A 243,793-nucleotide genomic window follows, 5' to 3' on the forward strand; every position below is an offset into this window, starting at 1 on the left:
AGAGCCCAGCTGACGTCCCAGCCAAAGCCAGATGTGTGAACGGCAAGCCTTCCATGATTCCAGCTTTCGGGTCTTCCGGAGGTAGAATCATGGAGCAGATTCCCCCCGGGCCCTGTTCAAATTCCTGCCCCACGCAGTCTGTGGTTGTTTCGTGCCACTAAGTTTTGAGGGCGGTGTGTTCTGCAGCCATAGCTTCTAGAACAATCTCACCTGGGTCTCTCCATTTTCCCACACGTATTTCCCTCCCTGGAGGGAACAGCCCTTCCTTCCTCCCTGTGCTGGCGAATATCTGACTCTTCCTCTAAGAAGTAGCTCAAACTCTGGCTGAGAGCCTCAGGAGGCTTCACCTCCTCCTCCAGGAAGACTTCCCTCTTCCCTGACATCCTACAGCAGGTGGGGTGCTCTTCTGTTCCCTGCAAGGCTCATCGCACCGATGTCTACTATTTTAGTGGTCAGGTTTCCCCACCGGGCTGTGAGCTTCTAGTGAGCGGGCTTGAGGTCCCGTTCCTCCCGGGCACCCTGGCCCCCTGCCCCAGCCAGCACCAGCTGCGTCTGGCAAAGGCACCAGCTCGTTGGACTGATGGGAAGGCACAGAGAATGCACGCTGTTCCGGGGAGACTGGTGGTCTTTGCTTCAAGTCTGGACGCCACCCCTGCCTATATCCCCCGAGATCCCCCCCTGCAGGGAACACTTTCGGACATGAGGGCCTGATTTGGACTCTGAGTGACCCGGGCTTGGGCTTTTCCATTTCCCGGCCTCCGTATCCCTGCTGTGAAAGGAGAATGTTGGATGGAGAGGAGTCTGGGGATCATTTGCTCATTTGTTCTGGGATCCTCCGAGAGGGGTGGGGCAGCTTCCCGTGGACAGACCCTGAGTGGATGGTAACGGGACAGGGAACGGGCGGGAATGGGTATGGGAAGGAAATTCTGTCTGGCCATCTTGACTCATTTCCATGGACTTTGTTTGAAGTCTGGCGACACAGAGCGAAATGTAGTCCTGGGGACTGAACTGGGACACGACGGAGGGTCTGCTAGGAGCAGGTGCCCCTTGAGGGCAGAGCCGGGACCCCTGGCCGGCCAAGGACTCCCTTGTGTCTTGATGTAAATGTTTTGCTAGAGGGAAAAACCACTGTAGCTTGACAATAGCTGGGCCTCCAGAAGCTGCTTCTCTTCCTGACTCAGGCAAACCACTCAGCAAGCCTCAGTGTCCTCATCTGGAGAACAGGGGGAGCGATAAAGCCACCGCTGTGGGGGACTGCTCGGGGATTTGACGTGAGGCAGTGTATACCAAGGGCTGGCCATCAATGGACTAGAAGCTACCATTGATGAGCACTTGCCAAGTACCGTGGGCTAAACGTTACCCGTTCTCGTGACATCCGTTCCCACCAGAACCCTGCAGGGGTGAGTATCTTTATTGCCGTTTCATACGAGAGGGAATGAGGCTCAGAGAGGTTGCGTGACTTGTCCAAGACCACACAGCCATGGAGAGGTGCGGCTGGAAATTGGAACCCAAGTCCACCTGACCCCAGAGACCTTGTGGCCTCCCGTCCCTGGGAACTTTGCTGCAGGGCAGGGCCCAGAGCTGTGACACCAAGAGCTAACCTCAGCACTGCCCAGGACTATAGTGGCAGAAGAGGGAGCACAGCCTCCCTGAGTTCTGCTCCCCACCCCAGGTTAGGGCAGATGCCCCAACCCCAGGGGCTGAACCCTGCAGGTGAGGGGATCCCAGAGTGGGCACCGGGGTGGGGCCGTGACACGCCTGCCCTGGGGGTGGGCTCGAAGGTCTCCTCACCTGCAGCTCTGACAGGCAGAGGCCTGGGGTACCCCGCCAGGCTGGGGACGGGCTGAGAGGAGTAGCGCGTGACGTTTCTCCCCCAGTGACTGGTAGTCGGAGGTCATCACGGCCCCTGCCAGGGCCCCGCTCGCCCACGAGCACGGTCCTGCCTGGCGCAACACTGACCTCATCCGAGGACAGACCCCCAGGCCTGTAGACACAGTCGTGTTCACAGGCTCATGCGTGCATGCTTACCACACACTCCCTGGGCTGGGCATCCATAGATGTGCCTGGCCTCGCACGCTCAGGGCCTTGCACACTTGTCCAGGCTCAACGCTGATTCCCGAGACCTCCTGGGCATGTGTACACAGATATTCAGCAGGTCCATGGCCCCTGGTGTTCCTCTGCCCTGTGTGTATGTGTGTGTGTGTGTGTGTGTGTGTAATGAAGAAGGTGGGGCGGGGTCTTGAGAAGCAGAGGGTCCCAGAGCTGAGGCTGCTATAAAAGCCACAGACCATCCTGTGTTCTGAGCCTCGGTCAGTCCCGGTGACAAAACCACCCATCAGGTAGTGAGATAATGCAGCAGCGGTGAAACTCAGAGGGCTCAGAGGAGTTAAGTAGCTCCCCCAAAGTCACACAGCGGGGTTAGAGTCAGGCAGCTTGGCAGTTGCCCCAGGCCTCACTCACTAGGTGATGCTGAGGTCATGGTGTGGCCCTTGGTGTGGTCCCAGGGGGCAGGGGTGGGAGGCAGGGGGCTGCGGCCACTTGCGGGCTGGAGATGACTTTCTTAGCTCCTTCCTGCCCCTCTCTGGGCGTCTCTGGGTGGGAGCGCAGACATCTGAGCTGTGACTGGACGGTGACTCCCGAGCTGGGGACTGGGTGCCCTGGAGATGGCCCCTCCCTGTTCTTTCTCTCAGGATGGCCACCAGGCCTGGAGCGGGGAGGCCCCTTGGGTGCACACTGGTCCCAGGCAGTGCCCAGAGAGGTGGTGGACCCCTGCTTCTGGCTGCTTCTCTGGTCTCCATCCTGCCCCACGGCCCCATCTGCCCCGGCCAGGCCCCCGGTGCCCCTGCCCACCACTAGGTGGCACCAAGTGCTCTGACACAGTGGGGAGCTGCCCCCCCTCCCCCCTCCCGACCCCCAAAAGGGCTCAGGGGTGGGACCGGTGGAGGTTGGTCCCAGAATCATCCATTCCGGCGCTGGCTCGGCGTCCTGCCACCAGGAGCCTTCCGTTGAATGGCAGAGCAGCCCCTAAATGCCTGGCTCTGTGCTGATGGGTTTTCATACATTACCCGACGTTGCCCCGCAAGCCTCACAAAGACCTGAGGAGGTTTGCCCCATTTTACAGATGCAGAAACCGAGGTGCAGGGAGGCTAAAGCGATGGGTCCAAGCCACATAGCCAAAAAGAAGCTGAGCCTGGCTCTATTCCTAACCGTTGCTTCCCTAAAGCTGTCTCACGGGGGTCAGTGTCCCCCTGCGTGAACCATGGGATCACAGAGCGGGCCTGAGGCTCTGCGGAAGCCTTCAGAGCGGGGAGGTTGGCTTGGGGGGCGGGGCTGTGTGTGGAGGGAGAATCGAGGGCCTCACAGCGGGCTGGAGGGGGGGTGCTCCTCCCCGATCCCCCAGCAGCTGTCCCGCTGAAGTGCGGGGAGGCGGTCAGGGCCTGGAGGGGAAATCGAGGTGGGGAGGCTGAACCAGCTCCCCTAGGGTGCCAAGAACAGCTGGGAGGAACTTGAGGGGTGGGCACAGGATGGGGGAGGAGTCGTTCCAGATGTGACAGGCAGTGCTGGGCCCATATGGTGCTGAAACTGGGAGGCCCTGTCACTAACTGTGCGGGCTGCGATGGGTCAGGGCCAGATTGGGGGCCCTGGCTCTGGTGGAGTGATGGAGCCCCCAAACAGGGGAAGCTGGGCCTGCCCGGGGAATGGGGGGGGCTTTGGGGGAACAGAGCAGGAGGGGCCACAGGCCAGATGTGCCTGGGGCTCCGATGTGCCCTAGCCTTGGCCCACAAAGGCAGCCAAGCGGCAGTGTCCATCCATCCATCCTTCCGTCTGCACATGGATTGTTCCAGATGCGGAGGACACTGCAGTGAACAAGACCAATAAGATCCTTGCCTCCTTGGGGCTTATGCTCTAGTTTGAGGCAATAAACAAGCAAATGTAAAACAGAGAGATAAGACAAAAAAGTAACGGAGTTTCGATTGGGCGATCCCAGAGGACTTCTTGGAGGAGGCAGTATTTGACGGAAACGGCCAGAAAAGACTTCAGGCAGGGGGAATAGCAAGAACCCGGACTCTAAGGCAGGAGTGAGCTTAGTGGCTGGAGGAAAAGAGTGAAGGCAATGGCTCTGCCCCAGAGTGAGCAAGGGGCAGGGGGTGGGAGAGGAAGGTCCTCCTGGGGCTCCGAATGTTCCTCGGGTGGGATGGAATGTGTTTGGAGAGTGTCAGGCGAGATGTGGTTTGCATTTTGGAAGATCACACTGGTTGATGTTGGAGAATGGAGTATAGGGGCAAGGATGGGGCAGAGAGACCAGCCCAGGGGCCCAGGGGCCCAGTCTGGAGACCACCCAGCTGGGTACAGTGGAAAGGACACTGAGCTGGAACTCTGGTACTCTGCCCTGGATTCTGATCCTGGCCACGTCGCTCACTAGTTGGGTGACCAGAGTCAGTCACTGTCCCCCTTGAAGCCTCAGTGTCTTTTATCAGCAAGATGTAGACAAGAACTGTCCAACCTTCTTCCCCGGGGATGCAGTGAGGGTCAGGGCCAGGGTTGGGGCAGGATAAAGGGCCAGAGCTCTATGAACCATAAGGTGCTGAGCGTGAAGCTAGGAGGGAGGAGGTCCCTGAGCCTGGGGCCACTTTGGGAGACAGATGTTTTTCCTGGGAGGAGCCGATGAGAAGATGACAGTGTGGTTGAAATCATCACTGGGGGTCAGCCCCCACCCCAGTTCTCAGAGCCGGGGGTCCCAGCGTGACTGGCTGATCCCCAGAGACTGCCGGCACCCCTCCCCCACCCTATGTTCCTCAATCTTTTCTTCCCCCCTTGCATTTTCTTTTTAAAATAAAAACGCCGGCCGCTCGCGGCTCACTGATGTTTATGCCTCAGTAATACATTATGTATTATTTTGTTTTAAGCACAGCTTTTGCATCCTGACAGTAACAATAAAATGTGACTATGGGATTGCTAATACAGACAGACTAATGTTTCCATCGCCCGCCTCTTTTTTTTGCGTCCTAAGCACTTTTGAAAAGGCTCCTTTTATACTCCTAATAAAATTATAGCAAAATACATCGATTTACTGGAAAAGAGTTTAGGGTCGGGGTTGAGTTTTTTTCTCCCCCTCCCCTTGTGTGGGCTTCTCCCCCCGCCCCACAAAGGCTGATGAATATTCTGAATCAAAGCTTCTAAGTGCTTTTTGACCTGGGCCCCAGGTTGTGTCCCCCGCTGTTGGACAGCTGCTCCGCTCACCTGGGCCCCAGCCAGCTTCAGGGCACAGGGTGCTGGGCAGTGGGGTGTATCTGTGTCGGGGAGGCCGGGTGCTTGGGGGGGGGGGGGGGTCTGTGTGTTACAGTGCTAGGGGTGCCCTGAGGGCGGGATATGGTGAGTGCAGGGTCCTGGGGTGTCTGCAGGTTTAGAGTTGGGGGGCAGGAGCCCATTTGGGGGACACCGGGGTCACCGAGTGTCAGGGTCAGGTACGTGGTGACGGTGCCAGCTGAAGTCAGAGACGGTAACTGTATTTGGTTCTTTCCCTGTGGGGAACGGGCGTTGCCTGTTTCCACCCAGGAGTCATTCTCCATCTGAAAAATGGGGTCTCACCCGAGCTGGCCCCTCATTCCTTCTCACGTAGCGTGTGCGTGTGTGCGTGTGCGTGTGTGTCTAGAGCTCTGTGGGGTCTGGGGGTTTAGGAACGAGGCACAGCCAAGAGGTTCCATGCACACAGGGGCCACCACCGGCTGGCGTGGCTGTGCCAGGCTCGGGGGCTAAGCCAGCAGGTAGATATCAACCCTCTGCAGTTGGGAGGGGCCCCTCCCCTCCCCCCACCCCCTGCCGGCTGCAGGTGGCCTCTTGGTCGGCAGTGGCATAGGGACAGCGGGAAGGGTCCCAGGCCACTCGAAGGAGAAGCTGTGGACGGCGGGGAGGAACGGGGACCCCGGAGGGTGACAATCCATGCACTCAGCACCTTCACCAGCATCACTGCCAAAGCAGGGGCAGCAGGTTCTCCCGGGCCGAACAAGAGGTGGTGGCCTAAACTGCCCCGGGGATGCATCTGGGGGCAAGACCCAGAACGTTGGGGCAAAGCCTCTCTGGCTCCTCATGTGCTGGTTTCCTGGGGTCAGAACCTACCGGTTTTCCCCCTGCCCCCCCCAAATCAAAAGTCTGGGAAATAAAGAGACCCTCAGACCCTCCCCACCCCGGGCCCCCTAGGACATCCCACCCCACCCCACCCCCCCAGCCCGGGGTGCTGCTTCCCGGGTGCCAAGCTCAGGGAGGACCTGGCAGAGAACCACGGATCTCTGACATCCCAGCTGAGGCTGAGCCGAGTGCCCGCGCCCTCCCCGCTCGCCCTCCCCCCGGAGTATATGTGGATTTGCACGATTCAGGAACAGGGAAGAAAAAAAAAAAAAAGAATTGGGTTTTGTGTACTAAGCACTTTTGAGGGCAATCTGGGGCCCCCTAATCCTGAGGTTTATAACCTCCCCAGCTAATGCTCTCTGACACTGTGTTTTGATATCATTACTACATTATACTCACAATTTTTGAGTGAAAAAATACAGTACTTAGAAAGTCGAAATTCATAAATAAATTCATGTCAAACCGCACTTAATATTGATTTTGTTAGTGTTCAGATTCAATAATAAGGTACTGCGTGCATGAATATTTAAATATAATCATCATTTCTGCATCTCCTAATGGCCTCTGCTCCTCTACACTCAATTTAAACACAATTTAAAAACTATAATGTATTGAAAAATACGAGGATTTAGCAATAAATCATCATCGGGAGATTCCAGGCCTCTTATAGGGTGGCTCGATATGGGTTTCTCCGGGGACCGTACAATTAGATTCATGTTTTTAAACTTCTCAATTATCCATATACCATAATTTTATGTGAAAGTTTGTTTCGCTCCCCCCCCCCCACCCGCCGCCCCCCACCCCTCCTTGGCCCTCCCCGCCCCCCCCCCCCCAGCCTCTCTCTGTAGGAAGCGGTAGAATAACGCTTAAGTGTTCTCTTAGCCAGAGTGGAGTGGGGTCAAAGGTGACCGTCCTCAAACTGAATTAGAGGCCAGGCCTGCCAGAGGCAGCCGGCGCTGAGTCACTTAATCACATTATTTGGGAAAAATATAGGGGGGAAAGAGATAAAATGACTTAAAATGAACTTGCCAAGGAGGAAGTGGAGTTTTTTAGATTTATTTAAAAAGCAATCCTTGGCTTGATGAAATAGACTCAGGGCTGCGGCAGGATGTGGTAAGAGCCTAGCGGAGGGGCGGGAGGCGGGGGCTGCGCTGTGGGAGCAGAGGGGCTCCCATACTGGTCCCTGGGCCCCAGGCCTTCGTGAGGAGCCCCTGGGGGTGTGGAAGGCCCCAGGGTGAGGATAAAGGGGTGCCCTTGGGAGCAGGGGGAGCTGCCGGAGTCCCCTCCCCTGGGGACCCGAAGGCCGGCTGGAGCAGTCGGCTGGGAGGACAGGGTGTGGCAGGGCCCCCGGGGCATCTGGGGCCTTGCTTGGTGCCCTGCTGGCGACAGGCGGCAGCTGGTGCCGACAGATGGCCATAGAAGTGGCACGGCAGCATTGATGGATGACAGGAATGGATAGGACCCAGAGACCTGGCGGGACGATGCCCACGGGCTCAGAGCACTGAACCGCCCGCCAGGTCTACAGAATGGGTCGCGTCGTTTACCCACTTGTCAAAGCGCCTACTGTGTGCTGCGTGCTTACACACAGCTCACGTGAGCCCCGCTGTCGCTGTCCGATGTGAGGCACGGTCACGCCCATTTTATAGATGAGACGGTTGGACTCCATGGCGATAAAGCAATTTATCCAAGGTCACGAAGCTGGGATAATGGCGGGATCGGAACCCAGAGCCAGCTCACTCTAGAACCAACGTTCTTCTTGCAGTGGCCTCATGCTTCTCTTGCAAGGTGCAGCTGGAGGGTGGCATGACCTTGACCCTGGGCTTTGGCCTCTGGCACGCTCCAGAACTGTGTAGCAGCCCGGGGAGGCAGGACCAACACCTGCCCATATGGGGAAGGGGTGCGGACTTGGCATCTGGCTTCCGGAAACCTATCCGATCCCTGGACTCTGGGGCCAGGGGAGGGTCGCTCGGGTGGACCCAGAGCTGGACCTCTGGCCTTGTTGCCAAGGAAACCCCGAGTACTGGACCGATAGCGAGGGAAGCCCTGGGACAATGATGTCCCGGAGGCGCCCTCGAACAGACAGGGCAGGCAGCTGGCAGGAGTGGAGACTTCCCTGTTGGACAAAAATACTAGGACAGGAGCTCTACCTGGGGAGGGGAGGGCAGTCGAGAGGGTGATACTTTGCTGTTTCATGAGCCCAGAAAGGATGGACAGACAGGAGGATCCGTATCACCACCGGGGGTGTCGTCAGGTACGCGGACTCTGGTCCCAACACACCCCTCAGTCTCTGAGTCCTTTTCTACATCTGCGAAATGGGGAGAAAGATAACACCTACCTGGGCAGCTTGCCACAGGAAGTGCCCATTACCAACGTACATGGCTACGTAGCCCCCTATTATAATGGCATTATCTGGGGTCAGACTTGGGCTCCAGGGCTCCGCTGGAGAAAGTAAATGTTTTTCTTTTGGTCTGCACTGCCCCGGTCCCTTTGGGGGCGGGGGGGGGGGCTCTGGGGCCTGGGTGCCAAAGAACCAGGCCTCTGATTGGGTGAGAGCCAGCTTCCACCCCATCAGCTGGCTTTGCCATGGGGGAAACCCCTTAAGGCTGAGTCGGCAGGTGGCCCATCCCCAGACCTAGAGCAAAGGGGAGGCGGGGGGGGGGGGGGACGGTCAGGAGAGGGGGCATCAGGACCTGACTGCCTGGCCCTGTGGTTCAGCCTGTCTAGCAGCCCACAGCTTCCACACACTCCTGTTGAGGGCATTCATTCATTCATTCACTTTAGGCAAACACCTACAATAATCCAGGCACGATGCCAGGGACAGGGACACACGGGTGAACAAGCAGCACTCACAGCCCAAGACGGAGCCTCTGCCTCTTGCCAGGAACATGCTGCCCCGGTTTTGTCATCTGTGACAGAGGGATTAGTATGGCCTGTTTCAACTACTTCTGGCTAAATTGTGTGAAATCACAGAAGTGAACAGGCACATGGTAAAAGCTGCCCTCGAGTGAGCGACTGTTCTTTTCTTCCAATGGACAGACCTGACAAAACACTCGTGGATGGAATTATTTTTTCTGTCTGTGTCCCCGCCAGGCTGAGGGTCGTGAGGGCAGGAGCAGAGGGGAAACAATTAGATATGGCATGTTGGGAAAGTGGGAGCCATGGTGGGCTCTTGAGCCAGAACAAGTCACCAAGGAGGCCTATCCAGCCTTCTCTGTTCCAGAAGGCCTGGGGAACGCTGGCTCTCTGAGAAGCCAAGGGGCAGAGACATGTGGGAGGGGCCCCGGATGAGACCTCCAGCTAACTCCCGCACCCCAGATCCCTGCTCCCCATAACTTGGCTGAGGATCTGGGATTGGGTCGATGGGAAGGAACGAATTCTTTGCCCCCATCAAAGTTAGCATCTAGGAGGAGGCACTGCCCAGAGCCCCCAACCTTGGGACTCCTCTCTTTTGGACAGGAAGGGAGTTGCCAGGGAGAGAGAAGGCAGAACACAGACAGACAGTGGGGGGGGGGGGGGGGGGGGTAGGTAGCGGCTCTGGGTCCCAGGGCTGGCCCCTCATCTCTGCCCTAGGATGGAGTAGGGAGGACTGAGTCTACAGGGGATTCGTATCTCCCCCTCCACAGGCCTCCCCCACAAAGCACCCAAACTTTCCCCCTCGGGAAGGTCCCTGAGCCTGCAAACCTCTGGCCACTCTCCAATTCACCTCCAGCCAACACACACTTTTCAGGGACCTTCCCTCTTCCTGAAAACCTCAGTCTGCCCATCTGTCAAATGGAACTGTTCAAGAGGAGTGTCTCTAGCAAGGCTATCCGGAGAACCCTGTGGGGCAGGGAACGGGAAGGGCTTGCTGAACAGGCGAGCCTGTGCGGAGCCCCTGAGAGACCCGAGGAGGAGTCAAGTTCCAAGGCCACTGACAGGCCGCCGACGATGTCAGTGGACGTGGACTCCGGCCATGCCCTGGTGATCAGGCCAGGGAAGGGCCGGGTGCCTCCCTCGGCTCTGTCACTCTGCATCCAGGGTCCGTTTTTTTCTGGAAAACAAGCGACATTCATCACGAGTGACAGCCGGGCCCTAATGCAATCTGGGCTGGAGCCATGAATTGCAAATGCGCCACAGTGAGGAGGCTGCTCCATTAGGCCCCCCCGGAGAGGTCACACGCCCCGTGCCCCAGGGCCCTGGGCAGTGGTGGGGACACCTAGAAGACCCAGCGGGGGTCTGGGGCTCCCTGCAGTCACCCCGGGCCAGGCCGCAGCTGCCACAGGGTCGTCGGGTCCTCAGGTAGGGTGGGGGAGAGGACAGGGCCCCCGGGTGGGCAGAAGGGGGGGCCGGTTCCTGGTGACTCAGAACCTGCTTTTGTCCGTCTGTGAGAGTCACAGGGAAAAAATAAAACACCCCAACAATTAACCGGAGCAAGTCAGGTGAGTGGGACAGGGCGGGTGGGGCAGCTGCTTGGCGATCGGGAAGACCTCGCTCAGGCCAGAAGCATTCACTGGGGGAGCCCTGCCCGCTGCCACCCTGGGGGACCCTGGGCTCTGCCCCTTGCCACAGAGGGACCCTTGCCCTCCCCACCTCCATCTGGCCTCCGTCCAGGCGCCCACACTCGAATGCCCTCATCCTCCACCGGCAAGCTGGGCTCTGCTCCATTCCTGGGCTTGCTGTCCCCTGCCTCTGCCCTCCTCCCCCCTCCTCCCCACACGTGTGTGCCCAGGACTTCCGGCTCCGTTCACGCATCTTGCTGGAGCTCTCCACTCACACGCGTGCACTCGGGCCTCACTGTGTGCCCAGCTCACTGCCAGTCCGGCACGGAGTCAGGGCGCGCCAGCCTGCCTCTGGCACCCAGTGTAGACGGGTGGGTTTGTTTTTCCCCTGGATGTTTTGGGTTCAGGGGGAAAAAAAAAATCCCCAAATGAGCTCTCCCTGGGGCACTTTTCCCTTCATTTTTCTGCCCAGGTGTCTCTAAAGGGAACTTCATTGTCTGTTTCAAATTCATTTGCACTTAACTCATCTAGAAGTTTTGCAAGAGCTGTTTGATGTCCAAGAAGCCTCTGAGCACCCCCACTACACACACCTCTCCCCACCCCTGTAATGAGCCCTTTAACCCTTGGAGACCCAGAGCTGCCTTAGGGCCTGAGTCCAAGGGGCAGGGAAGGAAGAGCTCAGGATGGAGTGGGCTGAAGGAGGGGCATGGGGTGCGGAAGATCTGCCCAGCGGGCCCCCCACCCCCGCCGCCCACCCATCCGGGCATCTCCCAGCAACCCCTATCCAGCGAGTGGCTCCAGCCCCTGCTGGGTGCAGGGCCCAGCTGTTGGGGTTTTGAGCTCCCCCCACTAATTAATGGGTGCCTGTGAGGGCTGACCCAATCAGGCACCCAAATTAATCTCAATTACAGCGATTTGGTAACTGTAGCGCTGGCCAGCCCAACTCGGCCGGGATTTCATCACCCGAGAATGGGGAGCCGGGACAGCTCAGCCTCGATGTTATCTGGGAGGGCGGAGGGGGGTGTTGGGTGGGGCTCAGGGGCCCCAGGCAGCCCAGCCTTTATCAGTACCGTGAAATTAGTTCACACCAGCTAATATTCGCATTGGCAGCCTGGCCTGAGGAGGGTGGAGGCGGCTCTTGGTGGATCCTGGGCTGCCCTACTCTTTTCCCACCTCAGCCCCCAGGGGCCGTCAGCGAGAGGCCCAGAGAAGAGGCTGGTGGGCCAGGTAAGGGCTCTGGAACTCCAAGCCGGCCAAGTTCCAGGCTCTAGAACCTGGGGTCCAGCTGGGGTGCCTCCCTCTGCCAACACAGAGATGTTGGAAGGCAGACGTGGGCTGATGACGCCTGCACGCTGGCAACTCCCCGAAGTTTCCAAAGCTGTCCCATCCGGTAGCGCTGGTTTGCTCCCTACAACATCCCACAGGGTAAGGCGGGGCAGGGCAGGGCTTATTAAGTCCATTTTACAGAAGGAGAAGTAGAGTCCCGGGGAGGAGACGACAGCTCGCCAGGCGAGCCAGTGCAGGAGCCAGGGTTCTACCCTACGCAGGCTGCAGGACTCCTGGTCTAGTGCTCCTCCCACGAGACCACATCCCCCCGGGGAGGCTGTCCTCCCTCCGACTTCAGCCCTCCCCACCTCCCACCACACACTGCACACTTAGCCCTTCCTCTCTGGGCCTCTAGCCCCGCCCACCGGCCCTGACCCCTTGCCATTTACCCATTTGTTCAGACACGTGGACTTCTCATCGCCTCAGTTTCCTCCTCTGTAGAATGGGGGCGAAAATAATAATGCCCGCTCCCCGGCCTACCCTCGCAGGGTGCGTTCACCATGAGCCCTGTTGGCTTTATTAGCAGTAATGGTGCAGGGGGAAGGTGTCATGGAGCTGACGGGGAGCCGACGGCTCTTCCTCGGTGCCCCAACCTGGGGCATTTCCCTGTGACAGAAGAGGGGCAGGGGAGGTCATCCTCCCTGGGGTGGGGGGATGGCTGTCTCGTGGTAGGATCCAGACAGCAGCGGCCAGCCCACGCAGCAGGTGCCCGGGGCTCTTCCTCACCATCCCGGCCCACCCACACCCACACCCGAGACTCCTGTATCCTAACACTCAGCTCCTGGAGGCCTGAGGAGGCTCCTGCGTCGCCTGCCCCGCCCATCAGCCCGTCAGGGCTCGGGGAAGGCTCCAGAACACATGGAGGAGTGAATCAGGTCCGACTTCCCACTCAGGAGGCACCTAACACTGCGAAGCCAGTTACACTCGCCTGCAACCCCCCACTCCCCAGCTCCAGCCTCTGCGGGGGCTGTTCTGTGTCCAGCCATGTCAGCCACACACTCGGCAGGGCCCCCCCCGCCCCGCGTGACCCCCACCCACTCCACCCACTCAGCTCAGGGCCTGGCCCGCAGGCAGGTGGCCTAGAACTTGGGACGGGGGTCTGCTGGGTGTTGCCGCAAGCCCTGTCCTCCACCTCCACCCCCCACTGGGCTGCCACCCCCCCCCCCCCCGAGGGAGCAGGCGCCCTGAGAGCCCTCCTGCCCGCCCCCACTTCCCGCAAACGAAGTGGCAGGATGATTGATTTTGCAGGAACAGTGGCCACGAGGGGAGGGAGTGGGGCGCCAGGGGTCCTCACTCCATTTGTTTGTGGCTGTGAGTCAAAGCTAGGTCTCTCTGGGCAGGGGGGTAAGGTGTTCCCCAGCTGCTCAGCCTTGTTGTGGGGGGTGGGATAGAGAGGGCCCTGGGGCCCCCGCCACATGACGCAGGCCCAGAGACCCACGGAGCTCACCAGGGGCCACCAGAAAAGAGGGAACTTGGAACCATTCAAGAGCCATGGCTACATGTGCCCTTCAAAGACACACGTTTCCCGGCATTTACACTCGCGGGCATGGGTGCTTTACAGTCTAGGGTTCGCATAGACACTAGACCCCACCAATATTCACATGCTGCTTATTCCCAGGTACTCGGTCTCCACGCACATCTATTCGCGGACACACACACGTGCGCACACACACACGGGGACAGAGCCGGGCACTCCAGGCTTCACGTCCACAAAAATGAGCGCTTGGCGCGGTGTGCCTTATCACAGGAATGCCTGGATCCGTGTGCCCCAAGGAAACGCGGCGGGAGTGACCAAAACGCTCCAAAGCAGTCCCCCGTGCGTGCACCGGGACGAAAAGCTCTTCAGTGCTTAGAAAGGGGATTCCTCCCCGCCCCCTCCCGCCCTTGTGTCTATCGGAGAGACAGGCAAGCCAAAATCTAGAGAGAGAAATGATTCAGACTCGGGGTGAATCAGCAGGCAGCAACCCCCGGGAAGCTACCTGGATTCCTGACGCTCCAGAAAAGCAGGCTGGACGCCTCTCCATTGGTCACAAGCTGTCTCCATGCCCCTGAGCCTGGCACAGGTGGGCGTGTGGGAAAGCAGCTCTTTCTAGCAATGGCAGAGGAGGGGATGGGTAGGGGGTCTTCAGAAAGGAGGGAAGAAGGAATTGGGAGACGGACGCCGTGAGAGTTTGAGTAAGCTGGGTGTCTTGACTTGGGTGAGGGAAAGGAGGCAGCCTCTGGGGCCGAGGGCAGCAGAGAGGGGCCGGGGTGGGCTTCCTGATGGGACATTTGCACACACTCAGGCTGTGCTGGGCGCCCTGTGAGACCCAGGGAAGGCCTCACAGGCAGCCTCACCTCCAGGGACCTTGCAGGTCAGCTGGGAGGACAGATCCCTTCCCTCACCCGAATACAGTCATGGAATCGCAGGGGACATTGATAACCCCCAACCCAATCTAGCCACTCCATCAGTGCCACTGGAGCTCAAGGAGTTGGGTAGCCTCCGGCTTCCAGGGGGAAAGTGGCCCAGAGACAGGTTGTGTTGGGGAGAAGTGCAGAGGAAAGGCATCCCAGATGGACAAAGGCTTGGAGAGGGTACCCAAAGTGGCCGGCTGCAGGTTCCAGGTCCTGTCCAGGGAAGCCTGGAGAGACCAGCATGGCCCTCAGGGGCCCCATGGCGGGCAAGAGTGGCACTCAAGCACTCCCAGCATCATTTCATATCCAGAGATTTTCCACGAATCCCTTGTGGGGCAAGGAGCTCCCTCTTCCTGACAGCCATCCTGGGTGTTACAGTAAAGGCCCTGAGAAGGCCCGCGTAGGTGAGACAGCTCGTGTTCCCTCTACTCTACCATGGTCACACTTCCCTGACCCCACAACCTTTGTTTCAATGATCACCTGTCGAACCAGCGTTTGAAAAACTCTGACTTAAATCTTTAAATTCCCTTTTCCCTGATTACCAAAGCATTTACCGTTTCCATGTTCATTGTAAGAAATCTGGAAAATATAATAAGGACTCAAAAGATTGCTTAGATCTCTTAATATCTCATCACCCAGTAGGAACCACTGTTAACATTTTGGTTTATTTCTTTCCAGTCTTTTTTTTCCTGTGAATGTGTAGGCCTGTGGGGAAGTGCATAAAAACATGTAAATCTAAATTGGGATCACATAGGGGTGCCTGGCTGGCCCAGCTGGTGGAGCATGTGACTCTCTTTTTATACGCTTTTTTAATGTTCATTTATTTTTGAGAGAGAGAGAGAGAGAGTATGAGAGGGGCAGAGAGAGAGAGGGATACACAGAAGGAGAAGCAGGATCCAGGCTCTGAGCTGTCAGCACAGAGCCCGACGCAGGGCTTGAACTCATAAACCGTGAGATCATGACCTGAGCTGATGCTTATCCAATTGAGCCACCTGGGCGCCCCTGGAGTATGCGACTCTTGGGTGTCGGGGTTACGAGCTTAAGCCCCACGTTGGGTGTGGGGACTAGTTAAATAAAATCTTTTAAAAAAAAAAAAGGAAAAAAATTGGATCATATAGTTCTGCGTCCTGCTTTTTTCCTGCATTTTATGAATTTCTTAAATCATACAAATTAAAGAACCATAATAAAAACAGCCCTCCAGATATCCACTACTCAATTTAAGAATTATCTACTGCTTTTTCAGTCCACATTGCACCGTGGACATTTTCCCATGCCATTAAATATTCTTTGAGAACCCGAGTTTAAGTGGCTGCCTGGTATTCCTTCGAAGGCTGTACCATATTTTATTTAACTAATCCCATCTTCTTAGAAATTCAGATTGTTTCCGACTTTTTACTATTTAAAAAGAACACTGTGATGGATGCTACTCGATGTAAATCTTTGCCCATAACCAGAGCAATCTCTATTCCTTTATTTAGGCGGATAGAAGTGGAAATATAGCATTTGGGGGGCGCCTGGTGGCTCAGTCCGCTGAGCGTCCAACTTCAGCTCAGGTCATGATCTCACGGTTCGTAGGTTCGAGCCCCGCGTCGGGCTCTGTGCTGACGGCTCAGAACCTGGGGCCTGCTGCGGATTTTGTGTGTGTCTCTCCTCTCTCTGCCCATCCCCTGCTCATGCTCTGTCTCTCTCTGTGTCAAAAAGAAATAAAAACATTAAAAAAAAAAAAGAAATAGGGGCGCCTGGGTGGCTCAGTCGGTTCGGCGTCCGACTTCGGCTCAGGTCATGATCTCACAGTCTGTGAGTTCGAGCCCCGCGTCGGGCTCTGTGCTGACAGCTCTGTTCCAAAGCCTGAGCTCCTAGCCACTATGCCATGCTTTGGTTCGTTCATTCATTCGACTGTATTTACTGAGCACCTAGTATGTCCCAGGCACTATTACAGTGGACGGGTATCCAACAGTGAACCACAGGGATGAAAACCTGTGCCCTACATACTACTCGGGGGGATAGATGGTAAACACAATAAGTGAAATCTTTAGATTATTGGAGATTATTTGTCTCCTGGCCAAAAAAAAAAAAAAAAAAAAAGTGATGGAGAGGAAAAGCAGAGGTGGGTGTTCAATTTAAAACTTTGGGGCAGGGGTGGGGGTCAGGGAAGGGAGGGGTCAGGGAAGGGGTGGGTCAGGGAAGGACTCCATGAGAAAGAGACGTTAGAACAAAGTCTTAAAAGAGGTGAGGGAGGGAGCTCTCCTGTGATCTGAGGGGCGAGCACGCCAGACAGGGGGATCTGCAGGTGCAAAGGCCCTGAGGCAACAGCAAGGTGACTGTGGAACCGGCAGCAAAGAGGCCAGTGAGAGTGGAGCAGGGTTAAGAGGTGGAATGTGGGAGGAGGGGAGGTCAGACAGGTCACACAGGGGCAGATCTCAGGGGCCTGGGGGCCACTGTAAAGACTTGGGCTCTTCTCCCAGGGAGGTGGGATCCATGGAGGGTTTTGGAGCAAAGCAATGATGTGATCCTAGTCTAACAGGATCTGATCTAACAGGATCCCTCTGGCCAGTGGGTGGAGAACCAACGTAGGGGCAAAAGTGTCACTCGTGCCATAGTTGAGGCTGGAGATGATGGTGGTTCAGACCAGGCTGGTAGCGTGGGGTGGAAAGAAGTGGTTTCCTCCCAGATACAGTTTGAAAATGGAGTTGACGGGATTTACAAGCCGCTTGGCTATGGGCTCGTAGGGAATCGAGGACGCCCCCACGGTCTGGAGCTTGAGCCCTGGAGTGGGGGCGACACACAGCTGAGAAAACTGTGGGAAGAATTTGGTTTGAACTGGTCGAGGCTGGGGTGCTAAGGCAAACATCGCTGCCAGCCTGATATCCTGATCCCCTCTGCTGGGCCTACAGGAGGACGGTACATCCTCCAGCCTTGAAGTTACGTGTGACCACAGACGGGCTCCGGTCAAAGAGCTGTGGGTGGGAGTGATATGTGTAACTCCTGGGCTGGAGTTTTAATCCCTCCCGCTCTGCCGGGCCCTGGCTGAGCGTGCCGTGAGACCCTACCAGCCTGGGCCCCTGAGGGACTCATGGCAGAAAATCCTCTGCCCACCCGTCCTGGACATGTCTCATCAGAAATCAATGTTTGTGGTACTAAGACACTGCGATTTTGACGTCATTTGTTATCACAGCATAATTGGTCCTACCCTGAATAATATAGGAACTTATTAGTAGGGTTGCTATGTAAGGTTGCACAGGCTGTACACTGTACCAGGGCAGCATACCCAAGGGTGTTTCATTTTGACCATAGACTTGTCTAACTTCTGGATCCGGCACGCATGTGAAGGACTGTGTTTGGTGTCCTGTTGCAACCACACTCGGGGCACCCCATCCCCCCACCCCCCACCCCCCGCTACTCCTCTTGTTTCCTAGGCTCTCTCAGATGCCTGATTTCCACCATACCCCCTACCCGACTCTAAACCTACAACAGGCACCTCGCGGGGTGGCGGCGGTGGGAGCGTTCAGAGCGTGGCTGTTGCCTTAGCGCTTGGGTGTAAGTGAGCAAGAGTGTGGATATGAGTGTGTGCCCCGCCAGGACTGCCACTCCCAGGAAGGCACCTCCCGGGCAGATCTGGGCCAAGCTGAGGGGGTGAGTGAGGGGGCACAGCCACACTCCAGAAGCTTCACTGCCTCCTAACGGGATACATATGCTCTGGCTACAGATTTAACAAGAAGTCTGATTTATGGAACTGCCATTCATATGAATTTAAGCTGGATGCTACCGATTAAACCCCAGAGCCAGTTCCCTCCACCCCTTCCCCCCCAGCCTCTCTCCCCTCTCCTCCCATCCCCCTCCTTTATAGGAAGGCCAGCCTGGGGTTGCCTAGCACAGCCTGGAGCTGGCATCTCATTCTCCTTTCTCTTGGCCAGCCTGCCTGTGGTTGGACAGAATAGTATGTAGGACGGAGTGGGTTTTTTTTTAAGTTGTTTTGTCTTGTTTTGTTAACTTAAGGAAAACACTGTCTCCTAACTGCAAGGGGCTGATGGGCTAGAGGCAGCACTGCCTATTTTCCAAGGGATGATGTCGTGTAGACCGGTGTATAGGCAAGCCCGAGCTCCAGGGAGAGGTTTGAGCTAGACATGCGGATTTGGGAAATGTCAGGATATATTGGTGTTTAAAGAGCCATGGCGTGGGGCGGGATCATGGCGGGGGGGGGAGGGGGTACCTGGAAAAGGGGCAGAAGACCGAGCCTCTGATACCGTAGAGGAGACTGGAGGGAACAGCTGGGACAAGGGAGAGAACAAGCCAAGTAAGAAGAGGGTTCCAAGGAGGACAGAGTGACCACCTGGCTCCAGAAAAACCGAGAGCTGAGAACTGGTACCATTGGGCTTAGCTACGTGGAGTCATTGGTGCCTTGGACTAGAGCAGCTGCGTGGAGCAGGTTCAAGAGAGGATGGCAGGGGAGGAACTGGAGGATAGGGAGCCCGGCAAGGGGTGGGGGGCTCTCGGGAATCTTCCTGGACAAGGTGCACAGAACAGGGTGGTAGCTGGTGGGCAAGTGGGCTTGAGGACGAAGTGATGTGCGGGAGAAATGAGGCTGATGAGAAAGAGCCTGAAGACAGGGAAAGTCCCTGTGGCCAGAAGGTTCCCCCACCAGCAGCAGCACGTGATGCGCCTGATCCCCGCCACCCCCCCTCCCCTGCACACCTCCATTGGAGATCTCCTGCATCTTGAACCAAGGTTCAAGAGAAACCTTATGGGGTTTCTAGCCCTCTCTGCAGCCTGGGTACCAATCCCTGGGGGGGATCTCCTGCAGGGGGGCGGGTGCGGGCAGGGATTAGGATACTGACCTGGATGAAGCTGCAAATGGGGAAAGACAGGCCCAGAGAGGTGAAATAAGTCGCCCAAGGTCACACAGCTATTAAGTGGCAGAGCTAGAACTACCTACCCTAATTCTGCCCAACACTGTCCTCCACATTCAAGGATAAGAAGAGAGGTCAAGAGATCCAAGGCAAAAGTTCCCTGTGGGTTCTGCAGATTTTGCTTCCCGACTAGCTTTTGTGTTTATTCCTTCAGGACAGCTGTGCCAGGGTCCCCGGGAAGACGAGAGGCAAGGCATAGCCCCCAAAGGGCTCACAGACCACTTGGGGAGCTCCATCCACGATCCCGATGATGAGACGGGGAGGCAGCTTTCCTGAGGGCTGCTGGGAGGGGGAGGGTCGGTGAGAAGCGTAGAGGTACCCAAGCCGGTCTGGGAGGGGGAGGTGGTCGGAAAGACCTCCCACGGAAGCCGCTTCCAAGCCGAGAGCCCAAGAATGAGCGAGGTGAGGCTTGGCGAGGAGCGAGGAGGAGCGGCGGAAGAGCGGGTGTCCCTGCAGAGGGCACAGCACGTGCAAAGGCCCAGCTGTTCAGGCAACCGAGGGGGAAACCAGCCGCTTGGAGCGGGCGTCGGGGCGGACTGGGGGTGGCCCGGGGCCTGCAGACCGGCCCGTGGGGTCAGGTGCCTGCCTGCCCTCTCGGATCCCACCTCCCTCCCCCCGCCCCCCGCCCCAGGGGCCGCCTCGGCGGAGCCAGCTCCCCCCCTCCCCCCGCCCGCGCGGTGGTCGCACGGCCGGCCGGGGGCGTCTAATGGGCTGCGCGGCCCGGGTTCCGGGGAGTGGTCCCCGGCCGCGCTAATGTGCGGTCGCCCCGCCCGCCGGCAGCTGGTGCCCCCGCGCCGACCCCGGGCGCCGATCGATACGCATCAGGCGGCGGGCGGCCGGGAGCGCCCCCTCCCCCGGGCGCCTCCGCCGGTCGTTCCGGGGCCTCCCGCGCCGGGGGTGGCGACGGGCGACGCGGGGAGGGGCGCCCCGCCGTGGGTCGCCCGGCTCCCTTCCCCCTCTGGGCGCTCGCCTCTGACTTTCCAGGCCCTCTCTCCAGGCCCCTGTCCTGGTCCCTTTCCCCTCCGCGCTCTGAGTGTCTGTCTCTCCCTATCCGGGTCTTGAGGAGGACCCGTCAGTCTCCTGTCACCCCGCGCCCCCCACCCCACCCCCGGCGGCTCCCCTTTGCAGCCCCTTTCGCCGCTGGGAACCTGGGAGTCCCAGGTGGCTCCTTTGGGGACAAAGCCAAGGCCAAGGGGGGCCAGGGTGGGGCGGAGGGAGCCCTCAGCGGCAAAACTTGAGGCGCGCCCTCCCCCCAAACCCTCAGAAATCAAGATAAATAATGCTTTAACGCAATCTCTTTAAAGAGCGACTTTAGTGCACAAAATCCCGTGGTGAACAAAATAACATTTTAAACGCGAGGTCAGTAACTGCCAAGCCATAGTGGGGCCCGGCCGCAAAGGGGCATGAGGAATACGGTCCTGTTTTATTGAAAATGTTGGTGTTTGGGGGGGCGCCTGGCTCAGTCGGTGAAATGTGTGGCCCTTGACCTCGGGGGCGTGGGTTCCCGCCCCACCTTTGTTTGGTGTAGAGATTACTTAAAAATAAAACCTTTAAAACTAAAATCAAATGTTGGTATTTCGTCCCTCTTGGATTGTTCCTGACTTTGAAGGAGGCTGATGGGGGGCGGTGGGGGGTGGGGAGGAACTTGGATTGTGGATTGTGGTTCCACACCCAGGACCGTGATTAACCAGTGAGAAAGCGTCACGCTCAAGCATCTTCATTAGCTTTTTGATAATTCGCACAGTACACAATTCACCCATTTAAAGGGTCCAGTTCAATGGTTTTTTAGCAGATTCAGAGTTGTGCAACCATCACCACACCCATTCTGGAACATTTTCATCACCCTATAAGAACCCTTGGGGTGCCTGAGTGGCTCAGTCGGAATAAGCTTGTGACCTCCGCTCAGGTAGTGATCTCATGGTTCGTGGGTTCAACCCCCCCCTCCCCCCGGGGCTTTGGGTTCTGTGCTGACAGCTCAGAGCCTGGAGCCTGCTTCAGATTCTGTGTCTCCCTCTCTCTCTGCCCCTCCCCCCTTCATGCTCTCTCTCTCTCTCTCTCTCTCTCTCTCTCAAAAAAAAAAAATAAATAAATAAATAATAATAATAAATAAAAATAAAAACATTGAAGAAAAAAGAATCCCTGTACCCACGAGTGTGGGCCCTCCATTCCCTTCAATTTCCCCAGCCCTAGGCAACCACTAATCTCCTGGTCTCTATGGAGTTGCCTGTTCTGGATATTCCATATAAATGGAACCACACAACACATGGTCTCTTATGTTTGGCTTTTCCACTTAAGCATAATGTTTTCAAGGCTCATCCCTGTTGGATCAGTGCTTTATTCCTTCCTATTGCCCAGTAATAGCCCCTTGTACGTAGGGATATATCACATTACGCTCGCGCGTTCACCGGTTGAAGGACATTTAGGGTGTTTCTCTTTGGGGGACTGTAGCGAATAATGCTGTTACCAACATTTATGCACCCATTTTTGTGTGGACATGTGTTTTCATTTCTCTCCGGTGTCTACCTAAAGGAGAATTTCTAGGTCGCACAGTAACTCCGTGTTTAACTTTTGGGGGAACCTGCCAGCCTGTTTTCCAGGGTGGCTGCGCTCTGTTGCAGTCCCATCAGCCGCGTATGAGGGCTCCAATTTCTCCACATCGTCACCAACATTTGCGATTATCTGCCTTTTTGATTTTAGCTTTCTTGGTGCGTGTGAAGTATCTCATTGTGGTTTGGGTTTGCATTTCTCTCATGGCACTGATGTTGAGCATTTTTTCACATGCTTTTTGGATGTTTGCATATCTTCTTTGAAGAAACGTCTGTTCAAACCTTTTGTCCATTTTTCGAACGTCTTAAATATCTTTTAAACAAATGGCATCGCAATACATGTATTGTTCTGACTCTGTATTGTGTCTTTGCACTTGGCCTTGTGCTTTGGGGATCTTTCCGTGATCTTTATAGACAGACCTCACTATTTTGAGGTCAAGGTTTCCTAGTGTGGCTGGGCTATAAGTATTTATCTGATCTCTGATGGATGGTTTTCAAAAATGTTTTCTACTACAAAACAGGTAAACTACCTTACACACATCTTTATGCATGCAAATGAATTTTTTTAAAGACCCAGAAGTGGCGGTGGGGGCGGGGGGGAGGGGGGCGGGCGCCTGAGTGACTCAGTGGGTTGCTTAAGCAACCGATTCTTGGTTTCAGCTCAGGTCATGATCTCACAGTCTGTGGGCTTGAGCCCTACATCAGGCTCCATGCTGACAGTGCGGAACCTGCTTGGGATTCTCTCTCTCTCTCTCTCTCTCTCCCTCTCTGCCCCTCCCCTCTTCATTCTCTCTCTGACTCTCTCTCAAAATAAATACATAAACTTAAAAAAAAATAAAGCCCTCGAGGTGGAATTGCTAAGTCAATTTTTGTTTAATTTCAATAGATATTAACAAATTGCTTCCTAAAAATTTAACTCACATGTGCCTTCAGCACCGATGTATGAAAGTGCCCATTTAATTGTATGTTTACCAACACTTGACATTATCAGTATCTTTAATTTTTGCGACTGTGTCCATCAAAAAGAATGTTCCATCGTTTTAATCTTCATTTGCCTGATTACTGAGTGTGAACTTTAAAAATTATGATTATTGGCCATTTTCATTCTGTCCTTCTGAAAAATATCTGTTTATATCCTTTGTCCATTTTTCTAATGGACTATTTTTATATATTCTAGATGTGGGATGTTTTTCTTGTAGCCTGCTCTTTATTCACATAGAAATGTTAAATTTGATGTTGTAAAAAGAGCGCAACCTTCCTCCTTTTTGGCTCCTGGATTTTGTGTCTTATTTTTCCTACCCCAAGTTTGTGACAATATTTTCTCCTAATATTTTCATATTAAAAAATAAATGGAGTGGGCGCCTGGGTGGCTCAGTCGGTTGAGCGTCCGACTTCGGCTCAGGTCACGATCTCGCGGTCCGTGGGTTCGAGCCCCGCGTCGGGCTCTGTGCTGATAGCTCGGAGCCTGGAGCCTGTTTCAGATTCTGTGTCTCCCTCTCTCTCTGCCCCTCCCCCCACTCATGCTCTGTCTCTCTCTGTCTCAGAAATAAATAAACATAAAAAAAATTTTTTAAATAAGTGGAGAAATATATTTTGCACGTGATAACAATATTGAAATAAAATGAAATCTTCTTAAATTAACTAATAAATCCAATGCCATCACAACGACGTTCCCAACATGAATTTTTATCAAACGTGGTGGGCCACTTCTAGAGATTATATGAAAAAGGAGGGGCGCCTGGGTGGCTCAGTCGGTTGAGCATCGGACTTCAGCTCAGGTCACGATCTCACGGTCTGTGAGTTCGAGCCCCACGTCAGGCTCTGGGCTGATGGCTCGGAGCCTGGAGCCTGCTTCCGATTCTGTGTCTCCCTCTCTCTCTGTCCCTACCCCGTTCATGCTCTGTCTCTCTCTGTCCCAAAAATAAATAAACGTTAAAAAAAAAAAAAGAAAAAGGAAATGCATAATGATATTAAAAAATATCCAGGGGCGCTTGGGTGGCTCAGTCTGTTGAGCATCCAACTTTGGCTCAGGTCGTTATCTCGAGGTTCGTGAGTTCTAGCTTCACATCGGGCTCTGTGCTGTCACCACAGAGCCCGCTTCGGATCCTCTTTCCCCTCTCTCTGTGCCCCTCCCCTGATCGCTTTTGTGCACTCTCTGTCTCTCAAAAATAAACATAAAAAATAATTCAAAAGTGAATAGCCCTAACAGTTGGCAAAACACACTATGGAGTCATAGTAATTAAAATAGTATGGTATTGAAGGAGTGCTTGGCCGGCTCAGTCAGTAGAGTATGGAACTCTTGATCTCAGGGTCATGAATTTAAGCCCTACATTGGGCATAGAGATGCCTTAAAAAAGAAAAGCTTAAACAAAAATAGCATAGTATTGGAACGAGATCAGATAACTTGATCAGTGGGAAGGAAGAGGTCCATTTTTCTATGAAAGTTTAACTTACGATAAAGGTGACATTTCAAATGAACAGAATTCGGGGCGCCTGGGTGGCTCAGTACGTTGGACGTCCGACTTCAGCTCGGGTCATGATCTCGCAGTCCGTGAGTTCGAGCCCCGCGTCGGGCTCTGTGCTGACGGCTCAGAGCCTGAAGCCTGCTTCTGGCCTGTCTCTGGCCCTCCCCCACTCACACTCTGTCTCACTCTCTCTCTCAAAAATAAATAAACATTTAAAAAAAAATCAAATAAACAGAATTCAGTTAACGGTCGTGGTTCAAATTGCTATCCATTTGGTGGTAAATATTTATTCATTTATCCATCAGAGATTTGTGAGTGCCTAACACAGGCCAGGCACCATGCATGTGGACACTGGGGTGGTACCGTGAACAAAACAGATGACAAGAACAAAAATTCCTGGCCCCATGGAGCTGACATTCTGGTGAGAGAGGCAGCCAATCAATGAAATAAATAGGTAAGTTATATAACCTTTGAGAAATAAAGGAAGGGTAGGGGGATAGGGAGAGAAACAGCAATTTAAAATAGAAAGGGCAGGAAAGACTTCAACGAAAAGGTGATATTTCAGTCAAAACTCAAAGGAGATTAGGGCATTGGCCTTGTAGATGTCTAAAAGGGCCACCTGGGCTCAGGTAACAGGCAGTACAAAGGCCCTGAGGCAGGAACATGTTCGTGTGTTTTGAGCTCTAAAATATGAACTTGAGCCACCTGGGTGGCTCAGTGGGTTAAGCCTCTGACCCCCTTTTTTTTTAAGCCTCTGACGCTTGATTTCAGCTCAGGTCATGATCTCACGGTTTGTGAGATTGAGCCCCGTATTGGGCTCCTTGCTGGCAGGGTGGAGCCTGCTTAGGATTCTCTTTCTTTCTCTCTCTCTGCCCCTCTCCCGCTCGTGCTCTCTCTCTCTCTCTCTCAAAATAAATAAGTAAATATTTTTAAAAATATGGACTTGAACTTTCACCCTGAGGGAGCTGGGAGGCATTAAAGGATTGTGAACAGAAGTATGACAGGAGCCAATTTCTGCTTTAACTGGATCACCCTGGGATCTGGGAGGAGCATGGACTGTAGGGGCCAGAGTGAGAGTTGTCCTGGGAAGACGAGAGGGGTGATGATTGCAGTTAACCCAGGTGAGAAGAGCTGTTGGCTTGGGCGCCTTGGAGGAAGAGAGCAGTGGTCAGATTCCGGACGTATTTTGAAGATAGACAGGATTTGCTGATACACTGGATGGGTGGGGAAACAGAGGAGTCAAGGGTGACTTCGGGGGTTTTGATCCAAGCACTGGGAAAGCTGGAGCTGCCGTTAACAGGGGCAGGAAAGCTGTTGGGGGTGGGGGGGAGGCGGATCGCGAGCTCAGCTCTGGATGTTGGGCGTTTGAGATGCCTATTAGATCTCTAAATGGAGACGCTGAGTAGGAGGAAATACTCATGTCCCCAGCTGAGGAGAGAGATCTGGGCTGGACACAGGCACTGGAAACCGAGCGGAGACCTTCGCTGCCAGCACAGCAGCTGTGAACCACATGCGCCCAGCGAGCACTTGAAATGCAGCCAGTCTGACTGAGATGTGCTCTCACTGTAAAATGCGCACCAGATTTCAAAGGCTTAGGATGAGGGGGGAAAAAAAAAGTAAAGCAGCTCGTTAATGATTCTTTTATATTGATAAGTTGAAACGATAATGTTCTGGATATGTTCCGTTAAATAAAATAGAGTATTTAGGTTAATTTCACTTTTTTTTTTTTTAATTAAAAAAATGTGGCTAGCAAAGAAACGCTCAATTGTCTACGAGGCTTCCAGGATATTTCTGTTGGACAGCGCTGGCCTAGATGCTGGTTGAAAGGTGTCAGCGGGACGGGGTCGCCGTGGGAGTGACCGTGGGAGTGAGTGTCATTGAGCAGAGACCCGAGAACGAGCTGTGGACCCTCCGAGATGAAGACGTTGAGGTGGAATCACAAAGGAGGCCGGAAGGAGCCACCAGGGAGGTTGGAGGAAAAGCAGGAGGGAGGCTGTCCAGCAAACCAGGGCCAGAGAACTTCTGGGAACAGGGCCCCGCGCCCTGTGGCAGATGTTCTGACGAGCTGGGGAAGGCCCGGGGTTAACCATTGAAATTGGCAATGTGGTCCCCAGCTGCCAAGAACATTTCATTCATACAATATTCCCAAGTTCCTACAACTGCTGTGGGCTGGAGGTCCATCAATGAACAAGGAGAGCTGGCCCCTGCCCCCGCCCCCCCACCCGGGGCTCACAGTGGAGCAGGGGCAGGGAGGGTCCCCAAATGATGAGCTGCCGGTCACCTGGAGGAAAGGTGAAGGAGAGTGCCAGAGCCAGGAAAGCCCCGAAGGTGCCGGAGGCCCTGCCCTGAGGGCTCAGGAGAAATTCCTGCCCGCGTGCCTGGGTCCAAAGCCTCCCATCCCCCACCTGACCCTTCCCAGCATAGACCCTGGACTAGGCAAGAACAGGAGTGACAATGCTAGGGGCTTCTCAGGCGGTAGAGTCCCTCACAGCATTGTAAGAAGTCAGGATTTGAACCCGGGGCACTCTGGCCCCAAAGCCTCTGTCCTCAGCCACTCTGCTCACTGTCCGGATGTCCGTTGGGACGCGGGCAGTGACAACAGGCTCTTCTCTCTGACAGCTCGAAGCACTTGGGCTGCAGCGTTCTCAGAGCTGGCTCTGCAGCCAGCCCCCAGCACCGCCGTATTTATCTGCCAAGTCCCCTCGGGGGAGTCCCTTTAGCCTTAGTTTGCTCATCTGTCTAACGGGCCAATCAAACAGAGCAATAGCATATTAACACCACACCACATTACCCCTTGTGGACAGAGGCAGGCTGGGAGGCTCAAGCCAGACTCTGCCACAGCAAGTATTTTGGAAACTCTCCCCCACCCCCCACCCCCCCTGCAAGGAAGGTGGGCAGAGACATTGGCAGCAATGTCACCAAGGGAGGTTGGGGCAGGCACTGGGGCAGGTGCAGCCTCCGAGTCCCTGCCTGGCCTGTGTCCCAAGAGCTCTGAGCCCCGTGCCCGTGCCCCTGAAGGTCAGGCAGCCCCTCCGGCCCCCGCTGCCCCCTCCCGCCTCTGACTGTCCCCTCCACACTGGATAAACAGCACCTCCGCCCGCCTGCTTCCTCAATCCCTCACGCTTCACCAGAATTAAATTCATCATTCATTTTTTATGGTTTATACATGGTGTAATTTATGTTTTCAAATATATTGAGGTCACACTTTAGCAGAAAAAAAGTATTTCACATTGAAATTGAAGGCATGTGTGTTCCATTAAATGGGGATGTTTGGGATAATTTTAAAAGGCTAAAAGTAGTAGAAAGTAACATTAAAATAAAATTTGAGAGATGTAATTACCCCTAATCGCACCATAAAATAATCAATACTGCATTCCATTATTTCTGACTTCCCTAGTTATAGCTTTTTTTGTTAAGCTCTTGAATATTGATGAGGTGAAAGGGTCGTGTCTTCTGGCGGAGGTCTGATGGAGGTGGAATTAAGGTTGTGTCCTCTCCGATTATGCCATGGAGACCTTGAGTGCCGCTTCTTCTCGGCTGTGAATCCCCGGGGGCAGCACCAGGCTCCCTGATCTCTCGTCCAGTGATCTCTGGTCCAGCTCTTCCCACAAAGGGCCCGGTGGGGAGGCCAGGGGGAGGCCACGGAGGGAGGCCACGGAGGGAGGCCATGTTCCTTTGGGCTACATTTTTGGAGCACTCACCGTGTGCCAAGCTTTGAGCAAGCCATGTGGATATAACAACTCCTTTAACTCTTAAACAACTCCTTGCAGTGGGTATCGGCAAGTCTCCCCGCTTTACAGATGCACACACTGAGGCTCAGTGGGATAGACTCACCAAAGGGATAGACTGAGGGATGGAGCTGCCAGCAGGAGGCTACAGGGGCGCTGAACCCACTGGGTGGGGACGCCTCAGTCACTGGCCACAGTGGTGTGCAATTAGCCAGAAAAACCTCTGGGTTTTGTCCCTTTGGGACACCTGAGAATTTCCACCTCTTCCCTATAATTGAAAGAATGGGTTCGCTCCTCTGAGCCTTGCTGTTTTCCCCTGTAAATTGGGAATAACATTAGGACGCGCTTCACTAAGTGTGTGGCTTAAGGGAGCCCGTGCTGAGTGCAGTGCCAGGCACATGGCGAGGGCCAGTCAACGGTAGGTATGAAGGCACTGGTGACACGAATAAAGATGTCACTTTTTCCGCCTGGCCTCAGTTGCCCCATGTCTAAACTGCTCTGGGTGGGGCATTTGAACTGGAGAGTCGCGAGGCCTGTCTCTCCGACATTCTGTGTTCTATGGTCTATGCACCAAGGTTCTGCCACGTGGGGGAGAGAGTTCTGACTGTATGCCAGCCCACAAAGGACCCTCAGAAGTTTATCTCATCCAGCTCCCACCCTCCCACAGGCTTCTGTGTCTGAGGGATGCTCCCCAGCCCCTCTTCCCTCCACCTCAAGGAACCTGCACCTTTTTTTAAAAAAAGTAAACTCTATGCCCAACTTGAGGCTCGACCTCAGGACCCAAGATCAAGAGTCCCATGCTCTACCACTGAGCCAGCCAAGTGCCCCAAACGTGTACCTTTTCAAGCGGCAGATCGTTTCCGTTGGGGCTCAGGACTGGGCCCTATGACAGGCTACCTACTTAGTGAGAGCACAGGGTGGTCCTTCGGGTCCCTGAACTGGGAATTTGAAGTTTGGACAGCCTCACACCCTCATGGCCAGCACCTAGGCAGTCTCATATCCAGCATATGTGGATATCCTTTTATCTGCTCTCAGGATATCTGTGCACCAGAATCAAGACATCTCTCTGCTCAGGATGCAGATACTGTATGCTCAGCATCTGGATAGCTCATGGCTGCCTTATTCACAGTAGTTGAAAGGTAGCAACAGCACAAATGTCCAAGGATGGATGGATGGAGAAATGCAGGGATGGATGGATGGATGGATGGATGGATGGATGGAGAAATGCAGGGATGGATGGATGGATGGATGGATGGAGAAATGCAAGGATGGATGGATGGATGGATGGATGGATGGAGAAATGCAGGGATGGATGGATGGATGGAAGGATGGATGGATGGATGATGGATGGGTGGATGGGTGGGTGGATGGATGGATGGATGATGGATGGTTGGATGGAGGGAGAAATGCAGGGATGGATGGATGGATGATGGATGGGTGGATGGATGAATGAGAGGATGGATGGGTGGATGGGTGGGTGGATGGATGGATGGATGGATGATGGATGGATGGATGGTTGGATGGAGGGAGAAATGCAGGGATGGATGGATGGATGATGGATGGGTGGATGGATGAATGAGAGGATGGATGGGTGGATGGGTGGGTGGATGGATGGATGGATGGATGGTTGCATGGAGGGAGAAATGCAGGGATGGATGGATGGATGATGGATGGGTGGATGGATGAATGAGTGGATGGATGAGTGGATGAATGAGTGGATGGATGGATGGATGGATGGATGGTTGCATGGAGGGAGAAATGCAGGGATGGAGGGAAGGAGGGAGGGAGGGGGAGAGGGTGGGTGGAGGGATGGACAAAATGTGGTATATCCATGCGATGGAATATTATTCTGCTTTACACTGGATGAAGCACTTGGTACATGCCACAACACGGATGGGCCTTGAAAACACGATGCTCGGTGAGAGGAGCCAGACACAAGTGGCCAGATGGTGCATAATTCCATTTATACGCAGTACCAAAGACTAGATACATTCATAGACACAGCAGTAGAACTAGTAGGGACTAGGGGCAGGGGGAGGGGGAGTTAGCATTTAATGGATCCAGGGTAGGCAAATCCAGAAAAGGGAGATCCATAGGGACAGAAAGCAGATTAGTGGTTGCCTGGGGAACGGAAAGTGGGGAGTGACTGTGTAATGGGTATGCGGTTTCTTTTTGGGGTGATGAAAAAGTCCTGGACCTGGATGGTCATATGGCATTGTGAATGGACTTAATGCCACTGAATCGTGCACTTGAAAATGTTTACGGTGTTACATTTTATGTTCCGTGTATTTTACCACAATAAAAAAAAAAAAATTCTTTTTGATGTCTGGACACCCTGGGGGCCCAGTCCTGTGCTGACACTCTGCGCAGGGTTCTTGGTATTGGCTGCTCAACCCCAGCACATTAGAAGCCTGGGACAACAGGGAGCTGACGGGCAGCCTCACTCCCTGTGTCATTACCATTAATAATAAACAACAATAGAGTGTATTTTTAAAACTTTCCCTAATGGAGATTCCCAAGCAGCAACCAAAACACTCAGATTACCCACTGGTCCCCTGAAGATACTGACACATAAAAGCCGTGTGGGCCACGGAGGCCTGGAGCGAGGTGGATGCTTCCTGGCATCTGGGCAGCGCCCCTCACTTATCCCCACCCCCCAGCAGCGCCCGTCCCCAGCTTTACCCAGAGGTACCGAGGACAAAAGGCACGGGAGGGGGGTTCTTGCCAATACCTTGGCCCCTTGACTCAGTTCTCTTTTCTGCCCTGCACTCGGGCACCTTACACCAGCCTGCAGGGACCATTAGTCCTCTCCAATATATTTCCGATGGGACCTGAAGCCCTGCTGGTATCGGGGAGCACCCCCAAGGTCTCCCAGCACCGACAGCGGGTCGACTGTTAGCTCTTGCATCTCATGCCGCTGCTCAGCACAGACAGAGCAGTCACCAGAGAGACTCAGCCCAGGCCAGATGAGTCACTGACTTCCCAAGCCTCAGTTTCCCCGTCTGTAAAGACAGCAATGACAGCACCTACCTCATTGGCAGGGGAGGATTAGAGATGATGCGTGTGACATCCCAGTGCCGAGAAAAGAGTGATCATCATTCCGGACGCGAGGCCAAGCGCCGGGCCTGCGTGGCCCACCCTCTCTCAGCTTCCCTGGGGTCACCCGGCACTCCAGCCCAGGGCCAGCCGGCGTCCCTGCCCCACTGGGCTCTGACATGATGAGGCTCATCTTCTTGAGCGCTCACTCACATGCCTCGTCCAATGATCCTCCCAGCAGCCCTGGTTGGGAAAGACTGTTGCCCCATTTTACAGATAGGGAGACTGAGATACAGAGAGGCAGGGAGCTTGCTGATGGGGGCTCTAAAGCAGTGTTTCTGGCCCAAGAACTGTTGTTCCAAACACTATACGATGATGAGCCGGGGTAGCAGTCCCCGTGGTATAGAGCAGGGTCCCTGCAATTATGCAATCTCTGTGTACAGTTTTCTGGAGCGAAGGCACATAGCTCACCAGGTATTCTCAAAGGGATCGGAGACAGACCTCTGGTTAAATCCCAACTCCTCCACCTCTGGCTCTGTGGGCGTTGGGCAAGTCAGTTCCTCCTCCATGCCTCAGTTTCTCCGTTTTTCAAACAAGGGGTTTGACTGGAAACTCTTGGAGGCCCTTCCAGGCACTGTCCTTCACTCTTTCTTGGATCCTCACTTTGGATCCTTTTCCCGTCTCCACTCCCTGGCCCTCACCCCTCACCCTAGTCCTGGCTCCCCACCCAGCCTTGCAAATAGCCACAGGCCTAAGCCAGCAGGCACACCTGGGTAAGAAGAAAGATGTCTTTGGCGAAGGCATGTCAGGGAAAAGGCAGCTGGCCCCCAAGAGCTTTCTGGCTCCTCGTCCCCCACACTCCCTGCTCAGTTCTCCTCTGGGGTCAAGAAGGGCCCCAGCCAGACCCTGTCCAGAGGCCCCAGGGCCCCTCAGTGACCCCTGAGCCAGCCACAGCCCACCCATCCGGTGAGATTTAATTGGTTTCAATTGACAACCATAACAAGAAGGCTCTTTAAGGAAGCTTCGGAAATGGAAGGGAGGCCATTAGGAAATTTACATTTGCGAATATGATGTTTAATTAGCAATACCAATAAATTAATAGGAGAATCTTGCTGCGGTTCTGGGTTCATAAAACACCAGCCTCAGTCGGCAGAAGGAGAATGCGGCAGCCCGAGGCTGCCTGAGGGGAGAGGACCCCGCCATCCGCTCATCACCAGCACCCTGTGCCCCCCGGCCCACCCCTTTGATAGAGCAGGGGATGGGTGGGGCGGGAGGGGGCGCGGAATGAAAGCCAGCATGGACCGTGGAACCAGGAGGTTCTGAGCTCATATCCTGGCCCAGCCCCTGGTTCCCTGGAGAAGTCACTCAGTTCTGAGCCTCCAGGCCCTTGACTGTCCAGTGGCGACGGTGACGATAACGCCCACCTTCCAGGGGTTGTTGTAAAGATTAAAGGAATTAACGTGGGCAAAAGCACCCGGAATGGAAAGGAGCTGGCACAAAGTAAGTGTTAGTTATTCCTGCTGCTGCTGCCATCATCGTTATTAATGGGTAACGAATGGGAAGAACCTGGCATGGAGGAAGGACTTGATAAATACCGGGTATCATTGGCTTTTAATTTTTCTTTCCTGAACCTAACCTGCTCCTCTGGGCTCCTGCGCACTTGGGCAGGTCGCCCTCATGGCATCCCCAGCGGCCCCCTTGGCGTCAATGGCTCTGCATGGGGCGGGGGGGAAGCCGTATCTTGCTTATTGCCCTACTCCCTGCCCACAGCGGGCAAACGTCTTTGTAAACAAACACGGCATACTCAGCTCCGATGGGTATTTCCCCAGCCCGCAGACCATCCATGGCTCCCAGCTGCTTTCAGGATTTGGCTTTCAGTGTCCCCACAGCCCCCTGTGATCCAGTTTCCTGTTTTCCCACCCACCCCCAGGCGTAGGACCCCATCCTCCGCCAAGAGCCAGGCCTCTCCCCGTCCCCAAGGACAGCCGGTTCCCTCCTGTCCCTAGGCCTCTGCAAGTGCAGGGCTTATCTTGGAGGGCCCTACTCTGGGGCTGATACAAGGCTGCTCTTTTGCAAAGGCCCCGCCTTACCCAGCCCTTCGGACTCCGAGTGAGAATCAGAGTCAGTTCAGGGGGCTGGAAACCAGGGAGCCTTACTCTCCAGACCTCCTTCTCCTCTTCTCTGCCACCACCACCGTGCCCAGCACTTGTAACAAGGGACCTGAGAGTCGGTCTCTATTCAAAGAAGCTGGCGCAAGCACCCTGAGGGGCCTGTCCTCTGGAGGCTCAGATTCCTCACCTTTCATGGGTCCTGGAAGACCTTTCCCGCCCCCGTCCCAGGACTCCTCCCCAGGGAAATCTTTTCTGGCTATTTCTCCAGCTTCCGTGTTCCCACCTCACTTGGTTCATTCCTACACTGCCATGTTTTCCACTGTCCTGTAATTACTTGGCTCCTGGTTGTCTCTTGCCCTAGGAATTGGCTCAGAACTCAGCTTCCATCTCTAGCCCTTTCTAGGAACAGATCCCGCTCTGCCCAGATGGGTGAATAAGCCAATGAATAAATCAGGAAGTGGGTTTAAAAGCTGCCTCCTCCAAGAAGTCCTCCCTGACTATCCTAGCTTGATTTGTATTCATTGCATGTGTTTGCCATGTATCTCTCCCACCAGACTGTCAGCTCCTCAAAGACAGGAACCTTCTTGTTTTGTTTACTATTTTTTTTCCTGGCACCTTTCCTGGAGCTTGTCACATGGCTATGCTCAAATGTATTCACTGGATACAATGAATGAATGAATGAATGAATGAGTAAATTAATTTCTGAATGAATGAGGGACTGTTGAATGAATCAATGACTGACTGGAGAGTGAATGAATAAATGAACAAAAGAATGAATGGACGTCATCACGGAGGACCGGTGGAAAGAGCTTCTCAGGGCTGGGGGTAGAGCCCAGTTTCTCCTGAGCCCTGGCCCCCACCAAGATCTTGTTTCCCCAACTGTTTATTAAGTTGTGTAAAGTGCGTAGAAAACACGACAATAATTAAAGCAGACACAACAACAGGTAATTAATTGCATTTCCAAAATTTGATCCATGCATATGAATGAAGGGGAGGTCACAGATTCAGTCACGGAAAGCGCCCCACACTCCCCTATGCTCTCCGGGGAACAGAGGTGGGGAGCTTTGCCAGGTGGAGCTCCCAGAGGTGGAGAGGACATCCCTGGGGAGGCCAGCTCCTCTTCCTCGCCCCCTTTGTTTGGCCTTAGCTTCCCAGCTATAAGGTCGGGGAGGGAAGGCCTTGGCAGGAGGGAAGCTCCCGTGACTCACAGCCCTGGGAAGTCTGGTGGCGACTCCCCGGAGGGGGGTGGTGGGGGGGGGAGATGGGAGATGACCACCAGCTCAGCGTGGAGCAGGGGATGGGTCCTCGACCCAAGTCCTCTGGCTTCATGAGGAGACCCTGGGGTGCTTGCTTGGAAAGGCAGAAACTTACACCGTCGCCTGAATATTCTGAGTCGGGAGGTCTGAATGGGCCTGTCTCCCTACTTAAAACAAGCTCTCCAGGCATTCTGGAAGCTTTGGGAACCTGTCCCTGGATAATCTCAGGTTGTCCTTCAGGTCCTAGGTCCAGGACTGCCCTCTCTTCTTACTACCCACCATGAGTACCAGAGACAGGACAGAGTCTGGACCAGAGGACAGCTGTCCTGGGGTCTAGGATGATGGAGGAGGCCGGGCTGGCGGCCTAGCACAGCAACAGAAGGAGCTTTGGGGCACAGGGGAGGGTGGGAGATGAGGCCTCTCTAGGCTCCAGCACAGAGAACTGAGTCTCTCACTCATGGCTCTGCTAGGAAAATGTCCCCTCCTCCAGGAAGTCTTCCGGCCCCAGGCTAAGTTGAGGATCCTGTCTTTGGGCTCCTAACCAACCAACCAACAGAACCCCGCCTCTCTCTCAAGACTCATTCGATGGAAAAGTAGGCTTCCTCCCTACCCTCTGGCAGGGCTACAGCTGAGTCTGGCCACGTCCAACTCCAAAGCCTCGGTGGGCACAGAAGACGACGCGTATAGCTGGAAGGGACGAGGGAAGAGTGGGCCTTGTGCCTCCGTTGTATCCTTCATCTCGCCCCAGAAGTCACCTGCTGCTTTTATCGACAGTCCCCATCACGCTGACTCAAGCACCCCAAGGACATCTCTTTGGCCACAGGAGCAAGCTGGGCCCACTGTGGCTCTCCACCAATGACAGACGGGAGTTGGTGGATAAATACCCCAGCTGCCCTACCCCCAACACACACACACTCCCTGGGACAGTCTGTGATGGGCTCTCGTCTGTGCAGGATCCCCAGGTGAAGGGAGCCCTGGTTGTCCACGGCAGTCGCTGCACATCAACACACCTTCCGCGGCCTCTCTCCCCACTCCCTCACTGTTCTCCTTGGGGAGCCTCCCCCCTCCCAATGTCACACACCCAGATCTTTGGTCCACTTTGGGGGAAACCCACACTGAAACGGCAACCATCTGAGGATCCCTGCTTACTAACAAGATGTATCCTGGAGGACGCTGGGTTGCCCTACAAAGCCCTGCCCGTCCCTTATCTCTCTTGGCCCATGCCACCCCCTGTGAACCAGGCGCTGCTTTTACTGCCATCGTTCCGGATGACGAAAGCGAGTCTCAGAGAGGTCAGCCCCCTCAGCTGAGCTAACAGAGCAAAAGGAAGCCGGCGGCTGGAGCCCGGGCCTTGCTTGAAGGAGCAAGATTCCAGGGTGAAGGTTATAACAGGTTGACATCATCGTCCTGAATTGTTGTTGTTGTTTTAAAAGCCAAGACAACTCAGAAGGTGCTCAACAGATGGGGATGCTGGAGATGCTACCCAGAGGCCCAAGGTCCCAGCGTCTGAAACGGCTGCCCCTCCCTTCTGGCTTACTAAGGCTGGGCAGTGGGTCAGGTGACAGCAGGAAGGACTGGGGGAGTGGGGCTTTCAGTAGAATCTGTTCTCAATGTCCTCAGGGGCCTGCAAGACCGGGAGCTAAATCGGCTTCTGGAAAGCTCAGCCAAGACCTCTGCTCTTCTCATTACCTGCTTGTCAGGAGGAGACAGTGGGCCTGGAGAACAGGCAGTCATGGCAGCAGACCCCCAAAGATCCCAGCCATCTTGGGGGACACTCCAGGCCTGGCAGGGGTCCGCTCCTGATTATCACCCTTGACCTGTGCCCTCTGCCACCTGGCAGGTGGAGGGCAGCCGAGAAGGTCTATTCCTCCCAGAAAGGATCCCCCAGGAAGACACTGCCAGGACCCTTATCCTAAATTGTCAGATACCCTCGTGTACACAATGGGCTTCCCTGTGTGTCATTTTGACTTTTTTTTTTTTTAAAGGTGTCTCGATGTTCTAAATGCCCTATAGAAACTTGGAAACACTTGTGAAATTGTTTGCACTATTTTTTTAAAATATCATTAACTTAATCAGATAATTATATATTTAGATATTTACCATGAGCTATAGAGACCCAAATGTCACCAAATCAGTTGCGCTAATTTTTATAAATGAATTAAGTCACGTCCTCTGCTCTCTCCTGCCTCGCAGCTGGTCCTTCCCCGAGGCAGCCCTCCTGGCCCGGCCCAAGTCCTCGCGCAGAAGCCCTGGGATGGGTGGGAGCGGGCTTCCCCCTCCTGCCCCCAGCCCCGGGATCACGATGCGACGCCCCAGGCGCTGGGCAGCCGGCCACGCCTCCCCAAACTCGGCTCTCAGTCTTGGGGAGGGTGGAGGCTGCCCCCCAGACAGGGGGCGGGAGGACGACCCGGGGAGGGAGAGAGCTGGGCGGGCCGGGGTCAGGGAGGGAGGCCCCGGGAGGGCAGGGACACCTGCGAGCCCGCCCGGTCCGGGCTCGGTCCCCGGGCGCGGCCGAGGCGCTGTCCCCGCGGAGCCCGCGGCCGCCGGTAGGGGGCGCCTTGGTCATGCATTATTCATCGCCGAGCCGCCCGCCGCCCGCCGCCCGCCGCCCGCCGCCCGCGCCGCCGCCGCCTCCCTCGCTTTCCCCGCGCGGGCTGCGGGCTGCGCCGAGGAGCGGGAGCGCGGAGCCTTCACAATATTGTGGCAGCTCCGCGAGTGACGGCTCAGGGGAGGCGGGGGTGCGCAGCCTTGGCGGCGGGCGGCGGGCGGCGGGCGGCAGCGGGAGCCGGGGCTGGGAGGGGTCGGGGGTGGGGGCGACGCCGGGTCATCGCGCCTAAAGGGAGTCAGGCGAGGGTGGTGTGTAGTTTCGTGTAAGGGCCGAGCTTTTAACATCCATCCGTCCGTCCGTTCATCTCTTCCTTCCTTCCTTCCGTCCTTCCTTCCTTCCTTCCTTCCTTCCCTCCATCAAGGCAACCAGCACCTAAGGGAGCATCTGCTCTGTGCGCCGTGCAGGGAGTGTAATGGTGAACACGGGAGGCGAGGTCCCTAGCCTGACAAAACTTAATCTCCGAGTGGGGGGCCAGGGGGAAGACAGATAAAAAGCATGTAAACGCACAATTAAGATAATCCCAGATAGTGACAAGTGCTTTGAATAAAACAAAACATAAAGGCGGGATAGCGAGTGTGTGTTGGGGGCGGATTAGGTGGTCAGGGAGGGCTTCTGTGAGAAGGTGACATTTTTGCAGAGGCCTGAAGAACGGCATGGATGAGCCTGACCTTGGCCAGTGCCTGGGCCTCTGGGGCCTGCCTCTCCTTGCCCCACCTCCTGCTTTCTCGGGAAGCTGTAGAGGTCAACCCCGCACAACACCCCAAGAAACAGGGAGAGGGGTGAGGCCCTGAAGGGGTGGAGGGCTCAGTCAGGAGGGCATCCCCGCCCCGCCTGCCTCTGGGCTGCAGGAGCAGGCAGGAGGCCGGGCAGCCAGGCCTGGAACGGGTTGGGGCGGGGCGGGGATGGGGGGGGGGGGGACATCTGCGTTGAAAGGTGCCCCCTCCTCACCCCTGCACGGGCACCCGGGCTGGGAGCCTCCGCCCGCAGCCCTCCGGGAGGGTGTCGCCACGCCCCGCCCCCACCTCCTGGCGGCTTCCCAGGTCCCCGGCTTTGGGCCCGCGGGCAGGGGGCATGGAGGGCGTGGGCTGGGGGTCATCACCAGCATCGGATTTCCTTTCACTTGTGCAAAGACTCGTTGACGCCTGAGCACATCAATATCCTTAATGACAGTGAGAGGAGCCGGACTCCAGACGCCCGCGCCCCCCACCCGCGCCCTCCCCCCTCCCCGCTGCCTCTTCCTCCTTTTCACCCTATTCCCTGTGTCCTCTCTCCCTCCTTCCTCACGCATGCCTGTCCCTGTCTTCTCCCCTCTGCTCTCTCTCCATCCTGCTGTCTTTCCTCTCCCCCCTCTTTCTTTTCTCTCCATCTCGCCTCCCCCCCCCCACCTCCTCCCGTCTCCCTCTCCCCCTCCCAGGACCCCACAGCTCTTACGCATTCACAAACTTTCACCCCGCAGCTCAGGGGGCCCCAGCTGGGCCAGTCCCTCTGTCTGTCTGTCCATCCCCAGCTGGGCCCCGACGCCTTCCCAGGAGGCAGCCAGCGGGGAGGCAGGGCCCGTGCAGCTGGGGGCCCAGCGACAGGCCTCCGAATCCGAGCTTCTGCCTCTCTCTGCCCTTCGCCTGGCTGGGAAATCAAAAAGCCAAGTTTGGGCGTGGGGCGCCAAGGGAGAGGGGAGAGTTTTGGGGAGGATTTTCTGTTTTGTATTTTTTATGACCATATATAATTTCGCATTTCTCCCCTCAGCCCCTGCCTCCTTGGCTCCCAGATGTGTCCCACATTGAAGAATTATCTCTCCTCCCCAGGGTGAAATAAACGCAATCAATATGAGTATTGCTCTCAGGGCCTTGAAATATTACATTAATGTTCCATGTGGTGACATTTTAGCTGGAATTTTCAAATACATTATGATGGTTCAAATTAATATTTATCAGATCAGCTTTTATATTTTGCAAAAGAGAGAGAGAGAGGGAGAGAGGGAGAGAGGGAGAGAGAGAAAAGGAAAGACAGAGAGAGCATTATTAAAATACAAAATGCAGATCAAGTCTGAAATCGATGGTCCATTTTCCCAGCACTTTCCAGGGGCTGTCTTTAGCTTTCTGGGTTTGTTTTTAAATTTATTGGTATTTCAGGCAAATCTATTGGGCTCCCTCGGCCCCCTGGTCGGCCTCCCTCCTCACTCCCTCTTGAAGGCTACGGGGGCCCTTCCTTTTCTGTCTTTCTCTCTTTATTATCCTGAAATGTAAATTACGACATTAGCCCGGTCCTTATTTTTTTTTAAACTCTCCGATGATTAAATCTGCTACACGACATCCTTGTCCTTTCTATAAATTAAATCATCTTGGCTTTGCACCCTCTAGCTCAGGGCGGCCTCGCCCGGGTGTCGAGGCATCGGGCGGCTGCAGCTGAGGGCTGGGGTCCTTGTCCTCCTCCGTAGCGGACACTGGGGGCCTCTGTGTGTGTGGGGGGGGGGGGGCAGGGAGTCTCCCCGCTTTTCTGTAAATAAGAAATGTGGACTGGAGGGAACACGTGGTAGCAGCCATACATTCCACTTTATTTCAGTCACTTCCAAACTGATTACTCTGTGAAGTGGAAAATCCGGGCAGATTAATGGTTTAATTCTCTCTCTTTTCTTTTGCATTTTCCCCTCTGTCTCCTGTTTTGTTTGGTTTTGTTTCTGCCCCCCCCCCCCAACCCTTTCCTTTTGCATCTTTTTTTTTCCCCCCCTTCTCAGAGTTGTGATCATACAAAGGCAGCCGCTTGGGCGAGGTGGACCCGAAGCCGGCGGCGGGGGCGGCCCGGGCAAGGCAGCTGGGAGATAGTCCCAGCCCCACCGGGGGGGCTCAGCCTGGAAGCTGCAGGGTGAACTATGCCCACTGGTGCCCTTAACTTCTTCTCTTTGATGATTTTTCCATTTCCTCCCTCGAGTTCTGTGTGAGAGTTTGCACCAGCACGAGCGTTTCCGGGCGTGTGCACAAAGGTCACACGCCTGCACGCACACGCCCAGACCTCCCCCCCCCCCCCAATCACAGACCGCACGCGTGCACGTGCAGGTGCACACAAACACAGGGGCACGGGCACTCGGGGAGGATCTGCATAAAGAGAGCTGCCCTCTCCTGATGCCTCTCCGCTGCTGATCCGGCCAAAAGAACGACAGGAAACTTAAAAAAGAAAAGGAGGAGGGATCGATTATTCGACCTGTACTTGAACCCGACTGAAAGAGATAAAGCGGAATTTTCAATAGGTCCCCTGCCCTTTTCACCAGGAGGGAAAGAGGAGAAGAAAAACAAGAGATATTTATATGACAGCAGCTGCTGAAAATAGCATTTCAGAGCCATAAAAAAGGCAAAAAGAAATTCAATGGTAGAAAAGGCAAGAAACTCCTCGTCTGCTCCCCAAAAGGCGAAGCAGGCGGCGAGCGTCTCCGGCTGGAAATGCATGCGTGCCTCCTATAGATCTGTTTGAAATTATACTTGTCATTGAGGGGGAATTTATGCTTCTATTGATCTGCAAAAGGAAAATATTAAATGGTTTGGTTTTGATCTTTCAGTGACCCCAAGGTCAAGGGTAGTAGCGGATTAGTATTCATAGAATTCATCACGGAATTGCAGCCTGCATCCACTTTATGCAAACACGCTCCAAACACGCCTGGTGAAGCAGGCAGCAAGTGGCCAATGACAAGGAAAAAGCCAACGGCACCCCCCTCCACGGGCCTCGCCCCCTTCCTACCCTCCGGGGAGAAACAGGAAGGAACGGCAAAGGGGTGAGTGGATGGATGGGTGAATGGAGAGGCTCTGGGACTCCCCTGGGCTTGCAATAAAGGCAGGGTCCCCCCCCCCGCCCCCCCCACTGGGTCAAGTACACAGGGAAGTTCGGCAGACCACCCACGATGGGGATTATGGTGTGGGGCCGAAAGACCCAGGAATTCCGGAGCGAGTGTGGGAGGCCAGGCGGGTAGGAAGGGGCACCCATACCTGGGGCACGGTGTTGCCAGGAGGGCAACGACCAGACGCACAGGAACACGCATGTGCACACACCCTCAGCCAGTGGAAGCCTGGGTCTTTCCTGAAGGGAGGAACACGAAGTGCCGGCCAACGGACTGAGAGATACACTCCTCTCCAAGGGTGACATTGTTTCTCTTCCACGCTGAGGCACGTCCTTAGAGTGAGGCCGCCACGTGCCCAGCTGGGGAGGGGAGTAAGGCCAGGCTTACGTGCCTCCCCGACCCCCCCAGGCCCTTCCCATCCCCATGCTCTCGGTGGCCCTGGAACCCATGTCCAAATGTGTGTGCAAAAGGGACACTCGTGGAGCCCCTGGGGACAGGCCACAAACACCCCTCCCCACCCTGCATTCAGCACACAAGTGCCCTCTTAACAGAGTCTGTCCCCAGTGGTGGGAACATTTGGTCAGTAACAGTCACTTGCCAATGAACTAAAAATAACCCACCCAGCGTATCCCTGCAATGGCAGGAATTCTGGCTGGCCCTTGTTCTGCTGGCTGGTCAGGGGGCCAGTGGGGGGCACAGATCCTGACTCCCACTGGGGGCTAAAGGAGCGGACTTTGGTGGGGGGGGGGGGCGACAGACAAACAATGCTCGATGTCTTTATCGGGGCTCCAACTCTTTTGGGCTTTACCTGCAATGTTATCTCATTTAACACAACCATTCTACCAGGCGGGGGGTTGTTAATATCCCATTGTATAGATGAGAAAACCGAGGCTCAGAGATGCAAAGTCACGTGCTCCAAGCCTCAGCTCTGTCCTGAGGCTAACGTCCACTCTCCTAACAGCTCTGCTCTGATGGCGGGGCACCATTTGGGTCAATTCCAGGGTTGGCTCACATTTCAGGGTATGGGAGATTTGGGGATGAGGACAGGGGCGCAGAGGCCTTGGGGGGGTTCAGGAGCCGTGAGGAGGGAGAGGTAGAGTGGCCCCAGCCCTGCCTCCTTGTCCCTGTGAAGGAGGACAGCGTTCTGCCTATTAATCATGTTTCATTTATATTAGCTTGACTCGATCTACTGTATATTTGAAATGGATTTAATTTTAGATCACGCACTATGGAAGGGGGCCAGCTTGGTGTAAGGAGCATTATGAATATTTTCCATAAGCTGGATATACATTATCCAGGGACAGATATACGAGCAGCGGCCCAGGGCTCCTGGTTGGGGGAAGGGGGCTGCTCTCTCCTTCTTCCCCCCACTCTCCTGCGGCCAAAGGGCACAGGGCTTTGGAGGGAGCCCTCTCTGACCCTCACCTGTGGGGAGTTGGTGGGGGGATCTCAGCCCCATCTTTCCTCTGCCGGCGAGCTCATCCCCACTGACCTTGAAGCCGCCGCTTCTCCCAGCTCCCGGCCGAGCTGCAAGCCGGCAGGTGTGTACAAGGAGGGAGGGCCCCAGAGCTGTGGGAGGCAGAGGGCCCAGCCTGAGGTGCAGGAGAGGGGGTGGGACCAGAGGGAGAGGGCCTCTCGACTCCCACCTTCAACTTCAAGCTCCGGTGAAGGAGGAAAAAGCTTGGTTCCAGGCTGCTTGGCTGGTGAGTGGAAGATTCCTGTCCAGCCACGCAGGGATGGGCAGGTCAGGTCCAACCATCTCCAAACAACCCCCCCACCCCAGCCCTGGGCTGAGGCACCCCTTTCCTGGCGGTAGGCCATGGGCTTTTTCCTTTTCCAAGGGCACTAGAGCTCAGAGGCCCCTCTCGAGGAATCTAAGGCTCATGGCAGGCAGAGAACAAGCCTGTGGCCACACAGCTGGGAAGCATCAGAACCGAGTAACCTCCTGCCTGCAGCTCTGTGTGCACCGGGTGGGGGTGGGGGGTCCCGCCTACCCCCTGCCCACCCCCAGTCCCCTCCATTAATGCAGTTGCACCTTCATGGTGCTTTCTCTAGTGCTCAGACCCTCTACCCCACCCCTAAGACACCCACACCTGTTAGCTTGGCATTGACCTTTCCATGAGGAAGCCGGGCCTCATGTCAGTCTGCTTTACAGACTGAGGAAACTGAAGCTCAGGGAAGGTTGTGACATTTGCACCCAAATGGGAGCCTGCTCTGTCCCTCCACCCTCAAACCGGTCCCCATGGCTTGCCCATCCGGCTCCCCCAAGCTGCATGTCCCGAATCAGGCGTGCATCCCTGCCTACCCCCCACCATCACCATGACCAGCCGTCCTCCAACATTCTCTCAAGGCCGTCCGCTTCTCTCCAACACCATTCCTCTCCTGGAACATGGCAGGGCCTCCCGGAGTGTCCCCAAAGTCCCCTGCCAGCTCCAGTCTGTTCTCCGTACCATGGCCAGAGAGACCTGGTTTCAAATCACTATTTTTTTAAGTGTTTTTTTTTTTTTTTTTAATATTTATTTATTTATTTTTGAGAGAGAGAGAGACAGAGCACAAGCAGGGGAGGGACAGACAGCAAGGGAGACACAGCATCCGAGGCAGGCTCCAGGCTCCGAGCTGTCAGCACAGAGCCCGACGAGGGGCTCAAACTCAGGAACTGCAAGATCATGACCTGAGCGGAAGTCGGTCCCTTAACCCACTGAGCCACCCAGGCGCCCCCAGAGAGACCTTGTTAAAATGCAGCGCGGCTAAGTTGTATGCTTCTCCTGCACTCCTGGGGTCAAATCCCAAGTCTGTGTGCTGTCCGAGAAGGCTCATCAGGGAGTGGACCCTGACGACCTCCCCAGGGTCACCCGTTCTTCTCCAGCTCCATGTCCCGACTCCACGGCCTTTCTGGCTATTTACCTGACGTGTGCCGTGGTGTCTCTGCCACAGGACCTTGGCACAAGCTGCTCCCTCTGCCTGGATCGCTGCCCTTCCCACTTCACCTGCCTAGCTACTCTTCAACCCTCAGACTCTACTTCGGCTTCCCTGGGAAGACACCAGATCACATACCCCACTCCCCCAATCCAGTCTAAATCAAGCCCCACTTCTGCCTTTTGCGAATCCTACCTCCCTAAGGGGATATTTGGGGTCTGGTTCTCCGCCCCCAGCCGGCGAGGCCGGGCGTGTTCCGGGGGCCCACGTCGCGGGCAGGTACCAGCCGAACTCCTGCCTTTGCTGCCGTCCTCACATCCATCAGTATAATACACCCGTCACCCACCCCAGCCCGGGCTGGCAGCCTTTCAGAAGTGGCATGCGACGCTTCCCTTATTCATTCTTAATTTAAGGTTTTGTGAGTTGTAATAACCCCCCTTTCCCCCAAATCACTGGGGATGGGACCTCCATGTCAGCCCAGGCCAGGAGAGCTGAAGGGTAATTGCATTGCACATATGTTAATGGTTGTCTGGAGAAGACAATGGCAACTGGGGAACTGAGGCTTCTCTGTGCTCAGAGTGCCTGCAGGGTGGGCCCCCACCCCCAAACCGGGCTGGGGTCCAGGAGGCTGAGGCCATGAGCCAGTGGGGAGATTTGGGGACTGTGGGGTCCACAGTCCGCAACAGAGGAGAGGCTAAGAAGGACTAGGGTCTGACTGGGGACAGATGCCCTGGAAATGGGGTCAGGACCCTCTTCTTCCTCCATTTCCTTATGCCTCCCCAGGGCACAGGCAGCTCCCCTTTCCTGGGACCAGAGATGGCTGCCAAGGGGAGGGAGAATCTGGGAGAATGGACCTGGGGAGGCAGGGGTTACACAAATCCTGCTTCTGCTTCCCACAAGCTGTGTGTCGTTAAACAAGCCACTTAACCTCTCTGAGCCTCAGTTTTCTCTTTGAGAGTCTTATTTGACTCTAAGTTGTATACAGTAAAAGACGTCATATATAGAGGTAAATGGCAGGGTGCTTGGGTTCAGGTAGATCTTCAACAAGTGAACTTATTGCTGAAGGTTTTTATTTTATGTTTTAATGGTTATTTTTGAGAGAGAGAGAGAGAGAGACCCATGCAAGCAGGGGAGGGGCAGAGAGAGAGGGGGCAGAGGATCTGAAGCAGGTCTGTGCTGACGGCAGAGAGCCCGATGCGGGGCTCGAACTCATGAACTGCGAGATCGTGACCTGGGCTGAAGTCGGACGCTCGACCGACTGAGCCGCCCAGGCGCCCCCTGAAGTTTTTATAACTATTAATCTGACGTGGCTCTGCCCACCGTCCGTGGTGAGGTAGAGTGTGGGACTCCTGGCTTCCTTCCTGGAGAAGTGCTCCCGGGATGGAAGGAGGGTCTTCAGGCTCAAATGGCACCTCCTCTCCCGTTAATCTCCATGGGAGCATGCTCTCTGGTCCTTCACTGAGCTTGCAGCTAAATATTTGTGTTCTTGCTTATTGTCTGTCTCTCTAGAGACTGTGGGTTGACCTGGAACGGTGCCTGGCACATAGTAGGTGCTCCATGAATATTTGCTGAATGAAGGAGTAATTGAATGAGGCCCACGTAGAAGAGTGGGAGGCACCTGGATGAGGGATTCAGGGGCAGCGGGGAGTGGCCTCCTGGACCCAGCTTGCCTCTGTCTTGGGCCTCAGGAACAAACCCTGCCCTGCCCACGGTCCTGTCCCCGTTCTCTCACTAGAATGGACCTTCCCGCCTCCCTGCGGATTCAGGAGCTCCTGTGAGATGCTGGTGGAGGGCACGGGGGTGGGACAGAGGGCCCTTTCCAAGCTGGGTGCCCCCAGCGTCCCCTCCTAGGCTTTTCCCTCTTGGCCTGCCTGAGGCCGCGCAGGGTATCTAGGGCCCCTCACCTCCCAGCCCCTGGGACTGAAGATTCCCCGGGGCAGTTCGGCTGTCCCTCCTCAGGGTCTAAACAGAGGCCTGACATCCCTTCCCCAGGGAGGGTGCAGCCCTTGAACGAAGAGCTAGAGCCCAGTAATTCGAGCAGGGTTCGCAGGGTGCTGGGTGCTCCTGGGGAGTTCATGATAGTGGCCAAGGATGACGAGGAAGAAACCTTGGGTGCCCCCTTCCCACAACCCCAATCCCGCTGGTGCCAAGTTACCCACATCTCACACCCTAACCGAGTCTGGTGCCGAGGGGAGGCCCGAGGCCGGCGGCCCGCTCGCAGCCCGTGCCAGGAGGTGTCTGGGCCAGGCCCGCCTGTGCCCCGGGGCGGAGGAGGCATGTGGGCCACGGGGACACTAGTGACTCCGGAGAGCTGCCCGCTCCACCCCACGGGACCCACAGCAAGGGCCAAGCTGAAGCGTAACTCCTCTCAAAAATTCCTCGTCGTGAGGCTGAGGGAGAAAATAGATCTGGGAGTGCTGGTGCTGGAGGACGGGCCTTCCAGCTTACAGAGGCCGTGTGCTGGGGGAGGGGGGCGGGCTGAGGGACAGGACAGACGGCCAGGAGGGAGCGGGGAAAGAAAGACCGTCTGGCTGAAAAGGGGCGAAAAGCGACAGGTTTATCTGGAAAAAGATGCAGAGGGGGAGAGCGAAAAGAGGAGAACCAGGGAAACAGAAGCGGAGCCAGAGGGACCCCAAGAGACGACAGAGAGAAGGAGGGAGCGACTAGGAGTCACGCAGACACAGAGAGACATACGGGGAGGGACACTGAGGCAAAGGGCCGGAGTGTGAGGCCAACGGGGAGCCTGTGTGCGTGTGCAAGGCGGACGGAGGGACGGAGCGAGCGTCGGGGCTCCGTGAGTCTGCGTGTCGGGTCCAGGGCTGTCTGGGCACCTTGCTAGGCCAACACTTCAAATCCGATGGAAAATTAAGACGTGGTGGGGGGGGCAGGTGTTTTGCGTCCAAGAGAATGCATGTCCGTCCTCCTCACGTTACCGTTCCCGAGAGTCTGCGATCACATGTGTGGTGTGTGCACGCATGTGAGCGTGTGATGGTGTGCAGGGGGGCAGGGCTCAGTTTCCCCCTCAGCTGTCCCCCTGCCCCCTCGGCGAGGACTCTGTGTGCAGATGGCCCCGGGCTGGAGGGCCCGCAGGGCTCTGATGGGTGGGCGGCCTGACACACGCCCTCAACGGGAGGGGGAGGCCAGAGAGCTGTCGGCAGCCAAGGACCAGGCAGGCAGTGAAAGTGAACCGTAAAAGGGCCACTTCTCTGGCCGCTGTTCACTTGACAGTCTCTAACCCAGAAGCCACCTGTTCAGCCATCAGTCACCCAAGGAAAACACAGCTTTCCTGAAACTGGGAATTGGACAGACAGTCCTGGGAGGGGGTGAGCATGGGGGAAATGCCTGCCTTCTGCCACTTCCAGGGGGCCCTCCCCTGGGCGAGGCGGGGACAGGCTGGAGGCCCGCGTCTGGTCTGACAGGCCAAAACCAAAAACCCCCCAAAACCCCCAAACCCCAAAACTTCCCAATCTGGCACCGACGTGACACGTTTGGCGGGGAGGGGGCCCGAGAGAGTGGGGGCCCGGAAGCGCCCGCCTTGGGGTGGCCTCGCAGGGGCTGTGCCCCGGGGGAGCTGTGGCGTGAGCTGTGTGTCCCTGGGTGGGGACGGAGCAAGGGCAGGCGTGGGGTGGGGGTGTCCCTGGAGCCAGGCCGGGCCTTGGGGGGCAGGCAGGGTGGCCGAGGCAGGGGAGGGACCTGGCTTGGAGGCAGGCCTGGGGCTCTGCCCAGCGGCGGCACCCCGGCCAGCAGAGGCCCCGCCGTGCCCCGCCTCGGGTAGCTTGTTAATTTCATCGTTTCGCCCGTTTATGGTGTTTCCAGTTGCTGTTGCTTTTATAAACAAGCATTTTGGTGACCTTCCCCTCCGGACATCAGCTCCGCAAGAATCCCGAGCCCTGAACATTTATAAATAAGCCTTCTCTCAAGTTCCACAACAGGTGTGACCTCTCCCCCGCCCCCCTCCTCTGTCCTGTCCGAAAACTGAACAGTTTCAACAAGCAAAGGGAAGCCGCCCAGGCTGTCTTAAAGGGGTCGAGTGGAGGCCACTGTGCGCGTGGCTGCAGGGGGTACTGGCCTGCCTCTTCCTCCACCTCCCCAGACGGAGGGTCCCGAAGGAGAGGGCCAGCCTGGTGGGCAGTTGAACCCCTGACCCCGCTGCCCCAAACACCCCCGTGCAGAGGCTGCGGTAGGAGAGGGCTCCTCAGCTGACAGAGTGTATCTGAGTCAGGCCTCTCCACTCCAGAGAAGTTTTATCAAGCTTCACCCCCCCCCCCCACTCCATTCCCCTCCACGGTCTGCTCCTCGCTTGCTCCCCTCCTTGGCCCCACCCTGAGAAATATAGAACATTTTCCCCTTTTCTTCCCTGCCAAAAGCTCTCTGATTCATGATTTGCAACATTTCGTACATTTACTTAACAAGTGTTCATTTATTCAGCAAATACTTCTTGAGCTCCTACTCTGAGCCAGGCTCTGTGCCAGGGCTATAAAGCTGAAGGAGGCTCAGCCCTGCCCCCAAGGAACTCACCATCTAGTGGGGCAGACAGCATAGCAGTAAGACAAGTGAGCCATGGGTGCCAGAGCTGGATCTACGTGGGCAGAACAGGTCCTGGGAGCAGAGAAAGGGCTCTCAACCTAGAAGCGAGGCTAAATGTGTCCTGGAGGGGCTGTTTCTCGAGTTATCAGGGGCTGGTTCGTGGAGGTGTCGAGGGGAACAACACTGCAAGCAAAGGAAACAGATAGGGCAGGGGCACGCAGGCAAACAAGAACACAGCCCCGGGGAGACCTGTAAGAGTTTGCTCTGGCTGAGCTCAGCAGGAGTGGCTGGGAAGGAAGGACTCTGACAACCCACCATCCACATGCCTGTCCCTCAGAGCGGCACAGGTCTTCAATTTAGAAATCCCAGAAAGCAAGGATCAGGTCTATGACACTTGGTCTAGACCCGGGCGGCAGGGCGGGGTGGGGTGGGGGTGGGGGTGGGGGAGCGGGCTTTAAAAAGTTCCTTTTAAGTAACATAAGATGACAGTGCTCGTTGGTGCCTATGGTGAGGCCAGCGATGGGGGGGATGGAAATGGTGGGGATCCCATGAGCAAAGGTGGTGATCCTTTGATGGCTGCCATGGTGATGGCTGAATCAAACCAAATGGAGTATTTGCCTCCATTGGTGCCTCCTTGGTGGCCCAGGGGAAGAAGGTGGTAGATCTTAATCACGCCTGTAAGAGGTCATCGAAGTCACAATTCGGTTACATGTCAAGTATGACAATGTAGGCAAGGATAGGCAAGAGGGCAAAAGGCCTCGAATCAGGAGGACTGAGTGCGAGCCGAAGTCAGGGCTTTAGGACACAAGGCACAGGTCCGGGTCTGTTGACAGGGCCCTTGGGTGGGAATTGTTTGCCTAGTGCCTGGCTTGGGTCCAAGGTGAGGTTCACAACCTAGCGGACCAGCAGGACCTAGACTCTCCACAGGGACCAGCCATGGCAATGTGAGTCCTGGGAGCAGCTCAAGGACACAGGCCTGGGAGTCTGACCAAGGAATCTGGGGACCTGGGACCCCTGTCTATATTAGGGACCGAAATATTACTTCCTCCCATGTGTCCTGTGATTCACAGTTTAAAAAGAACTCTCCCTTCCCTTCTCTCTTGTTAACTCCCAACAACGCTTTGAGATGGACGCTGTTACTCGTTTTATGGAGGAGGAAACTACTTTGCCTGGCATTTTCTTTCTCCTCTTCTTACCTTCAGTAACTCCGCTTGTCCTTCTGGCTAGCACAGTGGGTCGCCTCCTCCAGAACCCTCCCTGACCAGCCTCGGATGGGTTGTGCCTACCTCCTCTGGGATGGCCGTGGCGTGGTGCAGTGGCCCGGCCATCTGTCTTACCCCACACTCAGACTGAGTGTGAACTTGCTGTAGGCAGTCCCTGCCTTCACCTCCAGCCCCGGGGCCCGGCAGGGGCCGGCTCAAAGAGTGCTCAGGGAATGTCATACTTATTGACCTCGGTCATAGGCTGATTCACAGCCCCTCTGCTGCCCCCTGGGCTCCCCGGTTTGGATATTGCCGCTCAACTGTCTGGTGGGCATGGGCCTCGGGGCCTCAGGAGAGAGCACAGAATGTGGGCAGGCCTGGTTCAGCTCCCAGTCTAGGGCCAGCGGAGGGAGGATTTGGGGCCGGGATGTAACAGCCGTGCAGCTCCTGCGGGCTGAGCCCCCTTTAATGCTCTGTGTGTCCCGAGGGGCTGGCTAATGGCTGACTGGGCACCGTGAATTTAACAGCATCAGACCCAAATGAGCTCTGTCTGCCCTTGACTTGTCCCTCCCCGCCCCGGGGACTGGGGCCTCCCTGGGGGCCTGCCTTGGAAGAGTCAGCCAAGTTGTGCGGGGAGGGGGGGCAGTGGGAGGGGGGGCATGGGCTGGATTTTGGCCAGCAGACCCAGGGAGCAGGGGAGGGAGAGCTCCCTGGGCTCTGTGGGTGGCTGGCGTGGGTACAATCAGGCCACTGGCCATGATCCTGAGGACAAGTCACTTCACACCTCTCTAGGTCCTGGATGATCAGGTTAGAGCCCTCCTTTTGCTCTCCTGTCTCTCAGGATTTGTCAGTGAGAACAGGTCTATAGCTTCCTGCTTATTCCTTTTGGAGGGGAGTCCATGAAAATACAAGTTTATGATATCGTCGTTGGCAATAACAGCAAAGTAGGGCCCCCTCCCCTTTTGCACTGGGCTGCAGATTCTCAAAGAACAAAGTGCTTTCACACGTTTCAGGACATTTGAGCCTTAGAATATCTCTGAGTGTAGACGGAGGAAGAGGAAGAGTAATAATAGAATAGTCATGGCCCCGCTTCAGCCCTGCTCTGTGCCAGGCACTGTGTTGAGTGCTTTATCCTGGCACCATGGGTCTTCTGAGGCTCAGACATCCCCCACTTGGCCAGTGTCCTGCTCAGTGGCTCTGAACAGATCATTCCTGCCACCCTGCAGCCTCGGCTTGCTGGAGCCAGTTACGGTGCCCCAGCACTCACTGACAGCCCATCACAACCCATTGTCCCGATGGGGAAACTGAGGCTCAGAGAGGAGCAGTGTGCAGAGGGGAAATAACCCCAGCTCTGCTTCAAACTCCCTAGGGAGCCTTGGTGAGCCCGGCCCCCACGTGGCCCTTAGCTCCCCCAAACCTGTGTAATGGGGGAAGGCGGGGGCACCGGACTGAATAATCTCTGAGGTCCTTTGGTTTCATCCATTTCGCAAGCATTTATTCTGAGCACCTACAACCCGCCCAACACCGTCCTAGCTGTGCAAGCACAGTGGTGAACGGGCCAACACAAGCCCTGCCCTCATGGTAGTTACAGACAGGAGGCAAGGAAGAAAGGGAAACCAGGTGGCGACAAGCCCTATGAGGACAACAGGGCAAGGGACAGTGACAGTGACCGGGGGCTTCTGTGGGAGTGGGGCCAGGAGACTCTTTGGGAGGTGACATTAGCCTGCATGACAGGAGCAGAGGAAGGGCCCAGCCTACAGGCAGCATGCACCCTCAATTGTCACCATCTGGGGTCACGTGGCCAGGAAACGACGGTGGCAAGACTTGAACGTGAATCTCCTGGCTCCCATCCCTTTCCAGGGGAGCTGCCTGGGCCAAAGCTGGCTGGCCACTGGGAGAACCAGGTGGGCATGCTGGTTAAGCCCGAGGCTTGATTTTGAACCCTGGCTCCACTCTTCACTATTTTATTACTTTTGTTTATTTATTTATTCTCCAGGCAAGAAGATGGGGCAATCGTGGGGCTCACCTTGTTCGTCTGCCTTCTCACAGGGATCACTGTCCAGTCAAAGGGTGTGTCAGCTGCCCAAAGTTCCAAGGGAGGCAGTGATGCAGTCAGGACTAGAACTCGGGGCCCTGGACTCCTGGCCCACCGTTCCTTCCTCTGCCCACTTTTCTACGATGAGTTGGGTGGGGGATCCCAGTGCTTTGGGCCCAGCTGTGCAGAGGCCAAGACCTCTTGGGACAGAGGTGATGGGCAGGGAACAGGGAGCCCAGGGCTCTGGCTTCACAGATGCAGCCCAGGATTACACCAGGGCAGAACTTCTGTCTCTTTCTGATAAAATGGCAGCCTGAAACCAGGCATCAGGACAAGCCAGGCACATTCCTTATGCCATCTCGTATATATCCCACAACTATCTGGTGGGATGCCCTCTGTTTGACTGATGGGGAAACCAAGGCTCAGTAAGGTAAAGGAGGGGGAAGGTGACTGAACTAGAATTTGAATCTGCCTGATGGCTAGGGATTCATTTGGTCAGTCAAATAACACACACACACACACACACACACACACACACACACACACGTAACTTTTTTGTTTTTTTTTTGAGAGAGAGAGAGCGCCCTCGAGCATGAGCAGGGATGAGGGGATAGAGGGAGAGAGAGAATCCCAGGCAGACTCTGTGCTGTCAGCACAGAGCCCAACTCAGCGCCTGATCTCATGAACAGCGAGATCATGACCTGAGCTGCCGACGGAGCCACCCAGGCCCTCCATGTAATTTTTTAAGTAAGCACCCACTCTGAGCCAGGTGGGGACACGGGCAGTCTCCCCTCTCAGGAGCCCAGTCTGATCAGAGCAGCAGATGCCGGACCAATAGCAAGTTAACCTCTTGCTTACTGTAAATACCAGGTAGCGTGTTCTCCCACCCTCATTAGGTTTTGACACAAAATCCCCTTCTCGGTGAAACTGGGACGTCTCGTCCAAGGTTTCCCCCTGCCCCCTGTTGCTTCGTTGGGTTTTGTTTTTCCTTGGCGCTTATTATCTAAAACACCACATCCTTAATGTATTTGTCTTGATTATTTTCCATCTCTCCCACTAGATCAGGGGCTGGCAAACTACAGTCCTTCGGATCTGGCTCACTGCCTGCTTACGTATGGCTGGTGAGCTAAGAATGGCTTTTACGTTCTTAAATGGTTAAAGAAAAAATGAAAAGAATAGTATTTTGTGACATGCGAAAATGATATGAAATCCAGATTTCAATATCCATAAATAAAGTTTTATTGGAACGCGGCCACGTTCATTCATTTACGTACTGTCCCTGGCCGCTTTCACACTGCAACGGCCGAGCTGAGCAGTTGTGGCAGAGACCGTATGTGCCCGGCACACTATAAATCACCGTGACGTGGTTACAACTCGATTTTGCCTCTTGGCCCGCAAAGCCTAAATATTTACTATCTGGCCTTTCACAGAAGTCTGCTGACCCCCGCAGTAGAACGCGAGCTTCACAGGGCAGAGGCTTTTTGTCTATTTGCTTGTTACTGCACCCCCCAGTGTCTAGAACGGCGATTGGACTTCCGCTTCGGGACTGGATTTACCCTTTCACCCAAAGCGTTAAAAAACCGGACAAGATCTATGAAACAATGGTTTTCAGACGATGGGCAACAGAAAACAGATGGCCCAGGACAGTGATCCCTAAGAGAAGGAAAACACGAAGGGAGCCCTACGATCGCCCCCAGCTTACCGCCTAGAGAAAAGTACCGGGCCAGGGAAGGTATGCGTATAGGGAAGGAAAAGAGGAAGCCAAGTGGAGCCTGAGTTGAAGGAATGCAGTTTGGAATCAGGGAGGCCAAGAGGCTGAATTTGTGACTAAGCAGAGTGTGCCCGCAGAGATGTGAGAAGAGGTCCTTTCTCGCACCAGGCAAAGTGGAAAGACTTCACGCTATATGGGGCATCGGGTAGTGTCCTAAGGGCATGGCCTTAGCAGTGGGGCCGAGTGAGCCCCGGACCAAGGCTGTGTTGAACTAATGCTCATGAACCTTAAAAGCAAGTCTTCCTTAATGGCATCAAACTAATTCCATGCAGCCTAAATGCATCTTGGAACAAAGCCAGTAATATTTAAAGGAATACAACTAAATCCAGTCTTCCACAATGTAAAACTTTAAATGTTGGTGGAATGGGGCACCTGGGTGGCTCAGTCAGTTGAGCGTCCGACTTCAGCTCCAGTCACGATCTCACGGTTTGTGAGCTCGAGCCCCGCGTCGGGCTCTGTGCTGCCAGCTCGGAGCCTGGAGCCTGTTTCGGATTCTGTGTCTCCCTCTCTTTCTGCCCCTCCCTTGCTCCTGCTCTGTCTCTCTCTGTCTCTCAATAATAAATACACATTAAAAAAATAAAAAATAATTTAAAAAATACTCTTCATGTTTAACAAGGCAGAGAAAAGCAGGAACATCGTGAGAGAAATAAAATTATTCAAGAGGGTCTCTCAAATTCTAGAGATGGAAAAGGCAATACCTGAAATGAAAAATACACTGGATAGGAGCACCTGGGTGGCTCAGTTGGTTGAGTGTCCAACTCTTGATTTCAGCTCAGGTCATGATCCCAGGGTTGTGGGATTGAACCCCGCATCAGGCATTGCACTGAGTGTGGAACCTGCTTAAGATTCTCTCTCTCTCTCTCTCTCTCAAATAAAATTTTTTAAAATTTGTTCATTAAAAATTTTTTAATGTTTATTTTTCAGAGAGACCAAGAAAGACAGAGTATGAGCAGAGGAAGGGCAGAGAGAGAGGGAGACACAGAATCAGAAGCAGGCTCCAGGCTCCAAGCTGTCAGCACAGAGCCCGACGCGGGGCTCGAACCCACAAACTGTGAGACCATGACCTGAGGTGAAGTCAGATGCTCGACCGACTGAGCCACCCAGATGCCCCCCAATTTTTTTAATTAAAAAAAAGAAAAATATACTAGATGGGATTAACAGCAGGTTAGACACTGCTAAAGTAAATTCAGTGACCTTAGAGTCGCAACAATAGAAGTGACCCAAAATAAAATGCAGAGGGGGAAGAAACAGGGGTAGGGGGATATAACAAAGCCTCAGGGACCAGTGCGACATCACGGGTCTAACATACGTGTAATTGAGTTCCAGGAGGAGATGGTGGGGAAAGGTATTTGAAGAAATATTGCTAAAAATTTTCCAAATTTGATGAAAACTTTATACCCCACAAACCCTCAAAGTGTCTTGAACCCCAAGAGAAGAAACCTGAAGAAAACCATACCTAGAAACGTCACAGATCAGTTGCTGAAAACCAACTTGTGATAGGACAAGGCCTGGCACAAATGTTCAATAAATATTTGTCAACTATTGAAATGGATGGAATTAACAAATATACAGAATTTTTATTTTATTTATTTATTTATTTATTTATTTAAAAAAATTTTTTTAACGTTTATTTATTTTTGAGACAGAGAGAGACAGAGCACGAACCGGGGAGGGTCAGAGAGAGGGAGACACAGAATCCGAAACAGGCTCCAGGCTCCGAGCTGTCAGCACAGAGCCCGACGCGGGGCTCGAACTCACGGACCACGAGATCATGACCTGAGCCGAAGTCGGCCGCTTAACCGACTGAGCCACCCAGGCGCCCCTATACAGAATTTTTAAATAAAAGCGAGGAAGAATAAGAAAACAAGATAAGGGCGAAAGACAGTACCGGACCCAGAGGAAGGAGGTTTTCCATAGGGTGGGTCTGATAAGGTTATACTGGAGCGAAGCCTGAAGGAAACAAGGCAACAAGGGGCATGGGTGTCTGGGAAGGAGATTGCAGGCAGAAGGAGAGCATGTTCGGGGGCACCTGGGTGGCTCAGTCGATTAGGTGTCTGACTTCGGCTCAGGTCATGATCTCGCGGTTCGTGAGTTCAAGCCTCGCATCGGGCTCTGTGCTCACAGCTCAGAGCCTGGAGCCTGCTTCAGAATCTGTGTCTCCCTCTCTCTCTGCCCCTCTCCCCCTCACTCTCTGTCTGTCTGTCTGTCTCAAAAATAAATAAATATGAAAAAAAATAAAAAAAAAAAAAAGGAGAGCATGTTCAAAGGCCCTGAAAAGGGGTCATCCCTGGTGTATTCAAGAAAGAGCAAGCCAGCCAATGTAACCGCAGTGAGCTGGGGTAAAGGTTGTACATGAAGTCAGTGAGGTTGGGTTTTGTGGGCGACATAAAGACTTTGACTTTTACATTGAGGGAGATGGGAATCTTGGAGCACCTTGAGGAGTGACGGATCCGAACGGGGTTTTAGAAGGTTCACTCTGGACCTTGAGGGGCGAGCTTGGCAGGAGGGAGACTGTTTAGGGGGCCGGTGCGATAATCTAAGGGGGAAACGATGATGACCCAGACTAGGCGGCATCCATGCGGACGGTGAGAGGGATCGGCGTCTGAGTATGTATCTTTTGGAAGTAAGGACACCAAGATTTGCCAAGGGGGTTGGACGTGGGGTAGAGAGAAAGGCTTGGCTTGGGTGATCGGAGGAGCTGAGTTACCATGTGCAGGAAGGGGAGACTTCGGGCGATTAGGTTTGGGGTGGGGTGGGGACCGGGGATAGCAAAATCTCCTCCTGTCTCCGTGGCACACGTCACTGATGGACCACGCCGCGCTTCCTCGCTGACCTCGGGTACAGCCTCAGGATGCTTCTCAACGCAGTCCACGCAGTAGGCCCCCGGTAGCTCTCTTGGGAGGCAACAGGTATAGCAGTTGAGAGTTTGTGCTTGGGGACCTGATTCCGTGGGATCAAGTCTTGGCTGCACCACTAAGTAGCTTATGACCTTGGCCAAGTGCCTTCATGACTCTGAGCCTCAGTTTCCTGACTTGTTAAACGTTTCTGACTTCCCTCGTTTCTTAATACAGTAAGTGGGTAATACCCAACACTTATCTCATTGGGTTTTTGTGACGATTCGATGACAGAATGTACGGACAGCCCCACGCACAGGGCCGGGGACACAGTGAGGGCCCCCATTAACAGTGGCTGGGTGATTATCTACCGGCTCGTCAGTACTTGGCTTGAGGAGGGGCCCCTAGGAAGGAGGCAGCAGGCGACAGAGGCCGCAGGGGTAAACTCAGAGGTTTGATCTCTGCCCCGTGAATCCTTAACGGGAGTACTGGAGAACCCCACATGGGCCCAGATGAAAACTCTCCCATTTTTGGACAGAGTGGGCAGTCGCTGAAATATAAGAAGTCCCTGTTGAAAAATGTCCCCGCTGTGAGCACTGCCGGGTGGATTAACTGGCATTCCTTCTCCTCCATTGAGCGGAGTCGCAAGCTAATAAATATTTCAGAATTGGCTATATTCAATCCAGCCCTTGTCCCGTTTGACGTCTGTTCTCTCGGCTTTCAGAAGCAGACAGGTGCAGAAGGATGAAAAGGGATTTAATTACTAAACATCCCCAACCCCCGATATGCAAACATAGGCTGGGCTATGCACACGCCGACTGCCCACGGTCACGCACACCCCGTGTACCCGCACACACGTGCAGGCGCAGCCAGGGGCCCTCAGCACACCCACGCCGGTGCGGCGCTGCGTCCACACGTGCTGCACACAACTCACACGGGAGCCGCATATAAGTACACGGGCAAATAGCCCGTGTGGACAAGCATGTGCCCAAACGCGGAGCATGCGGTACCCCTGCGCGTTAACACGAGCGTGTTTGCAGTCAATATGTGTGGACGTGCGTGCACACATACATCCCTTATGTGCTTACACATTTGTGCACGTACCAGTGAGTGATAGAGCTACCCAGGTGCGCGTGCTCACACGCGCGTGTGTGACGTTTCCGAGAAAAAAATTTTATTTTAATGTTTATTACTTATTTTTGAGAGATAGAGACAGAGCACAAGGAGGCGGAGGGGCAGAGAGAGAGAGGGAGACACAGAATCCGAAGCAGGCTTCAGGCTCTGACCTGTCAGCACAGAGCCCCACGCGGGGCTCGAACTCGCGAACCCCGAAATCATGACCTGAGCCGAAGTGAGAGGCTCAAGCGGCTGAGCCACCCACGCGCCCCTGAGAATACAAAAATTTTTAAGTTTTATCACTGTCCAACGGAATTGTTCACTGTAGGCGGAAATCAGACAATTTCGGTGAAAAGACAAACGGAAAGGGGCGCGCAGGCCTTGCGTGTTGAAAACTTCTACCTTCCTTGACACGTGACTGAGCGCCGGCGGTAATACACAAATGCGCGCCCACGCACACAGACCCGCGGGTCCCCGCAGGCGCCGTGCTGAGATGCAAGTCTCCTCCCCTCTGCAGAGATCGTGGGGGGGGGCACACCCACAACACGCGTGCCTTCGGCCACATTCTCGTGCTCACGGGCATATGCACGCATGGACGCGCCAACCCCCACACACTCACCTCTCTGCTGGGAGTCTCAGTTTTTTCTTCCCCTCTGAGAATTTGCCCGCTCTTACTGCCGGCCCGCTGGGCAGCTGGGAAACTCAGAGGCCTGGGGAAACAGAAAGGGTTTCCAGAAATGCATGGCCAGGCATCTGGCTCCATATCTCGATCTGATACGGAGAGAGGAAGTCATGCCTCTGGATCCCATCTTAGTGGTGAGGACTGATGGGGGGCGGGGGGGGGGGGTTCGAAGGGGGAGGGACGGTTGGGAGGCAGAAGGCAAAGCCGGAGGCTGGATCCTGGCTAGCAGCCTTCAGATCCCCTGGCATCCACCCTCAGGCCACACTGGCCCTGGGGGGACCAGGCCCCAGCTGGTTGTAGGGAACCCATCACCTAAGATCCCACCTGAAGATTTAAGAAGCCCGGGGAGGTGACACCTGCTTTGCCCCCATTCATGACTTTGCTCATTCATAGATGGAATGGCCAGGGAGCACTTTCCTGATGTCAGGCAAGACCTGAGGACTCTTATCTGCTCCCTGCTACTGAGCAATCCCTAAGGGCGTGTTTCTCAGGGACCACCCCCCCCCCAATCCCACCCGGACCAGGCTTGCGGGTGAGCCTCAGCCCTGGGTCAAGCAGAACCCAACCCTGCTTTTTTCCCCCCAGGCAGGTCCCTTGCAAGCAGACAGGGGTTGGGGAGGGGGCTTTCAAACAACCAATCGATGGGTCTTATGGAAATGTATGCAAATGAAAGATGCAAATCAGCACTGAGTCTTTTTGCATTTGCAACCAGCCCGACCTGCCCTAGGTGAGCACTTCCTTCCCTTTGACAGGAAGGATGGGAGCTCGAGTAGCAGTAGGAAGCGGGCCTCTGGCTGCAGTTAGTTCCGAGGTCCCTGCCTCCTAGCCTGGGGACCATTCCCCTCCCTCTCCCCCCACCACTGCCAAGCCCTGCTGGCTCCCCTGCTTGGGACCCAGGTCCCCCTCCTCCTGCCCGAGCCCCAGCTGACCCCGTCCACACCCAGTCACACACTCTCACACTCACCTGCACGCTTATTTATGCAGTAATTTGTGTGAGCCACGTACGTGCTCATGGACTCATTATACACCCTCATCCTTGCACGCTTTCACTTTGTCCTATACACCTACACACATTCACATCTTCGTATTTGCACACCCGCCGTAGCACACTTGCTCACACACATGCATGTCACCTACACCTGCTAGCATGCACCCACTTGCACCCCTGCACCTACCAATCCTTGAACTCGAGGGAGCCTTTGGACCTGTGTCCCAGCCAGGCCAAGAGTCCAGGGTGCTGGGAGAGGCAGGTTGGGTGGGTAAGGCCATGGGGCGGGCTGGGTGCTCCCACCCGAGGGCCCGCTTCCCGGAGGCTGCCCAAGAGTCAGCTGTCAGGGCCCAGCGTGGTGCCTGAATGGATGGGGCCCCTACTACAAACACCCCCAACAGCCTCTGGGACAGAAGAGAAGGTGGGTGCTGCCTGGGTAATGCCTCCCTCAGGAAGCAGTAATTGCGGGGTAGAGAATTAGATAATCAGCACCGCCAGGAAGTGGGGATGTGCCCGTGTTGCCTTTGTTCCTAGAATGAATAAGTGGGGGATGGGAGAGAAGGAACCTAGCCAAGCTCAAGGAGACTGGGGCGGGGAGCAGGGTGCCCTCATCCCTCATCTGCCGCCTGGTGGGTGCCACGGCATAAGGCAGGCCCCGGCAGGCCCCAAGCCCACCCGTGGGGGTGTCCTTGGGGGGACTTGGAGGGGCCTGAGGGCAGCCTCATTGCACTTGCCTTCTCCTGGGCCTCCTCCTCCACACCATGCACCGGAGAGGCTGACAAGAGCCCAGGGACAGCACGGACCTGAGTTCAAATCCTGGCTCTTTCACTTTGGACTCTGTAACCTCGGGTGAAGCCTCGAACTTTCAAGCCCCGTGACCCGTCCTGCTGGCATGGCACTCCTCGGCTCATGGAGCGCGAACGACAGCATCCACACCGAGCGCTGACCCTGGGCCCAGGCTGTGCGAGGGCTGTGCGTGCTCTTTCTTCGAGTCCTCCCCCAAAACCCATGAGGCCAGGAAACGGAGGCGTGGGAGGCCACATGAATACCTGAGGTCGCACCCGCACAAGCGGCAGAGCTTGGGGTTGAAGCCAGGTATCTGTGACACCAGAGTTCCACCTCCACCCGGCTGCTACCCCTTGTCTGCCTGTGGCCCTCTCCTGGTCCAGGGAAGGGCCCCGCAGCCTCTATGACACCTCTCCAAAGAGATTTTGCTTGTCACCCAAAGACATGAGGCGGTCGCAACAAATGCAGGGGTAAGCAGGCCACCTTCTCCAGCCTCAGCGTGGTCCCCACCTAGATCCCCGCCAGGTGCACCGCTGTTTGCCTCCGTGCGCCTCAAGTATCCTCACGCCCCTGTGAATGCTTCCTCTTCCCAAGGACCCTCCAGTGCACGCCAGGCCCTCTGCAGGGGTCCCTTCGAGGCGCTCTTCCCACTCGATCTCCGAGGGTTCCTGAGCCGTGGATGAAGGGAATACCTGTAGCACTACAGCGGCTGGCGCTTTGTACAGGTTACAGCCCCAGTCCCACTGCACAGATGTGATCGCCGAGGCCAAGGGTGGGCCGCGGCTTTTCCAAAGGCGTTCTCTGGGCTGTGGTTTCCCCTCTTGTAACATGAGAAGGTTGGACTCCTTCTCAGATCCTTCCCTCTCAGATCCTTCCTTCTCAGATCCTCCTGTCCCCACCCTGACAGGTGTCTGACGCTTTAAAGCCAAGCTCGGAGTGGCAAGGAAGGTCTTCCAAAATGCAGGGGCACTAAATTCACCCCTGCAAAGATGGGCCGAACATGCACCAGCTATGGGGCGCTTTTTTTCCCCGCCTTCACCATCAATTCTCTGCCTTCTGGTACCAAATGGACAGAGCACTAGAGTGAGAGTTCCAGCCTGGACAGTGTCACCTGCACCATTTTCTCACCTCCGACGTAGGACAGCTGAGCTCTGCACCCGGCACATGGGGCATGACTTATTATCCTCTCCTCTTCAAGCCTCAGTGTTCTCCTCTGTAAAGCGGGGGTGATAAGTCTACCCCCAGAGCAAGAGTGAGGGGGAATGAGGGGCAGAGGAAGAGACAGAGAAAATCTTAAACAGGTTCCACACTCAGCGTGGAGCCTGACACAGAGCTCGAGCCTGTGACCCTGGGACGATGACCTGAGCTGAAATCAAGAGTCAGACGCTCAACTGACTGAGCCACCCAGGTGCCCTGATAAGTCTGTCCTTCTGGAGCTCCGAGGCTGAGGCCCAGAGTATGGCCTTCTCAGGATTCCCTGGCACTAGGAGAAGCCCACCAGCTCCACCAGTCAGCCCAGTCCTGGCCTGGGGCCTGTGTTCCCCGCCCCTGCCCTGCTCTAGGTGGCAATGGTGATGGGCAGAGAGGCTCCCCCCTCCCCCCCAGACCTTCCCAACCGCATGCATCCCACCCTCTTTCAGGGACCAGAGATTGGGAGGGGCCACTGGAGGATGGGGAGGAGCCAACCCCTCCCCCACCCACCCTGGGTTGCCCACCACACCCCCTCCGTCCCCAGGCTGGAAATCTGACACCCGAGGCCCATCTGCTGCCCTCCTGTCCTCCCGCCCCTGGAGGCTGCCTGCCGGCGGCTGCAGAGCTGTGATTGTTCCGGGCTGAATGGGCAGGCCTGGCGCCCATGCCAGGTGCACCATTGTGAAGGCCCTGACACCTGCCCGGTGGGGTGCAGGCCCGGCCGAGAGGAGCCGCCCACCAAAGCCGGCAGGGGTAGAGCTGGGGGCTAGGCTCCTGCGCCCCCAGGGTGGGCACCCCGACAACACCCTGAGTCTCTGCCCTGCTCGGGTCTGTCTCCCCAGCCCCTTCCACCGCCACCACCTCCCTGCTCCTCTGTCTGCCTCTGAGCCCCGGGGAGAGCCTGTGCTGGAGTCAGTGACACCACCACTTGCTGGCTATAATGGGCAAGAGATGCAAGGTCTCCGAGCCTTGGTTTCTCATCTGTAGAATGGGGCTAATCGTTGGACACACCACATAGGAGCGTTAGGAAGATCAAAGGCCACAGTCCGTGCCACTCTATTACCTAGTGGTGACAGAGAAGAGCCATCATTATTATGAAGACCTAGTCGTGTGCAGACAGGAACCCAGGGGAGCCAGCCTCAGCCCCCAGCAGGCCCAGCCAAGGGAGCCCCCCAGCCCGCCCTGCTGCCTGCCTCCCCTCGCCCGGCCTCCCGCCCGCTCTATGAAAATTTAATGCCGGGTAATGACAGTCTGGGCTAATGAAAGAGGCTTCTCTTCTGGCAAAAAGAGAAAAACAAACAAAAATCAACAACCTGCAAGGGGGCATTAACTTTTCATGAGATGCTCTCCCCACTGACACCCGCCACCCCCCCTGCCCTGGCTCACCCGGGCAGCACCAAGCCTGCTCCTTCCTTCCTTGTCTCTGAGCTGGGCTGGGTAGCCCGCGGTGGGGGTGAGGTAAGCCCAAGGGAGCCTGGCTCTTTGGGGGGCATCTTCCCAGGGCTCCTCCCCAAGGCACCTGCCAACACTGGGGAGGGAGGGGAGCCCCCAAGGGCCTTTGAGATAGGGCTCCAGGGCGCAGAATCTTCTCTGGGCAGCAGGCAGCCGTGGGGGTGAATGAAACACTGAGCGGGTGAGAGAGAAGAGGAAGGGCTCAGGGACCCCCCTGCCCCCCGCCATCCGCCATCAGCCGTCTGGACAGCGCGAGGCCTCCACAGCTCGGCTGTCTGTTGCCAGCCCGGCTGGAAGTGGTCAGAGGAAAGGCCACGGAGCATCTCTCGCTGCCTTTCCCTCTCTTTGTGGTATCCTGGAGAGCCATTGGCTGCCGCCTGTGATACCCTGAGAGATGCGACAATTAATTTTCTTTTAATCAAGGTCGGATGAAGTAAATTGGCGCAGTTCTGCAGCCCTTCATTTTCTGTTTTTGCAGTGATGCAAAACAAATATGATCAAATTATGCTCCTTCTCACCTTATTGAATTAGGAAGCATGACTGATCAGAGGCGGTAGAAATGGTCTATACCGTGTACCCCCCCCCCCCTTGTGCTCTCCCCGCCCTCGCCTCAGTCTCCCTGGGTTCGTGGGCACTCGAAGCAGATGTGTCTCCCACAGAGAGCCCAGGGTGCTGGAGGACGGGCCCCGGCGGCACGGTCCATGCTCGGTGAACACGTGATTCAATGACTCAATGAGCGAACGAACGAATGAATGAGCAGCAGGTGCAGCCGATCATCAGAGCCAAGTCGGGCGAAGAGGAGGACTGGCTCTGCAAGGCCAGACTCACGTCTGCTTACGCTCTTTCTAGAACATCGCCACGCTTGCTTATCACGATCTGAAATGATCTTGTTCGTGGGTCTGTGGACACATATATTGTCTGTCGCTCCCTCGCGGGTTTGTGCTCCCTGAGCTCGAGGCCTTGTCTGTCTTGTTCACCTCGAGTCCTCACGCAGAGCAGGAGGTGTTCACTAAACATCGACTGAGTAGGCGACTGATTCTGACACATCCCGATCGAGCGGCTGGGCTCAAGTCCCAGCTCCTTTCTGGACCTTTTGGATTTTCTGCTGCCTTCTTGACGGTGAGGATGAAAATGGGGGGTTCATCTGAGAGTCACCTGAAGAATGAATGAGTGACAAGTACGTCAGCTGTCCTCACGCAGTAGGCACTCAGCGAACGTCAACCACCTTCATCACCATCATTTTTATCTCTATTAGGAAAGGCAGGTTGGGGCTGGATCGGGAAAGGCCTTGAATGCCACACCGAAGAGGTGGACAGAGCCGATAGGCGTGTGGGCTTCTCGGGGTGCTGGTGAACCCAGCCCGAGATGCTCAGAGTGGGGCAGGCAAGTTGGATCTCTGTAAACAAATCCATTTTGCAGGTACTAAGGCAGCCTGCTGTTTGAGGGACTCTGCCAGCATCTTTAAACTGAAGACTTGGGGCGCCTGGGTGGCGCAGTCGGTTAAGCGTCCGACTTCAGCCAGGTCACGATCTCGCGGTCCGTGAGTTCGAGCCCCGCGTCAGGCTCTGGGCTGATGGCTCGGAGCCTGGAGCCTGTTTCCGATTCTGTGTCTCCCTCTCTCTCTGCCCCTCCCCTGTTCATGCTCTGTCTCTCTCTGTCCCAAAAATAAATAAAAAACGTTGAAAAAAAATAAAAATAAAAAAAAATAAACTGAAGACTTTCTTAAAAGTGAGTGATCTTCCTCCTTCTTGGGCATTGGATTAGCCTGTTAAAAGTTACTTTTAGGGGTGCTGCGTGGCTCAGTCGGTTAAGCATCGGACTTCGGCTCAGGTCATGATCTCGCGGTTCGCCGGTTTGAGCCCCACGTTGGGCTCGGTGCTGACAGCTCAGAGCCTGGTGCCTGCTTCAGATTCTGGGTCTCCCTCTGTCTCTGCCCTCCCCTACTCACGCTCTGTCTCTCTGTCTCTCTCTCAAAAATAAATAAACGTGAAAAACAATAAAAAAAAATAAGAGTTACTTTTGCCTACAGCAAGGTTGGCCTGATTTGTCAGTCTTAGGAGTATGCTGGAAGTCTCCTGTTGCAGACAAGGGCCCTTTGGGGGGATTGGGGACAGAGGGCATCGGTGATATGGTTGTCACTCTCTGGGAGCTTAGAGCCTAGCTGGGGGACAAGACGTGCACACACAGTGATAAATGCCACGGAGAAACAAACAAGGTGATACACACACATACACAGGAAAAGAAAAAACAGACCGGAGGAGTTACCCAACAACCCCCAGAGTCAGGATCATTGGGTCCAGGACATTGAGCCTATGGTCCAGATGGCTCAGGGAGGCACAGTGGGGCAGGGAGGAGGCCAGAGAGCTTTAAGTAGGGGTGCATTGGGAATACAGAGGCAAGAAGGAGGTGCCCCCAGTGGAAGAAGAGGCATTTAGGGAGCTCATGGATGAGGAAGGGCCCCGAGAGCCCATGAATAAGTGGGACTGTCCCTCTCTCGCTCCCGGGGGGAAGGTCTGCTGTGAAAACACCCATGAATCTCATCCCTGGGAGCCTCGGAGAAGCACCTTCTGAGTGCCGGGGCCCGCAGGGCGGCTTTTCCTGAGCATCCCATGGTTCTTGGGTTTGGGGAACAAAAAAGGCTTAAGACTCAGACCAGCAGCATCTCCAGCCAGATTCTGGGCAGCGGGCTATCATGGGCAGGACTTGGGTTTCTTGGCTCTATCATGCCTGACTGTAACCTTGGGCAAGTGACTTGACCTCTCCGGGTTTGAACAGGAGGAAGCTCATGGGACTTGCTATGTAGTCCAGCAAATTCTTTGATGTCTTTGGGTCTGCCCTGCCTCAGGGAAGTCACTTAGCTTGCTCTGGGTCCTCGGTCTGGACTGGCGTATAAAGCGATAGGGGATGCCTGGGCCACTGAGCAGAGAGATGACTCCGGGCATTGCTCGACGGGCCTCCCCAGTGTGTGTCTCTTGCACCTGTGGGACTACTGGGCCACAGCCTGTGGGACCAGTCTTTGGGTGAGGACATCTCGCTAGCTGAGTCATCACCCCTGGGGTGCAGCTATTGACCCAGATGGGGCAAGATCAGGACATATCTTTATCTCTGCCGTCTCCCCAGTGACTCCCCTTCCCCTTCCTCTTCCTGTTGTCCTCCCCTCCTCCAGTCATTGGGTGGGCCAGGCTGACACAGTGACTACTCAGCCCCAAACGTCCCCTACGCTCGACAAGGTCTGTGGTCCTCCTAGGCCTTCTGTCTCTTCTTCTCTAAGTTTGAGGACAATAGTAATAGCTGCCATTGGTGGAGCGCTTACCAATTATGCGCTGCTTTGCATAAGATGAATCTAATCACTCTACAGGCTGGGCGAGGTTGTTACTATTATTATCCCCATTTTACAGATGATGAAGAGGAAGCTCAGAGAAGGTGAGTGGCTTGCCCAAGGTTGCAGAGCGAGGCATGGTCAGGCTGGGATCTCGGCTGTGTTGCTCTGATGCCACAGCGTGTGATTTTTCCACAATGCCTTGCCCGCTTTGTCTGCGTTGTGGCCCTCCAAGCTCTCTAGTGGTCTTCCCTCCTCCCAGAGTCACCTGGCCAGGGAACCCCCCCCCCCCCATCCCCCGAGTCTCTGTTTCAGGCCCAAGCTCATCAGGGCTCTGTTCTCTTAGCAACCAATCTGAACACTTCATCTGCTTAAATGAATGAACTTGCTCACCGTCAGAGGAGTCCAAAGGGCTGTGTCAGTATAAGGGGCGTCTCTCAGTCTACTCGCACGGTGGACGGGGTGGGGGACTCCCGGGGCCACGTCCCCAAACGGGGAGAGGTGACAAGAGGGAAGGGGCGGTTCCCGGGGTGGGGGGCACCCAGCTGGTGAGCGGTGAGCCCTCCTTATCAGCAGCACGCTGCTTTTCCAGGTTCGAGTTTCATGTCTCGTTTTCACTTTGGCCTTTGCTCGCACCCAGAGTGGGTGGTGGGTGGGCCAGGGAGGACAGGGTGCGGGGGAGAGAGGATTCCAAGGAGAAACCCCTCCCCCCCCCCGCCAGGTACGAGTATCTGCTGTCAGAAGTGATGCTCCAGGGCCGGGTGACAAGGATGGCCGGGAGCTGGGGCTCGGACACAAGGCCCCCATCTGGACCTCGCCTCTGGCCTGCTCTTGGGGCTACTTTTTTTTTTTTTTTTTTTTTGCGTGTTTCAGATAAAAGTAGCTTTGCTGGGCTCCCTGCCTCCCAGCCCCGATTATTAAGGCCACGTACGTTTGTCGCATGAGGCTCAGGCCTTACAGAAGAGAACTCCCCAAATCATCCCTCCTCGTCGCTGACCCTGGGGGAAGACGAGGCCGGTTTCTACGCATACAAGGTCTTTCTCCACAGGATGCTGTGCCTCAGACAGTTTTCAAACCTGCCTTCTTCACTTCCCATGTACTCTGAACATTTCTCTGTGGCCGTTGAAAAGCTACATTCGACGATCGTACGGGGGACCTCACTGTGTTGTATTTAACCAATCCCTTCAGGCTAGAAATCGCTTCTGCTCCTGGCCCCGCCGCCAGGGCATCTCAGCATCCGCCTCCCCGGCGACAACTTTGCTTTTCCAGCTCCATCCACCGAGGGGGGGGGGTTGGGGGCGGGGGGGAGGGGGTCTCAGCTCACAGGCCACGAGCCGGTCCAGGCGGTGGAAAGGGTTTGGTGCAGCGGCAGGAACTCGGGTGTGAATTCAAGAGCCCTGGGTGTAAGCGGCGCCCGGCCATGTATGAACCGTGAGGACTTGAATAAGCTCTTTACGAACCTCAGTTTTCCCATCTGAAAAATGGGGGAAATAGTGAACTCATTTTTCAGGGCCGGTGTCAGGAATCGGTGAGCCTGTGGGTGTGAGCCGCTCCTGGGCTGGGGCACATGGCGGGGGCTCAGCACGGCTGGGCGGGAAGGAGGGTTTGTCCAGGCGAGGCAGGGGCAGCCTGAGCAAAAATGCGGAGGGACTCTGATGGCCTCCGTTCCTTTCTCCTCACACCCACAGATCTTCTCACTTTTATTCTGTGCTTTCAAAAAAAAACAAACAAAACTACACACACAGGCTCATTGAGGAGAAATCAGAAAACACTAAGGATTCTAAGAAGCAAATTTAATTCCCTGGTGAGTTGACCCCTGTGAATTAACTACTGTGAACATTTTCTGGTCATGGATTTGAAAGGCAGGGCCTTGCCGATCCCCGAGGGCCCTCCGCTACGGAACCAGGAGGTCAGGATGTGGCCAGCGGTGGCTAGGACTTGAGGTAGATCCCGGAGGGACCGTCCTGGCTGAGAGGGTCAGCCTCCCCGGGTCAGGTGATGGAGGAAAACAGAGAAGGAACAGGTGCTTCAGGACCAGACGCTGGGGGAGACCCCCGGCTAGGGCTCTCTGGAGGAGGCAGCCTCCGCAGCACCGAGGGCGGCGGGGGCATTTTGGAGAAGATGGCTCTTACACAAGGGAGGACTGGGCGGCGGGGGAGGGACGAAAGGGGGCAGGGACGACCGTTTGCAGCCAGAACCCTGCGTCTGCGAGGGGGCTGGCGGAATGAAAGATGGTAGTGGGCTCTGAAAATGTGTGTGTCAGCAGTGGGCAGACCCCGCCAACATTTCGAGCCGCCAGGCAGGGAGGCACTCTCAGGGCAAGTGGAGAAAGCACCAAAGAGCCGGGGCGGGCGATCAATCTCTGGCAGGGGCCGCCCGCACCCCAAGAGCCCCGACTCCTCCCGCCACCCCTCCCCCTCGGGGGGCCGGCTCTCTGGGGGGAGGGGGTGCTTCCGTCATCCTTCATCATCCTCTTCCCATCGCTGTCTCCCCAGGAACGTCCTTCATCCGGCCCGCAGGGTTCATGTCACCCCATGGAGCGTGGGCTCCGTGCCACTCTACACTTTGGAGAATCATTAGCAGAAATCATTAGCTAGAATACAGCCTCCCCCATAAATCTCCCCCTGCACCTGGATCGTTTGTCCGTGCCTAATTTCCATCTCCCGAACTTTATGATTTGTCCCTCATTTGATGAGCACTTCTCTCATCAATTGTGCCGTAAGTGCTTGCAGAGAAGGACCCCCCGCACTGACCCCATCTCAGACGGACGGGTTTGGGCTCCTTGCCCCGCGCGCTGGGTGGAGGCCCCCTCCCCGGCCCCCTCCTCAGCTCGTCCCTCAAAGGGCAGCTTAAAGACGCCGTGTCCGCAGCCTCCCTCAGAGATGGGAGACAGAGCCGGACCGGGCGTGCAGCTGGGACAAGACGAAGAGGAGGAGGGAGGTGGGCAGGGCTGGCGGGGCGCCCTGGTGGCGGGAAGAGTCCTGGGGTACGGGTCCAGGGTCTTGATTTGCATCTCTGCCTCAACTCTCTGTGTGACCTCCAGCACGTTGCTTTCCCTCTCTGAGCCTCAATGTCCTCATCTGACGCAGGAGGATAAACGCTGTCCGTCCCTCGCGGTTATGGTGAGAGGTGAGGTCGTTTCATTCATTCGTTTGCTGATTCTTTCACTCGGTTGTGCTTTCACGCATTTAAAAACCACTCAGCAGGTCCATCCGCTCCGTCGGCACGCATTGGACGCCTACTGTATACCCAGTCGCTCTGCACGCAGACAGAATCGGCGAGAGACTTGCAAGCTGGTGGAGCTGGAAACAAGCTTGGTGGTTAAAAGCCAGGGCCTTTGTGCCTGGAAGACGTGGCTGGTGGGTGGGTGGGTATGACCTTAGGCAAGTCATTTGCTCTCTGGAGGCCTCCACTCCCTCGCCTTTAAGATGGGCTTAAGACGAGTGACTGTCTGCAGAGCACCTAACATGTAGTGCATGCTCGACACAGGACACCGGCCGCCATCGTCGTTTTGTCACCACGAGGCCGCAGAGAGAGAGACAGTGGCTTTCCTCAGCCACACAGTGAGTTGGAAAACATGAATGAGGTATTTAGAGAAATGTAAAGGGAACAGAAGCATGGGTCCAAGAGCTTCTGCCCAGAGAAGGGACATTTAACGCCTTGCCTCACTGCCCAACTGGAACATTCAGAAGTGTCCCATAACCCCCAGGAAAGGTGCCGAGAGTAGGTTAGCAGCAGGCCTGGGATTTCCACACGCCACCAAGGAAGGGTGTGCCCAGGGTCTGTCCTCAGATGGCCTCGGGGACGCAAGGAGGCACTCCCTCCCCAGGCTGGGGTAAGGATGTAGAGTCTAGGAAATTGGGAAACCTGGCCGGCGGGCCCTTCCCAAGGCAGATCTGCAGATCTGGAAGGCTCCCTGGTCATGACGCATGTACCTGTGTGTCTTGGGACACGGAGTTAAGCCCTGTCCGCCCACGGGAGGGAGCCGGGGGAAGCCGGGGCCTCTCTGAGTTGGGGCAGAGCTGGAGAGGCTCTGGAGGATGCTGCGAGTTCCCGAAGACAGTGGCAGGGGCGGGTCACATGGTGAGGAAGCTGGGGAGGGGAACACCTAGTTTAATTCGGGGACTGGCCTCCACCTGGAGGGCAGGGGAGGGGCTCAGCCAGCACCGTGATCACTGCGCCTGGCATTTGCACGGATGTCCTTAATTCCCACTGTGGGTGGCCGGGGAGCCTGGTAGTTGGGTGTATGTGGTGTGGCCCCAGAGGAGTTTCTTAACCTATCTGAGCCTCAGTTTCCTCCTTTAAAAGAAGGGATGATAATCTCACAGGCCTCCTCAGGTTGCTGGGGGAATGGACTATAGACCTCTTAGTTCAGTGCCTGGCACATAGTAGGCACTCAATAAATGATGGCTACTGTCACCATCCCGGGAGTTAGCTCCGACATATCTGCCTGACTACCTTCTTGCAAAATCACCAAGGACAAGATATTCAGGCCTGTTTAAAGGTAGAGAGACCGAGACCTAAGTCAGCTCGGAACTGACACGGTTTCGAGCCAGCCGGTCGGTGGCAAAACTGGGACCAGAGCCCCAGCCTCCTGCCTCCCACTCCTCTGGGCCACCGAACGGCCCCGGGGCTGTCTGCCCCAGAGTGCGTGAATTCCCAGGAGCTGCAGACAAAGAGCCCAGGTCTGGATTCATCAACACACTCCCACAGGGGTGACTCACCGAGAGTGAGAGCAGAGAGACACCAGCCCCAGCACATTCCTGCCCCCTGGCCCGGCAGTAGCAGCCCTGCTGACCCAAGGGCCCGGGGAAGAGGGGGTGCAGAGGCGGGCGCAGAAGAAGAGGCCCCCACCTGGGCACACCGCTGTGGTTTGGGGCTGCTGTCTCCCCCGGCCCGAGGGTCCCCAATGCCCCAAAGGCCTGAACCCTGGGGGACGCCAGGGTAGTGCCCTCGGCTCGAGGGCAAGAGAGTGGACCTGGGGGGGGTGGCAGCAGGGTGTGGGGCCCGGATGCCACAGGCTGGGAAGCAGCTTGCAGATTTTACAGGTCACATTATCTTTTATGGGCATCCTAAAAAGAATGTCAGGCACTGGAGGGTTTTTTTCCCCTTTTCTTCTCTCTCTCTCTCTCTCTCTCTCTCTCTCGACTCGGATCACTGCAGTCGACACTGCAGGATTTTTATCACAGGGCTGGCCAGAGGCTCTGGGCAGCCCCACTGGCACCGGCCCCGTGCTGGGTCCCGAGAGCTGGGTATTTCTTCCCGGGGGCAAGTGGGTGTTGGTGCTGTGGCTAGTGGTAGTTACATACTCCCACCTTCTTCAGACCGGAAGGGCCCCTGTCCCCCCATGTAGCTAGGACACCAACTAGAGCCCCAAACACACTCTTCCCTGCCCCACTTCACATGCCTCTGCCCACAGGAGCCCGATTTACTTCCCGCATCAGCTCTCTGCCTTGTTCATCCCAGCCTGGGGTGGGGGGCTCTAGACAGCCTCACCTCCTGCACCTTTAAAATGGGTTGGGTCCTCCGGAGTGCCCACCCCAAAGGCATTGTGTTTGGGGCTTTGGCCCTTACCCTTAACATCATTCTGGAGCAGACAGGGGGAGAGACAGAAGACAAGCGTGTAGGGGTGGGGGGTAAGGGTGCACTTAGCCAGAAGAGGGACAGTCAAAGGCTCTTTTTGTCCCTATGGCTTGGTACTTAGTGGCATTGATTTTGGGTCCCAGCTCCACTGCTTACCACCGCTGAGCCTCAGTTTCCCCATCTATAAAATGGGAGTGATAATAATAGCCCTTACTTCATCAGGTTGCTGGAGGAGGTCACTGAGTTCACAAGGCCTGGCCCATAGTAAGTGCTCAATAAATGTTAATGATCATAATTAGTGTTATTACGAATCAAGTCTGGGTACTTCTGAGCTGCTTTTCTCTGTGCCCAGGGACTCCAGGTAAAGGGGACGTGGCTGACGTGGCAACAAGAGAAACCGAGGTGACACAGCAGGAAGACTCCAGGCCATGATACCAGCGGAGGCAAGGGGGACGGGGGTGTGACAGCTCTTTCCTCCGAAATGGTTAAGAAAGAGAGAGGACCAGCCAAGAAAGCAAGTGCCGCCCAGGAAAATTAGGCAGTGGGCCTAATGAAAACCAGGCAGCGGGCCAAGTAAGAAATGTGACCTTCCTCCCGCCTCTCCTTTTTCTCCTCGCTGAGCCTGGGATAGGGTGGGGCAGGGTCTCTCCTCCAGCTGGGTCTCAGGCAGGAAGTGCCTGCAGGTCAGATGGCAGGGTGGGGATGGGGAAGGACGGGGAGAGAAGACCATGGGGAAGGGTCTGGGGAGATGTCACGGGACCAGGATGAGCTGGTCACCCAACTCTGCCTTTAAAATCAGACAGGTTTTTCAGGCCTGCTAGACTCCTGGAGAATCTCTAGGACCAGCTCATCGTCTTACCTCTAAGAAAACAGAGACCCAAAGAGGCAGGGCAGCTTGAACAGCAGACGGGCGGAGAGCCCCAACTTGAACCTGGGCTCTCAGCTTCAGCACCCGCTGACCTCCCTGCTCTGGGCTCAGCCAGAGGAATTCACAGTCCTTCGGATGCCTGGCTTTCTCAGGCTGGGACAGCTCAACACCTGGGACAATGAGGTCTCACAGAGCCACTAAGAGGGTCCTAGCTGGGGTGTGCTGACAGTGAGATCCCAGGGACCTCCTTCAGGCTTGTGTTTCTCTTAAAAAGTTTACATAGTTTGATGGGGCACCTGGGTGGCTCGGTCGGTTAAGCATCCAACTCCGGCTCAGGTCATGATCTCACGGTTCGTGGGTTCGAGCCCCATGTCGGGCTCTGTGCTGACAGCTCGGAGCCTGGAGCCTGCTTCCGATTCTGTGTCTCCCTCTCTCTCTCTGCCCCTCCCCTGCTCACACTCTGTCTCTCTCTCAGAAATAAATAAACATCAAAAAAATTTTTTTAAAAGTTTACGTAAGTGTGGGATGTTATCCCATAATGGATCTGTGCTACTTAAATAAAAGCTAATGCTTTTTCTCCCTGACCCCGCCCCCCCACAGGCCAATTTAAGACAGAAAGTGACGTATTGGGATGATATGCCAGGTTTTTCTTGTGGATTCTTCTCCCCCAAGCATCGGGCAGTAGCTCAGCGGAGGGATAGCTCCCCCCAGCTAGACAAGCTCGGCATTTAATGGGCCACTCTGGACACCAGCCCCTCAAGGACAGAGGACTCCGTCAGCTCTGTTCATTGCCTTGTCATCAGCGCCCAGAACAGGGCCTGTCACACAGTAGGTGCTCAATAAATGTGTTGAATGAATGAACAAAAGAGGTGGCCTGGGGAGGCCTGCCTACGGAAGTGATATTCTAGCTGCAGTTCGAAGGATAAGGAGGTGGCGAGAGAAGGGACAAGCCCTCAAGTCGGAGGGAACAGCACACACGGAGGCCTTGAGGCAAGCAGAGCTCAAGTGAGTAAATGTTAGAAGAGCTCGAATACGGCAGATGTGGCTGCCGTGGGCTGAGGGGGACGTGGTGTGACCTTGGACAAGTTACTCGTCCTCTCTGAGCCTCAGTCCCCGGGTCTGTCGAATGAGATAATAAAAGGACCCACCTCTTCAGGAGTTGGGAGGATCCAGGCATCAATGCACAGGCCCAGCCCGCGGCCAGTCCTGAGTATGCAGCGGCAATAATAATAATAATTATTATTAATTATTTAACTAATAATTAATAGTAGTGGTAGTAATTATTGTCCCAACTACCACCAAGAAGCTCTGTTTTTCATTTTCGACCATGGCCCCGTGCCCCATCCCAAACCCAGACCGAGCTACAGCCCAGGGGCGCCCCCTTCCTGCCCCCACTCCTCTTGAAGGTCGGGCCTCCCCAAGGTTATCTCTGTTTTTCTCTGGATTCTGTGAAGTCGCACGGGTCACACTCTGGGGCTGAAAAGTGTTGCTTTTTATAGCCTTCCCTGATGGCAAGGAATGCCTGTGGGGCCCGTCCTGGGAAGTCTTGTCCTGGGGCTGAGATACCTCCAGGGGCTGGGGGCCCCACAGTCACGCCAGCCTGACACCCCAGGAGTCCGGGGCCCTTCCAGGCCAGGGATCCCCGCTCCTGCCAGGTGTCAAAGGGGCAGGGAGGCTGGCCAAGAAGGCGAAGTGCCCTAGACGGAGGGTCAGAGTCAGGAGTCCCCAGTTCCAACTGTGGTCTTGGGGCGAGACACGATCCTCTCCAGGTTCAGTTTTCCCCGTCTGTAAAATGGGACTGCTGGGCCTCCCCTGCCTCCAGGGGCAGCGGTGAGGGGTCAGGGGCCTTTGGAATGAACGGGGCCAGTGTCCCATGGACAGAACCCTGGGATGGCAGGAGGGAGAGGGAAAGGGACCAGGGAAAACATAGGCGGGTCTGTGTCCATGTTGAAGCCTCAGTCGGTCGCTGTGGTAAAGGACTTGGTTGGCGGGAGGAGGGAGGAAGTGTTTCCGTGTGGCAGGCACCCCGCCTGCTTTACCTCGCTTAATCCTTCCCCTGAGCCTTGGGGTAGGAGCAGTTATCAACATGGTTGACAGATGGGGACGCCAAGGCTGGCAGAGGCGAAGGGGTCCACCCACGGTCACCCGGCTAATAGGGGCGGACCTGGGATTCGGACCTGGGGCCTGTCCCTCATTTGGGTTCTTTTAGCAGGCAGACCCCCCCCCACCCCACCCCCCGTGATGGCTGGCACCAGAGAGGACCAGGCAGGGGGCTGTGTCCCTGTATCAGGGCCTCAGCTTGCAAAGTCCCTGCCCACCCTCCTCGTTCCACCAGGCAGGTGCCAGAAGCTCCCCTGCCGTCGCTGCGGCCCCTGCCTCTCCCAGTGTCCCCAGGAAGGGCTTGGCTCAGGGGGTCCTGGCCGGGCCCTGACCAGAGGGCTTGCTCAGCAAGACCAGCACTGCACTTTGCTTCTCCCCCACCCCTCACCCCGCCTCTGCCTCCCCCTCCCTCCTTTTAATCTAGTTCTTATCAGGCTTGATAACATTCAGCAATAATAAACCCGACTCCACTTTCTAACAGCTGATTGCCCCACGCCCTGATGCAGCGATACCGAAGCCGGTGTCCCGGGTGGAGACCTCCGTGCAGCCACCCCATGGTGTCTGCGGCCACTTTTATCACTCCCCACACCGGCTGGCCCCCTGGAAGCCTCGGGGGACAGGATGAAGCCTCCCATCTCTAGAAGTATCTCAAAGCTGCCCCCTTTCCTCCAAGACCTATATAGAACACACCCAAGACTCACCCGGGGTATCTATCCACCCATCCCTCTCTCCAAATAACAACAAGCAGCAACTACTGTTTATTGAACACCTGTCTTGTGGTAGGCTCTGTGTTCCAGGCGTTTTCACCATAAATCTTAAGTAACAGGTATTGTTCTTAAACCCACTTTACTCAGAAATGAGCAAACTAAGGCTCAGAGAGTTCAAGGGGCTTGCCTAAGATCACACAGCTGGGTAGGGAAAGAGTCAGGATTTGAACTCAAGATGCTAGGTTCCAGGGTCCAGGCGTTGGAGCACTCTGCCTCCTGCCTCCTGCCTGTGCTCTGCCCGGTGGAGCTCACCTGCCAGGCAGCATCCTGTCCTCGTGGAACCTGGGTGGCTCTAACTTGGGAGGCGGCCCCAGGACCCTGCTCCTTCTCTCTCTGCCCTGAGGTCTGGAGTGGCAGGGCTGTGAGTGGGGGTTCCTGCTGCAGCCCAAGCCTGGGCCAGCTGCCAGGGCTGACTGGGGTGCCTGCACACTGTGAGGACCTTTGTCCCTTTAATAGGTCCTCCTTGGTACAGGACGTCCCAGGGCAGAGGGCACAGCCTGAGTGCCAGGCCTGCACAAGCCTTGCCCAGGGCACTCCCCATGCCCTGGGGCTTGGGGGAGGGCACCCACTTCTTTGACTGCAGGCATCTGTTTTCCTGCACACGAGGACTGGGGCCCCCAGTCATCTCCAGCCAGAGCAGGACTTAGGGGCTCCCAGGCATGGCGGTGGCCAGATGGGCCGCCTGGATCTTTCCTAAATATAATTCACAGATAAGACCCTCACCCTCAAGGTTTGTACTGATGCCCCCCCCCCGCACCCCTCCCTGTTTTCAACTCTACAGCCCCTACTCCCCCTACCTTAAGCCTTGCCTCGACCATGCCTAGAGAGTACCCACCCCCTTCCCTGCCCTGTCTTCAAGGCCCTGATCCTAGAGCCTCCCCCAGAAAGGCCTCTCTGACCCTTGCAGCCCACAACAGTCCCCCTTTCCCCCCAGAGCCCACAAAGCTGTAATGGAGACCTCGGTGCCACGTTTTAGTTCTCTTCAGCCACGCAGACGATCCCTGTGCTGTGCTCTCTAGGTGGCGGGGAGAGAAAACGTTGTTATTTTTTTTTTAGTTTTTTTTTTAATCTTTATTTATTTTTGAGAGAGAGAGAGAGACAGAGTGTGAGCCGGGGAGGAGCAGAGAGAGAGGGAGACACAGAACATGAAGCAGGCTCCAGGCCCCGAGCTGTCAGCACAGAGCCCGAGGTGAGGCTCAAACTCACGAACCGCAAGATCACGACCCGAGCCGAAGTCGGATGTTCAACTGACTGAGCCACCCAGGCGCCCCTGGAGAGAAACCATTATTAAGACACAGCTCAGCCATGTCCAGGGGAGGGCACCTCATACATTCCCATGGCACTTTTCTAAATAGCATGAGCCCCCCGCCCCACCCCCCCCGGCTCCCCAGGACCTCAGGTCTCTCGTGCCCAGGGGTGCAGGCGCCCCAGGTTCGGCCCTGGTAGTCAGCTCGTAGTAGGCACTCAAACCGTGTGGGAAGAAGAATGACGTGGGTGGAGAAGCCGGCGCCTGTGGCTTTGCTTCACTTCCTCCCTAAGACTCTAAGCTTCCTGAGGGCAGGGACCAGGTGGTCTTCCGCTCAGGAAAAGCAGGGGTCTCAGGGAACGTAGAGGAGGGACGAGCAACCAAGACTAAGGCGGAGAACCAGGGAAGAGCTGTCTCACTGGAGAGCTGACGGTGGAGGGGTAGGGGCTGGGAGCCGCGGGGAAGACCGTTCCTGGGAATGCCGTGCCATGAGCGAGGGCCAGGACCAAGATCCCATGGCCCTTTTGAGGGAGAGCAGAGGGTCAGTGTTAGGATGGGGGGAGGAGAGAGGAGAGGGCAAGGTGGCAGCGGGAGGCCAGACCACATTAGGTGGGACCTCGTGAGTCATGTGAAGGAGTCTGGGCTAGACCATCCTACAGGCCCTGGGGAGCCTCTGATGGTTGTATCCACTGCTGAGTGGATAGGGTAAGGAGGACCAGCCTGGGGCCAGTGTCCTGTTAGGCAGCTGTAGAATTCCAGAGGAGCCTGGAGGCAGCTGGATTCACTGTCCTCCTTCCTCAGCTCTGAGAGTCTGGGGCTTCCAGATCTTAGCCTCTGGGGACACTTGGGGCTCCTCCAGTCCCGCTTCAGCTTCCAGGTGGGAGCACTGAGGTCCAGAGCTGGGGTGAGGTTTGCTCAAGGTTGCAAAGGAGCTGGGGTGAGAACCCGGGCCCCAGGTCTCAGGCCAGGGCGCCCCTCCCCACCATAAAGCAGGGAAGGGTGGTGGGCACCGGTGAGGGCAGGGGTACACCAGGAGGCACATGCTCAGGGATTAGGCAAGACAGTCTTGAGTGGTCCTGGCAAGACCAGGACATTTAGAATGTTCCAGAACTGGGCACTGAGGCTGAAAAGAATCCTTCCAGGAAATGGGGGAGGGGGAGGAGTTAGAGGAAGGGGTTTGAATGTGATATAGGATCCCAAGCCCACTGAGCCCCCAGCCCTGGGGGGGACACCTGTCCGCCTTGCTGCTTTCAGAGAGGCAGCCTGAGGGGCACCTGGGTGGCTCAGTCGGTCAAGCGTCTGACTTCGGCCTAGGTCATGATCTCTCCATTCCCGAGTTCGAGTCCCGCATCAGGCTCTGTGCTGACAGCTCAGAGCCCGGAGCCTGTTTCGGATTCTGTGTCCCTCTCTCTCTCTCTGCCCCTCCCCCACTTACCCTCTGTCTTTCTCAAAAATAAATCGACGTTAAAATAATTTTTTAAAGAAGAAAAGAGGCAGCCTGAGTCATAAAGTCACATTGTCATTACTCCAAGTACTGCAGCAGCCACCCTCCGTCACGCACCTCCTATGAGCCCAGCACCGTCTCACTATCTTGTTGAGCCCTCGTGATAACCTGTAAAGAGGTCGTGTTATTGCCCATCCTACAGATGAAGAAACGGAGGCACAGGCCAGTGGGTATAATTTATGGGACAGCTGTGAACGAGTCAGGACTGGACCCCGAGAGGCCTGATCCCAGGGCCGTCGACTCTCAACGCCGTGGGGCCCACCCCGGTTACGCCAAGTTGAGAGTCAGACAGGCCTGAACCTCAGCTTTGCCACTAAGTGACCGTTGCCAGGTATTCTGCCCCTCTGAGCCCGGGTTTCCTCCCCTCCGTTCCCAGTTCCCAAGTGGTGGCAATGAGAAGGAGTTGACCTCAAGGAGCTGCTATAAAGACACAGGAGGTGATATGTGGGAAGTGTCTAGAGAAGGAAGGGGCTCCAGGAGCACCAGCCCCGCAGCCAGACTGGCCCTGCCTGGCCTCTGTCGGTTGCCCGACCCCGTCCCCGGGCACATTCAGTCTCTGCCCCACACTTATCTCCCCGCCGAAGCCAGCCTCGCCCCCTCCCTCCTGTGTGCTGCGGGGAGAAGGGCTGGACCGTGGGGCGTCCCACCTGGGTGTGGGGCAGGGCGCGGGGTCCTGTGGGGGCTCCTGGCTGGGGCTGGGGAGGAGTGGGTGCTGGGCTCAGAGGGCAGCCATGCTCTCTGGGGGTCGGAGAGTTCTGAAGAAAGGGCAAAACCCCCTCCTCTCCTTCCTGCAGCCCGCTTTCTCAGCCCTCCGGAAAAGGGGTTTAATGAGCAAACACAGGTTTAAAGAGAAGGCCCACTGTGGCTCCTCTGAGATGCTACGGACCCATTCCTTCCCCTGCCTCCCCTGACTGGCTTTGGTTTAGAGGTTGGCTCTGGTGAGCGCCCCCAGCCTCAACTTCCTCCTCTGTATGATGGGATGAGACTTCCTTCCTGGATGGTTACGAGGCTTTAGTAAAAGCTGTTTCAGCTTAACCAGATTTTCTCCTGCCTCACCCCCCGGTCTGAAGATCCTCCTTTGGAGCACCCGGGGAGACCGAGGACCTGTTCCCTAGCTCCTGGGGTGGGGGGGCGGAGATCTGTGGGGAACAGACCCTGGGAGAGCCGGCTCCTACCTCTGCCTGTCCTCAGGGTGCAAGTGCTAAGACACGGGCTCCCCTCCCAAGGGCCCAGAGGAATTTGGACAGCAAAGAAAAAACAAGCCCCAGCCCAGTGTTTTTCATTTTTGTCCTGAACAATGCACGTTTCTGGGCTGATCGCTGAGCAAATATTGCAGGAGGCGGGCCCCACTGCTGACGCAGGCCAAGGCATCATCAGACCTATAGCCCCCGTCCTGGGCCCTGCCACCCGCAGGTTCTGCCGGGGGGACTCCAGGTCCCCCTGTCCGCCCCTCCCATCCAGCCGTCTTTGGGGAGAGGCCTTCAGGGACCCGGGTCCGAGGGAGAAGACGTCATGGAGAGCAGGCCTGCCCCAGCACACCAGGCCTCCCTCCATCTCCATTCTCTTTGGGGCAATGGGGAGCTTGACCAACGGTCCCAGTTTGCTCCGGACTGTGGGGTTTCTTGTGATAGGACTTTCGGTGCCAGAACAGGGATGGTCTTGAGCAAACCAGAATGAGTGGCCACCCTACAGGTCTCCAAAAATTGAGAGATTCCTTGGAGATGATGTTAATGATGCCAACAGCATCCACCACCATCACCACCACCATTTACTGAGTGATTTGCCACCGTGGGGCCCATGTTACAGCTGAGAAAACGGAGGCTCCGAAACTGACTTGTGTGACGTCACGCAGCGGGGAAGAGGCAGTGCGGGATGGTAAACCCAGTGGGATTCCAAAACCCTAGCTTTCAGTTATTATCTGACCCATCTAGGAGATTGACCTTGGCCAACCACAGATAGTAAGACCAAGGTCAAGAGAGGTGGAGAGAGCCCAGCCCTAAACGAGTGCTCCCTTAGTGTGGTTGGCTCTATGGGACCCCTGCCTATCAGTATTGGGAGACCTGGATGCCCGGTGGTCCCATCCCTGGTTAGGTCCAGCTGGTTTCGGGGGAATTAGATGCTTCCTTCTTATCTAAAGGGCCCCAGAAATTGCCCCAGATATGGAGGGGGGTCAGTGTGGCCCCTGGAATCTTGCCTTCCTTTGAGGGCCTGTCGCATCAGACAAACTCAGGCTTGCTCATCATGGGAGAGTCACATCCAGGGCTCCGGCCGTGACAGGGTCCCAGAACTCCAGCTCTCACAGGGTTCTGAAAGGGACTGAAAGGCAAGGGACTGAGCTGGTCTGGACCCCTTTCTCTGCAGAGGTTGGGCCTGGGGCTGCCCGTGTGGCCCCTCTCCTGTCTGTCCCCTGTGCTTGGCCGGCGCGTCGGCCTCCATGGCAGGGAGGGCGCTGGCGCTCGCTCTGGGGGTCTGTTTGAGGTTTCCTCCAGCGGCTGGTGGCGGCGGGTACAGCTCACTAATTAATTAGCGCTTAAGTACTTAGCATCCTCCTGCATCGTGTCAAACGAGGATTTGAGTCTTAATTCCCTGTGTAGGTAACGGTGGGAATGTGCCTGGGAGAGCGGTCAGGACTTAGAGGAAACGCTTCCCCCGGCTTGGATGCCAGGTGGGAACACCAGTGCTGCAGAGGCAGAGAGAAACCCAGGCGGCAGAGCTCCCAGAGCCCCAAGCCCTCATCCACCACCACCCCCATTCGCTCAGACACCCAGAGAACAGCAGAGAACAGTAATAACGCGGGCTCTGCAGACAGACTGTCTGAGTCTGACTCCCGGCCCCACTGCCTGCTACCTCGTGCCTGAGGGAGTCACTTAATCTCCCTGGGTCTTGTTTTGCGTGTTCAGAGGTGATGATCATGGTACCCACCCACAGGATTGCTACAGAGATTAAGCAAGCTAACTCGTGGAAATTCTGTAGACCGCGGTTGGTCCCCCAGTAAAAAGGAGCTAGTCTCATTCATTTATTCACTCTCGTGGTCATGTTTTTATTTATCCCACAGGCATTGATCTGGTGTCTGCTATGCACCTGCCTGGGTGCAGGGGGCAGGGTTGAACAAGTCTTTCCCCCCCTCTTCTAAGCCTTAGTCTGACCACCAGTGGAATGGGGGCGGGGGGTGGTGATGACAGACTCTCTCAGAGGGACAGAGTGAGGCTTCAGTGAGACGCTATAAGTCAAAGCCCTCAGCCCAGGGCCTACCGCGGGCTCAGTCCTATTGGCTGCTGGGTGTTGGTGGCAGAAGGAGGAACAGAGGCCCCAGGAGAAGTGGGGAAGAACTGGACAGGTGGCTAAACCCCTGGGCTGCTGGGGTGGGGCCAGGCCGTGGGCAGGGCTGCTGGGGCTGCACGGGAGGGCTCCCCCACTCAGTGCCAGGACTTCGGGACATGGCTAAGCATCTCGATGGGTCCCCTTCTGTTTGCTGTCACAGAAGTGCATGGGTGGGGCCTCTAGCATAAACCCCCTGCAATGGCGGGTCTCTGGCGGGAGGGCATCTCAGCGGTTGCCCGTCCAAAGGTGCCGGAGAAGGTCCCAGGCTACACCCGTGTAAGTGACAGGTAAGATCAGAGGGTGGAGGCTGGGGGAGGGGGCGTAAGGCAGAGGAGGGGAGCGGTAGAGGAAGCTCTGCTCCGTGACCTGAAGGAGGCCACGCAACCTCTCTGAGTTTTGATTTTCTTCATGTGGACTAAGCAGTTCTGTAGGAGACGGCGTCTCCAGTGGAGTGCTCTGTAAATTGATAGCACGTCATAAACCTTCAGGCGTCGTGTTGTTTAGGAGCCCCAACTGGCCGATGGTCCTACAGAAACCTTTAACCACGACAGAAGTCTTTCCAGGGACTCAAGTTCTGCTGCACCCACTGTGGTCGTAACACGGAGTTTTGCCCTTAGGAGAAACGTGCGCCATTTTGGCAGGGCCTACTATGTGCCGGGCACTGGGCTGAGAGTCCCGGGCATTCCTTCTGTGTCAACTCCTCCCAGGGAACCCACTCTGTGGTGAGGTGGGCACGCTTCTCCCCTCTCACAGATGAGGAACCCCAAGAACAAGGTGCTTGCCTAAGCTCTTGCAGCTGATAAGTGGGAGAGCCACGATTCAAACCCAGGCCAGTTGCACCCGGCCCTCAGGAAACGTTTCTTGAGTGAATAAAGGAACAAATGAATGAACGGTTGCAGGGAAGTTGTTGGTTAAAGGATACTGAGTGGGTTCTGCCTTTTCAGTGAAACTATAAAGGCAGGGGGAGTGAGGGAAGAGTCCCCAGAGCTTTTGTCGGCCTTAAGCTATTACCTGTTATTGCACAGAGCTCCAGAAGTTTAAGAGAGATGAGGCGGAAAGAAAAAAAGAAAGAAAGAAAGAAAGAAAGAAAGAAGGAAAGAAAAAAGAAAGAAAGAAAGAAGAAAAGAAGGAAGGAAGGAAGGAAGGAAGAAGAAAGAAAGGAAGGTAGGAAGAAAGAAAGAAAGAAAGAAAGAAAGAAAGAAAGAAAGAAAGGAAGGAAGAAAGAAAGAAAGAAAGGAAGAAAGAAAGAAAGGAAGAAAGAAAAAGAAAGAAAGAAAGGAAGGAAGGAAGAAAGAAAGGAAGAAAGAAAGGAAGGAAAGAAGAAAGGAAGGAAGGAAGAAGAAAGAAAGGAAGAAAGAAAGGAAGGAAAGAAGAAAGGAAGGAAGGAAGAAGAAAGAAAGAAAGAAAGAAAGAAAGGAAGGAAGAAAGGAAGGAAGAAAGAAAGGAAGAAAGAAAAAGAAAGAAAGAAAGGAAGGAAGGAAGGAAGGAAGGAAGAAAGAAAGAAGAAAGAGAGGAAGGAAGAAAGAAAAAGAAAGAAAGGAAGGAAGGAAGGAGAAAGAAAGGAAGAAAGGAAGGAAGGAAGGAGTGAAGAAAGAAAGAAAGGAAGGAAGAAAGAAAGGAAGGAAGGAAGAAAGAAAGAAAGGAAGGAAGGAAGAAAGGAAGGAAGGAAGGAAGAAAGGAAGGAAGAAAGGAAGAAGAAAGAAAGGAAGAAAGGAAGGAAGGAGTGAAGAAAGAAAGAAAGAAAGAAAGAAAGAAAGAAAGAAAGAAAGAAATGAAAAAAAAGAAAATCCCAACCCGGAAGGAGTGCAGTTCCGTGGACAATTCGGGCGTTCACGGCATCTACGGAGCGGCTGTGATATGCCAGGCGCTGGGGTAGGAGCTGGAGACACAACACTGGCGGGACCAGACATTGTCCTGCCCTCATGGTGCTTCTGGCACTGGCAGTGGAGCTGGACTGGAGCAGGAGGCCCTCGTGGAAGGGAACACATGTGGGGCAGCGGGTCAGGGGCTTGGGGCCCACCACATCTCACCGACTTTATATGCCCGCTCTCCCCTGTATTTTGAAGAGCTTGAGAGCCAGGGCGGGGGCTAATCACATCACCTTGCTTACGTATTCAGACCAGAGCCTGAAGGAAAGCGGAGAGGAGATGAAAGGCACGGGGTTGGAAGACTGAAGTCCTCGTAAAGCCTCCAACCTACTCCTTGACCAAAGGGACAGCTCACGTCCACGGAGCGCTCACCGCAGGCCAGCGCTGTGTTGAGACCCTCACGTGCTTTCCTCGGCCCTCGAAACAACTCGGCTTGACTGGCAGACACGCGGAGGCTTAGGGAGGTCACCCTGCCCAAGGTCAAACTGCTAGTAAGTGGCAGATCTGGGATTCAGACCCCGGGGTGTCTGATCGCAGAGGTCAGGCGGTCAGTGTGCGCTCAGCTGCCCTGAAGAATCCATTCCTTGGGCTGGAAAAGCTCCCCGCAATCTGATTTCGCGCAGCGTGGGAGTGCGGGGAAAGGGGGGGGGGGGCGGGCAGGGGAAGGTTCCCAGGTTGGTAGCTAGGCCCCACCAGCAAGGCTGCCTGAGCGAGCGAGTGAGCGAGCGTGGCCCCAGCCTCGAGGCAGCAAGAAGGAAGGGGAGCTCCGGAAACAGAAGTGCTTGGAAACTCACCGGGGCTCCGAGGTAACGAGAAGCTTGAACAACCTCTCTGAAGATTCCTGGCAGTGTCCCTGGGGGAGCGAGTTCATGTATTTTAAGAAAAAAAAAAAAAAATCATTAAAGAACTTAGGACGACGGAGAGGCCATAAACGTAAAATATCGGTGGTTCGACAGTGTATCCCTAGCAGCCCAGGAAGAGTTCATCTTGACAAGGCAGAACGCGGTCCAAGAAATAAATCATTTTGTTTTCCCCAGATGGCTCCCCCCCGATTCTTCCCGGGATGTCTGCACCAGATCTTAATTTGCCCACCTCTCTGGGACCCGTGAAGAGCGTGGCTACATCTGGACAAGGAAAGGACAAAGCGTTGGCAGAATTAGAGAAGGCTGGGCCCCCGGTTGGTAGCCACGGCCTCTTCTGGAAGGGGTGCCCAAGAGAACCACACCTCCACACACCCCCAAGCCCCCCTACTGTGGTTGTCAGCAACCATAACCACGATGCCAGAGGCACTTCACTTACTGGCCATAGAGAGACTCGGGAGTGAGCAGACTTTAAGGTGTTGAGGACCCCCTTGGTCCTGCCAGCTCAGATCGGATTAAAGTCCGTTGCAGCCCAAGCCCGGACCCGGCCAGCTGAGACAGAGTGTCTGAGGCCGGAGGGAGAATTTCCAAGGTCCCACCCTGGCCCCCAGCCCCCACAGTCCAGGGTGACTTCCAACAAACCACCTGACCCCCACCCCCCTCTTCTCAGCTGGGAGACAGGGAGGGTGACATTGAGCGCCGGCTCTGGGGCGTCCTAAGGGTTAACTAATTAATGGTTGGAAAGTGCTTTGAAAAAATAAAGTGCTGGATAATGGGAAGGGCAATTATGTTGGGAGAAACTCCTAATTTGGCTGGAATTGATGTTAATGATAAAGTATCTGAAACATGTAGCAAGCAAGCGTGATTGTATTTTATATGACAGAGAGAGACACTCACACGCAGGGGACATGGAGAGCAGTTAATTTGGTTAAATAAAGTGAAAGATAAAAGGAACGCGGACGCCACGGAACTCGCTGTTTATCTGGACTTGGTGTAACACTTTGGAATTGGATCGGGCCCTTTGGCTCTTATTTATTTGTTTGTGATTGACATAAATGGGGAAGTGCCAGGTTTATGGCTCAAAAAGAGGCCATGGAGAGCAGGCTCTGATCAGGAAGCCTCTGAACAGGTGCCCGCTGCGTTCCCAGGAAGGAGCCAAGGTCTCCGAGAGAGAGTCAGGGTGGGTGAGGATGTCCCCGCTGCACCCCAGCCTGGAGGCAGAAGATTTGCCCACCTGAGCTGGGGGTACTGGGAGGACCACCAATACAGCTCTCTCACCTTCCGGAGAGAGAGAATCTGAGCCCCCCAAAGGAACCAACGTTTAGGAGCACTTGTCTGCCAGGCCCTGTGCTAAGATGCTATGGTTCCATCTAATCCTCAAAGCAATCCTGGGGTGGGTACCACTTTCCTCCCCAGCTTACTTACAGAGGACAAAACGGAAGCTCAGAGAGGTAAAGCAATGTGTTCAAGGTCACACAGCCAGGAAGGGGTAGAGCAGGGAGTAGGGCTCAGGCAGCCTGACTCTGGGAGTAAAGCCCCATGATGGTGACTTTTGGACCATCAATATCGAGCGCTCTTGACATTCACAGCTCTGCTCTCCTTGACTAGTTCTGCTTAAGCAGGGAACCAGGACAAGGAAGTGGGGAGAGTTTTACACCTGTCCAGTGAGGACTGAGTGCCGGGCCTGCCGGCCTGGGATCCTCTTGGGAGGGTTTAAGCCATAGCTTTGTGCCTGAGAGGAGAGCATGAGATTGCCCCAGGGAAGAGCGGGAGCCTTGGTTTCTGGAAGGTCTGTGAGGTCCCCGCAGGTCCAGATTAGTATTCAGTATTTATAATATTTCCATAATGGTAAAACAAAAGAAAACAAGCAGAGAGAATGCATTTTTAATCACCAATCATTTCTCTTTGTTTGTTGTGAATGAACAGCGAGGTGAAATAGTATTTCATAATCACCCCATTCGAATTTTCCTCCCCTCAAAGCACCGAGAAATCTCTAAATAAAATAAATAAACAGCCAAGACCTTAAAATAAATTCCAGAGGGCAGAGTGCTACGTGTGGGTTATCACAGCTGTGAAGAGGCAGGGGCTGGGAGGTGGGGAAGGGAGGACAAAGGGACAGGGGCCTTGTCAGTTACCTGGAATCAGACCCCCAGCTCTAGGGGACCCACAGCAGGGCAAGAGAAGCAGCACAATGGTTTGAAGACCCGGGTGGAGCTGAAGCAGACTCTCCACCCTTCATTTCCTCTTCTTTATTCTTCCGGAATTTTCTGCTCTTCATCCTCTCACTGTACACCGAGGGAACTCCTGTCCCTGGCCCCCTGGGAGCTTCACAATCTCCCTCTCCAAAAGCTACCCATCCAGAGAATCTTCTCGGTAGAGCGCCTGCCTGTCCTCTGGACTAGTCCAACCCTCTCAAGTGATAGAGGAAGAAACCGTAGCAAAGAGAGAGTGGAAGGTACATACTCAAGGCCCCGACCCCCCAGCAAGCTAGTGACAGAGTTGGACCTGGAACTCTGGGGGGCTTGACTCTGCCAGGTCACCCCTCATCTATCTGCACTTACCTCCAGGTATCTTTGAGAAACCCCCTACGCCACTGAGTTTTCTCCATGGGCTGTTCCTGGTATTTCGCTTTGTACATCTCAGCTTCCCCAGACACTCAGGTTCTAGCAAGGGTCTTGGTACATGGGGCACTCACCAGATGTTTGTTAGTTATATGGATGGATGGTGAGTGGATGGATGGATGGATGGATGGATGGATGGATGGATGGATGGAAGGATGGATGGAAGGATGACTGGCTGGCTGGCTGGCTGGATGGATAGATGGATGGATGGCTGGATGGATGGATGGATAGACGGATGATGGAATGGATGAATGGATAGCTGGATGGATGGATACATTATAGGATGGATGGATGAATGGATGGGTGGATGGATGGATGGATGGATGGATGAATAGAGGCTAAAGCTGATTTGATTCCTTCATTGGCCATTAGCTATCACCAGATAAATAAGCCATTCAGCGAAGTTTAGTTAACATCTGAGGTCTTAATGCCTTGAAATTATGTCTCCAACAATCTCCTGAAGGACCCCAGAAAGAAAAAATCACCTTATAGCAAATCAAACCCCTTCCAGGTAGAAATTTGAGGCAGAGCTTTGGGGCCAAGTAGGCCCTATTTTCAAGTGAGTCATGTGGTGGTAAACAGCACTGGCCTGGGGTCAGGGGACCTGAGCTCTGCTCCCACTCTGTCACTAACTAGTGCATGGTCATAGGTGATAAAGTGGCTTCCCCTCTCTGGGCCTCAGTTGCCTACTCTGAAAATGTTCTCTATTAAATATTCTAGGCTCAGAGTCAGGCCCCTTCACTGCAGAGAATTCAGCCAGAACTCGGAAGAACTCTACCTCCGGAGCTCCTATTTTGAGGTCTGGGCAGCCCCTCTCCCTCTGTTTTTGGCCCCCTCCATGTTTAGGAACACCATTTAGCCCTCCCCAGCCTTCTCCCTGTTTGGGCAGTTGGAATGGGGGTAGCTCAAAGCATCAGGATATTCTCAAAGCCAGGCTGTTCTGGCCACAGCCAAGGCCCACACTCCCTCTGAATCCTATTGAAAAAATAATAAAAAGGTAATTACTTTGTCATTACTGAACACTGGTTTGTCTTTTTTTTTTCTTAAGCCATGACCATAAATAACCAGCCCATTACCCTTTAGAGTGGACACACATATCCATACAGGACCTGCCTCCTTCTAAATGCTGGTTCTCCCCCCAGGCCACCACGCCCTGGTATATACCACACGTTCACACACACGTGTGCATCAGACATGGGGACGCTGCTCCTTCAGCTGACGTTTTCTAAGCATTTTGCCAGATTCTGGGAATAATAATAATCATTATTATGTGTGAATCCAGGCTAAGTGTTTTGTATGAATTATCTTGATGAATCCTTCTGACAGTGCTGTGGGGCAGATACTGATTTTGTTGCCATTTTACAGATGGGTAGTGTAAGCTGAGGGAGGTCGGGAAACCTGCCCAAGGTCAAACTGCTAGTATGTAGTAAGCTGGTAAGTAGCAGAGGTAGGATGGGAACCCATGTTACCCGGTTGGGAAATCCACGCTCCAATACACCCATTATTTAAACACAGACTTAAAAATCGCGCACACACATACACACACACACGCAGTCTGCTGGGAGAAGACAATTGTAATACGGGGTGATAAATACGGTGACAGAGGAAACAAGGGGGCTGTGGGATGCCCAGCTAGAGGCATCCAAGCCAATTTGGGTTAGGGGGACATCAAGGAAGGCTCCTCGGAAGAGGTGATACCTGCTTTGGTGTTTTTTTTTTTTTTTTTTTAATGGTTATTTATTTTTGAGACCCAGAGACACAGAGCATGAGCAGGGGAAGGGCAGAGAGAGAGGGAGACACAGCATCCGAAGCAGGCTCCAGGCTCTGAGCTGTCAGCCCAGAGCCCCACGGCGGGCTTGAACTCAAAAACCGCGAGATCGTGACCTGAGCTGACGACAGACACTAAACCGACTGAGCCACCCAGGCCCCCCCTGCTTCGGTCTTAATGGGCGAGTGGGAGGAGGACAAGTGAAGAAGGGGAAGAGAGGCCTGGGCAAAGGCCTGGCGGATCTCTAGGCAGCTCCGTGCGGCTGGAGGAGAGGGTGTGCAGGCGCACGACAGAGAGAATGTTGACAGGTGAGGCTGGAGAGGCGGGCGGGCCATCGCTCACATCCGGGCCAGGCTGGCACAGCGGGGCAGCCCTCCCCCACCCACATTCAGCTACCTGGCACTCCTGTCCGTGTGACACAAGTGCACCTCATCAGCAAAACAGCTCTTGCCTGCCTCCCCGGCCAGCCCCACCCTCCGTGAGACACTGTGCCATGGGCGGCGGCTGGCAGGTGCCAGTCGGGAGAAAGCATGGCTACTTCCGGAGTCTTAGGACAGGTTCCTTTTGCGGTGGCCCGGCCGCGCCAACCTCAGGCAGGACTGCATCCCGGGGCCGAGGCAGCCCTACCATGACTGGTCCATTTCGCGTCTACCCTCAGAGGTCTGTGCTGACTTGAGATCTGGGCCAGGTGGGCAGAACCGGGGGGGGGGGGTGGGCACACTGTGATAAGGTTGTACTCGCTGTGTGGCAGGAGCCACAAGGCCTCGGGAACGTGGCTTTTGCTCTGAGGACAGGTGGTCCCTTCGAGTTCTCCATCACTCGGTTTCCCTTGCTCACCAGAGCCCCAGTGCCAGGGCTGCCCCTCCCTGGCAGGCAGGGGAGGGGTCAGGTGTTGCCCGTGGATCTTTGGGTAAGAGATGACGTCAGCAGTCAGCCCTGCCCTTCACCTGGCTTTACTTTTCTGCATTCAGGTGTCTGCTGAGCACAGTCTTCCCGTGTGCAAACAGAGCACAGCCGTCCCTCCGTGACCAAACCCTCCTTTAAAGGGACGTGTAGCCCCACACAGGTGGGCACACTCAGGCGCACACTCTCCCGTCGCAGATAAAATCAACCATACCCCTCAGTGCCAGGCACGAAAGACACTCCTATCCACACACACATCCTCAACTCGCCCAGGCAGCCCGCTGGGGCGGGCCCCCAAAGAGGTACCCAGCGGGTTTCCTTTCAATTCATTCTTCTAATCGTTTAATCCAATGCACACCCAAATACACGACTCTCTGCTCGTGGGTGTTTTTAAAAAAATCTTCCGCATTGTATTTATATTTGTATCTCTCTGGGTTTCCTGACCTGTTAACATGGAGTGTGAATTACCCTTTTTTTTTCCCCCAGAAATTTAAAGCTATTTTTTTTTAAGTTAGATGGTTCAGAGGATTTTAAAACTGGAAGGGGTCACAGAGATGAGAGCCCCTGGAACTGGAGAATATTTCCTAAAAGGGAAAAAATTAGTCACCTGCAACTCTTTTCGTTACCAGGCAGGGGTGAACATAAATCCTCAAAAAAAGTGAGTTAATTAGAACACACTAGAAAGGAGAAGCCTGAACGGGAGCTGCGTGAGAGAGCCCGGGCGGGGAAAGCAAAAGCAGGTACGATGTGTGGATCTTGAGCTCGGAAAACAGATCGTATTTATGGCACAGAAATCCCTAAGGCTCCTCTGTCAAGAGAGGTTTCTGGAAGGTGTGGGCGCAGAGAGGTAGGAGGAAGACAGAGCTCATCTCTGTGGAGGCTGCAAGACTGAGATAGACCCCACCCCTCCACCCCCAACAGTTGAGCAGATGCCCGAGAAGCCTGGGCTCAGGTAGACGGTCTGCACAAGAACTACGCTTCAGGAGCCTGCCCTCTGCTCATCTCTGCCCGAGGCTATGGGTCTGAACAAGGCCGCTCAAACCTTGAAACAGCCCCTGCTTGTGGCCAGCGTGGTTCTAATAAGGATTCATTACTAGAATCACAGACTCTTTCACCCATTAAATGAACAGGGGTTAAAAAAAAAAGAGAGAGAGACAGAGAATACCAGAGGTTGGACATCTCAGGCAGAGAACGCTGCCAGCGGGAGAGCAAACCCACCCAGCCTCCCCCGGGGCCGAGGGGCATTTGGCAACAGGAACAAAAAGCTTTGAAATGTGCGTACTTTGTTTATTCAACCATGCCACTTTCAGGACCGCTCGCGATTATTTCTGGACCAGGATATTCATTGGAGTTATTTATACTAATGGAAAAGTGTTGGAAATGAGTCTGATGTCCAAAATTTCCAAGAGTCAGGGACTGGGTAAGCAGATGGTGAGTAGCCCTACAATACAGCCATCAGAAATCCTGTTGGGGAAGAACAGTCAGTGACATTAGAAAATGTTTGCGTTGGGGCGCCTGGGTGGCTCAGTCGGTTGAGCGTCCGACTTCAGCTCAGGTCACGATCTCGCTATCTCGCGGTCCGTGAGTTGTCGGTATTTTCTGAATTTTCTCCGATAAACATGTATTATGTGCAAAGTCGGAAACAAATAATCGGGTACTTTGCAAAACGAACGGGGAAAATGGGCGGTGGAAGGATTTGTCAAGTTCATCAAACTTGGATGGGATTCAGGAACCAAGCTTAGCTTTGGGGAAAAAGCCCCTCTCCCACTCTGCCTTCCCAGGACTCCCAGGAGAGACACTCGTAAATAAAAGAAATGCACTCAGCTTTTTTTTATTTTTTTTATTTTTAATTACAACTTGCCCAGTAATCACCATAATCACTTATCTCGGGCATTTGTTTAATTATTCAGTTACTAAGCATCTATTGAGCACCCACTGTGCTGGTAGCACCAGGCTAGGCCCAGTGACCCCGAGAAACAGACCTCGCCCAAGGAAAATCTCAAAACCAGGAGCAGCTTAGGAAAACGGGAGACAAAGCACCTAGTCTGTAATTCTTCCATTTAGAAATAGTCCTTCGTTGTCAACATTTATTGAGTGTCTACCGTGTACAAAGCCTGGTGCTCGGCCCTGTGGTCTCTTTGGTTCCTTTTTTGTCTTTTCCTAGATTGGGGTAAGACTTCCAGTTGAAGGACGGATCTGTTCTACTTCCTCTCTCCTCTCCCAGCGCACTCGCGTTCGAGTTTCATCTCGTTATGAGCTCAGAGTAAAGGTAAAATACGCTTGTTGCTCTGGACTAAGTCGGGGACTGAGGCTTTTGTCACCTCCCGACCCAAGCAGCTCGTCCTGACGGAGAAAAGCATTGGCTCTGGAGTGAGACAGCCCAGTTCAGCTTTGGGAAAGTTAGTCTCTGTGCATTGCTGTCCTCATCTGTATAATGGGTATGTTGGGTATACCCTCCCCCTCGTTACCGTTGTGGTGATGATCTAATAAGACGATGTGAGTGCTTAGCATGGTGCCTGGCGCATAACAGCCACTCAGCAAATAATAGCGATTGACGTATGATTTGGTGTCGCTTTCCGTCACCGCGGAGGACCCGAAACCAAAAAACTGTGACCGGGAAGCTGAGCTGTGATTCCTTTCAAGTCTTTCCCAATTACACAAACTGAGACAGACGCATTTATTTGTTCAACAATCAGTCATCGGGAGCCTCCTGGGCGCCAGGCCCCGTGTTTGGCACCTCGGCCTTCTGCAACCAAGATGGAGAGCCCCCACTCAGGAAGCTCACGGTCCAGTGGGGAAGGTGGTGAGGACAGGGGGAGGGGGCTCATCTCTGGAGATTCAGAAGTAGAAGAGGCTCTCAGTGGAGGCAGGGGGCCAGATGGATGACCTCAACAGGGGCCTTAGCCGAGTGTCCTTCCCCTCCTGCCTACGAAGGGCCATAGTTGGGGCATAGTTTGCCAGAACTATCTATTTCCCTACTGCCGACCCCTGGCCTAATGCCAGGGAGTGGGAAATTCTGCAAAGCCCCTGTGTCAACCAGGCAACTCCTGGCAGCTCCTGGGTTGTACCAGCCCCTCCTCTTTCCCCCATACTTTGTCCTGGGAACTTTGTAGTTATCTTCCTAAAGCACAGGCCCCTCAAGGACAGGGACCATGTAAGCTTCTCTTGATTCAGTGCCTGCCTCACAGAGAGTGAAGGCCTACTATGTGCCAGGCACTGTTCGAGGGACACAGAACAAAGTCCCTGTCTCCAAAGAGCTCCCATTCTAGCAGGGGCAACTGGACAGGAAATACGAAAACAAATGAATAAGCAAAATCGGTGTAAACACTCCAACAGGGTAAAAGTGAGAGAGAAAGCTGGAGAACTACTTTAGGGAGAAAGCCTCCCTGAGGAGATGACATATGAGCAGAGATCTGAGTGATGCCAAGGAAGCAAGCGCAACAAAGGGCCATCCAGGCAGAGGGAACCAGTGCAAAGGCCCTGAGGTAGGGACAAGCTTAGCATTTTCCAGAAGCTGGTGTGTCAGGGTAATGGGACTGACAGGGGTCAGGGTATTTTATTTTAGGGAAAGCTCAGAAAATGCTAAAAGAAGCAGATGAGGAAAAAAGCATGTGATCTGTCTCTGCAAAGGGCTTGAGGGGTGGGGAATGAAGCACCCAGAGACAGCTTGAGAGATCAGGGGCTACTTTTTGGGTGTGGCGTTCTCTCTCAGCCCCTTGCTTTGTTTTAAAAAAGAAAAATCGCTTTTTCTGAGTTGGAGGAGGGGTCCTCCTCCCTCCCTTGCCAGTTTCCAGCTCCTCCCTCCCCAGATAAGGTTCCTTCAGAGGAGGTAGAAAGACTCTCTAGAGGATGGGAGAATTGCAAAGTATCTGAGAAAAAAACACGGAGGGAAGAATAAATGTCTTAATAAAAGTTTGTGGCTTGAGAGGTGGCTGTTGGGAGGGGTGAACCTTCTAGTGAGAAAGCGAGAAGGAGAAAACCAGTGAGTTTTTCCGCAGCTCCTCAGAGGCAGGGCCTGGCTGGTTCACCTGTCTTCCCTGGGAAGGACCTGCTCACTTTTCGCTGGGGCTCCACAGAAGCCTGCCGAATGAACGCGAGCGAGCGAGCAGGACTCCTCCAGTGCATTCTGGAGGAAGAAAGGACAGAGGCAAAGAAGGGAGAGAGGGCAGGAAGAAATGAGAAGTGGAAGGAGCACTGGATGTCCCAAGGAGCAATGACAATTACTGGCATTTATCGATCACTAGCTTGGCTCAGGCACTTTTCCTGCATTAACTCATTTTCGCCTCTCAACAAGCCCAGGCAGTAGTACGTTTTTATTATCCCCATTTTACTGTTGAGGAAACTGAGGCGCAGAGGGGTCAAAATGCCTTACCAAGATCACCTTGCTGGGGAGTGACTGGGGTCTGACCACCAAACACGAGCTGTCACCCACTTCTTTATACGGCCCCAGGAGTGGAATTAGCCTCGAATCAGTAGCGAGAAAACCTGCCTCGCCACTTCTCAGGTCACTACCCTCACTGTGCCTCAGTTTCTCCTTCTGCACAGTGGCAGGATAGGGCTTGAGCTCTTTGGGGCTATGTGCTCTGCTGAGTCACCAGGCACAAGGGTCTTAGGCGAGGCAGGCCAGCAGCCAGTTCCTGGAACTGAGGACTGATTTGATGGTGTGGGGTGGCAATGGGTCAGTGGTCCACGGGAACTGTCAAGGTGTTGCTGCTTCCTATTAATTACGGGGGTAAAGAGGGGAGAAGACGAAATGAACCTGAGAAGTGTGTCTCACTCCTAAATCTGGCCTTCTGGTGTGGACTAATCCCAAACATGGGATTCTCAGACCCATTCCAGGTGGTAAGGAGACAAGGTCTATTTTTGAGGTTGGTTTTTTTTTTTTTTTTTTTTCTCAGCCAATTTAAAAGAAGTAGAGATCACTCAGCATCTAAGGGATATGGGGATGGTTGGGTCTCCTCTCCCAAATCTGGAAGCTTTATTAGGGGACAGGGCCAATCCTGGCCACTCAGGGCCAGAGGACCATGGAGTCCCTAGTCTCTATCCATTAACCAATTAATTTCAAGCTTAAAGCAGGGCATGGAACGCATCCCAGCAGATATCTGTCTTGGGTAATTACCATCCAGGGCTTCTGGTTACTTCCAGTCCTGAGAAGCTTTGCCGAAACCTTGCAGATTAGGCCCCAAAGTCTACCTACCAGCCTGCAATAACATTTACCAGCCTGTGGTATTTCCTCTTAGTTTAATGCATTCTGTTGAACACGTCTCCAAACTGTGGGTCATACTTTGAATTTGTATTCATTTATTCGACAAATCATTTAGCTATTTCGTTTACTATTGTGGTCAATTTTTCACTTCTCTCTCAGTCGGAGTGTTTATCCATTTCTTTCACGTCTGACGTTATTTCCATCATGCTGTTGTTAAGAAGAAAAAACAGGTACAATGACTCACTGCCTCATCGGACAGGGGTGGCCTGATGGAGAAAGGCAGGACCATGGGGCCAGGACTGTAGCTGACCTCCAAGCTCAGCCCAGTATGGCCACCTCAGACCAACTGGGAGATGGGCAGCAGGGGCAAAGGGAGAAAAGGGGGTGGCTTCTCTGGTGGAATAGGAAGGTCTCCTCCCCTCAAAGAGGCCCTCCTGTCACCTGAGAGAGGTAAATTAGCTCTCCCCAAACACGTTATCCTATTTCCTTGCTTTATTTTCTTCATGGGTCCTTTCACTCTCTGAAATATTATTCATTTGTTTTAATGTTCATTACCTTCACCGCACCCCCCCCCCCCACTCCCAGTCAAGTTCATTCTTCATGGTCTATCTTGCTCACTTCAGGATTTATTTCCTGCACAATGGGCTGAATGAAGAACTCCCTTGCAAAGAATGAGTGCAAAGCAGATATCAAACAGTGAGAACATCACGTTCCTTTGGGTTCGGCAATTCTAACATTCCAACTTGTAGAAAAGAGCTAGTTCTTCAGTGGGAAAGTGGGAAGCAAGACGGGCTCTCGAGGGATCGGAACAGGTGAAAGCGACCCACTCCTGTCCCTCCTCTCTTGTCCCCCAGCCTCAGCTCCACTCAACTGGGTTGGGGGTGGGGGGGCGGTGCGGGTAGAAAGCTTCTCCAGCCGCAAAAGAGAGCCGTGCGCTCAGATGCTCCTCCGCAGGCCGCGTCTAGCTGCGCTCACAAGCCGAGCTCAGCCCGGGCGGTGGGTGGGAAGAAACAGGGAGGGGAAGGTCTGGGGGTGTGAGGGTGGAGCGGAGCCCGGCCCTGCGATCCGGCCCGGGTTTTGCATGCCACCCACTCGCCCGCTCGGCCGCGGAGAATTCCATAATCACAGCGGGCGAGAGCGGAGACTGGGAGCGAAAAATCCGGGATCCGGCAACTTTGGGCAGCGCATGCGCGCCCGCGGCGCTCCATCCCAAACACACACACATTTTTCCCCCGGACTTGGAAAGTCACCCAAAGCCGCCCCAAGTGCAGGTAAGAGACTCGGCGCTCCCTCCGCCGCGGCTCCCCCACGCCCCTCAGCTCCGGGGGCCTCCCGGGGTGCTTCCCCGCCTCGCCCCCTGTCCCGGTGCAGCCCCCCACCCCCGAGGCTGCCGCTTGCAGCAGGGAGCGGGCGAGCGAGCGAGCGAGCCAGCCAGCCAGCCAGCCAGCCTGCCTGCGCGCGGCGGCTGCCACCCAACTCCGGCAGTGCGGGAGGCAGGGGGCACGGAGGGCTGGCATCCGGGCGCGGGGCGGCGCGTCGCCCGCCGCGGCCAGGGGAATGCCCAGCGCGCGGCTCCGGGGGAGGGGAGGGCTGCTGCTCCTGGGGGTCACTTACTCCAGCTGAGGGGGCGGCGGGGTAGGGGAGAAGAGGGGGAGGTGCCAGGCGTGAGTGCAGGACTTTACAAATAGGGTGGGGGCGTCCCCCGCGCTGCAGGCTCGGGGCGGGGGGGCAGGTGCTCGCCAGTACCGGGTAATCACTCCTTCCCCCTGCGTTCCACCCCCCCCACCCCCACCCCCGGCTGCAGGGGTTCGTGCGCTCGCCGGGGCAGAGAAGGAGGCAGGGGTGAGGGGTGCCTGGGGTGACTTTGCAAGACTTTGCCCAGGGGAAGGGGTGGGTGGGGAGCCCCTCCAGCCGACTCTTGTGCCCCAATACCAGGGTGTAGGTGTTACCGGCAGAGGTAGGCAGTGTTCACTTAGGCGCGGGGTGCCAAGGGGTGCCTCCGGGTGGGAAAACGAAGGCAATGGGTTGCTTGGCTGGGGGGAGCGGCGCCCCCTTTTTCATTTGTGCCTGGGAAGTTTGTCTCAAGTGCGCTGCTTCGGGCGCGGCAAGTGGCGCTCCTCACTCCCCCCACCCCCACCCCAGCGTCCCCGGGCGCAGGACTGGCAGTGCTGGGCACAGGGAGCCGGGGCACCGGCTTAGGGCCATGCGGCTGTCCGCCGGCGGCCGCCTGGGTCCGGGGAAAAGTTCCGGGGACTTGCCGCGGTTGTTGTGTGCGCCGGGAGAGAAGTTGCGCCCGGGGATGTGGGACGTTGGGCTGGCGGGCCGGCAGGCGGGTGGAGCGGTGCGCTCCCAGGGGGCTTGGCCGCGGTGGGCGAGGGTCTGGCGGGGTCTGTGCCCCCAGGGTGGGCTGAGGGTGACCTCGGGGCTTAGCAGTTGGGGAAAAGAAAACCCTAAATCTAGGGACGCACGGCTGAAAGAGGCACGAGTTGGAGGACAGAGAAGAGTAGCTCGTTAGGGGAGCAGGAGGGCACCAAAGGGGAGAGGGCCGGACCACCCGGTCACTTGGGGTCGACCTTCAGGGCAAAGGAGCGCGTGGTGGCTGGCAGAGGAGTGTCGCGAAGCGGGGCTCCAGGGGGCGCGCGGGAATGGGGTATATCGGGTCGGACAGACTGTCAGGGAGCTCCCGGGGCAGGGGGCCGAGTCGTGCGCCCGGGGTGAGCCGGCCGGGCGGAGCGGCGGCCGGTTTATTTTTACTCGGTGGCATTTGCAGAATGTGCAGCTGATGGCCGTCGGCCGCCAGGAAGTTTTGCTTTCTGTTCTTTCTCTCTTTCCGAAGCCAGCGCGGCCGGGAGCCGGCGGGCCGGGGAGCCGGGCCTGGGAGGGGAGGGGGCGGCCGCTCGGGTGGCAAGGTGCGGGCAAGGGGCGCGCTGGGGCGGCGGGCGGGGGCTGGCGGGCAAGGGTGGCGAGCGGCGCTGGGTCTCTGCGGAGCATTTGGGCGAATGTCTGTCCCCAGCGTTGGGAGCTTCTCGGCGAGGGGAACAGGTGTATGCGCCGTCAATCACAGCGGGAGGGACACTTTGGGGGCGTAGATTAAGATAATAATAATAGATTTTTCTCTAGGGGGTGGGCGCAGATTCTTCTTCCAAGTCGTTCCCGACCCAGGTCCGAAGTTGGGGGCGGAGAAGAGTGCCGAGGGAGGCAGGGGGCTGCTTCTCCCTCTCCACAAGTTCTTCCGGACCCAGCCTCAGCTTGAGAAGCGGGCCCTGGGTGCGGCGAGGACCTCCTTCCAGTCACGCTGGGGAGGGTGCGGGTGCGTGTGCGGGTGCGTATGATTTGTCCACCAGGGAAGCAGCGAAAACACCCCTCCAACAAGCCTGGAGCTCCCCCAAACCCAGCTGGATCGAGGGGGTTTGTTCGTCGCTGTCCCGGCGGAGTCTGGGGGCACGACCTCCAGACTGTGTGGTTGTCCCGCCAACACCCGGTAGACTCAAAGAGATGGGGGCGGCGAGGGGAGAAAGGCCAGGGTAGTCGCGGAGCAAAGTTGGGAAATTTAGGACGTCTCTAAGCTGGTACAAGCGCGCGGTAAGAGCGCGCGAGGGGACTGGAAAACAGATCGCCGGGTAAATCGGTGCCCCCCCCCTCCCCGCGGCGCGCGCGCGCACACACACACACACACACACACACACACACACACACACGAACACCACACACACGTCGCCGTCCTAAAGGGAGCTGTCCGGGCTGAGCAGGAGCAGCTGCGCCGGGCGTGGTGAGGGGGGTAGTTGGTCCCCGGGGGCTGCGCCCGGGCTGCGCTCCACGTGCCCAGAGGGGGCGCTGGGCCGTTCGGCGCCCGAGCGCAAAGCTCCGGGTTTGCGCCTCGGAGGCGGCCAGGAGGTGCGTCCCGGGCCATCTCCGGCGACTCGCGCTGCCTCCCCCGACGCCAGTGGCTTTCCCACTTCCTAAACTTCGGCTTTGTGGTCTGCTCCTCACTGGAGCTCTCAGACCCTCTGCAGGGCAGGGTGGGGAACTTTTCCCTTCCCGGCGGCCGCCACCGTCTCTCTCTCCGGAATCCCGCGAGCTAGAGAGATTGCCCCCCGCCCCCATCTTGTTAGCCACCTTGGAGGCGGTTAACGAGAGTTTATGGGGAATATTGTTGAACTTCAGTAATCAGGTTTCCAGCGATCTTATGCCTCCTGTTTAATTTATTAGACTAGTTATTTATTCTGTTGATGATAATCTGTTGCTGGTTTCTATGGAGATGTTAAACTGATCTCTTTCAGAAATCAAACTCCATATGCACTAAAACGTTTAAAGGGGCAGTGCCTCTCTCTCTCTCTCTCTCTCTCTTTCCCCCTCTCTTTTTGATTTTTGTTTTTAGACTTTGCACCTTGCAGACACTTCGAGTCTTTCCCTGAGTCTCAGTGCTTTTTATTTCCTTCTTACGAAGGAGAAGAGCCGGGAGACTCGCGCTTTGTGGCAAGTACAGCTTATTATGGCTAGAAGAGAGCGAAGGCTTTGATGCCTAAGTTGCATCATCATTTAAAACAGATCATTTCACCGCCCCCCCTTCCCCATCTTATAAGAGCAAAATTCTTTCAAGATCAAAGAGTCCAATCTAAACACACACACACACACAAAAACAACTATTGTTAAAAAAAATAGAAAGTCAAATGTAAACCTCTCCTTTATATCTGTTCCCCTGTGTTTAAAGAATTTTTTTAGTGAGAAAAACAAAACTTGTAGCTCAGCTAATTTTTCATACTTATTAATAGTTTATCTGCCCCCCCCCTTTTTAATTTAAAAAGAAGTTCAAAGTTAGATTTCTCTGCCTGTGGGGGTTGAGGTATATTTGCTTCTCTTTTAGATCCTGACCATCTGTTTTTGGAAAATTAGCCTCTGGGAAGAGGGGGAAAGTTTTTACTCAAACTTAATGGAGTACTTAAAAAATTTTTTTTTAATACCCAAATATTTTGCAGTCCTAATTTCTCCACTTTTGGGGGGAATATCAGTAACCTCTGTCTTGTGTATGAGAGCATATCAACTTTTTCTCTTTTTCTCCTCCCCTCCTCAGGTATTTTTCTGTAGACTTTGGGGGGTGGGGAGGAGGGTACAGTGAATTAAGAAAGTAAGGCAGAAAAAAAATTATCTTGGTTTGTGACACTCTGAAAAATTGCAAACCTACTCTGAACTCAGATATTTATCACGCTGACAGATATGATACAAAGCGATTGCATTTCCTAATGATCCTCTGGGACTAAGTTGTAGGTAAAACCATTTAATGCATTTTTAATTTTAAAGTAAGGCCTGGGTTCCATTTTCTTGGAGGTGGGGGGAGTGGATGTCCCTCTCTAGAGCTGATGCTTTCTGAGTATACTGTTTGGCTTTTGCAAGTAGAATCCCCCACCTCCACCCCTTCCCATTTCCATTTACTTTGGGGAGGGGTGAGCCACACACAGGGCATTTGGCTTTCATAAATAAATTTATATCTGGCCAGAAGGTCCAAAACTAAATAAGAGCACACTTAAAAAAAAAAAAAAAGAGAGAGAAGAAAAAACAAACCTCAGACTCCACCCCTGCTATAGGAAATAAAACAGAGGCTATGCTTGACTTTTTCCCCCCTCTCATGCCATTCTGGTTCTCTTTTACATTATTTTCTTTTGGAAGGGGGTGGAGTGGTTGTTGCTTCTCAGCTCAGAGGAGAGAGGAGCCATTCTTGCTATTTCCCCCTTTGCTATATTTTAAAAATTTGTTTGATTTGGATTGCAAACAGAACAGGCTTACGGGAGAAAAGAGCACACTGTGGCTTTAAACTCAGGAGTTTGCATATTCTCCTTGTATCTTTCCCCTTTGCTAATTATTGTGTTGTTTTCAGAGCAAATATGTCATATCCATGGCGACCGGGCAGGTTTATTGTCTTTCTGAAGCAATAGCTCACATAAGTAATTAATGACTTTCTTTTTTTTCCTCTGGCTTAGGTTAAACAGATCATTCAAGGAAAGTCATATCTCTCTCTTCTCTCTTCTCTCTCTCTCTCTCTCTCTCTTTTTTTTTTTTTTTTAGCCCAGTGACATAAGAACATGAGTTAGAACAAGAAAATACTTTAACCAAGAAGTCAACAGCTTATTTTCCCCCATTTCTTTTAAAAGCTGAAGTGTCAGCTTTCAGACATATGAGGCTGTCATTCTGGCAGCCGTGAGCAGTGCAGTTGGAAATCCATTTGAAGGTTGTGCGGAAGGCAAAGTGTTGGCATGGGGGGGAGTAACCTGAAGGAATTTGCTTTGGAGGTAGGGGGGAAGCACTCCAAAATGAGTATTTCTCCTGTATTTAGCAGAATTTAATTAAATTGTTTACAGGAAAGAATTAATGAGTTGGTAGTAATGTGTGTCCCCCCCCCCCCCTTCTTTTTCCCAGTCTAGTTAATTGGAAAGACAAAGTTTTTCTTTTTTGATTCACCTTGAGCTTCAGCTTTCTCCAGCCTTTGTCTCAAGTGTTTTTTCCTGGAAAAGTACCTTTTGGAATCCCCTCTGGTTTAATATTTCCAGAATTATAGCAAAGGGGTTGTTTTTTCCCTTAGCCGTACAACCTGAAGCTGATTTCTGCTTCTCAGGAATCCGCTGTGATGATTGACGATGACCTGGATTTTTTTTTTCACTTATTTTTGGAGGGGATGGCTCTGTGAGGATGTAAAATTATAGAGCCAGCGTATCTCCCTTCTGTATTAAGTGACAGTGTTGGGAAAGGTGTAAGAAATGTTTTCCTTTTTTTTTTTTTAAATCACCATTTATGTTCCTCCCTTTTCAAATGGACTTTTTGCTAATAAGAAGTCTTAGGATGTCATTCCTTAACTTTAGAAAGATACTAGATGTCCAACTGATACTCTCTTTTGCTCCCCCCCCCTCCCCCCGCCAACAGGCAGGCATTAATTACGCACACTTATACTCTGTTCTCCATCCTTTTGAAATTCCACGTATTCCTAAGGTTTTGTGTGTGTCCTTAAAAAAGGGGAATGAGATAAAGAGAAAAGCATTTCTATTATATTTATACTCGGACACAATGAAGAAGGATATTCTCCCCCCCCCCCACCCCTCCATTTGAAGTAAGTTAAAAAAGGCTGTGAGTCAACTGAATGAATCTTTAGGCTTTTGGCATTAAAAATAAAAATATAAAGCAGAAGAGAGATTTCTTTGGTATCTGATTTCTGAAGAGGAGAAGAGAAGGCCAGGCGAGTCTGGTGCTGAGACTCCAGCGGAGTGGTAATTGAGCCCGTAACCTCTTGATGTCTATATCAGAAAAACAGACATGAGCAGAGCGAACCGAGGAGAGGCAAACAAGCCTTGTAAAGGAGGGAGCTCAAGGGGAGATTCAGAGAGAGAGAGAGAGAGATTTAATTTATAGACATTTTAAAAACTGTAATTTCATTAGGATCTGTTCTTCCCCTTCTCTGAAGGGCAGCCCGGCAGACCGATCAGGCGGTCCCTCTGCTGGGATGCATGGAGTGGTTTGGTGGGCGCGAACTTGGGCATTCGTGGAGGCTGGCGGGCTCGTTTGCTTGTTGCCTATTTTCCAATGGCTTCCTTATTTGGGAATTAAAAAGTCCCGAATAGCGAAAAGTTAACCATGGCTTCTGGCCGCCTGGTGATCTCCCCTGTGGGTGTCGACGCTGTGCCTCGAGCGGGTCTGTCTCCTGCCTGGCCTTTGGCACCTGTGTGTCTTCATTCTGTCGCTGGGCTGCCCGTGGTTCCAGATGCAGGAAGCCACTGGGGATGGGGGGGGGGGTGCCCCATCTCTGCCCCCCGACTCAAGTTCACCAAGTTAAGTTGCTGTGGTGCTGAGGCCACCGTGTGGGTTGGGGGTGGGGGGGGAGCTAACGCCTGTCATAAATTCTGCAAAAATTAATCAACCGTTTAAGAGCCTGCACGTTAACGAGGTTGTGTGGGCAAGCTGGGCCCCTTCTACAGTTCTCCCTGCTCAAAGTCCAGCAGAGTGAGGGGTGGTCTGGAGGGTGGGGAAGAGAAGGGGGAGTTTTTTTTTTAATCTGAATAATTGAGAACAACTAGGGAGAGGGAAGAAGAGAGAGGGGTTTATTGAATATAAATCCTCAAGTGCCCTTGTTCCATATTGTTGGAATTTTTTTTTTTTTCTTTTGGTCTGGATTTGTCCTGTGTGTCTTTGGTGGAAAAGACACGTAGAGAAAGAGAGCCAAGGAGGGGGGTGGGGAGAGAGAGGGAAGGATAGAGAAGAGAGAGAGAGAGAGAGAGAGAGAGAGAGAGAGAGACGTGTGGCTCCTTCGAAACTCATTATCATTCTTAATAAGCCTTAAGGAATAAAGAAGAGAGAGCATTGAGTGTAAATGCTGGGTAATCCTAACACTTCTCAAGGTGAGAGGAGTCTTGAGGACACAGAGAAAAGAGAGAGCAGAGAAGGGGGGGCATGCAGTCCTGGGGGAGTGGCAGGCCAAGGGTTTGGGAGGCTCTGCAGGAGACCTGGAGGCTGGGGTGGCGGGGGTGGGGGGGGTGCCCATAGAAGCCCAGACCAGACGGTTGTCTGAGATGACACTGGGATCTCCAGGAGAGGGTGACTAGCTGGGATAAGGGAAGCATCTGCCTTGGGTCGGCCCTGCCTTGGGTTGTAACGGGGAGCAGGTGCCACAGGGCCTTTGCTCCCTCCTGGGCACCGTCTCCCCGGCAGGCTCAGCTCCTGTCCGCCCCCCAACCCCCCTCCACCCTGGCCTCAGGTTCCTGGAGAAGGTCTGGGGGGTGGATGTCTCGTCCCGCTCCCTTGGGCTCCCCCGCATTGTCCGCTCTGGTAAGCCGGAGGGACAGAGCGGCGGCCAGAGCTCAGCTCCGGACACTAGGTGGCTTAGAGGATCTTCGAGGTTTTTCAAGACGAGCAGCCGCTGGCTTCCTCTCTCCTCCCCGCTGGTGGCCTCTGCCGGGCCTGTCCTCTGCCGGGCCTGCGGGCAGCCCTGGCAGGCCGGCAGGAGGGTGAGTGGGCCTTGGCACAGGAGCATGGCACAGCTCCCGGGGCCAGCGCTCCCAGTGACCAGCTTCCAGGCCAGGCAAGGGGAGGCCCAGGAGGGGGGGGCCAGGGAGGCAGCTGGGCAGGGCCACTTGAGAGGGACAGTTGGGCAGGAGATACTGCTGAGCCCATGGTGGGGGGGGGGGTCTCTGCTCCTTCCTCTTTTGAGTTCGTGTGCCCCCTTTGAGAATCCTCTTAATAAAAAAAGGTCTCATAAGCATAAATACTACTTATTCTTTGAGGGGTTTCAGAAGATCTTATAAACCCAGCTAAGGACCCTCTAGGGTCCCTTGCTCTGGTGGGCTTCTTTCCAATTCTCCAGGACCGTTGTGGGGGGGAAGGCAAGTGAGGAGGCAAAATCTGTTCTGTCCATTCCCATCCCTGCCTACCTCAGTACTGGGGGAGCAGAGTCAGGTCAGACTGTGACACAGCTCCCCGCCCCGTGCAGGTGGACTGGGGCCCACACTCAGATTCCCCTCTAAAGAGCCATACCTGCTCAGGTAGATGTCCCTCTACAGGACAAAGGCAGCCTTCTCCTCATCCGGAGGGGCATTCTGGAGGATTCCTAGGGTATTTGAGGAATGGTCTTAGCCAAGGTCGTGTCCAAACCGTGGGTGATTTTCTCTGGAGACAGAGGAGGGGCAGGAGATACAATTCAGGTTTGACTTACCATAGTCAGGTGTGTGTGTGTGTGTGTGTGTGTGTGTGTGTGTGTGTGTGTGTGTGTGTTTTAACTCGGTGTTTCTTTTGGAAAGCAACTTCTGGGGAGCATGCAAAAAGGGGTGCGTGGGAGTTGGAGATGAAGGCTGGTGACTGAGCTGGTGTGAAACCCGGAGGGAGAGCAGGACGGGTTAATGGCGTGTGGATGCTGCTTTTCTGTTGTTTAAAAGCAGTAATGACCAAATCGCCTGCCCTGTGTGCCTTGCTGATGAGATTTACCGAAAGGAAGCCGCGCTGCCTCTCTGCTGGTCTTGGGGTGGGTAAGCGTGTGTGCGTGTGCGTGTGCGTGTGCGTGTGTGTGTGTGTGTGTGTGTGTGATGAGAAGAAGGGGTGGGGGAATCGGCTCTGCCAGGCTGGCACTCTTCCCCAGCACTAATTGCTGGCAGAGTACCCACGGGGGCTGTGCCAGCGTCTCCCGCTCTGCCCGCCCCCCTCGCCCCTGGGGAGCTCAGCTGTGCAGCTCGCTATGTGAGGGCCATTTCCGGGCCCACTAGGCCCAGAGGCTCCTTTGGGAATTTCAGGGAAATCTGATTCCTGAGGGGGGGACGACCATGGGCCAAGCCCAGCATCTTTGGTCTGGCAGGAGGGGACAGGGTGAGACTTGGGTGGTCTGGAGCTCCGCTGAGGTCTGGTTATAGGGGTCAGGAGACGGCGTTCCCGTTCCGGCTCTGCACTAAACCGCTGTGTGGTCTTGGGCAAGTCATTGGACCTCTCTGGGCCTCAGTTTCCTCTCTTATCAAATGGCCTCTGACCCTACTTCCCTCACGGGGTCGCCCTGCTGGTCGGCTGGCCTAGCAGCTCTGAAAGTTCTTTGAAATCATGAAATGTCATGGAGAATTGATCTTGGTCACAGAGTCACGTACAGCGTGCCCTCTGTGTCAGATGAGCCAGTTTCATATAATATGGTATCAGTCATTCCCGAGAGCCGTGGGCCTGAACATCGCGTGTGTGTAAGGGTGGTGCTGGGGTTGCGTTTTTACATCACGTTGTGCTTTGGTTCTCATTACTGGGAGCTGGGGACTGAGTTAGTGGGGGGCAGTTGCTTTTCAGACGGTACGGGGGACCCCTTTCAGGATGTGGGGTGTACTTAACTGTTTTGAGCCATGGATTCACTGAGGAGCTGCATAGATTGTAGATTATGCATTCTGGAATTAGCTGGGGATCAAAGTCACGTCCTTACGTTAGTTACTTAACTAGCCTGTGCCTCAGTTTTCTTATCCGTAAAGTGGGGATATAACATTGGCTGCCTCGTGGGGTTGATGTGAGGATTAGACGAGCTGAGGCTTGTGCTTAGAACCAGCCTGGTACCTGTGTGTGTTTCAGACTCACACGGGAGTGAGTGTGGACACACCTGCTGCCCACCAGGGCGTGCTGTGGACGAGACAGAAGGGAGAACCCGCTCTCTGTATCTGGGGGCTGGGACTCCCGAAGGTGTGGGGTGCTGTGGTGTTAGAAACTCTGATTTTGTGTTTTATCTTTCTGGGCTACCTTGAGGTCTCCTGGTATTTAAGTCAGAAGGCCCACATTTGGAGTCAGACCCCAGAGGGGACACTGACGAGGGGTTGGTGGGGGCAGCCCCTGGGAACTGCCCCACGGTGCTGGTGGACCCTGCCTGTGTTCACACAGCCTGTGGGCTTAATGCGGGCCCCAGAGGCCCAGGGATCAGTTTCACTACCCCTCTGTTTGCACATCTGTAAAATGGGATTGGAAGCCCACCTGTGAGCCCCGAGTAAGAGCACAGCGGTCTTTTTTTTTTTTTTTTTTTACTGAGTTTTTACTTTGAACGTTATTTCTGGGATGCACTTAGCCGGGTGAACAAACAGCACACAGTAGGGACCGCGGGGTGAAAATCCGAGGAACAACAGGCCAGCCTTGGGCCGAGGCTGAGCTGAGCCCTGGACGACCCAGCGCTAAGCGCTAAGCTCGGTGCTCAGCAAGAGAGTCGAGCTGGGGAAAGCAGGGCATGGTGGGGATGCAGCCCAGGCTTCCCCCTGCCCTTGGGTGATCCTGCCCTGGGGCGGGGGGCATGCCTCCAGGCCTGGGTGGAGGTGGGGAGGGAAGGGCCAGGAGAAGAAGCAGAGGTGGCTGGGAGGCAGTGACCTAAGGAGGCAAGGACATGGGGGCTTTGCAAAGCAGGGGGCACTTGAGGGGCGAGGGGCACTTATGGAAGATGAGGTGTATGAATCGCCACCGGCCTCTCCCATTTCACTGTGCTATGCCAAAACACCCCGGTTCTTGTTTCACTATCTGAGATCTGGGAGCAGGTTAATTTCCATGACGAACTCCAGGCCACGTGCTCAGAGGATTTATCTAATTAAACTGATGCTTTTTTTTTTTTTTTTTTCGAAGAAAGAAAGGAAGGGAGGGAGAGAGAAAAGAAAGGTAGGAAGGGAGGAAAGATGGAAGGAAGAAAAGAAGGAAGAAGAAATGGAGGGAGAAGGAAGGATGGAATGAGAAGGAGGGAGGGAAGGGAGGAGAGGGGAAGAAGGAAGGAAAGGGAAGGAAGGAGAGAAGGAAGGAATGGAAAGAAGGAAGGAAGAAAAAGAGAAAGAAGAGAAAAGAAGAGAAAAGAAAAAAGAAAAAGATGGGAGGGAGGGAGGGAGACAGATAAACTGGAGGCAGACCAGTGATTTTTAAATCCATGCCGGAATGGAGGAGAGGCTTGGTGGCAGAGATGGGGGTCTTCTGAGTGGGTTTCTGTCTTATGATGCTCTTAAGTTTATTTCCAACCTGACTCTTGGGCTGGGAGGGAAAGGGGCAGCTGGAAGGATTCCGGATCCGGACTCTCCAGTACAGTAACCCTCCCGTGTGGCAGTTGAAATGAACTGAAACGAAAGATTCAGGGGTGCCTGGGTGGCTCAGTCGGTCAAGCGTCCGACTCTTGGTTTTGGCTCGGGTCATGATCTCACAGTTCGTGGGTTTGAGCCCCGCGTTGGGCTCCGTGCCGGTGGTGCAGAGCCAGCTTGGGATTCTCTCGCTCTCCCTCTCTCTCTCTGCCCCTCCCTCACTCGTGTGCTCTCCCTCTCTCAAAATAAATAATAATAAAATTAAAACTTAAAAAAAAAAAAGGCAAACTCAGTTCTCCAATGAACTAGCCACATCTCAAGTACTCCATAGCCACTGGTGGTACTGTGTTGGACAGCACAGATAAAGAGCCTTTCCACCATGATATCAGGTTCTATTGGACAAGAAGGGTCTAAGAGGGAAGGGCGTTTCGCTCGGAGCCTGGGCTAAAGGGATGAGTCCCCAGGGGACAGTGATGGAGGCGGGAGATGGGCTCTCTGCCCGGTGCCAAGGCCCGTGTGGTGCTGGGCCCTTCTTCCCTTTAGAATTGAGTGCACCTTTCCTCCCTTCTGGGCCAGGGCAAGCTGGTGTGTCTACACTTAGCAGGACAGGGTTTAGGTATTTATTTTTTAAAACTTTTTTTTTTTAATCTTTATTTTTGAGAGAGAGACAGAGACAGAGTGAGAGCAGGGGAAGAACAGAGAGAGAGGGAGACGCAGAATCCAAAGCAGGCTCCAGGCTCCGAGCTGTCAGCACAGAGCCTGACGCAGGGCTCAAACCCACAAACCGTGAGATCATGACCTGAGCCGAAGTCGGACGCTTATCCGACTGAGCCACCCAGGCGCCCCCCCAGAACAGGGTTTAAATAAAGCCTTTTCTCACTTTCTGTCTTTTTGACTTCGGGCAGGGTCGTAACTGAGCATGTGGACGTGCTGACTTGTAGGCAGTACCTGCCCCACCGGGTCTTCATGGTCATCACCTGAGCGACGCATGTAAGCACTTAGTACAGTGCTGGGCACAGAGTGACCATTTGAAACATGGGGACCGCGGTTATTATAATAACTAGATTATCGTTGTTGATATTATTTTTATGTGATTATCAAAGAGGTTTTGTGGCTGCCACATTCTTAGGGACGCTCCTGGACCAAATGCTAATTTCCCTATAATCAACACTTTGCAGAATTAGTTTAAATGAGCTCCCCCTACCCCCCCCCCCAACCCCTGCCTTCTGGAAGCCTATTTTGGATCCCTTTCCACCTCTCCCCATCCGTTTTTTCTTTGGGCCAAAAGAAGCGTTGGAACCACCCTAGAATTAACTCTTGCAGGCCTCTTCTACTTGTGGGAGCCCCTCCTCCTCCCAGCACACATAAAATTGTGCCCATGTGTGCACGCACGCACGCACACACACTGCTGGCCAAACTACATTAAAAAAAAAAACAACAACAGAAAGAAAACCCCAACGAAACACCAAAGTATTAAAATAGGGGAGAGCAGATGTGGCCCAGGCGGGGCTGGCTGGATTGTTTGGGGCTGGGGGTGGGGGTGGTGGCCTCTGGGAGGGACGTGTGTGTTTATTCCTGGACATTGCCCAGTGCCCTGTGTCCTAATGTGGAGCTGAAAAGTCCCCTGTATTGTGCCGGCTCCTTTCCCCGTGAAAAGGCAATTGAGTCAGTGAGTTCCGAATGGATTGGAGCTGACAGTAAATGAGAACTTGGCAGTGGGTAGAAAACAAGTTCCCCCACCCCTGCCCCCCACCTCACACACACTCACTTATCCTTCCCTAAACTCCCAACGCTCGCTGGTTGGGGTTTTAGAGGGGTTTTGAAAAAAAAAAAAAATTCCGGTTTCTTTTTGTATGTATCAACATTATCAGTGGGGGTTCTGCCCCAGCCTGCCCCTTCCCCCAGGGACGGCCGAACCCGCTCCGCATCGCCTCCATGGCTCCGCCAGTGATCCCGAATGAGTTAAAGGCTGAATCAACTCTAGACCCAGCTGTACATTTTTACTCTGGGTTCCTGAATGGAGCGATGTGCTACGCTCAGCACGATTGGAGACTGTCTGCCCCGGGTGGCCCACCCGGCCCCCACCCTTGCTGGGCTCCACCAGCTTCCATGGGACCTGCTCCTGGCAACTGGGGAGGTGGTGGCCCATGCTGTGGGGACCTCGTCTGGTGGTCCCCACTTCCAGCCTCCCGTTAGAGACCTGTTTTATCTTGAACGGCAAGCGTGCGTCGTCTTGAGCTGGTATCATGCCTGGTCCGCAAAGGAGGCTTACAATTTTGAGGTTTGTATGTGCCGTGGGCCCTGCCCCTGCCTCCCCAGCCCCCAGTATTTCCGCCACCCATGGTGCCCACACCAGTAAATTGGTCAGCAGCCAACTACTTGCACCTGGCCCTTGTAATGGCCGCTGTGGCACTGTGACTTTAGACACATCCCTAACCATCGGGAGCCTCAGTTTCCTCATTTGCAAAAGAAGAATGGTCACGGTGCCTCTAGCATGGGGCTGCTGTAAGGATTAAATGGAATAATGCTGGGAAGGTACTTGACATGGGGCCTGGCGCATGGTAACAACGTAGCTGTTATTGCTACCTATTATTCCTTGCTCGCCAGCTGTTATCAGGAAGGCAGGAAGGCGGAGGGGCTCAGGCCCGTTGCCGTGTCCAGGCCCCAGGATGCCCCAGCCCAGGCTGGAGCCTTAGCACCCCAGCCCAGAGGCTGTGGTCACCAGAATTCTGCCGAAGCATACTTGCCAAACCAGCAGGGTGAAAGTCAAGAACAAGCCAGAGGAGTACAGAGCACTGGAGGGAGCAGGGAGAAGGCTTCCCACACCCAGGGCCGGGTTCACGGACCCCCGAGGTGGCAGCCGCTGGGCTGGGCTGGCCTCCCTGAGCCAGGGGAGTGTTGGCTCCCAGGCGCTGGCGCCATCTTGGTTCTCCTTGGCTTCCCCTCAGCGGTCGGGAGCGTGGCCCTTGCCCTCCCACAGGAGCAGGTGGCCTTTGCAGCCTGGCACCTGTTCCTGGAGGGCGGCTGCCAGGAAGGCGCAAACCTGGGGATCGCCCTGTGTGTCTGCCGAGTCCTTGCACGAGGCCTGTTTACTCCCTGGAGGGGCTCGCCTGAGCCTGACCTGATGTTAGAGGTCAGAGCAGGGCTTGTTCTGTCGTCCAGAGCCCCCCCTCCAAGCCCTGCAGGTGAGTCACAGAAGAGTCCCAGGAGAGCCGGGACCGGCAGCCTGAGGTCTGTGTGCTGGGAGCTTGCTGAGGGAGCGAGGGGGGCCAGGAAAAGGGACGAAAGATGTAGAGGAAATTGGCGAGGATACAGGTGAAGCGTCTTGCTTTTGTCCCCAAGGGGCAGCAAGCAAGCCGTGGTGATTTTACATTTGCAGCTTATTAAAAGAGGAAGGAAATAGACATTTTTACTGAGCACCAACTATGTGTCAGATGCTGTGCTGTGTCTTTCCGTGGGATTGAAGGACACAAGGCAGGTCGTGGTTTGACTCCCGTTGTACCACCGGTCAGGAAATAAGGCTCAGAGAGGTTAAGAAATTTACCCGAGTTTACCCAGCTGGCTGAAAGAGAGCCAGAGTTGCAATGCAGGCTGGCGTGACTCTGAAACATGTGCCTGGAAAATGTAACCGCATTTTAAATAGGTTTTGAAAATAAATAAAGGAAAAAATTCACGCGTAGTTTAACTATCACCTCTTCTAGTATTTAGTGTATTTCCTTCTGGTGTTTTTTTTTTGTTTCCTTTGGTGACCGTATATATTTGTATAATCTGCAATTTACATAATTATAACCATAAGAGAGTATGGGCTTTAGCAGAGAAGTAAGAGGGAGAGAAGGTCCCCTGAGCTGGGGCCACAGATTGATTCTCAGCAAAATGGAAACCTGGCTTTGGCCGTGAGCCATCTTTTCCGTAATGAGGTTCCCGAAGTGGAGTTGGAAAAAGCCAACTGGGGGGAATGGACAGGCAGAGAAGACCCTTGCGTTCCCTCCTGGGTTGGTTTTGCACAGTTAAGTGGTAGAATTTTCCTTTTAACTCACTTCCTTCTTGCTTTTGACAAATGGGAATATTTGTACCATTTTCCCGAATGACCTCCTCTCCTTGGGGTAATGAGAAAATGAAAGTCTTTGCTAAGTGCTTTGAGATATTCAGATATAAAAATGGAGAGCAGAGTGTTGTCATGGGCCTTTTGCTGCCAGGGCGCTTCATAAAGAGGAAGTACAGCTTGTGGGGGTGAAGGTCAGCGTGGGGATGAAGGCCATTGCTGGAACCAACGTCTCTCTGGGCACGAGGGCAGGGGCGTGCGTGGCCGGGTACAGGATGGGCCGGGTTTCGGTGGAGCCTCTGCTTATCCTCCAGGTTCACACTCCAAGGCCAGGGTGACCCAGCTCTTTTAGGCAAAGCCCCCACCTCGCCTAGAAGCGTGTGTATAAATGATTCGATTCATGGAAAGGTCTCCCTCGGCCCCCTTCTCCCCCTCTGGCTTCGTAGCTTCTCCCCCTCTGGCTTCATCGCGTCAGCCCAAGAATAACAGGGCGGAAGAAATACTGTGTCACCTGTACAAGTAATAATGTTGAAGATGATTTCGAAACATGGAAAAATGTTTATTACGTGAGTGAAAAAAACAAACAAAACACCGAAGGCCAAGTGAACGCCATGATAGAAACTATATAAAAAATCACAAATGTGGATGGACAAAGCTTGGAAGCTAATCCTCCAAAATGAAAATTATAGCATGGGCGGTGAGACCACGGTGATTTGTTTTTTATTTCACAACATTTTCTTTAAATTCCCCCTGTGATTAAAAACCAACAAAGCCAACGTGGCGGCCCAGTAGGGAGCCTGGGGAGGGGGAGGGGGCGGGGCAGCGCCAGGCGTGAGGGCGCCTGCACCCACGGCCCCCGCAGGGTGCTGAGCTCACCGGCTGTGCCAGCCACAGAAACCTATGAGATCTCCAGAAGCCGAGGCGTATCGGTGACTCAGACCTTCGTGTTATGCTGTTCAACAATAGCTTTTGTCCTTTGCCCAAAACCCTAGGCCAGTGTGTTAAAAAAAATTATAAAATTATGAGATAGTTTGTACTTAACTTACCGGCCTGTGCCAGCTTCGGGTGCTTTATTTATTCAAGGTGGGGAGGCAGGGAAGGCGGGGTGGGGGCGGGGGGCAGACAGAAAGGAAAAGAAAAACAAGGTAGAACTCGGACAAGGCCCAAGAAACGTTTGAGCCTCACCAACAAACTTTCTTTTGTTTCCCCGGTGGGGAGAAAAAAAGAAGGAGGAAAAAATGAAGTGGGCCAGGTTGAACCAAATAAAACTCCTCACGTTTTGTACATGGGGCTGCTTCTTGCAGTGGGTTTTGCCTTTTGTTTGTTGCATAAGAAAGCTCCTTTGGGAAGCTCATCTCTGGGCCAGAGCCTGATGAAGGTAGGACTGGAGGGGCCTGGGTGGAAAGGGCTGGAGCAAGGACAGCCAGGTTGGGCTCTGGTGACCGTGGGTGTTTCGCTTGGCTGTTGTGGCCGATAATGCCCAACTGCCAACAGCCATTGCCCCCACTTCTAGTTGGGTTTAAGTACAACTCCTACATCCTGGTGTCCCGGAAGCAGCTCTTAGCCCGTGGGCCTTGGAATTCCTTGTGAATCAGGAGCAAAAGGTGCAGTGCCAGGTTGGACTAGAATGTCCACTGGAAGACATTTTGAGGACGAGATTCAGGAAGAAAGACCTTGGGCGGGTAGAGTGGGGAGTGGGCGCGTGTGGGTGATTGTGCGTGGTTGTGTGGTTGTGTATGACTGTGAGTGCGTCCGTGTGTGTCCCCTTAATCACTTTTTCCCCCAGTTGTAATAGCTGGGCTGAACAAAACCTATGGCGGCCTTATATATATATTTTTTCCCGTATCACCTTGTCTTGTCTCCCTGGCCCCAACGACGCCTCCTAGTGAATGAACCTGTCAGGGAGCCTGGACCCTGGGCCGATTGGTGAGTCTTTCTTCAAGATTAGTTGAAAGGATTTTGTGGGAATAATCCAGGGTCTTTGGCCGCTGTTTGACCAGTAAGAGAAGGCAGTCATCTATCTATCTATCTATCTATCCATCTATCTTTAAGTTTATTTACTTATTTTGGGAGAGACAGACAGAGCACAAGTGGGAGAGGGGCAGAGAGAGAAGGGAGAGAGAGAATCCCAAGCAGCCTCCATGCTGACAGCTTGAACCCACCAAGCCGTGAGATCATGATCGGAGCCGAAATGAAGAGTCGGACGCTTATCCGACTGAGCCACCCCAGGTGCCCCAAAGAGCAGTCTCTTAGGTTAGAGGCAAAGACACAGGTGGCCTGTGGTGGCCTGGCCTGGAACTCAGCTGTCCGCGTCTGAGGCCCTGACGGGGCTTCCAGCCCTGCCTCCCCGTCTCACCTTGTCCAGGCCATGTTGGGAACAGATTTGCGGTGGAGCTTCTGAGGCTCTGTGGGCTTTCACGTGCCTTCTTGATCTTTCCGTCCTTGTGATCGTTACTGCGAGGAAGGCAGTACAGGGGTTCTTGTGCCAGATGAAGAAACTGAGTCCCAGAGAGGAGAGGCACCTTGTCCACGATCGCACAGCTAGTCCGTGACAGATGTGGAACCGGGACAGAGTTTGGGGCCATTTGGAAACATGGTCGTCTCCGCCAGTGGCTTGGGGCAAGGCTGACGGGTCCCAGACGAGGACTTCTGCTTTCCTCCTCTTCCGGTAAACAGAGGGACCCTTTTGGAGCATCGGACGCTTTGTGGCTGTGGTTGGAGTGACTGGTCTGGTTTTAGGGACTCTGTTGAGAGGAAAGAGCCCTGGATGGTGAGCCAGGACAAGGGGCCTTCTAGCCCCACCTCTGTCGCCCGTGAGCAGCCATAAGACCTCAGCTTTGCCGTCCGTGTACAGAATGAGAGGCTGGCCCCAGTGGTTCCTCGTCTCGTCCCCCGTCAGGACAGCTGAACTTCCTGCCCCGGTCCAGCGTCCCCAGCTGTGCCATGCAGCAAACCCTCTCCGACAACCTGTCAAACCAGAGGCGCCAGTTTCCTCAGGGCTCCCGAGAGCTCCCTGCCCCTTTCTTATGCCAGGGAGAGCCTTTGCAGGCTTGTGGAGCAGTGCCCCCAGCCCATGCCCCATGCACCTGCTCATTGATAGCTGCGTGTCTGAATGTACCTTGTGTCAGAGCCCTTTGGTTTGAACTTGCTGAGTACTGAGAGGCCGAGACGTGAGGAAATTACGAGCAGGGGAGAGACGTGGTACCCTCTGACAAGAGGCAGCTGTGGTGACAGGGGTAGGCGCCATGCCCAGGGTGAGCGCCATCTGGGCAGGAGGCCTGGCTTCCAGCTGTGGGGGCTCCGGAAGGGCAGAGACTGGGAGGAATGATTTTGAAGGCACTACTATGGAGATTAAGGGGATGAGAATGTAAATCTCAAGTAAAAAGGTAATTGAATGTAATAGCAAACACTGCTCGCTCTATGTTAATTTTAGCTCTTCCCCTGGATACAAGGCGCTGTATTAGTGTTTTATTACCATTTTGTTTGCACTAATAAAATAGTAAAATTTATTTCAAGGAAGTTGAAGGATGGTTTTACAATGCAAATTTGAAGAAATTGGACTTTTCATTTATGCCTCTGCTATTTTAAACCCTGACGGGTGTAAATTAGCTACAGGGACCGAGCAGACCCCACTGATGGGGACTTGGGAGGCGGGAGCCCTGGCAGAGGTTCCAGACTAGCTCAGAGCAGAAAGTAGACAGTGTTCTACAGAGAGGCTGGAGGGGCACAGGGGTCTGACTGGGTAGGACGGGGAGGTGGGCGAGAGAGTGTCAGGCCCAGAGGACTCTGGTAGTAGACGAACATGTACGCACTGAGCCTACAGGAAGACCCACGTGGCCACAGACCTCAGGGCTGTGTCTTTATCCTCTCTGCCCTTTGGCCTCCTTCCTGTCTTGACATTGAGCCTCGATTAACCAGGTGACTCCTCAAGGGGAACTCAGCAACCTCTTCCTTCTGAGCCTAGAAAGGAGGGGTAGACCAGATGTCACACACACACACACACACACACACACACACACACACACACACACACCCTTTCTAAAGGGGCTGAAAATTGAGGGGAGCAGTAGGAGTGTGGAGGAAAAGACCCTGAGCCTAAAAGGAGCCAAGAAAAAGCATCCCCAGGCAGGAAACCAGCCCAGCAGAGGTTCCGACACGTGTTCCCCTTGTCTCTTCTTCCTTCTGACCTGTGCATTCTTTTTTTTTTTAATTTTTTTAATCTTTATTTTTGAGAGAGAGAGAGACAGAGCGTGAGTGGGGGAGGAACAGAGAGAGAAGGAGACACAGAATTCGAAGCAGGCTCCAGGCTCTGAGCTGTCAACACAGAGCCCGACGCAGGGCTCAAACCCATGAACCGCGAGATCATGACCTGAGCCGAAGTCGGACGCTTAGCCGACTGAGCCACCCAGGCGCCCCTGACCTGTGCATTCTTAAGAAACAGGAAGCAAAACGTTTTTCGGGAAGCCAGCATCCCTTCAGAAGAGTTGGGCCCAGTGGTCCCAGGTGCGGTAGTAACGAAAAGGCTGGAGAACCGAGCCAAAAAAAATAAAAATCCAGTTGTCCGAGTTTTAGGGAAGCAGATGAGGGCACAGGAAGGTGGAGACGGGAAGGAAATAGGTGATCGGAGAGTTTCATTTTGAGTTTTGGGTGAAGAATTCAGGTTGACGCTTGTTTCATCCAAACCGGTTTGTTTATCTCTGAGAAATTATCAGCAGCAGTGGCCCGAAGCGATCCACTGGGGGACCAGCTTCCAAAGGGTAGGGACCCGAACAAGTGTACTGATGTCTGGCGAGGCCTGCAGCGTGTATTGCCCAGGGTTCTCTGGCCGCCTGCCTGATGTGGGGGAAACGGTGAGCTGGTGACACGGGTTTCCAGCCCCCACCCTCGGTTTTGTGGGTTTTTTGTCAGTGTGTTCTCTCTGCCTTGGTCGGGAGTGTCGTGTGTGTGTGTGTGTGTGTGTGTGTGTGTGTGTGTGTGTGTGTTTGATGCAAAGATTCAAAGTGTGGATACTGGCAAGACTGGAGCTGAGAAACTGAAGCACATCAGAGATGGCAGAGGCAACCGAAGATTTCCTTGGCTGCAGACGGCGTGAGCTCTGGGTGTTAGCGCGCTGTGGGTTGCAGGGAACTTGGCACTGGAGCAGAGGAGGGTGGGCACTCTGCTGGTGGCTTTTCTAGTGCCTGTGGGGTCACGTTTGGAGCAGACTTGGGTGCTGGGACATCTCCAAGGCTCAGGCCTCCGGCCGCAGAGCCGGCACCCCATGTGCTTCTTGCCAGGGCTGGAAAGTTCTGCATCTGGGCCTCGTGGCTTCCTTTTGGATGAGGGGTCTGCAGGTGGCATTTCTGGGGATCTGGGGTTCGTGCAGGAGACGAGGGACTCTAGGCCCAGCCCCATAACAGGCCAGGAACCTCTTGTCCCACTGCGGGGTGAACAGGAGGGCCTGGTGGCTGAGGGGACAGAGCGGGAGGACCTAAGCCGGCCGAGGTGGCCCCGGCGAGGACAGCTTCGAGAGGGCTGCTGAAACAAACCAGAGATGAGGACATTTAAAAGTGGTGCGACTTTTAGCGTCTGAAATGGTTTCCGATTCTCTGAGAGCGGGGAGATGCATGGCTGTGTACCCAAGGATTTAGAGAGTGCATCAGGCAGAGGGGGGTTACACTCCGGGGGGATTTCAATCCAAAACTGTAATTACATCAAGGAGCAGACGGAAATGGGAAAAGAGGATTAGCGGTGTGGCCTAGTGATGGAGGTGGCTCCAGGGGCACCTTACTTAGGCCCCGCCTCTGTGCCAGCATCACAGCCAAGGTGGCTCCCCCCGGACCACCCCGGGGCACAGCCGGGACCCTGGGCACCTCTCCTCTACTTGTCTACTTGTCTACTTGTCTTCTCTACTTGTCTACTCTTAACTGTCCCCAGGCCACCGCTGGAGAGCGGAGGCTCTTCTGTGAAACTCCAGGACTGCCGCCCGCCCTCTCTGCTTCCCCCCGGGGCTGGCTTTCACACGTCAGCTCCAGCCTGGATAGGAGGAAGCTCCATGTGGATCGATTTGACTTTCTTTTCGGCATATGCCCGTGTGTTCGGAAGAGGGTGACCCTAGAGGACACCGTGGATTGCTCTCCTAGGTGGTCGTGGTAGTTCCCTATCTGCGGTTTTGTCCCATTTGGTTTGGCTGGGCCGGTGCCTGCGGCCTGGTCCGTAGCACCTCTCCAGCGGCCCTTTTAACCGGAAGAAGAGGCGGCCAGAACTTCTAGGTCTTTGGCCCACAAGCCTGTGACCCTTCCTGTCATCCTACTCAGCCCCCCGGGGTGTGACGGTGGCATCCCCAAGTATTCCAAACCCTCGGCTCACCTTTCTCTTCTCCCTGCCCCCCTTCCCTGCACCTGTCAGCTGTTTCATTGACTGTCTGGCTTGGCTGCCGCCCATCCTACCTCCCAGGCCAGCTCCTCCCCCGCCCCCCTCCCCCCAGGCCCACACTCCCTCCCTTCCTGTCTCTGCCCACGTCTGTCTCTACCTGCCCGTCGCCGGCACACCTGAGGATCCGAGGCTGCCTAACGGAGCGCGGGGATGGTTCAGGGTGTTTACCAGACAGCAGGGATAAGGTATTAAATCCTGTTGCTGTCTTCCCAGGGCCAGGTTCCTCAGATGGTTTTCCAAATTCCTAATCTCGGTGCCCACATCCCTGCCCAGCCCATGTTTGATGGGAGCTTTCCTTTCCGATTGAAGCTGAACCGAGCAGGATCTGTCGTGAGGCTAGGTCTGGCTTCCCACCGGTGCAATGATAACATGGAGGTCCAGCCCCTTCCTCTCTGGTTCTTCCTTCCTCCCCTCTTTCCTTTCTTTGGGCATCTTAGAGAGGGGGGGGGGGGGCAGGATTCTGCCTCCAGGTGTTCTAGAGCCTTCTTGAGTACCCCTCTCCCCACCAGTTTTGTCTGGAGGCCACCTGTTGTAATGAAGGGGAGGGGATCCCAGAGCGGGCTTGGTGTCCGAGGCAAGGGGGATCCCAGCTTGAGGATGGTCCGAGATGGGAATGAGCAGGTGAAAGACAGCCCTTCCGAAGGACGTCGTTAGGGTTCTTCCCACTCAACGTAAAAATGGCCAGTGTGGAGTTTCGCCCACGATGCTGAATGCCCTGGCTTGCCCCAGGAGAGGGTCGGTAAGGCAGACCTGTTCCTCCACGGTGTCTCTGCCTTGGTTTTGGAGATGCAGCGCTAGGGAGGAGGTGTGCTCCTGTCTGGTGCTTGGGGCGGACACGTGCCCTTGGCAAGCTGGCCTAGCCTCCGGGGTGACAGGAGGGCTCAGACACTTTCCGGTGAACAGGGACATTTAAGCGGCCGGTGATATTTCTGATGTGGGGCAGAGGCGGCTTCCAGGGGGTCTGCCCTGCTCTAGGACATCTGGGGCTTGTCTACCTTTCCTGGGAACCCTGTCCCCATCTTCAGCCTTCTCTTTCAGAAACTAGGCTAAAAGAGGCAGATGAGTTTACCCTCTCCCTCTGCCCCCCTCCCACCACCAAGGCTGGGAACTTTCTATGAGAGAAGGAGCAAGATTCTGCACCAACTGTCTGATGTTTCACCAAGGGTGGCAGCCTGGGTCTACCCTTCCAGGGGTTGGGGGTACCTGGGACTGATGGATGTGTCCTTTCTCTGAGCTGCCATGTGACCTAGACAGACTTTTAATTTCAACTTCTGTTTCCCTGACTACAGATTCCCTCCTGTGCCCCTTCTCCTTCTTCCCAGTAGTGGGCTTTTGGATTTCACAGAAGCAGGGGCTTCCTTCTCTCTCCAGGTTGCCTCACCTCGTTCCTGCCACAGGTGCTCCATGCCTACCCATGCCCCCCCCCCCCCCCAAGTTGCCTGGGCAGTCACCACTGTGCTGGGCTTTCCTCCTCTCTCCCTTCCTGAGCTCAGGGCATGGGCAGGAACAGAGGGATCTCTGGGACCCAGTAGAGAGGAGTTTGCAGGGCTGGGGACACAGCAAGGAGTGTGGTGACAGATGGCACGCTGGGTCCTCAGCCATGATGCTCACCATCAAGGCTTCTGTGATCATACAGGCCAGGGCTCCTATTTTATCTGGGGGTTTCCTTTTCCTACAATGTATCGGGCAAGGATTTAGAAGTGGAATAGACAGAAAGAAGGCCAAGAAGTTCGGAAGATGACAGTTGGGCTGGTGGGAGGAGGAGGTGGAGGAGAAGGAGGAGGAGGGGGGGAGGAGGAGGAGGAGGAGGAAAGAGGTGAAATTAATTCATTAGAAAAACTTGTTTACTGGCTTTGCTTAGGCGCCTCCATTTTAAAAGTCTACGTTTACAATAAGTCGCTAATTAAAATACAAAATGAAGCAACAGCTATGTTTTTTTTTCCCTTACACTTTAATTGCATGATTTTTTGTGATGTAATTTCTGGAAACACCCAGTGTACCTCACAAGGCTGATTGTTTGATAAACTAGAAGCACCTGAAACCAACCCAAAAAATAAATATATAAATCCAAGGGAACTTAAGGTAGATTGGCAATGACAGAGAATTGCAGACAGCAGGGAACCAAAAATCCATAATAATAATAAGAAAAAAAAAAAAAAAACCCTTCTAAGGTAAGGACATTTATCCTCCTTGCCCCGAAAGGAGAACCGTCTATGCCTCTCAGGAGGGGGGAAAAAGCTGAAATGGAAACCCGACCACGACCACGGAGGGTAATCGCTCCCTATTCCCCACCCCCTGGTTGGTGCTATGGGAAAAAAAGCAAAAACGACTTGGAATCTTCCCTAGTTCCATTTCTACCCAGGCTCAGTACTTGCTGGGGCTTCTTCTTTCATCACAGACCTTTCAAGGGGATTCTGTGTGTCCCCTTGTTCTGAGCCTCAATGCAGTCCCAAGAGGGAGGCAATGACTGTCCGCCCCCCTGGGAAAAACAAGCCTCTCCATGCCCACAGAGGGAAGACAGCATGTCCCAGGCTTGGGCTGCTAGCCCAGAGTTCCTGGCTCTTCTAGAAGGTAGAGGGAAAGGGTGGTCCACGGTAAGAATGGTGTGCGTTGTCTTTTGCAGACAGCCCCATGGCCTGCCGCCTTCTTTAAGATGCAGACCCGGGTGGTGATTGCAAAACTGCTGAGAAACCTGTCAGGAACTGACTCCAGGGTGGGGCTGGGAGGAAACTGGATCCCGCTGCTGGCAGACTGGCTGCTGGAGAATCCGAGGCCCAGCATCGTCTGTGGGCCCCGGGCCTCCCAAGCGTGGGCATCTGGGCAGTGGGAGCGTGAGTCAGAGGGGGCCCGTAACCACACTGCCCTCTCTTTCTCCATCCACAAGCTAGAAGCCCAGTTGGCCAGGCATCCCAGAGATCTCTCTTTACGCTCCCCACCGAGGGAGGAGGATTTGCCTCTTTTTAGGGCTTTTAAAAAAACATTTTCTCCCTGATTATCACTCATGCTCATGGCTCATTGGAAAAGACCAAAAAAAAAAAAAAAAAAAAAGTGTGAAGAAAACAATTTAAAAACATGTAGCGTGGCCATTAAAAGCATGGGTTAGGAGAACAGAGGGACCTGGGTTCGAAACCCAGTTTTGCCCCCCGGCAGTGTGACTTTGGGTAAGTTCCTTAAGCTTGCTGAGTCTCAGTTTCCCCATCTGTAAAGTGGGGATGATGATCGTGTGCATCTTGGATTCACTGTGAAGATCCATATAAAATATCGAGCACCGAGCCTGGCACACAGCACGCGTAAACGTTAACTATTTTCGTTATTATGGTTAATAGTGATTATTCCACTGCTTTGAGATATAGTAGGCTTTTAAATTTTTTATGAAGAATTTTTTGTTTTTTTACATCGATGAGACTCTCTGTCTAACCCTGCCCCATCCAATACCGTAGCCTCTAGCCACATGTGGCTTTTTAAACTTAAATTAACTGAAATCAAGTCAAATAAAAAATTCAGTGCCACAGTCAACAGCCGCTGTGCACTGCAAGGACTCCGGAGCCACATGTGGCCAGCGGCTGCCATACTGGACAGCATTCTAAACAACAGAGTCATCTGGGGTTTCCTGCTTTGGGCCAATGTGTGTTAACGGCTGCATAATAGTTCATGATGGGGCTGAATCACCCTTCTTATTGGTGTGAGGCTTTGTCCCTGGGTGTTTGGAACATCTTCCGGGCTCTGATCGGGCCTGCTGGGGTGGCCCGGCCCCGCACTGGTGCTGTGGCGCTCTCTGATTGGTGCCAGGCAGCAAGGGGTTCTGGGAGGAACAGAACCTTGCCCGCTGATTGGCTCCCAGTGGTGGTGCCAGAGTGAGGGGCGGGGCTCTGCTTGCCCCCAGTTGGCCCTGGCAGAGCAGGAGGAGGCTGCCTCCCCCGAGCCCCCAGTGTGTCCCCTCAAGCTGGCTCTTGCACACGGTCACCTCACAGGGCACAGACCAGGGAGAGGAGGACGTGTTGGAGGTAGTAAAAATGAGCACTAATGACCCACCCTCCAGTGACCTGAGAGTCCCAGGTGTCCCTGAGAGCCCCCAAGGACCACCCCCTAGCAGGAGCCCCCCCAGGGAGCAGCGGGCAGCCTTCCTTGGTGGGGACTGAATGCCTTGGCTGGGGGGCCAGCCTGCTCAGGCCTCCAGATCCTAGTGAGGGTCTTCAGGCTTCTGGAAGGGCCCCGAGTAAAGATGGCTGCGAGGTTGCAGGGCAGGGGTGCTGGGGATCCCAGGTCCAGGGGCAGCTCCAGGAAGACCTCGCGACGGCAGGTGACCGTCCTGTCACGGGTTGGTGGAGTGAGTGCATTGGGGTGCTGGGGTGATGCCGGGGTTGTGGCTCGAGCCTCTTCTCCAGAGGGGCCGTCCGCGCCTTCCTCACGCGGCTGAGGGCAGGGCTCTGGGTGGGGGGCTGTGGGCAGGACCGCCTGGGGAAGTGATCCCCGGAGCAGTGGGCAAGACAGAGAGGGAGCGCCAAAACCGGACCTGCTGATGTGGCCCTTTCTGCTTGCAGCGGATCATAAAATATGGCTCAGATTTTCATTACGGGCTCTATCGATTATCTTCTGGGACGGATGAATTATAGAGAACATTAAATTTTTTTTAAAAAGCAAGTGAGAGAGGAAATATCTGAATGAGTTTGGGTGGTCGATGGCAGAAAGGGCTGAGCCACCAAGCTTGCTGTGGCCTCCGTCTCCGAGCAGGGTGAGGACCAGACCACTCAGGGCAGGCAGCCTCTGACTCCAGCTTTCGGCCTCCCTGGAGCTCCGCCGGCCTGGCCTTGGCCACAGGGGAGACCTGTGCTCCCCTTCGCGCCCCTCGCCTGTTCCCCGTCCCCTCCAGGCATCTGGCTAGCTTCTGGGAAGGCAGACGGTTGGGCTGTTTGCAGGGTTCTGACCCGGAAGTAGGACCTTTCCCAGGTCTTTGGGCCTCTCTTGCTGGGAGGTGCTGCTGTTGTCTGGAGGTGGCCGCCCGGGCGGGAGGGAAGGCTCGCAGGGCCTTCTCTAGTCAGGGCTGGGATGGGGACTCCTGAAGACTGTGACCACCTGGGCCTGTGGGCCACCTCCACTTTTCCCTGCTCCTTGTTCCTCCCAGCTGCAGTCACTGGCTTTGGAGGATTTCTGTTTTCCCTTTGGAAGCTTGAGAAAAACATGTCTGGGTCCCACTGCTGTGCATTTCGGTCCAGTCTGGAAAGAGGGCCTCCCGAGAGCCCGTCTCTGCCTTGTTCCCTCCCCAACCCCTCCCCTTCCCCTTCCCTTCCCACGCGGTATCGTTTGAAGGTGCCACCCAGGCCTGGGTTCACACCGCTTCTGAGTGGGTGACCTTGGGTGGGTTATACCCCTCTCTGAATCTTACGTCCTCGTCTATCCAGTTGAGACGATAGCCCCCCTCGTTGGGTTCTTGCGATGATTATACATATCGATGTATTAAAATCCTTAGCACCTACTGCTTAACAAACATCGGCTGTTATTTTCCTGGACTGTGGCGGAGCCTGGAAACCCTACCCCCGCCTTCCTTCAGCCTTTTTGATTTAGTATTCCATTTTATAGACAGGGAAACTGAGGCACGGGGAGGTGAAAGTCGCCGGCCCAAGATTACCTAAATTGTAAACAGCGGAGCCTGGATTCCTACCGGGCAGTCCGGCTCCAAAGCTTGTACGCTAAACACCGTGTGGCACTGCCCCCGTGATCTGGCAGGGTGACGTTACGTGTGTGTGCCTGCGCGAGTGCTCTCGCACGAGTCCCAGCAGCCCTGCCCTCCTGGTGGTCTCCGGCCAATCCCTCCTCCCGACCCTCCCACTTTATGTGGTTCCCTCAGGTCATTGGCGACCCCAGCATTTTCTGGGGCCCTGCTCTGAGTGGAGTCTATCTCCCTACCCCCACGCTGTCCTCCCCGTCCCGGCTTCACCTAGGCTGCCGTGAAAAGGTGGTGGTTTCCATGGATATCCGTCTCCCTCTGGCGACACGCCCTTTTTTGTATAACTCTGTTCCCTAGAGTTGATTGTTTTTGGCACACAGCTCTGTAAACTCATCCAACAATTAAAAGGGGGGAGGGGCGGAACAAAAAGGAGACAGTGACTGGGGTGAGCGATACGCAGGAGGGGCTCCTGGGGCGTGGGTCCCCTCTCTGTCCCCGGTCGGCAGCAGGACGGCACCTGAAGCGCAGAACGGCCGCATAACCCGCTGGCCGGGAGTTCTGCTTGCTGAGTTCTGAGAATTCACAGAACTCCACGTTTCCTTCCATTTGAGCTGTGTTCTTGCCCCATTTATTTCTCCCTCAGCAGTCAGGGGGCCCATGCGCGGAGCCAACAGCAGCGATCTCCGGAGGCCACCTGAAGCCCTGAGATGCCAGCTTGGACCAATTTGAATATCTGCTGCCCTTGTTTTGGTTAATTGTGTATGTGTTTGCTCTGTTTGTGTACCATCAAATACCTACTGCGTTGGGCGGACCCGTCGTAGGCCGTGTGAGATCACAGATGAAAAATGCAGTGAAAAACATTTTCGTGCCACAACACATCACGTAGGATTTTTGTATTAAGATGTGGATTTTTTTATTGTTTTTTTTTTTTTCTTTCCCCTTTTCCATACAGCCCGAAGTTGGGCAACGTACACGTCTGTGTTTTTGTTTTCACTCCGGGTGGTTTCTGAAATCTGCTCATTAGGGCTTTGTCCTCTCCGCGTCCTAGCCTGACCTTCTACCCCTTTATCGTCTCTGGTGTAGATCTTTCTACAGCGGAGGTCACCTCCTGTTGTCTTCTCTCCCCTGGGGACGATGGGTGCCCTGGCCACACCCATTCACCCAGGTGCAAACTGGGCTCCCCAGTCCCTGTTTCTCAGTCCCACATCGCCAGGCAGACGGGCATTGCAGGTGGTCTCAGTGAGGGCGAGCCAGCAGAAATCCATCCTCATGGTAAAGCCCTTTAGCTTGCCCCTTGTCTGGAGAGAAGAAATGGAAGCCGTCCCATTCCCACAGAACCTCATGACTCAGAGTGGCCCTCTTCTGGTGGCCTTCTTGTCCCTGTCTCGCCAGATGACAGCAATGGGCTGCTCAGACCCCTTCCCCCTCCCGGAGGCCATGCCCGCAACTGGGACCCCATTTACCAAGTAGGTTCAGGGGTTTCTCCTGCCGACCGGGCACCTCACCATAGGCCTCACCTGCCCCCGTTCACAGCCCAGCCAGAAGGAAACACCTAAGCATTACCTTCGTCCTCCTTTGTGATCTCTGAGTGCTTTCTGCTGGCTCTCGGGGGGTTGATGGAGACCTGTGTGGGGGCAGGAGGACTGAGATACCGGAGGGGAAAGAGCATTAGGTGTGGGTCAGTGCTGAGACCAGGGGTGGGGACAGAGAAGAACTTTGAAGTGATTTGGGCCCCGAGTCCGGGCCTGGGCTGTGTGACCTTTGGCGAGTCACTTCATATCTCTCTGCGCCTCCCCTCCCTAATCTAAACATGGGGCCCTAATGCTTCCTACCTCACGTTGTAAAGATTTGGCGAGATCACAACGCGTACGATACTTAGCGTGGTGCTCGACGAATAGAAGGCATCACGTAGGCCTGCCGGCAGATGGGGGTGAAAACCTCTCAGCTGCTGTGCCCTCCACTCCCGACGTGCTCTCTGTCACATAGTAGGAGCTCCGTCGATACTTACCGGCATCCTCTGGAGGAGGATCGGGTAACCGAGCGGTCCCCATGAACCTGAAAGTTGCTCATTCGTGGCGCTAATGTTGGAGCGGGAAAACCAAGGTGCAGGCTGTGCTTAGGGGAACCAGAAGGAAGGGAGCCTGAAAACAGCCGGCGAGGTGTTCTGTCGCTGGAGAGGGATGACGCTGTGCCGGGCCCGTCTGATCCTGACACGAGATCAGGGACTAGTTCAGCTCCACAAACACTTACGCTGCCCACTGTGGGCCAGCTGTTGTGCTAAATGCTGAGGACGCAGAGATAATTAGGACCTGGTCTCTGCCCTTGAGGAGTTAAAAACCCAACGGCGGAGACAGACTCGTGAACAAATTACTTTAGTCCAGTATGGATTTAAATGCCACAATGAAAGATGTGTGAGGAGCAGAGCAGAGAGGCATATGGCCTGTTTGGAGTGGATTCTGGAAGGTTACCTTGAAGAGGTGTGGAAGAAGAAGGTGGTGGTAGTCGAGGACATTGCTGGAGCACCGGTAACACCTTGCTCATCTCTTGGGGATGACCCTCCAGCCCTGCTGGGTAGGAGGGAGAAAGGTGTCCTCTCCATCTGTGAGGAAAGGGGGGCCCTAGGGAGATCATGTGGCCTGTCCCATGGTCCACGGCAAGTTAGGTGGCCGGACTGGGGCTCAGACTCACATCTTCTGATTCTCGGCCCAGTATTATTTCTGTACCTACACATGGCTTCTCACCCCTTCACCCTGGAGCTGCTGGCCAGAGAGCTCTGTCTTCTGGGCTCTCCACCTACTGACCGAGATTCCTGCTGTTGCCACGGCCCCCGGGGCCTGTGCCGTGGGAGGGCCCCGACCATGGCAGGCCCCAGGGCCTGTGCCCTGGATTGGTAAATAGGTCAGGCTGCTTGCTTGGGGACAGTCCCTGAGCAAGGCCACACCTTGGCAGGGCTGGAGGATGGCAGGAATGGGGAAGACTGAGGAGGAGGGGGAAGAGGAGGCTAGGCCACACCCTTTATTCAGTTGCTCTTGCTTTGCCAAGGCGAGAAGCTCCCTCTGCCCAGGGCAGGCCCCTCCCTCAGCTGGAGGAGGCTGGACAAGGGCCCCACCAGGGCCTGGGACACCCTGGTCCCCTGTGACTGGAATCCCCTTCTGAGCCAGGGCAGAAGAACCCGGTACGGTTCACATGCCCATTTGCGTGTGGTCAGACCCTGGTCTTTCTCGCTCTTTGCCAGAAGTCAGGGAGGTGGGAATGTTTCCCTTGACCTTTTCCCTGGGAAAGGTGTGTGGCCGGAAGGGGAGAGTGTGAGCCACCCGTAGAAGATGCTGGCTTTTCAGGTGGGGCAGGGGTCGTTCTGACGGGATATTGGAATAGAGTCGTCCCTCCCCCCCCCCCCAGCAGAAGAATGTTCTGGGGGCGGGGAGATGTAGGTGGTCTGAGGCACCCCTTCCTCTGGCTTGGAGATACTTAGCTGGTGGGTGGGTTGCCCAGGGCTTTGGGGGATCCTGGACCAACAGGCAGGGGAATGGCAGAGCCCAGAGAGTAAGTCTCCCTGTGGCCCTGAAGTTCCCATTAAAGTGTTTTTTCCTCTTTTTTAAAGAAAAAAATATTCCCAAACTGGAAAACAAAGGAAATCCACTTCCCCCAAATCACACGAAACTCACATTAGGGGCCTGGCGGGAATCCATGGAAACCAGGAAACCCGCTGTTAACCCTGTATGGTGCTGACGGGTGGGGTGGGAGCGGGGCGATCCAAGCCCAGGGCCACTATCACTGGCCCATCCCTGTGGCCGTGCCCCAGAGCAGAGGTGGGGGCAGCGGCTGCTGGAATCTGTCACCTTCACTGCCCAACAGCCCCTTCCACTGGCCCGACCTTGGGAGGCAGGAGAGGAGGGGTTCGTGCCCTCGAGGGAGGCTCGGGATCAGAGGGCTGGGCCATGTTGCAGAACCTGCCGGGTAACTGCCCACACCATGCCACGCTGTCGAGTCAGGCCGAGCCCACTCACACGCTTTGGGAGCGAGCACACAGGTGGTGTGGATGCCCCGGTCGGTCGAGGGAGAAGGAAAGGACTGGAATTTCAGCCACCCCACTCCCTGATGCCAGCCCCGTAGGCCCGGTGGGTGTGGGAGCAGATGGAGAGCCCCCTTGGAGTTTCCGTACCCCACTCTCACGCCCATCGGGCTGCACCTCCAGGCCTGGGAGCGTGTGCACGGAGGTCCGGTGCCGGGTTTGTGCTTGCACGCGCACAGGCTAATTTTTCTAAAAAGGCCAAAAATATTTACAGATTTGAAGTTGAAACGCAAACAGGAAAAGCCCTTTAAAAAGTGAGTGTAGTGGATATTCAAAACAGGAATCACCATGGAAACACCACAATATTTGCCTAAATTGACACAAAGGTTGCTGGTCGCAGGGCACCAACTTTCTTTGGCCACATTTTTTTTTTTTTTTTTGGCCCAACACCTATCACGAATGAATCTCAGCGGCCCCCTTCTGGGCGCGTGCACTCACGCTCTTTTCTTTTTTATGGGGTGCGACGGCGCAGTAGTAACGTGGACGGTGGCGGGGGGGGGGAGGGCAGGAGGAAAAGAGAAGAAACCAAACTGACCCATCCTGGGTAGCTGCAGAGACACCTGTTGATTCTGTTTTTAGAGACTCCCACAGGGCCACTGGGGGGTCATGGGAGCAGCTGGGAGCCGGCCCAGGGAAAGTCTAGAGGGAGTGGAGGTTGGGGAGCCCGAAGCTTGGTTCGGTTGCGTGGGTCTGATCTGGCTTCCGGCGTCAGCTTGATCCACCGTCAGGCTGACCTCTCACCCGGGGTGCCGAGCCTTGGGTGTGATCACTGTGTTATTACCTGGGGGTGGCATCGGATTGGCCTCTTATTGTTTCTACCTGTCTGCTTCTTTTGTTAGCTGTGACAACTGCTTTGCAATTGGCTAATAATGGTGCAAAGGGTGCACTGGTTGTAGGGTCAGACCTGGCCCTCACCGCAGCCATGCCGTCCGCCGATTGGCAGGCAGGGTCCGAGAATCTCTTAGCAGCGACTGCCGGATGGTTCCCTACGGCGCCGAGTGTCGGAACCGTGCCGTCTTGTCGTCCTGTCTTGAGGGGCCACGTGGGTCTCAGCGGGAGTCTAATAATCTGTTTTCCCTTCTCGTTCCGGTAGCAAACAGACCTCGCTGACTGAAGGCCAAGACCCCTTCCATCCCATCTGCCCTTCCGGCCACCACGGTTGTCAGCCCTCCCGTAGAAGGGGACCCTGCAGCTCCAGTGGTGCACAGTGGAATGGACTTTGGACCCCGGTCTCTTGGGACACAAAGGTAGCTGCTCCTGATTCCCAGATGTGTCTGGGAGATGTGGGTCGGGGCTGTAGGTGGCCGGTGTGGGGGTTCCTTGTTGGGAGAGAGACCCAGTAGGCCTTTCTCAGGAGGCTTCTGACCTGGATGGGGGTAGCTCAGGCACCCTAGGTGAAAGTAAGAAGACACAGGATTGAGGACGGAGCCCGGGCCTAGGAACAGGACACTGTATATTGGCCCTGGCTTTGACATTGACTCACTGCTTTCTCGCTTTCCCCACCTGTGATATAAACAGATTGGAATAATGGCCTCTAAGAATCCTGCCACCGAATGGTGCCAGCAGCACGCGGGTACTCCAGGGGAGGCCTAGAGTCCTTTCCGAACGTCACCTCTGGGAGCGGTGGGTCCGGTCCCTCTGGACTGCCACGCTGTCCGCAGGCTGCCACGCTGCTCTGAGTTCACACGTGACTTGCTGGGGGCTCTCTCCAGCCCAGGCAGGACCCTCCTTAGAGGAGAAGCCACAGGTGTCTTTTGATCCAGGCTCAAAAATCACCCCTCGCATAAGGCAGGTCACTCGTGCCAGGGATGGGTAGTCTATGAGGCTGCTACTGTCAGATATTTGCCTGCAGGTATCAGACGTGGTGGGTTTTTTTTGGTGGGGGGAGGGTGGCGGGTGGGGTTGACACACACCAGGTGCCTCACTACCTATTGGTCATTATTCAGTGTTCTCTTAGGATCCCAAGGGAACCAGCCCAGAGAGGTTGGTAGGACAGGGGCAGAGGTTGAGGGTCTGGAGAATGGTTGGGAGGGTAGAGGCCGCGAGCCACGCCTCCCGTGTGAGCCACACAGGATTCAGCGGCCCCGGCTTACCACCCTGCGCTGTCCCTCCCCAAGGGCGCCACAATCAGGCGTGTCTTGCCCCTCCCTCCATGGCCAGGCTCTGCAACTCTGGACTTTGAACTTGCAGGGAGGAAGCGCTTGGCAGCGATGGGTGCCTTGGCGCCCACTGGGGTTTGAGAGGTCCCCAGAGCTGTAGGCCTGCTTCGCGCCAGACCGCGTCACCTCAGGGACTAGCAGAAGCCTTGGATGCAGCCAGGGATTTGCAAATCAGATGTAAATGTGGCCCTGGGTTACTGTGGAGGAACAACTGTGTGGCCGAGACTCTTCTTCCCGGTGTCCAGAATGTGCTCACGCTCCAGGAGTTGGTGTGGCCACGTTGGAGGCGTGCCGCTGTTGTCCGCCGATGGCCGTGTCGAGACTGTCGGCAGGACCATCTTGCTGGGGTTTTGGTGCCAGCGCCTGCGTGTGTCTCCACTTCTGAGCTCTTCTTGCCTGACTCTGCTTCTCTGATGATCACGGGTCCTGGGAAGGCAGGCCCACGTGTCTTCGAGCCTCTGGCTGCTGGCCTCCCTAGCCACGCCTGGGCCCAGTGCACGAGCAGGTTGCCAAAGCGCCCGTGGAGCCCCCTTTGAAGGGGGAATGTTGCCCGTTCTGTTCTCAGTGGCAGGCTTTTTGTTTTCTTTGTTCCCTCGGCAAAACATGCCCATTAGTTTTTCCCTTTCCGAAGTTTCCACTCACTGTTGACTCCCAGGGGCCATGCCGGCATAGGGTACGGGCTCCACGCATCCCGTGGGGCTCCCGCATCCTGGCATCGGCCGTCTGGGGCTTGATGGTGAAGCTTGGGGACTCCGAGGGCTCCGAAAGGGAACGTCGCGGCCAAGCCCCGCTGCACTCACTCACTCCTTTCCAGGTACTGGGTTTGGCCGCGGGCCCATGTCGTCTGTGGCGGGGCTGATCTGTGGTCTCAGAGGTGCCCTACCTCAACTCACCAGAGTGCGGGAGAGGGGCGAGTCCACGCGGGCACCTGGTCCGCAGCCCTGTTCCCGTCTAGCTCAGATTCTACCTGTTTCTGGCTGCGCCACGTAAGATCTGGTAATGTTTATTCAACAGATCCTGAGGGCCTGGTGTCTGCCAATCGTTGGGGGTAGAGTTGGACAAGACAGCCCTGGCTCTCCTGGAATCCTGGTTGGGCAGGCAGACAAGAAACCCACAGAAAAGAACGAGGCCACCATTAGTGCAGAATGGACATAGGACGGAGTAGTGTGAGGTGTGTGGGCAGTCAGAGGAGGCCACTTTGAGGAGGTGAGAGTTAGCTGAGAAGGGAGGATAGGAAGTCGACAAACATCTGAACCATCTGAAGGCAGAAGAATATTCCACAAAGAGAGCACTAGTCTTAAGGTCTTGAGGTGGGATGAGCTCAGTACCTCTGGCAACAGAAAGAAGGTCCTGGTGGCCGGGAAGTGGATGGGGTATGTAGGGGTTAGTGAGCTGGGAGAAGCTGGGATTTTATTTTTTGGGTGACAGGAAGCCACAGGAGGGTTTCAAGCATGGAGGTAAAGTGATCTTGTTTTCGTTTTAAAAAGACGGAAGTGTGGGCGCCCGGGCAGCTCAGTCGGTTAAGTGACCGACTTCGGCTCAGGTCACCATCTCCCGTTTCGTGAGTTCGAGCCCCGCGTCGGGCTCCGTGCTGACAGCCCGGAGCCTGGAGCCGGCTCCGGATTCTGTGTCTCCCTCTCTCTCTGCCCCTCCCCTGCTCGTGCGCGCGTGCTCTCTCTCTCTCAAAAAGAAATAAGCATTTAAAACAAAATGAAAAAGATGGCTGGGGCTGCGGCGGGGAGAGTGGGTTGCACGGTGGCAAGGGCAGAGACCAAGAGGCCAGAGGGGAGGCAGCTGTGGCCGCTGAGACGAGAAAGGTGGAAATGGACAGAAGGGTACGGAGTCCGTGTGTTGAGAGGGCAGGTCCACAGGGTTTGCTGATGGAGTGAGCGGCGAAGAAAGGAGCCAGTGTCCTGGCTCCAGCTTTACAGACACCCCCTGTGGCCCTGCATCTTCTCCCCTCTCACGCACCCACCCTGATGGTGCCAAGAACCACCCGTGGCTTTCAGGGGCACTGCGTCTTGTCTTGTGGATTAGGGAGAAGCACCATCCAGGGCACTATGCTGGTTGCTGAGAAAGCCTGGCAGAGAGGATTAGGCATCTCTTGGTCGGCCGCATGTGGAGGGAGGGCCAGAGGCCTGCTTGTCTCTGGCACCGTTTTCGGTAGGGATTTCCGAGCTGGCTATCCTTCTGGCCCTGAGACTGCACCGAAGCCTGTTTTGTGCCTCTGCTCCACGAGTTCAGTGCCGGGTCTGAGGTTGGACCCAGTCCGTACAGTTCCTCTCACTGTGGCTTTAAATGCGATCCGTGTTCTCGAGGGCTGAGCGTCTATGGACCCTCTCGCCCGTGCATCCGGTCACGTAGAACCCAAAAAAAGGGTTTGTCTAAGGCCTCCTCCTCATTTCCATTCGGGCCAGCTTAACCTCCAGCCCAGTTTATGGGCAGGGATCCTAGCAATCTTTCCACGTGGAAAGTCTTTTCACAATCTACAGTGTGAGTTCCCGTAGGTGGCCTGTCAGATTTGACGTGGGCCACTGTCCCTTTTTCCTGGGCCTTTAATACAAGGCTCTACTTTCCCGGGTCCTGGTGTCACCTGCTCGGGTCAGGACGAGGCAGGCCACCCCAAACAGTGTGTGTGCTACACAGCCCTAACCCTGGAGTGAGCACGAGGCCGTCACAGCCGGCTGCGGGGGCCCCAGTGAGTTCTTGCCCATGTTGGCAACATATTCCCAGCCATATGGGCCAGCTCAGCCCTCCAGGAAAGCTCTGGAGGCTTGACCTCCAGGGGGAGTGACAGGAGAGAGCAGAAGGGCAGGCTGGGGACGTCTTGCAGGGGTGACAGGGATGTCCCAGGCGTGCAGCTGGTGCCTCTGCCTGGCTCTGAGGGGGTGTCAGCCAGCATCAAAATGCCAGGCTAAGGCAGGGGGGGGCATGTGTGGGTGGGCAGGCGTGTGTGTCTGTGCATGCGTGGGAGGCCTTTCTGCTTTCTGCCTCCGCGGCCTGCACTAGATCCGTGGCCTTCCCTCCTAACTGGACTGGACACTTCCAACTCCATCCTCCCGGGCTTTGATCTGATGTGGGGCTGGCCGCTCCAGACAAGCAGGGCTGGGGTCAGGAGAGGTGCTGGCTGAGGGGCCTGGGGGCCCAAGCCCTTTGCCACCCCTGGGTAACTTCATGCTCAGGAGGATGGCTGAACCGAAAGCCTTGGGAAGAGTTAATGATCCTTCTGGTTTCTATTCTGTGTGAGAATTGGGCCTGATCTTGCCAGCGCCCCAGCCCTGGGCCTTGTTCCTCGGTTCTCCCTTGTTCCCTGGCAGAGTCAGGAAGCCCCCGGGCCCCAGCAGGTGCAGACCCAAGAGGAGAGGGTTGGGGCCGAGCTGGGAGCTCCCGCCTGGCCAGAGCTACCCAGGGGCCCCTCTTCATTCGATGATGCGGTCGCTCCAAAGGAACAGCGGCCCATGGCTTTGGGAGGGTTAATGTCTTGTGGATGTGGACGAGGGCAGAAGCACTTCTGCCCTGCCTCTGTCCTCGTGACCTTGGAGCCTCCACACGGAGGCCTGAGGCAGCGGGTGTAGGGACCCTTGCGTGGCTGCCGACACCATTAGCTGCTGGCTTTCCATTGAATCCGCTCTGGGCAGGTTCCTCACCTTCCGCTCCCCACCCAGGTTTTCTCTCTGGTTTGGTTTCTTGGCCCCCCCCAGAACAGGCACCTTTTCTGCCCCTGAGCCTCCATGTGGTAGCCTGGGGTTGGGACCCCCGTGGCCAGGGTGAGTGGAAGTGGGAAGGTGTAATTAATCACTAGTTTCTTCTCCAGAAATGCTAATCGGGAGAAGCAATTAAAAGCAACTTTTTTCCCTTAGTAATCTGCGTTAAAAGCTGGTAATGAAGTTTAGGGCCGTCGTGACTCAATATTTCAGCTTCACCGACTCAAGTCAAAACAATCCAAGCCCAGGAGTTTGCCGGCAGCTGAGCTGGGCCCGGGCAGCAGCTGGGAGTCCCCGTTCCCTCTCCTCACCCCTCATCGCTACCCCCTGCCCTAACCCCGGCTGCTTCTGGGTAGCAGGCCCAGCCAGGAGAGGAGGGTCTGGGTGGCAGGGGGATGGATCCCCCAGGCCATCCCTCAGGAGACCCAGAACCGGAAATACATCTTTAGGGCAAATGATAGGACCTGTAAGAGGACCACTGTGTGGGGGCAGAGCTGGGGAAGCAGGGGATGGGCCTGGGAGGAGCCGGTACCTGGGAAGCCCCCAGGGCGGCCCAGGGCCCAGCCACAATGGGCTCTGAGTCTGAAGAGGCGGTGGTCCAAATCTTGACCTTTAACCTCTGGTCTTTCATGTGTCTTTTTCATTCATTCATCAAGCCGTACTGAGAGAGGCTGCGAACCAGACCGCAGCAGTGAACAAACCGGCCAAACTTTCCTGTGCCGCGGAATTTGCATTTTAGTGGAGAAAGGCAAATGACAAACGAGATAAAGAAATAAAGTATTTGTTGGATGGCCACGTGTGTCCAGGAGAAAACCAGCAGGTTTCTAGAATAGAATGGGGAGAGTGCATGGCAGGGGAGGGGGGGGCGGAATGGTTTATAATTCCGGGTGTGGCATCCGGGGAAGGCAGCGCTGAGATGGTGACTTTCGGTAGGGACGGAGAAGGTGAAGGAAAGAGCCCTCCTACTCAGTACTTGGGACAAGAGTGTTCCCACCGGGGTGAACGGCAAGCGTGAGCTCCCAGACACAAGAACAGCCTGGCTTGTTGGAGGACAGCTCGCTGGGGAGAGATGCTGTGGGAGGTCACGGGGGTCACGTTGGGGGGCCCCAGATCCTGCAGGCCTGGTAGCCGTTACCCCAAGTGAAATAAGAAGCTTTTGGAAGAGTTCTGGGTGACTTGATCTGATTAGGCACAAGCTCTTTTCATTAAAAAGCAAGACCCAACTGTCACCAACTCATCCTCTCAAGGGGACCCTCGGTGCCCCATCTAGGTGCATCTGTACTCACTGCCTCCCCGGGGTGGGGGGGGTGCTCTCTTGAGCAGGTGAGGGGAGTGCTGAGGGCGCCGTTGGACACCCCCCGCCCTAGCCTCCGCCTGCCCGTCCCCCAGTCCTCCTTAGGGAGCGGTTCAGAAACAGGCTCTTGTCACTTTAAGCAGCCCCCCGCCCAGCTTCCCTGGCCTGCTTTATCTGAAGTCCAAGCGCATGTTGTTCCAGGACCGATCCGCTTTAGCTAATTAATAATCTGACAGGAGCCACCCAGGGGATTAGCCGCTGAGCTGAGCTCCACCAAGCCCCAGCAAATGAGCCCTGTACTCCTTGGGGACGTGGAGGTGACTTTGAGGGGTGCAGGGAGAGGGGACCCCGGCAGGCGAGCCGTGGCACTGGGCTGTGCGGTAGTGACCACGGAGGGGAGAGGGCAGGCAGGGGGGCAGTGACGAACGAACAGAGCCTCTGGAAAGGAGGCTGCTGTCCTGAGATGGGCGGGAATGTCCATTTTCCCTTGCTGCCCCGTACAGTCCTGCTCACCTACCTGCCAGGTGTTAACCTGCTGGGAAGCGGGCTAGAGTTGCCAGAGTTAGCAAATGAAAATACAGGATGCCTGTCGTACACCTGAAACCAACAGAACGCTGTATTTTATGGCAACTAACTGGAATTAAAATAAAAACTTCAAAAAAAAAAAAAATACAGGATGCTCCGTGACCTTTGAATTTCAGATAAACCACAAATAAAGTTTTAGTGTAAGTACGTTCCGGGTAATATCAGGAGCATACACTAAAAAAGTAGGGAAGATTTCTCTGAAATTCAGATTTCGCCAGTCATCGTGCATTTTCTCAGACAATCCTGAGCGGGGAGGGCCGCAGGCTGCTGGGCTCCCTCCCAAGAACAGCCCAGAGCTCCCTCTGGAAGAGGTAGCACCCTTGGGGAGCAAGGCGGGGCCAGTGCCGAGTGACCTCCGGTGCCAAGTGCCACAGGTGGAGGAGGCTGGAGCAAAGGTCAGCTGCTTGCCCGGGTCTCTCACTTCTATTTGGGCCCAGGTGGCCCTTGGGTGAGTAGAGTGCAAATCTCCTTCGAAGGAGCTGTGGCTCCAGGCCGGGAAGCAAGTCCCAGGGCCGTCTTCCCCAGGCGAGACTGGTGTCTGGGAATAGCCTGGGGTCTCTCCAGAGGGAAAGGCCCGAAGTTCCTGGGGTAATCTGGGCTAGGTGGTCATCCGCCGAGGGCATCGATCTGCTCTGAGCCTCCGGAGAGGTCAGCAGGGATGGCCCACCGTGTGGGAAGGGCCAGGCCAGGTCAGGCAGGAGATAAGGGACCTCGCCTGCCATGCAGGGTCGCCTCCAGGTTCCAAGGCCTCTGGGCACTGAACAGAAATGCCCATCTGCTGACCTCTGCGCCCGCACCCCCAAGGCGGCCGACTAGCCTGAATAGCCTGGGCCAGTTTTTCCGGGACGTGGTGCCACGCAGTGGGGCCTGGGATGTCATTCTCGGCGCAGGGAGGGGTGGTCTTTATTGGAAGCCTTACTTACTATGGGATCCTTACTGCTCCCTCTCGTGACCCTTCTCACCCCGGCTCCGTTCCCAGTGGTCAGGGTGCTCAGGGCGGTGAGAAGGGCCTGCTGCCAGCTGGTGGTTGTCCAGCCTCCTGCAGCCAAGGGGCCCGATGCCAGGCAGGCGGTGCCCCCGAGGTGGGAGCTCTCTCACTCCTGCTGCGTCCTCTAGGAGTTAACAGCATCCTGTGCCCTCAAGGCCTCCTCTCCCCCAACCCCTGGGCCACCCTCCTCCTGGCCTTTCCCGGCACAACCAGCAGTGGAGCCTCGTGGTGGGAGCAGAGGGGGCTGGGGGTGCCAGGCCGGTGGGAACCTCTTCCGCTTCCCGAGCTCTCAGCCTCTTCCCCAGCGTGCCCGGCGGTTTGGCCCTGTTTCGCGAGCCGTCTGCTGCCCGTGCTGCCTCTGACCGACATCGTTAGCGTGGGTATTTATATTTCATTAACGACATTAAGCCCAAATGGCATTAAAAGCAAAGCTGGTGATAAATAGCTTATTAATAAACAGGGAGTGCTCCGTGCTGCCTGGCCTCTCCCAGCCCCGGCGTTAACCCTTGCTGCCCTAGATAATCATGTTTCATCCCCAAGATCATCCCCCTAAGGTGGGCCGGGAAGCGCCAGTCACATGTCGGAGTTCTGGCTCCTCAGAGGTCAGTGCCTTGTAGATCCCGTGTGGGCCAGTTTGGGATCACTCAGGCCTGTGAAACGTGGCCAGACCCCTCACGGCCTCTAATCGAATCTCCATTGCCCTCTCTCTCCTTCACTAGTTTTGATTCTGGGCTGAAAATTTCAGGAAATGTGGCTTTTCTAGACTGTAAGCTCAGACTTTCCCCATTACCCTGTTGCTCTGACTGAAAGGAGGCTCACGGAACATTTGGAATCAAAAACGATGCAGGGTGCCTGGGTGGCTCAGTTGGTTAAACGTCCAGCTTCGGGTCAGGTCATGATCTCACGGTTTGTGAGTTCGAGCCCCGCATAGGGCTTTCTGCTGTCAGCGCAGAGCCCAGCCTGCCTCGGATCCTCTGTCCCCATCTCTCTCTGCCCCTCCCCCAGGAGCGCTCTCTTTCTCTTTCAAAAGTAAATAAAACATTAAAAAATAAAAACAAATAAAAAGTAAAGAGCAGTGCTCATGAAAATGATAGTAATAATAATAATGACAGCAATAATCTCAGCTGGCGTCTCGAGCGCTGTGAGCAGGTCTTCTACTGGTCGCTGCCATGCAGCAGCTCTGGAATGTTCCCTGAGACCCCACGGGTCATCCAGCTCAGGTTCATTTTTATAAGTGGGAAGCCAGTGCCCAGCAAAGGGAATGCGGTTTACCAGCTGGAGCCCACATCTCACAGGTGCTGCCACCGGGGCATCGGGTGGCTTCCCCAAACAGGGCCCGATGCCCTCGCCACTCCTCGGCCTCCCGGACCCACCACGGCTTCTCAGCTGTGGCCCCAGCCTTGCTTGACCCTAGCTCCTTGCCCTTGGGATTGTGCTATTCCATTCCTCGATGCCTGGGGGAGCGTGCCTACACAGGCTGACCACCTGGAGGGCACAGTCATGCACCTTGCAGGCCACTCCCCCCGCCGCCAGGACCCAGAGGTGTCAACGGAGAGCCAACCGGCAGGGCGGGGTGGCGGGCGGTCTGTGGTACCACAGAGGCCCCAGCGAGCTGGAGCAGCTTCTGTGTGGCGCCCTCCTGGGGCAGGGTAGGGGGGACCAGCCAGCCTTGATTGTTTGGGCTTCTAAGTTCGTGTTTTTTAGATACAGAGTCATCCCTTCACACTTGCAGGAAATAGGGGCAGACTCAGCCCTGGGTCCCCCACCCCGTCTGCCCTAGCCGAATTGCTTGAAGGCCGAAAGAGAAAGTGGAGTCTTGTCTAAACTTTGGCTCCGTTTAGACCTCTCCCCGCTGCAAACCTGAACCTGGGTTCTCTTTGTCGCCCCTGTCCCTCTGGGGCTCTCTGAGCCCCGGGCCTGGCTGAGGGGGAGAAGGGGCTCTCGGGGTTTTGCAGTATAGAAGGGAAAGGTGGAGGTGGGATGTAGGGTGAAGATGTCGTGTCATTTTAAGGGAGGACGGGAGTGGACGGCGTGTCGCCGGAACCATCTGGTTGTGTCTGGTGAGCACTTGGGGAAGACAGAGAACCAATTAATCAGCAGGACTCCTGCTGCCTCTGCCAGGAGCTTGGACTGCTTCTCCCATCCCGTTCCCAAGCTAGGAAGGAAGTTTGGAAGCAGTGGCCATAGGGCTCATCCAGGAGGAATTCTACTTCTCATCCTGATGGATGGAAGCCTGTCCACCCCCACAGAGCAAAGCAAGCAGGAAGGGGCCAGCAGGGAGGCCAACCTGACCGGCGTGATGATGCTGGGACTGCCTTGACAGGTCAGATTCACACCCGCTTCTACTGGAAAGACCTTCCAGCTTGCTCTGGCCATAGAGGCCTTGACCCTCACCACAGGCCATGGTGGGTAGCTCGGCACGGAGTCGTACGTGTCGCCCGCTTTATGCTCTGAGCGCACAAGGCACGTGCATTAAGCCAGTAATCAGAGGGGGCGCCTGGGTGGCTCAGTTGGTTAAGTGTCCGACTTCGGCTCGTGTCATGATCCCACGGTTCGTGGATTTGAGCCCCGTGTCGGGCTCTGGGCTGACAGCTCAGAACCTGGAGCCTGCTTCGGATTCTGTGTCTCCCTCTCTGTCCCTCCCCTGCCCGTGCTCTCTGTCTCTCTCTCTCAAAAATGGATAGAATAAACATTTTTAAAAAATTAAAAAAACAAACAGTAATCAGAGAATCCAGCAGCTGGCGGGGAGGGGTCAGCCAGGCCTAGAACTAGTGGTCAGATGAGAGAACTGGGTGGGGGAAGGAGAGGGTGATGAGGGACAGGCTTTGGAACCTGGCCCAGCTGGGTTACAGTCAGGCCTACCCTTTGCAGGTTGTGTGGCCATCTCTTCACCATGCGTAGCCTCAGTGTCCTCCTCTGTAAAATGGGCACACTAGTACCTTCTCTGCAGGGATGTGGTCTCTACAGTGCTCACGACAGTGTCGGGGCCCCTTAGGTGCTGAATGAAGGGCAGCTACCGCCCTTTTTGCTCTTTGGCCTGCTGCTAATCTGTGGTCACTAATGTTCTGTTTGACAACTGGGAAAGGAAATGGGTAAAGAATACAGCCTATCTGGCAGGGCATGGCCCAGCACTCCTGCAGGGGGATCGTGGCAGCAGCAGGTAAGGGCGGGCCCATCCATTTGGTGGGGTTTTTGGAGCACGTCCTCCTCGGCTAAGCTTAGAAGGGGCAGGGGCAGGGGCGCCTGGGTGGCTCGGTCGGTTAAGCATCCGACTTCAGCTCAGGTCATGATCTCACGGTCCGTGAGTTCGAGCCCCGTGTCGGGCTCTGGGCTGACAGCTCAGAGCCTGGAGCCTGCTTCGGATCCTGTGCTCGTGCTCTGTCTCAATCTGTTTCTCAAAAATAAATAAACGTTTACAAAATTAAAAAAAAAAAAATAAGGGGCAGGGGGCAGAGGAAAGCCTTTCGAGAGGAGCACCGTGCACCCCACTCACAGCAGGTGCCCGAACTGGTGGGGGCGCCGGGTGTGGGTGTGACGGCCACTGGTTCCAGGCAGCTGTGGTGACATGTGAGGAAGCAGAAGGACAGGGGTCTTCAAGATGGTTGTCCCGCTGCCTGTGACGGCACTCCCTTGGATGCGCCCGCTTTGGTTGTAAAGCCGCCGCAGCACCCTGCCGCACTGCACGGGTGGGGGACCAGGCCGCCCTCTTCGGCTCTCTTGATTGATGCAGGCTGGGACGCGTTCGTCTCCTGGCTTCTTCCCTGGGTGTCTGGGTGGACCTTCTGTCTTCTGCCACCGGGACCAGCTGTTACAATGTCAGCGGAGGCCGTAGCTTCTGCCGCCGTGTGGCACGGTGGTGCTGATCTCGGCGCTTTGCAGGACCCCCTGCACCGTGGGATTTGGTTAGTCTACTGGGCTGCATCTGTTCGTATGAAGGGTGAGAGTCTGGACGCTCTTCTGCACACCCCCGCCTTCCCTTTCCTTTCCAGCCCCACCCTCTGTCCAGGGTCCGCTGCGTTCTCCAAGGGCCAGGGCTGAGCAGGGGCTCAGGAACGGGTGACCGGGAGGCCGGTTCCGCCTGGAGCACAGGGGCTGTGCCTCCTCCCTTGCCTGGGCGGGACGGCACGTTGTCACCCCGAGGGTTCTGGAGAACACGCCTCCTCGCACGTGGAAGGACTATGTGAGGAGAGGCCTTGGGGGCATCTGCTGTACCTCCTTGACCTCAGGGCCATCCGACCCCCCACGGGCCCAGGACGAGGGTCTGGGGTCACAGCCTGGAGGAGAGCTCCACGTAGTGGGAGCGGTGTCATGTGGGTAGATCGGTCGGTGGCCAAGGCGCCGGGCCTCGTGGCTTGATGGGCAGATCTTTCAGTGAGTCAAAGGCCGCTCCAGACCCAAAGCTTTCTCCTTTCCTTGCTCCCTCGCCTCCAGAACTGATAGGAATTGCTCATCTTCCCCTCGGCCCCATGGCACCCCAACGCTGGGCCAGCCTCCTCAGAAGGGGTGTAGGAAGGTCCCGGGAGAAGGACCCAGGACCAAGGCTAGCCCTCTCTCGGCTTCATGCCCGCCCTCACCATGGGCAGTGCCCGCTCTGATGCCCACCGTGGGAAGGCTGGCCTTTCTCCGAAGCCCCTGGACTTGGGGAGGGGGAGGGTCCACATGCGTCCTCCCTCCTCAGGGAGCCTTGTCCTGTGTTCGTTTTCTTTTTGCCACTATTTTTTCTTGGGGTCTAATTAAAGACTTGGAGCCGTTTACAGCCTGTGGTTGGCTTTTTATTTGGGTCTTTGGCAATTACCTCCTGCCCTAAAATAAGTTTCGATGGAACAGGGGTAGGATTTTTCTTTTTGGCCAAGTTCTCGGCTTTAATTTTGCTGTGTGTATGCGCACACACACAAGCACAAGTTGCACGTGCGTGCGCGTGTGTGTGTGAGTGTAATGAAGGCTTTCTGTCCTCGCTGTTCCAAATCCTGCCTCCTTCTTCTCACCGTCCCTGTCTCAAGTGGCCTGTGGCCAAGGCAGAGCCTGGACAGCAGGAACAGTATGCCCTCAGCCTTGCCCTGCCTGGAGGCGGCTCTGTGACAACAGGCAGGTTATCTGTTGACTCTGTCCCAGTTTCTTCAGCTGAGAATGGGGCCAGTGGGCTGGACGTGCCAGAGGCTTCCCTACGACACTGCTTTGAAAGCAGCCCTCTCGCCACAACCTAGTAGGTCATCCTTGGGGCGGGAGGAAGTCACCACCGACACAAACCAGCCTCACTTTCCCCTCTTGGTCAGCGCACCCTGTATTTGGATAGGAGCGTGCGGTCGTGTGGCGAAAGCCCTTCCCCGCTTTGCCTGCCTCGGTTCCCCTGGCCACCTCGAGAGCAGGCGTGATCACCCCACTTGACAGGCGAGGCTCTCCCTGCAGCCAGAGATAATAAGTGACCTTTCTGATGTCGCTCAGCTTACAGGGGGCAGAGCCTTGGGATTCAAACCCAGATCCTCTGATCTCCCAAAACCCCCACCCCGGACCGGCTACAAAATTTGCAGGGCCCAGCGCAAAATGAAAACACGGGGACTCTTGTTGTAAATTATGAAGAATTTCACGACAGTGGTAGCGTGTGCCCTTTTGAGTGTGGGGCCCTGGGTAGCTGTGTGGGTCGCCCGCCCAGGCAGCACCCCCCTGTCTCCACCCCCTTGAATTCCCTTCTCCTGTTTGCCGACATTCCCACCTGTGTGCTGAAGGGCCGGGAAGTTCAGTAGGGGGTCACCTGTGCTCCAGGTCCTTGGCTACTGTGGCTTTTTCCTGCAGGTAGAGAGGACTCTGGGTTCTCCCGATTCTCGGCCTGTCCCGCCAGACCCCTAACCTATGAAGAAACACTGCCTTAGCATGGTGCAGGCTTTCTGGGGTTCCCTGAGTCTCTTAGCATCCTCCAGGCCTACCTAAGGCCTCCTGAGACTTTAAGTAAGTGAGAGGGGGGGAAATATAAAAAAAAGGATAAAGAAGATTTGGTACGAACTCCCGTTTCACGGGTGGAGGGTGAAGGTTTGGGGGATTGATTCCCCGCCCCAGGCCCATCCCGTTCTGCGGATCTCTCTCATCAAGATGAAGGAGGCGGTGACCTGCCGAAATGTCCAAGTCACCGTGCTTGGGGCAGAAGGTCAGGTGGCCGTTCCTGGGGCCGATCTGGAAACTTCCCGGCTGGTTGTCGGGGGCTTGCAGTAGCCACAGCATGTTGTGGGGTCACAGAAGTTTCCCAATAACGGATGGGTCAACAAGAGCACCCGGTGGGGCATATGTCCACGCGTACGGTGGGGTGGGTGCATGTGCATACGTGCGTTCCGGTGAGGACACCACTCTCTGTGTGCCAGGCAGCTATTTAAATAAGAGCTGTCGAGATGAATGGCTTTAGCTGGCTTCCCCGGACCCAGCAGCCTTTGCCTGCCCGTCTGGGACCACGTTCCTGCCCCTTACATTCTTTCTCTCTCCTCCTAATGCACACACAACCCCCCCCCCCACCCACCACCAAGAAGTCTGGGAACCAAAGTCCCGGCCCCAGGACCCCACCCCTGGCTCTGTCCGTGGCACCACTGCTTCCTAGAAAACCTCCTAGTTTCTGGACCTTGGGCGAACTTCAGGATAAAACGTGTGGGAAGTCAGAGCAGCTAGTTTTATGGAGGGGGGACAACTTTATCTAAAATCGGGGGGACAGGGTAGGGGTGGGAACCCCATCGGCGTAAGGTCTAAGGCAGTTTGACTATAGGAGGGAGAGAGTGCCCGAGTTTCCAAGGACTGATTAGATGGCATGCCAAGTGTATTAAATTTTGCAGACATTTTAACAGCAATATGCTAGATAGTTGGGTGTCCCCTGAGGCGGCTGGATTTTTTATATCCTTCACAGAAGGTCGGAACCCTCTTCTGCCTGCCTCCCCCCTCCACCCCATGCTCCGTGCTCCTCTCTCTCTCTCCCTCCCTCCCTTCCTTCAACCATTTTCCTTGCCTCTTGCTCTCTGCTCACAGGGAACCTGAATGACACCTCCGATCTCCACCCAGCAGGGCATTCTGCCCCTCCTGCCCACCTCTCCAGGGCAGGGGATGGGCACAGATGAGGGGCTTGATTTCTCTGTTCTCTCCCCTTCCCCTTCCTCCCCGCATTTTGGAGACTGTTGTGAGACCTACTCCCCCCCCCTCCTTATTTTTATAGAAAAAAAAAAAAAAGGCAGGAAAAGAATCCATCTGGCATATGAATAATTGAAATGGCTCAACTCTGTTCCTGTTGCTGCTGTTTGTTCTTGGCTCCCCGGCCCCCAGCCCAGCCCCCTGAGTACAGGTCTCTAGGCGGAGGGTGTGCGGGCATTCTCAGAAGGTTCTCGGTAGAGGCCTAAGCTCTCCTGAATCTTGAGCCCTTTCTCCCCGTGAATCCGTCTGAGATGCAGGCATTTGGAGATGGGGTTGGTTTCCTCCTCGCCACCCATGCGGCCAGCCAGCTTCTGGCTAGAGTCTCCCCAGGTATCACTCAATCTGGAATGGTTCCTTCGGACCTTGGGCCTCAAGGGACAGTGTCCTGTGACCATGATTCCCCCCAGGGGCCCGCTGGAATCCTGTGGTCCATGCCCAGACTTCTCCTTGCCCCAGCCCCTGCTCCTCTGTCCTCAGCTTCAGGGGCCGGGGGACTCCTGTCCCAGGGAAGAGTCCTCACCCCACGCTCTCTTGGCACAGCCGCCCCCAGGCGCTGACCCAGGCACCTTGCTCACGGCCCCCTTGTCAGCTGCACCCCCGTCCCCTGCCCTCAGCTTGTCCAGCTGCGGGCTCACATGCTTCTCCACTTCTGTGGGACACGGCCTGTTTGCCGGGAGCCGGGAAAGCCAGAGATGTTTAACTTTCTCTCTGCAAGTTGGGAGAGAACACAGAGGCAGGAGGGTGGGGCAGGGATAGAAAGATAATGGACTCAGGCCTGGCTGGAATCGGCCGCCTGTTCGAGCCTGGACCAGCTGCACACCAAGCCCCCGAGTCCGGATGGAGAATTCACTGTCTCTTTAAAACCATTTAGAGGAAAAACAAAAGAACTTTAGTGCGTTAATTCTGGTTGAAGATGGGTCTCCAGATGACAGGCTGATCCACATTATTCCCCACAAGACAACTCCCCCGCTCTCCCCCTCCCTCTCCCCCCTTCCGGCCCCTCTGCCCCGTTCTTTGTTGCCCTCCGCGGTTTGTGCAGAGCGGAGCCGGGGCTCTCCGTGCGTGAGGCGCGATCGTGCGCTCTGGGTTTGAAAAGTCGGTACTTTTGTTGGTCTGTTTGGGACATCACGGTTGTGTCATGTGTGAGGTATTGACCTGCAGCCGTGGGTCCTGTGGTTGTAAGCTAGTGTGCGTTTCAGAGATGCCAAGTGGCCGTGGGAGGGGCGGGCACGTGTGTCACCACAGAGGGGTGCGGTGTCCCTTTCCCCTGAGCTTTCTGGCTCAGGCCCATTTCAGGCCTCAGAAAATGCCCCCATAGAAAGAGGGTCTGAACAGCCCCCAAATGCTCTAGCTCTTTTCCGGGTCCGTAACAAAACTGCTCAGTAAGCAAAAAATTCAGGTGAAATTCAAATCAGGTTCGTTAACATACAACCATGTATATATATATATATAACTATACATAACCACACATACAACGATATATACGTGGGTAGTTATATATGTGTCGTTTGTAAAGACTCCCACACATGTTATAAAAGCTGCAAAATGTCTGGCATTCCAGGGCCTGGTACAAATAATTAGATATTTATATCCAATAAAACTGGTTTGATGGGGAAATCGTTTCTCTCTGTGTGGAATCTCAGTGGAGGACGAGTTTCGGTGGTTGGGTTTGTTTTCTCCCGGACAATAAAACCAGGGCTTTGGCACCAACCGACGTACTTCCGGTAAATATCTAAATCTTTTCCCACCGTGGCTTCTGCTAGATGGCCCGTCACGCCAGCCCAACGCTGCTGTTCCCTCCCGCCTTTCCATGTGCGCTCCAGAAATGCCTGTGTGTGAAGCCCCACCTGCACCCCATGCCCTAGCTCCCGACCCTGGGCTCGAATGTGCCTCATGTCCCCGTCCTCGGTCCTCGCCCAGCCCAGGGCCACCACCCAGGGGTCTTCTCTCTGTACTTTGCTCTTTTTTTTTTTTTTTTCCTTTGAACAGTTCTCCGGAATGGGGCTTCTGCCTCAGTATCCCTTAAAGCTCAGTCTAAGTATTTCTCTGATTTCATGAAGCACCTCTTTTCCCCAGTTTTCAGTTTCTCTTCCTCTGTCTCCTGCTTCTAGACCTTTCTCTCCCCACTTTTCCCGAACTCTGCTTAACCTCCCGGCCCGTTGCCCTCAAGGCCTCTGCCGCAGTATGGAGCGGCCCTGGGGAGCCCGTCTGCCTCACTGCCCCAGCTCGGGGAGCCCACCCGCCCCCCATTCTCTTCCATCTGTTACACAGTTGTGAACAGAGCCAAAAGAGCCATAGATGAGGGCAGCCTCCCTCTCCCATTATACAGATGGAGAGCTGAAGCCCCGTGTGGGGCAGGCGGGGTTCCTAACTGGGACCGTGCAGAGCCGGGGCAGAGAGTGTGACCCTCTTGCCTTCCAGCTGGTTCTGGGAGTGTGAGAGACCCCCAGACCTCACTGCCAGGTGGCAGTAGTGTCTGTGAGACTTCGGGCAAGTGGCCTCACTCACCTCTCTGGGCCTTGCTTTTCTGGACTTGTAACTCGGAATTGGTAGTTCTTAGGCCGTAGGGTCACAGAGAAGAGTAAAGGCACCCACGCATGACAGGGCCCTCGCCGGGTGCTCGGCCTGTGGGGCGCCCTTCCATGGAAGGTGCTGGTAGTCAGTGTTCACCCTGACTGTAAAACAAGGACCCGTTGTGACATGGGGCTGAGATCTTGCCCACCAAGGGTGCTACCCACACAGCAGGATGGCCTTGGCCCCTTTCTCTCTCCCTGAACGGCTGAGTATCACCCCTTCAGAAGGACCCCGGCTGGGATCACAGCACCGTGTGGCTTCCCAGAGGTCAGGCCCTGACTAACCTCAGCCACGAAAAAAAAGCCAGGAACAATGGAGGCGTTGGCCGACTGAGCGTGCCAGAGTCATGGCGGTCTAGCCAGGAGCCAGAACCCCAGAGAGAGGGCCCAGGGACACGGGAGAGGTGACCCACAGCGGCTGCTCTGGGGCAGGGGCCCCGTGGTTTTGACAAAGGCCTTTCAGATCAAGGATTCGAAGTCTCCTGAAGGGTGTATGGGAAGACGAAGGGGTCAGCAAGGCTGGAGAAGGGGGGGAATGGGCCCGGGGTAGGGGGGTGGGGGTGCTCTGGAAAAGGTCTGTTAGCCCAAGTGGGAGCAGCCAAGTTTAATTACAGAGCAGCGAGTGGAGGGGAAATAGGCAGCCCTTGATGTACAGCTGGGGCTGCAGAGCGCCCGGCACGTGCCCCACCCCCCACGCCCTCCCCCGCCCCCCTGCCCTGGTGCCCTCCTCTGTCCTCTGCAAGGGCACTGGCCTCCCAAGGTGTTTGTGGCAGGTGGTTCCGGGCCCCGGGGAGCATGTTCCCACCACGGGCGCACACAGCGGCACCCGAGAGCTTCGTCTGCCCCGGTACCCGAGAACGGGAGTGACCCAAGCACGTGCAGCCAGATTGCCCGTGCGCAGCCTGGGTGGCTGTGGTTTAATAACACATTTCGTGCAGAGGGGATTGGACCCTGGCCTGGAAATAGAAACTGCCCTTCAGAAGACTCCTGGGTGTCTTGTTTTCTGTTGTCCCTTTCTTTCTTTTTTTTCCTGCCACCTCCCCCCACCCAAATTAAGAAAAAAGAGAAACTCAACAAGAAGCAGAGCCCAAGCTTCCTATGACTGGCTCTTGGAGAAGCCAGTCAAATCTCCCCTCGTTGAGAACATTTTGACAGCATAAAATTGCTGCCGGAATGTGACTTTAGCGAAAAGTAAAAAAAAAAAAAAAAAAAGAAAAAAAAAAAGAAAAAGAAAAAAAAAATCCTTCCTTCATGCATATGGAGTTTTTTGGAAAAAAAAATGGTATTTTAATGCTTTCTATTAAATTGGGACTAAAAGTGGTGTCTTAATTTGCATGCATTAGCATATTTGCATATAGATCACTGAAATGGTGGAAGAGAGAAGAGCCTTTAAATGAAAATTCTTTTAAAGGCACAGGCCTGCCTCCCTCTCCAGCTCCGTCTGGAATTTATGCGTAGTCTTTGCCTCTCACCTCCCACCCCACCCTTTGTGTCCTCCTTGCAAGGGGATGGAGGGTCAAGGCCGTCTGTCTGGAGCTGGCCCAGGGGGGAGTTAAGGGGCAGGAGCCAACCCTGGCCCTTGGTCACCCTGTGGCCTTGCAGCCTTCCAGTGCGGGCAGGACCCCACATGGGCCATGCTGCCTGGGCTCCCTTCTGTCCTGGCAGCGGCTCTGTCTGGAGGATGGGCCTGTGTTCACAGCTACCAAGCAAGTGGCCTCATGCACCTAGTCCTCTGCCAGCGGTTGTCCTTCCCCCCTCTCCATCCTACCCCTCCTGCCCTTCCCTAGGCCATGTTGATGCTCTACAAGCTTGCCTCAGGGTGCCTGTCCTGCCAGCCGTGGCCTTGAGCCTTTAGGCACCTGGCACCAAAGGAGAGATGGGTGGGGTGCTCCTACTGGCATTTTCTGCTGGATCAGCTCCTTGGGACTGAGACCTTTCCCACCTTCCTCGACCAGAAGGCCCAGGCTGCCATGTTCCCTTTTATCTTTCTGGTCTCTGGTTGAAATGTCACCTCCTCAAAGGTAGCTAAAGTAGCCCCACTTCTCTCCTCCATCACTATCACAGTCCTTGTTTTATCGTCTTCTAGAACCCCTTAGTTTTTGTTTACTCGATGGTTTGTTCCCATCCCCCCCCCAAGGTGAAGCCCCATGAAGGCAAGAGTTTGGGTCTGTCCTGTTCACAGCTGTACCCCCAGGACCATGTCTGGCACATCATGGTGTCGGGGAACTATCTGTTGAATGAAGGAGTGGGTGCCGGGACCCCGGTCGGGGCTGAGCCTGCCCCCTGGAGTCACTTCCCAGTGGAACACAGTGTCTCCCCGCTGCCAGGTGCTGAGCCTCAGTCTGATATGAGGCCCTTGGAAAGAGCGTGGTAACCCACTCTGACTCTTTCGGACAGTAGGTTGGAGCCGGGGCTGACTCTGAAGGCCAGGAGGCCAGGGTGGCCCACGGGCAACTTCCAGCTCAGGAGAATAGTAGAGGCTAGTAGAGGCTAAGGGAGCCGGGGGTCCCCTTGTGGCAGTCCAACCCTACGGCCACCAGGTTTGCTCTCAGGCGCCCTCACTCCAGATGCGGAAGAGGGAAGACCCCCCAAAATTTCAGGGCCAGCCAACAAGAATCTCAGCTTTGCGTAACTGGACTGCACTTGCTGGCTGGCCCTGCCGTGGGTGGCGGAGTCCCAGGGAAACCCCACCACCCTCTGTGTTGCACAGGGGCCGGCCAGGGAAGTGAGGTCTGGCCGCTGAGCTCTGCACCCCCCTGCTTCACCACTCTGGTGGGTGGGCTCCCTGAAAGGCCCCTCCAGGCTGACGGCAGGCTGACGGCAGGCAGCCTCGGGCTCCGTGCCCAGCCTGAGGGGGGAGGGCCCAGAGGGGTGAGGGGGACGCCCAGGCTTGGAGCGGGGCTGTGCCTCCACCGCTAATGAAAATCGGAAACCAATTGAGCAGGACAAGGTGCCCAGCCAGCAGGTTGTGGGAACGAGGGGCCTAATGGATGTGGCCAGGGGGGAGCGGATGCCTCATTGATCGCCCAGTGGCTATATTTATCCACCTTGGTTGGGTCTGTGGCCCCAGCAGCTGGATGGTGCAGGGATAAATAAATGGCCACTGAAATATTCATGAGCTGCACATGCACATCCGTGGTCAGGGGGACCGCCAAGGGCCTTCTCTTCCTTCCTCCGCCCCATCTCTCTGCAGAGGCCTTTCAGGAAATTCCTCCCACCTGGGCCAGGTGAAGTGTGGGCCCACCGAGTGCTCAGCCCAGCCCGGTACCCCAGGGGAGCGCCTCCAGCCCTGGGCTGGCCGAATCACTGCATGTCTGTCCCTGCCTTCCCTTTGTCCCCACCATCGCTCCCGCGCTCCCATGTCCCTGTCCCTTAGTGATGGATTGGACACGTTGGGCCATGTCTGTCTGCTTGACCCTCTGTGTCCCCACTAGACGGTGTACTCCTCAAGGACAGGCTTGCGGTTCCATTGGTCCGTGTGTTTCCCACGTGGCCTGGCATGGTGCCTGACGCAGCCTTGAGAGAGAGAGGGGCATTGCGTGTGATGGGTGACAGCTCAGAGGTGGCTTTGAATCTCAGCTCTGCCTCGGCTTCAAAAGTGACTTAACCCGGCGGGGCCTCCATTTCCTCCTCTGTAAACCGAGCGTACAAAACCATGTTGCCCGTGCTTCTGAAGTGTGGGCCTGGGACTGCCTGCATCAGACTCTCTGGTGGAACAGGTTAAAAATAACGATTCTGGTCCCTCCACATCCAGAATCAGAAACTCTGAAGCTGGGGCCTGATGACTCTTCAGCTTCAAGGAGGTTCCCCGGCAATTCGCCGCTCACTAAAGTTTGGAACTCCTGGTTTATTGCCTCATGATACCTTTGTCCAGGTGGCAAATGGGGCCTTCCTCTGTGAGCCTTCCTCCGGAAGCCAAGAAACAAGGCCAGGAGCAGGAGGCGGGAGGCACGATCGTAAAGCATCTATCAACCGGGCGTTCTGATGAACACCTGGCCTGGGGGTTCCCAGAGACGGAGCTGAACTTGGTCCAGTAGTGCTTAGTGGCAGGGCTGGCCCTCGGCGACAGGTGGGTGGCACTGGGGCATGGGCATCTGGGCTGCCTATTGCTAGCAGAGCCCCCGGAGGGCACGGGCCCCGTCCTCTTCTGCTTTTTGCTCTCTGCAGTTCTTTCCCCATTCAAGGAAGGCAGGGTCAAACCGCCCTGCCCGAGGGTGGGAGAGAGCATCATCAGTAGTGTGGCTGGCTGACCGGAGCTGGCTGGAAAAGCACATTCTTCAGCCAGATGTCTTTGCTGCCACCCGCGGTCTGTCTCTGGATACCTTGGACATCTACGGTGAACGCTGCCCGCTTGGTGCAGCGCTGGCCATGCACTGTTTGCCTGTCGGGTGGCACGGGGCCCGTCCCCTGGTAGGCAGATGCCTGTGACTCAGAAACCATTTGACCCCATTTAACTGAAGAGGGCAAGGTTAAGCCGGCCATCTGTGGAGGGCTCTCTGAAGGCTCAGGGCACAGAAAGCGGGAAAGTCACTTGGGATGGTTGAAGGTAAAACTTCTGTGTCTGGCGCTCAGCTAAGTGGCACCTGCCGTCCCTCCTCCTTGCCCGCTCACCCCCTCCCCGAGCCAAAGTTTGATCCAAACAGAAGCAAACTTTGGGGACAGCCCTGGCGCCGTGTGGAGCCCGCTGAGCCTGCGAGCGGCAGCGGGAGCAGAGGGAGGCAGCCCCGGCAGCCCTGGCGCCTGACTCCGCCGGTCCCCTGTCCCCTCCAAGAGCTCCCCATCCGCGCCCGCATTTGCAGGCGCCTCTCTCGGCAGCTCAGAATGCAGCTTGGGGCCCGTGGCGGCTCAACCTTTCCCTCTCCCAGAGCCCCGGTCTAATCAACCCCTATAATTTATGCAGAAAATATGATTTATATTTAATTTCACCACACTTGCATTGTTAATTTGAGATGTAATTAACCCGTCGCCATGACAACTAATTTTGTGATGCCGTAAATTACCGCCGTCTTTTCATCAAAATTCAGTTACTTTGGCTCCTGTGTGCAATGTACTGATGCAATTAGGTTGCTAAGGGCAACTCAAAAGTGTTCAATTTCTTTTGTGCAACTGCAATGGGGTAGAAGCTCCCTTGCGTCCTCCCAGGGTCCCGTTGGCCATGGGGCGGGGAGTTGGGGGTATGTGGCCCGCCCTAGAGGAATGTCGTTGGAAAGCCGGACTTGGGTGGGCGCCTGCTGCCCCCACTTCTCTCCCTCCCACCCTCCTTTCTTCAGTAATTATTTTTAAACAGTGACCCCTGGACACATGCTCCCCGTGCCCCTCACAGGACCCCAGAGCAGGGCAGAGAGACTCCTGTCCAGGCCCTTACACTTCCCTGTCCCAAGCATCCTGGTGCTCTAGTTAGAAAAAGAGGGAAGAAAACCACCTCGTCTTTCTTTTCTCCTGGTGTCTAACTTGTTTATATAGATCTTCCCTTCTCCCTCTCTCTCTCTCTCTCTCTCTCTCTCTCTTTTTTCTTTATTTAAAACAAAAACCCTCTGTGTTGCTTTTGTCACGTTAATTCCCATTTTGCCAACACCAGGGGCCCAGGCAGACGAGTTACCAAGGAACACAAAATTTTAATTAGTGTATTTTAATCATTCAGGCTTTCCGAGCTAATCCACATGCCCTAGAGAATTCCCGAGATGCAGCTCTGCCCTGCTTTACCATTTATTGTTGAGTCTATTATAATTACTGTTAGCAGGTGGGGACTGGGAGATGTTTATTATGAGTTTTTCATCTTTAGTATAATTACCGAAAAAAACAAAATAAAAAGATGTCGTTGTATTTTGTTTCCTAGAATTTTTTTTTTTTTTTTTTTTCCAAGGGAGGGCATGGCCGTGGGATTTTTTTCCCCTGCTTCTTCCCAGGCAGGTGACTTGGAGTTTCCATGCTGGAAGAGAACACTCATCAAGATCAGCGCTGAGTCGTGCTCAACGCTCCGCAGACCCGGGAGAGGTGGGCAACGGCCACCTCTGCTTGTCATCTGCTGGGCCGAGCCCTGGGGTTGTCCCCTCCCAACCCATGTGTGCCTGGCATGTGGAGAGGGTCAGGGCTCGGGCTGATAGGGCCAGGGGGTGGGGGTGGGGAGTCTATCAGTGCTCCTACTCTGTGCTGGCAGGCTCTGCCTGGTGTGGGCCAGTCTGGGGGTCTGACCCAGGCGGACCTGTCAGGGGTGAGAATAGGACCTGGCAAGGTTATGAATATAATACTTAACATTTATGTGCCAATCCCCATCTCGTGCTCTTCACCTGTATTATTTCACTTAATTCCTCAGTAACCCTATGATGCGGGTACTCGCGTCACCTCTGATTTATAGAGGAGGCACCAAGGCCTGGGGTCACAGAGCTAAGAAGTAGGATTCGAACCCAAGGCTCCTACCACCTACACTGTACTGTCTCTTCTGAGCAGGCCCTCGGATACCACCTCCTCCGAAAGCGTTCCCGGATTGCCCAAGGCCGAGTTGGAGTGCTCTGCCTGTGTTCCCAACAGCTTTGCAGTCAAGGCGCCCGTCCCGGTTGCCTGGTTACTTCTCTGAGAGCAAGACTTGTGAGGGTGGGGAGCTTTCTCCCACTGTCCCTGATGGGCTCGTGGCATGTGATACGGTTCCTGGTAGGAAGCCAGCTCTCGGTGCTGTCTGTGGGATGGGTGGGCCTGCAGGTGTGTCTGGTAGAGTGTTGCACCCTAGCCTCCACTTGGGGTACCCGGTGGTGTTAGGGACTCTGGACCTAGATGTTTGGCTGGTTGAACACCTAGGGACTCCCTCTACGATGCTGCTCTGAGCAGAAGCCGTGGGGCCTGTGGGTCCCTGAGCTTCAACTTCCAGGAGGAGGTGACAATGACCTGGGGCCCCAGGTCAAGTTTGGGTGCTGTCCTGGGGACTTTGTGCGTGAGATGACAACATGCCCGGCACTCTGTGTTCTAGGCATACCTGGGGAACCTGGCCTGCCTTTTCGTTCTCCTCTTCAAGATCAGTTTTCAAATGTCTTCCCCTCTCCGTGATGATTTTGAAGTTTTCTTGGAAAATTCCACATCCCTGCACCAGAGCCAAGCTTGGGGCTGAGGACCGTTGGTTTTTCCAGGCAGAACAGAGCAAAGTAAGCTGGAGCCTGCCTTTGCTCATTTCCAGCCTGGTTACCCATGGGGACCAGTGGGGGAAGGTAATTAACACGTCCCTGGGAAGGGGCCCGGGGCATCCTGTGAATTGCACACCAGTGGCAGGAATCCCTGCTCAGCTCTAAATTCTTGGGCACCCCCTCCTCTGGCTCCTCTTTACTTTCCGGCGGGGCAGTGGGGCCCAGGGTGTTACCTCGCCTGCAGCTTGCATTTCCAGTTGCCACCAACCCCCCACCCCCTGCCCCAGCCCTCACCATTCCAGGGGTCATCTCGGAAGTGGCCGCCTCCTCTCCCTCTCCCTCTGCTCACTCGGGGTCTCTGGGTGGTTCTCCTAATGTTTGTACTATCTCACCCGGCTCACCATCCTGCCCAAGGTTGTATCTCTCGCCACAGGATGTGTTGTGTAATTCCCTTCAAAGGCCCTTACTGAGAATTATCCCTGCCAGAGCCCTGTTCCACGAAGCCCCACGACATTTGTCCTTTGCTCCCTTCCTGCCTGTTCCCTGCTCCCTGAGCCAGTGGTTCTAGAACCGTCAGTCTCAGCACCCCTTCACGCTCTCAAAAAGTACTGAGGACCCCAAAGAGCTTTGGCTTAATGTGGGTTATAGCTATGGATGGGCTTCCGGGTGGCTCAGCCGGTTAAGTGCCTGACTTCGGCTCAGGTCATAATCTCACGGTTCGTGAGTTCGAGCCCCGCATTGGGCTGTGTGCTGACAGCTCAGAGACTGGAGCCTGCTTCTGATTCTGTGTCTCCCTCTCTCTGCTCCTCCCATGCTCATGCTCTGTCTCTCAATAATAAATAAAGGTTGAAAAAATTTTTTTAATGGAGGCAAAATATTTAAAACTTGCTTATTAATTTCTGTAAAGATAACAGTGGTAAATCCATAGCCTGTTAACCATGAGAACATATTTTCAGGAGAATTACTATTCTCCAGAGCAAAATTTTAGCGAGAAGAGTGGCATTGCCTTACATTTTCACAAGTTTTTTTTAATGTCCGATGTAAAAGAGGACAGCTGGACTCTCTTATGTGCTTCTGTCTTCAATCCTGGCTGATCTATTGTTTTGGTTAGTCTATGAAGAGAATCCAGCTTCCCACGGTTGTGTGTTTGGAAAAGGGAGGGATATTTAAGTAGACTTTACAGATAATGGCGGGCATTCTTCTTTGCTATTACACTAAAACTCGGCGAGTGATGTTTTCTCAAAGGTCAGTTGCAGTGTGGAATCTGAAGCCACAGCTATGAACTTTGCACACTCTTACATTACGACCCACGGGTCCGCCTTGCGCTCTGAATGAATCATTTCCCGACACGCGGTTTTGTAACCTGACGCGTGGGTCATTCAGAAAATATTGGTTCACCGAGGAATGCAGATCTTCCAAATGTCGACATATTTCGTGACCTGACACTTTAGAAAGTGACGCTCGTTGGTATCATCGCCAATCTCATCAGGAAAGCCGTGAGGTTTTGGGACGCCGTCAAAGTCGCGATGGCAGAGATTTTTTCCAGAAGTCTTATTTTCACTCGAAAGCTCAGATTTTATCATTGGCAACAAACACGGTCAGTTTTGTTTCCCCCGGTTGAAGCGACAGCCTCACTTTGTTCACTTTTGAGAAAACGCCAAATACCCGAGTCTGAAAAATCACGGGTTGTCTGTCAGTCGCTCTTTCAAGTTAAAATGGTGTTCGGTGACACAAATGGCTTTCAGCTCGGTCACACGAGTACCCGTCCTCGAGGACGCACAGCAGAAGAGTTTTCTGCGTACTTCCCTTTCTGCCCCTCAGAATATTAAAAAGACGCGTGCTCAAGGATTAAGATTTCATAAAAAGTAACAATTTTTGTAGCTTCATCAAGGGCATTCTTAGGCGAATATGACTCTTTCACTGAAAGTGCGTGGTGTGGCCATGAACAGGGCGACTGCCAGTGCGCTGTTTCGTGCGAGGGTGCCAGTGGCTTTACCTGCCGTTGCTTTTCACCATCAGTGCCCGTGTCGCCACAGTGAAAAAGGCAGTTGCATCTTAGCATTATTACGAACGGGTCTCGGGAACCCCCAGAGGCCCACAGGCCACACTTTGAGAACCACCGCCCTAAGCCACCCCAGTCTCTCTCGCTCTCCGTGTCTTGTCTCTCTCTCTCTCTCTCTCTCTCTCTCTGGTCAGGACTGAAGAAAAGTGTTTCGCTCTGACACTTGGTTTCGGCCCTCAGAAAAGGCTAAGGTCTTGGCCTGATTCAGCCCCTCCCGCTGCTCCCGCCCCGCCTCTGTCTGGGGACAGGGCCCCTCGAGAGCTGCCGTGGGGGAAGACAGTTGGGGAAGGACAGTGAGGAGGTCCTCACAGGCGGCCTCGGGAGAAAGACAGGAACCACCCTGCAGTCTGTGCCTGTGTCTGTGGCGTCCTCCCCCCAGAAAACCCCCCTGCGGCCCTCTGGCTTCACATTAGGGCACAGCCTGTGTTGATCTTGGGCTCCCCCTGCCCCTGCCCCACAGCGGCCCAGTTTCCCATCGGCCACCTGCCTTCACGCGGGGGAGGGCTGGGGGACACACAGGAGCCAGAGGCAGGCCTGCCCCCCACCCCCGCCCCCGTCTCCTCCCTCTGCTTCCCCACTCGGCTTCCCCCAGCTGCCTCCCAGCCACCTCCCCCAGCACGGCAGCCTGTCCGAGACACTGGGTTTTGTCCCCTCCATCCCGGCACCCTGACAGTGAGAGAAAATAGCTGTCCTGTGAGCGGTGGGGGAAGGCCTCTTGTTTTCACCTCTCAGCGGCTGGTTTTCCCAACTTTCCCATCCCAGCTCCCGAGGAACAAAGGGCCTCCGGCTCCCGTGTGCTGGGCCCGGCCCAGTGAGGGGACTCACCAGCAACTCTTTATTGAGTCTTCAAGCGCTGGCCAGGCACTCCATTAAAAAGCCATTCCCCTTTGTGCTGCCCGGCCCCCAGCTGTCCCCCCTCTCATGTGACGGTCGGTCACAGTTGTAAAACAACAACACACAGAGTTGGCAACTAACGAGGCTTTTTTTCAAGCCAGGGTCTCCATGGCAACCCCCGTCAATCACCCCTCAGGAGCGCTTTAACCTGACCAAGAGGGGGAAATAAAAAATAAAATAAAAAAAAAATTAAAAAAAAAAAAAAAAAAACAAGAAAGAAAGACTTGGAAAGAGGGCGAGAGGCCAGTAGACAACTTGGGGCGGGGGGACAATTCAGAAAGTTTCTGGGGTCTGCTCCCTCAATCGGAACACAAATGAAAATGTAATCGGTTGGACAGGATTGTCCCGGTGACTGGAGGGGAGGACGTTCATTTTAATTTGTACATATATGTTGCAACTGATTTCACAAAGGCTTCTGGCATCTTTCCGCGGTCCATAAAATGACCGAACATGGTCGTGTCTGGACGGAGTGGGAGGTAGGGTGGTCCTGTGGGCCCTCGTGGCAAATAGATGGTACCATGGGCCCAAACCCAGAGATGCCCAGTTTATGGCCTCAAGCCAGCAGGGAGAACCATTCGGAGCCTGGCCAGGGTCCAGCGGACTGTCTCAGCTCTTCCATGTGAGGCCGGGTGCCAGTGGGGATGGCCCATGGTATGTGGTGGGCATGACGCCAGAAGGACATTTGGGGGCCCCGGACTCAGCGCCACGCGGGGAGGGAGCAGACCTACCCCCGTGACGTGTCAGGGGAAGCCCCAAGTGACAGGAGGTGGTAGGACCCCTAGTTCTTCCTACGATGCCATGCCAGCAGATGCCCACTCCTTGGGCACGTGGCATCCCGCCAGGGGTGAGTTCAACCTTCCACGTGTTGGCATGGTGCCGGGGGCACGGAGAGCCTGAATCCTCCCCCACCCCCCACCTCACCCCCTGATACTCATACATGCCGTCTGGCCGCTGGCCAGGGGCTCCACAGGTTCCAAGGTCTGCACAGTCTGGGCACGGGCACGGTCTGGGCACGGGCAGCGGGCAGCCTGGCAGCTGCTGCCTGGCCTTTCGGAAAACTCTGATCGGGAAGTCGGCAAAAGCCAGCTTCTTGGCCCAGCCTGTATCTCTCGGGGCTACCGGCCACCCTGAAATTGGGGGCCCAGGCCGCCTTTCTCCCTGCAAGCGGTGAAAGGTCAGAAGTTCATGCTTCCCAGTACCTCAGGGGGAGTCTTCCTCATTCATGGACTTCAGGCATCGAACTTGGGGTGTGAGGGGAGCAAGGAGGGGACCCTAGAGGGCAGAGCCCGTCAGAGAGTCGGCATCAGGTCTGCACTCGCTTGGCACCGTTAGGCCATGCTGAGTCCCCAGGTCCCTGAGGATAAAAGGGCTGAGATTCTTGAGTCTGCTTCTGGGAGTCTAGGTTTTTTCTGGACCTACAGGGCCTTGTGCAAACCTGGCACCCAGAATAGCAAATAGCAGATGGTTGTGCATGGAGGGAGGGAGGGATGGAGGGAGGGAGGGAGGGATGGCCTGGCCAGAGCATGAGTTCTAGGGCCACTTCCTGTACTGAGGGCTGTGGGCCGGGCTTCAAAGGCATAGGTATGCCTCGTGGCTCTCTAGCCACTGCTCTGCATGACACCCTGGTCGCCCAGCTTCCCCTGGAAGACCTGGAACTGCCGTGGGCAGAACCTACTCTGCCAGGTTCTGCCATGGCCCTCTCGCTCCGCCTCTGCCTTCACTCGAGGCTGGCTCCCACTGCTCCCCTCTGTGCCTTCACTTCCGTCCCGGGTCCTTCTCACTGGTGCGCTCTGGGGGCTCTGTTCACTCGCAGAGCCAGTAAAGTGAAAACCTTTCCATCCCACCCCCCTCCCCGTTGTCAGCTCTGTCCTTTCTCCCAGCTTTGATGATGGGGAAGCTCCCAGAGGCAACGCTATTTACATGACATCTCAGTGGGCTTGGCAGGGACTGATGCCCCCCTCCCCCCAGCCACCTTCCCTCAAGATGAGGGGAAGGCCAAGAAAGACACCCTGGTCTCAGGGCAACCCCTGTTCTTTGGCCTCCCTTCAGAGCTCTGGATCACTGCTGGAGTGAAGACCCTCCAGGGACTGGAACAGCCTTGGCCGGGGCTCTGTCTTTGCATCTCTTTTCCTGGGTGCCCTGGGAAGCTCCTGCAGGGAAGGAATGCTAACAATCTGCTGGTGTAGTAAGCTGGCACCGTACCCAGGCAGGGGCCGCTCAGTGCCAGAGCCTAGTAAAGACGTTGGCGAGGGCTCCGCTCCCCATGCCCGGAGTTTCCTCTGTCCGGATTGGCGTGCGGCCTTCAGCCAAGCCCGAGGCAGCACGGGGAAGAGGTGGCACCCGGCAGGCCCTAGCCTGGCCTGCCCGGAGGACCACATGTCCTCGCCAGCTCCCTCTGGCCCCAGCCAGAAGGACCACGATGGGTGCTGTTCTGTAGCATTTCGGGGAAAGGACAAACAAAGTGTGGAGCTGGCCAGAGAAAGATGGGGTCCCAGAGCTCGACTGTTGGTCAGTGGCGGGCAAACAGCGAAGACCTGACTTCACCTCTCAGAGCCTCATTTCCTCCGCAGTAAAAAGTGGATATGAATAGTCTGTCTCCCTTCTCAGGTTTCTGTTACCCTTTAATGAGGTAGTGGGTGTAAAGGCCTTTGCCCTGCCTGGGATATAGGAAGCCCTCCAGAAACATTCACAATTCACATTAGCATTCGCAGCCGTGGTGGAAGTGACAGTAGCTACCCCATAGGTGGTCTCGAGGAGTCCGTGAGATCGTGCCTGTGAAGCACTTAATAGACTGCCTGACGTACAGTGAGCTCAGCAAATGTTAGCTGTCACCATTATTATTACTATTATCATTATTATTTCCTGGTGCACTGAGGTGGAGTCTCTCTCATACCACCTACCGGGAGCCCTGCTCTTCCTGCTGAAGGATTCTGGGGATGCTGCCCCCTGCTGAGCCTAGCGGGTCCTTCTAGAATGTTCAGTAGGTCCCCTCGCCCCCACACTTACTCTCCAGCACCTGCCCTGCTGTCTTATAGGCCCCCTGCCATCCCCTCTGTGCCCGTTGTCACTCTCACCCACTGGTCTAGGATTCCCCAGGCACCACGCCTGGGGTTTCCTGGCGGAAAGGGCTCCCCAGAACCCTGCTTCTGCCTCCTACCCCAGCCTGGCCTCCCCCAGGCCTGGAATCTGACTGGGTATTGTAACATAGTAGCTGAATGAACTCCAGTTTCAAAGGTTAATATCAAAATCTGGAGTGGATTACCTAAAAATTACTTACAACACCATTAAAATTCTGAACTCTTTTTGTTGTGGCTGTAAATTAATTTAAAATGTCAGGTTTTTTGAGAAATCCAATAAGAAATTGAGCCAACAGAGCAATCTGCAAACTGTCTGGCAAAGAGGAAAGTGTGTCTCTTCAATCGACAAGGAAAAATATGGAGCTTAACTGGAACCATATGGCTTAGTACTTGAGAGAAATCTGCTGTAGAGGGAGGGCGGGAGGGGGAGGGCGGTGGGAGCTCAGCTGACAGCCACACACAGGCAGCGGGAGGCCAGAGGGGAGCGGGGCCAGCGCAGCGGCTTTGGCGAAGCCGAGGGGCCTGGCGGGCACCTGGCACACGGCCTACTTGGCTGCCCCCCATCCACGGTCACCAGGCTGCCCCGAGCGGCGACTCGGTCAGTCCGCGGTCTTAACACGTTCTCTCTGTGTCCATCCCGAGCTCCCTGGCCACTTGGGAATGCCACCCCGCCCCTAGGGGAGCCCAAGCCCCCTCCTCCCAGGGGGCCACGGGCATCCAGCATCCCTGCCTGGAACAGCCACCTGTGTATCTGCGAGGGCCGCCTGCCCTTGGCCCTCCGTGGGCTTCCTCCTGGCTGACATGTGGTCCCCATTACCCCTGAATTCCCCCAGATTTACAACACATTAAGTAATTTGTAGGTTATTTCAACTTCAATCTGCCCAAGTTGAGAAAATCAAAATTAAATTCAAACCACAAGGGAACTTCAAAGAAGGAGGAAGAGGAGGAAGACAAGAGCACTTGAGTGCATTCTCTTCCTCAGGTTCCCTTGTGTCCCCCCTTATGTCATCCTCTGGGCGCCCCACTGCCTCCCTTCCTCGGCTTCCCCTCTCCTTACCTGGGTAACCCCTCGAGATAGGGCAGTGACCCCTGTTGCCCCTCAGAGTACAGGTACACAAGTCCAGAAGCAAATCAGGGGCTTGTGCTAGCTGGTGTTTTGAGCCAAGGAGAAGCCCCCCGCCAAACATATAACCCCACCCCACCCCACCCCACCCTCCCGTGCTGGTTGGGTTATTCCAGAACTCTCAAGCCTGTCTGTTTGCTTTTCTGGCCCATTTTGGGGGAATCTGCACCCGTGCCGTCCCAGCTCCCGGTGTGCCCGGGACAGCTGACAGCTGGTAGGTACCACCTGGCCCCTCCATTTAATAGCTCAGGTTACCTTATTTTGCTTTCTACCCTTTAAAACAGCCTTGTAAATAAGCAAACACTCGGTGCCAAGCACCTTCGGCACTTCGCCAGGCTGGTAAATATTTTAGTAGTGACTTGGTAACAGTTGTGTTCACTTTGATTTCCTCAGAAAGGTTCTTGGTGCTGGGGAGGGGGCCGTGGCTCTGGGAAATGATTTGCTGGTTATTTATAGTCCGGCTCTGACCATGTGGCCTTTGCTCTAACCCTGCGGATTGTGTGCCGGGGTATTTTTAAAGCCGGTATGGCATTAACCTTATACCCCTTTCGGCAAGGTTGGGGGAATGCTTCTACGAAGTCTCTGAAAGTGACGCATGGTGAAAGAGTTCCGAGGTCTCGGGGTTGGGAAACAGATTCTAGACTCATCCCCACCAAGAGCCCGAATGATCTGGGAGGACCCTAGGAGACCCTAGGGTTGGGTATGAGTTTGGGGTTGACTCATCCTGATGTGGTTTGGACTTGGTGAGAACCCTGAGGTCCTAGGGAAGGAGGGCTTTGGGGAACGAGGTGCGTGACGCCATGGCCGTGCTGAGCTGGGCGGCCACCTGAGACGGCCGACGTAAAGCCGACAGTGGAAATAGCCAGGCTGCGGGAGGAATTTGGGGGAACCGCAACAGTTAGACATGTTTTCTAGGCGTCTGTTTCTAGACTCATTCCCCAGGAGGATAACGCTGGACGTGGGGTCAAGGAAGACTGGCGGAGGGAGAGAGATTCCAGTTTGGTGCCCTAGGGTCTTGACCCTCCCAGACAAGAGCACCTTCCAAGGGCAGAGCCTCTCTGCCCGGTGCCAGGAAGCTGGTCTGGCTCGACCCAGACTCGGTCATCACGCCTTCCATAGCCCGGTGCTGCTCCTAAGCTGGGCACGAGAGAAGGGGTGAGGCGGTGGGATAGGGGGGCAGGCGTCTGGCTTTAACAGACTGCTCAAAGCCACGGCCACCTCCTGTGTTTTATGGGAAGGTTTACTGTACAGACGGGTTGGTTTTAAAGGGGCTCTATCTAACCGATGGCACCGTGAGACCATATCGATGTTCCCAGAGCCCCGCAGGCTGTGCCCGTGAGCACCCGCGGGGCAGACCCGGGCCAAACAGGAAAGGGGCCTGTCCCCCGTCACTCAGCCCGTGGAGGAGACCAGGCCGGGGGCAAAGTGGGCGCTTGCGGCCAGGGGAGAGCCAGGATCGGTGTTCTGGGAGGACCCTTCGTCCCCTTCGGCCCTAGCAGGTGGGGCCTTCACACCTGGGGCTTACAGTTGGAGCGCGGTTCCTGTTCAGCTGACCGGCCCACCTGCTGCCGCTCCCCCGCCGCCCGCCCTTCCCCCTTTGGCTCCTGGCGCCGTGATGCGCGCCTCCCGTCTGCACCCACGCACACCCCATTGGTGCTCAGCCGCCGTGGGCGCGAGTCAGGTGAGCGGCAGACAGAGTGGCAGACCCAGCTCACCTCCTTCCCCGCGGGACTGGTGCCAGGGCTGCGCTCTTCCCGGAAGGCTTCCAAGCTCCCCCGCACGGCATCCTGTTGAGCCTGTTCCTGGGGTGCGGGGGCAGGCCTTTTGGGGGGAGAGTGTCTGCCCCGCGCTGCCCTGGCGCCAGCTCTTCCTGGAGGCCCGTGTTCGAGTTGCCAGAGGGAGGCAGCTGGGCCCGGGGCAGGAGAGGGGGACGTCTGAGATGGGCGTCGACCGGGATGGAGCCACCTCCCCGCCAACACCGCAGCCCCGCTGGGGACGGCCTCAGAGCCCTGGGCGGATCTGTGCTGGCGCCCAGAGGTGGCTGTCGGCGGGACGGGCCCTGCAGGATGCAGAGCCCCGCACTGTGCCGCCAGCTGTGCCCAGCACCCACGGAGGTGCTCGGGGACCCTCGTGGCTCTTTGACCTTAACCACACTGGCTCCCCAAGCCCCGTTTTCAGCGTCCTTGGAAACTCGAGGGAGTTCTAGGGAGGAGGTGGGAGGGGTCTAGCAGAGGCCTTCTGAGTGTTCAGAACATTTGAGTTCAGCTGGTAAGAGACCAGCCTTCCAAGCTCCCGGGCCCCAAGTCTGTGGCCTCCGGTCTCCTCTGGTCTGCCGGCCCCTGTGAGGGAAAGAAGGGTGCTCTAGTGAGTCTTCTCCCTCTTGGCCTTGAATTTGGAACTGGGTGACACCTGGAACCCTCTGGTCCTTCACCTGGTATCTTGAGCGAAACGTTTCCCAGTTTTCCCCTTGGCCTTTGGGAGTGAGGATGCCCATCAATACCCATTCCTTTCCCCACTCCTCCTAAAGGAAAAGGTAGCCCCGTGGTCCTGCTGAGGGGTGTAAGCGGCTCAAGGCAGCTGACCCACCCTCTTCAGTGTGCAGTCGTGGGGTGGGGGCCAACTGCCTAGCTGCGGTGCGTGCCCAGCCATCTTCAGACGTTTCCATAGACTCCCTGTGTCATCTGAGCGGAGGACGCCGTGCCGTGCCTCAGTTTCCCCAGGTGGCTTCCCTCGACAAGGACTGTGTGAAAGATACTTCTGGAGGAGCCAGGGAAGAGAGCGGCACCGGGAGGACCCAGAGAGGTCCCCTCTCCTTCCTCTGAACACTTCCTGACAGGTAGGAGCAGACGGCAAAAAAGCACCTGGCCTGGAGTCGGGCAGGAAGGTGTGCCGCCTGGGCCTCCCCCCGGCCTGTTAGACCCAGTAGACACTGAGCCTCCCTCTCCCCGGTTTGCAGGCCAGCTCCTGGGTGAAGTGCAACATAGGAAGGGAGAGCGACCGGCAAAGTCCCGTAGAAGGTCCCCGACAGACCCGTGGGACCGGAACCAGGCGGAACATCCACCCTCGTGGGCCCCCGACGTAGGTCTGTTGGGGAGGGGCCACACCGACAGGTAGCCAGCCAGCCGTTCTGCCCTGTTTCTCCTTGATGCCTCCGTGGACGAGTCCTGGTTTCGAGCTCCCTGAGAGCTAGGAATGGAGGAGACCCTATGAAAATGATGATATGTGACAATCAGTCACAGCAATTAGTGTTTTGGTTAACAGGCCTTTTTTGTTTTCTCTCACCCAGACAGAATGTCACAAATAAATCCTCTCCTGCATTTGCATATTAATTGGATCGGAGACGTCAAGCATCTTTCATTAAAGAAAATGATCTGCATATTTGGAGACATAAAATAGTTATTTTGATGGGTTTTTTTTCCTAAGATCAGGGGGTGGGGAGGTAGGTGATGGGTGCAGTAGAAATTGAGGTAGAATGAAGGCAAAGGCGGCCCTCTGTCTGAGTTAACCCTGTGCGGTCTGGAGTTGATGGGCCAAGGTTGGCCAGATCATTGATACGTAAATAAATCCAGGAGCCGAGGGGCCCCAAGGCATCGAGGGGCTGCACGGGAGCCCAGCTTGGCCCCTGTGCAAAAGGGATCCCTACCGGAGCTGTGGGCGAGGAGGCAGGGTGCAGGCCTGACTGCCGTCCTGGGTGCGTTTCCCCAGGGCAGGGAGTAGTGGGCAAGGGGAGTGGTTCCGTGCCCACCTGTGTCCTGGGGCTCTGGGCTTGCTTTGCCCGGCTCTCTGTCCGTGTCCCTCACCTTGACCTCTGGGACCGTGGACTCCTCTAGCCTCCTGCTCTCCCCTTCCCCTTGGCTTACCCATCTGTGCCCCCTTTCTGCACGCTCTCTGACCTCAGCCTTCCGTGCGCCCGCCGCCCTCCCTGTCCCCACGCGGAAAGTTTCCTGGGGGCAGCAGAAGCAAAGCCTGGAGTCATTATCACAAGCACTGGAAATAACCCAGAAAGCTGCGGGGCCCATATTAGGGCATGAGTTCCCAGGAGCGCTGAGTGAATGCAGAGTTTTGATAGGCAAATTGCAGAAAGTCACCCTGGTTTCCCCCTCCTGCCTTAAACTCTAGGACTTTGTCAGCTGGCATGAGCCAGTCTGCTGGGCAGGTACCAGGGACCGGCTCCTCGAGACATTTCGGAGCCCCCCCGGGAGCACAGCAGTGAGGCCGCTCGCAACACCTAACTTATTACTCTGCGGCCTCTCTGCCCTCGCTGGGCCTAGAGCTACAGTCCCTTGTGCCTGATCCTGGTTAGGTGCTTAGGTGACGACGGTGTGGTGATGGTGACAACTAGGGTGACTGCCACCACTTTTTGCGAGTAGGAAATGTGCAGACACCTTGCTAAGCTTGGCACTCACCGTCTCCCTGAACCCTCAGCACCGCCCTCGGAGACAGGTGCTATCAGTGCACGCATCTGATAGATAAGGAAACTTGACCTCAGAGAGGCCAGATAAGGGGCCCGGCGGTGCCCAGCGGTGCCCAGCGGGGTTCAGAAGTTGCAGCCACAGCCGTGCTCTCCACCCCAGGCCGCGGGGCCTCTGGGCAGTGGGGACCAGCGGGGGTCTGGCCCCTGGTGTGATGGTAGCCGACTATCATTTCCGAGTATGAAATCAGAGGCCATGCGTTGAGACTCCCTCTCTGCACTGCTGCCTCCTCTCACCCCACTGAAAAGCTCTGCCCGTGTCCGCAAGATGTGCCTTCCCTGAGGGGCAGAGAGTGGTCTCCAGGGGTTCTGTGGGCCCTTGAGCCAGAGGGGCCCGTTCCAGACCCACCCATGCTCTCCGTGTGCAGTTTTGCTTAGAATCGGGAAGTGTCCCCTTCCTCTGGTCTCACACCCTGCTGGTCCTTGCACACAGTGCCATGGGCTCCTGGACTCCTAGCGCCTGGGCGTCCCGTGGGAACCTGTTTGGTTAGCGTTGCTGCCCCACACTGCTGCTTCTTGCGGACCCCTTCTCTCAAGCACCCAGATCCTGAACGTTCGGTGTGTGCAGCCTGAGGCCATCACCTTGAACTTCAGGGTTCTTTCACTTCTGCCCCCTTCATCCACTGGCCGCGTGCTTGGGCAGGAACACTGCTCCTGGGTCTAAAGGGAAGGCGGGGAGGTATGGTAGAAAGAACCAAGGCTTTTCATTCAAAATGTATCACTTTGGACTCTGGCCTGGCTGGGGTTTTTTGTTTATTTTATTTTATTTTATTTTATTTTATTTTATTTTATTTTATTTTATTTTAATTTATTATTTTTGAAGTTTATTTATTTTGAGAGAGAGAGAGAGCGCATGTGAGCAAGCAGAGGAGGGGCAGAGAGAGAGAGGGAAAGAATCCCAAGCAGGCTGTGTACTATCAGTGGAAAGCCCAGTGTGGGGCTCGAACTCATGAACTGTGAAATCACGACCTGAGCAGAAACCAAAAATCGGACGCTCAACCGACTGAGCCACCCAGGTGCCCCTGTTTGTTTGTTTGTTTGTTTGTTTTTAGAGACAGAGAGTAAGTGTGCAAATAGGGGAGAGGGGCGGGGGGCGGGGGCGGTTAGGGAATCCCAAGCAGGCTCCACACTCAGCACGGAGCCCAACAGGGGTCTCAATCCCACAACACGCAGGATCATGACCTGAGCTGAAATCAAGAGTCAGATGCTCTGGGGCGCCTGGGTGGCTCAGTCGGTTAAACATCCGACTTCGGCTCAGGTCATGATCGCGCGGTGTGTGAGTTTGAGCCCCACGTCGGGCTCTGTGCTGACAGCTCGGAGCCTGGAGCCTGCTTCGGATTCTGTGTCTCCCGCTCTCTCTGTCCGTGCCCTGTGCTTGCTCTGTCTCTCTCTGTCTCTCAATAATAAATAAATGTTAAAAAATTAAAAAAAAAAAAAAAAAGAAGAAGAGTCAGATGTTCAACCAACTCGGCCACCCAGGCGCCCCTGGCCTGGCTGTTTTTATGCATCTAGGGCATGGTTTCTTCTTTGCAAAAAGGGAGCAGTAATCCCATGCATGGGCAGGATCTGAGGGGTAATTCGGCTCACCTGTGTTGAGTGCCCAGTGACAGGCCTGAGATAGGGTAGGCCCCCACAAGTGCTCAGTCCGCAGTGGGTCGGGACTCTGGAAGGGCCTCCCCGGGCGAGGGGATGGAGGTGATCATTTCCCAAAGGACCTCGCAGCCTTGCCCAGCCGTTCCTTTCCCTCTCTGGCCCTCAGCACCTTTGACAGCATGTGCTTCCGGCAGGGCACAGGGCATTCCTGGAGAAGGGGCCTTGGGGGCCCTCCTTGGGGAGCCTGTGGACAGGCCGGGTGTTTTATGGAGTCCGGGGGAGTCCTGCATTAGCTGTATCTGTTAAATGCCAAGAAGCCAAGTTGGTTTAATATGATTGTAGCTGCTGCTTTGATAAATCAAAATAATTAAAAATAATAAATTTGATTCCTCAACCAACAGGCCGTGTGTGGGCACAGGGCCTGGGCTGCCGGGCTAGGGCCGGGGAGGTGGGAGGGGGCCCTGGGACACGGGAAGGCCTGTCTTTGTGGGATCATAAATGAGGAGGTGGACGGCAGCTCAGCAGATCGACTGGGGGAAGAGGGTCTTTCACTCTGCAGAGCTGTTGGCCAGCCCGGGTGGGAGCCCCAGCTGGGCCTGCCGTGGGCTCTGAGGCCTGGGGCTGCCCTCGGTTTCCTCATCCGTCCACCTGCCTCACAGGGCCGCGTGAGGAGTCCGGCCTGCCCGTGAATGCCGGTCAGCCCCGTGTTGCGTAGGCCCCGGTGGCCCCTCTCGGTCATCCTTGTGCCCCGCGGCCGAGGTGACCCCACACGGTCACAGCAACCGAGTAGCTCGCCAGGAGCTCTTCCTCCAGCTGCCGGCTGTTGTCCTAACACAGGATTGTTCTGTTTATGAGGACATCCCCGGTTGTAGACGTTTCTATTGATAGCTTCCTTCTGCTTCCAGAGTTGTGGCAGGAAGTACATGCCACTCCCCGTGGACCCTGGTCCCTGGTCTGGGCGCTGGCAGCTCTGACATGGGTGGGTGGGTGGGTGGGTGGGAGGGGGTAGGGCGGCTGGCCCCTTGGTTTCCACTCCGTCCCCTTCCCCCCCTCGCCCCCGCTCCACAGCCTCAGGAGCCGTATTTGGTGTCTGATCCAGAAGAGCCTGAGCAGCTGGAAATCTGAACTGAGTGGAGGGGGCAGGGGCTGGTGGGGAGGGAGGGACAGGGTGTCTGTCTCTTTAAATGCACTTTGTGTCAGTGTGATAAGGAATTTGATGGCTTTATCAGAAATACCAAAGCTTTATTTAGCAGGGCGAGGCCCACACCACTCAGCTCCACACAATCTGCTGATAAATTGCAAAAAAGAAAAAACCCAACATCTCACCAACACCCAGCACAGCAAGGGAGAATAGGCAAGGCGGACGGAAGGGCAGGGGAAGCAAACTTGGAAGCTTGGGGGGCTATGGAGGTGCAGGGGGTGGGAGCGGCCATGGGTGCAGGGCTTTCTGGAAAAGTGCTCACAGGCAGGCACTCCTCCATTCTCCACTGGTAGCCTTTGTTGATTTTTCTGTCATTTGGCCAGAAATACAATCATTATCTTCATTCTTCCAGGGAGAGGGCCGGTGAAAGAGACCTCTCGTCTTCCTTGGCTGCTTTTATCTCCCGCTCCTGTCCCCCCGCCAGCCCAGCCCACCCCAGTCTCTAGGTGAATCCTCCTGGCCACCCGACTGGCAGAGCTGGTGAAGGCAGGGCTAGCCTCACGAGGGGGATATGTTTGGCAGAATGCGGGTCCCTGCTCCCTACGGCATGGCCAAGGCAACTGGGGAGGGACAAAGTCTCTGCCCAGCTCCCAGGAGGAAGCTGGAGGCGCAGTGGCAGGGCCCCCCCCCCCCTTCGCCTACTGTGACATTCCAGGGCTTTTCCATGCTATCTGCCGGTTGGGTGGCTCTTGGGGAGCCCCCTATCCTGGCCACTCTAGATTTCTGCACCTTCTGGAGGGTCAGCAAAAGGGCAGAATGACATTTCCATCTCTGTTTCTTCCTCCTCAAGCCTTCTCTCCGCATCCCGTGTGTTTCTTCTTGGCCCTTTCTCTTGGGGAGGCCCTCCCCTGACCTGGCTCTCCGGGCCTGTGCCCCACAGGTGCAATCAAGGCAGCACCCGGTCTTCCTCCTGACTGTCCGTGCCCCTCCTTCTCCCCTCTGCACCCCATGAACCTTTTGATACGAGCAAACCGAATTGAAGCCCCCACGGTCCCCACGACACCTCTTTGGGTGTGCTTCGAAGGTTTTCTGCCTTCCGGAAACTGAGGCAGGTACCCCCTCTCGGGGCCCATAGGAGAGCCACACGGAACGGGAGTGTGTTGGGTGCTGTGTGTAGGTGGCAGCGGAGGCACCTGTTTCTCCAGCTTCCTGGGGGCTGTCCTCTGCCCGGCTGCCCAGGGACACTTCCTATAGCCCAGCTGCCTGGCTCCCGGGCCCCTCACGCCCTTCTAATGGCGCCACAGTCTGTCCGGGCCAAGGGCTTGGTGTGGTCACCACGGGCCCTGCCTATCTCAGGTCCAGGGCTGCGGCTGCTACTTCCCCTACCCGGTGTTCCTCTTGGTGCCTCATTGTGTTGGTTGAGGAGGGGACATCTCTGCCCACATGGCCATCCCGAAACATGGCAAAAGGGCCAAGGCTGGGCTCAGGGCTTGGGGCTCAGGGCTCATGGCCCATGAGCTGACCCCTCAAACAGGATAGAGGCTGGGTGAGGCCACAGGATGCTTCCGGGGCAGTTATGGGGAGCCCCAAGTCAGGCAGCCCCGAGGCAAGGGTGAGCAGAGTCTATGAACAACTCTGCACTAAGCACCCTCACTGGAGCCGACGAGGAGCCGCGCGCAGGAGCTGAGCCCGTGTGCTCTCTAGAGGCAGGGAACCGGAGGGAGCCCTGGCCGAGGTGAGGCCGGCGGTCCCGGTGCCCTGGCAAATCAGCCTCATAGGAATTCCTGCGCTTTAGAGAGTGGCACAGCGGGATTAGCCCAACTGCCTGGAAAGGGGAAATGCTGGGCGGAGAAACAGGGGAGCTTGGAGGAGAGGGCGGGGGCCGGGCCGGCCAGGGAAGGGCAGAGGGTGGAGGAAACTGTGGCAAGGCCGTGGCCGGGAGACAGACAGGAGGAGTAAGTGGAAGTGACAGGGTCAGGCCAGACCTTTGTCCTCCAGCCTGATTAGAGAGTCTGCCCTGGATTTCTGAAACTTTGGGATGTTGTCGGACAAACTGGAGCTTAATTCTGTCAGAGCGCCGGGGAGATTAGAATTGACATCCTGGGAGCACATTCCTGGCTGGGCAGAAATCCAGCCCCCGCTGGGAAAAACCTGTGAAAGCATGGTCAGCCCAGGGGTGGCGGTGGGGGATGCCCGTCGGGCCCGGGGGCCACTTCGGCGCTGTGGGTTGGAGCCAGGAGCCTTCAGAAGGCTGGGCCGTGTTGCGGGAAGGCCCCGGCCCAGCGGAAAGAATGGAGGCAGAGCCGCTTCCGAATCTAACTGCTGGTTCTGCGCCTTTGCGTAGCGGTGCTGCCTTGGGAAGTGAGCTTAAGTTGGTGGAGTCTCAGTTTTCGCACCTGTAGGAAGGGCCAAGTCTGCCTTCTGGACGCACCGAACGTTCCTTTGAAGTTGAAGGTGTAACCTTAGAAAGCTGGGAGGAAGGGGTCAGACTCTTCTTCGTGCTCAGCCGCAGCAGAGACAGGGCCCGCTGGAGGCCTACGAGGGCTTTGTGCCGTCCCTGTGGGCTGCTACAGCCGAGGCCTGAGACGGTGCCTGTCCCTGCACCAAGGAGGGCCTTTCCAGCAGCCAGCCCCGTCAGCTGTGAGAAGCCTGCGGTAAACCCGTGCCCTGTGTGTCTAAGAGCTCCAGGGATCCCCTGCTGAAACCAAGCGAGCCCCAGGAAGGGACGTGGGCCCTCCGGGAGCATCCGGTCCAGAATGGCTCCTCGCAGACCAAGAGGTGGGGTCAGAGGACTGGAGTGAGGACCGAGCACCTTAGCCCCAAACCAGGCCGTTTCTAGAAAAACAGAGTACCCCTCCCCGCTTCCCTCCTGATTCTAATGACTTCTAAATATTGGTAAATATTTTGGCTAATGCAGGCTCTCATGGCAGAGAGCAAAGCTGTCTGCAGTTCAGGACCTACAAATTATTTATTAAAGATCTGAGATGCGGTGCAATTATGTGGAAAGAACCCCCCAAAATTAAATAAATAACTAACAAAATAAATAAATAACAGCCACACTGGCCTCCTGAAGGCTTGGGGAGCTGCATACATGATTGCCGTCTTGATGAAATCCCCCCGGATGTAATGAGCTGATTTTCTGCTGTTAGATGAAGGGTTCGTTAGGATAATGGAACGAAGCTAAAATATAAATGACTCCCTGTCAAGAAGCAGCTTTTGTTTGTTGATCTCCTGACAGTTCCCGGGCCAAGGCAGGGGTTTATGTGTGCACACGCATTCAGGAGCGGGCAGGAGGGCGGGAGAGGGCTTAGGGAGCTGCCCCGGGGCCTGGCTCTCCGGTCATCCTAGGCTTTCCCTGCAAGGTGGCCCTCCTTACTTTGGGGAGCCCCAGAGCCCTGGTGGGGTGTGGGGGGCAGGAAAGTCCTTGATTCAGACCCTCCTTCCCCACCCAGAGGACAGACAGCTTGTTGCACGAAGCGGCTGGGGAGCGGCAAAAGTTATCTGGGGAGCCTGGCAGAGACGGATGGGCTGGGCTGTGCATGTGGGGAACCACACACGAGACGAGATGCGCCGAGCGTGCGTGTGCAGGGGAATGGTAGCATCGAGGATACGGAATCCTAGGCTCTTGAGTGACGTATGCTGAGGGGAGGCCCAGCCCTGGAGCCACCCTGGCCTCTCCATATTATCTTTTCCCTCAGCGGTCCCAAGGCGCAGCCTACAGAGAACCTAGGAATACTGGGCAGTTAGTGCACGCCAGTCTCCAGGAAGAAGGGGCCCCTCTGAAATTGTGATGATTCACCCTCCCGCCCCCTTGCTTGGCTTTTCTAAGACCTATGCAGAGCTGCCGCATGGGGAATAGCTTTCTCCTTTCTCAAGCTGCTGCTGCTGCTGCTGCTTCGGCTGTATTATTTTACTTTATTGTGGTAAGATGCAACTTCACGTAAAATTTGCCACCGTAACCATTTATTTTTTTTTTAATTTTTGTCAACGTCTGTTTATTTTTATTTTTTTATTTTTTTGAGAGAGAGAGAGAGAGACAGAACTTGCGCGGGGGGGGGGGGGGGGGCGGCAGAGAGAGAGAGGGAGACACAGAATCCGAAGCAGGCTCCAGGCTCTAGGCCGTCAGCACAGAGCCCGATGCGGGGCTCGAACTCGTGAACCGCGAGATCCTGACCCGAGCTGAAGTCGGACGCTCAGCCGACAGAGGCACCCGGGCGCCCCTGTCGTGACCATTTTAAGCTGCACATGTCAGTGGCACTAAGTACATTCGCAGGGTTGTACACCCGTCACCAACATCCAGTTCCAGAAATCTTTCATCACCCCAGACAGACACTCTATCCCTACGAGCAGCCACTCCCCAGTCCCCCTGCCCCCTGCCCCTGACAACCACCAATCTGCTTTCTCTCCCTATGGATTTGCCTGTTCTGGGCCTTCCATGTGAATGGAATCCTACGACACGTGACCTTTGTGTCTGCCTCCTCTTACTTCGCATGTTTTCAGGGTGCACCCGTGTTGCGCTGTGTGAGACTTTCCGTTCCTTTTCAGGGCTGAGTCATAGTCCACTGCACGGTGTTTATCCAGCCATCCTGCCGCTGGGCGTTCGGGCTGGGTTCGTTCACCTTTCGGCTGTTGTGAATAGAGCATCTATGAACATTCTTGTCCACCTTTTTATTTGGGTCCGTTTTCCATCCTTTTGGGTGTATACTAGGAGCCAGGTTGCTCCAGCCTCTTCAAGTTAGTAACAAACTATATATTGAGTGCTTACTGTGTGTCGGACCGTAGTGCTACGCGTTATCTCAGTGAACCTTCACAACGGCCGGGAGAACCTGAGGCTCCGGGAGGACTCTCTTTGGTTTTCGGCGGTTCTCCAGGCCTAGGACAGCATCCGGCATAGAGGAGGTCTTCAAGAAATATTTGATTTACTGAACCAGCTGCCTTTGAGGTGGGGACTCAAAAGCACCCCTGCTTTTCCGACGAAGAGGCTGAGGCCTGGAAAGGCTAAGCGGCCTGCCCCACCAGATCCCGCGGTGGCAAGTGACAGAGGTGAGATTCAAGCCCCATCTCCCTGACTCTGCTCTTTTTTTTTTTTACATTTTTTAACGTTTATTTATTTTTTGAGAGACAGAGACAGAGTGTGAGCTGGGGAGGAGTAGAGAGAGAGGGAGTCACAGAATCTGAAGCAGGCTCCAGGCTCCCAGCTGTCAGCACAGAGCCCGACGTGAGGCTTGATCTCATGAACTGCAAGATCATGACCTGAGCCCAAGTCGGACCCTTCACCGACTAAGCCACCCAGGCGCCCCTCCCTGACTCTGCTCTTGATCCCTATGTTGTAGGTTTTATCTTCCTCCTGCCTAGCGCCATGCCATGCACACGGTATGTGCTCCATGGAATACCTAAGACCACTGCAGAGCAGGGGACAGAGAGAGATCTAGGGTCGATTTACCTGCTAGAGGGGCTGGGTGAAGCCTGGAGCCGGTGGTGTCTTTCTGTGCATCTGTGTGGCAGAACGTGCCCATCTGTCCAAGGAGGCACTGCCACCCCCTCATTGAGCCCTAAGCCGGCAAAGACTGCACTGGGCACTGCGGAAACCTTGTAGGCAATCTGGCCAGAATTACTCCTCACCTTGACCTTTGAGGCTCCCCGATGGGGGACAGCAAACCCGGCCACCGACCTGGATCCCTCTTATTAGGGAGAGGATGGGTCCCACCAGGAGGGTCTCAGGCACCTCCGCCTTGAGTGGTCAGGCAGGGCCCCTGGGAAATTGGAAGAGTTTCTTCCCTCCATGGGGTCTCAGGAGGGGTGGGGAGGCCCGCTCCTCTCCTGGAATCCGAGAGAGTAAGGCAGGAATGGGGACCCTGCAGGACAGCATCCAAGGCCAAGGCCTGGTCAGGGAAAGACTGAGACACAGAGGGTGAGCGAGAGGGCCTGGGTCTGGTGGGGGTCAGCTGCGTACTTCCCTGCTTTTTAATTTATGTTACTTATTAAAAACATTTCCTGGGGCGCCTGGGTGGCTCAGCCGGTTGAGCGTCCGACTTTGGCTCAGGTCATGATCTCATGCCTCGTGAGTTCGAGCCCCACGTCGGGCTCTGTGCTGACAGCTCGGAGCCCGGAGCCTGCTTCAGATTCTGTGTCTCCCTCTCTTCTCTGCCCCTCCCCGGCTCGCACTCTGTCTCTCTTTCTCTCAAAAATAAATAAACATTAAAAACAAAACAAAACATTTCCTGAGCCAGGACTTTGACAGAACAGGGCGGGAAAACCCCTTTCCTGCCCCCAAACAACTAGACTCTCTCTCCCTGTTGACCTGTACAGATTTTTCAGGATTCTGGCCAAATTCCAACCCAGCTTGTGTTTGGAACCACCCCCACCCCCACCCCTACCCCAATCGAGAGTCCTGATCTGATTGCTGGTGCTGGGCCTGGGCGGCCAGCCCCACCTGCCCCCTGCCTGCCTTGGGGTGTCGGGTTCCTTTCCCTAGGAGGGGACAGGCACCTGCTGGATTGTGCAGAGCCCTTGGCCCCCTCTTTGTCCCGCTAACCACTGTGTAAAAGTTTCGGGCTTCCTTTGACCTTTCTGTTTTGCCTGGTTATGCTGAGGCTGTCCCACTGACACGCATCTCCTGGCGTGTTTGCTGGGGTAGCTGCTCAGCCCCTGCCTGCGGCCTCTGTCCCTGGCCCTTCTCCCCTGGCAGAACTTTCTATTCTTTCTTTTTTTCCCCCGGTATTCCTCTCTCTCTCTCTCTCTCTCTCTCTCTCTCTCTCTCTCTCCTTCTCTCTCTCCCTCTCCATCTCTCTCTCTCTGTCTCTCTCACTCTTTCACTCTTTTAACATGGTTTTCCTAAAAAGTTTTTTAATCAATCAAATTTGAGGCAGAAAATAGGTTTTGTCACGCCTGGTCCCGGGGTGGTGTGGCTCTCACTCAGGCTCCTGACAGCTCCTCAATGCAGGAAGGAGGCCAAACAGAATATTTCTCGGGGAAAGTGCCCGTTTCCATGACACTGTCCCTTGTTGTCTGTGCTTCCCCCCTCCTCAAGCTGCCGGCTGACATGGCCTCAGCTCCTGTGAAAGGGCCGTGGAGAGGGTGTGTGTGAGGGTGGGGGAGGGGGCAGGGGACAGCACTGGGGGGTAGATGGGCGGCCGACAGCTGCCCCGAGCCTCCACGGCCTGAGAGGGCTGGGGAGCAGGTAGGGGCGGCAGGGACGAGGAGCCTGGCCTGGTGCTGCATAATCAGCTGAGCCTCATAAATATGGGGCCGGGGAGCCGTGGGTGAGACGCTCGGAAGCCAAGTCCAGGATAGTCGGTGGCTCCAGCCAGAGGGGACTACAGCTGGATGAGGCCTCTTCAGGTCCCGGTATGCTGGACACAGCAGCTTCCTCTCCCTTCCCGCTGCCCTCTCCCTCCTCTCCGGGGCTCTGGCCCCACCCAGCCCTCCTTCCACCCCAGCACGCCTTGTGCCCGGAGGAGCCTCCAGCGTCCCAGCTCCCCGGCCCACGGTGCCCCCACCCAGAGCTCCCCGCGGGCCCCCCGGGTCTCCCCTCTCCTTCCCACTTCCCTCTGTCTCCTTCCCGTTTGGGTCTTTTTCTCCTTCCCCTCTCGCTTCTACTCTTCTCACTCTCTTTTATAATTAATGATTAGTTTTAATTGGTTTGCTTAGGCAGCCTGACAGCAAATTAACAGAAGCCAGCCCAGGGCTGCCAGGCTCGGGGAGAGCCCACTGCGCTCCGGCACTGGCCGGGCGAAGGCAGGCCAGGCTGAGCCCGGGCCCGTGGGCGGGCTGGGCGCGCTCCAGAAGGAGAGCTGTCACAGCAAGGGTCGGGCCACACCTGGCGGGTGCAGTGGCCAATGGGAAGAAGGCAAGAGGATCTTGGCACACAAGGCACGCAATCGGCAACTTTCTCTGTGCACTTCTGTTCTTATCCTCCTCCTCACCGCCCTCCCCCCCGCTCCCCGCCCGTTCTCATTCATATAAGACATCGTCCATGTCTTTGGAGATGAGGGCCAGGTATAAAAGGAGGGCGGGGGCCCTGCCTGCAGACTGGGGCAGGGCTCGCTGGCAACCCCACCCGTCCGCAATCATGCCGTGGGCCAGTGGGGTTACCAGCTTGACACCTCTGGGGCCAAGCTCTTGTTCTTTCACATGGACAGGAGGGCCAGCAGGTGACCAGGCTGTCGGCCCGGTTAGCTCAGCTGCCTGCCTACAGTCCCGAAGCTCGAGGACCTGGTTCTGTTTGTGATTTGCCGTGCCCTTCTGCACAGAACTCAACCTTTTGGCCCTCGGTTTTCTGGTCAGGGTACTTAGGATAAGTACCCGGAGGGTGGATGGGCCGGGGTGGGGGGGCGGTGCATAGACAGCTGGCAGAGAATAGACGTGTTGGCCATGATCCCTGAGCACGTCACGTCTCGTTCTTAGCCAAACGTAGGGTCTCCTGCTCTGCTCTGTGTTCTCCCGCTCTGTACCTGTCCCCCCCGCCGCCCCGGCCTTGCAGAATCCTTTCTTAACTGCAGCATCTTCCCTGGTCCTCTGCTGGGTCCTGGGTATGCCCGGCCACTGGCTCACACAGGCCAGACCAGACGTCAGGGACAGTGAGAGGCAGAGAGAGAGAGAGAGAGAGAGAGAGAGAGAAGATGCCCAGGGAAGAAGAAAGAGGTGAGGCTGAACTTCTGAGGCTCCCGCTGAGGTTCCAGAATGCACCCAACCGACCTCCCTGCTCCTGTCTGCCAGGCCACCCGCCCCAGGGGCCGCTGAGGGACACCACCCCGGTCCTGGTCCCCACGGTCAGCAATCCTGCCCCGCCCCCTCCCCACCCCGACCAACCCCCGCAAAGTTTCCTCCGAGTGTTGTGCGCGATCAGATCTGCAAGTTGCTCTCTAAGCTTCTTGTCACATTTTGACTTAATGAAGTGCAACTGCTGAGGGATTTGGGTTCAGCGCTCCGGCCTCCCTCGCTCCCTTGTTGTCAGAAAACAGGGGCGGTTGGGGACGGCAACACCGCGCTGCAAGTCGTTATCATTCCGGTCAGTCTGTTTAACACAAAATTAAACAAAGAACTAATTAGTGCCTCATGAATTAATAAATGCACAGTTGCAGGGGAGGATGGGAGGGGAGAAAAAGGTGGTGGAAGGGAGATACTGGAGTTACGGGGTTGGGGGGCTTTTGGGGGTTCAAGGGAGGCTGGCCAGGGTGCCTGGAGAGATCTCAGGCAGAGCGTGTGGGACGGACGGACAGCCAGGCCCCGGGCCGGCTGGCTGGGATGCGAGTCTGACAGCCAGGCCTGCCCAGCGCAGTGCCTCTCAGCGGAGGGGAGAGGCCGGGCTCTCCAGCCCCTGCCCTGCGGCCCCGCCCTGGGCTCGGCCTCCACGTGCCCAGCTCCCCTCTCTGGCCTCCTCCTCTTTCCAATCTCCCGGCTCACCAGCCTCCCCCTTCCTCTCTACTGCCCCCTATCTCAGTCCCCCCAGTTGCCTGCGGACCCCCAGCCTCTCACCATCTGGGCCAGGTGGGCATAGGAGGCCCGTGGGGCAAGCCTCCCCCACTGCCAGATGCCCACAGAGCCCTGTGTCTGGCAGGGTGAGCTCTGCCCGGGTGGGCACCTCTGCCCAGGCAGCCCGGCAAAGGCAGCAAAAGCTGGCAGGAGACCCAGCCCTCCTTAGGAAGACCTGTCAAGTACAATTAGCATTATCTGTCCAAATATGTCCTGGGAAAGAGAGGGAGGGCTGCAGGACTGGGTGGCATTCCGGGAGCCCTGTGCAAGGTCACCTCACCTCTTGCAATCCCCCCAATCTGATTTGGGGATTACACAGCCTAAGGAAATTGGTGTTATTCTTCTTGCATCATTGATAAGCCACAAATGAGGGAGTGGGGAGGAATAAACATAATAAACAGGAAACTCTTCCCAAGTATGGGTAGGGTTCTGAGGCCCCAGAGCTGGGGGGAAAGGGCGAGGGGGGAGAGAGGGGAGGGGGGGGAGGGGACAGAGGGCTCCTTGGGTTTTCTATCCACATCAGGAGTTCGTCTCATTGGAACCTGGCTCCCCAAACTCCAGTACCAGGCAGGAGAGTCTGAGCCTGGCAAGCTGGGCTGAGTTATATGTTGGCTAAAGACCCTCTACGTTGTTGGACCGTGTCCCTTGCCCTGCGTGGGCCCCCAGCGTGGGTTGTTGCGTCTCATCGGTAGGACCTCAGGCTAGAAGGTGCTACCGTAGCACCCTCCTGGGTGGTGACACCTGTTGGTGCCATGGCCCCTGGCCCACCTCTCTGTCACCCACTTGCTGTAGCAAACAGCTTGGCATATAGCATTTGTCTTTTCAGGGGCTGGGGAGGAGAGTGAGGGAACGGGTGCTGCTGTATTCTGTGGTCCCCGGGCCCCTAGGCTTAGCCACTGCATCCCCCACCCACAGACTCCTATCTCTGCCTCCACAAGAGATGCGTGCAGTACGTTCTGACTGTTCCCTCTTTGGTTAAGGGTGTCCCGAGGACTGCATTTCTGCTCTCAGCTCTTACTGCTTTCCGAACTTTTTCAAATTTTGGTTGGCATATACTTGAATGAGCCCAAATCCATTTTTAACCCCCTTCGCCAGTCCTGGAGCATCAGCCCCTTGGCGCATAGGTGGCAAGGACCCCTTGGGCACACAGCAGGATGGAGGGCGAACACTGGGGAGTTGTGGGCATCCCGCCTTGAAAGGCTAACGGGCCTCTTCTCTCTCCCTCCCCAGGATGAAGTGACGCCCCTACTTCGAGAGAGGAGCCTCTAGGACCCGCTGCGAGGTAAGGCCTGAACCCCCTCCCTGATCCTTGTGTCCTCTCCCCTACCAGTGACCACTTACCTAGTACTGGCGTCCCTCCGGGGTTAGGAGGATTGGGAAGATGGAGACAGGGAATTGGAGGCACGCTGCCCACTTGAACCTGGCAAGAAAAGATGGCCCCGGTAGGAGAATCTCCGATTGGCTCTTGGGCTGGAAATGGGCAGGGGACATGTGGATTGCAGACTTTGGGCATGGAATGCGTTCGAGGTGGTGTGGGGCAAGGAGGCATGTCTGGAGCCAGGGTCTGGCCGCCCTTCGGTGCCATTCCCAGGTCTCCGCTGTGGCAGCCGCTGCTGGCTGTCCCTAGAAGCTCTGCTTGTAGCTCTTGGGGAGCCCTGCGGACTTGAAAGCCTCGGAACTCCAGCCCTGCCTCTCTCTTTGGAGCTGCCGGTCCCTGGTGGCCTCCTCCTCCCTCCATGAGAGGCTGGCAGGGAGGAGGCCTCAGGCCCTGAGCCCAGATCAGGCTGCTGACCCGCCCTTCCCAGGCCCAGGGCTTCCCGGGTCTGGCCGGGCCTTCACAGCCTGTCTCAGTCCCCGGGTGTCTCCAGGAACCTCGGGGGCCACCGGGCCTCGGCCCCAGGCAGCGCGGTGTCAGAGGTGACCGGTGGAACGCCAGTGTTATGTAAATAGCGGGACCTGCCCGGCGGGCGAGCTGGCTGGCTGCAGCCATCCATCATCCCCGCTCGGCGGGGCGGGGGACAGACACGGCACCGTGCGCCTGGCTCCAAACCTGTTTGTTTTCCCTTTGTCTCACGCGTTTCGGGCCTGGCTGTGACCGGCCCCGGGTTTTGTCCCGCTGGCCCCCTCCCCCGGGAGGACGGGGGGAAGGGAGGAGATTCGTGCTGCTCCCACCGCGGCATCCCTTTCGGACTTCAAAGGCTCCCCCAGCATTGTCTGTGCCTGCGGGCAGTGGCCCTGAAAACGTGATCAGAGGCGGCCGGTGTAGGGCAGGCCCGGCCCGCGCCCTGCGCTCTCACTGGGGCCCGTAGATTCCTCCCTTTGCAGCCAGCTCCACCCTGGTTACAGCCCTCCCCGGGCCTCTCTCCTCGCCTTCCTCTCCCCTGGCGTTCCTTCTGGCCAGCCCGGCCCACTGCTGCCCACTCCCGTCCCCTCTTGGCCGCAGGGCAACACCTCTCTTGGGGCATCGAGACTCCTAGAGTGTCGAGAACTCCCAAGTCACTCCCTGCCCCTTCATATCATCCACGAGGATCTGAAGCAAAGCGAAGGGCCTCTTGGCATGCTGGGCGCTGGAGCCAGTTCCTGGACATCTGTTTCCCAGACCAGCGCTTGTTCTTTCCCCTTCTTTTTATCTACTCTCTGCTGGTAATGAGGGCCTGACGTCCACCTGAGGCCTCTGCCCAGCCCTTCCCTTCACGTCTTGGCACGGTCCAGATTGGATACTTCTGTCCCCAGGTGGTGGGACCCCATCTTGGGTCTTGAAAGTCCAGCCCTAGGTGCTTTCCATTCTCTGGAGCAAGGCGTGGCCCACTGCCCTTTTTTGTAAATAAAGTTTTATTGGAACATAGCCACACCCATTCCTTTGCATATTGGTTCTGGCTGCTTTGACTCCAGCTGCAACAGAGAATGTTTGGCACAACAAGCCGAACGTATTTACTCTCTAACCCTTTACAGGACAAGTTTGCTGTCTCCTGACCTCTGCTCTTTTCTTTAAGTGGCAAAATATACATAACATGAAAATTACCATTGTAACCATTTTTAAGTGTATAGTTTCCTAGTGTTCAGTATGCCCGCCGTGTTGACTGTCACGCTGCCCTGTGCCCTTGTCTTCCGTGGGGTTGCCCTGAGGGCCGCGGGCAGTTGTCCAGGAGCCTGTCCCAGGGCTGTGGGCTGCCTGCGGGCCTAGTCTGTTTGGGGCCACCCCCTCTCTGTCTCTCTGTCCTCCTCAGGGCCTCATTCTCTGCTCAGTGCCACCCATCTAGAAGTCCTGGCTTGTCTTCCCTCTGACAGCCACCGTTTCCTCAGAGCTCGGCATCCCTTCCCATGAGCCCTGCGTTAGCCTTTAACCTTCACCGAGCTCTCAGATCAGTTCCCTCTTCCGTAAGGTGAGCAGAATAGCTACTTTGCAGACAAAGTTATTGGGACAAATGAGTTAATGTGGTCAAAGGTGTCTGGCCTGGGGCCTGACAGGTAGGAAGAACTCACATTCCCTCCTCCCCTCCTACCTTTTCACCTCCCAGAGCACCAGCAGTCCCTGGGCAGGTTCCAAGGGGTTCCCCACCCCTGCCCAGGGACTTCTGAGTCTGACTTCTTGGGGGACGTGAGTCTCCTCACTCCAGTGGGCGCAACGGGAGGAAACGTCCCCCACCCCGGGTCGTGGGCTGAGGGGCGTTGGGGTTCTCGTGTCTGTGCCCTGTCCTCCCCATCTGCTGCAGGGCCCTGGGAAATCGCATACCTTCTCTGGGCCCCAGTCTCTCTGTCTGTAAAAGGGCTTCCTGACCACCATGCTCTCTGCTTCAGAGGCTGTTGCAAGTAGGAGCCAGGTGCTTGGGGGAGAGCTGGGAAGGCTGTGTTCGTGGGTGCTGCTGGGGGCGAAGGAGGACAAAGGTAGAGTCTGGGTTTGAACCTGGGCCCGTTCTGGGGGAGGTGGGAACTAGGCCATAGTTCCTACTGAGAAGTCCCTGGAGGTTACATGGTGGGCACTTGCTCTGTACGGGCACAGGGACCAAGCTGCCGTGACACGTTGCCGGTGCCGTGAGCTAACCGGCGGGGAGGGAGGCCAGGGGAAGGGGAGGGAAGGTGGAGCTGGGCAGCAGTCGGAGGTCTGAGGCCAGAGCCGTGTCCACTGGCCGCCCACATCCTGCTGCTGCTGCTGCCGGCTCTCTTACTGCGTCTTTTCACGGGCTCCTGGCCTTGCGCGTGTGTTTTCCCTCCCAGCATCCCACCGGTCTCTCTTCCTGCTTGCCTTCCCGCCACCCATACTGCCACCCCCAGCTCCACGGCTCGCTCTCTCTCTCCCTCTCTCCCTCTCTCCCTCTCTCCCTCTCTCTCCTTTTCATCTACTCCGAAGGCTTTACTTTACTTCCTTGTCACCCTAATTGATTGCATTAACCTTTCAGCGTATTGGATTTCCTCGGCATCGTGCAGAGAGCCCTGCGCAATATGCTTATAATCTGAGCCATAATGGACAGTTTGCAGTCAACAAGCCCCTTCTCCCTTCTCTGCCATCGGCCCCGTGACATCTCTCTTGCCCAGGCCACCATGGCCATTCCCCCCCCCTCGCCCCCCCGCTGGCAGGGGTGGGGCAGTGGGTGAGGCTGGGTGGAAGCAGACACAGCTTGGACCCACTGATGGATCTCCCTGCATCTCCCCTCCTCCCGGCTCTGCCCCCCCCACCCCCCCCGCCCCCGCTCTGCCTCTGCTTCTCCAGGCCTCCCGGCCCAGGTCCTTTGCCAGGCCTCTGGTCTTCGAGAATCCTCTCGGCTCCGCCGTCTGCTTCTGGGACTCTGACTAATGAAGGGCTCACGGGGCCAGCTTGGATTTGGGGAATAAGACAGTCCCCTGGTTCCACCGGATGGTTCTCAGAGCAAACCATCACTCCTTTGCTTGCCTAGGAGGCTTTGGGGAAAGATGATGGTGAGCACTTCAGGAGATGGAGAGACGTGATACAGGCCGCGGGGCAGTAAGTCGGAGAGAAGCTCCGTGAGGCAGGATGGCTTAGCCTCACAGGAGACTCGCATGGGGGAGGCAGGAGAAAATGCGAGCTGGCTGCTCAGGTTAGTAGGAAAGGGCTCCCTCGGGTGCGTTCCAGATGGGCACCTCCTCATCCAGCATCAGGCAAAGGAGCCAGTCCGTGCCAGCTGCCCCGTCCCGGGTGCTCGGCGAGTCCCGGCCCCGTAGGTCCTGGCTGGGGCTGCCAGCCTGCAGACCCAAAGCCCGGTCGGCTGAATCTTTATTCACAACAGGATGGATGTCGGGTTGAATACATTAGTGTCAGGCCGGAGGAGCGGGACGGAAGCTCCCCTTAGCGCTGGTGGTACTTCCTCTCTCCCGCGCTGTTCCCCCCTCCCCGCCCCCACTCTCTGTCCATCATCTTCTCCTTCTGAGCATCCCCTCCTGCCATCCCTCCATCACTCCGAAGGGCAGGCTTTGGCAACAGGGGGGCCGGACTAGGTCCTTCCCACCCTCTCCCAGGGATTTTGGGGGTGGGCAGAGGGCACAGCAGGGAGAAGCCACGCAGCGAATTAAAGTTTGGTGATTGTCAGTGTCAGGAGAAGCTAAATAACCCTGTAACTAGTATGAAGGTGAAGTCACGGCCTGCTGCACATGGAAAATATGAGTGCTCTGGGAGACAGGGAGAGTGAGCGGCAGAGTCTGCCCGCCGTGGTGGGCAGCCTCCTCTCCAGGGACCCAGCCAGAGAGGCGGGAGGAGGGCCATGCCCTCTCCCACCGCTGCCAGGGAACGGCCGCCCAGGACCCCCTCCACGTGTGAGGGGCAGCTCAGCTGCTTAACAACCTGCTGGCCCAGCACTGGGGACCCGGGGAGATGTCCGTAGGCACCCAGCAATATACACTCGTGGACGCCAACCCATCGGCCTGGGGCCATGTCAGTCCTTCCTCGCTCGTCCCTACTAGTGCCAGGCTGTGTGCTCTGCCCTGTACGACAACTCTGTGCAGTAAGTGCTATTGTTCTCCCCCCCCTTTTTGTCCCCACTTTTTTATAACCCACTTTACTGAGCTATAGTTTACACGCAGTGTACAATTCATTGGCTTTTTAGTATATTCCCAACATCGTATGGTCGTCACCACTATCTAATTTTAGAACGTTTTCATCACCCCAGAAAGAAACCCCGTACTCATTAGCAGTCACTCCACCTTCCATCCCCAGCCCTGGGCAATCACAAATTATTCTCTTTGATGCAGAGAAAATGGAGGCTCAGAGAGGGTCAACGACCTGATCAAGGCGGCACAGCCAGTGAGTGATAGAGCCGGGGTTCAAACCCAGGTAGTGGGACTCCAGAGTCAGTGCTCCTCGAAGGACCGCCCGATGTCTTGGCTGCGCCCCCCTCCCCCCAACATGCCCTGCTACACGTTGCTAACAGCCCGGGCTCAGGCGTGTGTGAGCACCATCCAGACACGTAGGCCCAGGCGGCAACACGCGTCTCTCTCCCGAGGTAGACTTGCGAGTCCATACAGAAAAATCTCACACCCCTCGGAAGGACAGCCAACGTCCCCTCCTCTTGAACCTTCTCTTCCAAAGCCCAGCTCCTGGAAGGGAGGGTTGGCTGGCACAGGAACCAGCAGCAACAGGGGAGCTAAAGTGGCCAGCGAGACCTGGGTGGTTTGAGAGTTTTAAAAGGAGAAATCCCCGTATCGCCTGTAGCCGATCACTGTAACTAAAATCCAATGCCAACACAACATTCCAGAACAGGTCCCGCCCGGGTTGGGGCCACCGGTTGGGGCCACCGGCTAGGCCTTGCCGTGCCCACAGGAGGACTCAAGGAACTCAGCTCCCACATCACACTTACTCTCTTTCCTTCTGACTCTCACTCTGCCCTTTGCTTCTTCTGTCCTTCCCCCACCCCACCCCCCCGCCGCCTCTTTCTTCCTTACACTCCTGCTTTCACTCCCCAAAACTTCAAACAAACAAACAGACAGACGAACGTTTGTGGCCATCCTCTTGACTCGAAGATTTGGGAATTAGCGTGAAACTCTTGCTGCCTCTGATAAGGGATGAGTACAGGGAGAGACAAAAGGAAAGGTAGGCCAGAGAAGGAGTCTGTTGGATTTGGTTTGGGGTTTTTTCCTCCTTCTTCTCGCTCCCTCCAAAGCGGAGGATCCGGCCGGGCCAGTTTGGATATTTATTAAGAAAAAGCCAAAGATAATTAACTTTTTTGTTTTTGTTTTGTTTGCGGGTGCCTCCCCTGCTGGCACTGCTGACTGCCTGGCAAATTAAACCTGCTCCCTGCCCCGGCGGCGGCTCTGCTGTCGGCTGTCCCGACACCGCCGGGGCCCATCAGCTGCCCACCCGGCCACCCACCTTGGGTTTCAGACCTAGGGTCGCTTTATGCCACCACCGATGCCACGTCCCCAGGCTCTTGTGACTTCTAGAGCAGCCTTTAGAGCTGGGTAAGTGGCCTGCGGGGAGACAGAGAGGAGGGCTACTGTTGGGGTTGTGGCCAGCATTTCCCTCGGAGGAGAAGGGGTGAAAGAGTAAGGGCTGCCAGGGGGGCCAAGGCACACCCTCCGGCCAGTTCAGGGTTGTCAGCTTTCCAGAAGAGGGTGAGGAGAACAGAGAATGAGCTGCGAGGGCAGGAGAGGCCAGATTTGGGCCGTGCCCACCACCAGCCTTCTCCTGGGTGGCCGCTACACTGCGAGGACCCGCGGCCCCTGGGAACGCTCTGGAGGAGACTTGGGGCCACAGCACCATCCCCTGGTATCTGTCCGCCCTCAACACTGCTCCCCGTCCCCCTCCCACCTCTGGTGCAGCCTAGGCCACGCGGGGGCCCTGCGGAGTGGTCGGGGAGCTAGCACTGCCTCGGATCTGCTGCCTTAGAACCACACAGAGCCCTGAGGCCGAGCTCCGACCTGAGCCCGAGCCCTGTCCTGTCCGTGGGCCAAGTGACAGACCTCTCGATGGGCAGACAGAGTTGGGAGCCAGGACGGCCAGTGAGGAAGGCAGGTCCTCTTGAGGGGCCAGCCAACCCCAAGCTTGGAGTTGGAGGTGTGGTTTGCCCCTCTGCTAAATTAATATGCCTCAGCCCCTCCCCTGGCAGAGACCGCTCCTCTGTCCCCCCGGCTTCATCCACAGCTGGGCAAGGAGGTAGCGATGTGAGGTCCTTCCAGGAGGGGAACCTGCTTGGGAGCTGGGCACAGAAAGGAGGGCATTTTTTTCAAGGATTTTGCTGGCCCTTTTTTTTTTTTTCTCTGAAATATAAGGATGTGCAATTTTTTTGGTTTCAATTTAGCATTGGAGAATTTTATAATTTAGTAATTAAAATCTCTGATAGGCTTTAGAAATTGCGGCTAATTGAATTTAATGGGAAGATGATTTTCAATTTTATTTGATTACCGGGACCCCTGGCATCGGTATTTATGGGAAAAAAATGGGAAATGTGCTGTGTGGGCTAAGATGGCATAATTGAATTAGGGATAATCGGATTTCTCCGTCATGAATTTCACTATAATTTTCCTATAATTTTCCATTAGATATCTAGTTTACAAATATTCACAAAGAAATGAAGCTCTTTCGGAATGGAGATTGCTGGCTAACAGGATTACGGGGCCGGGCGTGTGGTTGTGCCAGCCTCTACACCGCCATAATGCGATCCCTGTATCTGCCTTCTACTTAGCTTAAGCCTGGCCTCAGCCGTGCGCTCCCCCACCCACCCCACTGCTCCTCTCTGTCCCTGTCTGCCCCCTGCCCCGACACCCGCCCGTCCACGGCCCGCGACTCCTTGTGCCCTGGCAGACGGTCCCGTCCCCACGCCCCGGCGCTTCCTGTCCGCACGGTGCGCGCTCGACGTTCACCCGGACAGCCCTCCCTCCGTCAGCCTGAGGAGCACACTCACACGCAAACACACGGACTCCCTCGCAGGTGCGAACATGCTTATTCACATGCACACACACTCCTTTGGCCAAGGCTTCTGTGCCCTGGCCCAGTCGCCTCAGAGGGAACCAGTTTATTGGGATCCTGGGGTGGGGTGCAGGAACAAAAGGAGCTTTGTTCAAGTTTATGTGAAAGTTACAAATTCAGAATGAGAGCAGATAAAGCCTGAGATATCTGGTGTGTAAACAGGCTGGTGAGTGAGAAGGCCCCGGGCTCGGGAGGGGGAGAGAATGAGTGGGCCCTCTGGGGGTGTGAGCAGACCGGGAGCCAACCATGGAAGCCGGCCTGGGGAGCGCCGCCGGGTTCCCCAGGACTCGTGAGAGGGGCCTGGTGGGTGGGCTCGCTGTGCACAGCTCCCCATTCGCTCTGGGGGTGGGGCGTACAAGGACGAGCCAGCGTCTCTGGGCCCAGGGCCTCAAGACTGGGAGGGACGGTGGCATTGGGCTTTCCGTCCCCCGAATCCCAGGCACAAACGTCCTCCCTGTGGCCTGGCCTCAGGGTCTAAGAGGTGTCGCCACATCGGGGTCCTCAAGGCAACAACGGGCCACAGCCTCAGAGATGCCAGAGATGTGGGCCTCTCCCCTTCGTACGAGCACACACCCAAAGAGAAAGAAAGAGAACTCTGGGGACCCCTCCATTGTGCAGCCTCTGACTCACACCTTGTGCATGATCTTGATGCCTCAGCCTTCTTTCTCCTCAGGCCTTCTCGAATCGTAACATGCCAAGATGGCCTCATTCTCTGTGCCTCCCTGGCCTCTTCTCCACTCTTGGACAAGGCCTCTTAAGCCTGCAATGGCTGATCGCGGCCATCGCCTTGGCAGCCCACGCATCCCCCCACCACTTTGCTTGATGGGTCCCTCTAGCTGGCCCTGTGTGTTCTGTGTCCTTCCAGCTCTCCAGCCTTTGTCAGAGGCCCCAAAGTCACCGTGCAGCCAGTCCAGTTGGCCTTGTCTGGGGAACTGAAAGGCATGCCCTCCCATGCCCTGACCACCATCGGCAGAAGCCACAAGGACATTCAGAGACAGCCAGTGGGCCGTGTGGGTCACATACGCAGGGGACTCCTGATAACGCACATCATCCAATAAACCCTGAACTCGTACTCTTACGTCTTCAGGCTTCCTTCCACACCCTGGTTGCCCAGGTGGAGAAGCAGGCACTCAGGATTGGGGCTTGGGATTAACTGCCTGTTGTGACAACCCAAAGCTGTAGGCCTTACTTTGGAGAGCCACAGGTGAGAGCACCCAGAGGCACGTGGAGACTCCAGAGTAGTTCTGGACGCAGAGGTCCCCTCTCCAAGATCCCACGTGGGGAACAGAGCCCAGGGTCTTCTGTGCATGATTGCCCTGTACCAGCACATGTCCTAGCCTCCAGGTAGCACGTGGCTTGGCCTCTGCTCCTGTATTCAGGGCGTTGGGGTCACGGGATGCTCAGTAAAGCTTCTGGGCCTCTCCAGCTACTCTTCCTCCAAAGGGACAGGGCAGGCCTGAAGGGTGGAGGGTTGTGTGTGACAACCAGCAAAGGGGGTTGCCAAGAGTCAGCAGGGGAGGGCGGTCAAATAGGGGAGAGATGCAAACCTCCTCCTTGTGAGGCCATTTGGAGCTAAAAAGAAGACGAAGAAGAACAATAAGGGGAAAGTGGGAGAAAGAGTAGATTGGTTTTTTTCTCTGACTTCTTTGCCCCAAGGTTTCCCTGGGCACCTCCCTTGGCAAAGTAGAAATACTGCAGAAATAGGCCAGTGCCATTTTGCTGAATGCTGCCCAAAAACCAGAGAAAACCCAGGGTCTGTTCCGTTCCCCTCACTGAAGGCAGTGTGGCCTTCCCTGAAGCAGGAGGAGAGGAAGGCAGCAGAATGGTTACACAAGGACCAGAGGGAGAGCTAGAGACAGATCCAGGTACTGTACCAGCTAAGCTGCCCACGTTCCTGTTCCAGCTCGCCTGGCTGTCTCCTTCCTTGAACACCCACCCCCCCCAAATCCAATGGGTAACTTGGATCACTAAAATTTAAGGAATTCCACATACCTGTCTGCAGCAGGGACGTCTGGGGGACAGGAGACCCACAAAAGTGCTTTCTGGGGGGGCGGGGGGGAGTGCCTTCCAGGGACAAGGAGAGCACAAGGAGTCCTGGTCCAGAGAGGAACTGGCAGGCAGGAAATGCCGCGGCTGTGGGGCAGGTGGCTTGACCCTCGCTCCTTGGTTCAGGAATACCTCTGCCCTCTGTGCCCGGATCCTTACCGGGGCATGGCGGAGGAAACAGGGTGGGAGGGAAGCCCACGTGATGGCATGGATCTGTGTTGGGGTGCTCCGAGTAAAGGCTGCCCAGGGGGGTGAGGGAAAAAAGAGGTGCTGGACTCCCCTCAAGGCCCGAGGGGCTGGGGGCTGAACTTTGGAGGAGGAGAAAGGCCGGGAGAGCAGAGATGTGTAGGCGGCCAGGGTTGGCCTGGGTCGGGAGGGCACCAGGGCCCAGTCAGGGCAAAACCAAGAGGAAGTGGCTGAAGCCTAGGGTCCTGGCTCTCCTGGAGCCTGCAGCGGCGGCTGGCTTGCAGAGCAGCGCGAGCGGACTCACGTGTCCCGGGCCACCACCGCCCCCCCCCCCAGGCCGACCGCTCGGCAGTCTTTCCTCCTTGGAAGTAAAAAGCTCCGCCACCCCCCCCACCCCCCCCACCATGAGAGTCGGGTTTGAGGGGACGTGGACGCTTTGCTCCCCCGGCACCCGCAGCACTCTGGGCGCCAGCCGGCCGCGCGAGGGGGAGCATGAGGGCGCGGCCCGGCGGGCGCGACCCCGTGGCGCTCACACCTGCGCCCGCCGGGGCGGAAAAGTTTGCGCGGCCGCGCGCGCCGTGAGCCCTCGGCCGGCGGACGCCGTCGAGCGGCGCCCGCGGGGCTCCGGGCGCAGAAGGGAGCGTGCGAGCGCGCGCCCGCCGGCGTCCGGCCAGAGTTGCTCGGGGACGCGAGCGTCGCCAGCCTCGCCCCTCCCGCCCCTGTCCGCGCGCCGAGTCCCCGCCTCCCTCTTCCCGAAGTCTAAGGTTTGGGGACTCGCAGAGCCAATGAGGCCGGCCGCCAGAGCGGGTGCGCTGGGGCCGCGCGCGCGCGCGCGCGTGGGGAGAGGCGGGGGCGCGCGTGCGGGATTGGGGCGGGCGCGTGCGTGCGGCGCGGCGCGGAGGGCGAGCGCGCGCCCATTCACTCCGGCACCGCGGCGGGCGGGCGGGCGCGCGCGGGCGGGCAGAGCTCTGCTCTTTCACCTGCCGGGGCGGCGCGGCCCGGCCCGGAGGAGGCGGCGCCGCGGCCGCCCTGCCAATCACCTCGGCGCCTGGCAGCGCCCCCGGCCGCTCCCGCCCGCCCGCTCCCTCCTGCCAAACTGTTACCCTGAGTGTTACCGTCAGGAGCAATGACATCAGGGCTTTAAAACAACTTGTTATTCGGGGAGTAATCAGTTGCAATTAGGCATTAATTAAGTATTATGAAAGTTGATTATTTAAGTGAATTCGGCTTTCGACTCTCCGACTATGGTGAGTACGGGAGTGGGGCGGGGGGAGGGCAGGGGGCGCCGCCGCGGGGCTCGACCCCGGCGCGGGCGGGGGGCGCGGGCGCGGGCGCGGGCGGGGCCGAGCGCGGGCGGGATCGCCCCTCGGCCTCGAGGGCCGCCCGGGCCCCCCGACCCGGGCCGCGTCTATAAATAGTTTCTCTTTTAGTTTAATAAACTCGAGAGCAGAGCGGAGCCGCTCCGAGTGTGCAATGCCGGAGCGTGAGAGCGAGCGGGGAGGGAGGGAGAAACTTTCGCTCTCCCTCCCGGGCCCCCCTGTCAGTGCTCGCCGGGTCCCCGGGACTGGTCCGGCCCTCGCTGGGGGGTGCGGCGAGCGGAGGGGGGCGGGAGGGGGGCGGCGGGGGGCACCGCGAGAGACTAAACAGATGTTTTTTCTTTCCTCTTGTGTTTTTGGCGTTCCTCGAAGAGTTTGGGACCAAGGAGAGGAGAATGGATCTCGGTACAGGTACCGGCGGTGGGAACCAGGGGAGGCTCTTTCGCTTTTCTTTCGGTTCTTTTACGGAAGTTATTATTTTTAGCCCAATGAGGTAGCAGCTGAGCAGGGGGTGGGGGCCGGCCTGGAGAGGGTCCGGCGCCCGCTGCGCTTCTCGCCCTGGTTTCTGGATTGCGAGGCTTCTGATGATATTATTGTTATTATTTGTTACTTGCTTAGTGACTGTGACTAATTTGATGCTTGTCATTATGAAAGAACCGAGGGGAGAGGGAGCTGGGGGGCACCCAGAGAGAGGATTTAGGGGTTTTCTGTGGGGGTTTTTGTTCTCCGTGTTTTTTGAGTGGCTCCGTGGTGTGTGTGTGTGTGTGTGTGTGTGTGTGTGTGTGTGTGTGTGTGTGTTGTGGGTGTTTCTTTTTCACTGCAAAGATCTCTGTGTGTCAGGCTGTGGGGTGTGTGTTTTTATTTTTTCAGTGGGGGGGGGGTGGTTTAGTTTTTGAAAGCAGCGTCCTGTTGGGAAAGGTGGTTAGTCTGGTTTCGGGGCGACTGTCTCAAGGTAAAGGAATTTAATTTATTTGGGACAAGGCTGTGTCGGATGATCAAGCTGCTTATTATGGCTAATGAGTATTTTTCACCTGAGAATCCGTGGGATGCGGCGGCTGTTATCAGTTCAAAGTGAGGGGCCCAGGACGCTCTCTCATCCCCCCTTTTCGCTCCCCTCCCCCAGGGGGACACCAGACAAACTACTAAATTTGGATTCTGGGTTTTAGAGGGCCTAGTATGGCGCCTTAGGCTCGGGTTCCCGATAGCATGATGCTGGCCTGGGGCAGTTTATCCTGATATTTTGGAGCTTTTATCGGTTTTAATCTAAGTTTTTCAATATTTTGCTTCTCTTTTCATCTGGGGTTCCAACCCGAGCCCAGAGTGAGGTTTACCATAAGCTCCTCAGGCTTTCAGTTAGCCAGGTCTGTTGAAACCACATTGTGACCAGGACCCTCAGATCCCAGCCTGACAAAAGCCACTGTCTTCTTTCTAAATGTTTTTGAAAGAACTCAATAGTAAACAGGTTGAAAATTCGTTGAGGCTGATCTCTGAACCCTTGTGTTTGATTTATAGAAGAATAGGGGGCTGTTAGGCTTGTTATTTGTAATGGGCCCAAGTTCATGGCATTGCCCCTTGGGACCCATGAGCTGACATTTGACCTCCTGAGGTCAAAGGGGAGTGGGCAGAGAGGGCAGGAGGCAGCAGGGGGGTGGGCAGGGCCAGTGACATGGTGACCGACTTCGGGGAAGTGGGTGTGTGTTTGTGGGGAGAGGGTGGCTCAGAGCTTGTGATTGCATCCAGCCAGGTGTGATCTCTGGTAATCAGATGTGGAGGTCCTTGGGACCTCCGGTGCCCAGGAAGGGGGTGACACCCCCTGCTGGGCAAAGTGGTGAAGGTGTCGAAGGCCACTTCTGTCCCCCTGCCCCTCCCTGGCCTCCACCCCCACCTTAATCAGTGCCTCCTTCTCCCAGGCCCCACCCCCTTTCTTCAGAAAGAGGGCCCCCACCCAACCCAGCCCAGAAGCAGACCTTAACAGATGGGCCTCGGTTGGCACCACCCCCTACCTGGGGCATAGGAGCCTCTGCTTGTGGGCGGGCACAGTGGACCCAGGCATTACTCAGCTGGAAGGCGGGCCTTCCTCGTCTTCCTCCTGCTAACCTGGGTGCCAACTGGAGCTGGCGTCCATCCTCCTGCCCTACACCGACCAGTCCCTTCCAGTCTGCTAGGGGCACAGGGCTCCAAAGTGCCTCTGGAGGGTGTCCCCGACTGGAGAGAGAGCCTCCTGGGCCTGTGGGTGGCAGAACCTCTTGTAGCACCTCTCCTGGGCTTTAGGGAGACTCTCTTCTCCCCGCATTCCAGGGACAGCCTCTGGAAACTTGTCCTAGAAGCTAGAAGAGCCACTTAGGTGGACTGGTCCCTCCTGCAGCTGGAGCGAGGCTCTTCGAGCGGGACCCGGGCCTGCCCTCTAGCCACTCAGTGAGGGGAGGTCAGGGTGTCAGAGTTCTGACTGTTTCCTGGAGGAGCAATCTGGTGATACCCCTCCGCCTTTTCTTTGAACTTGGAAGTTTCACTTAATTTCAGAACTTCAGAAGAAAAGCGCTTTTTCCCCTGTTCACAAAAAAAGGGAAGCAGGTGGGAACTCTGAGATCCCCTCTGAGACCATCTCTGGGCTGGCTCCGTGCTGGTCTTCCATCGACATCTGGAATGTTCTCCTGGACACAGCCGTAGCCAGAGGCCTTGTCGCTGGCCAGGGCTCATTGCTGGTGCTGTGAGGGGCTCCTTCTTGGGGAGAGTGGAGGGCGGACCACGGACAGCTTCCACCAAGGGCTTCTCTGGCACAGTACAAGGCACAGGCCCCAAAGAGTCGCTGGCACCAGGGATCCTATAAGCATTGGGTCATGGGTTAGCATCATCTCCAGCCTGGGACAGGTCCAGGTCCTGAAGCACTCTGGCCATAAGTCATTCAGTGATGGGAGAGCCAAGGCTTCTCAGGAGGGGACAGCAGGACCTCAAGATCCTCGGGGACCATGTGGACCCCTATTCCCCCACCATAGTTCAGCCAAGGGCTGGATCAATCTGGACGTCTTTAGCAATAAAAAATGCCGATGTCGTCCTAATTCACCAGGCCCCGAGATGACAGCAAATTTACATTTTTTAATTAAACTAGCAGCCAGTTTTTATGAGAGGGGGTTGGGTTATGCAAATCAAATGGTTGTGTACGGAAGATTAGGAGAGTTTGGGAATAAATTCCACAAATGCTAATAAAAAAAAAAGGAAAGGGAAAGAGAGGAGGGAGGGAGGAGAGAGAGGAAGAGAGGAGGACATAGTTCCATTAGGCCCTTTTAGAGTGATTTCCCTGGGGGAGGGAGCCGGGCAGGGGAGGGGCGGAGGAGGGAGCTTTCAGACACAGGTAAATCCATCCTGCAGTTGGGAAACTCCCCAGGATTAGGCCCCACTAGGCCGATTGCTAGGCCCCAACAAGACTGGAGGCAGAGGCGAAATGGCTGTGAAGCAGCAGCCGAGCTTTGAGAAGGACCTTGCCCTTGTCCCCCCCCCCCCCCCCCCCCCCCGGATCTGGTTGTCACTGCCCCACTTTCCTCAGGGGGAGCATGAGAAGAAGAGGAGGGGCCGTCCAGGGCTAGAGCTGTCCGTCAAGATCCAGGCTGGGCTCTCCCAGGTGGAGGGCCAGATAGGCAAGAGAGCGAGTTCAAGGGGATGGCCACGGACTGCACAGAGGGCCGGAGAGGGCTGGCACTGTCCACTTGGCACCGTGGCTGCAGCCATGTTGTCGCCGTGAGTCAGTGGGAGGAATCGGGGTTGCTCGCTGAGCCAGACCTGCTTCTTTTTCCCTGGGATAAGGTCTGCCGGAACTCCAGGCCGGGGCACCCTGGTATTGTGTACCGACCCCCCCCCCCCCCACACACACACGTGCGACCCACCCACCACCGTTGCATCCTGGCCCTGGCCCTCAGCTGTGGAGGAAGCCCAAGCAGGTTGCCCTCAATTTTCCTTCCTCAAGCCTTTACTTGGCCAGATACACCCACTCGACCAGTCTAAGCTGGGGCCAGTCCCTGCAGTCAGGTTGGGCACCGGTTTTGCCAGTCTGCTGCAGGGGGTGGGTACTCCGGTGCCATCTTGGCAGGAAGGAGCCGTCAGAGCCAAGGACAGAATGGGCTGTCTGGGAAGTAGCGAGTTTCCTGGTACCATTCAAACAGAGGCTGGCTGTGACGTTTGCAGGGACTTGAGCATCAGATGACCTTTAAGTCTCTGGCTTTCCAACTCCCAACTTGATTTTACCGGGGAGGTTCGGTCTTGGGGGGCAGGGTTGAATGGACGAGGCGAGAAGCACATCATTTGGGCCTTGTCTTTGGAAGCAGGCGTTTGAGAACTCTGGACCTCTGGACGGCCTCTGGACCGTGAAGTGGCCCTTGACCCAGCCCTGGTCCGAGCTATCAGACATCAGAGCAGATCTCAGGATGAAAGTCCTGGCGTAGCCGTTCTCCTGTAACAGGAGGCAGAGGCAGCAAGGGCCGATCTGGAAGGATCCCTGGAGGGGACTCACCCCAGGCCCTTTTTTCCTGTAGGGACCAGCCAGGAGAACCCATTAACTCTTCTCCCCAAGAAGGGCACTGGGGTCAGTTAGTCAGACCTCCGTGCGTCCTCCCCATTGCCCTGACGTTCCCCCATCCCCCACGGCCAGGGAATCTGGCTGAGTCGCAGCTTGGGTTTTTATGATGGAAAAATAAAATAAATGGAGGCACCTTTGGAGGGCTGAGCCACGCAGCAGCATCCCCTCATTAAAGCTGCTGCCCCTGGCTCAAGTCCCTGGGCTGGGGATTGGGTGCGGCCCGGGAAGCCTCTGGGTGCCCACTCCTCTGCCGGGACCCCGCCGGGTCAGTGGTGCGCCTGCCTGGCCCGCCGCCATCAGCCTCCTCTGGCCGGCCCACCGTTCTCGGAGGGACCAGGTCGTTTCTCCACCCCCGGGCCCCAAGGCGTGTCCTTTACCACTGCCCTTTCTGAGCTGGTTTTTAAACCTTGACCACCCTGGCTGCTGCCACATCTCCTTGTCTCTCTCCTCCTCCTTTTCCTTGTCTTCGTCTTCATCTTTGGGGGCTGGGGAGTGGAAGTTGCTCTGTAGTCATTCCAGCCTGTGGGTCCCCAAGTCAAGCAGTAGCTGTTCCAGGGTAGCTGGGCCAGGATAAGGCAGGGGGAAGAAGGAGCAGGGGAGCAGAAGAAGGGCTGGTGGTCCCAGGGTGCAGAGGAAGGCCTCCTTCACTGGGACTCGTGGTGACAGGTGGCAGCTTGGTGGTCCAGCACTCACCTCTCTGGCTGCCTGACCACAGCATAGCATCCTCACACCCCACATTCATCAGGACGTAGTCTGGAAAGAGACCCCACGTGGGTGATGAGGTCGGAGATTCGGTAAGCGTTTGGGAGAGTGCCCACTATAGTTGCTGCACAATTGAAGGCCACCTGGTCCTTCCCTGGTTTCCAGGACCTGCCTGCTGGAGGGGGACAGGTGTGTTCATCTGTCACACAGGGCAAAGGAGCACAGAGTGGAGAGCGCAGGGAGCTCTGTGAAAGGGTGGCCTTCGAACTTGACAAAGGATGGGAGGTATTGGGACAGATGCAGACGGATGTTCCCTGCACCCCCCACACCTTCTAGGCTTCCACACGGCCTTTCTCTGTCTTGCCTTGTACTCCTCACCACCGCCCCCGACAGAACTCCTGCTTCCATTGTGCAGCCACAGCCTTCTGCCCTTTCCGTCCAGGCCACCCAGCTCCCTAAAGCAGGCCCTCCTGCCTCCCTTGCCCCCTCCTCCTTGCGGGCCTCATACCCACTTGGTCCTGGAAAGAGATAAGAACCAAGAGGCTGGCGGGAGGCCTGTGTGTCCGTGGATCTGGTCACGCCCTTGGCAGTAGTGTGTCCAGGTGGCGCTCAGACTTCCGTACCCTGGTCCCCAGGAGGTCAAGGCCAGGAACCCACTTTCTTCTGCTACTCCTGCTCCTAATGGCAACCATTAGATTTAGCTCTGTGTTGACGTCTCCCAGCGCTTGGTACAGGGCTGGTCTCGCGCCTTCCCCCCGTTAGGGCTGGTGGAATTGATTGATTGATGTGCCTCTTCGCCAAGTGCCTCCCGGCTTAGTGGGGGCAGCAGGAGGCAGGCAGGAAACGTTGGCCGATTCCCTTGGGAACCTGCGTTTTAGTTCCTTGAGAGCTTTCTACAGCCTGGTTTACAGGAAGGAGTGGGGCTGGGATTAGGAGGTGACATAAAGGGGGCACAGGATAAAGATGGGCATTGCGTGGCTAGATGGGGGCCTGCCATTAGCTACTAGCTGACCTTGGCTTGGGCCCGGGAGGATCTCGGCACACGCAGCCTGCTACCCTGTGGGAGATAAGAGGGCAGTAGCCAGTGGGTGGTCTGGGACTCTCCTGTGCTTCCTCCCCTGCCCGTCTCCATCTGCCCCCAAGCAGACATCATGGCAGCATGTCTGTCCTCTGAGTCCTGTTCCCAGTCCCGGGACCCCTGCAACGAGGTGGACCCAGTGCCAGAAAGAGACCTGGGACTTCTGCCCCCCGTCATGGCGTTTGGGCTCCTCCTGAGCCGGCTGTGGTTCTTAGAGCTTCCCACAGACTGCCTCTGGGTTCCCCCTGGCTTCTGGCCTCACAGTCTCGGCCGGTGCTGGTGCCGTAGGCTCTGGGCCGCTGAGACTCTTCTGAAAGCCAAGAGGACCCTCCCTGTCGCCTTCTGGCCTCAGGCCAGGGCACTGCCTGCAGGAGCAGGGTGGAGGAGGGGGATGGACACATTTTTTTGTCTTCAAAGACCAGGGGTTCCCAAAGGAAACCTTCTGGACTTGAGCTTTGGCCTGCATTGGCCTTTTCTTCTAGGGCTTTCTCCATGAACTCGGGACCCCTGGGAGGGAACATGCTGAGGAGATGCAGTATGTGGGGGCTCCACCACGTCACCGTCAACCAGAAGTACATCTTCTCCCTGGCTCAGATCGTCCCCTCGCTGTAGACCAGGGCCTGCCTCCCTGCCACCCCCTTAGGCCAGGAGCTCCAGGCCGCAGCAAGCCAGGTGGGCTGCCTTGGGGAGGGACTGGCCAGGTGCCACACCACCCAGCAGGGGGCGCCCCGGCGTATCTGCCCCAGTTCTAGGGATAGAGCTTCCCCATCCTCGTCCAAGGGTCTGGTCCAAGCCTTCTGGCCAGGGAGGGGCGGGGGGAGGGCTTCCCCTCCCCCCACCCCCAGAGGTTCCTCGGCGGAGTTTGTTTTGCCAGGGTGACCTGTTTAATCATCTCATTTTCTGGTGGCCGTTTATTCCTCGTTTCCACGGTTACGGCCCCATTAAGGGGAGAAGCAATAAGGCAGCGAGTCAAACAGGTAATAAAAACATTAAAGCCCATGTGCACTGAGGGAGGGCGGGTGGGTGGGAAGGGGGCTCAGTGAGGTGAGACGGCCGGGGAGAAGCAGAGGTAAGAGGCCGCCGGCCTTGTCCTCCAGAGGCCACCAAGCGGGCTCCTGGCCGGAGGGAGCAGAGCACCGCTCCGCGTGCCCCTGCTCCTGGGCCGCACCCTTTGGGGGCCAAGACCCAGTACTAGCTTCGAACCATCCCCAGCCCTCGGTGCCCTGGCAACAGGCTGTATGTTGGGAAGTAAAACAGGAAGGAGAGCCGTGAGAGTTGACAAAAGCCTCCCCCAGGACTCTTCCCGGCTGGTCGTGCCGTCTGGTCCGGTCGCAGGCCTCACCTCACTCACCCTCATGTGGTGGGGGCGGGGGATGATTTCTGACATTGTTTTGAGCTCTAGAACTTTTTTTCTGCCAACTTTATCAGAAAGCATATTTGTGGTGAGTGCCGCTAACAGGGCCGGTCTGGTGAGTAAATACTCCTGGCGTGGACAGCCCTGTGACCTTGAGAAGGAAGCGCACAGCAGGGGGGCCAAGGGCGCGTAGGGAAAGGAGACCAGGTAGCCCCTGGGCTGTTGGGGGGACCTCCTAGGAAGGGCCGAGGGGGCCGGAGGGTTTGGGTCTGTGCCTGGCGGGCTCTTCCCGGCAGCGTGGTCTGTCTCAAGCTAGAGTGACACTTGGCTCGGGCTGGGGCGTGCGGCTTTCCTGCTGGGGTCTGGGCCACGAGCCCTCGGTGTTGCACTCACAGAGGAGTTTCCGCCAGGTTCTCCCGTGGGCTCCGTAGAGACGCTGCCCTCCCTTCCCTTCGGAGATGGAAGCGAAAAGGAAAGTCAGCCTCTTGCCAACCCCGTCTGAGCCCAGGGGCACGTGCCTCCTTCCCTAGGGACCTCCTGAGTGTCCGCAGCCCCTCGGCGTGGCCCTCAAGATGGGCAAGCGAGCGACGGTCAGTGGGGTTGACCGAGAGGGGAGAGGGAGAGACTGAGTCTTCCTCGGCCAGGCAGAGCAGGGCTCTGGCAGGAGTTGGCGGTACTAAGCAAGCGTGAGCCAGCCTCTGCTGCCCAGGAGCCTCGGGTCAGTGGCTCAGAGAGAAGAGCAGAGGTCCGTTTTGGGGCACCTCTGGGTGAGGAGCCCCTACTTCCTGCCCCCCTCCCCTTCCTGCTGCCAGTGCTCTGATCCTTTGCAAACCCACCAAGGTCTGTGTCTCCAATTATTAAATTTCAAAGTTGATTTCTGACTAGAGAGGGAGAGAGAGAGGAAGGTCTGGGAAATGGGGGAAACCCTCTGGCTGGGAAGCGTGTCTTGGGAACGGACCTAGATGAGTTAATATTCCGATCAAACAATTAAAAATAGAAAATGCTCCCGCGGCACCAGCTGCTGGGGCTTTTCAGCAACTGTCACCAGTAGGTTCACGGGGCAGGTGGTGCTGGAAAGGCGTTTTTCCACCAACGGCAAATATCCGAGATTACGGCGTGCCCCCCACTTCCCTCCCAGGACCCAGGACAGGTGTCTAGGGGCTCCCGGCTCCCCCTGAACTCCCCGCAGGGGCCTGGAGCCAGGGGTCTGTGCAGCTTCAGGGCAGCCCTTCTCCGCTCCAGGGCCCGGCCACAGCGGTGAAGTCATCGCCAGATGCCTTGTTAATTGCTTTAAGAATCTAACTTAAAATAAGATGAAAACTTATATTCCTGGGTGAGGAGTAATTTCCCATCGAATAGTAAATTAATGGAAGGGTTATACCAGGGGGCCTGGCCGGGAGGCCATGCTCATCTGATAAATCCAGGTGGCTTGGGCAAAACAGGTCTAGACCAGTGGCTCCCCTAAGCCTCAGGCCAGGCCCCGCTCCCTGGCTCCTCGGGGGCTCCACTGTGGCCTGCTGAGTTGAGAGGACATGTTCCATGTGTGCTCAAGGTCCCTGTCAGAGACGGGGACCAGCTTTTCAAGACCCCCCAGGTAGGAGAGGCTCAAGCATGAGATGCCCCCAGGCATGAGAAGGTCCTGGATGGCCTGGCCGCCCAGGAGGTAGAGCACGTCTCTTGACGCCCGAGGAAACAGTTTCAGAAGCACTTTCCATCGGTCACACCGTGTAGTCACCAGCATGGTGACCAGCTGCCCCAGTCCGCCCAGGACTGGAGAGATCCACGTCCTGTGAACGCCTCAGTTCTGGAGGCAGGTGGATGGACTGATTGACATGGCCCCTCCCTTGGGGTCCGGGAGAGCCCACACACCTCGTGAACTAGAATAGTCTCTGTCCAGGATGGGTGACTGACAGCTGGCTTCACCTCAAACGCCCAGCTCCGTGGGCTGCTGCGTTCAGCTGGGTGCGTGGAACCCGGCTGGGCGTGACGCACCCCTCCCCAGGCACGGCGGGGAAACCACTGCTGGACAGAGGAAAGGACTTGAACCTGTGCACCCCCCTCCACGCCCCACCCCTTCAGCACTGAGCCCTTGCTCCCATGGTGAGGATGCGGCTCAACGGGCAGCATGATCAGAGCACCCGTGAGTTTATCGAGTACCTTCCTTCTGAGACATTCAGAGCACGCCACATTTAGGGTCCCATTTCTCCTGTCGGTTCCCTGGGAGGAACACAGGGAGTTGCCCTGTTTAACAGGCGGGGAGACAGGAGGCCCAGAGACGCTGACGGGTGTGTTCCCATACGCAAGGAGCAGGACTGCCTCCCACGGAGAAGAGGGACTCTCTGGAGAACCATTCCAATGGCAGCCCAGTCCTGGATGTTTACTGTGCTGCCTGACCCCACAGCCCCAGACGTCTCCGGGCCCTACCTGTATCCCACCTGTAACACGTGGACACATCCCAGGGCCTTCCCTGCAAAATAAAATGCGCTCATTATTACAGTTGTATTTTGAGCTTTTTGGAGGAAGCCTCCCCAGGAGGCATTCATTCTTGCCCATCTCCTAAGAAAGGGGTCTTCCCATCTGTTTGCAGGGATGGGTTGAAGGGCACTTGGAAAACATTCTGATTTGTCTCTTTGGTGAAATGGAAATGAGCAGACTGGACACAGGGCCCTTCAGGAAGAGAGTCGAAATGAATGGGCATTCTCCTAGGAGACAGGTTGGCAGATGTGCGACTGTCGGACGTGTTTCTGTGTAAGCATAGTCTTTGCTGGAGGGGAAGATCGGGCCGTGGCCCCTGGTTCACCGGGAGACCCTTGCAGCTCGGCCTGGGGATGTATGTCGCCATTGGCCCTCATTGCTTCGAGAAGTAATGGGTCCTCCTTGGAAACTATACAGGATAAACTTGCTGCTTTACAGTCAGCTGTGCCTGCGTGGGGTTTGAGCCTGGGGACCGTACTGAGTGCGGCAGGTGTAATCCTAGAGAGGACCCAGCCAGCTCCTTTCTTGGCGTTGACCACGCTGCTTTGAGAGGTAGGGAGCCGTCAGGTGTTCTTGGGAGGACTGGGGCCACTCGAGTGGCCTCCTTCCACCCTCCCACCACACACCTACCCCCACCCCAGAGGAAGGAATTATGGGGCAGTAGGACTGAGAATTCCTAGTCTAAACAACTCAGGAAAGCATGCTCCGAGAGTGAGCCAAGCCGGGACCGCAGATGGTGTGATCCTGGGTTGTAACTACAAGGACAGTGGCTGTGAATGTTCCATGTTATGTGGCAGTTGCTGTTCAAGCAGACAGACTGGTAAACTCTAGACTGCAGGGATCTGAGCAGGCTCGCCTCTGTTCATCTTCTCTCACCCCCAGGGTAAGGGAGCGAGGGTGGTTTAGACAGAGCAGACAGACAGACAGACAGACAGACAGCCCTAGAAAGGCAGGTGGAAGGAGCAGGAGATAAGTAGGCAGCTGGGAGCGCCCTGGCCCCGGCCAGAGGGCATGGCCCCTTGCTTGGACCCCATGAGCCCCTTTCCCTGGCCTGCCTGATAGGAAGGGTCATTTGGGGGCTCCTGGGAGGCGAATGGGGCTCTTCCCTGGAGGCCCCAAGGCAGGGCCAAGAGCCCAGAGAAGGAGACGGGGATGTTTTCTGTTTCTGGGTCCCTTGGGGGCCCAGGGGCAGATTGAGACAGGCTCCTTGCAGGGAAGGTGTTAACAAACAGCAGGTGATTAAACATGACAAGCGGTGACATTTCTGTGCAGGGTTCTCAGAGTCCCGGCAATGCCAAGAATGAAGCTATAAACCCTGACATTTTGTGTTATGCACTGAGAGGTTTTTAATAGACCTCTCTCCCTCTTCCCCAGTCAACTTCTCCTTCCCTCTTCCCACCACCCCCCCCTGTTGCAGCCACTGCCCCCACGGACACCTCCTGCCTGCCCGGTGCAGCCTGGCCCTGGGAGCCTTGCTGGGCCCTCGGTTTCCTGCATCTCTGCAGGCCTCTGACCTCTCCCTCCCTCGAGGACCTTAGCAGGGCCAGGTCTCCCAGATCCCCCGCTGCCCTCCACAGCCTCTCCCTTCGCTTTGATCTCTCCCCCCCTCAGCCTTCACTCCCTTCTCCTTTTTTTGGGCCCTGATCTCACAGCCTCACCCTCTGCTGCGGCTGTCCCAGTTGTTTGCAATGGCAGGTGGCTGTCCCTGTGCCCTCTTTGTGTTAATAACGTTTTCAGACAGACTTGTTAGGGGGTGTAGGGAGGTGGTAGGGCTTGGGATGGGATTTTTTCCCCCCCATCTTTTTTCAATTTCCTTTTCTCCTTTTTGGGACAGAGACAGGAGGTGGAGGGAGAGAAGTGCACCACAATACAAACAGTTGCTGGGTTTATTCTGAAAGGGCCTGGCCAGCAACAGTTGTTCCTCTCCCAGAGAAATGTTGGGACAACTGGGGCCTCTTTTGTTCTCGAGGCAGAGCCCTGCGAAGGGCATTTGGAGGTGAGCCTGAGGCTCAAGAGGGTCAGAGACCCAAGAGCTCCTGCCTCAGTCCCACCCAAGGGAGGAGAGTCTCCTAGAGCTCCACAGGGCTGGCTTGGTACGAAAGTCCAAGGCCACCCCCGCCCCCCCCCGCCCCTCACCCCGATCCCAGCTCTTCCCCTGATGAACTTGAGAAGCACTTAGTTTTCTGTATCCATTCAGTAAATATTTATTTGGGTCAGGCGCTCTGCTAAAACAGTAGTCCCATCCTACGGGTCCTGCAGTCTAGGGAGACAGAAGGGTAATTAAACAAGTTATTACAGAAGTGCTACCGCATGGAGCAGGACGTCATGAGAGGACGAGGAAGGGACCCTACAGAGCGTGGTGATCTCGGAGGGCTTCCAGGAGGAATGAAATTTCTCCTGGGACCTCCGAAGGATGCGTGGGTCAGGGTGGGGCAGCCGGGCCCTGGGTCGAAGGAGGTGGGTGCTTCCCTGTCGCACAGGCGCTGGCCGGCAGGTTGATGGGGAGCTGTGTCGGCCCCAGGGCTGTGCTCCTTCGAGCCCTGGGTAACTGGCCCAGAACTCACTCTTCCAGCCTCCCTTCTACCAGTTCCACCCGTCTGTGCCAGGCCTGGTGCTTGGGGCAGAGCAGGAACCCAGCTCAGCCCTGTCCCTGTGGGAGGGAGAGCAGCCAGGAAGTCAGCAGGTGCCACTGAGGACAGGCCTCTCTGATCATTCCTGCCTCCTAGGCACCTCTGCTGATGACTCACTGACGAGGGGGCAGGAGGGAAGAGGCAGACCTGTGTGGCAGGCAGCCCTGCAGTCGGAGTCGGAGCCCCGGGGAGCCCAGCTGGGACGGTGGCATGTCTGTGTGTCTGCTTACTACCCCTCTTTACCTCCTGCACCTGCTGGCCTCCCAGGCACAGCCAGGGCCTGGGCTCCAGGAAGCCCTCCTGGAGCTCACAGCTGGCCTCCCTCCTGTGCCTCCGGGGGTGTGTGGAAGGCCCCAGTGCTGCTGTGCCTTCCCCATCAGACTCGGAGCCCTCTGACACCCGAAACCATCCTCCCTGAGTCCCTGACCCTGGAAATACACGCCTATAGGTGCCTGGGATATATTTGAGAAACTCACCTGGACCCCGGAAGAAGAGGACGTGGGCTGACCCTTAGCGCAAGACCAGTGAGGAGCCCGTAGACAGACCAGTGGGCCCCTGGCGTCCCAGAGGCCAGGCTCTGGAGGTCCAGGTTCGGCTGCCCCACCTGACCACAGTGGCCTCACACCCTGGAGTCGTGCAGCCACAGCAGCCGGACAGCCCTAAGCTGCCTACGAGAGCCTCAGCAAGCCTTCAGAGCTCTTCCTTCCCCACCTGGCTCTGCCTTTGCCCAGAAGTCAGACCCGGGACATCCCGCCTCCATACCCGTTCCCTGAGGAAGACCAGCTTAGCTTCCTGCCCCATTAAAGGGTCCAGGGCAGATTTCAGCCATAACTCCCCTTCCCCACCCGTCCTGATCCTGCCTTTCTGCCAGATTCGCCCTGGGTCCCTTAATGGTACCCTATATCATCCACTCGTCAGAGTCCAGCCAAGACCCCAGGAAGGACCCGGAGGCTCAGCCATCCTGGGCCCTTGGCAGCTGAGAGGGAGGAAGCAGGCAGAAATAAATGGGAGGGCAGGGGAGTCCCAGAGTCAGGACTTGGCCCCCTGCCCCTGTAGATCCGGAGCCAGGTTTTACCGTAATCCCTACATCCTGTTGCAGATCCTTAATCAGCTGGAGCCCAGGTCGGGCTGGACCCCGTGGTGACACTCAGGGCTGTAGCCGGGAAAACCTGAAGTGGAGCTTCCGGAGTTGGGGCTGGGGGCCGTGAGGAGGAGGCAGGTGGAAGGGAGGAGGAGAGCGCTGGTGCAGGCACAGGATGTGGACAGAGCCCAGACCCGCCACCCACCCTCGCCCTGCTGGGGGTGGAGGAGCAGCTGTTGCGGGCTGGGGACCGGGGACGAGAGAGGGCCAGGAGGGGCCCGTGCGGAGGCCCCCTGGAGAACACCAGAGTCTGTGGGGGCTGCTGCACTGTCTCTTAGCACCACTGAGACAGCTGGCCCTCGAGTGGCTCCGACCGGGAGCAAGGACCCCGGCCCGGAAACGGCGGACAGGGGACGCTGGGTGACATCGGTTCCAGGGGTCTACACTGACCAGGGCCTGCGTTCGAGCCTGGAAGGGCTCCTGCCCTGCCAGGAGCTCTGCTTTCTGAGGAGGCCTGAGGCCGAGGGCCCAGAGCCGGCTGCTCTGGGCTTGGGCGGCCAGGAGACTAGGCTCCCCAGGGGAACAGCAGGGGCCCCTTAGCAGGAAAGCAGGGTCCCAGGATCTGCCATTCCTTAAGCCAGGAGCAAGCCCACCCTGGTTGTCCAGCCCAGCTCCACAGGCCCTGCCCGAGTTGGGGGGAAAAGTTGGAAGGTGGGGGGGGGAGTGTACCCTCCGGGACCTCAACTCCATCCCCCCTCCAGGAGCAGCGGTGGAACAGAGTGGGGGTGGGGAGGCACAGGCCAGAGACAGCCACGGAGCGCAGGCCAGGAGTGGGCTGGCTGGCAGCGGGCGGGCAGACGGGCGTCTGTCCTGCCAGGGGCCCAGGCTGGCTACGCAGACAGCCTCTTTTCTGTATGGAAATGAAGAATTTAGGCTAATGGAGCTCAACCATCTCTAATTTTGCGATGGCAGGAGGATTTTGATTGAAAGTAATTAAGCAAGCTAGCTGTAAAATTAATTAAAGCAAAAGGGGGGGATTTTTTATTGGATTGGATAGCGATATAGCGTCTGTCAGGCGGGGGACGGATGGGGGTGACCTGAATCCTCTGCCCTCCCCCCTCCCACTCGGGACGTTTATGTCACTTTAATCTCCTTACAGCGGCTGCTGTGCATTTGTTTGAAATAATCAAGGAAATATGGTCAGAAATTGTCAGCTTTCAGATCTAATTTACCTGACGGCCCCTGCGCGAGCCGGCACGGCCCAGGGAGCGAGCGTGCGTGAGCGGGCGGGGGAGCCTGAGTGGGCACAGAGGACACCAGGCTCTCCAGCCCCCTCTCCAGCCCCCAACCCCCTCCCGGGGCAAGGGGAGGCCCTTCCCAGGCCTGTGGGCACCTCCCAGGGACAGGCCCCCACCCCGCCCACCTGCTGCCTCCCCCTCGAGCTGTAACCAGCTTTGGGTTTAGGGCTATAGGATCAGGGAGGTGACGGTAATTCCTTACTCCAGATGGCTGACAACTGCTAAACCCCTCCACCAGGGCCACAGTTTTAAAAATACTCCTAAATTAGTCCCCTCGTGTCGTTGGCGGCCTTAGCAAGGGGATTGTGGAGATGGGCCGGCTATGGGGTGGGGGTAGGGGTGGCAGTGTCGGCCGTGGCACCTCTCTGCCACCTGCTGCCGTCCCCACCCTCTCTCCTGGAGGTTCCTCTCTCCCAGGCCCGTCCTCTAATCCCTCTGCTTCCCCTTCACAGCACAACTCCTAAGTTCTCTGCAAGAGGAAGGCCCCCTCCCTCCAATACACCTGCTCTCCCCGCCCCCCACCCCCACGCACCCAGGCATGCTCTCCCTCACCTGGTCACCCACCCACATGTTCTGCCCCTTTCCAGTGGGTGAGCCAGGCCACAGAGAGCCAGACTCTACTTTTGCTTCCCTTAGAGAGCGGAGAGCCTGAATTCCAGGCCCTGCACCCTGGAGGTGCTGGTTCAGAGCCACTTGGGGTCCTTGCCCAGGTGGGCCGGTGTGGGGTTGAAGCTTTTCCAGCAGGGAACCCTTGTGGTGTTTGGGGCCATTGGGCCCTGGAGCATCCCCCTGGCATGTAGAAAGTTCCCCCCTTTAAAGCACAGATGCGTAGCAGTTTGATCTGCTGGCCATGAGAGGGCCGGGATGGGGAGTTGGGGCTCTGGATTTGTCTGGTCCTGACAAGTTAGTGAACGGGGCTTCTGACCAGCCTCTCAACCTCTTGGGCCCCACTTCCCTTCCAGTTCTAAAGTTCTGTGCAAATCTAGGACAGTCTGTGCTCTGATAGCTCCCACCCTCCCGAGCTCCTTATGCAGCCAGAGCTCCTCACCATGCCCCTGGGACAGGGGGGAAGGTGGAGGGTTCTAGAAACAGGGCAGATTAGGATGAACAGACTGCTCGTGGTTTGCCCATGTTAGAATGCACCTGTTAAAAGCCCTCTACCTGCCCTCCTTCCACCAGTCCTTATCCTAACCCAGAGCGTGTCTCCCTTCTCCCGCCCCAGCTTTGGCGCTGGGTGCCTCAGGGGGCCTCCTCCAGCAGCAAGGGGGGTTAAGCCCCTGGCTTCCTTCCAGGCTGGCTCCCAAGCAGAGCAGCTGGGGGGTGGGTGGGAAGCGTCACCTGCCCCCCCCCCCCTTCTTGAGCTCCCTCTGCCTGACCCTCCACTCTCCTGTAGCCATGAGTCACTCATCTTGGGGCAAGGAGGTGGAGCCCCAAAGAACGCTGCCCAGGAAAGAGGGGGAGGAGAGCTGCTGGCTCTTCTCCACGTCTTCAGGGCAAAGTTCTCCGCGCCCAGAGCCCAGGCGGCACTGAGGTCACTTGGGCCCAGCACTCTCCTGGCTGTGCCTGCAGGAACTTGGTGAGAGGCAGGGGCATGGCTAGGCACCACGGGGGCCAGCCAGAGCCAGACTCCCTGCCCTTCATGCCTGCCAGCTGCCCAGGAACCAGATCCCAGGAGACACAGGGCTGGAGGGAGTGTCTGGCCCCGGCCCAGCACCTCACCTCCACGTGTGGCCCCTGCAGCTGTGATGTGGAGGAACCAGCCTGGGAGCCCGTGCCAGGGACCCAGCGGGGCTGCTCTCCCTGGGCGGGGGGCTGCTTTCTGGGCTTGATGCTGGTCCAGGCTGCGGGGGCAGGCACCCAGGTGGATCCCCAGGCAGGCCTGGGCAGGTTGGTGCACCGCGCGAGGCACAGGGAGGTGGAGAAGGCCGAGAGCAGGCTGAAGAGTGCTCTTACGGTCCTCGTGGTGTCCCCACGTCGGCCCTTTGCTCTGACCTAGTGGGAAGAACGTGCACTGGGGATGCTGTACCCAAAACCACTTTTGGGAATGAATCCTATGTAGTGGCTTCTCCTTGAGGGACAGGCACAGGCAATGGGCAGGCGGGGGCAGCAAGACTGGCCAAGGGCTTGAGATCGTCAGGTCAGAGAGAGAGAGGGAGCCTCTCTGGAGGGAGCCTGGGACAGCCCAGCCAGGGCCCAGGACAGCCCAGCCAGGGAGTCTGGGAGAGGGAAGAAGCAAGGGCATTTGGGGGCTGGTAAGTCCAAGGCCAGCCCAGCAGTACCTGGTGACCGTCACCTGGCTGGTATGCGATAACACACGTGCATTGTGGCTTCCAAGGGTTCCCACCAACGCTTCCTCGTCTGGCCCCCAAGGCTTTAGGAGAAAGCAGAGCATGCTGGCCGCATCCGGGTGGAGGCTCCCCTCTTCCCGGGGCTTCTCCCCTGCTGTCTGCCATCCCCTACAGCTGGGTGTCTGAGCCTCTAGGCGGAGCTTGTACGGGGAGAACCAGAGAGGGTGAAAGATGCCTGGCCTGGCCTTGGACCAGCCCTCCAGGCCCAGATGCCTGAGGCCCTTTGTGAGGGAGGACTCCAACCAGTGGGGGCCCACGCTGACCTAGGTAGCCCCCTGCTTCCTCCCTTCAGGTGGGGCCCAGCATGAGTTGGGCCAGCTCATCTCCCCTTCCCAGAGGGCAGAGAAGTTCTTTTCCCGGAGGCCTTACTCCTGCTTAGTAGTGGCCAGTAGCTTCAGGAGAGTTCTCAGGGGTGTGCGGTTCCCCCGGCCACAGGAGCAGGGAGAGGTACCTGCCCAACTGGGAGAGAAGCCCGAGTGGCTGGGGTCCAGCCCCTGGAATCATTAACGGCAGGGTCTGGCGATGCCCACGCCGCTCCCCCAGCCAGGTCCACGCCGGAGTTGGCTGAATGTGACCGAGGCACTGGGCTCCCGGAAGTGCCTGAGGCCAAGCTGGGCTCTGGCCTAGCGAAGCCTCAGCACCGGCTGGGCGGTTTCCTGCCAGCATCAGGCCTTCTCTCCTGCTCATAGGGAACCCCCCCCCCCAGCCTCTCCGGATCCCGGTGGGGCTGGTGGCCCCGCACAGACCCGAATAAGCCCCCTGGGCCCCTCTTCCCCTCCCTCCGGTCTGCCTTCGCTTCCTTACCCGTTAGGCCCGAAGCCTCCCTGGCCCCGTCCCGGCCCCGTCCTCCGTCCCCCCTGGCTCCACAGTCACATTTTGCTGCCAGCACAGGGCACTGAAAATCTGCTGGCACTGCCGAAAACCCTGTGTGCGCTATGACTCCCCAAACATCCCTTTATTTTTATTGTTCTGTTAATTACTGTTTAAACTTTAATAAGTCACTTCGTCAGGAGGGGGGACCTGCCGTGAGCTTTTCTGTGCAAACACGGGCCCGGGAGTGACTCGGGTGTAATATAACCCTTTATGCGATGTGGGAATGTTTAGATTGTAACAGAAACTTGTTATTTTAATGACAGTTCGGGGGGTGGGGGGGAGATCTGAACCCAGAAGAGGAAGAGGGTGGGCTCCCCTTGGGTCCCCACTGAGGGCTGGGGCAGCCTGACCGTGGCGGGCGTGCTCCCTGGCTGCTGCCACCAAGGATGCGGAGGAGCCCTTCCTGGGCTGCCGGGGTGTCAGGCTCACCCAGAGGGAGGGAAGTCTCCCAAGAGATGCTCTGAGACTTGAGGGCAGGAGGGTATCGGGCCCTCAGCAGCCCAGACGGCCGAGGGCCCAAGGAGAAAGCTGGGCTCTTTGGGGGGGGGGGGGGGGTGGGGAGGGAAGCAGGACGACCCAGAGTTCCCAGGTCTCGGGAAGGCTGGGCTTTCTGCCCTGCCCACGCCAGCCCCGGGCCAGGGAGGAAGCAGCCTTTCCACCTCCCAAGGCAGGACCCTGCCCGCGGTCACCATCCAGTAGAAGGGCAGGCTCCGCATGCCAGACATGTCACTCGATGCCATCCTGGAAGCCCTGTTTCAGATGAGGACACTGAGGCCCAGGGCAGAGACCTAACTTTCTTAAAATTGGGGGGCCAAGTTTCTGATGTCGACTTGTGTGATTTGGAAGCTGCCAAAGTCCTGGTTGCCCGAGCACGGTATGGAGGGCCAGGCGCGGCCCCGCAGGGTATCCCTTGGGCAGGGCTCACCCCTCGGTCCCTACCCTCCCCCCCCCGCATCAGGATGAGAGGGGCTGCAAGGTGAAGAGAACTTAGAAGTACAGTTGTCCCCAAGTCTGGGCATAGGCCACTTGGCCTCTTCTTCACAAGGCCTGGCTCCGTCTTGGGGAGTTGGGGCTTGGGCCCAGGGTAGGGGTGATGGTAGCCAGGCCGCCCCCTCTCACTCCAGTGCCCCCCATCCCCTATACCCAGAGGCACTCCTGCCCCAGACCGGCTTCCGGAGCAGGTGACACCTGGACAGGGGGCCTTTCTCCAGCACCTGGGCCTGAGGGTATCTGGGCCAGGTTTCCTACACTGTCTTCACTCCATCCCTCCATCTGTCCATCAGAGCTGAGCTTCTGCTCTGTGCCCGCACTGGGTGGCAGAAAGGCATGAGCCCTGTGCTTGCCCTCCAGGGCCCATGCCTAGTGGGGCTAGAGAAGCAGTGTGGGGAGAGAGCATGACAAGGGGGACTGTCCCCTGGCCTGCCCGGGTGCTCCCAGCTAGCCAAGGCGGAGAGCCTTGGCTCCCTCTGCTCTCTCCCCTCCCTTGGAGGGCTGCCCGCCCCCCACAAGGGCCCCTCCCCCTGACCTCCTGCGGGCAGGGCCAGAGGTTCAGGGCCCGGGCTCCCCTGAGCGCTGGAGGCGAGAGCCCCCCAGATGGCGGCGGCGTGGGTCACGAATCGCTGAGGTTTTCCTTTTCCGAGCAGCGCGTTTCCCTAAATTGTCTTTGACTGCGTGCATGGGTAATGAAAGTTTATGCCCTTGTTAGAAGGACAGGCGGCCAGTTCCAGTTAGAACTGGGGCTGTCTCCCTGCCAGCCCCCCGCAGCCCCCCTCCCCAGCAGGAGAGGGAGCAGGAGCACAAGTGTGTGTGTGCGTGCGCGCGCGTGCCCGCACACCCTTCCCTGGTGGATGAGAAGGCTGTTAGGGGAAGGGAGAGGGGACAGGGAAAAAAAGAAAAAAAAAATTTCCATATTTGTGTAAGTTGCTTTAAAAGCATTTTATCATGTCATAAAAAAGGGAAAGTACTCTCAGAAATTGATCCTCTCCGCCAGCCCATTGGACAGAAGGACGTTGGGATGTTAATGGCCATCCTGCTCCAGGGTGGCTTATTAAAAAATTTATACATAAATGCTTAAAATTGCATAAATTATTTAAAAAAAACCAACAAAGTAAGCAATTTGAATTCCCTCTTTTCCTCCTCTTCGCTTGGTCCCCCTTCTGCGACCCCCCTTTTCCAGCCCCTCATCGCGGTCCTCCTGGTCCCAGGGTCCCCCCCTCCCGGGCCCCCATCCTCGGGGCTCTCCCCCCCCCCACCCGCTTCTTCCACTTCCCACCGCACCCCTAGCACCCTCCGCCCTGCCCTCCTCTGGGGTTTCCCAGCCTCACCCACAATTTAACGGAACAGCCGGCCCACCACCAAACACTCACATGCACACGCACTAATAAAAACACCACTAATAATGCCCCAAATCGCGAAATTAAATATTAAGGCCAGAGGAGGCGGACGTGGAGCGGTGCCGCTGCCTCCGTAGCCGAACTTGGAGCTGATGAGTGTGTTTCTCACAGGCGTGGAATGTCACCCACACATCCCGGAGACTGGAGTGGGGAGTTTTATGATGGTTTTTCATTGATTTGTTTCCCCAGCGCAGCTGCCGACCTCTATTGAGGGACAAACATAATCAGCACTGACGCAAATTAGATGGTTATTCGTTTTGAAAATTGACAGAAAAACAATAAAAAAGATGAAATGCTCCCAAATCAATAGATATAATGAAATTCAAATAATCCGAGAGATGAGGTCTCCATGGCAACTGATAATGTGGAAAAGAAAACAATTTAATAAAGGACAGACACACTTTGAAAACAGATTGGGCCCAGGGAGGGGGGCGGGCTGGCGGGCGGAGGGCTGGAGCGGGCTGGCGAGTGAAGGATCACTGTCCGTCCCAAGGACACCCGCCATAATTAAGCGAGGCTTTCGGCCCCAGAAAGTGCAGATTCAGGTTTTAATACACAAAATTATTTCAGGAGCAGTGAATCGGAAAGTCGTTTGTAATGACCTTCCTGAGAGGCCCGGGCGCGGGGCATGTTGGAGGCTGGGCGGCCGGGCCGGCTGAGTTATGGCATATTTGTGTTTTTATAGTGCGGAGGGGAGGGGGTGGGGGGGAGGGGGGGAGAAGGTTAAACAGTATTTACAGCTCAGTTGTTTTCAGAGAGGAAAGAGAAATAGAGTTCACGGGAGATGCGGCGGGCAGGCGGGCGGGTGAGCCAGGAGGCCTCCGGGGCGAGGTGGGAGAGGTGGGCCCCGGGCAGGCCTTCCACCCTGGGGCTGCCTTGCCTTGTCTTGGGGATCCACAGAGGGTGCCAGGGGAGGCCTGTCCCACTCGGGTGCCTGGTGTGGCCCAGCTGGTGGGTCCTTCCAGGCCTGGGGCCCTCTCTGGGGATGGGGTGGGAGCCTGTGTCCGAGCTCTGTGCGCCCGGCCGCACGTACTCCGGTCAGAAGGTGGGGTGTTCCTGCGGAAGAGCGGCTCTGGACGCCCAGCTAGCCTCAGCACCCTCCGAGGCAGCCGGCCGCTCCTTTGGACGGGGCTACCCTTCTTGAGCCGCGTGTTGCGTCTGGGGTGTGCCCGGCCTCGGGCACGGCTGGTGAATACCTAGGGACCGCAGCATGCCCCGCTGCGGGGGCCTGCAGCCCACAGCCTCCCTGCCTCTTTCCTCTGGCTCCACCTCCCTGCCGAGGGCTCACCTTGGGCACACAAAAGGGGAAAGCTCGGTCCTTTGGGTTTGCAGTGGCAGGGGCCACAGAGAGGGGAGGGGACCAAGCAGAGACGCTCCACAGCCCTCGAGAGCCACTTGGCTGGCCAGGGCAGCTCAGGCACGAGAGCCCGGCCCTGGGGGCCCTTTGGAGGCTCCCCTCCCTCAGGCTCCGACTCCCTTTCGGCCGCGGGAACCCTGCTGGTGCTGTGTTACCGTGACCACACTCGGCGTTGCCAGTTTCCGGGCCGTTCTGCATGTGCACGTGTGAATTATAATATGATTGTACAAACACGGAGACGCCCGAGTGTGCGCGCGCGTGCACGGTCTGTGTGTGTGCCGTATGTGTGTGTTTTAAATCTCCCCTGGGTGGTAACTCTTTTTTTCTCCCCTTCCTGTTTGGCTGTGACCTGGGGGAGATTGATAGCCAGCCTGTGCGGTGGATGTTAACAGTTCCCCTGATTTATAGAGTTACTTACGCTAAGTGAGGCCACTTAGACGCGTCTGGATAGTAAACCTTTTAACTGGACTAAAAAATCATAATAAATAAATAAACAAAGGGGGGCAAGTAGGGCCCAGCAGCCTGGCCCCCCCACTTCCCGTCTTAGAGCTGTTGGGGACCAGGGGGCCTGGCTGAGAGTCCCGGGGAGCAGTGACCACTCTCCTACCTACACAAGCTGGGCGGCCCTTCTGTTCTGAGCTGGGAGGGGAGGGCTCAGGCCCAAGAGAGAAGGACACCCTTTCCTATGGGACAGGTCTTGGCTGGGGTAGGGGGTCACAGCTGGAGGAGATAGGGGAGTTAACACAGAAATTGGCTGGTGGGGCAGGTGAGGAGAGAGGTGGGAAGGATGGTCGGGGAGCTTGGGGGGAGCACGTGTCTCTAGGGACCCTTCCTTGCTTCCCAGACTCGCTGTTCCTGTGGCACCTGGACTTTTCACCACAGTGATTACGCTTATGGTGACTTGAACATCTGTCCCCTTGTCTAAATTGAGCTGCCCGTGGTGGCAGGAGCCAGGACAGTCTGTCTTGCTCTCATGCTGTCCTCAGGATTGAGCCCAGGGCCTGGCCTGTAGAAGGAGCTCAGAGGGTGTCTTGAATGAACATAGATGCATCACTTGAAAACTGGGGCCTGTCAAGTTCAAGTTCTTAGGGATGGCAGGGTGGAAGCTCCGACATTGCCACCACCCCAATTGGGAGGCTGGGGAGCGGGGAGGGGGGCGTGTGGGGTGTTAGACCGTGGCCTTGGGCGTCCGAGCCCCATGGGAGTCCGATTCCAGCACTGACACTGAGTGACCGTGGGCAGTTACCAATCTCACCAGGCTCTCTCTGCTTCCTCATCTGGAAATGGGGACAGGTCAACAGCCTCATGGAGATGTTGGGGGGGGGGGTGTCACTGAAGTTGACATCAGGAAGTGTTCAGCACGGTCTCCGGTACAGGGGAGGTGTTCAGAGGGTGCCAGCCGCCCTGTCACTCTGGGCCGTGCCACAGGGCGGCCACCAGTGGCCTGGCAGTGTCTGTGGCCCCTGAGCTGCCTGGCAGCAGGCAGGGGGGCCCCGGAGCATCCCTACCCCAGGGGACCGGTGCCTGGCCCCTGCCTCCCCACCTCCTGATATACAGCGGGCATTAGGCTGCCCAAAGGGGACACTGCATCCTTAGGAAGAAATATGTCCTCATTTTTCTTAAACACCGTTTCCACTGAGTGAAATGTTTAGAAGGGACGCACAGGGAGAACTTTATTTCCTACCAGGGAGTTCAGAGCCACCAGGCAGAGCCCATAAAGCACCCGGAGCCTGGTAGCTGACAGGCCGCCCGGCCCCGAAACACATTACTCACAAGTGGGGGGGGGGCTGCTGCCAGGCCTGCCAGGCCCCCAGGGACTGCCCCCCCACCCAGGGCAGAACAAGCAACTTCGAGCCCCAGGCAGTGGGCACTGGGCACTGGAGCCTCTCGACCCCTTGACACAGGCTGCCCGGGGCAGGGGAGGGTCTGGCCTCAACCTGGCAAGGAGGTGGAGCCATTCCAGCCACCCCCGACCCCTTCATCCCCAGAGATCAGGGACAGGGGGCCCAGGTGCGGTGGTAGGAGCCCCCCTGTCTCCCCCATAACTGGCAGGAGCCCTGGCCTTCCCCAGCCTTTGGAGGGAGTGATGAGGTTCCTGCCATAACGGGCCCTTCTCCCGAGGCCCTCCCTTCATTTGATTTCTGAAGCTGGCTGATTTGAATATTTATAAATATCAGTAAATTATTTATTGTAGCAATCTGCTGCACCATTTTACCCATCGCAGTTAACACTTTAGGGGGCTCCGTGTTATGGGAACCAGGAGAGGGAGTGAGGAGGAGATGGGAAGAGAGGCCTGGGACTTCCTAGAGCCCACCCAGAAGCCTTAACTGGGGACACGGTGGCTGCCCAGCTCCTGGCAGAGCCCGGGCCCCTTGTGAGCCTGGGCTCTGGGTGTCTTCACGGCTCCAGGATCAGTTGCCTCTTCTGTCAAATGGGATGATGACAGTGCCTGCTTCACGGGGTCATCACGAGGCATCAGGAGACCGTACCTGGAGATGTGCATGGTCTGGTTTTTGCCCCTCCTTTCCTCCACCCTGAGCAGGATCTGTTCAGCTTACACAGGAGAACTGCTTGCAGGGGGCTGGTTGAGTTTGGAGCCCTGGGAGAGGAGGTCGGAAGACCTGGGAAGGGGTCGTTTGTTGCTGAGTGGACAGCCTGCCCCCAGCCCAGCCCCCCAGCCTCTCTGGTGTCCCCTCTTTCTTCTGGCCCCAGTGAAGTTTCCTGGTCTTGGGATCTTGTGCCTAGAGGTGCACCACACCTGCTTGCTTGTCCCTCTCAGGGCTCAGCTGCCTTCTTCCAGGTCCTTGCTTGCCAGAACCCTCTCGCCTTACAGTCCTGTGGCCCTTTCCCAGGGCGGGAGCCTGCCTGGGGCCCTTTCACCAACAAGCGGGAGAGCCAGGCTATGCCCTCATGCTGTGCCACCTCCTGGGGCTCACCCACTGATGCGGAGGCACCGGGGCCAGAGACTAGAAGCTAGGAGAGCCCTTGGGCCGGCTGCCCACGTGCGGGTACCCGTCACTCCGTTCCCCAGTTTCCCCTGTTTCCCCCAGCCTGACTGGGGCTCACCTCCGCTGCCCCGCCCCTTGCCTCCTTTCTGGAGCCCGGCCCTGGGTAAGCGGTGCAGGACTCCCCTCGCCTTCCCACCCCCTGGCCCAAGCCTGCCTCCTGGGCAGTATTGTTCCCAGAGGAAGTGTCCAGTGTAAATAGAGCAGCGGGCAGGCTGGTGGCGGGAAGGAGATGAAAGGGGCAGTGACAGGGCCGGGGACGGATGGCTTCCTCCCATTGAGGCCCGGCCACGGCGTTTATATTTTAGGGAAGAAAGTCGGGGGAATGTTTACATGGACAGGAGCCTGGGGTCAGACCACGAGGGGGGTAGTCTGTATGTCCCAGCGCCCTGATGGAGGGGGAGGGGAGGAGGACCCCACGGAGTGGGCCGGAAGGCGGATGGGCGAGCAGCTCGGACCTTGGCTCCTTCATACTCCCCACCCGCTGCCCTAGCCTCTGCCTCCTGCCCTGCACCCCAGGCCCACACGCCTTCTCCACCTCTACCCCTGGGACCGGCAGTAGAGTCAGAGGGAGGGCAACATCTGGAAGGCAGGTGGGCTGGGGCAGAGCGGCAGCTGGAGGGCAGGTGTGGGGGGTGTAGGCGGAGCAGAGGGGCCTGTGGGCGGGGGGTGGGCCCTGGGTGCACAGCTGCATCACAGCTGGTGGGGGCCCAGGAGGGACCGAGCCAGGCACACGCCGGAGAGAAGGAGGGGGTGGGCTGGCCTGGGTGGGCCCAAGTGCCTCGAGGCTCCAGGATGGGTGGGAGCCCAGGGAGGGGGTGTCACCAGCAGCAAGTGCAGCCCTGGGAGTTTCTGCTTCCCTCTTCCTTGGGATAAATATTTATAGATCCATTTGCTGTCTCCCTTACACACTTGGCTGCTTACCTCCTGGTAAAAATAGAGCAGGCTCCCCCACTCTCCCCTTCCCGTCCCCACCAGGGCAGGGGACCAAGGGGGCCAGGTGAGGCCTGCTCCCTGTAGGTCTGCTGGAGCAAGCTTGGTGTCGTGCAGCCTGGCAGCTGGCCCAGAGGTTGGGTGGGATGCTGTGACTAGGGGAACCATCACTGAACTTTGGAGAACCCACATCAGCACTTGGAGACCTGGGTGTGGGCGGCACAGACTTGGAGATGCGGATGAACTTGGGCAGAGTAGGCCCATGGCCTGGGCAGGGGTGGGGCCCGGGAGAGCCAGGGCCCCAAGACTGGGCCGACTGGTGTGAGCCAAGCAGACCCTTCTGGGGCAGTCAGCTGGCTGGACTGGGCTGGGGCCGGTGGGTCCCTGGGCCAGGTGAGGCCATACACACTGGCAGCTGGTTTCGAGGCAGGTCTGGGGCCGCTGGGCAGACCACCTGTCTGTACAAGCCGAGTCTCCTTGCGAGACAGGGTCCCCAGGCAGGCAGGGGTGGCCGTCCTGTGTGAACATGCCTGTTGGTGGGCTTTCGTGTGTGGGGGTCCACAGGGTGTTGGTCTATTCCAGGGAAGCCCCTTCTGCCCATGGCCCTGGAAGCCGAGCCCCTGCCCTCACTCGGCCTTTTGACCAATGTGGGTGGAGACTCAGACACACCCATTCCTCTGCTGGGGGACACACGAGGGAGCCCTGCCACTGAGAGGCTCCCGCGGGGCCCCCTGTGCTCAAATCGGCTGAGGCTGTCTGCCATGCACACCGCAGGGTCTGGCACACGATAGGAGCCAACTAAACGGACAGATGGAAAGGTGGAGGACAGGCAGACATATACACAAAATGTGTATGTGTGTCCACCCTTGGCCTTGGTGGCAGGTCCCAGGCTGTGTGGTGAGTGGACCCGCCGTGTGCTCCCGACCCTGGACCCCTGGGCGCCCCCGCTCAGCAGCCGTGAGGGAGGTGGCGAGACCCCGGCAGCCGCGTTAAAGGAGTTTCTGTCGGGCTGCTGTGTCGTTCAGGAACAGCAACTGCAGCTTCTGGGCCTTCTGTTGGGGATCTAAGAAAGCCCAGCCTGTTCCAGCTGTGGCTTCTCGGGGCTGGGAAGTGGGCTTTCTGGAGTCAGCCAGGCCTCCGAGGGAAGGAGCTGTGGCTGTGGCAGAGAGGGCAGAGTGGGATCCTCGGACAAGGATGAGCGGTTCTTGGAAACACTGTGAGCAGTTCTGCCCTTGAGTGGCCCTGATTGAGGCTTGAGGAAAGGAAATGGCCAGAGAAGACAAAAGAGGGGAGTGAGGAAAAGCGGAGGCCTTCAGAGGGCCCTCGGCGGCCGGGAGAACAGGAAGAGATGCCACGGCTCTCCAGTGAGCAGAAGTAGGAGTCAGGTGGGGTCCAGGGACCAAGTCTGGCGGGGGGTTGCCAGGGACGAGACACTCAGAGGGGGAAGGGTCCCAGCCACCAGTGGCCGGGACAGTAGGGCAAGAGGCTGGCTCGGGCCGGTCCCTGGCTCTGGGTGGTCTCCTCCCCACGGGGCAGGCCACGGCGGGGCTCGGTGTGTGCCCGCCTTGAGCGCCCGCCTTGAGTGCCCACCTCTCAGAAGAGGAATTTAGGGCCAAGCAAGTGTAGGGAACGCTTCCGGGAACCAGGTGCTGAGAAGCCTGCCCCTCGTGTTTGAGGAGTCGTTCATTCATTCGTTCGTTCATATGTTCATTTCCAAACCGTCCTGAACCACCCAGTGCACGCCGGCCTCGGTGCCAGGCTCTAGGGATGGAGCACTGGGCGAGCAGGGCCGCTGGAGCTCACAGTCTGGTGAGGGGCGCAGACATCCTCCCCCCCCACCGCTGCCCCCAGCCAGGGGCAGTGTGAGGAAGGTGGGATCCGGAAAACCTAGGGCCTAGTGGGGGGGGGGGGGGTTGGCCGCCAAGGTGGTGGCCGCACCCTCTGACCTCTCCCTCCACCCCCGCAGCTGAAGGCACCCGGTGCACCGACCCGCCCGCAGGCAAGCCCGCGATGGCGGCCAAGCGCAAAGGCGGCCTGAAGCTCAACGCCATCTGCGCCAAGCTGAGCCGCCAGGTGGTGGTGGAGAAGGGGGCAGAGGCGGGCCCTCAGCCCGAGGGCAGCCCGCTGCGGCCACGGGACCGAGAGGCCGGCGTGGCCCGGGGCGTCCGCAGCGAGGAAGACAAGAGGCGGGCGGTGATCGAGAAGTGGGTCAACGGCGAGTACAGCGAGGAGCCCGCGCCCGCGCCCAGCCTGGGGCGGATCGGCCGCGAGGGCCTGGAGCTGCCGCCCGAGGGCGTCTACATGGTGCAGCCCCAGGGCTGCAGCGACGAGGAGGACCACGGCGAAGAACCCCCCAGGGATGGCGGCGGAGGCGCGGAGGAGAAGGAGTCTGACGGGGCGGCCTCCAAGGACGACAGCGGCCCCAGTACCAAGCAGGCTTCGGGTAGGTGCCTGAAGCCCCGGACAGACAGCCGCACGGACAGATGGCATAGCCCGTGGCGGGGCGGGCAGCAGGGAAGGAGTAGGGGGTCCGCAGAGCGTGCCCGCTTCCCCCACTCGTGCTCCGTGTCCCGGCACCTCATCCAGCCCCACGAGGCCTGGGGCCGAGGTACTGGCGCGAACAGGGAAGACTTGCTCAGGGCGGGAGGGAAGCGCTCCAGGTGTGAGCCGGGCTGGGGGCGGCTGTGAGCATGGGGGGCCTGAGGAGGTGAGGGATGGCTGTGCGGACCGTGGGACTGTGTCTCCACCCCTGCATCACAGGAGCCTGCGGGGTCAGCCCTAGAGCCACAGGAGCAGAGCTCCGGGATAGACCTGTTCTGGCAGCCTCCTCCCCTGCCCCTTCCCGGAATCCTTCTCCTTCCCAGGGACCCCGGCTCTGCTAGGCAGGACCTCTCAGGGGCGAGGCACAGGGCCTCAGGATGGCTCAGCCCGGCCCGCAGATCCCGTTACAGCCACCTGCCCCGGACGCGCTCCTCTGGCTGACCTCTTTCCCACGAGGTGGCTGAGGCCTGGCTTTTCTGCTGTCTCCTTGTCCTTATGACTCACAGCAGCCCCGAGCTTCTCACACTCCAGGGAGGGAGGGCCTGCGGTTTTGGGTGGAAGGGGGTCACCGTGGCTAGGATGGAACCCCGGGTGCGGGGCCTTTTCTCCAGCTCCTAGCCTCCTTCTCAGGGCTGTGCCCGGTGCCCCGAGCCTCCCCTGCCTGCTCCCCTATCCCCTTCCCCCTGCAGCGAGGGGCGCATCTCCTCCCTGCGCGGGGAGCCCTGCGCAGCCACATAATTATGCATATAAGATATAAACAGAGCTGTTTAATTATCCTTCGCCACATCAGTGACAGAGTAATTAACAAACATTGCAAGATCAATGAGGAAAAGTGTGACCTTCAGTTTCCTCTGATAGGAAAAGCCCTTGCCGTTCCCAGACACAAGGTGATTGTGCTGAGCCAGAGGAGAGGGAGGGACGGGGACAAGGGCCGCTGTCCCATCAGGGGCCCGCCCCACCCCCTCCCAGGCCCAGCCCTGCCCTGACCCCTGCCTTCTCTCACCCCAAATGGAGAGCTGGGACAGTAGGAGGCAGGACTGGGACTGCCAGTGGCCTCGTGACCTGGGCATCGCCCCGTCTGACACCTGGGGCAGCCTGCTCAGCCCTGGGCACCAGAGGAAACCAGCTGGAGCCCTAGCCACCGCCAGGCTCAGACCACCTTCTCTGGGCCAGGGGGCTCAGGAATGCAGGCCTCTGGGCTGCCTCAGACCCCCACCCAGCCCCCTCCCTCCTCTAAGCTGCCTGCCCTTCAAAGCCTTCTGTCTCTCTGCCATATATAGTGAGGGCTCAGCTGCCTCCTGCTATTTTTAGCCCCTTTCCCTGGTCCCTGAGCCACTGAATCTAGCAGCCAGAGCCCCCTCCTCCCAGGCTGGGCCCCCAACCCCATGTAGCTTGAGGTCAGGACAGTGGCCCACCGGCCACCCCGTCCCAGGGAACAGCCATCTGTTGGCTCCCGGGGTCACTCTGCCCACCTGGGGTACCAGGTGCCACCTGTGACTGTCCTCTTCCTACACCGACCCGATAGGTTGCGATGAGGGTTGGGAGGCGACCCTCATCTGCCACCCTGCTGGGGTCCTGGGCCTCCCACCCCTTCTTCAGCCATGCCTTCCCCCTGGCTGTGCTGTTAGGACTCCCAGCCTGGGGCCCTGCTGCTCTGAGTGAACGTGCCCGACTTTGCGGGCTCAGACAGGAATGGAGAAAACATGTGTGTCCCTGGGGCCCATGTGGGTCTCACCCTCCTATGTGCGCCCACCCCGATCCAGGCCAGAGCCCATAGTAGGTGTTTCGTGAGTGTTCTGCACGAGAATGAGTAAGCCTGTGTGTGCTGGGGGGTCACACATCTGCTGTGGCAAAGGTCATGTGTGCAAGGACGTGGGGCTCCAGAGAAGAACCCCAGGCAGAATGGGATCATCTTGCCTCCGCCATCCTGAGGCTCATCCTGGGCAGATGGGTGTGGGGTTTGGGTGGTTCGTGTCCATGTGTGTGTGTTTGTGGGGTTGGGAAGGTAGCTAGGGGATGTGCGTGTATGTGTGTGTGTGTGTGCGTGTTTGCTCACGTCCCTGTGGGGAGGCCGCTCCCGGATCTCTGTGTGCCCCGGAGTGAACACAGGTAGATCCTGTACACAGGCTGTCCTCGGTCCCCTGCCTGGGGCCAGTAGGGCCAGCCTCCCAGGCAGACTCTCCTCAGGGTGGCCACCTTTATGAGCGGGCACGAGGATGACGGGGAGGTTCGTAGGACTCCTCACGTCATAATTCTTGACTGGGGCAAGGGGCCTCGAGTGAGTCTGAACAAATGCTTTGGCAAGGCCCCTGCCCCCTCAGCCTTGTGGTCTGGGACCCTCAGTATGTGGGGGGCCGGTGGAGCCGGGGGGCCAGCTCCTGGTGAGGCCTGGGGTAAGCCCTCTACGTCCCAGGGATGAGGGCCTGTGTGTCTGCTTGTGGGGGTCAGGGAGAGTCCTCCAGACAGGCTCAGCCAGGCCCACCCCCAACCCTCAGCCCCTGGGGTCCCTCCTGACTGCCCAGCTGCCGGCCCACATCCTTACCTGTCCCCAGCCCCCGTGTCACCCCACCCTTGGGAGGCAGGTTGGGATCTGGCCTTACTTCCAGTAAAGTGACTTCTCTTTCATATTAGGCCAAGGCGAGAGAGAGGAGACATTTATGAAACTTTGTTTAATGTACTGAAAAGCCATCGGCCAGAACATTTAGGAAATTGATTTTCCTGGCATTGATGAACTCGTTTTATTTTACCCCGGTATTAATTACTTTTTTTTTAAACAAATTAATTTAAGAGTCGTAAAACCTAACAAGTGAGCCAAATGTCCATAGATCATGTCGTGCTCCGCCCCCTCCCCATGCCAGCCTCCTCCCTCTGTGGGTGGGGGCTCACGGGGAGGGGGTGCCCCCTGTCCCTTGGCTACCCTGCTCCCTCCCAGAGGTGACCGGCCTCTCCCCACTGCTGCAGGAGAGGCCTCCTCACTCCGGGACTACGCGGCTTCCACTATGACCGAGTTCCTCGGCATGTTTGGCTACGATGACCAGAACACGAGGGACGAGCTGGCCAGGAAGATCAGCTTCGAGAAGCTGCACGCAGGCTCCACCCCCGAGGTGGCCACCTCCTCCATGCTGCCCGCCTCCGAGGATGCCCTCAGCAAGCGGGCGCGCTTCTCCAAATACGAGGAGTACATCCGCAAGCTCAAGGCCGGCGAGCAGCTCTCCTGGCCGGCCCACGGCACCAAGGCCGAGGAGCGGGCGGGCAAGGACGTGGTGGGGCCCCTGCCCGGCCTGCGGCTGCCCAGCAGCACGGCGCACCTGGAGACCAAGGCCACCATCCTGCCCCTGCCCTCACACAGCAGCGTTCCCATGCAGGGCCTGGTGGCCCGCACCTCCAAGTACGACTTCTTCATCCAGAAACTGAAGACGGGCGAGAACCTGCGGCCCCAGAACGGGAGCACCTACAAGAAGCCATCCAAGTACGACCTGGAGAACGTCAAGTACCTGCACCTCTTCAAACCCGGGGAGGGCAGCCCCGACATGGGCGGGGCCATTGCCTTCAAGACGGGCAAGGTGGGGCGCCCCTCCAAGTACGACGTCCGGGCCATCCAGAAGCCGGGCCCCGCCAAGGTTCCGCCCACCCCCAGCCTGGCTCCTGCACCCCTCCCCAGCGTGCCCAGTGCTCCCAGCGCCCCTGGGCCAGGGCCCGAGCCGTCTGCCTCCCTGCCCTTCAACACTCCCGAGTACCTGAAGTCGACCTTCTCCAAAACAGACTCCATCACCACGGGGACCGTCTCCACTGTCAAGTAAGGGCGCCCATCCTGAACTCGGGACTAGAGTAGCCACTTCTCTGTCCCTGAAGCCCATGCTCGTGGACGCATCCACTCGTACTTGTACACATCCACCGTGCGGCCAGCTTAATACACGCACTGGCTCTCACATGCTCCTGCACATGCGCATGCCTGCGTGTGCACACACGTGTAGACACACACACACACACACACACGGCCTGCGTAACCACCCATGCCCAGCACGCGACACATCTTGCAGTGTGCACACGCGCGTCACACGTCAGGTATTCCCGTGCATGTGCTCATCTGCTAACACGCGTACCAGGGACTGCTGTAACCCCCATTTGCCAGTGACAGGCTTTCTGTGCCTCAAATGCAGCCTTGGGGTTGGCTGGGAAAGCCTTAGTCTGGGGTTAGGGCTCTGGGCTCCAAGCCGGTCACCGTGGCTCCCAGGTTCAGGGCCTGGGCCGTGGGGAAGGCAGCAAGAGAAGGCAGGAGTCTGGGGGCACACTCATCGCTAACCCCCAGGCAACGGTCAGATTATCTGTGGATCAATTGTGTGAGGTTCCCACACTCCCTTCCCCCTTGAGGCAGAGCCAAAAACCTGGAGCAGATCTAGGGAGCTGCCCGCTGGCCTGGGAGGGGGGCTTTTCTGATCAAATGACCCCACCTTCTCTTGCTCCTTCCCCAGTGGTCTTCCCAGCATCCTGCTGACTCGGGGAGAGTCAACGGGGGCCAGGCCCCAGCTTCCAAGGCTTCCTACCTAGGCCCGTGCCAGCTTGGGATGGCCCGGCCCTTGCCAGAGTTGGGCTAATTGAACCTGTGCCCAGGTTCCGCCAAAGGGCTTTCCAGTCCCACCTTGAGGGCCTCAGAGCACAACAGAGCAAGAGAGGGAAGGGCCAGGGCCCCAGGACAGGGAGCTGCCCCCTAGACACTTCTGGGGTGTGAAGTTACCCCTGTCGGCTAATCGGCTGTGCCCTGTGTGTCTCTCGCCAGGAACGGATTGCCCACAGATAAACCAGCTGTCACCGAAGATGTAAACATTTACCAGAAATATATTGCCAGGTAGGCCCCTGGGGAGGAGACTGCCCTGGAGAGGTGGTGGGATGGGGCCAGGAATGCCTGGGGACCCTGGGACCGCAGGCCCATCTGACCGCTAGTGCCCGAGTGCCTACTGCTTCCCTACCTCTATGCGCCCATGCCCTCAAATTCCCCGGAGGGACTGCGTCCCATCTCAGCCCCTGCCCCTTGATATGACCTGGGCCACACGCCCTGAAGCAGCTTGTACCCTAGGCGGGGCCAGGGTGCCCAAAGGGGCCTGATGGCAGGGCCTGGCCACAGGTGAGCACTGAGCTCCCGCCACGGCTCATACAGAGTCTGGGGTGGGATTCAGGCCAACGTGGAGCCGCTGGGGATGAGAGGAGGTGTGCGCAATTATCCTCTCTGACATGGCCTCCGTGTGCTCCCTGGGCCGGGCCTTGACCCTCACCTCCTGACCGCAGACCTGCCCTCTTACACTTTTAAGGCCACACGGTGGGTGGGTAAAGAACCTTCGCCTCGATGGAGGCCCCCAAATCCGGCCCCTTGCTGCCAACACCCGATGGGGCAGCCCAAGGGGCGAGCTGTGCCCCAGCCTGTGTCTTTCTGCTGATCTTCTAGGTTCTTCCTGTCCCTCTCTGTCTTTTCAGCTTTGTTCCAATCTCTTTATTATTATTATTATCATTATTATTAGTGCCTTAGCAGATGGCCTTTTTGGCAGCTTCAGCTTAAATATTTATTTGCAAGTGGTTCTCCCTTTACAAAGGGGTCTCTCCCTCTGTCTCTCTCTGTCTCTGTGTGTGTGTGTGTGTGTGTGTGTGTGTGTGTGTGTGCACGCGTGTCCCACAGTCTGAGGCCAGCCTCCTCCCCAGTTGTCCTAGCAGGCTCTCCCCAGAGCCGCCTCCCAAGGGTAGCCATCGCCGAGCTTGAGAACCACAGCCCAGTGGCACTGGGGCCTGGAGAAGGTCGGGGTTTCTGAGAGGCGGGCAGTGGCCAGGCAGCATGGGGCTCCCGACTGCGGACTTGGCTGGAGAGCTCACTCCCTGCCGCAGGAAGCCAAACAGATGCTGTGCTTTAAAAATTCATAACCCTGGGCCGTTTCAAGTGTCAGGAAAGCCCAGGACAGAGAGAGGCTTTAACACCTCTCAGCAGCGGGGCCCTGGGCTGGCCCAGCCAGTGTCTCCAGCACCTGGCTTCACTCTGGGTGCGGGGCCGGCGGGCGGCACCTGCAGGAAAGGCAGTCACCCTGGGGGCTCCTGCCCTCACCGCCTCATCCCATCCCATCCCAGGCCTCCTCCCTGTCTCTGCTCTGCCGTCTGGCCCGCCCCAGCTTCTTCCTCCCCACCTTGGTGCCAGGCCTGTGTGCCTCACTGAGTCCTCATTCCCGAGGCAGGCAGGACAGGTCTGCAGTTCAGTGGTCCTAGGATTCCCAACAGGCCTGATCACTCACCCTGGCCTCTGCCACTTCACCCCCACAGACCACCTCTGCCCCCCATACCCCTACAAAGGGCTCAGGGCCCCTGAACCCCAGCAGCGCTTCCCCAGGGTATGGGCACATATTTTCTCTGCTGCTCTGGCAGCAGAGTCCTCCCTGGGAAGGGAGGGAAGAGTCCTCCCTGGGGCTGATGCCCAGAGAGGGCTGAGCCCACCCTTCCTCTCTGCAGGTTCTCCGGCAGTCAGCACTGTGGCCATATCCACTGCGCCTACCAGTACCGTGAGCACTACCACTGCCTTGACCCGGAGTGCAACTACCAGGTAGGGCCTTGTGGGCACCAGCCCCGCCCCTGCGGGCTGGCCCATCGGTGGGGGAGCCTCTCGGCAGTGGGACGGGGGTGTTCAGTTCTGCCGAGGCCGCCTGAGCTTAACTCACGCAGACAGAGAACCCAGAAAACTACTAGCCCAACAGGCATTTGATAGGGTCTGGAGCCACCTGCTTCCCTGGGATGATCATTCAAGCTCCCTTCCCTGGGAGCCCCACCCCCCCCCACCCGCACCCCAGGGCCTCGGCACCTTGTCTGACTCTTCTCGGTGTCCTCCTGCCCCGTCTAGTAGATGATAACGCTGAGGGGCAGAGAGATCGTCACTTACGGTCAAAGCCACCTGTGATAAATGCAGAGCAGGTGAACAAGAGCGAATCGCAGCCAGTGTGCCCAGGGCTGTCCCCTCTTGCTCATCAGGGAGCCCAAGCTGGCGGCACAGCCCATAGGTGACACCGGGCAAAATGAGCTGTCCCCTGTCAGAGCCGCTGCCTTAAGGGCCTGGCCAGATTCGTCTCCTCTGCTCCTGGGCGTGAGCGCTGGGAGCCCGGCGGGAGGTCACAGAAGGCCCTGTGGCTCTGGGACTTGGGATTGCTCTGTCTGTGGTCCCCTGTGCTGGCCTGGGCGCCACCCGGCTGCCTCGACCCCAGGCAGGATTATTTCCAGGGAGAGCCAAGTGGGCGGGGGGGGGGGGGGGCAGTGCTCTGGGCGAGGGGCTGGCCCAGGCCCCCGCCAGGCCCCCGCCAACTCGTGCTCTCCTGCAGAGGTTCACGAGCAAGCAGGATGTGATCCGGCACTACAACATGCACAAGAAACGCGACAACTCCCTGCAGCACGGCTTCATGCGCTTCAGCCCGCTGGACGACTGCAGCGTCTATTACCACGGCTGCCACCTCAACGGGAAGAGCACCCACTACCACTGCATGCAGGTGCCAGGGGCAGGGCCACCCAGGGCCCGGGGCCTGGCTCGGGGGCGGGGGGGGCGGCTGCGGGGGGCAGCAGGCGAGCGCAGGGAGTCCTGGGGGCGCGGGCCCGGGCGGTGTCTGGCAGGGCCAGGGCGGGGCCGTCCCCATGGCCATACTTGGTGCGGGTGAAATTCAGGGAGCTGTTTATACAGACCAGCATTTCTCAGGCTTTAACACCAAGGGGAGCGTTGCAAATGGTTCCTGAGGAGGTTTTTGTTTAATTCTCTGTTTTAATGCCACGCCGAGTCTGGGCTTTTTCAAGGTGTCAGGTCCAGGGGGAGCGACTCGGGGTTGCAAATAGCAGCCGCTGCGCCTCCCCCGGCATTTGTCAGGGGGTTGTTATGGGCTCCGTGGAACAACCTGGGCCAGGAGGAGAGGGGGGCTCTCTCTCCGGGCCCTGAGATGGTGCAGACACTGGCACGGCCCAGCCTTCAAGAGTGCTCAGATTCCACGGGTTTTTACTCAATATGGCAACGCTGCCTGCCTTGGCCCAGCTAGGGTGGGGTGGGGAGGGCCCTGTGCCAGGAAGTGTCCACTGAACGAGTCCCTGGGCCGAAGGTGACTGCCGGGCCCCCAGGCCCAGCCCTGCCCACTGCCAGGGGCTTTCGAGACAGAGCCACGGGTTAGGACCCCAAACGCCCCTCGGCGGAACGGGACTCCCACACCTGGCTGTGCCGGGAGGTGCCCGGAGTCCGTGCAGACAACCCAGCCCTCAGCGCAGCCCAGGCCTGCAGGGCCCGGGGGGGTCTTCACAGGCTCTCCACAGCCCAGCTGGATGTTTACAGGGGCCGAAGCTCCCCTGAGCAGGGGGGTCTGTGGCCAGCAGAACCGCGGCTCTGACCTTGGCCCGGAGGTGCCTGGCCTCGGTCCCCCTGACGGCCATTCTGCCCCTGCAGGTGGGCTGTAACAAGGTGTATACGAGCACGTCAGATGTGATGACCCACGAGAACTTCCACAAGAAGAACACCCAGCTCATCAACGATGGCTTCCAGCGCTTCCGAGCCACCGAGGACTGCGGCACGGCCGACTGCCAGTTCTACGGGCAGAAGACCACGCATTTCCACTGCAGGTGAACGGGGAGCCCACCAGGGAGGCTGCTTGGCCTGGGGGAGGGAGGGGAGGCGGGGAAGTGGGCCCGTGCGGGGCTCGGGGTCCCGCCTCCCGGAGGCCACAGGCACAAGGGTAGGGGGGCCGCCCGGGGGTTCTCCGGGTCCCCCCCCCCCGGGGCCGAGGCGGGAGCCGGGCAGGACCACCTCCGGGCGCCCCCTCCTCCCTGAGGCCCTGCGACAGCCCCTGCCGTGTCCCGTCCAGGCGCCCCGGCTGCACATTCACCTTCAAGAACAAGTGTGACATCGAGAAGCACAAGAGCTACCACATCAAGGACGACGCGTATGCCAAGGACGGCTTCAAGAAGTTCTACAAGTACGAGGAGTGCAGGTACGAGGGCTGCGTGTACAGCAAGGCCACCAACCACTTCCACTGCATCCGCGCCGGCTGCGGCTTCACCTTCACGTCCACCAGCCAGATGACCTCGCACAAGCGCAAGCACGAGCGCAGGCACGTCCGCTCCTCGGGCGCGCTGGGTCTGCCGTCCTCGCTGCTGGGCGCCAAGGACACGGAGCACGAGGAGTCGAGCAACGACGACCTGGTCGACTTCTCGGCCTTGAGCAGCAAGAACTCCAGCCTGAGCGCCTCCCCGACCAGCCAGCAGTCCTCCGCCTCCCTGGCCGCCGCCGCCGCCGCCGCCGCCGAGGCCACGCCCGGTGCCGCCAAGCCGCCCAACAGCAAGATCTCCGGGCTGCTGTCCCAGGGCCTGCCCGCTTCCATCCCGCTGGCGCTGGCCCTCTCCAACTCAGGCCTGCCCACCGCCGCCCCCTACTTCCCTATCCTTCCGAGCCGGGGCAGCGCCTCCTTGCCCGTGGGTGCCCCCGGCCTCCTGGGCGCCGTGTCGTCCGGGGCAGTGGCCTCGGCGGCAGCCGACACACCCGCCCTGGCCGCCTCGGGAGCCGGTGACTCTGCCCCGGCCGCCGCCACCTCTGTCCCGGTGCCCCCCGCCTCCATCATGGAGAGGATCTCGGCGAGCAAGGGTCTCATCTCACCCATGATGGCCAGGCTGGCCGCGGCTGCCCTCAAGCCCTCTGCCACCTTTGACCCAGGTGAGCAGGCCGGGCACTGCCCAGGAAACGAGTGGCTTACGGACCCCGGGAGCCCGCCGCCTCAGATTGCAGAGCAGAGTCGGGGGGTGTTGGAGAGGCGTCTTTCTACTCCTGCACCCACGTCCCCCACGCCCCCAGCCCCCATCTTTGCCTGGTCTCTGCCTCCATCCTGTTTGTTAGCTATTGCGGCTCCCTTGTTCCGGCCTGCCCCCCGCCACCCGAGGCAGCTCTGTTCTCTCATCTGTGAAGTGGGGGCCGTAGGCCTGGCCTCACCGGGAGCCTGTGTGTCCCGGGGCAGCTGGTCCTTACCACTCCGCACCCCCCAGTTGTCACCCTCCCTCATCGCAAGTCCAGCCGCTGATGAGAGGAGTCCCAGATCCCTGCGCCTCCCTAGGGCCCCCCGTGTCACCTGGAGGGGCGTGGGTCCAGCCAAGCAGCAGGTGGCCGCACTTCAGGGATGCTTGGGATCTACACCCGGCCGGCCCCTCGAGGCCGAGGATAACCTTCCAGTGTCTCCCTCTCCGTCAGTGCCGTCTGGTAGAACTTTCTGCCGGAACGGAAATGTTCTGTCCTGTGCTGTCTGGTAGGGCAGCCACTAGTCACCTGTGACTGTTGAGTGCCTGAACTTGGCTCTGTGACCAAGGAACCGGATTTTGGTTGGAATCGCTTTAACTTAAGTCACACCTGGCCAGCGGCTGCCATGTTGGACAACACAGCCAGACCTCCCGAGTCCCACCTCTGGCCTCCCTCTGGCTTACCACGGGGAGTGGTTCTCCTTCTCAACTTTTCTACTCTTTTTAAATGTTTTCTCTGATCTCTGGAATTCTTTGGCTTTCTGTTTACCTGGCTCCTCTCCCTGTTCTCCCCCTTCTCGGTACTTAGCTGAGAACAGTCAGCTGTCACTTCAGCCACTCATTCAGCAACCGCTGGGCTTGCTGAGGGCCAGGCCCCTCACCGGTGCTGGGGACATGGCAGGGAAGCAGAGTCCTGCCTGGTGGTACTGATGGGGCAGTGGGGGTAGCCTGATCCCGGGCACGCAGCCAGGAGGTGGCAAAGTCCAGACTTGGACCTCAGCGGTCCGGCTCCTGAACCTGCGTGCCCTACTCTGCTGTGAGACCGTCTCAAGACCAGGCAGGACGGAAGGTCCCTGCGGCCTAGCCCAGGGGTCTGCCCAGGTCTCCTAGAGGGCCTGCCGGTGCTTGGCAAGGGGGCTGGGCCATTTCCCAGGGGACCTTGGGCAAGTGACTTCAGGGAGCTACTATCCTGTCCCGAGTGGGACGTTCCCATCAGCTGGAAGCGTGGAGGGACCCACCTTCCGTTCCCAGGTGTGAGAGGGATGGCAGGATGCCCAGGGGCCTTGTGCCTCTGGCCAGACGCCTGTGGGCCGGGGTGGGCCCTGCTTTAGGACCACACTGAGCTCAGGGGCCAGACTGTCAAATTCTTTCTTTTTCATTAGAAAAATCTCCTTCCCCCAAAAGAAAGGTCAAGGGAAGGGGGGGGGGGCGTTTTCCTTTATTTTTTAATCAAATGCCACTTGCTGTCTGTGAAGCAGCTTTCTGTCAGCTGCAGCGCCTTGGGGCAGATTAATATTTCAGCCACTTGGGGATTGTGGAGAAGGGCTCGGTGGACATGTTCCTGTCAGCAACTTCTTTTGCCCCCGCTCTGCTTGGCCTCCCAAATCATCTGCCTACCGAGCTCCAGACTTTCCCCCAATGGCTACACCCCACCAGCTCCCACCCAGACCCTGGTCCAGCCCAGCCCGGCCACAGTGGGCCTCACATCCCTGCCCTGGACAGCTTGACGGGCGAGGTCACATAGTTTGAACTGCTCTGATTGGCTGTCAGCTCCCATCGCCCTGACACAGCAGATGCCCCTCCTAGGCATGCTCAGTGGAAGGCAGGGCCGTCGCCCCGGCAACAGCGGGCCGGGGACCTGCGGAGGGGCGCAGCTCCCAGTCTAGATCTGCCACTTTCCCTCAGCATTAACAGAGTCTTTAATAAAAGCCTAAGCGGCAGCCCCACAAATCGACTGTGACAGTCGGTGGAGAAAATGAAGGGCCCCCACCCCCGTGCCAGCCCCCTCCCCAGCCTCCCGCCCTTCTCCTCCAGGAGGCCCTGAGCTGGGACAACTTTGACATAATTTTGCAATAATTATCACTTGAAGAATTGCCACACAGGGGTAAGCGTCACAAGCGATCATGTCAGTGGGGAGAATCGCTGACCAGCAGCCAGGGTTCCCCTGGGGCCCCCGGCCCACCCAGCCCACTGCCCTCCCTTCTGGCGGTGGGGGGTTCCGGTCTGTGTCCATAGGAAGCCCTCAGCCCCTCTAACACCATCTTCCCTCCCCTCCCCTGTAGGAAACGGGCAGCAGGCCACCCCCGCCAGGTTCCCCCCGGCCCCGGTGAAGCAGGAGCCCGGTGAGAGCGCTGGCGCCCCGGTTCCCCACGAGGTCTCCCAGGACCGCAGTTTAGACCTGACTGTGAAGGAGCCCAGGTGAGGCGAGGCCAGGCCCCCACCCCACCAGCTTCTGCCCCACTGCAGGAGGCTCTTGGGGACAGCACCCTTGGAGCCAGACCCCACCGAGGTCAGGGGCCAAGCCCTCCCGGCGGGGGTCCTCCTCCAGCCCAGGCAGATGTAGCAGGCGGGGCCGGGGCCTTCGGGATGGGCAGGGAAGGGTGTCTGGGCTCAGTCCCACGTACGTCTGAGCTAAAGCCCCTTGGTTTGTGTGTTCCAGTAATGAATCAAATGGCCATGCAGTCCCGGCAAATTCGTCTCTCTTATCCTCGCTTATGAATAAGGTAAGAACCATCCATCACACGCCTCCCGTTCCCCCACCCAGAGAAATTAAAGCTATGCTGGGGGGCGGGGGGGAGGTGTTTGTTTTTTAATGTTTTGCCTCTAATAAGATGAGTTTGTACCATTTAAATTTTGAGGCCATTTTTCATCGGATATAATTTCAGAGCCACTGCTTACAAATTAATTTAATGAACTGGCTGAAGAAATATATTCCAGCCTCTGACACCCTTTTTTTCCCTTCAGATGGAGGGCTCCAAAAGCTTTTCCAGAGCCCTCTAACTTCTTTCCCTCTCAGTTATTAATTTTATTTATTTATTTTATATATTTTTTTGTTTGTTTAAAAGGGGGTGGGGGAGGGGCACTAAAGTGGGAGCAAAGCATCAATTTCCACTTTTCGGGTTGAGTAATGGTCTCGGACGCCTTCCACAGAGGTCGCTCCAGAATATTTATTTTAAATAATGCAGGGTCTTTGTAAATTATACATCATCTCAAATATATTTCCCCCCCTTCACATGATAAATTTGACTACAGCAAGATTAATTTGGTTACCATACACAAGTGACTGCTGGGGGAGCTGAGCCTGGGCCGGACCTCACGGGTGGGGGTCCCGCTGGGCCCTTGGCAGGGAAGGAGCCTCCCGCCACCCTCTGCCGAGGGCCCCGCGCCCTCTACCTTTCCTCTCTCCCTCCTTGCTCTCCTGCTCTACTTTTCCCTTCTTGGCGGTGGGGGAGGGTGTCACTGGCCCCTGTACCCCCTCGTTCCTTCGTGTTGGGGCCCCACACCCCATGTGGGTCAAGCTTTCACACAGGCTCCCCCTCGCCACTCCCCCTCCTGGCCCAGTAGCCCTGAGCCATCTTGATCTCACCCCCTGAGCCTCCCTCCCTCCCTCTCTGCTCCTCTTTTGTGTGCCTTCTCTTGTTCTCAAGGAATTCATAGGGGTTACCCACCCCCCCTGCACTTCTTTTGAAAACCTGGCAGGAAAATAACCAGGGAGCCACAAAGTCTGGGGAAAGCTGGTCTGGTGTGTGCCCAGAGTCCCGGCCTTAGCTTGAGTGATGGATCTTAGCACCACGGGGTTTGTGTGGAGGAGCCGTGGCATCCCCACGTTGCCTCGGGCAGCACCATTCAGAGCAGACTCGGCTGTGGCCAGAGCTGTGCAGGGCCAGGCGCCCTCTCCTCTCCACTGCTCTAGTGCGTTGCAAGAGGCCCAGGCGGCCCAGAGCTGCTGCTGCTCCCACGGCGGCCAGCCAGTCCCAAGCACCGGCCCTGTTCTCTTTGCAGATGTCTCAGGGCAACCCCAACCTTGGCAGCCTGTTGAACATCAAGACAGAAGCGGAGGGCAGCCCCGCCGTGGAGTCCTCGCCCTTCCTGGGCAAGGCCGTGAAGGCGTTGGTTCAGGAGAAGCTGTCCGAGCCCTGGAAGGTGTACCTTCGAAGGTGAGGGGCTCCCTGGCAGAGCAAAGGAGCAGGAAGGGCCACGCCCACCCGTCATGGTGGCCAGTGCCCCGGGGTCTCCTCTGACCGCTGCTTCCTCTGGCCAGGTTTGGCACCAAGGACTTCTGTGACGCCCAGTGTGACTTCCTTCACAAGGCACACTTCCACTGCGTGGTGGAGGAGTGCGGCGCGCTTTTCAGCACCCTGGACGGGGCCATCAAGCATGCCAAGTGAGTGGGGGTCCCCAGGGCGCATGGAAACCCAGCCCCTTTCATTCCAGCCTGGCCCCAGGCTGCGTGGGGTTGGGGGCTGCCTGGGTCTCTAGCTGCCTTCCAGGCAGGCGCCGTGTGCTGCTCGCACCGAAACTCAGAAGCTGAGCTAGTTTCTTAGAAGGTACTGCCTGAAAAAGGCAGGCTTCCCCATCCTTCCACCTGCTCAGCCGCCTGGCGGGGTCCTCTGAGCCTGTCCAGGCTCCACCTGGAGACCCTGAGCAGCTGTTTCTGCCCACCCCCCGCGCCCCTCCCCCACCAGTGTGGCCAGCAGCTCTACCACAGATGTTCCCTACAGAGCCAGCTGGAGAGACCCCACTCTGACCCAGGCAGAGACCTTAGGTGAAGGCCTTTTCCAAGCCACGGTATTGCGTTTGTAGATTTTCTTTGACCTAAAAATAATGAAATTAATTTGTAAACCCACTGAGCTGAAAAGCAGCAGGCCAGCCGCCTCTTGTAATTGAACCCAGAACTCGCAGACATTTAACACAGACCTTGGCTACTGCTAGGCCCCAGCTCAGGCTCCGCTCACTGCTCAGGCAGCCGTTAGTCTGCAGAAGAGCCATCTTTGAGGGCCGAGCGAGACCCACCTTTAATTCTCAGAGCAGATTCTGGAAGCACAGATTCATGCCCCCTGCTGTCCCTGTCCCCTGCTCTGTGTAGGAAGGAGCTAGGGACAGACACAGCAGGAAGATCACAGGAAGGCATAGCTAGGGCTGAGCCAGGAGCCCAAGTTCAGAACCAGAGGACACAGCAGTTCTCAGTCCTTCCCTCCTGGTGGCATCACACCTGCTGCTGGGGACTATGTAGGGACACTGGGCCCCTAGGCTCGTGATGGGGTAACATCCAGGGAAAGGCTCCCTGCGCAGGGCCCTCTTCCTCCCCACTGAGCCGCTGTTTCTGCCTGTTGCAGCTTCCACTTCCGGACGGAGGGAGGAGCAGTGAAGGGAAACGCAGAGGCTCCCTTCCCCACCTCGGCTGCGGAGACCAAACCTGCCTTGGCCCCCTCGTCCCCTCCAGCGCCTCCTGTCACCACAGCCTCTCTGGAGGGTCCCACTCCCAGCCCGGCTGCCGTGCCCTCCACCCCCACGCTGCTCGCCTGGAAGCAGCTGGCTTCCACCATACCCCAGATGCCTCAGATTCCAGCGTCAGTGCCTCACCTGCCCACTTCGCCCTTGGCAACGACTTCTCTAGAAAACGCCAAGCCCCAGGTCAAACCCGGATTCCTCCAGTTCCAGGAGAAGTGAGTCCCTCGATGAGCCGGGAGTCCCGTGTCCCCCGCGTGTCTCGGGAGTAGGTGCTAGCGAGGGCAGCCGAGGAGGTGCTGCTCCTAACCCTGCAGTGAGCCCGGGCTGTCCCCAGCCTCTCTGGGACACGGTCATCGGACGCTGTCCTTCTAGCCAAAGAAGCTGCTGCTCTGGCCTCACTGCCTGCTCCCCAAGCAGGCAGCCGGGGTGGGAGAAGGTGGTGGTGGTAGGGGCCGCTGTTCCAGAGGGGGCAGTGTTGGCGCTGTGAGGACCAGCTTAGGTGGGCCGGGAGTGCTGGGCCTCGCCCGGCAAGGCAGGCTGCATCTCACTCTGGGCCTTGCACCCATGGCTAAGTCTCTGCAGAGCAAGCGAAGTCATGGGTGGGGGGCGAGGGGGCTAGGCCCCCACTCCAGGCCCACACCCGTCCGCACAGTGGTCTGAGCTCTCAGGGGTGGAAGGGACCTTCCTCGCTGGATGGTGGTGGCGCCTTGCGGCGAGAACGGTGACTCTGTATCGTTATGTGTGCGGCTTCCTGTTCTCAATAAAAGTAATAAATTGGATGTGAACGTGTACCGCCTGAGTGGCAGCTGTCCCCCCTCTCTGGGCACCTGGGGCTGGGCCTCTGGCCTGGAAGGGGACCTGCGTTCCTCTCCGTCCCTCCCCGAGCTTCTCTTGTTCGTTCCGCCTCCCCACAGCGGCAGCGCTCTTAGTCTCCCCAGCGCGGTCGGATTCCCACCCCGGGGCCACCGTGGCGGCAGCTGTGGCACCAGCCAGGGCAGAAGGCCGGGGCATGGCGTCCTCCACACCTGTCTGCAGCCCAGGAGGCAGGCCGTGGGGCAGGGCTGCCGCTCACGGGGCAGGCTGGCATGGGGGCTCAGCCCAGCACCCCCCACCCCCCCACCCCCGAGCCCCACCACTCAGCCGGCTGGTGAGGTTCTCCGAGTGGGCGGGAGCCCTGAGCCCCGAGCTGACCCTGGGGGCCCCAGCAGCTGCGCGCCTCGGCGGGACCTGACACCAGGCGCACACTCCCCCTGGCCAGGGCCCCGAGGGAGCAGAGCTTCCGGGTAGGGCTGCCCACCCATCTGCACCCTGTCAGTCAGCCACACCCAGGGCAGTGCCTGTGCCACGCCAGCCAGGCCCTCACTGGCGCCCCGCCAGGGCTGGCAACGCCATCTCTCATTTTCACATCCAAGAGGTTATTGCAGCCGCCTTATCTATAATCCTGAGGTGTGGCCGTGGAAACTACGTGTCCCAGCATGCAATGCTCTGGGCAGGCTGCACACCGCAACCCTTTCTGCACCAGCCGAGCTCCAAAAAGAAGGCAGGAAAGCATGCTGGGATCTGTAGTCTCCTCTGGCCGAGGCCACTTGTTGAGCAGGAAGGCAGCCCCGGGGGCCGTTCCTCTGGGCCACACCGCAGGGGATTAGGAAGCAGAACCCCAACTCGACCAATGTCAGGATGTCGGCGGGGAGGGCTCTGGGAACGCCAATGACCTTCTGGGCTGTGGTTTCCTTCCAGCGATCCTTGCCTCGCCACGGACTGCAAGTACGCCAACAAGTTCCACTTCCACTGTCTCTTCGGGAACTGCAAGTACGTCTGCAAAACCTCCGGCAAGGCTGAGTCCCACTGCCTGGACCACATCAACCCCAACAACAACCTGGTGAACGTGCGAGACCAGTTTGCGTACTACTCACTTCAGTGTCTCTGTCCCAACCAGGTCAGCCCCGGGGACAGGTGCGGGCGGGGGCCTGGGGCCCGGGGTGGGGGGCAGGGAGGCACGGGGCCCGGGGTTGGCTCCTCCCGGCAGGGATTCATTACGTCTCTCACGCCCGTTTTGAATTGGCCTCGTCCAGACTCTGGAAAGGGCACTGTCTTGCCCCTGGGCCCCTGGAGGCCCCTGGGCAGGGGTCCAGATTGGTGCTCAGTTGGTGACGTCTGTCATTTCATCCCGACTCTCCGTGCACTTGGCATCATTCTGACCATCCTGGAACTATGCTCCCTTTCCCCAGAGGCCTAGAATTTTAAAATAGCCCACTGGACAGCTAGAGATTGAACTGTCCGTGCCCCAGAAAGGAAGGGCAGATCAAGTTCACCATAAAGGCCTACCCCAAGACTGGTAGGGGCTGTTTGGCAGAGTGCCTCGAGAAGGAGTCTGATCCTAGAGCTGGGCATTCCAGAGAAGAGTGCTAGGCCAGATTAGTGATGTCTGCCTAAGGCCAAGCGTCCACAGAGGAGTGCTAGGATAGATTAGTGATGTCTGCTCTGGGTGTGGAATTAGAAATGGGTGGCACGATTACCAGGTAGGATGTTTTGGTCAGATTCCAAAAGGGACATACCGCTTTTTAACACGTGAAAGGCCTACACCCAGTTGTGTTTTCTGATTTGAGCACGGAAGAAAAAAGGACCTGCCACGCCCAGAGCCCTGGGCCCGGTGGGAGCTCAGAGAAGTGGTCAGCCTGGCCCTGACCCTCCCGTCCCTCCCCGCAGCACTGCGAGTTCCGGATGCGTGGACACTACCACTGCCTCCGGACCGGCTGCTACTTTGTGACCAACATCACCACCAAGTTGCCGTGGCACATAAAGAAGCACGAGAAAGCCGAGCGGCGGGCAGCCAACGGATTCAAGTACTTTACCAAGCGCGAGGAGTGTGGCAGGCTAGGTACTGAGGGCCGCGGTTGGGGGGAGAGACTTGCAGCAGGTGGCAAGGTTGTGGCTCTGGTGGCCCCGGCCACCTCTCCTGGTACCCACCTCTTGTCCCTGCACGTCAGACTCTGTGTTGTGTTAAAAGTGCCACTGATGTCACGGGCCAGGCATCATCAAACAGGGGAAACTGTCAAAACACGGAGAGCCCAGGAATAGGGGTGTGAGTGACTCAGAGCACTCCGCCTACATCCGGGGAAAATGCCTGGGGCCTCGTCATCAGAGTCAGGCCTTGGACTTGGTGCTGTTTTCCATTCTCTCAAGAGGGAGTGCGGATAACATAGGAGCCCCTGATGTTCCTCACTCTGGGATCTCTTTCCATGGCTCTAACTACAAGGGCTTTTCCAGAACGGCCCCTGGTTTGTTTGCTCATTCAGCAGATACCTATCGAGGAAGAGCGGTGTGCAGGGCTCCGTGCTGTTACGGGAGGTGGTGGGGGTGGTGGCAGCTCAGGGTTTTGAGCGTCTCCTCTGGCCAGCACCGTGCTTGGCGGTGGGGGTCTGGTAGGACAAGCAGATCCACACTGTGGATCGGCCCAGAGCATCTGTGACCTGGGGTGACCCAGAAGGAGGTGGCCATGGGGCTGGGAAGGAGGCCACAGATGGCCCTGAACTTCGAGGCAGATGCCAGGGAGCTGAGTCTGCTGTTGAGAGCTGGGCCCTCGTCAGGGAAGCCGCCCGGAGCCCTGGACCCGACCGGGGCCTCCCGAGTAGCTCCCTGGCCCCAGCTTGCCCCGAGGATGCCTTTGGGCAGGGGGCAGACCCCACCCACCTGCCTCAGGATGGAGCCACACGTTCACAGGCCTGCAGATGTGGGGTAGGAATCTGCCAGGAAAAAACTGGAAACTGGAAGGCAGGTGGCAGCTAGGCAGGCCGGGCACAGACAGCTGGGCCGCAGGCCAGGCCTGTTGTGACTCAGGTGGTCATAGCAGCAGGGCCTTGGGGGAGCAGAGGTGGGGCCGTTGGCTGCCGCGGACTGGCCCTTCCACGGGGGCAGGGTGAGAGACTCGGCGACTGCCAGAAAAGACAGGAAACAAACCTTTCTTTCAAGTATTAATTCAAAAAGAATTCGTGGCCTGGGAGAGGGTTGGTAACCATGGCAACAGATGTCAACATTCAGTGGCCTGTGCCGTCCTTGGGCTCAGTTTACGGGGGTCAGGGTATTCCGTGGTTGTCGGTATTTACTCAGCTTCGGGTGTTTTTGGTGGTAGTTGGGGCCAAACAAAGCTGGGGGATGATATAAGACACCTGGCCAGCCCCGGCGCCATGGCAACGGGCAGGCCTTCACCTGCCCTTTGCTGACACTGTTGCAGTCTTGCCCGCTGTTTGTTCTCAGCCCAGAGCGAAGCCGAGGTGGGTGGGGGCGGGGCAGAGGTCCACACAGGTCTGGGGGCAGGCACCCGGGCTCCCCAGAGATGTGGAGACAGGTGGCTTGCCGGGAGGGGGCCGACCTGGTGGACGGGTCATTGGGGTCTCTCGCCCAGAAACCCCGGGACCTCTCAGCGAGAGGGGCAGGGGATGGGGCCCAGCCTCGCCACTGTCACCTGCCTCCACGCCAGGCCAGAGGAGAGGGTGGGCCCAGGCCCTGGCCAGCCGGAGAGCCTAGGACCTCTTCCCCCCCCACCCCCCCGGGGGTGGGGTGGATACAAGCCCTCCTCAGAGGAATGCCACCACGGGGCACGTGTCCCCTCCCCAGACACCATCTGCCCGTTGGCCACACTCCCCTGAGCCCAGGAGGCACGGTGGGCGCTGTGCGCGCCGGCCGGGGGAAGCTCACGGCCGGCGGGGCTGTGTCCGCAGGCTGCAAGTACAACCAGGTGAACAGCCACTTCCACTGCATCCGGGAGGGCTGCCAGTTCTCCTTCCTCCTCAAGCACCAGATGACCTCCCACGCCCGGAAGCACATGCGGAGGATGCTGGGCAAGAACTTCGATCGCGTGCCCCCCTCCCAGGTGAGCACCCGGGGTGCCCAGCAGGCGTCGGTGCGTCCCGCCCGGAGGGACGGCCTGCCTGCCCCCCTGTGGGCGGCGTAGCCCCCGCCCGGCTTCCTCAGGGTGCCCCTTCTTCTCTCAGGGCCCCCCGAGCCTGATGGACACGGAGACAGATGAGTACATGGATTACACGGGCTGCAGCCCGGGCGCCGTGTCCTCTGAGTCGCCCACCATGGACCGGAGCTGCTCCAGCACCCCCGTGGGCAACGAGAGCACGGCGGCAGGTGAGCACACGGCCGGGCGGCGCCGCGACAGCGCGAGCAGCGGGCCAGGAGGAGACATCGGGGGCCGGGAGCTTCCGGCCCAAGGCGCCGCAGGGTCCATCTTAGGCTTCGTGGTCACGTGGCCTCAAAGGAGGACAGAGCCAGCCTTAGTGTGCGGTAGGGCCGGCTGGTCTGGGGGACACAGGTCACTGAGGCCCCCTCCTGCCCGCACTCAGCCCTTGGCTTCGGCTTCCAGGAGAGGAGCTGGGCTCGTCCTCAAGGGCAGGGGGGCCGGGGACCTGCCAGGGCCCAGGTCCCGGGCACGCGGCCTTCCTTCCGGCCCTTCTGCCATTGTCCCGAAGCTCAGTCCCTGGACCCCAAACTGGGGTCGCACCAGGGCCGGGCTCTGGCGCAGGCCCTCCCTGAGCCCACCACGGCCTCTCCCTGCGCAGCCTCCCCTCCCGTTCTCTCCTCCTCCTGCCACCTCCTTCCCCACTCTTCTCTCGTGGCGCTTCTCTGCTCGTCATCTGTCCACGTGTTTTCATATCATACTTGCTTCTGCCATTGGGTTTCTCATTTTGGTTCTTTTTTGTTTGTTTTTTCTTTGTTTTGGTTTTCTTTTTTTTTTTTTTTTTTTTTTTTCTGCTTTTCTCCACCCTCTCCAGGCTGCCCGGCTCCTCCTCCTCCTCCTCTTCCTCCTCCTGCTGCCGCTGGCGACGAGGCTGCCCGCGTGGCTCCGCAGCCCCCACTGACCCCATCCTTCTCAGCGGCCGTGCTCCGGGCGCCCCTCCCCTCCCTCCCATGCCTCTTTTCTCCGCCCTGTCTCTCATACTCTCTGCTCAGTGCCACTCTCGGAGCCACCCGGGGCCTGGGCCACCCGGTCGGCAGCCCGCCCCGCCTCCCGCCCGCCACAGCCACCGCAACTCCAGTAAAAAGTGACGTCCCCCTAGTTCAGGATGCTGCAGGTAACTCGCACATGCCTTCTTGCCAGTGTGTGTCACCTCCGCTGACCCTCAAGGCCATGGTCCGGGACCTGACCTTTTCCTGTGACCTGCTGGGGCGAGGACAGGGCCACCTGCGTCCCTCACGGCCCAGCGCCCCCCAGAACCAGAGAGCCCTGTCTCTGTCCCGAGGACAGCTCCTCTGGACTCCTGCTCAGCATTGGGTCCAGGCAGGGCCCTGACACCAGCCTGACCCCCTCCCAGCCCTGGAGCCAAGCAGGAAGAGGGAGTCCCTGTGGCTCAGGCCCCAGGCAGGGCTCAATGGCAGGGGTGCCTCCAGTTCCCACCCCACCCCCCACCCCTGCATATCCGATGCCCCGCAGGGCTGGGACCCGCCAGCCCCTCGCCTCTGCTGTGGCCATCACCGCAGCCCTGCACCTTCCTTCACTCATTTTTGCCTCACGTTCTGCTGAGTGCCAGGCCAGTGCTGTGCCAGAGAGGCAGAAGGTCTCCCTTCTGGAATTCTACCTGTGGAAGGCTGTCACTGCCATAACCACACTGAGCCCTGTGCCCTCAGACCCAAAGCAGCCACTTCTCACTCACCTGGATCTCCAGGCCCCACACCCTCCCTTGTCCTGCGCCACGCACCCCCACACCGTTGCTGCCCTTGGTTTCTCTTCACCTGCCAAGGTGGGGGGTGACTGGGTCTGTTCCCTAAATGGACAACGCGGCACAGTGGTGCCGTGGAGGCCGGATATTATTCTAGGCAGGTTCGGGGCAGGCTGAGCAGGTCAGCCACATGGGAGAAGCCTGGAGAATACCCACCCTTGACCCTGGGTAGGGCCAGCCCCTGAAGGTTTCTCTCTCATTCCTAGGGTGTGAGGCCGGGAATGCCAGGGTTGTTGTCCCTCCCCCAGCTGCCTGTGCAGTGCCAGGGGCTGCTGTCCCCTCACGCCACAGCAGCGGGGCCACTCTCAACCAGGCAGCCCTGGCCATGAGCCATCCGAAGTCCAGGGCGCCGTTGGGTCCAGTTGGGAGGGCACAGATGGGAACCCGTCTGCTGGCTGAGCCCCTGCTCCAGCCCCGGTCCCTCAGAAGAGCTGCCCTCTTCTGGCTTACTGGGGGCAGAAGACCCCCACAAGACTTTAAAGAATCTTCTGGCACCAAAGGGAAGGTGTCCCTCAGGGCAGGGCGTTACGGCTCCACACAGCCCCAGGGCGCTGGGCATCCCTGCGGGAAGTAGGTAGGTCCCCTGTGCAGACAGGTGGGCAGCCGGGGAAACTGGTTAGCCGGCCGGGAGAAGGAGCCCGCCTGTCCCTCATTAGAGGCGGGTTCGTGATGGCATCCTGGCGTCCGTCCAACGTGGGTAATTACGCTCTGCCGACCTAGATTCCCCCTTCAGCTTCAATTAGCGCCAGGATGCGTCCTCACTTCCCACCCAAACTGGCCAGGAAGCGGCCACCACATCCCCCGGGTTGCTTGCTCTGCCGCACGAGGGGCGGATGCCTGTGTGGTCGTCCTGCAGACAGGGGATGACGCAAGGGGAAGCCTGGGGGCTCCCTGGTTCTGCGGGGGAGGGGGAGGGGGAGAGGCCCCCAAAGTCTGGGGAAGCCGACCCCCAGCGCTGCCCTCCGGCCACCACGCGGAGCCGGGGACCCTGCGTGGGTGTGAAAGGCTCCCCGGCACGCGCTGACCTCCCCCGGCCCCTCCGCAGGGAACACCATCTCCATGCCCACAGCCTCCGGGGCCAAAAAGCGCTTCTGGATCATCGAGGACATGTCGCCGTTCGGCAAGCGGCGCAAGACAGCCTCCTCGCGGAAGATGCTGGACGAGGGCATGATGCTGGAGGGCTTCCGGCGCTTCGACCTCTACGAGGACTGCAGGGACCCGACCTGCCAGTTCTCGCTCAAGGTCACGCACTACCACTGCACGCGGGAGAACTGTGGCTACAAGTTCTGCGGACGCACGCACATGTACAAGCACGCGCAGCACCATGACCGCGTGGACAACCTCGTGCTGGACGACTTCAAGCGCTTCAAGGCCTCGCTCAGCTGCCACTTCGCCGACTGCCCCTTCTCGGGCTCCAGCACGCACTTCCACTGCCTGCGCTGCCGCTTCCGCTGCACCGACAGCACCAAGGTGACGGCGCACCGCAAGCACCACGGCAAGCAGGACGTGATCAGCGCGGCGGGCTTCTGCCAGTTCAGCTCGAGCGCCGACTGCGCCGTGCCCGACTGCAAGTACAAGCTCAAGTGCTCGCACTTCCACTGCACCTACCCGGGCTGCCGCCACACGGTCGTGGGCATGTCGCAGATGGACTCGCACAAGCGCAAGCACGACAAGCAGGAGCGCGGCGAGCCCCCCGCCGCGTCCCCGGGCCCCGCCGTCAGCCTGGACGGCGCGCTGTCGCTGGGCACCGAGCCCGGGGCCCCCCTGCTCTTCCTCCCGCCCGCCGCCGCCGCCGCCGCCGCCGCCGCTTCCGCGGGCCTGGGGCTGGGGCCGGGCGATGCGGGCGACCCGGGGGACCCCGGCCCGCCCGACGGCCCCGCTGCACCCGCGCCCGGCCCGGTGGCGGCTGGGGAGTCGTCGCAGGAGGACGAGGAGGAGGAGCTGGAGCTGCCCGAGGAGGAGGCGGACGACGACGAGGACGACGACGAAGACGACGACGACGACGAGGAGGACGACGACGACGACGAGGACGACGACGAGGACCTGCGCACCGACTCGGAGGAGTCGCTGCCGGAGGCGGCGGCGGCGGCGGCGGCGGCGGGGCCGGGGGCGCGGAGCCCAGAGCTGGCGGCCCCGGCGCCCGCCACAGCGTCGCCCTAGCCCGCCCGTCGGGGACGCCTCGCCCGCCCCCCTCCCGTGGTGGCCATTGTGATTCCTTTTGTAAGAGATGCTATTTATCTGTAACGCTGCCCCCCCCCCCCGCCCCCGCCAGAGCTACGCGATCGCACCCGGTGCCGGCGTGGGGAGGCGCTCCGGGCTCGGGGCGGCCCCGCCGGTGCTTCCGGACCCCGAGTCCGTCTCAGGACAGAGGCGGGGGCCTCCCTCTGGTGCTCCGGGGCCGCCCCCGCCCCGCCCGCGGCGCGCGGCCAGCGGCTGGAAGGACAGGCTGCGAGCGACCCTCCTCTGGCTGCACTTCGGGGATCTTCTTCAGGGAAACAGAAGGTGCTCTTGTCCGGGGTGGGACCGAGGAGCGGGGGGCCCTGAGGGCGAGGCGGGCGCGCAGACACCCGGGCGACCGCCCCGCGCGCCCCTCCCCGCGGCCGGACCCCGGGCCCCGCGACCACGCCGGTGGGATTCCTCATTGCTCAGGACTGGGAAGGGCGCCGGGGGTCACCGCGACCCCCAGCCCTCACCCCCAGAGGCGGGCCCCACTAGCATCTGGCAGGGCCTCCCGTTCACGCAGCTAAGACCCTCCCTCCTGGCCCCGGGGGGCGGGGGAGGGAGGGGCAGAGGCGCCAGCGCCGGCGACACTGCAGGGACCGCGGAGGAAACCTCACGGAATTGGCAGAGCCGGGGCGCTGTGCCCCGCCGCTGGGCCCTGCCCCGGTGTCTGCTCCCGAGGGCTGGGGCCCGGAAGAGGCGCGTCTCGGCCGTCCGGGGACTCCCAGGCCCCAGCCTCTGCCCACGGAGGGCTGAGGCTGTGTCCGCTTCCATACCTAAGAGCGGCAGGTGCTGGCGTGCTGGGCCCGGCAGGGGTCTCAGCCACCCACGTGGTGGGAACAGGAAGGATACCACTGTTTGGGGCTTTAATATTCAAAATGGGGGAAAAAATGCGAGAAAGTTGTACAGTATTTTTCCTGTAAAGGTTATTATTCTACATAGAACAAAAAGAAAAAAAAAGGCAGGTGGGCCGCGAGAGCACAGGCCCGCCTCGGACCAGCCCTGAGGTTGGAGACCGAGTGCAATCGCTCACGTGGGATTTCGTTTCGCATTTATTTTAGAGGCCTTACCAGTTTGAGGCTGTCTGTCTTTACACTAGCACTGACGGGAGCTGCGTGATTCCAACTTTTAACTTGAATTTTGTAGAAACAAGAAAAAGGACTATTACTGTTGATACAAGTTTGTAGTTAACATTTGAGTTTTTCTCTATTGGTTATGCGTGTGGCTTTATAGGGCTTTTTTTTTTCCCCCCCCTCAGTTTTTATTATTTTGTTTGGGATGCTTCTTTGCCAGTGCAACCCACCCAGACTTGGGTCCCTTTTCAAAACACCCCCACTTCCTGGAGAGGATGAGGCCACCAAGCCCAGTTTGGGGGTGGGGGGTGGGCGCCTGGCTGGTGCACACCAGGCCACAGGCTCTGAGGGCGACAGGGACCCAGCACAGGCGACCCAAGCTTCCCGTGTCTCCAGTCCCGGCCACCAGCCTGGCTCAGGTTGGACCCTGAGACTCTGTCACAGGGAGAGAGCCAAGCCCAGCCTAGAGGAGGCCTGTCTCCCAGAACCTCCTCCCCACAGATCTCCAAGGGGAGCCCCACCTGATGGTGGGGAGGTGGGCACTGGTTTTCTTTTTTTTTCTTTTTGTCCTTGTGTGTGTGTGTGTGTGTGTGTGTGTGTGTGAGTGTGTGTGTGTGTGTGTGTGTGTGTGTGTGTGTGTCCTCTTGGCTGCCCACAGCCAGAGAGCCGGGATCATCTGCACTGGACAGAGGGAGCAGGGAGGGAGGAGTGGTCAGACAGAGCGTACCTGATTCAACAGGGAGCAAATCGTTTCCTAAAACGTGTCCCCTACCAGAGCCTCCTGAATTCTGTGGGCGCCTCGCGCTGCTGCTGACGTTCGCCCAGGCTCTGTGCCCTACCACAGAGCTGCTGGGTGTGTGGAGGGAGTTTTGTAAAGGAAAAAAAACAAAAGCAAAAAACAAAACACAAAAACATTTTTCAATGTAGCAAAATTAAACAAAGCAAAACAAAAAAAAGACAAAAAAAAGAAAAAAAAAAAGAAGATGCCGACAGTGGGAAGTCTAGCCTTTTGTAAACTCCATATTGCACACTAGGACTATAAGCCATTGCTAGCTCATTTTGAATTTTAATGTGTAATTTTTGTTTTATTTTCTTT

General features: G+C 56.9%; 1 protein-coding gene and 1 long non-coding RNA gene across 5 annotated transcripts; one reads left to right on the forward strand and one right to left on the reverse strand.

Moving 5' to 3' along the window:
- The first annotated feature begins 95,351 nt into the window (after window positions 1-95,351).
- CASZ1 (castor zinc finger 1) lies at window positions 95,352-243,588 on the forward strand. Of its 4 annotated transcripts, XM_019461360.2 has the most exons (22): window positions 95,352-95,509; window positions 128,049-128,202; window positions 177,594-177,645; window positions 189,198-189,236; window positions 216,886-217,362; window positions 220,422-221,256; window positions 222,238-222,306; window positions 223,944-224,034; window positions 224,801-224,965; window positions 225,898-226,070; window positions 226,313-227,157; window positions 229,514-229,649; window positions 229,891-229,954; window positions 231,234-231,388; window positions 231,493-231,615; window positions 232,568-232,897; window positions 234,420-234,618; window positions 235,389-235,560; window positions 237,401-237,552; window positions 237,674-237,815; window positions 238,460-238,759; window positions 240,450-243,588. In XM_019461360.2, exons 4-22 carry the CDS (start codon window positions 189,221-189,223, stop codon window positions 241,562-241,564), a joined length of 5,559 nt encoding a protein of 1,852 aa, XP_019316905.2. In that variant the 5' UTR covers window positions 95,352-95,509; window positions 128,049-128,202; window positions 177,594-177,645; window positions 189,198-189,220; the 3' UTR covers window positions 241,565-243,588. The 4 variants fall into 4 exon arrangements, with proteins under 4 accessions (XP_019316905.2, XP_053754955.1, XP_053754954.1 ...); XM_053898980.1 differs by lacking the exons at window positions 95,352-95,509; window positions 128,049-128,202; window positions 177,594-177,645 and adding an exon at window positions 181,142-183,770; XM_053898979.1 differs by lacking the exons at window positions 95,352-95,509; window positions 128,049-128,202; window positions 177,594-177,645 and adding an exon at window positions 188,582-188,756.
- On the reverse strand, window positions 201,190-202,354 carry LOC109274099 (uncharacterized). Its single transcript, XR_002083448.2, has 2 exons — window positions 202,108-202,354; window positions 201,190-201,651 (listed from the first exon to the last, which is right to left on the reverse strand). It is a non-coding gene; the product is annotated as an uncharacterized LOC109274099 (long non-coding RNA).
- Window positions 243,589-243,793: the final 205 nt, after the last annotated feature.

The sequence above is a fragment of the Panthera pardus genome, unplaced genomic scaffold (genome assembly GCF_024362965.1).
Source record: "Panthera pardus isolate Hobbes unplaced genomic scaffold, ASM2436296v1 HiC_scaffold_11, whole genome shotgun sequence".
Taxonomy (NCBI): Eukaryota; Metazoa; Chordata; class Mammalia; order Carnivora; family Felidae; genus Panthera; species Panthera pardus.

What these genes read in the sequence shown, in the direction of transcription:
- CASZ1 (XM_053898979.1), top strand. Translation starts at nt 188,708, where the DNA reads ATGAAAGTTGATTATTTAAGTGAATTCGGCTTTCGACTCTCCGACTAT. An exon ending in GAGAATGGATCTCGGTACAG is followed by an intron (nt 189,237 to 216,885) that starts GTACCGGCGGTG and finishes CCACCCCCGCAG; the next exon opens with CTGAAGGCACCCGGTGCACC. An exon ending in TATCCTCGCTTATGAATAAG is followed by an intron (nt 229,955 to 231,233) that starts GTAAGAACCATC and finishes TTCTCTTTGCAG; the next exon opens with ATGTCTCAGGGCAACCCCAA.